A 240,650-nucleotide genomic window follows, 5' to 3' on the forward strand; every position below is an offset into this window, starting at 1 on the left:
CAAGGCATGTGAAGCGTCTGGGGTAAACCATGGAAAGCTGTGTAGGTATGTATATTTGCGTGTCTGGACGTGTGTATGTACATGTGTATGGGGGGGGGGGTTGGGCCATTTCTTTCGTCTGTTTCCTTGCGCTACCTCGCAAACGCGGGAGACAGCGACAAAGTATAAAAAAAAAAAAAAAAAAAAATATATTATGATGTACTTTTATACTGATACAGAAAATTAGTAAAAAGTTATTAAAACCCAGATTACAGTTGATCAGGACTGTAAAGGTTTCCACTGCCACTATGAAGACTTCCATTTTTGTAATTTTTTAGGTTATGTTTAAATATTTCAGTGCCCTATGTGAGTTTTAATGAATGATTGATAATATTTTGAACCTCTCAGGTTTCAAGGGTACATATGAAATATTTCAAAACATGTATATTTCCGTATCCATGAGGATAGGGGAGCAAGAATACTGCCCATGTATCTCTTGCATATCATAGGTGACTAAGAGTGTCAGGAGTGGGAAGCTGGAAATCCTCCCTCCTGCATTACTTTCCAAAAGAAGGAACTAAGGAAAGAGCCAAATGAGGATCTTTTATCCTCTGAGGCCCATTCAGATGTTCTGGACACTGCCTCACTTACACGGGAAATAGCGACGTATGAAAGTAAAAGTAAGGTATATATCTGTGACTCTCACTTCCATTTTGTACTTCATCCTCCATCCTTTTCCATTACTTCATCAGAAGAAAATTGTAAATAACAATTGAAGAATTACTCTTTACTATTAGAATGTATTCACTTAAGGTCAAAAACACTGTCAGAGCACTGTCCATGTTTTGATTTCAGCCTTCACAAAGTCCATGATTGTGGTGAACTTTCAGAATTAATGTGAAAGTAGTAATATTCCCTTAGTAGGATTAAGTGATGTCTAATGCTATTATAATGTTTATTTGGAAAAAACATAATGCACAGTCTTACAATCTCATTCATGTGATACATCACTAGTTATAGTGGCATTACTCACAAAAGAAAATCAGCAGGGTTTAGAAGGGAGAGCACATGATCAGATGGAAAAGAGAAAGCAGCAGGAGGTCAACAGGAACATGCAACAGTTGAAAAAGAGGTCAAATGAGAGTTGGTGAGAGAGTATCATTAAACTTCAGGGAGAATAAAAAGATATTTTGGAAGGAGCTAAATAACGGTGCGTAAGACAAGAGAACAAATGGGAACATCGTTGAAGGGGGCAAGGGGAAAAGTGATAACAGGTAGTGATGAAGTGAGGAGATGGAGTGAGTATTTTGAAGGTTTGTTGAATGTGTCTGATGGTAAAGTAACAGATGTAGAGTGTTTTGGTCAGGGTGGTGTGCGAAGTGAGAGTCGGGGAGAGTGGTTTGGTGAAGACAGAAGAGGTGGTGAAAGCCTTGCAGAAGATGAAACTTGGCAAGGCGGCAGGCTTGGATGGTATTGCAGTTGAATTTATTAAGAAAAGGGGTGACTGTATTGTTGATTGGTTGGTAGGGATATTCAGTGTATGTATGGATTATGGTGAAGTACCTGGGGATTGGCAGATTGCATGTATAGTGCCATTGTACAAAGGCAAAGGGGATAAAGGTGAGTGTTCAAACTACAGAGGCTTATGTTTGTTGAGTATTCCTGGAAAATTATATGGGAGGGTACTGATTAAGAGGGTGAAGGCAGTTACAGAGCATCAGATTGGGAGGGAGCAGTGTGGTTTCAGAAGTGGTAGAGGATGTGTGGTTCAGGAGTTTACATTGATGAATGTGTGTGAGAAATATTTAGAGAAACAGATGGATCTGTGTGAGGCATTTATGGATCTGGAAAAGGCATATGATAGGGCTGATAGAGATACTTTGTGGAAGGTCTTAAAGAGTATACAGTGTGGGAGGTAAGCTGCTAGAATTAGTGAAAAGTTATAACCAAGGATGAAAGGCATGTTTACAAGTAGGAGTGTTGGTCTGCGGCAAGGGTGTGTGATATTACAGTGCTTGTTTAATTTGTTTATAGATAGGTTGGTGAGGGAGGTAAATGCAAGAGTCTTGGAGAGTGGGGTGAGTATGCAGTCTGTTGGGGATGAGAGGGACTGCGAAGTGACTCAGTTGTTTTTCGCCAATGATACAGTACTGGTAGCTGATTCAAGTGAGAAACTGTAGAAGTTGGTGACTGAGTTTGGAAGAGTTTAATGTTTAAGGACAATATGTATTGTGAGGTGATTTGATTAAGTAAGTGATGAAAGGGTAAGAAAGATGTGTGAAAATAAAAGGAGTGTCGCTGAGAGAGCAGAAGAGGGTGTGTTTAAATGGTTTAGAAATATGGAGAGAATGAGTGAGGAAAGGTTGACAAATAAGATAGGTTTGTCAGAAGTGGAGGGAAACCAAGTTGGAGATGGAAGGATGGATTGAAAAAGATTTTGAGCGATTGGGGCCTGAACATGCAGGAGGTTGAAAGGAGTGCACAGAATATATTGAACGATGTGGTGTGTTGGGGTCAACTTGCTGTCAGTGAACTGAAGCAGGGCATGTGAAACATCAGGGGTAAACCATGGAAAAGTCTGTGGGGCCTGGATGTGGAAAGAGAGCAGTGGTTTTGGTGCATTACACATGACAGCTCGTGTATGGATGTGAGTGGATGTGGCCTTTCTTTGTCTGTTTCCTGGCACTACGTCAATGATACTGCATCGATTGAGACAAACTCCACCCTCACCAGTCTTGATGCTGTATATAGTTTGGTTGAATGTGAAATCCTACCTCTTTTTCAGCCTTCCCCCACAATTTCCATCTCAAGGAACTATCACCATCAAATCCACATTTGTTTTGGATAACAATATTATGCAGTTTTTAAATATTTTTGCTGATAATGAACAAATTCTTTAACAGCAAACAAGACTAAAAGATACAAAAGTGCAGTCAGTTTAACTATTTATTCAACCTGCCCTTTTGCTTTCATACCCTGTATTTAGGAACAAACACTGCCAGGTACATACCTTAACCAAATGACCTTATTCATCAGTTTTTCAAAAAATTTTTTGATAAAGAATCAGCTAATCATGTAGTAAATGAGACTAACAGATATGCAGAATATTTGCTGGCACAGACAAATGAAAATGAAAAAAAGGCATCCAACTAAAGGATAAAATTTGGAGTTTCCAGGCCCATATTTTTGTAACACATACATGTCTTGAGTTGAAAATTTCAGAGATATGTGAAATAGCATTTACTGTTTTTTTACAATCAAATATTAAGTAAAACTGTGTCATATTTTTTCAGTGTAATTTATATTCCCAAAGATACCTCAGAGTAATAATACTCTGTGATAGTATATTTCAGTGTATAATATTTTCTAAAGTAAAATAATACATTCATAATAAATATATTGTGTAAGTTTACCTATATGTACACATTTTAAGTGAAATATTTTTTAACATACTTCAAATAATCAATTAAGGAGAGATTTAGTGTATGTGGAGAAAAGAAAAAGGCAAGTGTGTGATTGTTTGCTTATTCACTGGTAAACAAAACTTCTTTCAGCTCTCTCCTTTTACTCCTTGACTGTGAAAAATTTTGAAGTTACAAAACTTTCAAAATTGTAACTTCAGCAATCTAATTCATATACACCTTAAGAATGTTATGTACGAGATGTTGGTAGTTGTTTTTCAGATCAGGTGAATACCTATGTATGTAGAAACAAGTACCATTGAAAATACAAACATAAGAAATCAGTTTACTGATATATGATACTGTTTGATAGATAAATTTCATGTAAGAATATATGGATCAGAGTAAATAATATGTATCAACTTGTGTCCCTTTCTGCTTCTTTGTATAGACATACGTTACAAGTACTCAGTCCCCAGTACCAAGGTTCAAGAGCTGGGCTCTTGTTTTTCAGTGTTTGGTTCTGTAAGAATAAGTGCAACATGGACAAATTGTACAGAAAAGACGAACCTGTAATAAAAAGGCACCTGAACAGGTAGTGTATTGAAGGATACTCGGTTTATGGTTTTTTGTGGTTTGAAGATGCAACATTACCAAGCCTTGCATGTCTCATATATAAGGAGAAACTATCAAATGGGGTGATAGTAATGAGCAACTTGAATGGTCATTTTTTCTGCTAAACAACTTTCTTGCTTCAAGTTGTTGCAGGAGCTAAACTCAAAACAAAGTTCCTTCTTGAAAATTTGTGTGAAAGTTTCTGACACCAAATATGAAATACCACCAGTGTGCAAAGTAACTGTACGGGCTGTGATTGAAGCCCAGGCAGTGAAGGAGATTGCTAGAGTTCAACTTTCAGACAACACAATCCGGAGATGCATTTATGATATGTCTGATGAAATAGAAACATTAGTATGGAAACTGAGTTGTTGGAAAAGTTTCACTTTAGGTCAGTGGGTCAAGAAACAGCAGACACAACTCATCATCACTGTACTTCTTGTTGATGAGAACTTCATTAATGATCTTTTCATTTTCTTTAAAGCATTTTCTAAGCATTAAACAGGATATGAGACATGAGCACCTGAAAAGCATTAAGATTCTGAGGAAAATTAAGCACAAATGTTTGATTCAGTGGAGCAGCTGCAATGATAGGAAACGTCAGGGGTTCACATTGCATACAAGGAATCAAAACCCAGGTGTTCACATACTACCTCCTCCAACATGAAGCACTCGTTACAAATATCCTGTCAGATAAACTGAGTCAGTTTTGGTTGAAGCCTTGAGAATTGTGTACTTCAAATCAAGGCCAATTAAGTCTTGCCATTTCTCTATGACAGGAGAGATGAGGTCATATCACCACCCCCTACTTTTTTACACAGAGGTTTGCAGGCTTTTATTAGGCAAATTCTTGTCAAGAACTTTTGAGCATAACAAAATACAGCTCTTTCTGGTGTTATACTCAGAATTATAATATGTTAGATTGTTACAAGACAATTACTAGCTGAAAAAACTAACACATATAAGACAGTAGGTATCTTTGAGCTTCTCAACAAATTGAATTGAAGAATGCAAGGACATAGTAAGAACATGTTTACATGTACTATCTATCTATCTATATATCTACCAATATCTCTGATACCTTTTCCCTTTGGAAACTCCCTCATGGGGTTGGCCACAGCAAAACTCTCAAGAACTGGTGAACTCCAGTACCACTTCTTAGCCTTTTGTGCCTCATCCTTTACAGGCACTGGCAGTGTGCAACTCTAGTGCAATGTTTTCAGAGAAGAATACTATGAATGTAAACAAACTAAGTTAGTTGAAATCAAACTTCATCTGGGTAGAAAGGACACAGAATGTGGCTTTCAAGACATGTTCACACAGAAGTACCACATCCAGGAAGAAAACCTACAGAGTGTATTAGGACATTTGTGAATCCTTAACCTAAATTTAAGTATTATTTAAAGTTGATGGGCACACAGAGGTTTGACTGGGTTTCTTTACTTCAACTAAAGAGGCATCAGCCAAGTTTTCTCTGAAGTGTGACAGAAATTTATAGACCATGAGTGAATGCATTCAGTGAGTAAGGTAAATGTGGATATATTTCAGCTACAGTTGAAATAAAAAGTGTCCAATATTCTCTGATTGTGCCATTGATTTTTTGTTACCATCTTCAATTTTACACATGTGCAGTGAGCTTCTCTGCATTGAAACTTATTGAGTAAAAGATACCTCATGAGAGTGTGGATAGAGAATTTTACATAGCTTTTTCTAGCACAGAACAGAACATTGTGCACCTCTTTATTATCATCAAATGAAAGTTTGGGCCATCAGTTTGTTACTTGATTCCTTGTTGGAGCAGTTGTGAATAAATAATTTTCCAGCCCTGCAATCCTCCGTGACATATAGGAGAAAAGTGTTTTGACAAAGTTTAAGTTTTCATAATTTTCCTTTACAACCTGAGTGTAAAGAGAATATTTCATGTTAAAACCTCAAATGATTTTTTGTTTGAATTAATCTTAAAATGACTGAAATATCTTAATGATTTTAAATGCAGTTAGCTGTGATTTGTTCATTTCTGGGGAAAAGTTAGTTTTTCACTCCCTTCCACTGACTTAAACATGATGAAAATATTTTGCACACTAACATCATAAAATCTGGTTGGGTGTGCCATGAAAATCAAACTAACTTAAAAATGTACTGTGAAATATAAAAAATTGAGAAGCATCGCACTCAAGGAATTGAGTTGGAGGCCATCTACCTAGAAGGAATCCTTGTGATCACTAATGAGACTGTTCTTTTGTGGAATGTCACATGACTGATTATTTTCAGTACTGTAATCACAAACTAAATACATTATTAGCTTTATAAAACTCAAGCAACCCTTTCATGGGGGGTTTCCTCTGCTCTGAGGCAGCACTATATTCAAGAACAGGAAAATGATGGGTTCCTTTGGAGCAAGCAGGTCATCACTGAGATCATACTCCTTTCTGTCCACTGGTGGTCATACAGCCTTACAGAAGACGTCTCTCTTTTGGTTTAACCAATTGCAGACAGAGTCTGGTAACACATCCATCTCTCTCTATAAGGCATATTTGTAAGGAGAAAGAGAGGAGGGTAAGTTGATGTGGGTGAAGTTTAGGATTGGGTGCTGAGTGAGGTAAAGAAGAGGGTCTTGGAGAGAGGAGCAGATCTTTATGTTGGTTGTGGTGGGGGCCTGGGGGGGTGAGTCAGTTGCTGTTTGCTGATAATGCAGTCCTGGTAGCAAATTTGAATATGAAGCTGGTTTCTGAGTGTGTGAAAAGTGAAAGTTGGGGAATAATGTAAATAAAACGATGGTTATTTGGTTTAGCTGTGGAGAGAGTCAGGTTGGTTGGAGTATGAGCCTGGATTATGACAAACAGAGGGTGAAATCATTTAGATATTTATTTATTTTGCTTTGTCGCTGTCTCCTGCATTTGCGAGGTATCATTTAGATACCTGAGTAAAAACAAAGTTATTAGGTTAAGCACTTGAAAGAAAGGTTAGTTGGGGTGTGAGTTTGAATGAAGATACTTGGAGGAAGTGCAATGCACAATAGCCACAGACCTCTAACACAACCAAGCCTCACATATCTTTCTATGATTTCCCCCTGGTCTTTCATATACCCTAGTTCAGTCCAGTGATAGCATGTCGATCCCTATAAGCAACATCGCTCCAATTCACTTTAGCCTATGCATGCCTTTCACCCTCCTGTATGTTTAGGAAATTCCATCTCCAATTAGGTCTTCCACATCCGGTACACATATCCTCTTCGTCTACCTCTCATTCATTTTCTTTGTATCAAAACCATATCTGAACACCCCTCTTCTGGTCTCTCAGTCATACTTGTCATATTTCTTGTTACCAAACCTTTCTCTTACCCTGTCATTACTTACTCTCATTAACCCTCTTCACACCACATAATGTCTTTAAACATTTCATATCCAACACAACCTCCCTATTCCATACATTCTCATCACTGACCCATGCTATGGCACGTAGGAACTGCAAACACCCAACAGTTACACATCCACACGAATGTCCTCCCAATATACTCTCACCTCAGTGTCAGTGTGTGTGGCACCCATTTCTTTGCAACAAACTAGATCCCTTTCCATCCAAACCATTCCCTAACTACAACCAAGTGGAATTAGAAGCTTTCACCTATACTCTTTACTTCAGCAACTTGTACTCCACTTATCTCTTAACAGTTCAAACAAACACAACACTTAAACACCCCGAAATGACCCAACAAGCATTTAACGACCCCATCCCCAATTCGCACACTCGTTCCACCACCAAACACGTTAGAACCCACATTCCCCAATTACACTTTCTCATTTACGTTCTTTGCAACATTACGATCATCCAATCAGCATATCTTAAGATCCTTCTTGCCCGCGATGTAACTAACACAAGGGGCACAGTGAAGACCCACATTTAGTTGCCCATTTCTCTTCCCAGACAGACATAACTACATTAGTGTTTTAGGTGGCAGCCATGAGTCGTCAGGGAGCCCCAGTGGAGACATTAGAAATTCCTTGGGTATGAAGGTAAGGGTAAGGGAGTAACTTCATTTCCCTAGCTTCTTTCTTTAGATTAAAAACCACATATGGTAAAGATGGCGTTATCGAATTCCATTTTCTATTCTTAAACGGAACTTTGATTTTTTTGTGTGTGAAATCAAGTTTATTTGGTTTGATTGTGTCAATTTAGGTTGGTTGATTTTAATAAGAAGGAATCAAGAACTTAAGTATACGTAATTAATTCAAGATTATTTTGCAGTTAAATGAAATTCTTTCTCCCAAACTTCCGAGAAAAAATAGAACGTTGCAACCATATTTTTCCTTTTGTAAGATTCGATTAATTCACAAATGCTGGCGTAAATAACATCTCCATATATATATATATATATGTATATATATATATATATATATATATATATATGAAAGCTGTTAAAGATAAGAAAATGAAGACGAAACGAAGAAAAGCGTAGTCAGAAAAGATATCATAACGAATTATTTTCATGTTTCATCATGTTATCAGTAACTACCAGGCTTTCGGCTACCGTCATCACCCAATAAATAATAATTAGATATAAATGAACTTTATTTTTCGAAAACGAATCTGGTTAATATTAGGTTTTTTCAATACCCCGCCAATTTGTAAAATTCTATTGAATGCATCCATTCCGACATATAAAAAAGGAATATACCATGGAATTATTAATGGGCACTTAAAGGGTGAGAGGATAATGAAGGAGTTGTGGTAGGTAGAAAGGATTTGATAGCCATTATTGTGCAGATGTTACTTTCTCGGGATGAGGTGAGGCCGTGAGGGTGGGCAGGAACAGCTGCTGCTCAACACGCACGCACGGCCATGGTCGTCGCTGCCTCCCCATGTGAAAGTAAAGCTGTCCGGGTTAGCATTCCTGTTTCATGATCCCATGGGTTAAAGTCAGAAGCATCATGACCTAAGTGGCGTCGGTCTCCATGGAGGATAGAGCAAGTAGTGAGGAATACAGCGGCACAGCTGGTGGGGTGTGAGTGAGGCAGCCCAGCCAGGTTAGCACAGACGGCCCTCAGACCCTTAGTACTCGCCACGACTTCCTCGTTCAGTGTGAGTGTTCGTGGCAGAAAACCACCATGGCAGACAAACTTGGCCTGGACGGGCAGGTGAAGGAGCTGAGGTTAGGGGAGACCTTCAACAAGAACTACAAGGAAGGAGCCTTCCACACTATACGATGTGAGTAGCCCTAGGGTTGGTGAGGGCCCTAGGCCAGCCAGCCAGCTGATACCCATCAGTCTGACATGTTCTTCTCTTATTAATCACACACTAGTGCCATGGTAGTGTGTCTTGTGGTATTAAGGTAGACTACGCGCGATTTCTGCAGGATAGTCCACTTTAGGGGTACATCAGAACAAGGTTAGGAATTTTCTTGAAATTTGTCTCGCAGTGATGATGTACAGTGTGTGTGAGACTCTAATAAGACCATTAGGGCATGATTTGAACCATAGTAAGACTCAATGAGCGTGAATTAGATGGTAGCTTATTATTCTGTGATTTTGAGTGTGGGGAGAGTTATGAAGATCAGGGAAAATGTGGGGGTTAGACAGTGGGAAAGTGTGTGTGAAAGACTTCAAAAAATCAGTAGGGTTAATGAAATCCTTACCTAACTTCCCACAGTAATTGAGATTTACAGTACTTTGTGTATATTTTGAAAAATATGAGTTGTCATGATTGATATTTTTGGGTTTCATGTGCTTTTGAGTACACAAAAGTATTCTAATACATCAACACGTTACCATCACCTGTACTTGACCGTATGATGTGATGCTGTATCTTTAGAAAACTTTCAGTATTTTTTTTTTCCTGAGGTTGAAAATAAGGTAAATCTCATTTCTTTTGCAAAGGTAGTTGAGATTTTTGTAGGTTTTGTTGATTTGTCGGTGTTTCACCTGGTAGTTAACTCCCCATTTTCCCAGATTTTTATGGCCTTTAGATTTAAGGGTTCATGGATTTGCATAGGTCAAGCTTATTATGTATCCACATGTAGGTGGTAATTGAGTATGGCTTTAAAGTTGTTTTATTTTTGGAGACTATATACCGGCTAAAGAAATTTTCTTTTAGTAGTCTAGACTTCTCGTCATTTAGTTTCATTGGATTTCTCTTCAAGGGCCATGATTATGCCAGGTTAAAGAAATTTCTCTCCCTGTCTTTTTTTTTAGGAATCTGTTAAGATTTTCTTTCATCAACTCTAGTGATTGTAACTTCGAGAATTAAGGTTAAGTCTTTCTTCCTAGCTTCTGTCCAAAGATCCTATAGCTATAGGATCTTTGTTTTCTGTGTTATAGTCAGACAACAAGTTTAGTGGGATTGTTTGATGCTTTTTATATAAGCAATAACTTTCTTGTAGTAGAGTGATGTAGCTTAAACAGAGTCGTAGAGTTTTGAATGTATGTGTTCTTGTACACATGAATGGATTCCATGCTTGACCATGTAGCAAGATGCCACATACACAGATGTATGTTTGTGTGTAGTTTGATTAGAGCATTGAAAATTGAGGTAAATTTTGGCTAATAGGTGAGGATTTTGTAGGTTCTGTTGATTTCTGAATGTGTTTTTCTGAGAAATCAATTATTATTGAGGAATAGTAGTTCCTACAATATTATATAGTTGCGAGGCATGGGCTATAGATAGGGTTGTACCGAGGAGGATGAATGCGTTGGAAATGAAATGTTTGAGGACAATATGTGGTTTGAGGTGATTTGATTGAGTAAGTAATGAAAGGGTAGAGAGATTCGTACATATTTGCCATTTTCTGCATTAGGGAGGTAGAGTCAAGAACAGAAGACTGAGCCTTAGAGGGAAATTCCTCACTTGGCCCCCTTCTTTGTTCCTTCTTTTGGTAAAGTGAAAATTGGAGGGGAGGATTTCCAGCCCCCTGCTGCCACCCCTTTTTGTCGCCTTCTACAACACACTGGTAATATGTGGGCAGTATTCTTTCTCCCCATCCTTGGGGATTGAGAGAGATGTATAGTAATAAAAAGAGTGTGGATGAGAGAGCAGAAGAGGATTTGTTGAAATTGTTTGGACCTATGGAGAGAATGAGTGAGGAAAGATTGACAAAGAGGATACATGTGTCAGAGTTGCAGGGAACAAAGAAAAGCTGGAGACCAAATTGGAAATGGAAGGATTGAGTGAAAAAGATTTTGAGCAATCATGGCCTGAACATAGAGGAGGGTGAAAGGCATGCAAGGAATAGAGTGAATTGGAACGATGTGGTATACTGGAGTCAACATGCTGTCAGTGGACTGAACCAGGGCATGTGAAATGTCTGGGGTAAACCATGGAAAGGTCTGTGGGTTTTGGATGTGGATAAGGAGCTGTGGTTTTGGTGCATTACACATGACAGCTAGAGACTGAGTATGAATAGATGTGGCCTTTTTTGTCTGTTTTCCTGGCACTACCTCACTGAAGCAGGGGATAGCAATGCTGTTTCCTGGGACAGGATAGCACCAGGAACGGATGAAGGCAAGCATGTATGAATATGTATATGTCTGCATATGTGTATGTATATGTGCATGTATGGGCATTTGTGAGCATATGAGTGGATGGGCCTTTCTTTCTTTGTCTGTTTCCTGGCACTACCTCGCTGACGCGGGAAATGGTTATCAAGTATCCACCAACCACTATGGGTAGATGAACAACTAGGTTGACTGGACCAACTACCACAACCAGGATTTGAACCTATGCGCTTGACCCTGGATGGCCCATGAATGTGTCATGGTCAAGAATGCTTACTGCTACACCATGGAGGACCATCCGTTAGCAAAAGTATTGATATGAATTTTATGGAGGAATGTTTTATCAAATAAACGACTGGTTTCATTCACAGATAATGAATTGAAAATGATCTTCCATGTGAGTACACTGGAAATTTGACACTCAGTAGAATTATTAATTGAACATGAAGGCAAGCATGTATGAATATGTATATGTCTGCGTATGTGTATGTATATATTCATGTATGGGCATTTATGTGTATATGAGTGGATGGGCCATTCTTTTTTCGTCTGTTTCCTGGCGCTACCTCGCTGACGCAGGAAATGGTGATCATGTATGATAAAAATAAGAAATAAATAGATATGAAATAATATATACCCTAGTCTGAACCAGCTACCCATTTTATCCACCAACCACTAAGGGTGGATAAACAACTAGGTTGACTGGACCAACTACCACAACCAGGATTCGAACCTATGCACTTGAACCTGGATGGCCCGTGAATGTGCTATGGTCAAGAATGCTTACTGCTTCACCATGGAGGACCATCCGTGAGCAAAAGTATTGATATGAATTTTATGGAGGAATGTTTTATCAAATAATCGATTGGTTTCATTCACAGATAATGAATTGAAATGATCTTCAGTGTGAGTACACTGGAAATTTAACACTTAGTAGTATTATTAATTGAACATAAAAAGTTTTATTTGTTTATGTGTATTTTCTTCCCCATGCTTAGAGTATCATGGGAAAAAATGTGAGAATGCCATACTTTATGACAGTTAACTTATATGAAAAGAAAAATGTGAATAGAACAAGCAGAAATCTGTAGAGGAAGGCTAGCTGGTTAAAACATTACCAGACGAACCCAGGGAATTATGCTTGAACTAAAGATTAAACAACCTGGAAGGATTCATGTCCAGCAATTATGTCCACAAGAATCCCATGAAATGTAACAAAAAAATACTGAACAAAGATACATGAGTGTTTTGCTGAAAAGATGGAGGGGGAACTTTTGAATGTCCAGGTAAGTGAAAAAGATAATGAGAAGTGCAGAAACCTCTAAAAGAAGCTTAGATAAAAGGTTAAGAATAATCCCAAATGATCCCAAGATTAACACCAATTAATTGTTTATGGTAGCTCCATTTGTTTCGACCTTGATACAATATGTGATTTGCAGTCGAAGTGAACTCTTAGTATGATGAAAGAGCTTCAGTACCTTCATCATGCAATGTCTAGCCTTAGATAACACCAGTGGTGAAACATTAATGTTTTGACTGTATCATGCAAAACACATTTTAGGAATATACTTCATTTCAGTCATTGTTACTGGACTCTCCCTGGTTGTGGCGATGTCCTGAGTGAAGTCAGCTTCACCAAGTTATATCGTTAGACTACAGTCTCATCGAAGAACTTTTCATTCCAAAGGCTTTGATGATTTACCTGCTACACCTGATTGTAGCATAACCTTTTTAAGTTGCAGGAACACTTGGATAAGGGTTCCTTAGGGTTTTATGATAATGCTAATTCCTTTTAAGCATACCTTATTGTTTCTGGTCTCATATGAGAAAAATTTTATTGCTAAGTAGATGTTATGCCTTATTTTTTTTTAAAGAAAAGTGCTTCTTTCGATGTACAGTGTTTCATAGGACTTTATGATATTGACTCATTGCAATTCATTAGAATGTTAATAGTTCTTTAGATGATTAGAAATTTTCACCTGCATTTCATATTCTCAGATGACTTCAAGCCTGCTAGTGTTGACAAAAACAAAATGGGCACAGTGGAAGTGGAAGGCAATCACCAAGTGTCAGTGACAGTGCCACATGTGGAGGGTTCAGGTACATCGCAAACTGTGTTCAAGGGTAACCATAAGCCAGTTGCCAAAGAGTGCATCCTTATCATTGACCATGCCACTGGAGAGATTGTGCTAGAACGGATATCTCAGACTATTAATGTAAAAACCACAAGGTAAGAGCTACTATTATAGATACTTTTTAACTATGATACACACGTTAAGGGTTTAGTTAATTTCATCTTGTTTACTTTCTCACAGTACTTGTGCAGTATGTTTACCTTTTGGACATTAAGCTCCCCTCCTTTTGCATACACACCTGTAGTTTGATTTTTTCCTCCAAAGAGGCTTCTTTTCCATACAAGGTAGAAACATTGAGAGCATCTTGTAAATAAGGATCACCTCAAGGCACACACAACAGTTTGAAATCATTTGGCCCACCATCTGTCACTCCCACTCTTTAACGGTTGTTTTGCTATAGACAAATAGGGAACTGGACGACCCTGTTGATACAGGACCAGCATGATATCCAACAATGAGCAAGGTTTTCTACAGAGAAAATATTTTTTAGAGGAGTTTTGTTTTTCTAGCTGTTGAATTTAGTGCACCAAAACCGCAGCTCCCTGTCCACAACCAGGCCCCACAGACTTTATTATGGTTTCCCCTGGCTGCTTCACATGCCCAGGACCAGTTCATTGACAGCATGCATTGCCCCTTGTATACCACATCATTCCAGTTTGCTGTCATGTGCATGCCTTTCACCCTCTTTCCTGTTCAGACCCTGATCACTCAAAATATTTTTCACTTGATCTTTCCATCTTCAGTATGGTACCCCCTTCTCCTTTTCCCTAGCACTTCTGACATGTACATCCTTTTTGCCAACCTCTTCTCAGTGATTCTCTCCATATGTCCAAACCATATCTGCACGCCCTCCTTGGCTCTCTCAACCACACTCTTACACTCTTTATTACCACTCCTCTCTCTTACATTTTTATTACTTGCTCAATAAAGCCACTGGCCACCAGATATTGTCCTCATACATTTAATTTCCTACACATACACCTTTCTCTGCACATTGTCATCTATAGCCCATTACACATCCATACAACACTGGGACTACTGTACCTTCAAAGGGACTTCTTTACCTTCAGAGATGCCCATTTTCCCCCTTCCAGGTATTGTTCTTTCTTTCTACACATTCCTCATTGCTCCTAGATCTCCCCTTCACTCACCCTGTGACTCACCTCCACTTCTGTTGTATCTAAACCCTTTTACTACATACTTTTGTTTTCCTACTTGATTGCTGTTTTCTACGAGAATGAGGTAATGCCAAGAAACAGAAGAAAGACATTTCCAGTGACATACCCAAATATATACATACACTCACAATTTTTTTTTTTTAGATATTATCATACTTAAATGCCATTTCCTGTGTCAGCAAGATAGGGCTGGAAACAGATGAAGAATGGCCCATCCACTTGTATACACATATATTTATTTTATTTATTATATTTAGTCGCTGTCTCTCGCGTTAGTGAGGTATCGCAAGGAAACAGATGAAAGAATGGCCCAACCCACCCACATACACATGTATATACATGAACGCCCACACTAGCACATATACATACCTATACATTTCAACATATACATACACAGACATATACATATATACACATGTACTTGTCCATACTTGCTGCCTTCATCCATTCCCATCGTCACCTTGCCATACATGAAATGGCACCCCCCTCCCCCCGCGTGCAAGTAATGTGGCGCTAGGAGAAGACATTAAAGGCCACATTCGTTCACAATCTCTAGCTGTCATGTATAATGCACCAAAACTTTCCAGGTTTACCCCTGACGCTTCACATGCCCTGGTTCAATCCATTGACAGCATGTCGACCCTGGTATACCACATTGCTCCTATTCTTTCTATTCCTGGCACACTTTCACCCTCCTGTATGTTCAGGCCCGATCACTCAAAATCTTTTTCACTCCATCCTTCCACCTGTCTCCCACTTCCTCTCGTTCCCTCCACCTCTGAGATATATATCCTCTTTGTCAATCTTTCCTCACTCATTCTCTCTATGTGACCAAACCATTTTAATACTTCCTCTTCTGCTCTCTCAACCACACTCTTTTTATTACCACACATCTCTTACCCTTTCATTACTTTATCAAACCACCTCACACCACATTGTGTCCTCAAACATTTTATTTCCAACACATCCATCCTCCTCCGCACAACCCTATCTATACCCAACGCCTTGCATCCGTATAACGTTGGAACCACTGTTCCTTTAAACATACCCATTTTTGCTCTCCGAGGTAACGTTCTCACCTTCCACACATTCTTCAATGCTCCCAGAACCTTTGCCCCCTCCCCCACCCTATGACTCACTCCACTTCCAAGGTTCCATCTGCTGCTAATTCCACTCCCAGATATCTAAAACACTTCACTTCCTCCAGTTTTTCTACATTCAAACTTACATCCCAATTGACTTGTCCCTCAACCCTACTGAACAGCTTTCTTCTTTCACACGCTTTACCATGTTTACCATGTTTCATGTGCGGCAGGGTGGCAACGGGAATGGATGGGGGCAGCAAGTATGGATGCATGCATGTGTGTCTGTGAATGTATATGTATGTACATGTTGAGGTGTATATGTATGTACATGTTGAGGTGTATATGTATGTACATGTGTGTGTGTGTAGGTGTTTGTGTATATACATGTGTATGGTGGGTTGGGCCATTCTTCATCTGTTTCCTTGCACCGCCTCACTAATGCAGGAGACAGCAGTTAAGTGTGATAAATGAACATAACTGAATGTATGTAAGATGATGTACCTTTTTTTTTTAATTGTTTCCTGGTGCTACCTCACAAATGCAGGAAGCAGTCATCAAGTATGGAAAAAGGCCTAGTTAGAATCATCCAGAATATGTGTGATCCATGGGGAGAATGTGCATATATGATGAGTAGAAGGGAATTAATGAAAAGTAGTGATTATATGTAAGGTAGAGGAGATAATGTTACAAATTTTGTAGTAATTGTGATATGTAAAGAAAAATATGGTGTAATCATATTTCCTTTTATGAGACAGATATAGTGTTGGATGTATATAAACAAAGAGATTTATGCTGATCTTTGTATACTTTCAACAGACCAGAAGGAAGCAGCCGAATCCCAACTCAGCGACCAACAACTCCCCTAGATCCATTATCACGAAAAAATTCCCCTCCACAAAAGTGTTCTCCTTCCCGTCCTCCTTCGCGTGGGCCATCCAGCTCTCTTTCAAGACCATCACCTTCTCATGTTAGATACTCTCCTCCATCAAAGTCGTCCCCTCATGCAAGGTCTCCCATTCCCAGCAAAAGTCCCAATAGTAACCACTGTACAGCTCCAGGATCAATGCCAATTTTGGGTTTAGAGGAAACTGTTGCTGTTGAAAAGGTAAGAACTTTTGATGTTTGTTCATTATTTATGTTTTTCTTAACCTACTCATTTTAGTCTTGGATGTCGTGAAATTTGTTTAAAAGTTTCTATGTTCTTCCAAGTATCTTTTTTCACTAATGAAACTATTATATATGATATCTGTTGAAGGAATAGTGGTTCCAACAATGTTATATGGTTGTGAGGCATGGGCTATGGATAGGGTTGTGTGGAGGAGGGTGGATGTGTTGGAAATTAAATGTTTTAGGGCAATATGTGTTGTGAGGTGGTTTGATCGAGTAAGTAATGAAAGGGTAAGAGATGTGTGGTCTGGGGTAAACTGTGGAAAGTTTTGTGAGGCCTAGATGTGGAAAGGGAGCCGTGGTTTCAGTCCATTACACATGACAGCTAGAGACTGAGTGTGAACGAATGTGGCCTTTTTGTCTTTTCCTAGAGCTACCTCACGGGTGTGTGTGTGTGTGTGTGTGTATGCTATTTCATGTGTGGTGGGGTAGCAACGGGAATGGACGAAGGCAGCAAGTATGAGTATGTACATATGTATATGTCTGTGTATGTATATGTTGAAATGTATAGGCATGTATATGTGCATGTGTGGGCGTTTATGTATATACATGTGTATGTGGGTGGGTTGGGCCATTCTTTCATCCATTTCCGTGCACTACCTCGCTAATGCAGGAGACGACGATTAAGTATAATTAATGTAAAAATAAATCTGCTGTTTTTTATAACTTTCATGATGATGTCATACATAGAGAGTACATGCCATATAGATTGTTGTGAGGTATTCTAAGTTGATTTAAATCCTGACTGAAACAAAATGTAAGTATTTTTTAAGTTACTTTGATACTAAAAGCGTTTTCCCTGCATTATTCCTAACACTCCTTATGTGCAGTGGAAATGTGTCAATATGTAACATTTATGTAACAGTTTTCGTTATGAAAATGTAGATGTAACATGACTTCTGTCAGCCGAACAAAAAGAGATACATAAAGTATGGTAATCACAACCATTGCATTTTTTGAAAAATGCAATGTAGTGTACTTGTCTCCTTTGTGTAAGAAAAAGAACTTGGTAAAGTTCATTATGTAGTATTTTGGTTCTTCCCACTAATAAAAACTTGGGAAGGTACAATATGGTGTGACCAAAGGCAGGAGGTAAGAAAATGTTTCAAGCATAGAATTGTGGGAAGGTACAATATGGTGTAACCAAAGGCAGGAAGTAAGAAAATATATCAAGCATAGCATTGAGGAGTGGTTTAGAGGACAAAAACAAAGCAAATACAGTGATAACATGGAAGGAATAGTTAGGATGTTACATGCAGTAGTGAAACATTCATTCCTCAGAGATGGTAAAGTGCTTATAATGGTTGTCATGTTGCACTCCTTTAATCCAGGTGGCAATCTTTTCTTTTTACCTCACCCACACATGGACTATTGCCATTATGTCAACAAACATACTACCTTTCCTTGTCAAATATAAATTTGAAAACACTCAACTCATAAAACTCATTCATTGCAGATGTAGATTTTCCTATGGTAAGTTCTTAGCATTAGCCTTACCTTTTGGCTGAATGGTAGGAGCAGTAGATAGAAGTTGTAGTAGATAGGAGCATTAGGTAGAAACAGTAGGTTGCAACATTAGGCAGGAATATTAGGTTGATGCAATGAGTAGAAGTAGTTGGTGATAACATTAGGCAGGAACATTAGGTTGATGCAATGAGTAGAAGTAGTTGGTGATAACATTAGGCAGGAACATTAGGTTGATGCAATGAGTAGAAGTAGTTGGTGATAACATTAGGTAGGAGCTTTTGAAAACACTGCTAGAGTTGCTGCCAGTGGCCTGTTAAGGGTGAGGCATTAAAGGCTAAAAAGTGGCATTGGAGTTCAACACTTATGGAGATTGTTTTGCCATGCCCACGCCTTTGAGGAGTTCCTAAAGGGAAAGGGCATCAAAGATATAGATAGTTAGTAGATATAGACAATGTAGCCTGTATGTCTTAAGTGCAGTGCATATAATACATATCCCTGTCCATTTATCAAAGTTTCACAAAGAAATGTTATTACAACTCAGGAGGTTATTAGTTTTATCAGTATTCAGTTTGGGTTTGTATTTTGAATACACACCTGTATGGACATTTCCACAGGCATTCCTGATTTGTGAAACTTTTCCTGGATTTCATTGCATTTTGAAAGATTCATAAGAGGTGAACTTTGTAATATCTGACAATCCGCATACCTCAAAGCAGCAAGGCAGTGGGTTTTTTTTTTTTCTTGAATACTGTTTCTATCATTAGCGAGGGGCTGCCAGGAAACAGACTAAAGACACATACACATATATGCCCCTACAGGTACAGGTACACATACATACATACATACATACATACATACATACATACATACATACATACATACATACATATACTCATACTGGTATATATGTACACATGTACATATTTATACTTGCCTCTCTTCATCCATTTCCAATGCCACCCTGCCCCATAGGATATAGCACAAATACATGAAGGAAAAGAAAAAAGATAACATATACATTTGCTTCCTCTGAGGATGCAGTAATGAGGTGGTGAGGTTGCCTAAGAGGTGAGTTGGTTGTTTGCTGATGACATGGCACAGATGGCAGATTTGAGTGGAAACCTGCTGAAGTTGGTAATTGAGTTAAGGAGTGTGTATGAAAGGAGGAAGTTGAGAGTAAATGTGAAATTAAGTAAGGTTATTGGCTTTCATAAGGGAGAGGGATGGGCTAATTGGTGTATGAGTTTGAATGGAGAAAGTTTGGAAGTGATGTCTTTTAGATAAATGGTAGTGGACTTCGCAGCAAATGAAGCCATGAGTCATGGGTGGGTGAGGTTGTTGAAATTTCTAAGAATATTGAGGAAAGTTTGGAAAGAGAGATCACTACCTGCCTTACGCCCATGATGAAAACTTCTCACTACTTCTAGCTGCTTTCCTTCCACACTGTATATTCTTAGACTCTCCACAAGGCATCTCTATGAACTCAGTCATATGCTTTCTCCAGATCCACAAATGCCTCATACAAATCCTTCTGTTTGTCAAAGTATTTCTCACACACATTCCTTAAAGCAGACACCTGATCCACGTATCCTCTAAACATAACAAATAACATACATACATATGTAGGAGTGTGATTGATTATATTAAAATGATTGTTGAAATAATCAGTGGAAAGTAGGATTTAGGATGGGAAGAGTGTGCGTGAACCAGATTTCTTATCTAATGTCTGAGACATGTAGTTTCAGAAAGAACACTTGCTCATGGGTGATCGAAATGTTGTTTTACCCATGAAGTATGGTGTATCCGCCAGGATAGCATGCTATTCAATCATTAAGCCCCAGCAGCAACCCACCAAGAATCATTATGATCGTTTTGGAACTAGGTGTTGCCATCTGGCAGCCTCTCATTTGTTCATGCTGTTGCTGTACAATATTATTGACTTCTGTTAGCAGTGTGCTGTTTCAGCCTCATGACCTCTGCTTTAGATATTTTGAAATAATGTATCTGCATTTTCTCATTTGAATGTGTTTGGTGATAAGTTGCAAGTCATGTGATCTATGTTTTTTTTTGGTCAAAGTCATCTAGGCTAGTTTGGCATTCGAGAGTTTATTGCACTTGTAAGGCAGACTATTACATGCTTATTTTACACTTTTTTTTTCGTTTTTCTTGTAAGCTTATGCTTATTTTTTGTGTCAAATGATTAAATATTGTGAGTTTTATCTTGAGAGGTTCCCAAGGATTTTCAGTATGGTGGCATCTTAATCTTTGTTGCTGCTAACCAATCATTTTACCCAGTAATTTATTTTATGTTTTATGTCATGCTGTGTCTTAGTGAAATTTTATACAGATGGGCTGGGAATGATGGTTATACATAAAGCCTGTTGTACATCTTGTACTTCATGAGGGTAGATCATGCGGGATGGCTTATTTAATCATTCCCTCCACAGTTCATAGAATTTGGAGAGAAAATTGAAATTTTCACTTAACATTACAAACTATTTGTGTAATAGGATTTCTTGTGTGAGTTTGTTTATGATATACCTTCAGGATAAGTGCATATGGCTTCATACTTTTATTTGTTACTGAAATCAGCTTTGGGTAGTATACATGATATATTTGAAGAAATACTGTATTATGGTCAACAGAATTGTACATGCATGCATTTAGAAGTACTGTCACAAATTAGTTCCTTGTGTTTTTGGTGCTCAAAAGCATATACAAAGCAGAAGTCTGCCCCATGATGACAAAAGTTCTCGTCAATTGTTGTACTTACATGTTACAAGAGGACATTGTTGAATGGTGTTCTTACATGTAGGGGGTATTACTTTGTCTGTGTTGAATATTTAGTTCTTGCTCAGATTATTTCTCAAATATCTCCATCCACTAATCTTTGTTTTTTTACTTGTTGTTTGTAGCTATGTATGTATTTGTGTAGTATTGGCATTTTATTTATTTTTTTATGATGCTTTACAGGAAATGAGTGATTCTTCAAGTGATTCAGACAGTAACAGCAGTTCATCTTCATGCAGTGAGTCTGATTCTGATTCTGAGCCAGATCAAGATACTGTAGTAAAAAAGACTAATGGCCATGGTGAGTACCATTCATGTCTTTTCTAGCACCTTTAGTTTACAGCAATGCAAGATGTTACGTTGCTTATCCATGTCTTTAATGCGTTAGGCACTGCTGGATTCCACTAGTATGTGAATACAAAGTAGAAGAGTCACCATAGTGAATTTGTATCATTGTTAATGGATGAAGAATACTGTTTCATTCCTAAAGTTTTAGCTCCAAAGGAGTGCGTCATTTCCTTGTTCCTTATTGGCATTCAACCTATTTGTGGGAGCCCCATAAAAGAGGTTAGTTTAGTTTAGTGATTTAGATTACTGAGGCACTTGAAAGTCCTAAAAGCACAATTAACTATGCTAGAAGAAATGATCCACAGGGAAATCAGAAGAGGTGCCTTCATGAATTACTGTACATACAATGAAAGCGTCTGGGGTAAACCATGGAAAGTTATGTGGGTGCCTGGATGTGGAAAGGGAACTGTGGTTTCGGTTCATTATTACATGACAGCTAGAGACTGAGTGTGAACGAATGTATGAATTATGTACATGTGTATATGTGTATATATGTATATGTCTGTGTGTGTATATATATGTATACGTTGAGATGTATAGGTATGTATATTTGCATGTGTGGATGTGTATGTATATACATGTGTATGTGGGTGGGTTGGGCCATTTCTTTCGTCTGTTTCCTTGCGCTACCTCACTAACGTGGGAGACAGCGACAAAGCAAAATAGATAAATAGATAGATATGTATACATTGAATATTTATATTTATTTTATGTATATTTTATGTATACATTGAAATGTATAGGTATTTATATGTGCATGTGTGGACGTGTATGTATATTCATGTGTATGTGGGTGGGTTGGGCCATTCTTTCGTCTGTTTCCTTGTGTTACTTCACTGACGCGGGATACAGCGACAGAGTATAATCAATAATACAATGAAAGTCGCTCTTGATCATGTGTAGTTTTTTAGCCCTTATATGAGATTAGTAAACAGCAGTGGAAAAGTGTGATTTAAGTATTAAGGCAATCCATAGTGACTGAGATCTGGGGATAGGGGAGAAAAAATACTTCCCACGCATTCCCGCATGTCGTAAAAGGCGACTGAAGGGGACGGGAGCGGGGGGGGCTAGAAATCCTCCCCTCCTTGTATTTTAACTTTCTAAAAGGGGAAATAGAAGGAGTCATGTGGGGATTGCTCATCCTCCTCAAAGGCTCAGATTGGGGTGTCTAAATGTGTGTGGATGTAACCAAGATGAGAAAAAAAAAAAAAAAGAGGGATAGGTAGTATGTTTGAGGAAAGGAACCTGGATGTTTTGGCTTTGAGTGAAATGAAGCTCAAAGGTAAAGGGGAATGTTAGTTTGGGAATATCATGGGAGTAAAGTTAGGAGTTGGTGAGAGGACAAGAGCAAAGGAAGGAGTAGCTCTACTACTGAAGTGGGAGTTGTGAGAATATGTGATAGAGTGTAAGAAAGTATACTCTAGATTGATATGGGTAAAACTGAAAGTGGATGGAGAGAGTGATGGGTGATTATTGGTGCCTATGCACCTGGTCATGAGAAGAAAGATCATGAAAGGCAAGTGTTTTGAGAGCACTGAGTGAGTGTGTTAGCAGTTTTGATGCACAAGACCGGGTTATAGTGATGGGTGATTTGAATGCCAAGTTGAGTAATATGGCAGTTGAGGGAATAATTGGTGTACATGGGGTGTTCAGTGTTGTAAATGGAAATGGTGAAGAGCTTGTAGATTTGTGTGCTGAAAAGGACTGGTGATTGGGAATAACTGGTTTGAAAAGAGAGATATACATAAGTATACATATGTAAGTAGGAGAGATGGCCAGAGAGCGTTATTTTGTATTGTATTAATTGATAGGCTCATGAAAGAGACTTTTGGATGTTAATGTGCTGAGAGGGGCAACTGGAGGGATGTCTGATCATTATCTTGTGGAGTAGGTGAAGATTTGTAGAGGTTTTCAGAAAAGAAGAGAGAATGCTGGGGTGAAGAGAGTGGAGAGAGTAAGTGAGCTTGGAAAGGAGACTTATGTGAGGAAGTACCAGGAGAGATTGAGTGCAGAATAGAAAAAGGTGAGAGCAAATGACATAAGGGGAGTGGGGGAGGAGTAGGATATATTTAGGGAAGCAGTGATGACTTGCACAAAAGATGCCTGTGGCATGAGAAAGGTGGGAGGTGGGCAGATTAGAAAGGGTAGTGAGTGGTGGGATGAAGAAGTAAGATGGTTGGTGAAAGAGAAGAAAGAGGCATTTGGACGATTTTTGCAGGGAACTAGTGCAAATAAGTGGGAGATTTATAAAAGAAAGAGGCAAGAGGTCAAAAGAAAGGTGCAAGAGGTGAAAAAGAGGACAAATGAGGGTTGAGGTGTGAGAGTATCATTAAAATTTAGGGAGAATAAAAAGATGTTTTGGAAGGAGGTAAGTAAAGTGCATAAAACAAGAAAACAAATGGGAACATCGGTGAAGGGGGCAAATGGGGAGGTAATAACAAGTAGTTGTTAAGTGAGGAGATGGAGTGAGTATTTTAAAGGTTTGTTGAATGTGTTTGATGATAGAATGGCAGATATAGGGTGTTTTGGTTGAGGTGGTGTGCGATGTGAGAGGGTCAGGGAGAAGGGCTTGGTAAATAGAGAAGAGGTAGTGAAAGCTGGCAAGGCAGCTGGTTTGGATAATATTGCAGCGGAATTTATTAAAAAGGTGGGGTGACCGTATTGTTGACTGATTGGTGAGGGTATTCAAAATATGTATGGTTCATGGTGAAGTGCCTGAGGATTCGTGGAATGCATGCATGGTGCTATTGTACAAAGGCAAAGGGGATAAAGGTGAGTGTTCAAATTACAGAGTTATAAGCTTGTTGAGTATTCCTGGGAAATTATATGGTAGGGTATTTATTGAGAATTATCCCTGGGGATAGGGGAGAAAGAATACTTCCCACGTATTCCCTGCGTGTCGTAGAAGGCGACTAAAAGGGGAGGGAGCGGGTGGCTGGCAATCCTCCCCTCTCGTTTTTTTTTTTAATTTTCCAAAAGAAGGAACAGAGAAGGGGGCCAGGTGAGGATATTCCCTCTAAGGCCCAGTCCTCTGTTCATGGCGCTACCTCGCTAATGCGGGAAATGGCGAATAGTACGAAAGAAAAAGAAAAAGATTTATTGAGAATAAAAGGCATGTACAGAGCATCATATTGGGGAAGAGTAGTGTGGTTTCAGAAGTGGTAGAGGATGCGTGGATCGGATGTTTACTTTGAAAAATGTATGAGAAATAATTAGAAAAACAGATGGATTTGTATGTAGCATTTATGAATCTGGAGAAGGCATATGATAGGGTTGATAGAGGTGCTTTATAGAAGGTTTTAAGAGTATATGGTGTGGGAGGTAAGTTGCTAGATGCAGTGAAAAGTTTTTACCAGGGATGTAAGGCATGTGTATGAGTAGGAAGAGAGGAAAGTGATTGGTTTCCAGTGAATGTTGGTTTGCGGCAGGGGTGCGTGATGTCTCCATGGTTAGGGCGAGAAACTGCAGAAGTTGGTGACTAAGTATGGAGAAAAACCGGAGGAAGTGAAGTGTTTTAGATAATTGTGAGTGGATTTAGTAGTGGATGGAACCATGGAAGTGGAGGTGAGCCACAGGGTAGGGGAGGGGGCTAAGGTTATGGGAGCATTGAAGAATATGTAGAAGGCGGGATCGTTAACTTGGAGAGCAAAAATGGGTATGTTAGAAGGAATAGCGGTTCCAACAATGTTATATGGTTGTGAGGCATGGGCTATAGATAGGGTTGTGCGGAGGAGGGTGGATGTGTTAGAAATGAGATGTTTGAGGACAATATGTGGTGTGAGGTGGTTTGATCAAGTAGTAATGAAAGGGTAAGAGAGATGTGTGGTAATTAAAAGAGTGTGGTTAAGAGAGCAGAAGAGGGTGTATTGAAATGGTTTGGTCACATGGAGAGAAAGATTGACAAAGAGGATAAATATGTGTCAGAGGTGGAGGAAACAAGAAGTGGGAGACCAAATTGGAGGTGGAAGGATGGAGTGAAAAAGATTTTGAGCATTTGGGGCCTGAACATGTAGGGGGTGAAAGGCATGCAAGGAGTAGAGTGAATAGGAACGATGTGGTATACTGGGGTGGCCATGCTGTCAATGGATTGAACCAAGATATGTGAAGTGTCTGGAGTAAACCATGGAAAGTTTTATGGGGCCTGGATGTGGATAGGGAGCTGTGGTTTTGGTGCATTATGCATGACAGCTAAAGACTGAGTGTGAACAAATGTGGCCATTGTTGTCTTTTCTGAGTGCTACCTCGCATGTGTGAGGGGGAAGGGGGTGCCATTTCATGTGTGGTGGGGTGGTGATGGGAATGAATGAAGGCAGCATGTATGAACATGTACATGTGTATATGTCTGTGTATATGTATGTATACATTGAAATGTATAGGTATGTTTATGTGCATGTGTGGGTGCTTATGTATATACATGTGTATGTGGGTGGGTTGTGCCATTCTTTTGTCTGTTTCCTTGAGCTACCTTGTTAACATGGGAGACGGCAATAAAATATAATAAGAGCTACCTTGCTAACATGGGAGACAGCGATAAAATATAATAAATAAAAGATAATGTAGAAACAGATATGTTCATGTAGGTGTCAGACAGGGCTGTATAATGATACCATGGCCTTTAACATAAATATTTAATAGATGGAGTGATAAGAGAGAGAAGAGCAATACCAGGGAAAGTGGGTGCTGAAATGGAGTATGGTAGAGGTATGATGGCTAGTAACAGGCCTGTTTTCAGGTGTTACTTGTCTTGTTTGCTAAGAGTAAAGAGGAGTTGCAGAAGGTTTTAAGTGTTTTATGACGTGTAAATGTAGGTGACTGAAGGTAAATGTGAGTAAGATTAAGGTAATGGTGTTTGAAAATAAACTGAGTGAAAGTATAGGTTTTGCAAGGCACCATAAAATGAGAGGAGAGTGTAATAAACTGTGTTATCAACATGGTGGGAAGAAAGACTCATTCTCTCCATATGTCCAAACCATTTCAACACACCTGTTCTGTCAACCACACACTTTTTATTTCCACACATCTCTCTTACCCTTTCATACTTACTCAGTCAGACCACCTCTCACCACATATAGTCCTCAAACATTTCATTTCTGACACATCCGCCCTCCTCTGCACAACCCTATGTGTAGCTCATGCCTCACAACCATATAACATTGTTGGAACCACTATTCCTTCAGACATACCTATTTTGCTCTCCGAGATAACGTTCTCTCGTTCCACATATTCTTCATTGCTCCCAGAACCTTCGCTCCCTCCCCCACCCTGTGACTCATTTCCACTTCCATGTTTCTATTCGCTGCTAAGTCCACTCCCAGATATCTAAAACACTACACTTCCTCAAATTTTTGTCTGTTCAAACTTACATCCTAATTAACTTATTCCTCAACCTTACTGAACCTAATAACCTTTCTCTTATTCACATTTACTCTCAACTTTCTCCTTTCACACACTTTTCCAAACTCGGTCAATAACCTCTACAGTTTCTCACTCAAATCAGCCACAAGTGCTGTATCATCAGCAGACAGCAACTGACTCACTTCTCAGGCCCTCTCATCCCCAACAGACTGCATACTTACCCCTCTCTTAAAATCTTATGCATTTACTTCCGTAATCACCCCATCCATAAACAAATTAGACAACCATGGGGATATCACACACCTCTGCCGCAGACCGATATTCATTGGGAACCAATCACTCTCCTCTCTTTTTACTCATACACATGCCTTGCACCCTTGATAAAAACTTCTCTGCTTCTAGCAGCTTACCTCCCACACTATGTATTCTTAAGACCTTCCACAAATCATCTCTATCAACCTTATCATTGGCCTTCTCCAGATCTGTGAATGGTACGTACATATCTATCTGGTTTCCTAAGTATTTCTCTCACATCCTTCAAAGCAAACACCTGACCCACACATTCTCTACCACTTCTGCAACCACATTGCTCTTCCCCAATCTGATGCTCTGTACATTCCTTCACCTTCTCGATCAAACTTTCCAGGAATATTCAACAAACTGATGCCTCTTTAGTTTAAACACTTACCTTTATCCTCTTTGCCTTTGTACATTGGCACTATACATGCATTCCACCAATCCTCAGGCACTTCACCATGATCCATACATACATTGAATAGCCTTACCACCAATCAACATCACAGTCACCCCCTTTCTTAATAAGTTCACCTACTTTATATGTGATTGTTAAATATGTGATGTTTATGAGAATATGGATGTTTTGTTTTCCCTGTTAATCTTTTTTTTTTTTTATTTTCAGGTGGTGGTGTGGCAAATGGAACCAATGATTTGATTAATGACCTCGAATTGTCCTCTGTTTCTGAGGATAGTGATTAATTGATCAGTTTGTGTTGCACCAGTTTAAGTCCACTGAAGTGTAATCACCAGCTCACACACAAAACACAAATTATTTTCTTTTGTATTTTTAAGGGGTCGATAGATAAATTAAATTTTTTTGTCATATTTAGCTAAAGGTTTGACCTCCAGGTTCAGATAATGTAGTTGGTCTGGCTGATGTAGTCAGTGATTTAGCATGTGTTTAGCTTCATTTGAAAGATGAACCTTGTTTTTACATATAATGAGGTACAGAAGTGGAAATAAGCTTTTCTTTTTCTTTTCAAATTTTGGTGTAACATGCATGGTTGATATGTAAGTACTGTATTATGGCCATGTGAGAAACAAATTGACTTGCACACACATAAATGCACTTGCACATAGTGAGGATCGGAGAGGTAAAGAAACCTTGTTAACAATAAGCCCCAGGAATTTAGTGGGTCGTGGAAGTTGATGATATTCATAACCCCTTGCCATAGGTCCATGTGAAGAGAATAGTAAATGAGACAAACTGCCATCTCTGCTGGCAGATATTAGAATTGCTTTCAGGAACGTGGACAGTTAGATACTCGGCAAACTGCTCACGACCTGTATTAGTCTAAAAGTAGAGTATGCTTCTAAAATTTGATCTTCATTCTTAAAGAAGCACAAAGGAGTATAGATATGGGCCACAGGAGAGCAGTAAAGATGTACTAGAATTAAGAGAGCCAAGTTACAGTGAGGGGTCAAGAGCCATAGATTTTTCTGCTGTGGATGAGAGAAAAGTAGTGACTGATTTGATAAGCTTTAAGTCTTTAAATATTTTGATAATATCAGTGATGAAAAGTTCTTAATATAACAGTCTGATGCTATAGAATGAAGTTAAGCTAGAAACTTGGTAGAAATGATATAGAGAAGTACTTTTACAGTATGTGGACGAATGAAATAACTGAGAAATGAAAATATGAATGCTGACAGCATCCAGAAGTTCAAAAATTTGTTTGATAGAAGAGTAGTTCAAGAAGTAGGGCCCCAGAAGTTTAGAATACCCTTCCCATATCATAAAAATAAGTAATTACACACATCTTTTTGTGTGTCTGGATGTGCATATTTCTTATTTCCAATCATAAAAATTTGGTCTTATATTGCATCTTTGTGTCAAACTTGATTTAGTTTTATGCCTAACTTTGTGTTAAAGTTATACTGGCCTTACATGATTTTTGGAAAATTTGTACATTGATTTACGACTCTTAAAGTAAATTGTTATTCAAATACTTATGATATTTTGGTAGTGGTTAAATTAGCCTACCTAGTGAATTTACATTTATTTTGAAGGCTGTGTTGTATATTCTGCCTTTCATGTACAGTAGTTTCACCTTCATAGTATCATACTATGAAATGATATCAGAAAGTTAGGTATGTGGATAAGAAGTAACTAATGGGAAGAGATACCAATGGTCATATTACTATTTTTGTTGAGATGCTATGAGCCATTATATGCGGCATAGTTTTGTTTGAGAATGTTCATAGAATATATGTTACTGACTTGAACAGTCCTTGTTCTTTCAAAGGTTTCTGATGAATTTTTTATCATGGATTAATACGAACATATTTTTCCATTTAATTCCTGGTAACAAGAAGCGATGTACACAGTAGCTTAGGATGTTGGTCACAAAACCAAATTGTCTAGAGTCAGATTGAAAGACTATGGAATATTAATCTTTGGTTGATTTCTGTTGAATGTTTTGTATCAACTTGAACAAGAGGTTTTTCGTAACTTTAGGTTCACATATGTTAGTTATTGCATATGGAGTTCTCATTTACCCATGTTTCACCTGTAACGGTTTCAGTTATAGATTGATTTTGATTTAAAGACATGGGTAAGAGTGCCATTTATATGATCATTATTTATTTTAAAATTTGTATACACAATTTTTTTCATACATGTTCATCAATTCCTGGGTTAGTGAGGTAGTGCTAGAGATGGCTTTATTCCCTTATATCCACTTAATTTGCCCTGGTTCATTGAGCTCATTGACAGCATGTTGTCCCCTTTGCTCCAATTTGCTCTGTCTGTTGCATACCTTGCACTCTCCTACATGTTCATACCCTGAGCATTTAAAGCATCTTTCACTACAGTCTTCTACCTCCTCCTTGGTGTCTCTATTTTCCTCATTCCCTCTTCTTTTGGCATGTGTACCCTCTTAGTCATCCTCTCTTGTCCAAACCAATTCAACGCATCCTCTTCATCTCCCTCACATGTACTCTTTTTACCACCACATCTCTCTCTCATCCTATTATTTCCTGCTCAATCTACTCTCCTTGCACCACATATTGTTTTCAGTCATTTCATTTCAACATTCATATTCACATATACAAATAGCATCACACATGCATTAGCATACACACATGGACAGAAACACAAACACACACACTCAAACAAATATGGGCTTCCCTGGTGTACTGGTTAGCATTGCTGAATGTGATTCACACGTGGGTCTGCCTAGGTTCGAATCCTAGGCACTGCACTTAGCCCACAGCCAACACAGCCGTTCATCCTCCCCTTGGAGCTGGTCAGTAAATGGGCATCTGGCTAAGACTAGGTGTGAGTGTATGCGTACACATGAGTTAAGACTTGGTTCACATGCAAGTTTAAGAAATGGGGCAACACAGGTGTAAACAATCCCCATAGCACACGAATAACAATCACATTTTGTGCATTTTTATACGAGCAAGTGTGTGTGTCTGTATATGCATGGGTGTGTGTTTGCAATCTCACTATCTGCATATTTGTTGCATTCTCTGTGTTTGTCTCTGTTTACCTGGTTTTAAATGCAGTACCAGTCCTAGTCAGTGATGTAAGGACCTAATTACCTATTTGTATGGTACAGTGACAAAGTTTTACATTTATAGGGCCTTACCATATCTCTATGTTTATGTCTCTGATGCCCATTCCCCTTGGGAATCCCCAAAGAGGTAACCATGGCAGAGTCTCCATAATTGGGGAACTCCTCTACTGTATGAATAGGTAATTAGGTAAGTGCATTAGGTTGGTAATTATAAATATGCAATTACACATGAACACAGATAATGCAAATGTGCAATTTTTTCTTATGTCATCTGAGATGGCATGGACGACTGAATGCCCTAATGTAGGCCATCTCATTGAAAATGTATATGTAATGAGATTCAAACTTAACCATGTACAAATATAAACAGACAAATGCTAAAGAAACACAAAGATCTTATACACTTGCAAACAAATACATACACATTTGTATACAGAAACATACATTTATATACATAAGTAACAGTTTACAAATAATTGAACTAACAGATACATATGCAAATGTATACACACATTCACCACAGATAGGTACTTACACACAATTTCCTCATGTACATTAATGAATAGTAGATTCCAGATTGTTAAGTTACGAGAGTTGCACATATGAAGTACCTTGTATTTTTGCTGGTTATTTCTTGCACTTAAAATATATATAGTACACAATGCTCAATACACTGTTTATTTTCATTACATACATAGCTTTACCTTAGTTGGAAAAAGTATACCAAATTTGCAACTATTGATGCATATATTATTCTCAAAATTCTAGGCAAGGGTGACTGTGTTCTTTTCCTTGGTATGCCTGGAGCTGTTGAATATATTATAAAAGTTCTGGATTTTGCAGATCTTATTTCATGTGTGAGGATGGTTGTATAAGAAATGGTAACTTTTACAATTTACAGTAATTTTAAGACTGTATAATGGGTGTTTGAAAAGCAGGTTGATGTTTGATAAGTTCCAAGAATGGTAGAGTAAAACTTTGTGATGGCAAAGCATATTGTGCAAGTTCAGTTTTTGCTTATTTTTTTTGAATTCCATTCAGAAAATTAAATTTTCCTATGAGCAGGCAAAATTACTTCTGTATGTTAGAAATTTTTTTCACGTTATCTTATAAGAGACTTTTCATGAGCATAAATATCTTAAAAGGTAGAGGGACATAGATGAAAGAATAGATAAGATTGGAAAGTGAAAAACATTAATTTTTGTAATATTTGTGGGCATACAGTTCTAGCAATGAAAATTATACTAACTTTACTATTATACCATACTTGAAATCACTTAGCAGTGTACAGAGACTGATATTCAATGGTGGAGGCTTGTTCTTCATTCATTCATGAATTACGCAGACTTGCCATCAGTGCTATACAATTATTACATGGTAGATATCCAGTAGATTGGTGCATAACAAGAGGTGCAGATTGAAGAATTATCAGAGGTAATGATGTCTGTTATTATGTTTGACATGTAGATTGAGTTTGATGATATAGCATCCTTTAATGAAGTGTTCTCACTACACATGCCCCTACTTATTTGAAATTTATTAGCATAATTTCAGTCACCTACAGTAAGTGATGGTGTCTAGCAGTTCATACTAATTTCCTCCCCACTGCCTTAGCAAGTTAGTGGGGAGGAAATTAGTAAAGAATGGCCTCATCTTCATACATCAGCTGTATTTGTCATGTATAATGTATTGAAACCAAAGCCTGCCACAATTAGCCATGTATCAGGATTGATTTTTTACCAAAAATATGTTCATGCTAATACTGTATAGCACATTTGCCATACCTGTCAATATTGTAATAATGAATGATTAAACAGTTAACTGTTACATACCTAAGGTAGACATACCCATGAATTTTGATCCCATGTGTGATGGAAAAGGTCAAAATAGTTGTCAGGTAGACGATGTAATTCTTTATATTTGAAACTAGGCATTTTATATATGATACCTCTGGGTTCTCTCTTGGATTTCATTTTTACACAATAAATAGATGGGACATTTTTCAAATTTAGGAGCACTGAATAACATCAGATATAGTGTGTAAAGAGCACATGATGTGGATATGGATCTTTGACTGAGAATTCAACTGTTTATACTTATTAACTACTTGCCTTTATTGATGTGTTTATAAGCACAGCTCATGGGATAATAATCTTTTATAAGGAGTAATTGACTTATTCAATTGTGATGACACTGGAAAGATTGAATTTAGAAGATATTTGGTCATCGTAAGTGTACAGGAGCACTCTCCTGTACACTTACAATGACCAGTTTAGTAACTATAACTGAAAGTTTAGCATTTATAGCAGATTTTCTTGTAACATATTTTCTTTTTCAATAATCATTAACAGATTTCCAATATGTTAGTATTGGGCTTAATTTGACTGATTTAAAGAGAGAACAGTAAAGTGATCTAATTTTGAATATTGTTCATTTGGCTGTAGGCTTCACAATTATAGATTAATCAGAATTAATGAAACATTAAGTTAAGCTCTTCATTTTACAACACATGAAAATGAGGCATAAGAGTCATGGTGGTAACTGTCAGAATGAAATGATTTTCTTCATGTGAGGGGAAAATGCAAGGCCAACTTCTTATTAAAGAAGTAAATGACAAAGTTAAGCACTGAGAAGTATGGTAACATAGATATTGGTAAGAACAGCTGATAGAAATCTCTATTGCAGTAAAGAAATGCCATGGATGACATTATACTTACGTGCATTTGTATTTAGATGCTGGAGTAAATGAGAGGTAAATGTTGTAATGAAGCACTGAAAATTGTGATTATTTGCATCATTTTATTTCAGATTTATGTTCTGACTGCTGGCTGTAGAATGTTGAATAATGGGGATGGGTGTGAGCAAGTCTTACTGTTCATTTCTTGATACAGTATTTTTTATGAATAAGAAAATTTGTCTCTTTTACAGTATGCATAAGGCCTTGCTCAAGCCTTTCTTGGCCAGGTCACTTGAACACATGCAGTCCTGGGACTTGGGCTGCTTAAGGAGTCATAACACAAAAGAATATATTTTGTATAGGATAGGAAGTCACGAGTTATAGATGATAATTTTGTACATACAGTTATTAAAATATAGCCACTGTGTGGCCTATTAAAGAGTAGTTAAAAATGTTCCTTGCTTGAAAGAGGCATAATTGGTATAGATGATGCTTTTTTCCAATTTCTTTTCATATCCTGAAAACCACTTGACATTTACTTATTCTTGACAAGTGTGGTACTGTTTAAAAACAACACTAGGTATATATGACTATTTACAAAAGCGTTCAGAGGTTTTGAGTTCCAAATTACGTAAGCCACATTTTTGCCTTATATAATGTCATATCCGATGATTGCTTAAAACAAAGTGATATTGATTTAATATGATTAATGGCATTGCTTTCACCAAGTATCTTTAAGTATTAAGCCACATGCATTTTGCAAAGATGTTAGAATTACTTTGTTCTTTTGAATATGATATCAACTGCATTAGATACTTTAACATCAGATCAAAGAAAAGTACGGTAACTGAATATATTAGTAATGAATATATTAGATGACCACCAATGTGACAACTGTTTACGATAGACAACACTTACCACAATACTTGAGTAGACAGTGCTCATATTTTTATTTACAAAATCTTTATCATCTGCTTCTGGGAGCAAAACAAGTCAATAGTTGTGCCACATCAGCATATGAGTGTACCTCAGTTGCTCTATTTTATTTTAGTTTTACTCTCAATAATGATATTTTGTTGCAGTAAACATAAAATGTCATTATGGTTAGAAAAAAATGTTGTGCAGATCACATAAATTTTGATTTATTGGAAAATATAACTAGCTTGTTGCTATTAGTCTTACAGGTGGGACAAAAAATTTTTACTATGAATTCAACGTTCATAACTGTGGTAGATTGAATATTCCTATATATTCAGAACTCATTTATTAATGGTACTCTTACTGCTAGACTTTGTTTCTGTAAAAACTATCCCTCATTCTTTAGATACTGTAAAACAGTTGCCAATTTAATTACACCAGCTTAATTGCACCAAAGATTGATCCATTACAAATAAAGTAGTGGCCATTGTTATGAAAGTAACTCGGGTATAAGAGATTGACAGCAGTTAATATCTAAATGGATTATCACACTGAAGAAATATGTACAAAATAGTATGGTGCATTTATTTGAAATTCATAGGGTAATGTTTGTAAGTAGGTAAATATTTTTTTTATTAGATTAATTTTTTGACCAAAGGTTAATGTATAATGTAAACTTTCATTAAGTTAGTTTAATGAAAGAACATTTTGATATAAGTGTCATGATTGTTATTATTATTAGATTTATGAAAGAGCATTATGATATATCCCCCAAAAGCAATATGATATATCATTCCCCAAAAAGAGCATTATGATGTAAACCCCAAAATGAATGTTATGATTAGTGATTTGAAATTTCATTTAACTTGTGTATCACTCAAAGGATTGGCTTTAGACTAAAGTTTTGTGGCTCTCTGTAAATGTTTGGACAGAATGTAACTAAGATGACTTAATTGATAGCACAATCTAGAGTACTTTTTTTTTTTTCCAGACTTCAGCTGTACTTATATGTGGTCATAAGTTTTAACAGTTGTTGTTCCTGTAGTATACTCTGAGGTGCATAATCAATAGTCTGCAAATTCATTTCCTTAAAGACCTATGAATGGAAAATGTATAGAACCTCTCATTGTACTTACACAGTTTACCAATGTTATATATATATTTTAGCAGCAGTTCATGTAACACTAAAAGCTCAGTATAAACATTTCTTGAAACCTATATATCAAATCTTTTACGAAGCATAGGATTATAGTACTATTATAAAGTATAGAATTTTAGTGCTATAACATATCATAAGGCTCAGGATGATTTTATCTTGTGAAAACTGAGCTTTTGAGTAGCATCATTGCTGTGGGTTCTTCAATAGTCTTGACTGTGCTGTAGTTTTATCTGCGGTGTTGCTGATGTTGTGGTTCTCCTTTAATATTACCAATGCTGTAGTTCTGTACGGTGTTGTCAATACAGGGGTTCCCTCCTTGGCATTAATTTTGTCTCCAGTTTTACAGTATTATCAATGCAATACTTACATCTATATTGTTGCCAGTGTTGAATGCTGTTCCTTCTGTAGCACTGCCAATGCTGTTGATTTCTCCATGGTATAGCCAGTGCTGTTGATCTTTTGGTAGCATTATTTTTATTGTATTTTCTATACAGTATAATCAGTGCTATTACCCATGACAGCTTTGTCATTGCTGTTTTATGTACAGTATTGGCAATTCTGTGTTTTCTTGCCTTAGATATCAATGCACATGGACAGTGACTATTTATTCTCTTCAATAAAACATGTTTTTACCTACTTATGTTACTTCATTCCTCCTTACCATAATAATATTGATAAGTTTATTGAGGATATGGGTTAGTATTGATAAGGTTATCTCCTTAAGGATGCTATAATGTGTCTATTACACTTTATGGTGAAAGCTCAAATTATTTATTTTATATATTTTGCTTTGTCGCTGTCTCCCGTGTTTGCGAGGTAGCGCAAGGAAAAAGACGAAAGAAATGGCCCAACCCACCCCTATACACAATGTATATACATACACGACCACACACGCAAATATACATACCTATACATCTCAATGTACACATATATATATACACACACAGACACATACATATATACCCATGCACACAATTCACACTGCCTTTATTCATTCCCATCGCCACCTTGCCACACATGGAATACCATCCCCCTCCCCCCTCATGTGTGCGAGGTAGCACTAGGAAAGGACAACAAAGGCCCCATTCGTTCACACTCCGTCTCTAGCTGTCATGCAATAATGCCCGAAACCACAGCTCCCTTTCCACATCCACGACCCACACAACTTTCCATGGTTTACCCGACGCTTCACATGCCCTGATTCAAATCCACTGACAGCACGTCAACCCCGGTATACCACATCGATCCAATTCACTCTATTCCTTGCCCTCCTTTCACCCTCCTGCATGTTCAGGCCCCGATCACACAAAATCTTTTTCACTCCATCTTTCCACCTCCAATTTGGTCTCCCACTTCTCCTCATTCCCTCCACCTCCGACACATATATCCTCTTGGTCAATCTTTCCTCACTCATTCTCTCCATGTGCCCAAACCATTTCAAAACACCCTCTTCTGCTCTCTCAACCACGTTCTTTTTATTTCCACACATCTCTCTTACCCTTACATTACTTACTCGATCAAACCACCTCACACCACACATTGTCCTCAAACATCTCATTTCCAGCACATCCACCCTCCTGCGCACAACTCTATCCATAGCCCACACCTCGCAACCATACAACATTGTTGGAACCACTATTCCTTCAAACATACCCATTTTTGCTTTCCGAGATAATGTTCTCGACTTCCACACATTCTTCAAGGCTCCCAGGATTTTCGCCCCCTCCCCCACCCTATGATTCACTTCCACTTCCATGGTTCCATCCGCTGCCAGATCCATTCCCAGATATCTAAAACACTTTACTTCCTCCAGTTTTTCTCCATTCAAACTTACCTCCCAATTGACTTGACCCTCAACTCTACTATACCTAATAACTCAAATATCTGTAAATATTTAGCGTGATTATCTATTTGTAATCTACAGGGAGGTAATTTTACACTTGTGGGGCCCCATTTCTTAAACATTTTCTTTTGTCATACAGTTTTATTAATTTATATCTGCTATCTGCTTTAACCATTTCCTCAGTCATCTTATTCCATTCATCAATTACTCTTTTACTATAAAAGTACTTTAAATATTTTTTGACATGCTTTTTGCATAATTTCATTTCATTATGTCCTGAGGTTGTTCTATCCCTGCATTTCTTGAAGAACTATTCATTGTCTGTTTCATCAATTTTTTTTTTTAATTTTTTTAATTTTTTTTTTTCCACTGTCTCCCGCGTTTGCGAGGTAGCGCAAGGAAACAGACGAAAGAAATGGCCCAACCCACCCCCATACACATGTATATACATACGTCCACACACGCAAATATACATACCTACACAGCTTTCATGGTTTACCCCAGATGCTTCACATGCCCTGATTCAATCCACTGACACCACGTCAACCCTGGTATACCAAATCGATCCAATTCACTCTATTCCTTGCCCTCCTTTCACCCTCCTGCATGTTCAGGCCCCGATCACACAAAATCTTTTACACTCCATCTTTCCACCTCCAATTTAGTCTCCCACTTCTCCTCGTTCCCTCCACCTCCGACACATATATCCTCTTGGTCAATCTTTCCTCACTCATTCTCTCCATGTGCCCAAACCATTTCAAAACACCCTCTTCTGCTCTCTCAACCACGCTCTTTTTATTTCCACACATCTCTCTTACCCTTACGTTACTTACTCGATCAAACCACCTCACACCACACATTGTCCTCAAACATCTCATTTCCAGCACATCCATCCTCCTGCGCACAACTCTATCCATAGCCCACGCCTCGCAACCATACAACATTGTTGGAACCACTATTCCTTCAAACATACCCATTTTTGCTTTCCGAGATAATGTTCTCGACTTCCACACATTCTTCAAGGCTCCCAGGATTTTCGCCCCCTCCCCCACCCTATGATCCACTTTCGCTTCCATCCGCTGCCAGATCCACTCCCAGATATCTAAAACACTTTACTTCCTCCAGTTTTGCTCCATTCAAACTTACCTCCCAATTTTTTTTAAATACTTAGAATTATTCTCTCTTCCAAGGTGAACAGCCAATGACCAGGGAGGTATATTACCAGTACTACACACCAGAGTATCAGGAGGGTTAGTGTCATCTGAGACCATTTTTGTCAGGTGACAGGTTAGGGACAATGTCGACTCCTAAACTCTTCTCACGCACACAACCCGGAAGCTTATTTCTCGATAAACAATGATTGTATTGAGGCCTTCTTTTACCCTGTCCCATCCTTATTACCTAGGTTGAATTTCTTCAAGCATATATCAGACTAATTAGTACTGGCTAGTACTGTCTGTTTTGTGGAACTGTTTCTGAAACAAGATTTTCCTCTTCTCCATAATTTTTTTTTATTTTTCTAGAAAGTTTATGACAAGATGGATGTGTTAAGTGCAATAAAATGCATGCTAGACTACACACTGTGATATGAATTGAACATATTACAGTCAAAAAACCCTGTCCCTATCATAAACCTTTTTCCAGTGGGTTTGAAAATGCTTCAGTAGCAACAAGTCCCATCACAAACCAGTCTTCAAGGCCAAGCATGAGTAAAAAAAAAAATACAAATTGAAATTTGTAGCTAGTAAAAAGAGCACTAAGGCAAGAGGTAAAAGTGAAGGTTAAGTCTGTGGTCTATGTAAACCATAGATACTAAAACTGTATTAATTAGGAAGGAAGGAGGTTGAATGGTTCCAGATGAAGGCAAATCTGTCAAAATTGTATAATCTGAATATCCATGGAAGTGGTTGCAAGGAGGTTAAATGTAGGGTGTTTGAGCAAGGAGAAGGGCTACATGATGCTGGGGCAACTGGTAGGCATGTCAATTGCTGTTCACATATGACAATGGTGGAAGAGAAACTGCAGAAGCTGGTATCCAAGAGATAATATGAACAAGAGTAATGTAATGAGGTGTAGCAGGCGAAACAGGGAGGTTTAGGTGTGAGTTTCACTGGGACAACTTGAAGGAAGTGGAGTGCTTTAGATAACTGGGAGGGGGGAATAAGGTCATGGATGCAATGAGTAGTGTGTGGAAGAAGTCAATGTCTTAAGGCAAAGGTGGGCATATTTGAAGTTACAGTGCTCCCAACAGCATTGTATGGATGCCAGTCTTGGGCCCAAAGTACAAAGGAATGCATTATGGTTATGTTGAAAAGGAACTTCTTGAGGACAATACTGGATGAGGATTATGTTAATCATGTAAGAAATGGATGTAAGAGCAGTTTGTGGTAGTATGTGCAGTTTGACTGGGAGAGGTGACCATATGGAGACAATGAGGTGAGAAAAACTGATTGTGGGGATCTATATTTCAAAAGTGGGCAGAGCAGATGGAAAGTTGGAGTGAAAGAGGCTGTGAGGTAAAATGGCATGAAGATTTATGAGTGTGAGAGGCACGCATGGGACAGAATGAATTGCGAGCGTTACTTGATGGAGACGAATTTCCTAGAGTGGAGGTGGTGTGTACTGACTATAGTACACTATGATAAGGTCACCCACTGAAACGTCAGTTTTGACTATGTTAAAGTCACCCATTGAGACGCCAGCTAACCAACTTGTATAACCTCCCCACCTTAACTGTGCTAAATTTATGACTACCCTTCTACTCTTTTTTTTGTAGATCCCGGCAACACCTCCCCATCTGCAGTACAACACTGCTAGCCTAGTCAAGAAGTCGACTTCGAATACACCTCTTCCTTCCCACAACCACACCTTGACCTAGAACAGGTTTTCCACCTGCACCAGCACCACGGGGCCCTGACAATGACCCCTCCCCCATCTGCAACAACACCTCAGGACCTCGGCAAAGGCCCCACTCTCGTGCACCAGCACCATGGACTCTTAGCATCGCCTCCTCCCTCCTGCAACAGTACCATGGGACCTTGACAGCACCACTTTCTTCATGCAGTAGCACGACATAACCTTAGCACGATAGGACCTTCAGAAAACCCCCACTCTAGAGCAACAAGACAAGATGTCAGAAACTCCTTCTTACAGCGACACCACTGGAACCTTTGGAATTTCGGCACCGAAATTTCGTGGTACACTTAGCTAAAGGGACAGGACCAGGGCAACGTCACCTCCAATTGAAAAGCACCACGAGACCAGGAAGACACTTCACCTAAAGCTGCCCCACGGGCAAGCTGTCTCACCTCTTCTGTTTTTGTACTTAGCAGAGGAAAATGACCAATTAGCATCATGCCCTAGTTAAATATTACGGTTGCATTGGTGTCTTGTCACTGGATCTCCCTCAGTCTTCATGTTTCTAAAGAGCGTTAAATAAACACACCTGTAACTAAAACCTTAAACAGAAGGCAGGAATTAGTGAAGACATGAGAAAGATAAGGTCCATAGTGTAACAATGGGTTGACTAACTAACTACCTCCCATGTTAACAGTAACTGTAGGACGTATTGACCCACATGGCTCATGGTGCGTGACCCAGACACATGCAAGTGGCCAATGATTGGTGCACCTAGAATTCATAATGGGTTGCTATGTAATTATTCTGGTCAGGAGAGACTCCCTACGTAGCTTATTAAGCTTTGATTTACCCATGGCTTCATGTGACACTGGGCAAACTGTTTATTTCCACAGGCCTAAGAGGCTAAGTTGGAAACTCTCCAGGGTAAAAGGAAACAGCATGATGCAGCTGATTTGACGCGGTAATCTGCAAACATGAGTTAAGAAAAGTCCTTTTCTTATTCGGCTATTTCGTGATGGATCATTGCTTACAATGTATCTCCATAGTCCAATTACTGTTTGAATTATGAACTGATAGTTATCACAATAGACGTAGCATTTCCACCTAATGGAAAAAGGTTGTTTCTGGTCAATCATAAGAAAGAAAGGTTTTGCCAGACTTTGACCTTTTCGGCGGAATTTAGACTACCTAATGGCCATTTGGGTGATAGACAACCACTACTGTAATTCAAATAGAATCCCAAATACGAGCTTGTATTGGCCACGTTTGGTTTGGTAGTTAATGAACATTGGGCAGAAAGTAGCATGGCTTATCTTTCCCATGTCATGGCGGAGGGGAAATTGTGTGCCCGTTTTAAGGGGAGTTGTTAATATATCATGCATATACCTTTCCAACTGTCGGGGAAAACATTATATTCATGAGGGATTGTTCTAATCTATATCTCGGTCCTTGATAAGGACTTTATATATGCGTCGTCTGCAAGGACTACCGGGTCTGGGGGCCATTGGGTTGGGGGGGCCATTGTGGCGCCATCTGTTGTGTGAGGTTGGAAGGTCTTGTGTCAATACTGGCCAGCCACCTCAACCTTCTTTGCCTATTGACGTGCACTTTTATCACTCTATTTATCAGGCCAGATGGATCTAAAGAAACTTGCAGGCCAAGCTGGCCAGTTTTTGACTCGTGCAGTCCAGGTAAATAAGTCTATCACTTAAATGGACGATAGTTAAATAATGTACATAAAATGAGGGTGTATGTGTGTGTGTGTGTGTGGACTGGGGTTGGTTAAGTACCGAATAGGAAGAACGTTTTAAATATGTATTTCATTTTATAGATAATGACAAGTATGGTAGGGATTTATTCTATGTACTGCTCTTATGGAGTGTCATGACGTATTAGTTTTTTGAGTTTCCACTTGCGAGGGAGAGAAGCCAAATCCTAAATTTTATTTCTGGCTTTGAGGTTAATTTAATAATGTCTCTTATAATCTTTCATTTACATGTACAGTTAGAATAATGAATCCTTTCTGTTATATGGCTTCCCATCGTAGGTGTATACTTCTAAGGCTCATAATTTATGTAGGTGAAACTTTATATGGCTCTTTATTTAGTTATGTAGTGGATGCTTTATAGCAAAGTAAAAAAAGTAAATTGCTTATCATTTATTTGCTGTAAGCCCAGCTTTGGTCTGCATCACTATTGGTTACGGGTATTGGGTGGTGTTGTCGTGCAGTGGTAGTGTAGTGTGCATTACGAAATGGTACAGCATGATTTGAAGCATTAGATTTTATTTTATATATTTTTATAAAGCCAGAGTGGTGAGAGTTATGGCTGTGGCTCATTATCGTAAAAGTAAGTGATATACTCGTAAAACTCATCAGAACATACAAAGACCTCACCTAACCTACCTTAGCAGCCAGGATTTAGTGTAGAGAAAACTAACAATGATTTGCTCCTCTGCGCAAGTCTACATGGAATGGCTGTTTGTGAGGAAGTTGAGTAGTGGCATGAGCAGACGCTGGATCTATTGGCTATATTTACGTTCACGGGCAGTTAGTACAGTGTTCAATCGTATGATAAAAGTCAGATATGTTTTTGCTAGAATGTTGGAAGTTCAGATGAATTTACAGTATCTGTGGGAGGTTAGGTGAGATTTTTATAGTCTCTTGATTTTTATAAAAGCATTTAATTAGTATGTTTAGCAATCCCAAAGTTTCCTCACCCTCTCATAACAACTATCACCACTCTTGCGTTATTGAATATTGTAGATAAGATATAATGGTTCAGATCACACTGTCACTTGTATTATATTTTACAAATCTAATAGTGTTGCAAAGCTGTGGTCACTTTCAAGAGTCTAAGTCAGTTTTGGATTAAGGAGCTAATGAACCTTAGGCTTAAGCTTTTGTGGAGCCGAAAGATGTCGTGAAGTAGTAGATTGTAAGACATTTCTTTCACGTGATATGTGAAATGAGAAAGTTGAGAGTGAATGTGACTAAAAGCAAGGTTTTTAGGCTTAGCAGGGTTGAGGGACAGGTTAGTTGGGATGTGCGTGTGAATGGAGAAAAAATGGAGGAAGTAAAGGGGTTTAGAGATCTGGGAGTGGACATGGCTGTGAATGGAACCATGAAAGTGGAAGTGAGTCTTAGGGGAGGGGGAAGGTTCTGGGAGCACTTAAGAATATATAGAAAGAGACATTATTTTAAAGGGCAAAAATGGGTATGTTTGAAGGAATAGTAGTCCCAGCAAATAATATGGATGTGAGATATGGTCTGTTCACAAGGTTGTACTGAGAGGGGTGGATGTGTTGGAAATGAAATGTTCGAGGACAGTTTGTGGTTTGAGGTGGTTTGATTGAGTAATTAATGAAAGGGTTAGAGAGATGTATGGTAAAACAAGGGTGTGGTTGAGAGAGCAGAAGATGGTGTGTTGAAATAGTTTGAACATTTGCAGGGAATATTGAGGAAAGGCTGACAAAGAGGATATATGTGTCAGTAGTGGAGGGAACAAGGAGAATGGGGAAACCAAATTGGAGATGAAAGGATGGAGTGAAAAAGATTTTGAGTAATCAAGGTCTGAAAATGTGGGAGGGTCAAAGGTGTGCATGGATAGAGTGAATTGGAACAATGTGGTTTACTGGGGTCGATGTGCTATTCATGGAGAGCATGTGTAGCATCTGGAATAAACCATAGAAAGTTCTGTGGGGCCTGGTTTTGGATAGGGAGCTGTGGTTTCTGTGCATTACGCATGATAGCTAAAGAATTGATGGGAGTGGATGTGGTCTTTCTTTGTCTGTTCCTTGTGTTACTTTGCTAACACAGAAAACAGTGATCAAGTGTGAAAATAAAAGGAAGATATGTGCCCATTGGATATGCATGTACACTGCAGTTAGAAACATAATTGGCGACATTTTCTCCCTACAAATTTGTCTATCAAATCTCAAGAAATACATCCAATGATTGTACATGTACAGTACAACTGAAAATATAATCTTTTGACATTTTGTTGCAATTTCGTCTTGCAGATAACTAATTCAAGCTTCTTAAAATGTGAGAAAGTAGTTCCTGAAATTGCTGACTCCCACCCTAGCTACTGTTTTAGAAAGTTTATTATTTGTTTTGTTAACCACTAACAACACTTGTGCCCTTAATTTTGACCCATTACTCTTTAAATAGATGTTTCTGCATGATACACAAATGGACATATAATGTCATGGACCTTGCTTACAATAATATTCCCTACACAGCACATATAAGCCCCTTCGCTGTCTGTAGGTCTTAGGCTTAAGACTTTGCAGCTTAGCGTGTAATCAGTCCTAAGACTACGCAGCTTAATGTGTAATTCGCCCCTTGAGCCTGACAGTCCCACTATAATACCTCACTTACTTTTAAGCTTCTTTGCCTAACATATTGTGTCACTCCTTTTCTGGTACTTCCTATAGCTACACTTTGCCAGCAGAGTGTGTGTAGCGAGTCCAGCTCATCCCTATGTAACTTAACATCACCCACCGTTCAGTGCAACTTATTGTAACTTGCACACACCATTTGTCCTTATGTGAAAAGACTTGAAGTTGTAAAAGCGGCAGTAGAGAGTCATTTTTTTTTTTTTGCATCATCAGGTAGATTTTATGAAATGTGTAAAAAAAAGTTGTTAGTGGGACTCTCATTAGGTTGATTTGGTTCTTAGGATTTCAGTTTTTTAACTTAATGCTTATTGAGATGTATGAGCAACTTTTTTTTTCAGTACACAGAAGAAAAAATTGGAAGTGCAGAGAAAACAGAATTGGATGGTCACTTTGAGTCTCTGTCTCTTCAAGCTGAATCAGCCAGACATTGGACTGAAAAACTGTTGACTGGTGCAGAAGCTGTACTTATTCCCAATCCAGGTAGATTGAAAAGCTCTTAGGTGTTCATAATGAATAGCTTGTATCTGGAAAATGATGAAAACTTATGCTGATTTTGTGTAATGAAAGAGTGATCTTAATGATCATCTGATTTATTTTGTTTTGGATTTTAACAGGGAACAGGGTAGAAGATATGATCTTTGAAAAGATTGAAAAACGCCGTCCAAATAGACTTAGTAACCTGGAATATTTAGGGTTGGATATGGTTCAAGCAGGAAATGAATTTGGCCCTGGGACAGCATATGGTATGTTTTATTATTTTTCTTTTGTTAGATTGTCTTATTAGAATCTACTCATTTTATCTTAAAGGGACCTCTTGTTTTATGCCATTTTTAGAATAGTTCACATGGTCCATTTACACCTTTTTTAATTTATGTGAGCTCAAGGCTGGAATAACATGATCATCATTAGGCTGGCAGTGTGATCATATGGCATTGTCAGTGCCATGCAAAAAGTGCATGTACGCATGGTGTCGGAATTGTCTGTAGTCGTGGAATGTTACAGTACCATGTGCTGCAGTATACTGTGTATTGCGCATATTATGCCCCTTGTATCGTGCCACCAAAGCTTCTGTTAAGTTTTTCTTGCATCAGTGGTGTTAAGATATAAAGGCTATTGCCATTTAGGTTAAGGTGGATGTGCTCAAATGTTATAAGAGAGGTGAACGAACAGCTAATATTCTGCATGCCTTAGACTTAGTGAATCTACTTTACAGACTATTTGTGATAGTGCAGAGAAGATCAGGGAGAGTGCCAAGAGTGTAACGTTAGTCATTGCAACTAAAACCTTGTATTCCTAAAGTTTTGCTATGGAGAAGCAAAGGCCTAGAGTATATATGATGATGTGGCAGCAGAAGAAGGAGCAGCAGAGACATTTCAACTAGGTCCTGGTTGGTTCACAAATTTTAGGAAATGCTACAATTACCACCGCATCAAGGTGATTGGTGAGGCTGCTGCTTCTGATGTTACTGCTTTCAAAAATTTCCCAGGTACCCTCATTGAGGAAGGCAGTTATTATCTGAAAAGGGTTTTTGATTTTGAGGAGACCAAATTATTTAGAAGAGGAAGCCTTTGAGAATAAACATTTCTAATGAAGAGAAGGCTACATGAGGATTCAGAGTTTGCTATTTTCTGTTTTTATTAATAGAATTCACTCGATATTATATTGTTTTATGTTTCCTGGTACATTTAAACAGTAGACCCCTGATTTAACAGATTTCAGTTTTAACAGACTGGGTAGTTAATAATTTATTTTGATTTGTCACTGTCTCCCGCGTTAGCAAGGTAGCACAAGGAAACAGACAAAAGAATGGCCCAACCAACCCACATACACATGTTTATACATAAACGCCCATGCATGCACATATACATATGTATACATTTCAATGTATACATACATATACATACACAGACATATACATATATACACATGTACATATTCATCCAAATTCATAAGAATTATGGATAAGGTTTTGTTTATGTTGGTTTGTCTACTAGATGTATACCTTGAGTATAAGTGTTGTGTATAGCTACACATTTTGTTACAGGGTGTAACTGCAGTACTGTTGTTTGTAAGTAAAACCACAAATACTGTTATCCAGTTGGTTTGCTTCAATTTGCAGCAGAAACAATTTCTAAGAGGTCATGGAATGGTTTCTGTGCCCTAACCACTTTAATGCAGATCCAGACTGGCTTAAGACATTTACAGACTTTTCCCTGGCTGTGCAGAACACTTCTCTTGCAGCTGATAAACTTGTTCTCCTGACTAACTACATCGATCCACAGGTGTAGTCAACTTGTTCTCCTGACTAACTACATTGATCCATAGGTGTATGACTACATAACAGAGTGTGATATGTATGAAAAAGCTGAGAAGGCCTTGACAGTGTTGTATGTGAAACCCAAAAATGAAATATTCACCAGACATGTTCTTGCCACTTGTAGACAAGAACCAGGTGAGTCTAGACCAGTTTCTCCAGGCATTGAAGCTGTGACTGCAGTGGAGGCATGCGACATTTATGTTATAGATGCCTTTACTAATGGGTTACCCTCAGGCCCAATACGCCAGCAACTGCTAGGAAACAATCCCCGAATTTAAAGACTGTGTAAGAGTGGGCCTGCACATTAGAGATGGCATAGAAATATTCTGCATCTTATTCTGTGGCTAAACCAATAAATGCTGCGGTGCCCCAACTGCTGAATCATGCAGATGATTTAGAAATCACGCAAAAGAAAGGTGATACAGTTTCTCTTGCTACAGCCAGCGCTTCTCTGTTTCTTCTGTGGTTACTACGCCTACCACTGCAGGCAGTGTTCTACTAGGGAGATATGTTTGAAATGTAAGAAAAAGGAGCATTATGCTAAGGTATGTCAATCAGTGAAACAGTCAAATAGTCTCCTCAACTCAAAACATTCTGCAGCAATGCTTGCTACAGTAGCTGAAGCCACATCTTCATGCCTTGATAAATCTGTACGCTGTTCAGTGGGATTCCTGGTAATGCTCTTAGTAATGCTGGTAGTTCTGAAAACTTTGTGCATGATAGCATAGTGAAAATGAACAAGCTAACCATCCATCCTGACAGGAGAAGTTTCCATGGTCGATGTATCTATTTCCTTGAAAACCTTGGGTCATTGTACTGTGGACCTAGAGCTTCAAGGAGAAACTTACCATGGTATTAAGCTAAAGGAGTTACCTAGCTTGTTTCGTGATGTGATTTGGGTCATGAATTCTTACAAAATCATTTTGTACTGGAAGTAGCATGCAGAGGTTGGAATCTGCCTTACTTTATCGAAGATGTAAAGAGAATCACTGCTTCTTGTCAAGTATGTTCTGAGCCCAAACCTCAGTTCTGCAAGTTGGATTCTGGCCAGTTGATTAAGACAACCTTACGAGAAGCTGAACTTGGATTTTAAAGGCTCACTTCCATCACAATCAAGAAACAAATATATGCTCAACTGTCATAGATGAAATGAATTCTCATGGCTTCCATTTGCCTTCCCTTGCCCTGACATGACTACCAGTACTGTTATCAGAAGTTTGATACAAATGTTTGCCATGTTTGGTATGCCAGCATATATCAACTCTGACAGAGGTGCACCTTTCATGTCAAGAGAGATAAAGGATCTTCTGTTGAAGAAAGGGTAGCTACCAGTTGTACTACTTCCTACAACCCTATGGGCAATGGACGGGTCGAAAGGTATAATGGAGTTACATGGAAGACTATAATGCTGGCTCTCAGAAGAGCACCTTGATGTATCTCAATGGGAGATGGTTCTCCCAGATGCCTTCCATTCCATCTGATCATTGTCGTGTACTTCAACTAACTGTACATCACCTGAGCGTTTCTTCCAGCATTCTAGGAGGTCCACATTAGGCCGAATGTTACCTACATGACTCATTCATAAATGTTTGGCCCTCTTAAGATAGCAAGTGTGGCATAGCAAGAATAATCCCCTGGTGGATGAGGTTGAAATAGTGGAAGCAAATCCTGAGTATGCCCATGTCAGGTTTCTGGATGGTAGAGTTCTGTTTCATTAAGGCATCTTGCACCCTTGACTGGTGGCGGAAGTGACAGGTGGATACTAATCCTTCTGTGTCTCAGCCACTGAACAGTCAAGAAATGTCAGATACTGGTGTGAACCTGGAGCTTTTATGTTGAAAATCATCTAATGAAATATTTCCTCAAGAAAGCACCTCTCAGGAACATCCTACAATGCCTGATCAAATGTCTTCACTAGTGCAAGTTCATAGATCTGAGTGAGCACGTTGTGCCCTCATATATCTCCAAAGATTATTCCATGTGAACTTTGTTAGGTGGGGAGAATGTGGTAATATGTGAGATTACAACTTTACATTTGAAATCCCTCTGTAATAGTTTACTTTAGGGGTCCCTGTCATGAACAAACTCAGACAGCTGAGTACCTTGTAAATGCAGGTTGGTTACTCTCCTTTTACTTATGTGCTTCCTTGTGTATGTTATGATTTGCTGAACTTACTGATGAGCAAGAATTGTGTATAAGGTTTTCATTATGTTGGTTTGTCTGCTAGAGGTATAACTTGATGACTGTAAGTCTTGTGTTGCGTATAGCCATGCATGTTTTGTTACAGGATGTAACTGCAGTACTGTTGTTTGTGCAATGAAACCACAAGTCTTGTCATCCACTTGGTTTGTTTCAGAACCTAACCACTTTTATATATGTGTTTATTATAGTTGATTGCTGTTTCCCGTGTCAGTGAGGTAGCGCCGGGAAATAGACAAAGAATGACCCATCCTCTCTTATACACATATATGTACATAAACACCCATACACACTTTTTTTTCATGCTATTCGCCATTTCTCACATTAGCAAAGTAGCATTAAGAACAGAGGACTGAGCCTTTAAGGGAATATCCTCATTTGGCCTCCGTCTATGTTCCTCTTTTGGAAAATTAAAAACGAGAGCAGAGGATTTCCAGCCCCTGATCCCTCCCCTTTTAGTCACCTTCTACGACACACAGGGAATATGTGGGAAGTATTCTTTCTCCCCTGTCTCCAGGGATACACACACATATGCATACATATACATATCACCATATACAAATATACATTTTTTTTTTATTAATATACTTTGTTGCTGTCTCCCGCGTTAGTGAGGTAGCACGAGGAAACAGATGAAAGAATGGCCCAACCCACCCACGTACACATGTATATCCATACATGTCCACACACGCACATATACATACATTATACATTTCAACGTATGCATATATATATACATACACAGACATATACACATAAGCACATGTACATATTCATACTTGCTGCCTTCATTCATTCCCATTGCCACCCTGCCACACATGAAATGGCACCCCCCCTCCCCCTGCGCACGTGCCAGGTAGTGCTAGGAAAAGACAACAAAGGCCATATTCGTTCACACTCAGTCTCTAGCCATCATGTGTAATGCACCAAAACCACAGCTCCCTTTCCACATCCAGGCCCCACAAACCTTTCCATGGTTTACCCCAGATGCTTCACATGCCTTGGTTCAGTGCATTGACAGTACGTTTCGACCCTGGTATACCACATTGTTCCAGTTTACTCTATTCCTTGCACGCCTTTCACCCTCCTGTATGTTCAGGCCCTAATTGCTCAAAATCTTTTTCACTCCAACTTTCCATCTCCAATTTGGTCTCCCACTTCTACTAGTTCCCTCCACCTCTGACACATATATCTTCTTTGTCAATCTTTCCTCACTCATTCTCCATATGACCAAGCCATTTCAATACGCCCTCTTCAGCTCTCTCAGTCACACTCTTTTTATTACCACACATCTCTCTTACCATTTCATTACTTACTCGATCAAACCACCTCACACCACATTGTCCTCAAACATCTCATTTCCAACTCATCCCCCTCCTCTGCGCAACCCTATCTATATCCCACGCCTTGCAACCATAGAATGTTGTTGGAACCGCTGTCCCTTCAAACATACTCATTTTTGCTATCTCAGATAACGTTCTCCCCTTCCACACATTCGTTAAAGCTCCCAGAACCTTTGCCTCCTCCCCCACCTTGTGACTCACTTCCACTTCCATAGTTCCATTCTCTGCTAAATCCACTCCCAGACATCTAAAACCCTTCACTTCCTCCAGTTTTTCTCCATTCAATTTTACCTCCCACTTGACTTGGCCCTTAACCCTACTGAACCTAATAGCCTTAATCTTATTCACATTTACTCTCTGCTTTCTTCTTTCACACACTTTACCAAACTCAGTTACCAGCTTCTGCAGTTTCTCACCCAAATCAGCCACCTGCACTATCATCAGCGAACAACAACTGACTCACTTCCCAAGCTCTCTCATCCATAACAGACTGTATACTTGCCCCTCTCTCCAAAACTCTTACATTCACCTCCCTAACAACCCCATCCATAAACAAATTAAACAACCATGGAGACATCACGCACCCCTGCCGCAAACCGACATTCACCGAGAACCAGTCACTTTCCTCTCTTTCTACTTGCACACATGCCTTACATCCTCGATAAAAACTTTTCACTGCTTCTAACAACTTGTCTCCCACACCATATACTCTTGATACCTTCCACAGAGCATCTCTATCATTGCTATCATATGCCTTCTCCAGATCCATAATTTTTTTTTTTTTTTTTATTATACTTTGTCGCTGTCTCCTGCATTTGCGAGGTAGCGCAAGGAAACAGACGAAAGAAAAGGCCCAACCCCCCCATACACATGTATATACATACGTCCACACACGCAAATATACATACCTACACAGCTTTCCATGGTTTACCCCAGACGCTTCACATGCCTTGATTCAATCCACTGACAGCACGTCAACCCCGGTATACCACATCGCTCCAATTCACTCTATTCCTTGCCCTCCTTTCACCCTCCTGCATGTTCAGGCCCCGATCACACAAAATCTTTTTCACTCCATCTTTCCACCTCCAATTTGGTCTCCCTCTTCTCCTCGTTCCCTCCACCTCCGACACATATATCCTCTTGGTCAATCTTTCCTCACTCATTCTCTCCATGTGCCCAAACCACTTCAAAACACCCTCTTCTGCACTCTCAACCACGCTCTTTTTATTTCCACACATCTCTCTTAGCCTTACGTTACTCACTCGATCAAACCACCTCACACCACACATTGTCCTCAAACATCTCATTTCCAGCACATCCATCCTCCTGCGCACAACTCTATCCATAGTCCACGCCTCGCAACCATACAACATTGTTGGAACCACTATTCCTTCAAACATACCCATTTTTGCTTTCCGAGATAATGTTCTCGACTTCCACACATTCTTCAAGGCTCCCAGGTTTTTCGCCCCCTCCCCCACCCTATGATCCACTTCTGTTTCCATGGTTCCATCCGCTGCCAGATCCACTCCCAGATATCTAAAACACTTCACTTCCTCCAGTTTTTCTCCATTCAAACTCACCTCCCAATTGACTTGACCCTCAACCCTACTGTACCTAATAACCTTGCTCTTATTCACATTTACTCTTAACTTTCTTCTTCCACACACTTTACCAAACTCAGTCACCAGCTTCTGCAGTTTCTCACATGAATCAGCCACCAGCGCTGTATCATCAGCGAACAACAACTGACTCACTTCCCAAGCTCTCTCATCCCCAACAGACTTCATACTTGCCCCTCTTTCCAAAACTCTTGCATTTACCTCCCTAACAACCCCATCCATAAACAAATTAAACAACCATGGAGACATCACACACCCCTGCCGCAAACCTACATTCACTGAGAACCAATCACTTTCCTCTCTTCCTACACGTACACATGCCTTACATCCTCGATAAAAACTTTTCACTGCTTCTAACAACTTTCCTCCCACACCATATATTCTTAATACCTTCCACAGAGCATCTCTATCAACTCTATCACATGCCTTCTCCAGATCCATAAATGCTACATACAAATCCATTTGCTTTTCTAAGTATTTCTCACATACATTCTTCAAAGCAAACACCTGATCCACACATCCTCTACCACTTCTGAAACCACACTGCTCTTCCCCAATCTGATGCTCTGTACATGCCTTCACCCTCTCAATCAATACCCTCCCATATAATTTACCAGGAATACTCAACAAACTTATACCTCTGTAATTTGAGCACTCACTCTTATCCCCTTTGCCTTTGTACAATGGCACTATGCACGCATTCCGCCAATCCTCAGGCACCTTACCATGAGTCATACATACATTAAATAACCTTACCAACCAGTCAACAATACAGTCACCCCCTTTTTTAATAAATTCCACTGCAGTACCATCCAAACCTGCTGCCTTGCCGGCTTTCATCTTCCGCAAAGCTTTCACTACCTCTTCTCTGTTTACCGAATCATTTTCCCTAACCCTCTCACTTTGCACACCACCTCGACCAAAACACCCTATATCTGCCACTCTATCATCAAACACATTCAACAAACCTTCAAAATACTCACTCCATCTCCTTCTCACATCACCACTACTTGTTATCACCTCCCCATTTGCGCCCTTCACTGAAGTTCCCATTTGCTCCCTTGCTCCATAAATGCTACATATAAATCCATCTGTTTTTCTGAGCATTTCTCACATACATTCTTCATGCATAGTGCCATTGTACAAAGGCAAAGGGTATAAAGGTGAGTGTGAGTGTTCAGATTACAGAGGTATAAGTTTGTTGAGTATTCCTGGGAAATTATATGGGAGGGTATTGATCGAGAGGGTGAAGGCATGTACAGAGCATCAGATTGGGGAAGAGTAGTGTGGTTTCAGAAGTGGTAGAGGATGTGTGGATCAGGTGTTTGCGTTGAAGAATGTATGAGAAATACTTAGAAAAACAAATGGATTTTTATGTAGCATTTGTGGATCTGGAGAAGGCACATGATAAGAGTTGATACAGATGCTCTGTGGAAGGTATTAAGAATATATGGTATGGGAGGTAAGTTGCTAGAAGCAGTGAAAAGTTTTTACCAAGGATTTAAGGCATATATATGAGTAGGAAGAGAGGAAAGTTATTGGTTCCCAGTGAATGTCGGTTTGCAGCAAGGGTGCGTGATGTCTCCATGGTTGTTTAATTTGTTTATGGATGAGGTTGTTAGGGAGGTGAATGCAAGAGTTTTGGAGAGAGGGGCAAGTATGCAGTCTGTTGTGGATGAGAGGGTTTGGGAAGTGAGTCACTTGTTGTTTGCTGATGATACAGCACTGGTGGCTGATTCGGGTGAGAAACTGCAGAAGTTTGTGACTGAGTTTGGTAAAGTATGTGAAAGAAGAAAGCTGAGAGCAAATGTGAATAAGAGCAAGGTTATTAGGTTCAGTAGGGTTGAGGGACAAGTAAATTGGGAGGTAAGTTTGAGTGGAAAATTATTGGAGGAGGTGAAGTGTTTTAGATATCTGGGAATGGATTTGGCAGCAGATGGAACCATGGAAGCGGAAGTGAGTCATAGGGTGGGGGAGGGGGCGAAGGTTCAGGGAGCATTGAAGAATGTTTGGAAGGCGAGAACGTTATCTCGGAGAGCAAAAATGGGTATGTTTGTAGGCATAGTGGTTCCAACAATGTTATATGGTTGCGAGGTGTGGGCTATAGATAGAGTTCTGCGGAGGGTGGATGTTTTGGAAATGAGATGTTTGAGGACAGTATGTGGTGTGAGGTGAGTAATGAAATGGTAATAGAGATGTGTGGTAATGGAAAGAGTGTGGTTGAGATAGGAGAAAAGGGTGTATTGAAATGGTTTGGTCACAAGGAGAGAGTGCATGAGGAAAGATTGATAAAGAGGATATATGTGTCAGAGGTGGAGGGAACGAGGAGAAGTGGGAGACCAAATTTGAGGTGGAAGGATGGAGTGAAAAAGATTTTGAGCGATTAGGGTCTGAACATACCGGAGGGTGAAAGGCTTGGAAGGATGTGGTATACCGGGGTCGACATGATGTCAGTGGATTGAAGCAGGGCATGGGAAGCGTCTGGGGTAAACCATGGAAAGTTTTATGGGGCCTGGATGTGGAAAGGGAGATGTGGTTTCAGTGCATTACACATGACAGCTAGAGACTGAGTGTGAACGAATGTGGCCTCTGTTGTCTTTTCCTAGCGCTACTCTCATGTGCATGGGCGGAGAGGGTGCCATTTCATGTGTGGTGGGATGGCGACGGGAATGGATGAAGGCAGCAAGTATGAATATGTACATGTGTATATATGTATATGTATGTGTGTGTGTGTACGTTGAAATGTATTGGTATGTTTATGTGCATGTGTTGGCGTTTATGTATATACATGTGTATGTGAGTTGGTTGGGCCATTCTTTCATCCGTTTCCTTTCGCCACCTCATGAACGCGGGAGACAGAGACAAAGTATGATATTCTCACAAACATTCTTCAAAGCAAATGCCTGATCCACTCATCCTATACCAATTCTGAAACCACACTGCTCTTCCCCAATCTGATGCTTTATACATGCCTTCACTCTCTCAATCAATACCATTCCCATATAATTTGCCAGGAATACTCAACAAACTTATGCCTCTGTAGTTTAAACACTCACCTTTATCCCCTTTGCCTTTTTGCAGTGGCACTATGCATGCTTTTTGCCAATTCTTATGCACTTCACCATGGTTCATACAAGCATTGAATATCCTTGCCAACCAATCATCAACACAGTCACCCCCTTTCTTAATAATTTCTACTGCAGTACCATCCAAGCCTACTGCCTTGTCAGATTTCATCATCCGCAAAGGTTTCACTACCTCTACTCTCTTAACCAAATCATTCTCCTTGACCCTCTCACTTTGCACACCACCCAGACCAAAGCACCCTATATATGCCACTCTTATCGTCAAACACATTCAGCCTTTTTTTTTTTTTTTTTTTGATTATGGTGATACAACCTACCTATTTTATCGTGTTCTTTAAGATTATGATGATAGATCTTATCCATTTTATCTTGTCTCAAACTGTTCTGGAGAAAGCTTGAATTAATGCCATTCATATGTATGTAGGAATGTGGTAAGTAAAATTGCAATCTGAATTCTTTACATAAAGTAATTTTTGGTTAAGTTTTTATTATGAAGTAGTGTGGCAGTTTGATTTGTTATTATTATATTTATTCATTTTAATTTTTCTTGTGGGATGTGGGTGCTAGACATCGATTGTACCTATGTGAAACATTCTGTCTGTATGAGCTTTGCGTGTAGTTAGATCCAGAGTTGTGTACCTTGTAGCACTTTTTTTTCCACTATAGAAATTAAAACAAGATATGAGAACTTGACCTGTCACAGCATATATAATGCAGAGCAATATGGAGACAAAAAAGGAGTGTGCATTCCCTGAACCAAGTCAGACTTGCTGTGTCTGCAGCTGTTTAATTTCTTTGAAAATCTGCCAGGTAACAGAATATTTGATATTTAACTTTTGTTTTTCCAAAAGACAAAAACCTCAGAATTGTATATGAGAGTAAACTAGTTCTTATAATTTCATGATAAAGTAATTCAGGAGTTATGTCTACTAAATCAGCCACCTTAAGTCAGAAAACCAAAAATTAATGAACACAGTCCACGGAAGGAGATCTATGTGTTATGTTAAAGCAAGGTTAACATCTTAATATTTTAAACTATCCCTAGATAATAAGATTATGATTAAACAGGTTCTGCGCTACAGAAAGTTGGTGGAGCTCAGCAACGTTTAGGACTAGTGGAAAGAGAATTTGTCAGTAATGCCGTCCAAGGATATGTTCAGCCAATGAGAAAGTTTCTTGAAACTGAAATGAAAACAATCACAAGAGAGAAACGACTTCTAGAAACTAAAAGGTAAATGGAATAGACTCGGAGTGTTTAATATGGTAAATAGATGAGAATACTGTAAGTTATTATGAAGTCTTCTAAGTGAATACATATGAATTATTTTTATTAACTCATTGCCCTCACCCACTTTTAGGAGGTTGGGTAAAAAGTTTTGTAAATAAGTAAATATAGATATTTTTTATATACCAGGTTTGTCCCCTCTCACTTCTGGGAGGTTGTTGGGAACAAACAAACAATGAGAAAGAGCCTGATGACAGAAGTATTCATGAAATACACACAGTTGCACATGTCACTAATACACAAGGAAGGAACTAGAATATTTTTTTTTTTTTTTTTGCTCAGGTTTGAATATTTGTGGTTGCAATGTAACTAGTTATTGTTCTGAATGCTTTAGAATGTGTGATTTGTAGTTATGTTATGTTTACTAATGAAGCAATGGATGATCATGCAGATGAGGCATACTTTAGCACAGTGGGGATGGATTAGGAGTATTGGTTACTGCGGGATTCTTTTTCTTATGCAAAGCCGGTTCAGGTTAGTGTTCTTTGGGCATTACTTTGATTATTGGTTTTGCGTTGATATTTGTTGCATGGGGAATGAATGTCATGTATGTCATATGTAATATTTAATGAGGATGAAGTTTTATTGAGTGCGAGTGGTATCATGTGGGGTTATTGGAGGATGGAGATTGGATTTATTTCTGTTAGGGATTAAGAGAATGAAGGTTGTTTTCTGTAGGGATGCAGACATTCTATTTTGAACAAGTAAATGTTTTCATTGTAGTTTTTTTTTTTTTTTTTTGCTTCGTCACTGTCTCCCGCGTTTGCGAGGTAGCGCAAGGAAACAGATGAAAGAAATGGCCCAACCCACCCCCATACACATGTATATACATACGTCCACACACGCAAATATACATACCTACACAGCTTTCCATGGTTTACCCCAGACGCTTCACATGCCTTGATTCAATCCACTGACAGCACGTCAACCCCGGTATACCACATCGCTCCAATTCACTCTATTCCTTGCCCTCCTTTCACCCTCCTGCATGTTCAGGCCCCGATCACACAAAATCTTTTTCACTCCATCTTTCCACCTCCAATTTGGTCTCCCTCTTCTCCTCGTTCCCTCCACCTCCGACACATATATCCTCTTGGTCAATCTTTCCTCACTCATTCTCTCCATGTGACCAAACCATTTCAAAACACCCTCTTCTGCTCTCTCAACCACGCTCTTTTTATTCCACACATCTCTCTTACCCTTACGTTACTTACTCGATCAAACCACCTCACACCACACATTGTCCTCAAACATCTCATTTCCAGCACATCCATCCTCCTGCGCACAACTCTATCCATAGTCCACGCCTCGCAACCATACAACATTGTTGGAACCACTATTCCTTCAAACATACCCATTTTTGCTTCCCGAGATAATGTTCTCGACTTCCACACATTCTTCAAGGCTCCCAGAATTTTCGCCCCCTCCCCCACCCTATGATCCACTTCCGCTTCCATGGTTCCATCCGCTGCCAGATCCACTCCCAGATATCTAAAACACTTCACTTCCTCCAGTTTTTCTCCATTCAAACTCACCTCCCAATTGACTTGACCCTCAACCCTACTGTACCTAATAACCTTGCTCTTATTCACATTTACTCTTAACTTTCTTCTTTCACACACTTTACCAAACTCAGTCACCAGCTTCTGCAGTTTCTCACATGAATCAGCCACCAGCGCTGTATCATCAGCGAACAACAACTGACTCACTTCCCAAGCTCTCTCATCCCCAACAGACTTCATACTTGCCCCTCTTTCCAAAACTCTTGCATTCACCTCCCTAACAACCCCATCCATAAACAAATTAAACAACCATTGTAGTTATGTATGTTTTTGTTGTTGCTTTTCAGTTGTTAGGGTGTTGTGAATGTGACTGTGGAGGATGAAGATTGGATTTATTTCTGTTAGGGATTAAGAGAAAGAAGGTTGTTTTCTGTGGGAATGCAAACATTCTATTTTGAACAAACAAATGTTCTGATTGTCGAGCTGTATTTTTTGTTGCTTTTTTGTTATTAGGGTGTTGTGAATGTAACTGTGAGATTATGTGCATATGAGAGGACTTTCACACTGTGATTTTCTTGGCATATAGGGAGGCTGTGTAGCAAGAAATTGAAGAGGATTTGATAAAGAGGTGTTTCCTTAGGGACTTCATCATAAAGTTTAAAGGACTTTAGAGTTGAAGCTTTATGGATGACTTTGGCTTGATGGTCAGCTGTGGAGTTGGATAGGAACTCAAGTAATTTTTTGGGGGATGGTGTTAAGCTACATATGTATTAGGATATGTTGGGCAAGTCATTTTTGGTGAGGGTGGAGTTAAGCAACATATGTAGCTATCCATTAGGAAATGTTGGGCAACACTGTGAAATAATTTGTTGATGTCTGTTACTAGTAGTACTGTGCAGGAGGGTGGTTGTGGCTGGTTAAAGCCATCTGAGATGTTTTATATAAGGTGTTTGTACACTGTCATAATAGACCGATTAGGCCAAAAGGCATGCTGTGTGTGTCAGAGTGGGATCTTTTGCTTGAATTTGTTTTGGATCAGTTTTTCAAGAAATTTAGATAATGATGATTAGCAGTGATATAGGGTATTAGGGAAAATGGAAGCTAGTTGGTTTGGACAGTTACAAGATGGATATTATGTTGACATGTTTCTAGTTACTGTATTAGGGATTTTGCTGTTTAACTAGGAGTGGTTGAAGCTGTGTCCAAGTGCTCAGATTTCTCTTGAACTGAAGTGTTTTACCAAATTGCCTTTTCCACATCATAGATACATCAGGAACAGATGAACAACAGTCTTATATGCACACATCCACTCTCTGGCTGTCATTTGTAATGTACTGAAAACAGAGCATACCATTGACAGCCAAGTCCCACAGACTACTCCATGATTTACCTTGACTGTTTCATATGTCCTTGCTCAGTGTATTGGCTGAATGTCCCTCCATTTATACCACATTGATCCAATTCTTTGTATATCATGCATGCTTCTTGGCCTCCCGGATGTTCAGCATATTATACCTCAAGGTCTCCCTCACAACATATTTCTCTCTTCATCTTGATCTCCCCTTTTCCCTTAGTTCCCCCCTCCTCTAACACCTGTATCCTCTTAAATCAGTTATTCTTTGTTCTTCATATGTTTGAACCATTTCAGCACCCCCTAGCTCTCCTTTGATCACTTTGTGCTTACTACCCCACCTCTTTTATGTATTCTTTTCTTGAGCAACCCACCTCAAACCACATCTCATCCCCATGCATTTCATTTTTAATTTGTCCACCTTCTCCCCTTTCGCATTTAGGTCTTAAGACTCTCTTCCATACAGAACTGTTAGGGCTACTATACCTTTAAACGTACTTGTCTTAGTGCCAACAGATGCTAATTTTTTCTTCCATATGCTCTTTATAACTTACTTCAGCCTCTATGGTTTCATCCACTACCACATGTACTCCCAGATATGTAAAGCACTTCACTTCCTTGTGGCTCTCCCCACTCAGGCTTAAGGCTTACACCCTCATCATCCTGTCTCGTTCCTCTACTGCACCTCATTACTGTACTTTAGTTTGCATTTGCTCTCAGCTATCTCTTTCCAAACACTCTTCCAACCTCCTTCACTAGCTTCTGGAGTCTGCTGTTACAGCTGTGTCATCTGTAAAGAGTGATTGATTTAACTTATATGCCCAGCACACTGTAGACCCATCCCATTCTCTAAGACCTCATGTACTTACCTCTCTCGCTACCCCAACATAGTCAGATTAAACATCTATGGGGATGTCCCATCCTTGATGTAGCCCCATTTTCGCCAGCAACCATTCTTTTTCCTCCCTTCATACTGGCACATATACTTTAAACTCCTAGGAGAAACTCATCACTTAGTGAACTTTCACTCACTTGTACTTTTAGCACCTTAAGCAAGTCCCCCCCTCAGTCATCTTTATCATACTTGTACTTCAGGTGAATAAATACAATAAGCAGTTCACTTTCTGCTGGTATTTTTCACTCTTATTCTTCAAAGCAAACATATATCTCTGTCCCAGTAAGGTACCATAAGGAACAGATGATGGAGCTTTAGGGGGAAATCCCTGGTACAGTAAGGATGTGTGGAAAGAGGGAACATTATCTGGGAGGACAAAAATGGGTATATTTGAAGGAATGATAGTCCCAACAATATAATATGGATGCGAGGCATAGGCTATAGATAAGAGTGTGTGGATGAGGGTCGATGAATTGGAAATTAAATGTTTGAGGACAATATTGGGTTTGAGGTGGTTCGATCAGGTAAGTTATGAAAGGTAAGAGAGATGTGTAGTAATAAAAAGAGTGTGGTTGAGAGAGCAAAAGTGGGTGTGCTGAAATGGTTTGTACAAATGGAGAGAATGAGTAAGGGAAGTTTGACAAAGTGTGTATATGCATCAGAAATGGAGGGAACAGGGAGACTAAATTGGAGAGGGAAGGATGGGGTGAAAAAGATTTTGAGTGATTGGAGCCTGAACATGCAGGAGGGCAAAAGGCATGCATGGGATACAATGAATTGGAATGATGTTGTATATTGGGGTTGATATAGTGTCAGTGGACTGAACCAGGGCATTTGAAGTGTCCAGGGTAAACCATGGAAAGGTTTGTGGAGCATGGTTGTATATAGAGAGCAGCGGTTTTGATAAAGTACACAATACAGCTAAAGAATGGATGTAAGTGGATGCGACCTTTCTATGTTTGTTTCTAGCACTACCTGGCTAACACAGGAAATGGTGATTGTGTATGAAAAAATGTATCCTGTTAAGGTGATGGTGATTGGTTCTCCCCACTTCCACAGAAAATCAGCCACTGGTCCCAGCACATACATTTAAAAGGAATGTGTAATTGGGAAGCTGAAAATAGGGAGCTTGGGAAGTAAGGGGACACAGTAAACAATGGAGGTTCAGAATGTTGCTAGTCCATCACATGGTCTATGGTGTGATTGTATTTTAAGAACGAAAGTGCCAGTGAGGAGAAATTTTGTTTCATAGAAGTTGATGAAGTAAATTTGTGGTTTTATAAATCAAGGGATATGATAGTGTGAGTGAAGAAACTTGAGAGTTGCTCACATGGGTTATTTTGTTTTCGATATTCAAGAATGTGTAACGAGTTTGAATGTAAACTTATATAATATACTTTTTTCAGATTGGATCTTGATGCATGCAAAAGTCGTTTAAGGAAAGCTCGTTCAGCGGATGGGCAGTCTTCAGTAAGTAATACATTGATCAGGACTTATATGATTCTCAGCAGACATATTTTCCCATGTTCTTTAACTATATATTTAATGGGTATTTAACTAGAATAGCTCATTGGAATATTTCCTCAAGGCATTAAACATGTTTTTGCAGCTCCTTGATGCAGAGTTGGGAGATAAATTTGATTCATAAGCTGATTAGGATATGTATGATTTTACATACACATTATGTTAAGGCTGATCACATGATACTTCCCTAAATGGTAACATTTCATATAGAGGGCTGCTGCCACACACTATTGGAAATACTGAGACAACAGGTATTAGTTAATAGTTGTTTGCTAAGTGGTGTGGTAAATGCTGTTAAGCAAGGTTTTTATGTATAGGGCCTTTGGGAAATGGAACTTGTGTTTTCATGAGAGTAAGGGTGCGTTGTTTATTGGATCTTTTGTAAAAAGCCTGAAAAAGAATGCTATTTGATCTGTCTTGCTAAAACAGTTTGACAGTAATTTTGAAATTCAAGCTACCTCAGCAATTGATAATTCTATTTTGACAGCAGATATATGAGGATCAGCAAGTTCTTGCCTTATTCCTCCAAAAGCTGGGAGGATGTATTTTTTTTTTTTTTTCAGTTGAGATGGCATAGGCAGCTGAGGCCCTAAACAAGGCCATTCTACGTAAGGGGAGTGGAGGAGGAAAGGGATGTGTTTAGGAAAGCAGTGATGGCTTGCACAAAGGTGCTTGTTGCATGAGAAAGGTGGGAGATGGGCAGATTAGAAAGGGTTGTGAATGGTTGGATGGAGAAGTAAGATCGATGGTGAAAGAGAAGAAAGAGGCATTAGGACACTTTTTGCAGGGAAATAGTGCAAATGACTGGGAGATTTATAAAAGAAAGAGGCAGGTCAAGAGAAAGGTGCAAGAGGTGAAAAAGAGGGTGAATGAGAGTTGGGGTGAGAGAGTATTGTTAAATTTTTGAGAGAATAAGATGTTTGGGAAGGAGGAAAATAAAGTGCGTAAGACAAGAGAACAATTGGGAACATCGGTTAAGGGGGCTAATGGGGAGGTAATAACAAGTAGTGGTGCAGTGAGGACGAGATGGAGTGAGTATTTTGAAGGTTTGTTGAATGTGTTAGATGATAGAGTGGCAGATATAGGGTGTTTTGGTTGAGGTGGTGTGCGAAGTGAGAGGGTCAGGGAGAACGGTTTGGTAAACAGAGAAGAGGTAGTGAAAGCTTTGCGGAAGATGGAAGCTGGCAAGGCGGCGGGTTTGGATGGTATTGCAGTCGAATTTATTAAAAACGGGGGTGACTGTGTTGTTGACTGTTTGGTGGGGATATTCATTGCATGTATGGCTCATGGTGAAGTGCCTGAGGATTGGTGGAATGCATGCATAGTGCAATTGTACAAAGGCAAATGGGATAAAAGTGAGTGTTCAAATTATGGAGATAAAAGTTTGTTGAGTATTCCTGGGAAATTATATGGGAGGGTATTGATCGAGAGGGTGAAGGCATGTACAGAGCATTAGATTTGGGAAGAGCAGTGTGGTTTCAGAAGTGGTAGAGGATGTGTGGATCAGGTGTTTGCTTTGAAGAATGTATGAGAAATACTTAGAAAAACAAATGGATTTGTATGTAGCATTTATAGATCTGGAGAAGGCATATGTTAGAGTTGATAGAGATGCTCTGTGGAAGGTATTAAGAGTATATGGTGTGGGAGGCAAAGTCTTTATTAAGGATGTAAGGCATGTGCACGAGTAGGAAGAGAGGAAAGTGATTGGTTCCCAGTGAATGTTGGTTTGCAGCAGGGGTGTGTGATGTCTCCATGGTTGTTAAATTATTTTGTTTATGGATGGGGTGGTTAGGGAGGTGAATGTAAGAGTTTTGGAAAGAGGGGCAAGTATGCAGTCTGTTGTGGATGAAAGGGCTTGGGAAGTGAGTCAGTTGTTGTTTGCTGATGATAAAGTGCTGGTGATTCAGGTGAGAAAATGCAGAGGCTGGTGACTGAGTTTAGTAAAGTGTGTGAAAGAAGAAAGCTGAGATTAGATATGAATAAGAGCAAGGTTATCAGGCTCAGTAGAGTTAAGGGACAAATTTATTGAGAGGTAAGTTTGAATGGAGAAAAACTGGAGGAAGTGAAGTGTTTTAGATAAGTGGGAGTGGATTTAGCAGAGGATGGAACCATGGAAGTGGAAGTGAGTCACAGGTTTAGGGAGGTGGGGCGAAGGTTCTGGGAGCGTCTAAGAATGTGTGGAAGACAAGAATGTTATCTTGGAGAGCAAAAATGGGTATGTTTTTAGGAATGGTGGCTCCAACAATGTTATATGGTTGTGAGGTGTGGGCTATAGATAGGGTTGTGCGGAGGAGGATGGATGTGTTGGAAATGAGATGCTTGAGGACAATATGTTGTGTGAGGTGTTTTGATCGAGTAAGTAATGAAAGGGTAAGAGAGATGTGTGGTAATGAAAAGAGTGTGATTGAGAGAGCAGAAGAGGGTGTATTGAAGTGGTTTTGTCACATGGGGAGAATGAGTGAGGAAAGATTGACAAAGAGGATATATGTGGCAGAGGTGGAGGGAACGAGAAGTGGGAGACCAAATTGGAGGTGGAAGTATGGAGTGAAAAAGTATGTATACTCTAACCTGAGCCAGGTATCCATTTTATTGAGTAACCCCTAGGGGTGGATGAACAGCTAGGTTGACTGGAATGACTACGGCAACCAGGATTTGAACCTATGTGCTCGACTCTGGGTGGCCTGTGAATGCGTTACAATCAGGAATGCTTACCACTACAACGACTGTGCAGGCTGCTTCTGTCATGGAAAAAAGATGGGACCTTTATTGTTGGAAGCTGTGATTCCTATTAAGTAAGGTTTTTTATTATAATAGTAAAATTTGATTTTTTTTTCAGTAGTTTCCTGGGTAAACAAAACGTGAAGGGTGGTCATGGTTTTCAGTATAGATATGGACCAGAAAACCTTGTAATACAGCAGTTATTCTTTTTTTTACTGTGGTTTCCGATTTGATTTTTTGGAAGCAATTATAGTATTGGAACTTTAGAACAGTCCTTGCTTCTCTGCCTTTTTCATTACTTTGTAAAGTTATGATTATGCCAAGTTGATGTGGAGGTTAGGTGTCAGATGTATTAATATTGTTTCTTTGATGTCTGTGCATAATGCTGATGCTTATTTTAAAGTTGCTTTTCATTTGGATTTCATACAATTTTTAGTCATTTTCACTTGCCGTTTTGGATAATATGAAGGGAAATTTTCATATTTTTGGATTCTTTGTTACTTATGAAGTGCTTTTGTTAGCTCCTGTTTGAAGCTCTAGGGAGTGTTCAGTTTGTTGTTTGGTTCTTGTAGTTTTTATGTTGCTTTTCACAAGAAAAGAGATATAATTTTACATATTGTTTACCTCTTTTTGATATATTGTATCCTATGACTAATTCATCCATTATTTTCTTTTTGGTAGAATGTATCTTATGAATTGAATTATTAATTGATCCAGTCCAGCATGATTTGAAGATGCTATTTTATGTTCATAGAGGAACTTTGCATTAATTTTGGTAAAATCAAAATATCTTTAGCTAAAGGTAAGAGGTTTTTCTTTTGGACTATACCATTGTGTTTTACATTTGGTTTGACACTCTTTTAGTTCTTATCTTTTATGTGGTTATCCTAGTTTAATGTGATGGAGAATCCTATCATCATATATTTCATTCATTAGATTCTGACCTATCTCTTTACCCTTTACATTTACATACCAGAGTTCATAGTCCTGATGTGACTTTTTGTCAGGCTATACCACCACAGAATAGAGAATGAAATGCTTTGTAATCCCACAAATTCTGGAATATTGGAGACAACAGGTTTACGTGTTTGTTACTGAGGCCATTTGTCTCAAAACTCAGTTCATCTCCATATCCAGAACTGGTAGCAATAGAAATGGAAGGACTTTTCTTTGAATTAATGTTGAATTGATATGTGTTCAGTAATCAGGAGAGAAACCTAATCACAAAAAAAAGATGGGTTTATATTTATGAATATGATGTTTAGATTACCATATTATGATTGATCAATCAGACGTTTCAGCTGCAAACTGGATTATTTTTTATGCTGTCTTTTGTAGAAAAAACCCACACACTAGCAAAGTGTTATCTGTTTTGGTTCTTCCTTAAAGCTGAATGTAACCCTTGCTTGCCTTGGGTTTCTCGTGGAATAATGATCTATTTTTGGTTTTGGATATTATTTTAAATTTAGATCTTTTTCCTTTTGGTTTATAGAAAACTTTTTCTTTCATCTCATAATTGCCTATTTCATTTTGAATCATTGACTCTTCCAAGTCCATTGTCCGTGTTTCAGGAACTTTGATAATTATTACTTTTGGCTTTAGGCCAAAGAGGAATAATTTCTTTACCCAATAGTCCAATTTTTTTTAAAGTTTGATATTTTATCAGTCAAACATTTGAAAATACCTCATATTCACCTATCCAGAAGGTGTATTGACCATTTCCTTCACAACCATTTGACAGTAATTATGCGTCACTTTTCATGTATGCAAGGGCATTGTTTAAAAGAGATGATTGGTACTGCAATGGCTTGCATTGATTTTAGTAATGCAGTATCATATGCTGCAGAGGCCTCAGTTCAACAAATATTCAAAAATTTATGATGTATTAGTTAAGAATTAGCTTCAACATTATAAGATGGATGTTGTTTCGGCAACATTTAGGGGCTTTTTTCTTTCTGTAATACTTGCTTTCTGTTTTCATTGCTATCAAGGTAGTGCCAGAGACTGACAAAGAATAGGTCTCATTTGCTCACATCCATGCTTTATCTGTCATGTGTAATGTACTGCAGCCACAGCCTCCTGTCCACAAAGATCAGCAGTAACTAGCAATAAACTGTAGTTATCTACATACATTATTTTCCTGACATGTTCATAGCAATTCATTTTAGAGGAGAGATGCAGAGGTGCACTTATCATTAGGACAGCTGTTATTTGCATCAGTACATATATAGTTGTCTTTTTTTTATTAAAATGTTTTCTTCATGCATTGTCGAGGGTGAAGTGACTGATTTTTGCACTCTGACTGGATGCTTAAGAACACATGCATCTGCTAACATCACTCTGTATTATAAGGTACTGATGACCTCTGCTTTTTGTAGTGAGTACTTTTCAGCATATGGGCAGCTCATTGTCCCTAGCTGGAAGATAGCAACATGACGTCTTTTACATTTGATGGGTATGATTGGGTAGTCCTTAGAAGGTGGTTGTTGGGAAGTACTAGTACTTTGTTAGGATAGATGGGCATCAAGAATTAGGATGCATCTGCTTTAATGGGACTGGACATGGTAGTATGTGTTCTTCAGATAGCTTTTGTTAGGATGCAAAGTCAATGTTTCTACTGTGAACTAATTTTCTTACATGTCTTTCAAATACCTTTGGATGCCTATCACTATTAATCATGCTGGAAAATAGCTTAGAAACCCTATATTTATGTCTTTAAAGTGTATATAGTAATTTAGTCCTCCAATTTGTATCAGAAGGGTTTCACTAAGGACTATATGGATGCTGATGCTGAATTGATGGTTGTGGTATATTTTCTTAGGTAGAGGACAAATGTTAAACATGTTATATGGAAAAGAGATGGACTTTGCATTGAACTGCATGCCATCATCTCTGATGTTCATTTTTCTTATATTTCACTAGAAAAGATGATTACAAAACATATCTAATTAGTTGCTGAGTAAGAGACAGCATTGATTGAGAGGCATAATGAACCATCTAGACATATTTATAGAGTTAGCACTATCTTAGAAGGTAGAAGTTGGTGAATGCTATTGTGTTCTTTTTCTGTTAGAAAGCATTTAAGGCTCTACTTTGCTGGAAATTGGTTAAAGATTGTATTTTCAGTTAGGCATTATGAACTCCTTTATTGAGTCAAAAGATTTCAGAAAATCGGATTTTTCCAAAGCAACTGGGAACATAGGACCCATTTTAGAGGTAACCCTTTAGAATGTTAGAGTAAGCAGTGTGTCTTACTGATTTTGGCTTTGGGGCTGCTTTTGTTACTGGTTTTTGTAATTGATTTGCCAGAAGGACTTAAATCATACCTAAATGTGCTTGCAAATGATGCTCAAATTATGAAAGAATTGGGAAGTGTTTAGGATTACAACAACATGCAAAGAAACCTAGACAAGCTCCAGCTTTTGTAGGGTATCGATTGATGAAGTTTAACCTGGCCAGAGGAAAAGTAGTGAAGATAGGACAAAGTGAAGAAACGATAGTTATTGCTGTTGTCTTGTAGGATAAAAATGAAAGGAATCAATGCTTAAAAGGAACATAGGAAGTGACATATTATCTGGCCTGTCACCCATTAAGTAGAATTTATAAGGAGATGAATTATTTGCTGGTCATTATCAGAATTGTTTTGCAAGACACACAGAGCTCTGAGAAGAAGTTTAAGTAAGGTTGATAAAGATTATACATGAAATAAGGGTGCTGGATGAACTACGGGGAGATAATAGTCTTAAAATTGTCTATGTTGGAAAAGAAAAATAATAAAGAAGAGATACTTACAAACTTCAAGATTCTGAATGTAATTGACCTTTGCATTCATGTAAGGGTTTTATAGTGAATAATTATGGAGCCACTTGAAGAGGAAGAATTTAAGAAATATGAAAGGAAGGAAAGAAGTACTTGTGTTTTGATAGTGTATTGAATAAATGGTATAGGCTAAATGAAGAAAGTGAATTCAGAGAATGTTAGAAATTTTAAAGTTGTGTTTGTAAGAAGGATTGAAGGAATGGACCCCTGTAAGTGTAAAAAGTACCTCCTCCTAATGCACAAAACAGTAATTAAGTACATAAGCCTACTTATTTTCTTTTACTGTTTTCTCTTCAATGCAGAGATTACTTCATGAAAAAGATTTCCAGTTGAGAATGCGTATTTATGCATATAATGAATGCAGTTTCTTTTTTTTTTTCAGAGTAAGGCATTACAAATAGATTTTTCTTATCAAATATCACCACAACTTTTTGTGATTTAAATCATGATAGTGAAATTAGGCATTTCAAAAAAAAAGAATTTTTTCTATTTGGTTTGCCAGTGAGGTAATTGTCTGATTTTTGCATTAGGAAATAGCGTTAGGTATAAAAGAAGAGATGAATGAGGGTTGTTAAGAGTTGTTTATGAAATAAGGAAGTGGAAAAAGAAATAGAAAATCACTGGTAAGAAACACTATTAGAAACAGAAGAATTGTTTTGTAGCATCTGTGGAAAAATAGTGTGGATTTTGATAATATCTAACAGACTGGTTTGAACAGTTTAGTGTGGATGTGGCCAAAGGAAAGACTTTTCAGTAAGTGAGATGTGTAAACTTGCACACTGTAAAACCATCATGTTTGAACAAAGCCAGTTGGTCTCCAACCTAAATAAGTGAATTTGTTGTCATTCAGAATTCTCCCCATTAGCGTTCAAATGGGTAGATCTTATTTTGTAGTAGGTAGAAAAATGCCATTTTTGACATTTAAATCATCATAAAATCTTTGCCTTGAATAGAATCCAGTTCAGTGGAAATGAAATGAAAATTATTACTGGAGGAAATCATACTTGAGGTGTCTTATTAGATATGTCATGTGAATACTTATCATTAAGGTTTATTGGTCTGTAGTCTCCTCACATAGATATGGTCCTGGTAGACTACCTATATTAGATTTGTTTTTTCTCTTTTATGAAAATTTACCAAAAATGTTCATTTCATTGCAAGCAAAAGGATGCAGTGGATCCCAAAGTCTTGGTGGCCCAGGTAAATATCTTAGGTAGTAAGATATATGTTCATGTTATCGTTTTATATTTCTTGACTTTCTTGCATTCGTTCCTTCAGAGTCTTTTCAGTAGGTGACTTTAACCCTTGTCATTTTGTATTTGATAAATCCCAGTCCTGTCCAACTGATTTGCATTATATGTGATTATAGCTATTTCTTGAGTATTCCTTTTATCCCTTAACTTGTTTCATAAATACAGTATTCTTGATGTATGTTGACCCAGTATTCACATTGGTCCTTCCTCTGTGATTCTTATAGATCCCAGATAACAGACTGCAAAATTATTAAGTTTGCATTTCATTTATTTCTTAATGTAACTTGTTTATCTGTTTGTATGTCATTAACTTAGTTTATCCTCCTTTTTAATGTCTATGAGCCTTTCGTCGAACAGTCAGCTCATGTAGAACTTTCGTTATTCAGGATGCACTTGGCACACCTCAGATTTTTCCAGGAAACTATTGTACTTTTAGATAAACTTTGCAGTATACTGATCTGAAACCATGCCTTTGACACTCACTTTATCTTTAGTTTTAAAAGAGTATTTTCTATCTGAGAGAGAGAGAGAGAGAGAGAGAGAGAGAGAGAGAGAGAGAGAGAGAGAGACTACCTGTGAGCCTACGATGGGATAGCTTATAAGAAATATCAAGAACCAAAAGGAGAAAAATATTAGGTATACTATCCTTATTTGTTTCTGTGCATACATTTAGACTTTGCATGTTGTGTATGCTTCATTTTTTGCTGGTTTGTTAATAGTTGTTGACTTCTATCTTCAACTCCTATCCACCAACACCAGTGGATAGCTGATACACAGGATCAGCCCATCTCAGTGCTAGCAGGTTAACATCTGTTGAAACATCTACACTATAATTAGTGCCCCAAACATTTAAAACTAATTTACCTAGAGTATACCAAGCATATATACCAGGACTATACCTTCTGCCATATTTTTATATGAGTAACTGACACCCAAGGAATCTCCCCTTGTGCTAATTGCAGTTCATTGAGACAAAGGATCTCTGCATACTGATTGAATGCACCTTATTTAAATGAGGGCAGGAAGAGGCAACTTTGTAAGTATGTAAGTATAGCTAGAATACAGACACCAATAGCTGTACAACCTCCATCGTATTTTATGTTTAATTGAGACTCTAGGATTTTTGTGGTGCTAATGATAGTTGCTTGTGACTTCAGGCATCTCTCCATACAAATAAAGCAGGTCTTGCTGTTTAAATAAAGGTGGGGAGAGGCAATCAATTCAAATACAGGGAGAGTTCTGATACTGTTAACCATTTATGTATGGCTAGTCCTGTGAGGGTTAAAGCTAGAATATATACTCTTTATGGTCTTTCTTTCTTTCAAACTATTCGCCATTTCCCGCATTAGCGAGGTAGCGTTAAGAACAGAGGACTGGGCCTTTGAGGGAATACCCTCACCTGGCCCAATTCTCTGTTCCTTCTTTTGGAAAAAAAAAAAAAAAAAAAACGAGAGGGGAGGATTTCCAGCCCCCAGCTCCCTCCCCTTTTAGTCGCCTTCTACGACACGCAGGGAATACGTGGGAAGTATTCTTTCTCCCCTATCCCCAGGGATACCCTATCCCCAGGGATAACCTTATTAGGTACACAAGCCTAATTCGTCTGTTCATATATATATATATATATATATATATATATATATATATATATATATATTTTTTTTTTTTTTTTTTTCAAACTATTCGCCATTTCCCGCGTTAGCGAGGTAGCGTTAAGAACAGAGAACTGGGCCACTGAGGGAATATCCTCACCTGGCCCCCTTCTCTGTTCCTTCTTTTGGAAAATTAAAAAAAATTGAGAGGGGAGGATTTCCAGCCCCCCCGCTCCCTCCCCTTTTAGTCGCCTTCTACGACACGCAGGGAATACGTGGGAAGTATTCTTTCTCCCCTATCCCCAGGGATAATATATATATATATATATATATATATATATATATATATATATATATATATTATTTATTTTATTTATATTCATTACACTTTGTTGCTCCCTCCTGCATTAGCGAGGTAATGCAAGGAAACAGACGAAAGAATGGCCCAACCCACCCACATACACACGAACACACACACACATCCACACACGCACAGATACATACATACCTATACATTTCAACGTATACACATATATACATACACAGACATATACATATATACACAGGCACATAATTCATACTTGCTGCCTTTATTCATTCCCGCTGCCTTCCCGCCACACATGAAATTACAACCCTCTCCTCCTGCATGTGCGCAAGGTAGTGCCAGAAACAGACAACAAAGGCCACATTCGTTCACACGCAGTCTCTAGCTGTCATGTATAATGCACCGAAACCACAGCTCCCCCTCCACATCCAGGCCCCACAAAACCCCCCATGATTCACCCCAGATGCTTCAATGCCCTGGGTCAATCCACTGACAGCACATCAACCCCGGCACACCACACCATTCCAATCCACTCCATTCCCCGCACGCCCCCCACCCTCCTACATGCCCAGGCCCTGATCACTCAAAATCTCCCTCACTCCATCCTTCCACCTCCAATCCGGTCTCCCACCTCTCGTTCCCTCCACCTCTGACACACACATCCTCCTTGGCAACCTCTCCCCACCCATTCTCTCCATGTGACCAAACCACTTCAAAACACCCTCTTCTGCTCTCTCAACCACTCTTTATGGTAATAGTGATATATATAAGAGATGACTTGAACATCACTGCTAGGAAAGGTCAGGATGCTCTTCGTTAGATTACTGCTATGGCTCTTTCCATTTTTTCTCACTTTGTGTGTTCATCTAGATAATCAATACTTTTTGCTTCATAAGAATTAAGTTAGGATAACTAGAGAGAAATTTTTAGCTTCGATTTCTTTTCTCATATTTGGAATTTTATCGTTGAAATTTTTTTGGTAAGGGAAACTTTCATGGCATATAAGTATGTGATATAACTTGATTTGAGAATTCTGATACTGATTGATGTTTTCCAAGTTGAAAGGTTGACATGAATATGATCTGCTCAAATTGGAAAGTAGGCCAGATTTGAAATGGCAGGATTTGAGAGTGGTTGTGATTTGTGTTCCCACTTCTGTGCGGATTGCCTGTTCACATAAGTTTTGAAGGACAGTGATCACTGTCATTGATTTAGAGTTAGTTGCAATTGTTTGTTGATGAGTATTATTATTTTTTTCTTTATTTTACTTGATCACCGTTTCCTGCATAAGTAAGATGGTGCCAGGAAACAGAAAACAATCCTTCCACTCTTTTTTTTTTTTTTTTTTTTTTTTTCCAAAAGAAGGAACAGAGAAGGGGGGCCAGGTGAGGATATTCCCTCAAAGGCCCAGTCCTCTGTTCTTAGCGCTACCTCGCTAATGCGGGAAATGGCGAATAGTATGAAAAAAAAAAAAAAATATATATATATATATATATATACATAAACACCCAAACACTTACATATACATACACATACATATCAACATATACACATATACATACATATACATAAGTGAGTCAGTTGTTGTTCGCTGATGATACAGCGCTGGTGGCTGATTCATGTGAGAAACTGCAGAAGCTGGTGACTGAGTTTGGTAAAGTGTGTGAAAGAAGAAAGTTAAGAGTAAATGTGAATAAGAGCAAGGTTATTAGGTACAGTAGGGTTGAGGGTCAAGTCAATTGGGAGGTGAGTTTGAATGGAGAAAAACTGGAGGAAGTGAAGTGTTTTAGATATCTGGGAGTGGATCTGGCAGCGGATGGAACCATGGAAGCGGGAGCGGATCATAGGGTGGGGGAGGGGGCGAAAATTCTGGGAGCCTTGAAGAATGTGTGGAAGTCGAGAACATTATCTCGGAAAGCAAAAATGGGTATGTTTGAAGGAATAGTGGTTCCAACAATGTTGTATGGTTGCGAGGTGTGGGCTATGGATAGAGTGGTGCGCAGGAGGATGGATGTGCTGGAAATGAGATGTTTTAGGACAATGTGTGGTGTGAGGTGGTTTGATCGAGTAAGTAATAATAGGGTAAGAGAGATGTGTGGAAATAAAAAGAGCGTGGTTGAGAGAGCAGAAGAGGGTGTTTTGAAATGGTTTGGGCACATGGAGAGAATGAGTGAGGAAAGATTGACCAAGAGGATATATGTGTCGGAGGTGGAGGGAACGAGAAGAAGAGGGAGACCAAATTGGAGGTGGAAAGATCGAGTGAAAAAGATTTTGTGTGATCAGGGCCTGAACATGCAGGAGGGTGAAAGGAGGGCAAGGAATAGAGTGAATTGGAGTGATGTGGTATACCGGGGTTGACGTGCTGTCAGTGGATTGAATCAGGGCATGTGAAGCGTCTGGGGTAAACCATGGAAAGCTGTGCAGGTATGTATATTTGCGTGTGTGGACGTATGTATATACATGTGTATGGGGGTGGGTTGGGCCATTTCTTTCATCTGTTTCCTTGCGCTACCTCGCAAACGCAGGAGACAGCGACAAAGCAAAAAAAAAAAAAAAAAAAATACATATACAGACATATACATGTATGCACGTGTACATATTCATACTTGCTTGCCTTCACTCTATACCTGGTGCCACCCCTCTACAGAAAAATGCATTCCTTCCCCACACTTCAGCGAGTCAGTGCCTTGAAAACAGACAGAAAAGGTCACATTCATTCGCATTCAGTCTCTAGTTGTCATGCGTAGTGCACCGAAACCACAGCTCCCTATCCACATCCAGGCCCCACAGCCCCAGACATTTCACTTTCCCTGGTTCAGTCCATTGACGGCACGTCAATTCCAGTTCACTCTTTTTCCTTGCACACCTCTCCCCCTTCTGTATGTTCAGGCCCCGATCACTCAAAATCTTCTTCACTCCATCCTTCCACCTCCAGTTTGGTCTCCCACTTCTCCTTGTTCCCTCCACCTCTTACACACATATCTTTTTTGTCAACCTTTCCTCACTCATTCTCTCCATATGTCCAAACCATTTCAACACATCCTCTCAATCATACTCTTTTTATTTCCACACATCTCTCTTATCCTTTCATTACTCAGTCAAACCACCTCACACCACATATTGTTCTTAAACATTTCATTTCCAACACATCCACCCTCCTCCAAATAACCTTCTGTAGCCCATGCTTCACAACCATATAATATTGTTGGAGTTATTATTCCATCAAACATAGCCATTTTTGCTCTGAGATTATGCTCTCTCCTTCCACATATTCGTCATTGCTCCCAGAACCTTCACCCCCTCCCCCACCCTGTGACTCACTTCTGCTTTCATGGTTCCCTTTGCTGCTAAGTCCACTCCCAGATATCTAAAACACTTCACTTTCTCCAGTTTTTCTCCATTCAAACTTACATTCCAGTTAACTTGTCCCTCAACCCTGCTGGACCTAATAACCTTGCTCTTATTCACATTTACTCTCAATTTTCTCCTTTCATACACTTTTCCAAACTCAGTCACCAACTTCTGCAGTTTCTCACTTGAATCAGCCACCAGTGCTGTATCATTGGCAAATAACAATTGACTTCACTTCCCAGTCCCTTTCATCCCCAACAGACTGCATACTTGCCCCTCGCTCCAAAAATTTTGCTTTTACCTTCCTAACCACCCCATCCATAGACAAATTAAACATCCCCTGCCACAGACCGACCTTCACTGGGAACCAGTCACTCTCCTCTCTCCTGTCTCGCACGCATGCCTTACATCCTTGATAGAAACTTTTCACTGCTTCTTGCAGCTTACCGCCCACACCATATCCTCTTAAGACCTTCCACAAAGCATCTGTATTAACCCTATCATATGCCTTCGCCAGGCTTATAAATGCCACGTACAAATCCATCTGTTTTTCTAAATATTTCTCACACATTCTTCACTTTTGAAACCACACTGTTCCACCCCAATCTGATGCTCTGTACATGCCTTCACCATATCAGTCAATACCATCCCGTACAGTTTTCTAGGAATACTCAACAATCTTATTCCTCTATAGTTTGAACATTCATCTTTATCCCCGTTGCCTTTGTACAGTGGTGCTATACATGCATTCTGCCAATCTTCATGCACTTCACCATGATTGATACATACATTGAATATCCTTGCCAACCAATCAACAACACAGCCACACCCTTTCTTAATAAATTCAACGGCAATACCATCCAAACCTGCCCCCTTGCTGGATTTCATCTTCTGCAAGGCTTTCATCACCTCTTCTCTCTTAACCAAACCATTCTCCCTGATCCTCTCACTTTGCACACCACCCAGACCAAAACGCTTTACATTCCATGCTATCATCAAAAACTTCAACAAACCTTATTGATGATATTTTGGTAAATATCACATAGGTTTTGAGGTTTGAATGAATTTACGAATCAGTAGTTTTGATATCCTGGCTTTAGTATTTTGTTTTGCAGTACAGAAGGAGATTTTGGAAGTCAATCTCCAGATGGGGATTATTTTCAGTACCCTTTAAAGATAAAAGCATTTTGTAATGTTATGATATAGTAAAACTAATGAAGTTAGTGTAGATGCAAGGATATGATACTTCTCAAGTTGAGTCGGAACCTGACAGTGTGATGGATCTAGAAAAGGTGTTTGACAGTTACTAGTGATTTTTGAGGATTATGCAAAAAACAGATGGTATGGAAAGAAAACTAGTAAGGTTTTAAAGGGCTTTTCTTAAGAGAATAGATAATTTGTTTGAAGTGATTGTGGAATGAGTGACTGTTATGAGGTTTGTTTGTTTAATACAGTTGACTCATGATATTCCACATTCCAGTTATCTGCAGTTGCCTTTCATTTAAAGTGATTGTATATAGGCATTTTCTGTAGAGTTCACACAGTATACTTCTTACAAGTGATACCCTACAGATCTCAGGGAAATCATGTACAGTGCAGATATAGACTGACATTTAAGATTGATAAACTTAAAATTTCTAGGGTTTCAAAATCTGTCTTGTTTTGTACGTACACATACACAAATAAAGGCAACTCTAATTCATAGTCAAATACCCCCACAGAAAATGAAAATGCAAATAAAGGTGGCCAATTGTACCATTCTTATCCAATTATGTTTTGTCTTTCTCATCCAGAACACTTCAACTGAAGCACAAAATTAAAAGTGTTAGTACATATCAATGTGATATCCAGTGAAAGAATACTGCATTATTTTGCTAACTATCCCTAATTGTAATTAAGAGTTTGATATTTTTTTTACAATAGATGTTGGTCTGATGGTAAATCATTTTGGAAGAAAATAATGCTTTTACCGATTTATGGTAGAGGATTTTAGTGGTAAATCAAGTTAGGCTGGACTGGCCAAAGCAGATGCAGTGACAGATATATCTTCATTTTTCAGTGTTTGCTTTAATTGTTGCCCTTTAAGTGTGTCATTGCAGGCTAGGCTGGACCTCAAAGCAGGAAGTGCTTGTAAAACTGTATAGCTATTCCTCTTTATGAGTAATTTGTAGAATTGTTTAGCTATTTGTTAATGAGTAACTTGCCAAACTTTAGTTATTCATGTAAAAATGCTCATGTTTATGATTTACTTGTAAAATTGTGTAGATGTTCCTGTTGATGATTACCTTGCAAAACTAGTTTTCCTGTTCATGAGTAACTGGATAATTTTACAGCTATTCCTGTTAATTAGTATCTTGTAAACCTGTATAGTTATTCTTGTTAATGAATATCTGCCTTAGCAAAAACAATGAGTAAGTGACTTGGCTTTTTGTAGGCATGCTAGAAGAAGTCACCTTTAGGTCAGTGTGAAAACTTTGTATCAACTCAGTGCTGTCCGCAGTATTAGAAACATCTCTCTTTCTTAGAGACATTCTCAAAAAGGTATAAGAATTTTTTGAAATAATCCTGAGAACCCAGACATAATGTGTATTTTATATAGAATATTACCAGCCTGTTTTTAATGTTTGAATTGGAAAACAAGAACTATTCAGTTTTAACATTCCAGACTTTAGTTTTAGATTGATATGAATGTTTTTCTTAGTTCATTTAGACTGAGTGTGTGATGCTCACCCAGATAGATATTTTATAATGTACTTTTGATTGTCAAAATTTTGTCAACATCTTTTGTTCATGTAGAACCACATCTATGGTCATGGAACATATGGCTTTCATTGGCATTTGGGATTAAATCTTAGATACTTAGCAGAAGGCTTCTGCTGATTAGAGTCATATTGACAGTCTCCATTACTGGATGGAGTGACTTGAATTGCCCCTTGCAGATGTCATAAATCACACAGCAAAACTTTATAAGTCTGGAAAGATTTTCTTGTCTCATGAGTCCAGAGGTATTTCTAAAGGTGATCTGGTGTATTATAGTCTGTAATTTTTTTCTTTTCAGGCCCTTCCAAGGAAGATGAGTTGTAGAGCTGTAGCAAAGTATACAGTGGCTTCAGCTTTAAGATTACTGTAGCTTTTGGAGTGGATGTTCACTGACATAGATTTGATGTCAGTCTTGAACTTAAGTCCAACATGAGAGATGTATCTCTTTCTTTATAGTTGATGAATTAGCTTTCACAGTTCTTGTGGCTTTGTCTCTAAAACCACTGCAGTAAGTCAGGTCGATGCATGTTATCCTGAAAGTTGTCTGTATCCACTTTCCAGATGTTAGGAAAATTAGTGGTGTGTATGCTATGGCTAGAAGCAATTTCTGTTTTGAGAAATATGCTTCGCATAATACAGAATTAGATATTTTTCATCAAAAAGTATTGCAGTACCATATTCCCCAGGTCCCCATAAAACTATCAGATTGTAATTGGATGTAAAGATGTTACTCTCTTATCTAAAAACTTTCTAGAAATAGTTTTATACCTTCCTGCCCCAGGAACCCCTTTTGTAGGGTTCCTGCAGAGCTAAGGAAGTTGGCCATGTCTACCTGGTGGGATAACAGGTCAAAATGTGTGGTGATATTTTGTTTGTATTTGTAGGCTAAGCACAGGGTAATTGTGGGATAAGTGTTCAGTGTGGAAGTTGCATCTTTGGCATGAGGGGTTTTGAGTTATGTTGAAAATGTGTTTGTAATGTTAGAGAAATAGGTATGTTCACAGTGCACATGAAAATGGGTAACTCTTGTATATCTGGAAATTGTAGTTTCTTTGTGTCTTGTAGGATGGTGTTTGAGACTGTTGGGGTAGGGGAGCATTTGTTTAGAACATGTTGGGTTATTTCAGTGTACGTTTATGTGTAATTTGTCATTGTTATGTTTTTTTGCAGACAGGAGGATCTGTAAATGTAGGTTGATGAAGTGTGAGGAATGGATAAGCTCTTTATTTTTTTTACTTGGAGGTTGAATGTTTTGTTATGGCGTGGTTTGGCTGAGAAGGGTCTATTTCTGATGCAAAGAACTGATCACTAAGTGTACTGAGGTAAGGCTTTATGGGAACATTTTTGTTTCTTTGTAAGGAGTTGAATGCTTGTGGTTGCTAGGCAGCAGGTGGCTTTTGTAAGTGTTCTATTTTGTGTTGTTTGCAGCTTTATTATATCTGCCTTTGGCAGGGTGAATGGCCTGGCAGATGAAGCTCAGTTTTAGATGATAGATTGTTTCTTTAGATACTAAGGGATTCTTTTTCTTGTCTGAATCTGGTGATAATAAATGTTCTGATTGCACTTAATTTGTCTATGGCCTGTGTGTTGATGTTTGTGATGTGAGGAGTGAATGTCATTTGTTTGTTAAGTGTGATGCCCAGTATGGTTAGAGTTTTGTTGAGTGGGAAGTGATTGACTGTTCAGGATGACAGGAGATTGCGGGTTAGGTTTATGTCTGTTAGGGGCTAAATTGATGACAGAAGGCTGCTAGTGTGATACAGACATTTTGTTCTGAGTGATCCATCATTTTTATTGCATTATATAATATTGCATATTTGTTGCTGCTTGCATAGTGTCATGCTGCTATGATTTGATTGTGAGTTCATCTACATTTGAGATGATTTTCACACTGTGGTTTGCAGGTGATGAAAAGTCATGTAAAAGAGAATGAAGAGGGTTGGAGAAAGAATGACTTCTTGGGGGATTTCATTGTAGAGCTTAAGGATTTTAGAGGTGAAGCTCTTGTAAGTGACTTTGGCTTGGTAGCCAGTGATGAAGGTGGCTAACCATTTTTTTTTTTTTTTTTTTTTTGTGGAGGGTGATGTCAACTATCTTTTGTGTGAGGACCTCTATGGGGATGGTGTCGAATGTTTTGTTGATATCTGTTGCAGCTAGTGCTATGTGAAAGGTTAGGGGGATGGGGTTGTGATTAGTTGAAGCCATCCAGGATGTGTTATGCAAGATTTGTGATCAGTGTGGTAGTGGAGTATTTAATTTTAAAGCTGTTCTCTGTTGGTGAGTTTGGGATATTTTGGTTGATTCTGTTGTAGATCAGTTTTCCAAGGAGTTTGGAAACTGAAGACAACAGTAGTTTAGTGAAGATGGAGGAGGGAGAGTTAGGTGGTTTGGTGGGTTTTAGAATCAGTATTATGATATAGAGTTTCCAGATCTTTGGGACTCTTTTGTGTAGCCAGGAGTGGTTGAAGTGTCCTCTGTGGGATCAGATTGCAATTGGGTTGAAGTGTTTGATGCAAAAGTTTGGCATGTTGTCAGGGCCTGTTGCAGGAGAGTTTTGTAAATTTTTTTATTATGTTGTGTGTCACAAGGAATGAAGGGTTGATAGGTGGATAGATTTTGTATTGTTTTTTCATTACTCTCCTGCTTTGTAAATTGGTTGGTTTTTGGCTGATACAGTTTTCAAATATTGTTTGATGATTATGTTTGTGTGTTCTTTGGGAGAACAAATATTTTTTGTATGGGTTAGAAGTGGTGCATTTGTTGGGGATAGGGTGGTGTGGGAGATGTGCATTTTCTTTAATGTTCATTTGGGTTTATTGCTGCTGGTTTTGTAGTCCTTTAGTGTTCATGAAGGAGTGTCATTTTAATGTTTGCCTTTCAGTTATTAGGTTAATGCTGGTGTTGTTTAGGGTTTATATATGTTGTATGATTTTTCTCGATGGCTCCCTAAAATTTAATGATACTCTCACCCCAACTCTCATTTGCCCTCTTTTTCACCTCTTGCACCTTTCTCTTGACCTCCTGCCTCTTTCTTTTATACATCTCCCACTCATTTGCATTATTTCCCTGCAAAAATCGTCCAAAAGCCTCTCTCTTCTCTTTCACTAACAATCTTACTTCTTCATCCCACCACTCACTACCCTTTCTAATCTGCCCATCTCCCACGCTTCTCATGCCACAAGCATTTTTTGCGTAAGCCATCACGGCTTCCCTAAATACATCCCATTCCTCCCCCACTCCCCTTACCTCCTTTGTTCTCACCTTTTTCCATTCTGTACTCATTCTCTCCTGGTACGTCCTCACACAAGTCTCCTTCCCAAATTTTAAGGAGAATAAAAAGAGGTTTTGGAAGGAGGTAAATAAAGTTCGTAAGACAAGGAAACAAATGGGAACTTCAGTGAAGGGGGCTAATGGGGAGGTGATAACAAGTAGTGGTGATGTGAGAAGGAGATGGAGTGAGTATTTTGAAGGTTTGTTGAATGTGTTTGATGATAGAGTGGCAGATATAGGGTGTTTTGGTCAAGGTGGTGTGCAAAGTGAGAGGGTTAGGGAAAATAATTTGATAAACAGTGAAGAGGTAGTAAAAGCTTTGGGGAAGATGAAAGCTGGCAAGGCAGCGGGTTAGGATGGTATTGCAGTGGAATTTGTTAAAAAAGGGGCTGACTGTATTGTTGACTGGTTGGTAAGGTTATTTAATGTATGTATGACTTATGGTGAGGTGCCTGAGGATTGGCTTGCATAGTGCCATTGTACAAAGGCAAAGGGGATAAAAGTGAGTGCTCAAATTACAGAGGTATAAGTTTGTTGAGCATTCCTGGGAAATTATATGGGAGGGTATTGATTGAGAGGGTGAAGGCATGTACAGAGCATCAGATTGGGGAAGAGCAGTGTGATTTCAGAAGTGGTAGAGGATGTGTGGATCAGGTGTTTGCTTTGAAGAATGCATGGGAGAAATATTTAGAAAAGCAAATGGATTTGTATGTAGCATTTATGGATCTGGAGAAGGCATATGATAGAGTTGATAGAAATGCTCTGTGGAAGGTACTAAGAATATATGGTGTGGGAGGCAAGTTGTTAGAAGCAGTGAAATGTTTTTATCGAGGATGTAAGGCGTGTGAACGTGTAGGAAGAGAGGAAAGTGATTGGTTTTCATTGAATGTAGGTTTGCGGCAGGGGTGTGTGATGTCTCCATGGTTGTTTAATTTGTTTATGGATGGGGTTGTTAGGGAGGTGAATGCAAGAGTTTTGGAAAGAGGGGCAAGTATGCAGTCTGTTGTGGATGAGAGAGCTTGGGAAGTGAGTCAGTTGTTGTTTGCTGATGATACAGCACTGGTGGCTGATTCGTGTGCGAAACTGCAGAAGCTGGTGACTGAGTTTGGTAAAGTGTGTGAAAGAAGAAAGCTGAGAGTAAATGTGAATAAGAGCAAGGATATCAGGTACAGTAGGGTTGAGGGAGAAGTCAATTGGGATTTAAGTTTAAATGGAGAAAAAGTGGAGGAAGTGAAGTGTTTTAGATATCTGGGAGTGGATTTGGCAGCGGATGGAACCATGGGAGTGGAAGTGAATCATAGGGTGGGGGAGGGGGCGAAAGTTCTGGGAGCATTGAAAAATGTGTGGAAGTCGAGAACATTATCTTGGAATCTCAGAAAGCAAAAATGGGTATGTTTGAAGGAATAGTGGTTCCAACAATGTCATATGGTTGCGAGGCGTGGGCCATGGATAGAGGTGTGCAGGGGAGGGTGGATGTGCTGGAAATGAGATGTTTGAGGACAATATTTGGTGTGAGGTGGTTTGATCGAGTAAGTAATAATAGGGTAATAGAGATGTGTGGTAATAAAAAGAGTGTGGTTGAGAGAGCAGAAGAGGGTGTGTTGAAATGGTTTGGTCACATGGAGAGAATAAGTGAGGAAAGATTGACCAAGAGGATATATGTGTCAGAGGTGGAGGTAACGAGGAGAAGTGGGAGACCAAATTGGAGGTGGAAAGATGGAGTGAAAAAGATTTTGAGTGATCGGGGCCTGAACATGCAGGAGGGTGAAAGGCGTGCAAGGAATAGAGTGAATTGGAACGATGTGGTGCACTGGGGTCAACGTGCTGTCAATGGATTGAACCAGGGCATGTGAAGCGTCTGGGGTAAACCATGGAAAGTTGTGTGGGGCCTGGATGTGGAAAGGGAGCTTTGTTTTTGGTGCATTATTACATGACAGCTAGAGACTGAATGTGAAAGAAAGTGGCTTTTGTTGTCTTTTCCTAGCGCTACCTTGCGCTTATGCGGGGGGAGGGGGTTGTTATTTTCATGTGTGGCAGGGTGGCGATGGGAATGAATAAAGGCAGACTATGAATTATGTGCATGTGTATATATGTATATGTCTGTGTGTGTATATATATTTATACGTTGAGATATCCCTGGGGATAGGGGATTAAGAATACTTCCCACGTATTCCCTGCGTGTCGTAGAAGGCGACTAAAAGGGAATATATATATATATATATATATATATTTTTTTTTTCTTATACTTTGTCGCTGTCTCCCGCGTTTGCGAGGTAGCGCAAGGAAACAGACGAAAGAAATGGCCCAACCCCCCCCCCCATACACATGTATATACACACGTCCACACACGCAAATATACATACCTACACAGCTTTCCATGGTTTACCCCAGACGCTTCACATGCCTTGATTCAATCCACTGACAGCACGTCAACCCCGGTATACCACATTGCTCCAATTCACTCTATTCCTTTCCCTCCTTTCACCCTCCTGCATGTTCAGGCCCCGATCACACAAAATCTTTTTCACTCCATCTTTCCACCTCCAATTTGGTCTCCCTCTTCTTCTTGCTCCCTCCACCTCCGACACATATATCCTCTTGGTCAATCTTTCCTCACTCATCCTCTCCATGTGCCCAAACCACTTCAAAACACCCTCTTCTGCTCTCTCAACCACGCTCTTTTTATTTCCACACATCTCTCTTACCCTTACGTTACTCACTCGATCAAACCACCTCACACCACACATTGTCCTCAAACATCTCATTTCCAGCACATCCATCCTCCTGCGCACAACTCTATCCATAGCCCACGCCTTGCAACCATACAACATTGTTGGAACCACTATTCCTTCAATCATACCCGTTTTTGCTTTCCGAGATAATGTTCTCGACTTCCACACATTCTTCAAGGCCCCTAGAATTTTCGCCCCCTCCCCCACCCTATGATCCACTTCCGCTTCCATGGTTCCATCCGCTGCCAGATCCACTCCCAGATATCTAAAACACTTCACTTCCTCCAGTTTTTCTCCATTCAAACTCACCTCCCAATTGACTTGACCCTCAACCCTACTGTACCTAATAACCTTGCTCTTTTTCACATTTACTCTTAACTTTCTTCTTCCACACACTTTACCAAACTCAGTCACCAGCTTCTGCAGTTTCTCACATGAATCAGCCACCAGCGTTGTATCATCAGCGAACAACAACTGACTCACTTCCCAAGCTCTCTCATACCCAACAGACTTCATACTTGCCCCTCTTTCCAAAACTCTTGCATTTACCTCCCTAACAACCCCATCCATAAACAAATTAAACAACCATGGAGACATCACACACCCCTGCCGCAAACCTACATTCACTGAGAACCAATCACTTTCCTCTCTTCCTACACGTACACATGCCGTACATCCTCGATAAAAACTTTTCACTGCTTCTAACAACTTTCCTCCCACACCATATATTCTTAATACCTTCCACAGAGCATCTCTATCAACTCTATCATATGCCTTCTCCAGATCCATAAATGCTACATACAAATCCATTTGCTTTTCTAAGTATTTCTCACATACATTCTTCAAAGCAAACACCTGATCCACACATCCTCTACCACTTCTGAAACCACACTGCTCTTCCCCAATCTGATGCTCTGTACATGCCTTCACCCTCTCAATCAATACCCTCCCATATAATTTACCAGGAATACTCAACAAATATATATATATATATATATATATATATATATATATATTTTTTTTTTTTTTTTTTTCATACTATTCGCTATTTCCCGCGATAGCGAGGTAGCGTTAAGAACAGAGGACTGGGCCTTTGAGGGAATATCCTCACCTGGCCCTCTTCTCTGTTCCTTCTTTTGGAAAAAAAAAAATAAAAAAAAAAAAAAAAACGAGAGGGGAGGATTTCCAGCCCCCCCGCTCCCTTCCCTTTTAGTCGCCTTCTACGACACGCAGGGAATACGTGGGAAGTATTCTTTCTCCCCTATCCCCAGGGATATATATATATATATATATATATATATATATATATATATATATATATATTCCTGTGAGTCCGCGGGGAAAGTGAAACACGATAAGTTCCCAAGTGCACTTTCGTGTTTGATTTTCCCAGTGGACTCATGGGAATATAGTTTTTAATATATATATATATATATATATATATATATATATATATATATATTTTTTTTTTTTTTTTTTTTTTTTTTTTTTTTTTGTCGCTGTCTCCCGCGTTTGCGAGGTAGCGCAAGGAAACAGACGAAAGAAAATGGCCCAACCCCCCCCCCCATACACATGTACATACACACGTCCACACACGCAAATATACATACCTACACAGCTTTCCATGGTTTACCCCAGACGCTTCACATGCCCTGATTCAATCCACTGACAGCACGTCAACCCCTGTATACCACATGACTCCAATTCACTCTATTCCTTGCCCTCCTTTCACCCTCCTGCATGTTCAGGCCCCGATCACACAAAATCTTTTTCACTCCATCTTTCCACCTCCAATTTGGTCTCCCTCTTCTCCTCGTTCCCTCCACCTCCGACACATATATCCTCTTGGTCAATCTCTCCTCACTCATTCTCTCCATGTGCCCAAACCATTTCAAAACACCCTCTTCTGCTCTCTCAACCACGCTCTTTTTATTTCCACACATCTCTCTTACCCTTACGTTACTTACTCGATCAAACCACCTCACACCACACATTGTCCTCAAACATCTCATTTCCAGCACATCCATCCTCCTGCGCACATCTCTATCCATAGCCCACGCCTCGCAACCATACAACATTGTTGGAACCACTATTCCCTCAAACATACCCATTTTCGCTTTCCGAGATAATGTTCTCGACTTCCACACATTTTTCAAGGCTCCCAAAATTTTCGGCCCCTCCCCCACCCTATGATCCACTTCCGCTTCCATGGTTCCATCCGCTGACAGATCCACTCCCAGATATCTAAAACACTTCACTTCCTCCAGTTTTTCTCCATTCAAACTCACCTCCCAATTGACTTGACCCTCACCCCTACTGTACCTAATAACCTTGCTCTTATTCACATTTACTCTCAACTTTCTTCTTCCACACACTTTACCAAACTCAGTCACCAGCTTCTGCAGTTTCTCACATGAATCAGCCACCAGCGCTGTATCATCAGCGAACAACAACTGACTCACTTCCCAAGCTCTCTCATCCCCAACAGACTTCATACTTGCCCCTCTTTCCAAAACTCTTGCATTTACCTCCCTTACAACCCCATCCATAAACAAATTAAACAACCATGGAGACATCACACACCCCTGCCGCAAACCTACATTCACTGAGAACCAATCACTTTCCTCTCTTCCTACACGTACACATATATATATATATATATATATATATTTTTTTTTTTTTTTATACTTTGTCGCTGTCTCCCGCGTTTGCGAGGTAGCGCAAGGAAACAGACGAAAGAAATGGCCCAACCCCCCCCATACACATGTATATACATACGTCCACACACGCACATATACATACCTACACAGCTTTCCATGGTTTACCCCAGACGCTTCACATGTCTTGATTCAATCCACTGACAGCACGTCAACCCCGGTATACCACATTGCTCCAATTCACTCTATTCCTTGCCCTCCTTTCACCCTCCTGCAAGTTCAGGCCCCGATCACACAAAATCTTTTTCACTCCATCTTTCCACCTCCAATTTGGTCTCCCTCTTCTCCTCGTTCCCTCCACCTCCGACACATATATCTTCTTGGTCAACCTTTCCTCACTCATTCTCTCCATGTGCCCAAACCATTTCAAAACACCCTCTTCTGCTCTCTCAACCACGCTCTTTTTATTTCCACACATCTCTCTCACCCTTACGTTACTTACTCGATCAAACCACCTCACACCACACATTGTCCTCAGACATCTCATTTCCAGCACATCCATCCTCCTGCGCACAACTCTATCCATAGCCCACGCCTCGCAACCATACAACATTGTTGGAACCACTATTCCTTCAAACATACCCATTTTTGCTTTCCGAGATAATGTTCTCGACTTCCACACATTCTTCAAGGCTCCCAGAATTTTCGCCCCCTCCCCCACCCTATGGTCCAATTCTGCTTCCATGGTTCCATCCGCTGCCAGATCCACTCCCAGATATCTAAAACACTTCACTTCCTCCAGTTTTTCTCCATTCAAACTCACCTCCCAATTTACTTGACCCTCAACCCTACTGTACCTAATGACCTTGCTCTTTTTCACATTTACTCTTAACTTTCTTCTTCCACACACTTTACCAAACTCCGTCACCAGCTTCTGCAGTTTCTCACATGAATCAGCCACCAGCGCTGTATCATCAGCGAACAACAACTGACTCACTTCCCAAGCTCTCTCATCCCCAACAGACTTCATACTTGCCCCTCTTTCCAAAACTCTTGCCTTTACCTCCCTAACAACCCCATCCATAAACAAATTAAACAACCATATATATATTATTCCCTGGGGATAGGGGAGAAAGAATACTTCCCACGTATTCCCTGTGTGTCGTAGAAGGCGACTAAAAGGGGAGGGAGCGGGGGGCTGGAAATCCTCCCCTCTCAATTTTTTTTAATTTTCCAAAAGAAGGAACAGAGAAGGGGGCCGGGTGAGGATATTCCCTCAATGGCCCAGTCCTCAGTTCTTAACGCTACCTCGCTAACGCGGGAAATGGCGAATAGTTTGAAAAAAAAAAAAGAAAAAAAAAAACGTTGAGATGTATAGGTATGTATATTTGCGTGTGTGGATGTGTATGTATATACATGTGTATGTGGGTGGGTTGGGCCATTCTTTTGTCTGTTTCCTTGCGCTACCTTGCTAACGCAGGAGACAGCGACAAAGCAAAATAAATAATGAAATAAATAAATATATATATACACACAAATGCCCATGCATACACACATACAAACATATACATATCAACATATGCATACATATACATACACATGTACAGACATAAACATATATACACATGTACATATAGATAGATTTATAATTATACATACCTTTCACTCATACTTGATCGCTGTTTCCATTGTTAGTGAGCGCGTGCCCTGAACAGACGAAGAAAGGCCATATCTGATCACATTTTACTTCCAAACTGAAGACACTGAACATTGGGTCTCAGTTGTCCTGTGCTTACCCCGTGATAACACACACAACATAACCACATTTTGCCCAGATAAAGTGGCTGGCTTCTAGAGCACTGCAGGAGTCCCATAGAAGGGATCTTGGGGAAGGATGGTAGGGTAAGGTGTGTTTGTAGGTACATGTTGAAATACATGTTGCTTTGTGTCTGTATTGTAACAGACTATAAATGGATCAAAATTTCTTCAGAAAGAGGTATCTAATTTTGTTGTAAATAACTGCCAGTTTGGATCAGTTGTGCTTACAATCAGTGAAATGTATCATTGTAGAAAGTTAGCAGATTCCTTCTCATTTCATTCCAAGCACTGTGTGATCCAAGTTCTCATTGATGTGAAGGTTTTGCCCCACTTCATTTTTATAATAGCTGTGATTTTTTTGCACCTCACCTTTTAATGTTGTTCATCCTCCTTGAAGGATATTTTCTTATTCAGTCATTTGAATTTAATGCCATTGATAAACTTTTTTAAACAATTGTGTGCCTGCCAGTATATCATTTGCAGTGTTCAGCTTTTTAAGTCACGTGAAGCATGTTTCATTCAATTCCTGTTTAAAGGAAACCAAGAATGTGTGGAGATGTTTCTCTGTCCATGTCTCCTGACTGACGGTTGCAAGTTTTTTTAGTTCGTGGCAGGGAAAAACCCTTGCTGACAAGGGAAAGGGTTTCATCTCTGGATGTATAGACAGTCGTGTCCCAGAATGCCTACCTCTTTCCCACTGCTCCTACTAATTGCTCTTCTTTAAAGAATAATTTTATTGGGGGTGTTTGGGATATGTGAACAGGATGGTGTCTTGCATTTGACACCATCCGTTTTCTGGCTGAAAATTTCAATTCAAGTTACTGTGGTCCTCACCTCAACATTTGTCAGTTGTCAATTCCTGAGTTGTTTGGAAGGTATGCATTTGCATAGCCAAGAAAGAAAAAATAAACACTTTTGATTGGATTTTTCCTCTATAGTTTATTGATGTATGCATGATTTTCTTTTACCTCAGGGCAGAAGTTGATATAGTGAACCGAGTTACAAAAAACTTCTGCATCCCTGGGGAGAGTATTCACTTTTACATCATGCTCGCTCTGCTTTTTTGGAACTTTCTATCCCAACACCAGGTTTATTGTTGTCTTGAACTGACAATGGATTCAATCCACTCTAGCATGCCTGCACAAAGCTAGTTGATTTTACTGCTTGTTTTTGCTGGGATGTTTCCTCAGTAATTAACATAATTACCTAGATTCTTTTCATCCTTAAGTCTAGAACAGGTCACATGGAGACATTTAATGGCAACAATAAAAGAAAGCATCATCAGTTAAGGTCAAAGTAGCATTTCATTGTAACAGTTTTCATTTCACTTTTTAATCTCAATATCTAGACTTTTATGCATCATATCTTTTGATCAATAAAGTCTGATGAATCTCTTAATTTTTAGATTGTGTGAATATCAGTTTCTGCATCTGCTAACATGAATATATTTGCTGAAGTAACTGATTGTAATATTGATGCACAGTGTATTAAACAGAGCAAATTAATATGTGCTTTGAAAGTACAGCTGATATGCCTTATACTTGTGTCTATATTCAAGTATGAATAGTAGTACTAGTTTTGTCCTGCAATATAGCATTGTGCAGTATATTAGAAATACTTGATACTTAGTATAGCAGTAAAATGCATTTGTCGACTAAATCACACTGCATTCCATCTTGTCCCAAGCTACAGGCAGAGCAGGAACTGATAGAAGTAAGCAAATGAACACTTTCTGGTTTTAGGCAGTTTTAGATGATATTAGATTATTTTTTTTCAGTAGCACAGATTATGAAAATTTCACAGTGTATGGAACTTAGAGATTGATTTTGTTTATGATTGTAAACAATGATTCATATTCAGCCTGATGCATGCACACACATTCAGACACTTACAAGAGGATGATAAACACCTTGTATTTACCTATTTAATCTAACCAGATAAATCACTCTTATACAGTGCTACTAGTTTGCACCAAGTGCCAGTATAAGTTTACTCTAGATGAATATGCTATGGTAACTAGATTTTTTTTATTTTTCCTCCAATGCCTTAAAAAGAATGTTTTGGTTTTTGATGTTATGTAGTGAAATATGCTTTAACTGTTATGCATAACTTACACCAGTCCAGTAATGGGTAAAGCATATGGGTAAGTTTAATGCTTAAATCATTTAGTGAGCTCCTTAGTGTTTCATTGTGAAAGAATGTCAGTTCTTATCAGTGATAAGAACAAATACACTAAAACTGCAGTTTCATATGGTGGAAAAAGTGGTATGCTAATTGAAGTGAATGAGTACATAAAAAGTTGAACGAGAAATATAAAAAGGTTAATAGTTTGATAGTTTGGCTGTGAGTTGATAAATGAAGTATGGGTTATGCAGAGAAAGGTACTACTACTTGTACTTTGAAAAAGGAAAAGTAGGAAAGTGGTGGTATTGTGTGGAGAAATACATAATTGGTTTATTCAGGATATGTAGAGTATAGTGAGGTTCTATATGTCTATGTCTCTTGATTCCCTTTCCCTCCAGGAACTCCCTTGAAGAGGGTGGCGACAGCAAAAATCCTTCCACTTATCCCAGTCTGTACATGCCTCACTCGATTACACCATTCTTTGCCTACTTTTCCCATTTTTCTGCCTCCGGTACTCCTCCACTCTATTTTCCTATATCACAGGTGGTTTTCCTCTCACACCAACTCCTTTAATCTTACTATCTTACACTCTCCTTGTATACTCCCCATCTTGAATACTTTCCACATGTCCAAACCACCTCAAAGTATTGTTTAACTGACTCTTCAATTAATTCTTTTTGCAACCCTTGCCTCAGTGAATTTCTCTTACACCTCCCTCATTACCTTCTTCATTCCATCTAGTTATATGACATACTCCTCTCATATAACTCATTTCCTTAGCCAAGAGTCTTGACCTCTGTGCGTCACTCATTCCATGGTCTTGTTTTGGCTGCATAGGTCAGAGTTGAGAGGGCTATGCTGTCCTTTGATACTTTCTTCAATTCCATACTTACACCTCTACCCTTTGATATTCCGTTAAAGGACCCAGTCAGTCCTCTACCCTATACTACTCTCTCCCTTATCTCCTTCCATATCACCAAATTTAACCAAGATAGCTCCCAGATACTTAAATTCTGTTGCCTCTTCCAGTCTTTCTTCCTCCATATCTATGACACAGTGTAGTACACTCTTTTCTCACTCTATAAGGACTTGCAAAATCTATACTTTCACTTTGTTTCCTTTCAGACACCATTACATAACTTTTACTTGCATTTACCCTCAGTCACTTATTCTTATACATGTTTTAAAACACACTTACAACCTTCTGTAACTCCTCTTCACTCTTTGCAAACACCACAGTATCATCTACAAACAGGCTTGTCACTAGCCACCATAGCCACCACGACATCTCTATACCCTTTTACTGTGGTTTTGTTTTCATCTCTTATCACTCCATCCATAAATGTATGTTAATATGCCATGTTGACATCACATGGTCCTGCCTCACACTCCCATGTACTTAGAAACTTTCTCTCAGCTCTCCATCCACCTCTACACATGCATTTGCTTCTCTATAGAAGGCTGTCACACCATCCAGCAGTTGTCCTCCACCCCATATATCCTTAACACATCCCCATAAAGCATTCCACTTGACTCAGTCATGTGCTTTCTTCAGATCCATGAAAGCTACAGACAGTTTCTTACCATTTGCTTGATGCATTTCCACAGTCAATCTCACTGCAAAAATCTGATCCACACATCCCCTGTCATTTCTAAAACCCTCTCTCTCTTGCATACTTAAACATTTCAGCCATAATCCCATCCACTTCAGGTGCATTTCTTCACCCTCATTATTTTCCTTTTTATCTCCGTTCTTGCTATAGGCCCGTGCACCTACATCCTTTTCCTTCCATCCTCCATAGATATGCCTGTAAGAACTGCTGCCTCACCTTGTCTCTGGTCTCTTATTCATTACCTCTTCAAAATATTCTTTCCATCTTCCTTTCACTTTGTCCTTTTGATTCAGCAACTCCTCTTCCTTTCTTTTCACATTTGTGTTTCCATCCTTACATCCACCTCTCTCTTTTTTCACCTTGCAGTACAATTTCATATTTGCCTTTAAACTTTTCACTCGACTTTCACCCTAAATCTTCACCTACTCTTTCATTGCTTTCTGCAATTAGCTTCTTAACTTTCCGCTGATGCATTGAACATTCTTTCCTCCTCCTCTGCACTAAAGGCAAGGAAGCAGCATGAGTTCACCTTTTGTAGAGACTTGCTGTGGCCACCCCCATGAGGGAGTTCCCAAAGGTGATGGGTGTGAGAGATATAACAGTCGTTCTGATTCATTTTCTCCCTTGCCAACTCTTTTACTTCACGATATTTCATTATGCAATACCTCCACTTCTTTCTGATCCTCATCTTCACAAGAACTGCATAATGGTCAGAATCTCCAGTGAATCCTCTCAATTCTAGCATTCACCACAACTTTTCTTAACCTTTCATCTAGTGCCACATAATCACTCCAACCCATTTTTGTTCTTCTCTTCCATGATTTCTCATCTATGTACATCTGTGAATCATCTTGTGCTGAAAAAAGTTTTTTCACAAGAAATTGACCCCTCTCAATGCAGACATCTGCAAGATAACATCCAATCTCATTCACTCCAGGCCCTCCCAATTTGCCAGTTGTCTTAGCAGTTTCATCACATCCCACCTTCACGTTCATATCACCTATTACAATCACCATCTCTTTCTCAGACCCATTTGAACTGTCATTCAAATTTCTCCAGAAATACTTCATTTCATCCTCACCTCACACTGTCTTTATATTCACAGGTGCATATACACATACTCATGCATACTTCACAATTTGTCTTTCCTTTCACACACTGTTCTATCCACAAAATTGATAGTAGTTGGTAGACAGCCAACGACCAGGATTGTATACTACCAGTACTACCTGCCTGGGTATTTGGAGGGTTAGTGACAGCTGCATGGTGTGCCAAGACTTCAGTGGCTGTCAAGTTGAACTCCCCTTACCCAGGTAGCTGCCTTTTCTTTCTGCTTCACCCACACATGGTCTACTGGCATTCTGTCCACAGACATAGAATCTCTCCTTGTCACACACAACACTTGACAAAACTAAACTCATACAGCTCATTCTTTGTAACTCTAGATATTCCTTCCTGTGGTGAGTGCTATGTGCTAGCCCTGCCTTTTGGCAAGAGTGTAGGAGCAGTAGATAGAAGTAATAGGTAGGAATGTTTAGGTAGGAGCATTAGGTAGAAGTAGTGTGTAGGAATGTTAGGTAGAAAACTCTGCAAACACTGCACTAGACTAGGCCTCTGCAAGTGGCCTTTTAAGGGTGAGGCACTAAAGGCTAATAGGTGGCACTGGAGTTCACTCGTTATGGAAACTCTATTGCTATGGCAGCCTCCTTGAGGGAGTTCCAGAAAGGAGTAAGCTTCAGAGATATAGATAGATAGATATCTCGGTAACAGTCCGCTGCCCTCTTCGTGATAGCACAATTGCGCATCCCTCTTTCCCTCTTCCCTGATAATTTTTATTCGTTCTCATTCATACAGCTCCTTCCGTACACTCCCATAACTTGCTTTCATCATTTTCATATTCACTTTATACACCCTGCCCAAGAATGTAGGTTTCCCCAGTCCTCAGCACATCAAAATTATAACTTTAGAATTTCCCCTCAAGCTCCCTCATTTTACTCTTACTAGTCATCCTTTTAACATTCAGAGCCATCACCCTCAATTGCTCATCCCTTTTATGCCTCAGCATAACTGGTTGATATGTACATGTAAACTAAAATTTGGAAGAATGGATGAGATATGATTAGTGAATTAGTTATGAGACCTCCATCATTCAATGCAGAAGTATAAAAAAATTTTAGTTATAAATGGTGTGAGTAAGATGGAAAGTGGAAATAGACACACTTCGATATCGTGGGAAGATGGAGTGTTAGTTGAGCAGAGGAAAGGTGCAGGCATGATGGATCTGTGTACTGTATCAGTGAGGAAAATAGATATAGTTTGAACCTGTTGGATTTATGTACTGAATGTTATGGAGATGTAGATTGATTTATTATCACATATGTAGGGCATTCACATTTCATTTAGACTTTGCATTTGTGGATAATGCATTGCAGAAAGGTACTGTACACCAGAGATTCAAACAATCTTGGTGTGGAAGTCAGATTGATATGTGCAGCACTGTAGAGTAAAATTGCATATATACTACCATGCTCTTCCCTGCAAAATCCCAAACTCAATTTCTGAATAGTAGTCCACAATTGAACAAGTAGAATGAGAGCCTTGCCAAATGGTGGCGTATGGGAAACTTGAACTTATTGTTGAGATGAACTAGGGAGGAATGGTTTGGGAAGAGCTGTCTGACAATCCTTCATGTGCCACACAGGGTGTTTTACAGAACCAGACAATGGAAATGGGTTTAAGTGCTGACTAGAGTTCCACAGCCATCTGTGACTAGTATCTTCCATGATATTTTTCTCAGGAAGGCATCCTGCTGACAGAGCTTCATAACCCTCCAATGAAAGGTCCCTGAGAAAGGTTTCTGGGACAGTTTAGGACTTCAGGATGATTTGTTTGATGTGTATGACAGTGTTCCTTGCCTACAAAGGAAGTTTGGAGGTATGAGGTAACACAATGTTTTGATCTTTAAGATAGTTGATTGTAGAATTAGACTGTGAGAGAACCCACTAGACAAAGACTGTGATGAATTTTCTCCTTGCTTCTAGGCAGAAATAAGAATGTTCTTGTTGGTAAATTTGACTTTCATTCTTTGTGAGAAATTTGGGGTTAGGTTGAATTTTCAACCAATCCAGGTCTTGATGAGAGTTGAGGAATTTCCAGTGATGAAACTGTTAATCTCACTCTCTACATTTTGAGGCTGGAATGATAGAAAAAAAACAGCAATTTTGGTAAAAGCCTTCAGCAAGATGATGAGACTGTATCAGGTTGTATTCAGTGACCAAGTAGATTTCAAAGCTGTAGCACTAGCTCATTCAAGAAGGAAGGACTATGTTAGATTGTTAATTGTGGAACTATAAGATTATTTTCACACCAAAGTGAAGGGGGTTCTTGAAGTACAGATTAAAAATTTTAGGAGGCTTATGTATTAATAGAGGCACGAAAGGAAGGTTCATGTTGTCTGAGGTGATGGCTTCAGGGTTTTTGCAAGTTGTAGAGGATCTGATAGATCAAGAGGAATCATTGGCAGTGAGTTTTCTGTACTAGGGCTGGTATACTAAGAAGAGAAATTATGGAATGCTTAGACAAAAAAGTGTGAAGGTTAGTAGAATTGAATTAGGGCTGGATTTAGTTGATGGTAAAAAAGGAAGGGGAACCAAGGCTATGCCCACTGAAGTGGTTCTGTAAGGGTTGCTCACTTACCAGAAAAAGTTCAAGCTTCTAACAAATAACAAGTGTTTCCCTTGTTGAAAACAGATGTGGTTTTTCTTCTACTCCTCAGATATCAGAACATTCAGAATCAGCCCCTAATGGTGTCAGGGTAGACCCTGGGCTGTCATCATCTTTTATTTTGTAGTTGTCTTTCTGTCTAAAAGAAAGGGAGGTCCACTCAAGTCATCTGCCAAAGCAAAGAAAATCCCTTTAAGTCAAATTAATTTTCAAATGTTGCTTATATATTGGGGGACCCATACCTGTGAGTTTTGGCTTTTGTTCAAGTCTTCAGTTTTCCCTACAATGAAGATGAAGTTTTCACTCCAGGACCAAGAGCTTCTTCTTCAGCCCTGAATTCAAAGGATTATAGACTGGTTTTTGGTCCAAAGAAATCTGATTCTTACGCTTCAGATCAGGTATTTACATCTGCACAACCTATTTTTGATATATCCCTGCTTAAAATTGAGTTAAACCTTGATTGTTATGAAAGCTTTTCCAGTCAACCCTGATGACTCTCACAAGTTAAACATCAACTCTCAGGGAGCTTAGTAACAGTTGATCTATGATGTTTCACTTCTACAGCCTCCTTTTTGGAAGAAAATATCAGTTATTGCTAAAAACAAGCACTTACTTAGATCCAGTGTCTCATCCCGGTTGTCTTAGATGGCATGTCATAGAAATCCAAGCTAAGTTAATGAAAGATAAAGTCTGTGTTTCAGGCTTTCAGAATGCCTTTTTCCTGTATATACCATTTTTGAGCATTCTGATGTCTTGCAGAAGTTTAAAGTGCTAGATTCCATCTTCAACCAGAAGCCCAGACCTCTCCTTCACAATTTTTCGGGATGCATTCTAAATGAGAATGCTCACTATACTTTGGAATTTCTTCAGATTGGTGAGCTAGACAAAGAAAGAATGAATTTTCCCATGGCTTAGTTACATTGGGTTGAGCTGGCCAAGATGGATGGGATTTGGAGATACTTTTGGTTTACTCCTTAAAGTCTTTTCTTCTTTGCTTATGATACAGGAAAGCTGACTTGTGGTCTCTGTTTATGTGTCTAATAATGACTCTAATCATTGCAGATTCTTCCCTTTTATTACAGAGCATGTAGTTATGTTAGATTTTATTGGGAGAACCATGGATTTTGTACTTGAATTCTTATCTTTCTCATGCAGACAAAACCCAATCTCCATTTTCGAAACAGCAACACCAAATCTGAAACAGGAGGATTCTGTGCACTCCACCGTACGGGTTATCGAGGCATCACGAGTTCCACTAAGCGTACCTTGGAAGTTTGTTTGGCCCTCTTACATTCGGGCCATTATAATCCCAAACTTCAGACAAACCAGAAGGAGGTTGACGTGTTGACAATGTAGATGATAGGCTGTGTTGTCTATCAGTAGGTTAAGTGCAGTTAGAGGTGCTTGTCCTCATTCTTCTCCATGTTTTTTTGTTTTTTCCATTATGGTTATTCAGAAGGCATTTGGCCGAGTTCTGGTAAAACATTTGCTGTAAGCAAAACAGTGTTTCTTAACCCAAGTACATAACTATTAAGTAATAGTAAAAGGAGTCATGAAGTTAGGAACTGTGCCATTTCTTCTATTCCATTGAAAGAAGGCAAAGATGGCTCTTTGAGGCAGTCTATTTGGTTCTGGAGAACAAGATCATCAAGTACAGGTACACCACTGAATTTCTGGCAACTGATGGTTCGGCACCTCCTTTAGTCTGGACAGAATTATGTGAGGGAACTTGAAATTACCATGGCCACCAGATTAGTTGACTGGACAGCCATGGATGGCATTGGGTGTAGTATGTGCTTATTTACATTCTTTACACTGCATTAGTTGGTAGTGATATTACAATTCTGTGAGATTCTTAGCTTATTTTGCTTACATTTATCCCTAGCTATGGCTTCTAAGACATATGAGAGTGTCAGTCGTGGCATCAAATGTAAACTTCAGTCCATATTGATCCAAGATAAAGTAGAACTGTTGAAAAAAATGGACTGTGTTGTTTCGGTGCATAAGCTTTATGGCATCTATGGTATTGGTTCATCAACTGTTTATGATATAAAGAAGCAAGAGAAAATATAAAAATTCTATGCAGACAGCAATTCCAAGAAGCAAATGACAATTAGAAAAACTATGAAAGATAGTAAGAGAACTGAGCACGATCGAGTGATAATGGAATCCTTCCTGCTGACTTCACATGCCTTGATTCAATCCACTGACAGCACGTCAACCCCTGTATACCACATCGCTCCAATTCACTCTATTCCTTGCCCTCCTTTCACCCTCCTGCATGTTCAGGCCCCGATCACACAAAATCTTTTTCACTCCATCTTTCCACCTCCAATTTGGTCTCCCTCTTCTCCTCGTTCCCTCCACCTCCGACACATATATCCTCTTGGTCAATCTTTCCTCACTCATTCTCTCCATGTGCCCAAACCATTTTAAAACACCCTCTTCTGCTCTCTCAACCACGCTCTTTTTATTTCCACACATCTCTCTTACCCTTACGTTACTTACTCGATCAAACCACCTCACACCACACATTGTCCTCAAACATCTCATTTCCAGCACATCCATCCTCCTGCGCACAACTCTATCCATAGCCCACGCCTCGCAACCATACAACATTGTTGGAACTACTATTCCTTCAAACATACCCATTTTTGCTTTCCGGGATAATGTTCTCGACTTCCACACATTTTTCAAGGCTAATATTACATTATTTATTTTTTTTTATCTATGCAGCCTCGACTACTTTTTTAATCCTCATATCCAAGCCTTTGTGGATTATCCTGGCTTCTTACAATCTTAGTATGTGTCCCCATTAATTTTTGTGTGGGACGAGTGAGTTGGTGGTTTGATGTAGAGGTACACCTGATTTATGAAGATAAGCTTTTTGAACATAGAGTGGATTTATGTGTGCATCAAGCCTCAAATGTACTTGTCCTCTTTGTATGAACATAGACTGTATGAACATAGAGCAAATGTACATCTGCATTGAACTTCCAACACACTTATCTCATGCACTGCTGAATGTGAACCTTTGCTGAAGCTAGGATGATCCACAAAGGCTTGGATAAGGGGATGGGAAAAATTTTTGAGGCTGCATATATAACAACAAATACCATAATGAAACATCAGGAAAGATACCTCTGCTTGTCAAAAGTGGCTAGGAAACTAGTAGTGACATCGTTGAAGGAGGTCGAGCCAGCAGTTGACGCTAGTCAATCAGAAAGGGACACTTATAGACACCCGGCAAGATGGAATTTTTGTCTCCATTTAAATGATGTATTCTTCTATCATGTTGTTAGGTTGTGTAAATAAGGCTTTATGCGAAAATGTACCAGTGTAAAACTCCAGTTCCATCCTGTGTTTTTTACCACCCTAATCCATTCATTTGTTAATATGGATTTACATATTTGTGGTATCTTGAATGGGTGTATTCTTTAGTCAGATTCACAGTAGAGTCTCTTTTATGATCTACAACAGATTTGGGCTTCGCACTATACTTTACAGAGTACTGTATTATCTCCCATCTCCCTGTAATTCTCTTAATGCATGAAAGGAATGAGAGTTGGTGATGCATGTGTACACAAAGGGAAAGGAAGAAATAGGAAAGCAGCAGATTAAGGTAGAGGAAGAGGAATCAGTATAGATCAGAGAATAGGACATTACAGTTTTTGAATTGCGATGTGGAGTTTGTGAATGTGTGTTGTAAGCAGTTGAATGAGAGTAGAGTTTGAGTTTAAGGAGAAAAGAGAGCTACTTTTGAGAGAGGACAACACATGTACTTTTGTAGCATTGGACTTAATGATGACTCATCTGTATGATATCTGTAAAGATGGAGCAAAAGGCATTGAAGCTCAGTATGATGATATGATAGGTCATCTTCCATGGTAAGCCAAAATGGTGTATGTTTGTTACAGGGGTATTATAAAGTTCAGAGTCAAGAAATCATTTGAGTTCCATTCCTAGAGTATGGGGCAAAGATTACAGTCATTAAAGATTCCTTTAGCAAACTTAACAATGTTTCCATCTGTCATATCTAGACATACCTTTACCAAACATAACACAATTTAAGAGGTCTCACTCATGGGGATATTTTCTGAAATCCTTGAGATTTTTTATGAAGTAGATATCTGAATGCTGTATCATATGTGCAGTGTGATTTCAGTGCTCCTTTATCATGGATGTTTAAAAGTATATAGATATTTTGTATGTGTCAGATTTGTAAAGATTATATCCATCACTTATTTCTCAATAGCTGAAATTTTTTCTTTGTATATCAATCTACCTTTATTTACTCATTTCGTGGAGCTTTATATGTATGTGAAGAGTATGGTCTTATTCACTGAGAAGATATGATTATGATTTTATTTTTTATGTGATAAATTTATGGAAATTGCTCATCTTATAACGTGTTTCTTACTGATATAACCATGAAGTTATGTAGAGCCTCTTATCTATCTATCCGAGCATTGATATTGAAGATAATGACCCACAATTAGATAGAGGTTTATTCATTATATATGTATATATATATATATATATATATGTATCGTCAGTTTACTTTTTTTATTTTGGAAATGTTTAATTTTCAGGCTGAAGCAGATTTAAGGAAGGCTCAGGCAGACTTTGATAGACAGGCAGAAATTACAAAGCTTCTGCTAGAAGGTGTACGGTAGGTGAAATAGCTAACAGTAAAGCTTTATATACTTCTTCTTGCTCCTCCTCCTCCTTTCCCTTTTTTATTTCATTTTTTACAAAACTTCATTTTTTCTTTACAAGACTCACACCATTTATCTTTGTACCTTATCAAAGTTTTATCTTCCCATATTGTCATATTGTGATTACGTAAATATTTTCTTGATTTACACTTCATTTTGCATTTCATGATGCTCCTTGCATCATCTTCACTTCGGGAAAATGGAGTATGGTGAAGCTGGGAGGTAATGATATCCCCTGCTGGTGGAAATAGGCTTTGGGGACTTTGTGCTTATATGGATAAATCTTTAACTTATGAAATTGATATGAGTTTCCCCAGTAGCTTTTGTTACGGGGTATCAACCAAATCACATGGTTGGACAATCAAAGGGTATTATTTGCAATTTTTTGCTTCATCAGAAACTACCCTCTGCTGAGGAAGTAAGTTTGATCATTAAAGCTTCCTTTTGCATTTTGTCTTCTTCTATCTGTAACTACCACATGCATTCATAAGTACCTGTATTTATGCACCACTGTTTTGTATTGACCTGTAACAATCCCCATTTAATTTTTTTTTCTCATTCTTATCCCACACACATTACCCATTGCTACCTTCCAATCCCTTAAATGCTTCCACATTTCTTTTATTCCATCTTATTCTTTTAAGAAGACAGTGAGTCTTGTGTTCTCCATTTCTTGCTATTTCTTTTCTGATACTTTATCCTCTTGCTTTTTATTTTAGATTATTTTTGAAAAAGTTGTATCCAGTTTAACCTGTTTTGTTAAGTACATTATCTCTTTTCCTTTAGTTACAAGCCTTTTCATTTTCTTTGTAACTTCTGTTCATGATAATGAAAAAGTGTTCTACAATTTTACCTGTCTTGTTAAGTGTAGTATCTTTTCTCCTTTAATTACCAGCCTTTTCATTTTCTTTTTTTAATACCTGTAAATAATCCAAAAGAGTTTTAAATCTGCTATATTCACAGTATTAAGTGGATTTATGAAAGAATTTTCTTATGAAACATATTACTCGAAAACCTTGTTTATCTAGACATCAGTTACCCAAAATGTATCGGTAATTTTTGTAGCATTGAGATTATCATGTACTTCATATGGATCCTCCAATATCTAAACTAAATATGGATATTGACAATAACTAAATAGTACCAACATCAACAAAATCTTTGTAATGTGGTTTCTTTGCATCATACTGTTTGCTTAACAGTGCATCACTCATATCAACTTGAATCAGTCATTAGACAGCCGATAAGGCACCAACATGCTGTTTTATTAGTTTTTTCAGTTGGATTAATTCTAATGATAAAGGAGCATCTCTCATATGTTGTAGTGAACAATTCTTTTATGTTTTAGATTTACTGTATATACTTATTTATGGCACTGCCATGTTGCTGAGATATACCAAAAATAGATATTTGTAAGAATCAGAAAAGAATGTGGGATTGGTGATGTCACTGAGAATACAAACTTGGTTGAGAAAGAATTATGATATTGAAAATACTTTGCAAAATATCAGGATCTTTATTGTAAAGAGCATGCCATCATTAAGAAGGGCAAAATGTTTTGGAACTGACGCGAATGAATTTAACCAGACATGACAAATTGACAAAGCTATACTTGAGAGATATAAACAACACAGAGCCACAGATGAAACTGTCTTGGGGAACAAGCCTAGGACAAGGCCAGTTGTTTTCCCCTTTTGTCATAGAAGGCAACTAAAGGGGAAACAGGAGTCAAGAGGGGAGTGCTCATCCTTATTGAAGGCTCAAATTGGGATGTCAATGTGTATAGTTCTAACCAAGACAAGAAGAGAGGAGAGATAGGTAGTATGTTTGAGGAAAGAAACCTAAATGTTCTGGATCTGGGTGAAACAAAGCTCAAGGGGAAGGGGAAGAATGGCTTAGAAACATCTTGAGAGTAAAGTCAAGGGTTGGTGAGAGGATAAGAGCAAAGGAAGGAGTAGCACTATTACTGAAGCAGTAGTTGTGGGAGTGTGTGATAGAGTGTAAGAAAATAAATTCTAGATTGATGTGGGTAAAACTGGAACTGCATGGCAAGAAATGAATGATTTTTGGTGCTTATGCTCCTGACCATGAGAAGAAAGATCATGAGAGGCAGGTGTTTTGGGAACAGTTGAGTGACTGTCAGCAGTTTTGGTGCATGGGACTGGATATTAGTGATGGTTGATTTAAATGTGAAAGTAAGTAATGCGGCTGTTTAAGGTGTAGTTGGTGCACTTGGGATATTCACTTTTGTGAATGGAAATGATGAAGAGCTTGTGGAATTGTCTGTTGAATAGAGTGGTAATTGGGACTTTTTTATTGTTATTATACTTGATTGTTGTCTCCTGCATCAGTAAGGAAGCACCAGGGAATGGATGAAGAAGGACCCATTCACTCATATACACACATATTTATATATATGCACATACACATGCATATACATGTGCAAATCAACATATACACATATACATACACAGACATATACATATATACACTTGTGCATATTCATACTTGCATGCCTTCATCCGTTCCTGGAGCTACACTGGCCACAGGAAATGGCATCGCCAACCCCTGTGCCAGCAAGGTTGTGCCAAGAAAACAGACATAAATGGCAACTTTCGTTCACAGTCTCTAGCTGTCATGTATAATACACTGAAACCACAGTTCCCTATTCACATCCAGGCCCCACAGACCTTTTCATGTTTTACCCTGGTTCAGTCCATTGACAGCATGTCAACCCTAGTATACCACATCATTCCAGTTCACTCTATTCCTTACAACCCTTTCACCCTCCTGATGTTCAGGCCCTGATCACTCAAAATCTTTTTCTCTCCATCCTTCCACCTCCAATTTAGTCTCTTGCTTCTCCATGTTCCCTCCACCTCTGACACATATATCTTCTTTGTCAACCTTTCCTCACTCATTCTCTCCATGTGTCCGGACCATTTCAACACACCCTCTTCTGCTCTCATGACCACTCCTTTTTATTACTGCACATCTCTCTTACCCTTTCATGACTTACTTGATCAAACCACCTCACACTGCCAGTTGTCCTCAAACATTTCATTTCCAACACATCCACCCTCCTCTGCAAAACTCTATCTATACCCCATGCCTTGCAACCATATAGTATTGTTAGAACTACTATTCCCTCAGACATACCCATTTTTGCTCTCAGAGATAACATTCTCTCTTTCCACACATTCTTTATCACTCCCAGAACCTTCACCTCCTCCTCCACCCTAAGACTCACTACCACTTACATGGTTCCATTTTCTGCCAGGTTCACATCGCAACTAATTTGTTCATCAACCCTGCTGAACCTAATAACCTTGCTCTTATTCACATTTACTCTCAACTTTCTCCTTTCACACACTTTTCCAAACTCAGTCACCAACTTCTGCAGTTTCTCACTCGAATCAGCCACCAGTGCTGTATCATCGGTGAACAACAACTGACTCATTTCCCAGGCCTTCTCATCCCCAGCAGACTGCATACCTGCATCTCCCTATACATAAACAAATTAAACAACCATGGGACATCACACACCCCTGCTGCAGACTGACCTTCAGTGGGATCAGTTCATTCTCCTCTCTTCCTACTTGTACACACACCTTACACCCTTGATAAAAACTTCTCAGTACTTCTAGAATCTCATCCCTCACTCTGTATGCTCTTAAGACCTTCCACAAAGCATCTATCCACCCTGTCATATACCTTCTCAGATCCATATATTTATTTATTTATTATATTTATGTACATGTGTATATATGTATATGTCTGTGTGTGTATGTATATATGTGTACATTGAGATGTATAGGTATGTATATTTGCGTGTGTGGATGTGTATGTATATACATGTGTATGTCGATGGGTTGGGCCGTTCTTTCGTCTGTTTCCTTGTGCTACCTCGCTAACGCGGGAGACAGCGACAAAGCAAAATATAAAAAAATAATTTATTTTGCTTTGTCGCTGTCTCCCGTGTTAGCGAGGTAGTGCAAGGAAATAGACGAAAGAATGGCCCAACCCACCCACATACACATGTATGTATATACATACACGTCCACACACGCAAATATACATACCTATACATCTCAATGTATACATATATATACACACACACAGACATATACATATATACACATGTACATAATTCAAACTGTCTGCCTCTATTTATTCCCATCGCCACCTCGCTACACATGGAATAACAACCCCCTCCCCCCTCATGTGTGCAAGGTAGCGCTAGGAAAAGACAACAAAGGCCCAATTCGTTCACATTCAGTCCCTAGCTGTCATGTAATAATGCACCGAAACCACAGCTCCCTTTCCACATCCAGGCCCCACAGAACTTTCCATGGTTTACCCCAGATGCTTCACATGCCCTGGTTCAATCCATTGACAGCACGTCGACCCCGTTATACCACATCATTCCAATTCACTCTATTCCTTGCACGCCTTTCACCCTATTGCATGTTTAGGCCACGATCACTCAAAATCTTTTTCACTCCGTCTTTCCACCTCCAATTTGGTGTCCCACTTCTCCTTGTTCCCTCCACCTCCGACACATATATCCTCTTGGTCAATCTTTCCTCACTCATTCTCTCCATGTGACCAAATCATTTCAAAACACCCTCTTCTGCTCTCTCAACCACACTCTTTTTATTACCACACATCTCTCTTACCCTATTATTACTTACTCGATCAAACCACCTCACACCACTTATTGTCCTCAAACATCTCATTTCCAGCACATTCACCCTCCTCCGCACAACTCTATCTATAGCCCCCGCCTCGCAGCCATACAACATTGTTGGAACCACTATTCCTTCAAACATACCCATTTTTGCTTTGCGAGATAATGTTCTCGACTTCCAAACATTCTTCAAGGCTCCCAGAATTTTTGCCCCCTCCCCCACCCTATGATTCACTTCCGCTTCCATGGTTCCATCCACTGCCAGATCCACTCCCAGATATCTAAAACACTTCACTTCCTCCAGTTTTTCTCCATTCAAACTGACCTTCCAATTGACTTGACCCTCAACCCTGCTGTACCTAATAACCTTGCTCTTATTCACATTTACTCTTAACTTTCTTCTTTCACACACTTTACCAGACTCAGTCACCAGCTTCTGCAGTTTCTCACATGAATCAGCCAACAGCACTGTATCATCAGCGAACAACAACTGACTCACTTCCCAAGCTCTCTCATCCACAACAGACTTCATTTTTGCCCCTCTTTCCAAAACTCTTGCATTCACCTCCCTAACAACCCCATCCATAAACAAATTAAACAACCATGGAGACATCACACACCCCAGCCGCAAACCTACATTCACTGAGAACCAATCACTTTCCTCTCTTCCTACACGTACACATGCCTTACATCCTTGATAAAAACTTTTCTCTGCTTCTAACAACTTGCCTCCCACACCATAAATTCTTAATACCTCCCACAGAGCATCTCTATCAACTCTATCATAAGCCTTCTCCAGATCCATAAATGCTACATACAAATCCATTTGCTTTTCTAAGTATTTCTCATACATTCTTCAAAGCAAACACCTGATCCACACATCCTCTACCACTTCTGAAACCACACTGCTCTTCCCCAATCTGATGCTCTGTATATGCCTTCACCCTCTCAATCAATACCCTCTTATATAATTTCCCAGGAATACTCAACAAACTTATACCTCTGTAATTTGAGCACTCACCTTTGTCCCCTTTGCCTTTGTACAATGGCACTATGTAAGCATTCCGCCAATCCTCAGGCACCTCACCATGAATCATACATACATTGAATAACCTTACCAACCAGTCAACAATACAGTCACCCCCTTTTTTAATAAATTCCACTGCAATACCATCCAAACCTACTGCCTTGCCAGCTTTCATCTTCCGCAAAGCTTTCACTACCTCTTCTCTGTTTACCAAATCATCCTCCCTAATATATATATTAGAAAAGGTCACAGTGGTGCATGTGATCTAGTATTTACATTATATTCTATAATTTACATTTTTTAGAGCAGTAACCTCTGTTTTTATTCATATATCATATATTTTTCTTTTTTACAGATCTTCTCAAGCTGCCCATTTACGTCACTTGAATGAACTTATTGAAGCTCAGGCTAAATACTATGAACACTCTCATAAAGTTATGATGGAACTTCAAACAGAAATGGCAAGGTAAGTAGCTAAACCCAGTGGGACAAAACTTTTATCTTTTGTTGTAACATTAGTCTTTTAGATACTTTCTTGATTATCATACATTTTGGTGACCTTGCTTGTATTTACCAGTAATTTGTAAACCTTTATTTGCTCCTCTGTACCCATATACGAGCATTAAATACCCTCATTGCTTAAACCTTACATAAAGCTTTGATGCATTGCAGAGATGAGTGTACTTCCTTTTCATGAGTGAGCATGAGAGATATGTTCCTTTTAAGTATATCAAAACTGATATGTTTAAACTGTACTAAAAGGCAAGACCCTAAAAGATGTACTTCTAAAGTCATACCTGTCTTCGATGGTTCAGAGTCATTGGAGAGGGGCAGACACTTAGATAGTAAGGGCATTTCTAAATGAGGCAAAATGTATATAACATTTATCAGAGTCCAAGCTCTGGGCTTTGAAATAGAAGTCATGATTTATTTTTACCATAACCAGTACTTAAGTTTACAGTATGTGTATGTTATTAGAGATGTGTAACTGTTCCTTCGGCACATGTATACTTTCTTTTTGTTATTGTCCTTCTCTCGCTCCATAAACATGTTTGTGAGAGGGAGAGAGGAAAAAATTGAGCTTGAGCATGAATCCAAAAAGTAAACTTTAGATGATAAGCCTGTTTGGTGTGGCAAAGCTGCCTCACCCATAAGTGCTCAGAGTAGTCCACTAGCAGATCACTTATATGCATCAAGCAGTTTATAGCTCCACAAAAAATGTATTTTAGTTTCGTCTTATTTGGGAGAGTAGATAGATATTTTGTACATGCTTTAGCTTGTCAGACCCTTCAGGCCCTAACAAACTGTATATATTATGAGGAACCAAAATATACCCAGTTAAAGGAAACTACAGTAAACACAGTGAGCCCATGTCCTGCGCTGCATAGATGGTGCCCACTGCTTAATTACTTCCTACCAATCCAACTTGCTTTGCTTGCCAGGTTTTATTCATTTACTTTCCTCCCTGATTTGGTTTAATATTTTTACTTCCTTATTAATGGGAAGGAGGTAAACCATGCCTCATAGCTTTCAGATTTGGCTCTAGTGTGTGTCTCAGTCCACTGTGGAACAATCATGTGACCTAACTGCATATGTAGATGAGCTGCATTTCAAAAATTGATTCATAGCAAGATGACTTCCATTTCTGTGATGGATTGTTTTTTAGAATTGGTAGTTTTCATTTATAATACGATGGATGCTTAGTTAGAGAAGTGAGTGTACTAAATTGTGTTATAGATATGGGATGAGAAAGACGGGAAGAGGTGAAAGAATTTTAAGTATTTGGGTAAGTTTAATTAATGGAAGCAGAGATAAGGGAGAGAGCAGTACAGGGAAGGAGAGTCATAGGGTCTCTTTAACATAATTATAAAGGGTATATCTGTAAGAATGGAAGTGAAGAAAAGCCTAAGGGACAGCATGATCCTCTCAACCTTGACCAATACAGCTGAAATATGGATGTGGAGTGAGTCACAGAGTTCAAGAATCCAGGCTTTGGAAATAAGCTTTTCGTGAGGAACATGTGGTATGACTAGATGGAATGAAGAAAGAAATGAGGCAGTGTATGAGAGGTTTGATATGGCAGAGAATGCAAAGGGAATGAATTTTGGAGTGGTAGAGTCCAAATTGACTTCGTGCCTAATTAGAAGTGATGAGGATGTTTGTTTTGTCAAAACATAATACACTGTCTGTCTTTCTTCTTCTGCTTCCTGGTGCTGTCTCGCTGTTGTGGGAAGTGGCGTTCAAGTATGAGAAACTATAGGAAATGGTGATTGAGTTTGGAAAAGTGTGTGAAGGGAGAAAGTTATATGTGAATAAGAGCAAGGTTATTAGATTCAGCAGGTTTAAGGGACAAGTTAATTGGGATGTAAGTTTGAATGGAGAAAAATTAGCGAAAGTGAAGCATCTTGGATATCTGGGGGTGACTTAGCAGTGACTAGAACCATGGAAGTGGAAGTGTGTCGCAGGGTGGAGGAGGGAGTGATGGTTCTAGAAGTGTTGAAGGATGTGTGGAAAGAGAGCACATTATCGTGGAGAGCAAAAATGGGTATGTTTGAAGGAATTGTAGTTTCATCGCTATTATATGGTTGCGAGGCATGGGCTATAGATAGGGTTTTACGGAGGAGGGTGGATGTGTTTGAAATGAAATGGTGTGAGGTGGTTTGATCAAGTAAGTAATGAAAGGGTATGAGAGATGTGTGGAAATAAAAAGAGCATGGTTGAGAGAATAGAAGAGGGTGTTAAACTGGTTTGGAAACATGGAGAGAATGAATGAGGAAAGGAATAGAGTGAATTGGAACGATGTGGCACACTGGGGGGTTGACATGCTGTCAGTTGACTTAATCAGGGCATGTGAAACATCTGGTGTAAACCATAGAAAGGTCTGTAGAGCCTGGATGTGGATACTCGCCAATTCCTGCATTAGCAAGGTAGTGTTAAGTACAGAGGACTGAGCCTTTGAGGGAGTATCCTCACTTGGCCCCTTCTCTGTTCCTTCTTTTGGATAATTGAAAATGAGAGGGGAGGATTTCCAGCCCCCCCGCTCCCTCTCTTTTTAGTCGCCTTCTATGACATACAGGGAATACATGGGAAGTATTCTTTCTCTCTTATCCCCTGTGATGATATATTTTTTTTTTTTTTTTTTTTTTGCTTTGTCACTGTCTCCCGCGTTTGCGAGGTAGCGCAAGGAAACAGACGAAAGAAATGGCCCAACCCACCCCCATACACATGCCTTGATTCAATCCACTGACAGCACGTCAACCCCGGTATACCACATCGCTCCAATTCACTCTATTCTTTGCCCTCCTTTCACCCTCCTGCATGTTCAGGCCCCGATCACACAAAATCTTTTTCACTCCATCTTTCCACCTCCAATTTGGTCTCCCTCTTCTCCTTGCTCCCTCCACCTCCGACACATATATCCTCTTGGTCAATCTTTCCTCACTCATTCTCTCCATGTGACCAAACCATTTCAAAACACCCTCTTCTGCTCTCTCAACCACGCTCTTTTTATTTCCACACATCTCTCTTACCCTTACGTTACTTACTCGATCAAGCCACCTCACACCACACATTGTCCTCAAACATCTCATTTCCAGCACATCCATCCTCCTGCGCACAACTCTATCCATAGTCCACGCCTCGCAACCATACAACATTGTTGGAACCACCATTCCTTCAAACATACCCATTTTTGCTTTCCGAGATAATGTTCTCGACTTCCACACATTCTTCAAGGCTCCCAGAATTTTCGCCCCCTCCCCCACCCTATGATCCACTTCCGCTTCCATGGTTCCATCCGCTGCCAGATCCACTCCCAGATATCTAAAACACTTCACTTCCTCCAGTTTTTCTCCATTCAAACTCACCTCCCAATTGAATTGATCCTCAACCCTACTGTACCTAATAACCTTGCTCTTATTCACATTTACTCTTAACTTTCTTCTTTCACACACTTTACCAAACTCAGTCACCAGCTTCTGCAGTTTCTCACATGAATCAGCCACCAGCGCTGTATCATCAGCGAACAACAACTGACTCACTTCCCAAGCTCTCTCATCCCCAACTGACTTCATACTTGCCCCTCTTTCCAAAACTCTTGCATTCACCTCCCTAACAACCCCATCCATAAACAAATTAAACAACCATGGAGACATCACACACCCCTGCCGCAAACCTACATTCACTGAGAACCAATCACTTTCCTCTCTTCCTACACGTACACATGCCTTACACCCAATTGAATTGATCCTCAACCCTACTGTACCTAATAACCTTGCTCTTATTCACATTTACTCTTAACTTTCTTCTTTCACACACTTTACCAAACTCAGTCACCAGCTTCTGCAGTTTCTCACATGAATCAGCCACCAGCGCTGTATCATCAGCGAACAACAACTGACTCACTTCCCAAGCTCTCTCATCCCCAACAGACTTCATACTTGCCCCTCTTTCCAAAACTCTTGCATTCACCTCCCTAACAACCCCATCCATAAACAAATTAAACAACCATGGAGACATCACACACCCCTGCCGCAAACCTACATTCACTGAGAACCAATCACTTTCCTCTCTTCCTACAGGTACACATGCCTTACATCCTCGATAAAAACTTTTCACTGCTTCTAACAACTTGCCTCCCACACCATATATGTATAAATATTTATTTGTTTAGGAGCAGGGGGGCTGGAAATCCTCCCCTCTCGTTTTTAGTTTTCCTAATGAAGGAACAGAGGAGGGGCCCAAGTGAGGATATTCCTTCAGAGGGTCAGTCCTCTGTTCTTAACGCTACCTCGCTGATGTGGGAAATGGCAAATAGTATGAAAAAAAATTATATAGATTTATTTATTTATTATACTTTATCGCTGTCTCCCGCGTTAGGGAGGTAGTGCAAGGAAACAGACGAAAGAATGGCCCAACCCACCCACATACACATGTATATACATACACGTCTACACGTGCACATATACATACCAATACATCTCAACGTATACATATATATATACATACACACACAGACATATACATATATACACATGTACCTAATTCATACTGTCTGCCCTTATACATTCCCGTCGCCACCCTGCCACACCTGAAGTAACAACCCCCTCCCCCAGTATGTGCGTGAGGTAGCGCTAGGAAAAGACAACAAAGGCCTTATTCGTTCACACTCAATCTCTAGCTGTCATGTGTAATGCACCGAAACCACAGCTCCCTTTCCACATCCGGGCCTCACAGAACTTTCCATGGTTTACCCCAGATGCTTCACATGCCCTGGTTCAATCCATTGACAGCATGTCAACCCCGGTATACCACATCATTCCAATTCACTCAATTCCTTGCATGCCTTTCACCCTCCTGCATGCTCAGGCCCCAATCACTCAAAATCTTTTTCACTGCATCTTTCCACATCCAATTTGGTACCAAGTCCCACTTCTCTTCGTTCCCTCCACCTCCGACACGTATATCCTCTTTGTCAATCTTTCCTCACTCATTCTCTCCATGTGATTAAACCATTTCAAAACACCCTCTTCTGCTCTCTCAACCACACTCTTATTATTACCACACATCACTCTTACCCTATTATCACTTACTCGATCAAACCACCTCACACCACATACTGTCCTCAGACATCTCATTTCCAGCACATCCACTCTCCTCCGCACAACTCCATCTATAGCCCACGCCTCGCAACCATATAACATTTTTGGAACCACTATTCCTTCAAACATACCCATTTTTGCTTTGCGAGATAATGTTCTCGACTTCCACACATTTTTCAACGCTCCCAGAACTTTCGCCCCCTCTCCCACCCTATGATTCATTTCTGCTTCATGGTTCCATTCGTTGCCAAATCCACTCCCAGATGTCTAAAACACTTCACTTCCTCCAGTTTCTCTCCATTTAAACTTGCCTCCCAATTGACTTGTCCCTCAACCCAACTGTACCTAATAACCTTGCTCTTATTTACATTTACTCTCAGCTTTCTTCTTTCACACACTTTACCAAACTCAGTCACCAGCTTCTGCTGTTTCTCACCCGAATCAGCCACCAGCGCTGTATCATCAGCGAACAACAACTGACTCACTTCCCAAGCTCTCTCATCCACAACAGACTGGATGCTTGCCCCTCTTTCCATTCACCTTCCTAACAACCCCATCCATAAACAAATTAAACAACCATGGAGACATCACACACTCCTGACGCAAACCAACATTCACTGAGAACCAATCACTTTCCTCTCTTCCTACATGTACACATGCCTTACATCCTCGATAAAACCATTTCACTGCTTCTAACAACTTGCCTCCCACACCATATATTCTTAATACCTTCCACAGAGTATCTCTATCAACTCTATCATATGCCATCTCCAGATCCATAAATGCTACATACAAATCCATTTGCTTTTCTAAGTATTTCTCACATACATTCTTCAAAGCAAACACCTGATCCACACATCCTCAACCACTTCTGAAACCACACTGCTCTTCCCCAATCTGATGCTCTATACATGCCTTCACCCTCTCAATCAATACCCTCCCATATAATTTCCCAGGAATACTCATCAAACTTATACCTCTGTAATTTGAGCACTCACTTTTATCCCCTTTGCCTTTGTACAATGGCACTATGCAAGCATTCTGCCAATCCTCAGGCACCTCACCATGAGTCATACATACATTAGATAACCTTACCAACCAGTCAACAATACAGTCACCCCCTTTTTTAATAAATTCCACTGCAATACCAGCTTTCATCTTCCTCAAACCTTTTACTGCCTCTTCTCTGTTTACCAAATCATTTTCCCTAACCCTCTCACTTTGCAAACCACCTCGCCCAAAATACCCAATATCTGCCACTCTGTCATCAAACACATTCAACAAACCTTCAAAATACTCCCTCCATCTCCTTCTCACATCACCACTGCTTGTTATCACCTCCCCATTAGCTCCCTTCACTGAAGTTCCCATTTGTTCCCTTGTCTTATGCATTTTATTTACCTTTTTCCCAAACATCTTTTTATTCTCCCTAAAATTTAATGATACTCTCACCCCAACTCTCATTTGCCCTCTTTTTCACCTCTTGCACCTTTCTCTTGACCTCTTGCTTCTTTCTTTTATACATCTTCCACTCATTTGCATTATTTCCCTGCAAAAACTGTCCAAATGCCTCTCTCTTCTCTTTCACTAATAATCTTACTTCTTCATCCCACCACTCACTACCCTTATTAATCAACCCACCTCCCATGCTTCTCATGCCACAAGCATCTTTTGTGCAAGCCATCACTGCTTCCCTAAATACATCCCATTCCTCCCCCACTCCCCTTATGTCCTTTGTTCTCACCTTTTTCCATTCTGTACTCAGTCCCTCCTGGTACTTCCTCACACAAGTCTCCTTCCCAAGCTCACTTACTCTCACCACTCTCTTCACCCCAACATTCTCTCTTCTTCTCTGAAAACCTCTACAAGTCTTCACCTTCGCCTCCACAAGATAATGATCAGACATCCCTCCAGTTGCACCTCTCAGCTCATTAATATCCGAAAGTCTCTCTTTCGCCTGCCTATCAATTAACACATAATCCAATAACACCCTCTGGCCATCTCTCCTATTTACATACGTATACTTATGTATATCTCTTTTTAAACCAGGTATTCCCTATCACCAGTCCTTTTTCAGCACATAAATCTAAAAGCTCTTCACCATTTCCATTTACAACACTGAACACTCCATGTACACCAATTATTCCCTCAACTGCCACATTACTCACCTTTGTATTCAAAGCACTCATCACTATAACCTGGTCTCGTGCATCAAAACTACTAACACACTCACTCAGCTGCTCTCAAAACACTTGCCTCATGATCTTTCTTCTCATGCCCAGGTGCATATGCACCAGTAATCAACCATCTCTCTCCATCCACTTTCAGTTTTACCCATATCAATCTAGAGTTTACTTTCTTACACTCTATCACATACTCCCACCACTCCTGTTTCAGGAGTAGTGCTACTCCTTCCGTTGCTCTTGTCCTCTCACTAACCCCTGACTTTACTCCCAAGACATTCCCAAACCACTCCTACCCTTTACCCTTGAGCTTCATTTCACTCAGAGCCAAAACATCCAGGTTCTTTTCCTCAAACATACTACCTATCTCTCCTTTTTTCTCATCTTGGTAATGTCCACACACATTTAGACACCCCAATCTGAGCCTTCGAGGAGGATGAGCACTCCCCGCGTGACTCCTTCTTCTGTTTCCCCTTTTAGAAAGCTAAAATACAAGGAGGGGAGGGTTTCCAGCCCCCTGTTCCCGTCACCTTTAGTCACCTTCTACAACACATGAGGAATGCGTGGAAAGTATTCTTTCTCTTCTATCCCCAGGGATATATATATATATATATATATATATATATATATATATATATATATACATAGTGCCATTGTACAAAGGCAAAGGGGATAAGAGTGAGTGCTCAAATTACAGAGGTATAAGTTTGTTGAGTATTCCTGGTAAATTATATGGGAGGGTATTGATTGAAAGGGTGAAGGCATGTACAGAGCATCAGATTGGGGAAGAGCAGTGTGGTTTCAGAAGTGGTAGAGGATGTGTGGATCAGGTGTTTGCTTTGAAGAATGTATGCAAGAAATACTTAGAAAAACAAATGGATTTGTATGTAGCATTTATGGATCTGGAGAAGGCATATGATAGAGTTGATAGAGATGCTCTGTGGAAGGTTTTAAGAATATATGGTGTGGGAGGAAAGTTGTTAGAAGCAGTGAAAAGTTTTTATCGAGGATGTAAGGCATGTGTACGTGTGGGAAGAGAGGAAAGTGATTGGTTCTCAGTGGATGTAGGTTTGCGGCAGGGGTGTGTGATGTCTCCATGGTTGTTTAATTTGTTTATGGATGGGGTTGTTAGGGAGGTAAATGCAAGAGTTTTGGAAAGAGGGGCAAGTATGAAGTCTGTTGGGGATGAGAGAGCTTGGGAAGTGAGTCAGTTGTTGTTCGCTGATGACACAGCGCTGGTGGCTGATTCATGTGAGAAACTGCAGAAGCTGGTGACTGAGTTTGGTAAAGTGTGTGAAAGAAGAAAGTTAAGAGTAAATGTGAATAAGAGCAAGGTTATTAGGTACAGTAGGGTTGAGGGTCAAGTCAATTGGAAGGTAAGTTTGAATGGAGAAAAGCTGGAGGAGGTGAAGTGTTTTAGATATCTGGGAGTGGATCTGGCAGCGGATGGAACCATGGAAGCAGAAGTGAATCATAGGGTGGGAGAGGGGGCGAAAATTCTGGGAGCCTTGAAGAATGTGTGGAAGTCGAGAACATTATCTCGGAAAGCAAAAATGGGTATGTTTGAAGGAATAGTGGTTCCAACAATGTTGTATGGTTGCGAGGCGTCGGCTATGGATAGAGTTGTGCGCAGGAGGGTGGATGTGCTGGAAATGAGATGTTTGAGGACAGTATGTGGTGTGAGGTGGTTTGATCGAGTAAGTAATGTAAGGGTGAGAGAGATGTGTGGAAATATAAAGTGTGGTTGAGAGAGCAGAAGAGGGTGTTTTGAAATGGTTTGGTCACATGGAGAGAATGAGTGGGGAAAGATTGACCAAGAGGATATATGTGTCAGAGGTGGAGGGAACGAGGAGAAGTGGGAGACCAAATTGGAGGTGGAAAGATGGAGTGAAAAAGATTTTGAGTGATCAGGGCCTGAACATGCAGGAGGGTGAAAGGCGTGCAAGGAATAGAGTGAATTGGAACAATGTGGTATACCGGGGTCGACGTGCTGTTAGTGGATTGAACCAGGGCATGTGAAGCGTCTGGGGTAAACCATGCAAAGTGTGTGGGGCCTGGATGTGGAAAGGGAGCTGTGGTTTCGGTGCATTATTACGTGACAGCTAGAGACTGAGTGTGAACGAATGGGGCCTTTGGTGTTTTTCCTAGCACTACCTCGCACACATTTGGGGGGAGGGGGTTGTTATTCCATGTGTGGCGAGGTGGCGATGGGAACAAATAAAGGCAGACAGTATGAATTATGTACATGTGTATATATGTATATGTCTGTGTGTGTGTATATATGTGTACATTGAGATGTATTGGTATGTATATTGTGCGTGTGTGGACATGTATGTATATGCATGTGTACGTGGGCGGGTTGGGCCATTCTTTCGTCTGTTTCCTTGCGCTATCTCGCTAATGCGGGAGACAGCGACAAAGCAAAATAATAAATAGTAATGATAAATATATATATATATATATATATATATATATATATATATATATATATATATATATATATATATATATATATATATATATATATTTTTATTTTTTTTATTATTCCTTTTCGCTGTCTCCCACATTAGCGAGGTAGTGCAAGGAAACAGACGAAAGAATGGCCCAACCCACCCACATACACATGTATATACATACACATCCACACACGCACATATACATACCTAGACATCTCAACGTATACATATATATACACACACAAAGACATATACATATATACACATGTACATAATTCATACTGTCTGCCCCTATTCATTCCCGTCGCCACCCCAACACACATGATATAACAACCCCCTCCCCCGAATATGCGAGAGGTAGCACTAGGAAAAGACAACAAAGGCCACATTCATTCACACTCTGTCTCTAGCTGTCATGTATAATGCACAGAAACCACAGCTCCCTTTCCACATCCAGGCCCCACAGAACTTTCTGTGGTTTACCCCAGACGCTTCACACGCCCTGGCTCAATCCACTGACAGCATGTCGACCCCGGTATACCACATTGTTCCAATTCACTCTATTCCTTGCACGCCTTTCACCCTCCTGCATGCTCAGGCCCCGATCGCTCAGAATCTTTTTCACTATCTTTCCACCTCCAATTAGGTCTCCCACTTCTCATTCCCTCCACCTCTGACACATATATCCTCTTTGTCAATCTTACCTCATTCATTCTCTCCAAAACAGACTGGATGCTTGCCCCTCTTTCCTTTCACCTTCTAACAACCCACATCCATAAACAAATTAAACAACCATGGAGACATCACAACATCCTGAACAAACCCCCATTCACTGAAAAAATCCAATCACTTTCCTCTCTTCCTACATGTACACATGCCTTACATCCTCGATAAAAACCATTTCACATGCTTCAAACAACTTGCCTCCCACAAAAACATATATTTAATACCTTCCACAGAGAAACTCTTTTCAACTCTATCATAGCCACCCTCCAGATCCATAAATGCTACATACAAATCCATTTGCTTTTCTAAGTATTTCTCACAACATTTCTTAAAAAGCAAACACCTGATCCACACATCTCAACCACTTCTGAAACCACACTGCTTTTCCCCAATCTGATGCTCTAAAACATGCCTTCACCCTCTCAATCAATACCCTCCCATATAATTTCCGGGAATACCATCAAACTTATACCCTTAATTTGAGCACTCACTTTTATCCCCTTTGGGCCTTTGTAAAATGGCACTATGCAAGCATTCTCCCAAATTTCCTCAGGACCTCACCATGATCATACTACATTAGATAACCTTACCAACCAGCCCAACAATACAGTCACCCCCTTTTTTAATAAATTCCACTGCAAAACCGCTTTCATCTTCCTCAAAACTTTTAACTCCTCTTCTCTTTTTTTACCAAATCATTTTCCCTAACCCTCTCACTTTGCAAACCACCCGCCCAAAAAAAACCCATATCTGCCACTCTGTCATCAAACAAAATTCAAACAAACCTTCAAAATACTCCCTCCATCTCCTTCTCACATCACCACTGCTTGTTACCCACCCCCCCTTACTCCCTTCACTAAAGTTCTCCATGTTCCCTTGTCTTATCCCTTTTTAAATTTACCTTTTCCAAACACCCTTTTTATTCTCCCCAAAATTTTAAAATGATACCTCACCCAACTCTCTTTGGGCCCTCCTTTTTCACCTCTTGCACCTTTCTCTTGACCTTTTTCTTCTTTCTTTTATACATCTTCCACTCTTTTGGGGCTTTATTTCCCTGAAAAAAACTGTCCAAATGCCTCTCCTTCTCTTTCACTAATAATTTTAACTTCTTCATCCCACCACTCCACTACCCCTTATTAATAAACCCACCCCCCATCCCTTCCCATGCCACAAGCATTTTGGGGGGGGGGGGGGGGCAAGCCTCACTGCTTTCCCTAAATACATCCCTTTCCTCCCCCACTTCCCCTTATGTCCTTTGTTCTCACCTTTTTCCATTCTGTACTCGTCCCTCCTGGTACTTCCTCACACAAGTCTCCTTCCCAAGCTCACTTACTCTACCACTCTCTTCACCCCAACATTCTCTCTTCTTCTCTGAAAACCTCAACAAGTCTTCACCTTCGCCTCCACAAGATAATGATCAGACATCCTCCAGTTGCACCTCTCAGCTCATTAATATCCGAAAGTCTCTCTTCGCCGCCTATCAATTAACACATAAATCCAATAACACCCTCTGGCCATCTCTCCTATTTAAAATACGTATACTTATGTATATCTCTTTTAAACCCAGGTATTCCCTATCACCAGTCCTTTTTCAGCACATAAATCTAAAAGCTCTTCACCATTTCCATTTACAACACTGAACACTCCATGTACACCAATTATTCCCTCAACTGCCACATTACTCACCTTTGTATTCAAAGCACTCATCACTATAACCTGGTCTCGTGCATCAAAACTACTAACACACTCACTCAGCTGCTCTCAAAACACTTGCCTCATGATCTTTCTTCTCATGCCCAGGTGCATATGCACCAGTAATCAACCATCTCTCTCCATCCACTTTCAGTTTTACCCATATCAATCTAGAGTTTACTTTCTTACACTCTATCACATACTCCCACCACTCCTGTTTCAGGAGTAGTGCTACTCCTTCCGTTGCTCTTGTCCTCTCACTAACCCCTGACTTTACTCCCAAGACATTCCCAAACCACTCCTACCCTTTACCCTTGAGCTTCATTTCACTCAGAGCCAAAACATCCAGGTTCTTTTCCTCAAACATACTACCTATCTCTCCTTTTTTCTCATCTTGGTAATGTCCACACACATTTAGACACCCCAATCTGAGCCTTCGAGGAGGATGAGCACTCCCCGCGTGACTCCTTCTTCTGTTTCCCCTTTTAGAAAGCTAAAATACAAGGAGGGGAGGGTTTCCAGCCCCCTGTTCCCGTCACCTTTAGTCACCTTCTACAACACATGAGGAATGCGTGGAAAGTATTCTTTCTCTTCTATCCCCAGGGATATATATATATATATATATATATATATATATATATATATATATATACATAGTGCCATTGTACAAAGGCAAAGGGGATAAGAGTGAGTGCTCAAATTACAGAGGTATAAGTTTGTTGAGTATTCCTGGTAAATTATATGGGAGGGTATTGATTGAAAGGGTGAAGGCATGTACAGAGCATCAGATTGGGGAAGAGCAGTGTGGTTTCAGAAGTGGTAGAGGATGTGTGGATCAGGTGTTTGCTTTGAAGAATGTATGCAAGAAATACTTAGAAAAACAAATGGATTTGTATGTAGCATTTATGGATCTGGAGAAGGCATATGATAGAGTTGATAGAGATGCTCTGTGGAAGGTTTTAAGAATATATGGTGTGGGAGGAAAGTTGTTAGAAGCAGTGAAAAGTTTTTATCGAGGATGTAAGGCATGTGTACGTGTGGGAAGAGAGGAAAGTGATTGGTTCTCAGTGGATGTAGGTTTGCGGCAGGGGTGTGTGATGTCTCCATGGTTGTTTAATTTGTTTATGGATGGGGTTGTTAGGGAGGTAAATGCAAGAGTTTTGGAAAGAGGGGCAAGTATGAAGTCTGTTGGGGATGAGAGAGCTTGGGAAGTGAGTCAGTTGTTGTTCGCTGATGACACAGCGCTGGTGGCTGATTCATGTGAGAAACTGCAGAAGCTGGTGACTGAGTTTGGTAAAGTGTGTGAAAGAAGAAAGTTAAGAGTAAATGTGAATAAGAGCAAGGTTATTAGGTACAGTAGGGTTGAGGGTCAAGTCAATTGGAAGGTAAGTTTGAATGGAGAAAAGCTGGAGGAGGTGAAGTGTTTTAGATATCTGGGAGTGGATCTGGCAGCGGATGGAACCATGGAAGCAGAAGTGAATCATAGGGTGGGAGAGGGGGCGAAAATTCTGGGAGCCTTGAAGAATGTGTGGAAGTCGAGAACATTATCTCGGAAAGCAAAAATGGGTATGTTTGAAGGAATAGTGGTTCCAACAATGTTGTATGGTTGCGAGGCGTCGGCTATGGATAGAGTTGTGCGCAGGAGGGTGGATGTGCTGGAAATGAGATGTTTGAGGACAGTATGTGGTGTGAGGTGGTTTGATCGAGTAAGTAATGTAAGGGTGAGAGAGATGTGTGGAAATATAAAGTGTGGTTGAGAGAGCAGAAGAGGGTGTTTTGAAATGGTTTGGTCACATGGAGAGAATGAGTGGGGAAAGATTGACCAAGAGGATATATGTGTCAGAGGTGGAGGGAACGAGGAGAAGTGGGAGACCAAATTGGAGGTGGAAAGATGGAGTGAAAAAGATTTTGAGTGATCAGGGCCTGAACATGCAGGAGGGTGAAAGGCGTGCAAGGAATAGAGTGAATTGGAACAATGTGGTATACCGGGGTCGACGTGCTGTTAGTGGATTGAACCAGGGCATGTGAAGCGTCTGGGGTAAACCATGCAAAGTGTGTGGGGCCTGGATGTGGAAAGGGAGCTGTGGTTTCGGTGCATTATTACGTGACAGCTAGAGACTGAGTGTGAACGAATGGGGCCTTTGGTGTTTTTCCTAGCACTACCTCGCACACATTTGGGGGAGGGGGTTGTTATTCCATGTGTGGCGAGGTGGCGATGGGAACAAATAAAGGCAGACAGTATGAATTATGTACATGTGTATATATGTATATGTCTGTGTGTGTGTATATATGTGTACATTGAGATGTATTGGTATGTATATTGTGCGTGTGTGGACATGTATGTATATGCATGTGTACGTGGGCGGGTTGGGCCATTCTTTCGTCTGTTTCCTTGCGCTATCTCGCTAATGCGGGAGACAGCGACAAAGCAAAATAATAAATAGTAATGATAAATATATATATATATATATATATATATATATATATATATATATATATATATATATATATATATATATATATATATATATATTTTTATTTTTTTTATTATTCCTTTTCGCTGTCTCCCACATTAGCGAGGTAGTGCAAGGAAACAGACGAAAGAATGGCCCAACCCACCCACATACACATGTATATACATACACATCCACACACGCACATATACATACCTAGACATCTCAACGTATACATATATATACACACACAAAGACATATACATATATACACATGTACATAATTCATACTGTCTGCCCCTATTCATTCCCGTCGCCACCCCAACACACATGATATAACAACCCCCTCCCCCGCATATGCGAGAGGTAGCACTAGGAAAAGACAACAAAGGCCACATTCATTCACACTCTGTCTCTAGCTGTCATGTATAATGCACAGAAACCACAGCTCCCTTTCCACATCCAGGCCCCACAGAACTTTCTGTGGTTTACCCCAGACGCTTCACACGCCCTGGCTCAATCCACTGACAGCATGTCGACCCCGGTATACCACATTGTTCCAATTCACTCTATTCCTTGCAAGCCTTTCACCCTCCTGCATGCTCAGGCCCCGATCGCTCAGAATCTTTTTCACTATCTTTCCACCTCCAATTAGGTCTCCCACTTCTCATTCCCTCCACCTCTGACACATATATCCTCTTTGTCAATCTTACCTCATTCATTCTCTCCATATGGTTTCTGTGCATTATATATGACAGCTAGAGACTGAGTGTGAACAAATGTGTCCTTCGTTGTCTTTTCCTAGCGCTACCTTGCACGCATGTGGGGGATGGGGTTGTCACTTGATGTGTGGCAGGGTTGCAACGGGAATGAATAAAGGCAGCAAGTATGAATTATGTACATGTGTATTTATGTATGTGTCTGTGTATGTATATATATATATACGTTGAAATGTATAGGTATGTATATGTGCGTGTGTGGATGTGTATGTATATACATGTGTATGTGGGTGGGTTGGGCCATCCTTTCTTTTGCTTCCTTGTGCTACCTCCCTAATGCGGGAGACAGCAACAAAGTATAATAAATAAAAGATAATATATATCTATACATACATGTACATAAACATACATACACACGTATATGTTCATACTTGTTCACTGGTATCAATTCCTGATGCCACCATGCCCCATAGGATACTGCACAAATGCATGAAAGATTAGAAAAATGTGTCATATACATTCTTTTCTACTCCCACTACACCTGATTGCCACTGATGAGTTCAGTACATTAATTAGGTGGTTCTTTTTCACTTGTCTTTTCATTTATCCTTTGTATCACTTGTTTGATAACACTAAGTTGAATATTACTTAATACTTAAAAAAGTGGGAAGGGAGCGAAAGTTCTGTGAGCATTGAAGAATGTGTGGAAGGCAAAAACTTTATCTTGGAGAGGAAAAATGGGTATGTTTGAAGGGATAGTGGTTCCAACAATGTTATGGTTGTGAGGCTTGGGCTATAGATAGGGTTGTGTGGAGGAGGGTGGATGTGTTAGAAATGAAATGTTTGAGGACAGTATGTGGTGTGAGGTTGTTTGATTGAGTAAGTAATGAAAGGGTAAGAGTGATATGTGGTAATAAAAAGAGTGTGGTTGAGAGAGCAGAAGAGAGTGTATTGAAATTGTTTGGACACATGGAGAGAATGAGTGAGGAAAGATTGACACAGAGGATATATGTGTCAGAGGTAGAGAGAACGAGGAGAAGCAGGAGACCAAATTGTAGGTGGAAAGATGGAGTAAAAAAGATTTTGAGGGATCAGGGTCTGAACATACAGCAGGGTGAAAGGTGTGCAAGGAATAGAGTGAATTGGAATGATGTGGTATACTGGGGTCGACGTGCTGTCTCTGGATTGTACCTGGGCATGTGAAGCATCTTGGGTAAACCATGGAAAGTTTTGTGGGGCCTTGATGTGGATAGGGAGCTGTGCTTTTGATGCATTACACATGACCGCAAGAGACTGAGTGTGAACGAATGTGGCCTTCTTTGTCTGTACCTTGAGTTGCCTCGCTTGAGGGAGGGTGGATGCTGTTTCGTGTGTGGCGGTGTGGCAGCGGGAATGGATAAAGGCAGTAAGTATAGATATGTACGTGTGTATATATGTGTATTTATGTGTATGTATACATTGAAATGTATATGTATGTATATGTGCATGTGTGGGCATTTATGTATATATACTTGTGTATGTGGGTGGGTTGGGCCATTCCTTGTCTGTTTCCTTGCGCTACCTTGCTAACGCAGGAGATGGCTGTTAAGTATAATGAAAAACAATAAATGAATGATACTTAAGAAAGATTTTGTTTGCATATAGAACAGAAATGAAACATGAAACTCTACACACTATATTAACATGAATTGATATTTAGACACAGAAATCAAGAGGGCAGGTTAGCAAGAGAACACTAAACCCGCTTTGTGTGTTTCCTGTTTTCTGACAAACATTCCCTCTCTTTATTTCAGTGTCCCCTTCAACCCCTCGGCAGTTGGAGCCTTTGACGACAGTGTCCCCATTTTCCAAATCAATGACGAAGAAATTTATTTGAATTCCCCAACTTCATCTTAACCTTACATGCCCCACCATTTATAAAATCAGATCCTGTAACTTTTATCTCCAGTGTTTGCGCTAGCCAAAATAGTGATATCTTTATCTGTGTATATCTGTATACCCTTACATTTATGGCAGGTTGGTGCATGCAGAATCCTCCTGATACTTTTTTTGTTGGTAACCGAGGCCATAATCTAATGCTGGGGACCCAGCAGCATTGTTTAAAATGTATGGATAAGAATTTTGCAGTTTAGTATGGCTGTCACTTAGGTGAAGCAGTTGCTTGAAATATCTGCATAAGGACTCTGCATTGTTTATTTGGTTCTCACATAGGTGAAGCATTTGCCATATGCTGTCTCAGATATCAAAGAAATAAGTGAGAAAGTTGTAGGTTGCCAAAGTATGCATTTAGAAAAAAGGGGAAAATAGAAACATAAGATTTATGAAAGGAATGGTAAAGGTAGAAAAGGAACAGCAAAATAGTAAACTTTGGTGATCAGTGTATAGTTTGAAAATATGTGGCAAACAGCCATTGGTATTGCAGCATGAGCATAACCTAATGAAAATCCACAAATGGAAGTAAAGTTAATTTGTTAACTTTCCCTATGATGGTATTTATAGAGGCAACCAAGGCCATATGGTCTACTACTTATACTAACTGATTCATAGTAATACATACTGTAATTAATGGCTGCTGCTATTGTTTTGTTCTTTCTTGCACTTCATGTTTACTCTCTTAGAAAGGTATCTTTTAAACTTTTAATATTCCAAATGTTTTATAGACAGTATACTCTTCTTATAATGAATATATTGATAGCTTGATTTCATAAGACTTTACTGTTATGGAAAAATTAGATGAATATATCAAATATTTTCACAGAATAACTGTGTTATCTTAGATTGATTATACATTTATTATCTTGACAATCAGTCAAAACCATTAGTATTGTATAGACCTTTTCATGTAAGATAGTACAATGGCCTTTGCGGAAGCTGTAAAACACATCGATCTTGACATTTCCTCTGCTTTTTTCCAGTATTTCTCCTCTTTTTGTTACATGCTCTTTTCTTATTTACTCCAGCTTACCACAGATATACTTTTTAAGGTTATTCTCTCTGTAGACATCCTATCCAGATGTTTATATCAGACTATAAGTCTATTATTATATCAACAGCACACTCAAAATACCTTACCCCCCTTATTCTGTATTTTGAAGTTTCCATTAATTTGACTTCCACTTCTTAAAGAAATAAACTTGCTCTTTAATGACCACTTTACATTTATGTGCTGTTTTTCACTCTAGTTTTCACAGAAATCTTTGATACATTAAATAATTTTTTCTCATTATTCTCGTACCCTATAAACCTCTTCATGATATCTAAGCTTCCATGTCTTCATCGTATCTGAAGGTTTTATCCAAATATTGAATTTTTGTACTCTGCATCTTTTCTTTGTTAAACCATGTTTCATCTTCCAGTTTCTGTTTCTCAGCTACAGTCACCTTGCTTTTATTTTTATTTACCATCAGTTTTCGTATTCTCATTCCTTGAATCATTCTCACACATCTTTCATCTGGGAGGGGAAGAATGAGTATGTTTGAAGGTTTTGCTTGGAATCAATATTGTTTGGATGTGAGGCATGGGGTTTAGAAGAGAATATGTAGAAGAGGGTGGATGTGTTGAAAATGAAATGTTTGAGGAGAATATGTTGCGCGAGGTGGTTTGATCGAATAAATAATAAAAGGGTAAGAGAGAATGAAATGTATGGTTGAGATAACTTATGAGGACTTCCTGAGAAGGATAGGACATATGGATAGAATGTGTGAGGACATGTTGACAGAGAGGATATGTTTAATAGTGGAGGGGACAAGGAGAAGGTGGGGACCGAATTAGATATGGGAGGATGGAATGAAAAAGGTTGTGAGTACTTGGGGTTGAACATGCAGGATTGTGGCAAGGTTTCTGGAGTGCTTGGTATTGCAGGGGTGGCTGTGATATGTATTGGTTAGTTAGGATTTTCAGTGAATGTTTGGATCATGGTAAGGTGCCTGAGTATTGGCAAAATGCATATATGTCTATCTATTTGTGTATATCACTGATGCCCATTCCTTTCACGAGCTCCCTCAAGGGGGTATAGTGCCATTGTATACAGGCGAGGAGGACAAACATTAGTGGTTGTATTGCATAGGTATAAGTTTGGTAAGCATGTCTGGTAATTTGTATGGGAGAGTGGTGATTGAGCGGATGTTGACATGCACAAAACATCAGATTTGGGAGGATACTTGTGGTTGTGAGTGATAATTAATATGTGAATCAGATGTTTGCTTTGAAGAATGCCTTTATGAGAAATACTTTGAGAAACACAAGGATTTGTAGGTGGCATATATGGATCTGGAGAAAAATATGATAGAGTTGACAGAGATGCTTTGTGGAAGGGGATGTGAATATATAGTGTGAGAGGAAAGCTATTAGAAATAGTGAGGCATTTTTATCATGGCAATAAGGCATGTGTGTAAGTAGGCATAGAGGAAGATGAATGGTTCTCGGTAAAGGTGGGTCTGTTGCAGGGGTGTGTGATGTCACCATAGCTGTTTGATTTGTGTATGGATGGGGTGGTAAAGGAGGTAAATGCAAGGGTTTTGGAGAACGGGGCTGGTATCTAGTCTATAAAGGATAGGGGAGCCTGGAAGGTTGCTCTTGTGGTTGCTCTTTTCTGATGACATTGTGGTGGTGGTAGATTTGAGTGAGAAACTATAGAAGTTGGTGTTTTAGTTTGGGAGAGTGTGTGAAAGGAGAAAGTTGAGAGTAAGTGTGAATAAATGTAAGGTAATTGGGGTTAGCAGTTCAAAGAAACAGGTTATTTAAGGAGGTATTTTGAATGGAGAAAACTTGGAGGAAGTGAGGTGTTTTTGATACCTTTGAAGTCTTCATTTCTTCATTCAGCATTATATCTTATTCCATGTTCCATTTCTTTGCTAAATCCACCATGTTTTTTGCCTTTACAAGTAGAAGGGTTAAGGCACGTCTCACATGTAAGGCACATCCAGCATTGCTAAGAATATCTGTGGAAGCCTTCCTGAAATGAGAGGAGCACCACGCACATTCAGGGAACTTGTTTCTTTCTTAGGCTTTGGCCCATGTTTGCACTTAAGAATTCTTGACAAATTTGCATCACCCAGGAGGAATAAGATAAAGGAAGGCACTCTCTTGTTTCTGTTTTCATTGGTATGTCTCAGCTTACAAGGGATGGCCTATTTTCTAGTTTGTCGTACTCACTGTGCATATCTTTTTTGATTTGTAAGAAACATCTCTTCAGGGCAGCTTTCTGGATAAAAGGACCCCAAGATCAATTAGATGTTTTTTCCCAAGTAAATTAGGTAAGGACAGAATGTGACTGGATTGAGATTCTAATATGTGTCTGGGTATTTGGCTGGCAGTCCAGAGGTTGATTTAGTTGCAACAGCAGCCAATCACAAATTTCCTGTATCTGGGTCTCCTGTTCCAGATATGTTTGCAAGCGTGATGAGATGCACTTATTTATAGTTGTTATTGGATGAGGTGTCTCTTCTTGTTATATCTACTGTATTTCCTTTTTGTGTTTTCAGTTATACTGAACCATTACTCAGGTCAGGTTTTGTTGATAATTCTTTTTGTGGTTGAATTATTTGTGGTTCCCGAACTGGTAAGAGAAGGGCAAAGAATCCTTGGGAATGTCCTTCTCAAAGCAGTTCCAGTAATTTTGAAGGTTGGTGCACATAAGTCAGTAAGATCTTGATGACTCACAGCTGGTGTTAGATTGTTCTTGGGGTTTGTATGGGCATAGGTTGCATCAAGAAAAGTTATATTTAACTGCCTTTGCATAATTTGGTGTGTAAAGTGCAGTTTTGGGTAAAGACTGACTTACATAGAAAGTGTTTTGAGTCGGTTTATGCCATTTGTCAACATATTCCCAGTCTATTTTTTAGGCTTGCTATTTAAACTGATTCATTTAACATAAAACAATTTTAGGGAAATAGTTGTGTGACAAGTTTGAAGATATGCTGAAGACCAGCTAAGCAGGGTTTATTCTAGGTCTACTAAACAGACAAAAAAAAAAAAAAAAAAAATCCACAATGAAAGTTGATTTTTCTGTTTCTCATGTATATCTCGCAAAACCATCAGACACTCCCTTTTCATAAAAAAGGTGCTGCAGAGAAGGGTGACTTGCTCTTTGCTAATTCGTAGACAAGAGAACGGTCTCTTAAATGGCCTTCTTTAGGAGATGAGTAGCATGAGATATTTATTGTACTGCCAATTCCCTGAAGAGTTTTCTCCTGCTGAGCAGAGCCTACCCTTTAGTTAACAGTGGTATGACCATATGAATGATGGGCAAGTAAAGGATTTGCTTAAAGGTTACTTTTGGGCCTGTGAGTAGCATGCTTTAGCATATAATCCTTACTTGCCCTTTCCAATTTGCATACTCAGTCCACTATCCCCCAAAGAGCTTGACTTACCTTACAATAACCTTTGAGGGCTCAAGGTAGGTAGCATGAACAGGTGAGTAGGGGTAACCTGGCAATATTATGTTATGGATAACACTCAGGTATGCAGCTTTAGCATGTAATTATCCCAGGGTGTTTTTAAGTTGTGTTATTACATCACCCTTCAGGAAACACTGCAGGTATTATTTTTCTCATGCATTAAGTGTTGTTGTGACCCTTTGTATTCATGTTTATATCTACCTAACCTTAGGGCTTTGATTGATGGGTGAAGGGCAAGTGAAGATTTGAGCTCAAAAACTTGCTTTGCTCTAGCTTAGAGCTGACCTTTTGCCTCTATGATAGTCATAACATTTACTGAATCTTGAAAATGTTTCCTTCATCTTCCTGTTATTTTGTTAGTTTATGAATTGTTTCTGACTTTACCATCTTTCATGTTTCCTCAAATACTATTTTCTGTCAGTTGTTTTGTCTTCTCAGTTTTCAGGGAATTGTTTGCTAATGTGACTGCTTATTTGTTATATGCTATTTTTTACTGTTTTTATCACTTTTTATTCCTCTTATCTCTTGATTAACTCTCATGTGTTATATTTACAGTTTCTATGATTTGTTTACCTTGTAATGGTGTAGATTTCATCCAATGTTACTTGTGATCTGCTCAGATCCCAGCACATAACAGAAATATTTTTTTGGAATTCATTAGACTCTGATTTAAGCATTTTTTGGAGATAATGTTGTTGTTTAGGAAATTCTCTTACCTTTTAACCTCCATTGTGAGCATATGATCAAGGCCAACCTATACATGTTTTTGGTAAGAAAATCGCATTTTATGTAGTTAGAGCAGGTAATACCTCAGAAGCTATTTTGTTCCTAAATTCACTGACACAAGTCAAGATGACCCTTTGTGTTGTGGTCAAGGTTAGAAATACCTTCATTAGTGTGCACAGCTAACACAGGGAATGTGTTACTTATATATAATTTGCTCATCTTCATGCCAAAATCACACTGTGACTGTTGAAGGATTTGACATTTTGAGTAGCTTTTGGCTTTCTATATACTGTCTTTCTTTGGAGATTTGATCTTCATCATAAGTAACTCTAATCGTCATTTCTTCCAGATGAGGATCTGTACTTAATTCTCTCTCTCTCTCTCTCTCTCTCTCTCTCTCTCTCTCTCTCTCTCTCTCTCTCTCTCTCTCTCTCTCTCTCTCTCTCTCTCTCTCTCCCCCCCCCCCCTCTCTCTCTCTCTCTCTCTCTCTCTCTCTCTCTCTCTCTCTCTCTCTCTCTCTCTCTCTCTCTCTCTCTCTCTCTCTCTCTCTCTCTCTCTCCCCCCAGCAAAAAGATGTGACCTTTCCACAGTTTCCTGTTTTATGCCATATATATGAGAATGTCTCTTGTATTCAGTTGTATGACTTAATGGGAATTTACCATCTTCATTTTAATCATTCAGTGTTTTAGATTTAGTGATGGTTTTCTCTATATTGATGTAGATCCAGCTACATATGAAGACTAAATACAGACTTGCTTTTAGGCCTGTTTATTAACTAATGACTTGATGATGCTTGCTTCATGGCTTTAATGAAGTAGATTGGGGTACATTTTCTTTGCATAGTTAATGGTGCATCAAACTGACTTTCCTTGGAATTTTTTGTATTATTGTCTTTCAGGAATTTTTAACCTATTAATAGTAATCATTCCACCTATCCTGCCAAGTTTACTGGAAGCTTTAGGCTCCTGACTTGTTCATTACTATTCAACATTATTTAAGAAGATATTCATAGTTTGTATTCTAAAAAAAATCATGTATAGTATACATACATGGTGAAATATTTTTTTTTTTCCCATACTATTCGCCATTTCCCGCGATAGCGAGGTAGCGTTAAGAACAGAGGACTGGGCCTTTTTTGGAATATCCTCACCTGGCCCCCTCTGTTCCTTCTTTTGGAAAATTAAAAAAAAAAAAAAAAAAAAGAGAGGGGAGGATTTCCAGCCCCCCCGCTCCCTCCCCTTTTAGTCGCCTTCTACGACACGCAGGGAATACGTGGGAAGTATTCTTAATCCCCTATCCCCAGGGATAATGGTGAAATATGTATTCCTTTAATTTTTTGTCATCATGTAAGGCACTTTTTTCATCTTTTTGTGAATAGGTAGCTTTATTGGTCTCTCTTGCATAGTTCTAGATCTCCATGCGGTGTTAGTAATTCTGTTCATCTATTCTGAAAGGTCAGAGATACTGTACAGTATTTGTATATATTGTCAAAACTTTTTGAAAGCAAGGTTTATTATAAAAATGCAGACATATTGGATATTTTTCAGTGTAACCTCTTGTGACCTTAGTGCACTTGTTTCATTTGTCCTTCAAGTGTTTGATATCAGTCTTGCAAAAGCCTTCTGTTTGTAGGTCATGCTATGTCTCAATTGCTTCTGTTAGTTCCCCATCATCCTCAGAATGACTACATGGCTTGGAGTTTATTTCATAATAGATGACAGTAACTTGAGGATAGGTCTGGACTGTAAGGAGGGTGGTGAAACTGCTTAAAAGCACAGGCATAAGTAGCAGCTTATGGACCTGTATATTGTCTTGGTGTTATCCAGAACCATTTTAAAGGCTCCTAATGCTGAAGGCTGCACTGCTGGCAATAAAGACTCCCTAGGAGTGTAAAGTTTTTTAACAAGACCATACTTCCAGTGATACAGCCTTGCCAAAGATGACTTTTCACTCTGGAGTAACCTCAAGCAGATGGATTCTAAGAACACCTTTTATGGAGTAGAAGCATATCTTGGAACAACATTCTTCACTATTTCTCCTTAATCATACTGTGTAATGTTGAAATCAGATTAGCATAATCACTGTTTTACTGGGCTTATGGTTAGCCAGCAAAATTCTTGTTACATCCCCGAAAATTTGTCATGATCTTAGGGGCTGAAGGTTTGAAGAGGTGTATCTACTGCATGAATTTCAACTTAGGCTTGTAGTCCCAGTGATGGATCCAGATATCTTTCCCTGTAGCAAGACAGGAACAATGTTGGCTAGGTTCGCTTCATGCACTTCAGCAATTTGCAACTTGAAGTACCCTTCCAGAGCTATGAGGTTCCTGAAGACTTACTTTGCCAAAACCATAAACATTCCCAAATGCTCATGGATGAGAGTCATCATTTCATGAGAACAGTTATTCAAGTACTGATTTTTTAATTTTTAGTGTGTTGAGCCATCATAATATCTCAACTTGGGCATCAGTTCCCACAGCAGTTGTACCAGAAAGTCGTCAAGACTAGGAGTAATTCTTTTGATTTTCACAGCTGTGGTTGAACTTTTTGTCCTATCTTGTTTGTATGTATGACATGTGGAGAGGCACTCCCACCATGTGCACTCGGCATACATTGATGGATATCCATCTAATGGATTACCTGTAGATGATCTTATAGATTACACGTAGATGAAAACTAAGAATTCCATACTCAGATTTTGAATTTCCATAAATTTCTTGGATGCCATGCTTACAGCTCTCACCCTGAAACAGCAGATGTTGATGAAAACCCTAACTGTCACTGGAGGTACATCTTCATGATTCACAAGATTAGAGCTCTATTCTACTGTCTTAGTTTATATTGAATTGGTTAAACTCTTTGATTGCTTTTCTTATTGCATCCTGGTGATATGTTTGATGTTCATGTGTTTCATTGCCCCTTGTTCTCCCATGGTATATGTAGGTTCAGTTTCCTTGTACTGTCATGCCATTCGTTTATATCTTCCATCATATATAAAAGTTCAGAAAAACACTCTTTCCATTCAGACAGAAAATTAATTTGTATTTCTTTGGATACTTTTCAGTTTTGTCCATCTCTTTGGACTTTTACCCACCTTCTTAAATCTGATAGCTTTTCTTCACCAGTAACCCAATTGTTTATAAAAATCTTCAAACTTCAAACTGCATTACCCAGTCTTCTTTGATTAGGTTCTTAAAGCATGTTGGCATTGATATCTTTAATTTTCTTTGAAGTATCTTGATTACTTGTCTTGATATGTTTATTCCTTTCCAAAAACACCCTTTTAATTTCTCTTAAGTACCAGAATTGTATATAATAGATTAGATAAAGATTAAAACTAGATAAATCATCTTAGATGATCATGCAAGCTTGTAAGAGTTCGTGAAAAAGTTGGGGTGACACAGAAGTTTAGAAATGAAATAGTTTATATGTACAGTATAGATGTCCACTGGTTTATGGTATATAAGTCTGAGTATTTCGCACATATAGTGTTCATGAAAAAGAAATAATATAATGTAAACAATAGAAATAAAGAGGTTCAAAAACCATGTGTAGAGTAGCGAGTGGCAGCATACATTAAGGTAGGCAGTCTGATTCACATGGCTATACAGGAGTATGTAACCTGTATTCTTACAGTGAAATATTGCACCATAATCTCCTCACTTCCCCTGCAACTATGAATGGAAGATGCCCAGATGAGTCTTGGGCTTTTGGCTGGAAGATGAGCAAGAAAAGCATTAGCTTGCAGGTAGAGGGTGATATTTTGAGTTGCTTTAATGCTGGTCAACATAGTGTGGAATAAAGATCAGAATCAGCATAACATGTTAATTATGATGGTTAAATATCAGAAAGTTGAAAGAATACAACTTTCTTCGGAAAAAATCTTCAAATGCCCTTCATTAGATGAAGAGTTAGGTAGGCCTGCACCTTACATCATTATAGCTCTACCATGCTCATCATACCCCTGACAGTTGCATTTTTTGAAAATGATATGTATAGTATACTCAAAATAATAGTTCCTACTCAATATTTTATCTAAATGCTTAGACTGATAACGTACCTGATCTGTGTATTTGTTTTGATGTTTTATTTTTGTGTGAAAATTAGGATAAGAACCTTGCCCAGAAATGTAATCTCCCTTTATCCAGTATATCTTATGGTAAAATTGGTTCTACTTTCGGCTTCTTTACTTTTATTTTCTGGGAACTCATCCCCAACATGAATTGGGAATTATTTGGGGGGGAGAGAGAGAGAGAGAGAGAGAGAGAGAGAGAGAGAGAGAGAGAGAGAGAGAGAGAGAGAGAGAGAGAGAGAGGAGGAGGGGGGAAACAGGAATGGATGAAGGCAGCAAGTATGAATATGTACATGTGTATATATGTATATGTCTTTGTATTTTAACTTTCTAAAAGGGGAAACAGAAGAAGGAGTCACGTGGGGAGTGCTCATCTTCCTCGAAGGCTCAGATTGGGGTGTCTAAATGTGTGTGGATGTAACCAAGATGAGAAAAAAGGAGGGATAGGTAGTATGTTTGAGGAAAGGAACCTGGATGTTTTGGCTCTGAGTGAAATGAAGCTCAAGGGTAAAGGGGAAGAGTGGTTTGGAAGTGTCTTGGGAGTAAAGTCAGGGGTTAGTGAGAGGAAAAGAGCAAGGGAAGGAGTAGCACTACTCCTGAAACAGGAGTGGTGGAGTATGTGATAGAGTGTAAGAAAGTAAACTCTAGATTGATATGGGTAAAACTGAAAGTGGATGGAAAGAGATGGTTGATTATTGGTGCATATGCATTTGGGCATGAGAAGAAAAATCATGAGAGGCAAGTGTTTTGGGAGCAGCTGAGTGAGTGTGTTAGTAGTTTTGATGCACGAGGCCAGGCTATAGTGATGGGTGATTTGAATGCAAAGGTGAGTAATGTGGCGGTTGAGGAAATAATTGGTGTACATGGAGTGTTAAGTGTTGTAAATGGAAATGGTGAAGAGCTTGTAGATTTATGTGCTGAAAAAGGACTGGTGATTGGGAATACCTGGTTTAAAAAGAGATATACATAAGTATACATATGTAAGTAGGAGAGATGGCCAGAGAGTGTAATTGGATTACGTTTTAATTGATAGGCGCGCGAAAGAGAGACTTTTGGATGTTAATGTGCTGAGAGATGCAACTGGAGGGATGTCTGATCATTATCTTGTGGAGGCAAAGGTGAAGATTTGTAGAGGTTTTCAGAAAAGAAGAGAGAATGTTGGGGTGAAAAGAGTGGTGAGAGTAAGTGAACTTGGGAAGAAGTCTTGTGTGAGGAAGTACCAGGAGAGACTGAGTACAGAATGGAAAAAGGTGAGAACAAAGGAGGTAAGAGGAGTGGGGGAGGAATGGGATGTATTTAGGGAAGTAGTGATGGCTTGCGCAAAAGATGCTTGCGGCATGAGAAGCATGGGAGGTAGGCAGATTAGAAAGGGTAGTGAGTAGTGGGATGAAGAAGTAAGATTATTAGTGAAAGAGAAGAGAGAGGCATGTGGACGATTTTTGCAGGGAAATAATGCAAATGAGTGGGAGATGTATAAAAGAAAGAGGCAGGAGGTCAAGAGAAAGGTGCAAGGAGTGAAGAAGAGGGCAAATGAGAGTTGGAGTGAGAGAGTATCATCAAATTTTAGGGAGAATAAAAAATGTTTTGGAAGGAGGTAAAGAAAGTGCATAAGACAAGGGAACAAATGGGAACTTCAGTGAAGGGGCAAGTGGGGACGTGATAACAAGTAGTGGTGATGTGAGAACGAGATGGAGTGAGTATTTTGAAGGTTTGTTGAATGTGTTTGATGATAGAGTGGCAGATATAGGGTGTTTTAGTCGAGGTGGTTTGCAAAGTGAGAGGGTTAGGGAAAATGATTTGGTAAACAGAGAAGAGATAGTAAAAGCTTTCCGGAAGATAAAAGCCGGCAAGGCAGCGGGTTTGGATGGTATTGCAGTGGAATGTGTTAAAAAAGGGGGTGACTGTATTGTTGACTGGTTGGTAAGGTTACCTAATGTATGTATGACATGGTGAGGTGCCTGAGGATTGGCGGAATGCTTGCATAGTGCCATTGTACAAAGGCAAAGGGGATAAAAGTGAGTGCTCAAAATACAGAGGTATAAGTTTGTTGAGTATTCCTGGTAAATTATATGGGAGGGTATTGATTGAGAGGGTGAAGGCATGTACAGAGCATCAGATTGGGGAAGAGCAGTGTGGTTTCAGAAGTGGTAGAGGATGTGTGGATCAGGTGTTTGCTTTGAAGGATGTATGTGAGAAATACTTAGAAAAGCAAGTGGATTTGTATGTAGCATTTATGGATCTGGAGAAGGCATATGATAGGGTTTATAGAGATGCTCTGTGGAAGGTATTAAGAATATATGGTGTGGGAGGCAAGTTGTTAGAAGCAGTGAAAAGTTTTTATTGAGGATGTAAGGCATGTGTATGTGTAGGAAGAGAGGAAAGTGATTGGTTCTCAGTGAATGTAGGTTTGCGGCAGGGGTGTGTGATGTCTCCATGGTTGTTTAATTTGTTTATGGATGGGGTTGTTAGTGAGGTGAATGCAAGAGTTTTGGAAAGAGGGGCAAGTATGAAGTCTGTTGTGGACGAGAGAGCTTGGGAAGTGAGTCAGTTGTTGTTCGCTGATGATACAGCGCTGGTGGCTGATTCATGTGAGAAACAGCAGAAGCTGGTGACTGAGTTTGGTAAAGTGTGTGAAAGAAGAAAGCTGAGAGTAAATGTGAATAAGAGCAAGGTTATTAGGTACAGTAGGGTTGAGGGACAAGGCAATTGGGAGGTAAGTTTGAATGGAGAAAAACTGGAGGAAGTGAATTGTTTTAGATATCTGGGAGTGGATTTGGCAGCGGATGGAACCATGGAAGTGGAAGTGAATCATAGGGTGGGAGAGGAGGCGAAAGTTCTAGGAGCGTTGAAGAATGTGTGGAAGTCGAGAACATTATCTCAGAAAGCAAAAATGGGTATGTTTGAAGGAATAGTGGTTCCAACAATGTTATATGGTTGCGAGGCGTGGGTTATGGATAGAGTTATGCGGAGGAGGGTGGATGTGCTGGAAATGAGATGTTTGAGGACACTATGTGGTGTGAGGTGGTTTGATCGAGTAAGTAATAATAGGGTAAGAGAGATGTGTGGTAATAAAATGAGTGTGGTTGAGAGAGCAGAAGAGGGTGTGTTGAAATGGTTTGGTCACATGGAGAGAATGAGTGAGGTAAGATTGACCAAGAGGATATATGTGTAAGGGGTGGAGGGAACGAGGAGAAGTGGGAGACCAAATTGGAGGTAGAAAGATGGAGTGAAAAAGATTTTGTGTGATCGGGGCCTGAACGTGCAGGAGGGTGAAAGGCATGCAAGGAATAGAGTGAATTGGAACGATGTGGTATACCGGGGTCGACGTGCTGTCAATGGCTTTAACCAGGGCATGTGTAGCATCTGGGGTAAACCATGGAAAGTTGTGTGGGGCCTGGATGTGGAAAGGGAGCTGTGGTTTCGGTGCATTATTACATGACTGCTAGAGACTGAATGTGAACGAATGTGGCCTTTGTTGTCTTTTCCTAGCGCTACCTTGCGCACATTTGAGGGGAGGGGGTGGTTATTTTCATGTGTGGTGGGGTGGCGATGGGACAATATTTGATGTAAGTTGGTTTTATCAAGTAAGTACTGAATAGGGCAAGAGAGATGTGTGGTAATAAAAAGAGTGTGGTTGAGAGAGCAGAAGAGGGTATGTTGAAATGGTTTGGTCACATGGAGAGATTGAGTGAGGGAAGATTGACAAACAGGATTTATGTGTCAGAGGTGGAAGGAAGAAGGAGAAGTGGGAGACCAAATTTGAGGTGGAAGGATGGAGTGAAAAAGATTTTAAGGGTGAAAGGCATGCAAGAAATAGAGTAAGTTGGAACGATGTGGTATTCTGGGGTCAATGTGCTGTCAGTGGATTGAAGCAGGGCATGTGAAGCGTCTGGGGGGTAAACCATGGAAAGTTTTGTGGGGCTTGGATATGGAAAGGGAGCTGTGGTTTCGGTGCATTACACATGACAAGTAGAGACTGAGTGTGAGTGAATGTGGCTTACCTTGCTGGTGGGGGAGGGGGGATGCTGTTTCATGTGTGGCGGGGTGTTGACAGGAATGGATGAAGGCAGCAAGTATGAATATGTACATGTGTACATGCAGGAGGGTGAAAGGCGTGCAAGGAAAAGAGTGAATTGGAATGATGTAGTATACTGGGGTCGACGTGCTGCCAGTGGATTGAACCAGGGCATGTGAAGCTTCTTGGGTAAACCAGGGAAAGTTCTGTAGGGCCTGGATGTAGAAAGGAAGCTGTGGTTTCTATGCATTATACATGACAGCTAGAGACTGAGTGTGAACGAATGTGGCCTTTGTTGTCTTTTCCTAGCGCTACCTAGCGCACATGCTGGGAGAGGGGGTTGTTATTTCATGTGTGGCGGGGTGGCGACAGGAATGAATAAGGGCAGACAGTATGAATTATGTACATGTGTATATATGTATATGTCTCTGTGTGTATATATATGTATACGTTGAGATGTATAGATATGTATATGTGCACGTGTGGACGTGTATGTATATACATGTGTATGTGGGTGGGTTGGGCCATTCTTTCGTCTGTTTCCTTGCGCTACCTCGCTAATGCGGAAGACAGCGACAAATTATAGTAATAATGATAATAGTATATATGTATATGTATGTATATGTATGGATTTGTATGTAGCATTTATGGATCTGGAGAAGAGATAGAGATGCTCTGTGGAAGGTATTAAGAATATATGGTGTGGGAGGCAAGTTGTTAGAAGCAGTGAAAAGTTTTTATCGAGGATGTAAGGCATGTGTACGTGTAGGAAGAGAGGAAAGTGATTGGTTCTCAGTGAATGTAGGTTTGCGGCAGGGGTGTGTGATGTCTCCATGGTTGTTTAATTTGTTTATGGATGGGGTTGTTAGGGAGGTGAATGCAAGAGTTTTGGAAAGAGGGGCAAGTATGAGGTCTGTTGGGGATGAGAGAGCTTGGGAAGTGAGTCAGTTGCTGTTCGCTGATGATACAGCGCTGGTGGCTGATTCATGTGAGAAACTGCAGAAGCTGGTGACTGAGTTTGGTAAAGTGTGTGAAAGAAGAAAGTTAAGAGTAAATGTGAATAAGAGCAAGGTTATTAGGTACAGTAGGGTTGAGGGTCAATTCAATTGGGAGGTGAGTTTGAATGGAGAAAAACTGGAGGAAGTGAAGTGTTTTAGATATCTGGGAGTGGATCTGGCAGCGGATGGAACCATGGAAGCGGAAGTGGATCATAGGGTGGGGGAGGGGGCGAAAATTCTGGGAGCCTTGAAGAATGTGTGGAAGTCGAGAACATTATCTCGGAAAGCAAAAATGGGTATGTTTGAAGGAATAGTGGTTCCAACAATGTTGTATGGTTGCGAGGCGTGGGCTATGGATAGAGTTGTGCGCAGAAGGATGGATGTGCTGGAAATGAGATGTTTGAGGACAATGTGTGGTGTGAGGTGGTTTGATCGAGTAAGTAACATAAGGGTAAGAGAGATGTGTGGAAATAAAAAGAGCGTGGTTGAGAGAGCAGAAGAGGGTGTTTTGAAATGGTTTGGTCGCATGGAGAGAATGAGTGAGGAAAGATTGACCAAGAGGATATATGTGTCGGAGGTGGAGGGAACGAGGAGAAGAGGGAGACCAAATTGGAGGTGGAAAGATGGAGTGAAAAAGATTTTGTGTGATCGGGGCCTGAACATGCAGGAGGGTGAAAGGAGGGCAAGGAATAGAGTGAATTGGAGCAATGTTGTATACCGGGGTTGACATGCTGTCAGTGGATTGAATCAAGGCATGTGAAGCGTCTGGGGTAAACCATGGAAAGTTGTGTAGGTATGTATATTTGCGTGTGTGGACGTATGTATCTACATGTGTATGGGGGTGGGTTGGGCCATTTCTTTCGTCTGTTTCCTTGCGCTACCTCGCAAACGCGGGAGACAGCGGCAAAAAAAAAAATATATATATATATATATATATATATATATATATATATATATATATATATATATATATATATATATATATATATATATTTATATATATATATATATGTTATAATTATACTTAACTGCCGTCTCCTGCGTTAACGAGGTAGCGCAAGGAAACAGGTGAGAAATGGTTCAACCCACCCACATACGCTGTATATACATAAATGCCCACACATGCACATGTACATACATATACATTTCACTGTGTACATACATATACATACTCATACACAGACATATACATATATACACTTGTACATGTTCATACTTGCTTGCCTTCATACATTCCTGGTCATCATTCCTGTCAAAAGCAAAAATAACAAAGTGAAAACTGCCCTCCACAGAGCACTCAAAGTAATCACCAGCAGTATAGGAACAATGAACATTTAGCACCCCCCCCCCCTCTCTCTCTCTCTCTCTCTCTCTCTCTCTCTTTCTCTCTTCTCTCTCTCTCTCTCTCTCTCTCTCTCTCTCTCTCTCTCTCTCTCTCTCTCAATACTTAACACACAGTAATTACTTGACGGGCATAAAAGAACTGGCCTACTAACTCAGTCTTAAACTCCACTCCACCTGACATACATCCACCAAAAACTACAATATGCAGACATGTATAAGTTATGGTTTGTTTTCTTTATTCTGCATGCTTTCCATCTGTTAAGCATTATAAACACTAATTCTCCATGTCAGATAACCCCTCATGTCCAAGTTTGCAACTACCATATGGAATTGTCTTCCAGTCACCCCACAAAGACATACACATCACCTTACTTGACCTTTGGTCCTGCCTAGTGGTTGTAACAGGCTTCCTAAGTACTGCAGGAGCCCCTTTGAGGGGGATGTTAGGATGGGATATTAAGTTAAGGTATACATGAATTGAAAATGTAAGTGTACCCAAATGTGAAAGAGAATCAATTCTCCATATAGGGAGTAAAATGCAGTCAGATGTGATACTGACTATCACCCACTCATGCTAGAGTTATGAGTCGTATGCTTCTCAATTCTTAACATGCTGGGAAACAGCTGCTTAGAATATAATGAGTATTTGTTATAGACTTGCAGTTATGACCAAGGCTAGTCAGTAGATAGATAGATTATGTTGACATTATAGACTTCCAGTTATGACCAAGGCTAGTCAGTAGATGGATGAATTATGTTGAAGAAGACTGAATGTGCAGTCCACAAGTGTCTGCTGTGCTACACAAAAAATACATAAGCCATTTGTATTAAGTTCCATGATCAAAGTTGAGACAGGTTAAGTTGCAGGTTAAACCTTGTTTTAGTAGTCATAACTTAGTCAAAATCTGCATTGAAATAATGGTTCTTATGCCATTATGCATTTTAGATGTGGGGTAACAGTTGTATAAAGTTTCATGAGTATGTGATGCACAGGATGCAGGTTAAACCCTATTATAAGAATTATAACTCAAACAAAACCTATGGGTCTAATTCCATTAATTTCTTTATCAGTATACAGTATTTTGAAACAACTGTAAAAAGTTTCAAGAGTACCTAGTATCTGATTGATACTTTTCAAGGTATGACAAAGGTTGAATTATAAATCAAATCTTATCATGATGGGCGCAAGTCAGGCAAATTCAAATTAACAATATGGGTCATAAGTCATTTAACTTTTTAGATACCAGGAAACAACAGTATAAAGTTTTATGAGTATCTCATGTACATTTTTTAAGTTATGATAAAGGTTAAGTTGCAAGTTAAACCTTTTTATAAATGGCATAAGCCAGGGACAGTTCTCCTCTTTAGATGTTTAGAAAATATTAAGTTCCATGTTTATCTGATACAAACTTCTCAAGTTGTGACCATTGTTGATTTGTAGGTTAAATCATGACTCCTGATGATGGACGGTCAGTGGATGGATAGATGGTTGGATGGATGTCAGGCAGACAGATGGACGGATGGATGGGCGATGACAGCGATGATGAACAGAGTGATTCCTCAGTGTCTGCCATGCAATGCAGGCGATAGAGTAAATAGAGTCTTAGAAGTATAGTTCACTATTTCTGGCACTTGTCATCTGTAAAGCAATGGAAAAGGATAATTAAAAAGCAAATGGATGATTCATGCGAATGAAAACTATTGTAAGTGAGAGACGATAAGGATTTAGAAGTAAGAGGTGATGAAGTACAAATCATCCAGACCTTCATGATACGATGAGCTCTGTTATGGACTTAAGAATAGATGGATGGACTGTGTGCTCTTGGACAACCAGAAAGCATTTTGCAGTGCATTGGCGATTGGTAAAGAAGTTGGATTTTCAAGAATGCATCGTGGGGGGGAGGTACTTCTTTAGTGAATTTGAAATTATTGTGGTAGAAGGACACAGTAAGCCTTTCCTATATGGGTTGGAGTTACCAGTGGCAAATCTTTGGTGAATGACTTGTCAGAAGGATAGGATTTACATCTGTATGAATATCTCATCTGTATGATGATGATGCTAAGGTCACCAGAGAAGTAAACAAAGATGAGGGTTGTATTACCTTGTAAAGAGATTTAGAAAAGCTCCAGAGTTGGTCCAGTACATGATTGATGAAGTTCAGCCAAGAAAATGGAAAGTAAGATAGATTGCACACAGTGAAACAAGGCCATGATATGCATATAACTTCATAAGAAAACAAGCTACATGAATATGTGTGAACAGAACTTGAGTCAGTATTATACTCAGTCTGTTGCCAAAGCTCCACATTAGGGGAATTTTTAAGAAGGCAGACTGTCTTCGGGTCGAGAGTAGAATTGCATTTAAGTAAAAGGATAAGGAAATATTCAGTAAACTACATACATTGATATTACACTTGAATTAGAATATACATCTCAGGTTTGGTCACTGCACTTACTGAAATGTAGATTTCTAATAGGAAGGTCTAGAGAGGCTGGAACTTGAAAGATGGCTGAAGTTTGGGGAGAGGGTAGATACTATAAATTTGATCACTTTGTTAGAGAAAAGGGTGAGGGGAGACATAATCACAACCTTCAAGTTTCTAAGTCAACTTTACAGTTTCATTTATGAATAGCTTTTAAAAAGATGCATAGAAAGAGCATCCAAAGGTCACAGCAAGAAACTTATTAGAAGAAATGTAAAGAAGTACTTTTGTGCTATCAGAATTATGGATAAATGAAATAAACTAATTGATGGATCTGAAAATGCAGACAGCACTGGGAGCTCCTATATAGCAACAGCTTTAGCAACATTTCACACTTGCAGCAATTGGGAATTAAGGCACAGACTTAGATATTGAGGTATAACCTCTAGTTACAACAGGTTTGAAAGAATAATGAAACTGATGGCAGAAAATTTTCACACTACTGTACAACCAATGGGTTAGGGGAAACATTTGACCATGTACACAAGTCTGTGGGCATCGCTAATGGTATTGATCCAGACTGTAAGCATGTCTTGGGCTTACAGATATATCATGGGGCTACTGGGAGTTTCATAGAAAGAGATAGTGGCATGCCATGTAGCTGACACTGGATAACTTTTTCAAAATTCCTCAGAAAATTTCACCTCCAGTTGAAACAGTTGCTGAGCTTGGTAAATCATGGGGTGACTTTGACAACCCTAGTGCTCCTCCCCCTCCATCCCAGTGGCCTTCATTTCAATACATTCCACCTTAAACCCTCATCACCACATTTTCTTTTAAGCTTTCATTAGATATTGCGCTTCAGCTAAGTTGTTTCGTGAACATTCCATACTTAAGAGTTAGGTATTGAAATTGTTGCTCAGGAATTGCTCATTTAGTGACACTACATTGCAACAGGTTTTTCAGGAACATAACCATGTTACTAAGTAGGGGCACCTGTTTTTCAGACTTATACAGGTATATGAAAGAAAATTTAAGTGTCTGGGTCCCATAAATGCACATCTCTTGTACATTTTGGCAGTTCCTGAAAGGTACATTAATTACTTTTTAAGGTGATAGAGATTACTGTAATATAAGGTTATGATTTGTAGGGATGGAGTAAGGCACATGTAGAGCACTATTTGTGATGTATGTGTTTTGCTGAGTTTGACACCAGTGGTGTTGCTAGAGAGAAATGCCTTATTTTTCTATTACTAGTAATTCTTTGGTTATTATAAACAAAGAAATAAAGAACATAGCTAGGATATAAGAATATATGGATGGGATAAAGAAGGTATTAAAGGAATTTTCGTGCCAATGGTGATTGTTCATCATTACTGACAGGCAACTTTGACAGGCAACTTAGCCACTGGTCAACAGACTGTTGGCCTAACAATTTACAATTTATAAGATTCTGTTTTTGCCAGTACTTGAGCTTATGATGCCTTTTTGAAAGTATTGTATCAGAAGAGTGTTGATAGGTCTGTTAGGTGGGTTAGTATCATTTGTTTATTGAAGTATAGATTATAGGAAATCATCACTGTTATTCGACGTAGGCAACAGTAAAGAATCAGTGTTGGCTAAAGAGAATGATCTGAAGGAATTATCACCAGATCAGTGGAATGAGGGGGAATGAATAGGATTTTGAAGAATTAGAAACTGAATAAGAAATAGAGAAGAAGAATGTAACAACAAGGATCTTAGGGGAAGAGAATCTGTTGACAGTAATATAAAAGATAGAAAATTACAGTTGATGAGTGAAGAAATTAAAAAGCTGATGTATAAGATAAAACAGATTAAGATGCTTGAAGGAACTGAGAGAGCCAAAGAAATACATATCACAAGTAGTACAGCAACCCCCCTTTTTTCCTTTCCCCTCACGTATGGCCACGAATTTTACGTATGTAGCTGGGAAAATGATGTACAAAATATATGATTTGTAGCCAGCAAGTTGTGAAAATGACCAACTTTGATTAGATTAGCTGTATTTTAGGTTAAGGAAAAACAGAGACAGGTAAAAGAGGGAAAGACTTGGGAGAAGGAAATATGATTTTGAAAGAATCATATTATGTCATTATGCTAAATGTATCCTGTTCTTTGTTGGCTCTTATTTAGTTTGACTTGTAAGCTTATTTTTTCAATAGCCTCAAATTGTGATAGTTCAATTTTTGTTGTTTATGGTTGAATATACAACATAGTTCTGCTTATCTTATTGCTCATTTCATGATTTAATCCTTTGAAGTATGTTTTGACATACATTGCAAGATAAGTGCATGTGGCTGTTGCAGGCAATCAGTGATTACATGCTAGGAAGGATACAGACCCCTGATCTAGAGGGACCATTTAAAGTGCTTGAAATAGATCAGTCAAGGGAAGTACCTAGAGCAGAAAAATAAAGAACAAAACTGTTGAAAGGAATAAAGGAAATAATTCAGGGGGTGAAAAAGAAAGACAAAAGGGATAAACTTTCATAAAGGAAGTGAGATTTAGAGACTTTAATGAAACAGAGGGACTAAGAAATATAGAAAGTAATACAACAGAGAACATTGTTCTCAGTTCAAAACAGAATTATTAGGGAAATATTTAGAGTGTTTGATGACAGTTGAAGGTGCAGTGTGTTCATACAGATATGCCTTTTCCTCAGAGATGCAGAAATCTACATTTTTTTCATGGTTCTAAAGGACCTTGAGATTCTTGCAAATCTAACAGAGGAGGAGTTAGAGATTGACTTGATCTAAGGCTGTTGGTCAGATAATGTATGAACATTGTGTCTCGATGACATTTTATAACAGGACTACACCATGATTTCTCATAGATGTTTATCTGTTTCCAAAATGCCTCTCTGGAATACATAACCAATGAGTATTCCTTTAAAAGTTTATGAAGTGATTGCCTGACCATCTCTTGTATTTGTCACTTTCCTCCCCATCTCCCTTACATGGATATGGAAGTACAGGTACACCACCAAATTTCTGGCTACTGATGGTTTGGCACCTCCTTTAGTCTGGACAAAATTATGTAAGGGAACTTGAAAGTACCACAACCACCAGACTAGTTTACTGAGCGGTCGCAGATGGCGTTGTGTGTAAGGTGCACTTATTTACATTCTTTACTCTGCACTTGTTGGTGGGGATACTGCAGTTCTGTGAGATTCTTAGCTTAATTTGCTTAAATTTAACCCTAGCTGTGTCTTGTGAGACATATGAGTCAGTCGTGGTGTCAAATGTAAACACCAGTCCATGTCGATCCAAAATAAAGTATTCCATGGTATACTTTATAATCATGGGAGATGTATCATTAGTGGGTTAGAGGTGTGTTGATGAATTATTATTATGCGACCACGGTTGATCCGGCAAAATGGTTAATCCGGCAAGGCTTTGGAACCAAGAGTGCCAGAAAATCAGTGGTGTACCTGCATTAGGTATACTATATACATTAGGTCTTCTTGTGGCCATATTTTTAATGACAAAGGTGGGACCTTTTCTCAACCCCCACTCTAAATAGTTATTTAAGAAAAAGTTCTTGAAATAGGGTTTACTGAAATAATTTTGGAATGCGGGAACAGATGAAGCACCCCACCACAAACCTCACATTATGTATTCAAACTTTCTTGAAAACAAGAAAAATATGGAAAAGAGGAAATGATTTAGAATTCAGTGTAAGATTATAACAAACAGCTTCAGTAATGATACCAATTCCTGTTAAAGAAGGCTTTATTTTAAAAGATTTTTATTTTTAGGCATAGAAAAATGCCTGTTGATCATGTAATCATTGACAGACCTAGGAAAGGTAAACTGGTCTAATCTTAATTCATATATTATGTAATGAGTTAATATCTATATGAACAGTGTGCTAATTTTTTGTTTCGTAGTGGTAAAGATGTCCTCAAAATGTAAATAACATATGGATGTGGTATAGCCAAATATTTGTGAACTTGGTGTTTGCAGCAGATTTTACAAGTAAAAAAAAAAAAAAAGCACCAGAAAAATCACATTATTATATCAGAGGTGAACCACGGTGTTAAGATGAATAACACCATACAAAATAATATAAACATTTTAAAACAAATCTTTCAGGATGTCAGCTTACTACTGTAATTAGAAAAGGATGTAGTAATTCACTGATTTTTACTTTGAGAAGATTTTGATGTTGAATTGATTATTAAATGTCGGGTTATCTATTTCTTATGATGTAATGTATTTATTTGTATGTTCCCTTTTTTCTGCTGATAAGGGTAACCAACATAAGATTTGCAAGTTTTGATATTTTGTTTTTTTATTTATTTATTTGGAAATAGGTATCCTTTTTCTCTCTACCTCACCCACTTGTGAACAACTATTGGAAACATGACACCTATCATAAAGTGAAATATATCTCTTCACAAGCTTAAGTGTTATGAAGCAAAGAATGACATAAGACAGAATTATAGTGATTTCATAGGTAGATATTAACGTAAATGGCTCACACCAACAGCTTCAACCTGAGATTACTTGTTGCATGCTAAATGCAAATGTTCCAGTAACAGGTTTCGATTAGCAGTGGGCAAATCACTGCATTTTTTTGTAACCATTGTTATTATTATTATTATACTTGATTGCTGTTTCCCTTGTAAGTGAGGTAGCACCAGGAAACAGATGAAGAATAGCCCTTCCACTCATATACACATAAACACCCATACACACATATATACATACATATACATATCAACATATACTCATGTACATACATATACATGCACATACATATATAAACATGTACATATTCATACTTGCTGCCTTCATCTATTCCTGGCGCTGCCCTGCCCCATGGGAAACTGTGTTGGGACAAGATGGTACTGGCATATGAACTGTGAGGAGTTGTCATAATGGCAACTCTTTCAAATCTAGTGGCTGATTTTTTCTAAGAAATATGAACAGATCAGTTTCAAGGCTACCAACAGTAAGAGTTTTAAGGACTTGTGTGCAAATAGTTATACTAACATGTCCCTGCAGTAATCCATAAAGATGGGCAGGCACTGAATGCTCTCAAAACACCAGATACTATTTTGGAAATATCTGCACCCTTCCATGGAGATTGAAATGTGGGCCCCAGTTTTAGTTTTAGAATATGGCCATTAGACTTAAATTGGAATGTGAATTACCGTTATGGTTAATACGCAGAGAAGCAAAGAGATCTGATAAATTCCAGGTGAGGGCGGTGGTGAATAGTATCTTGAAAGTTGTAGTGGAAGAACAACAAGAGGTCATAAGAGCAAGCAAGGAACCTATTAGAAAGGATGTGAAGCAGTACCATTTTAGTATTAGAGTTGTAGATGAATGGAATAGATATGTGATGAAAAGGTGAATGTAGACAGTATACAGAGGTTTAAAAAGTAGTATGTGAGAAGATAATGAAAAATTTTGAGTCTTCACAGTGGAGGACACATTAGTCACAATTCTAGAGAGTTGTAAGAGGGAGTGTGTTTAGTAGATGCCATGGCTAAACATAATTGGGATACTAGAGGATCTTGACACATTTCTGTTCATCAAAATTGTGGTACTGACTTTGACTTGAAATATTTTTTAATTATGTTAGTATCTTTATAACTTTCCTGAAAGGATTTTGTTCTGTACTTATAATATCAAATTGGTACTTATGTAAATGTCATATTTGCTGATTTTTTTTAATTAGAAGAAAATTATGTCGATCCAATTTGCAATCCTTAATGAAAAAATGCTGAGTTTTTACCAAATGTTGATTTAGTTCAAAACTCCATTCATGAAAATTCTTTTCTTGTGTGTTGATCAGTTTGATATTACATTTTCTGTTACTGACTGGGAGACTTTTTTGGTATCCTGTGTGTAGAAAACATGAGTTGCCTGGGCCCCCAGACCCCAGTCATCTCACAGTCTGATGCACCCTGTGACCAACATTCTACAGCATGACCTCAGCCATGACCTCAGGTCATATGCTTACTTGGTCTTTTGCTTCTGTGGTTGTTTGTTGTATGTAGAATTGGCAGGTCATCCAACATGAGCAATGAAATACATTATAGAACAAAAACAGTATGACATAGTATGTACTCCAAGATCATCTTTACAAATTTATGTTAGTAGTTCACAATCAAAGGCATAATATTAAGCTAATATAATGATTAAAGCCTTTTTATAATGATAATGGTATTTAACAACAGAATAACTGAATCAGTTCTATAGAGCACCTTTTTCCTTATGTATTTCTTTTGTGTATTTCAAATCAATGAATAAGCTGTCTGAATTGTAACATCATAAGATTGATTGTGTGAATACAGGGAATGATGAATTTGATATATGAAACTTGAGTGTTCATAAATGATCCATGAATTGCCAAATATCCTTGGTTTGAATTATTGAGATTTTTATTTTGCTTGAATATGCCTTTGTCATACTGTATTGACTATTTCCATGGTCAAAACTACATTACTTGGAGGAAAATACTTCTTGAGCTCAGGTGTTTTGAGAGTATTGTTGTTGACCTGAGCATTATAGAGGAAATTAAACAAAACTCAAATGGCATTCAAAGTGGAAACAAAGTTAATTGACTGTAGTATTTTGAAAGGAAGAAAATACTGGGTATTGACAGTAGAGAGGGGGTTGGATTAAAGGGAGGGAATGATTTAAGGAGTCTAAAATCAAATACAGTTTTAGGCCCAAGATATCTCTCCTTGGCCTTGATTTAGAACCGGGTAACTTATGGGTAGCAGCACACAATTGAAACCCTTTCTACATTTTGAGAAACTGGCATGAAAAATACAACATGCATGAATGAATCTGTGCTTAATGTGTCTGTACATAGTGGGGGCAAGTTGTTGTAGAAAAGAAAGTTGAAGAGATAGGGCCCAGTGAATGTAGAACCCTCCCTTTACTGTACAAATAGATAATTACAAATAGGATAGTTAAACCCACACACATACAAATATATCTATACACGTAAATGCATATCGCTGCATACATGTGCAGTCATGTGATATTATAAGTATTATGATAAGCTGAAATATTTTTTTTGGACAATTAATTTCGAACCTGGATTCACTATATGACAGTTGCAGATTGTTATCATGTCATTGTTATCATTCCTCCAGTATGTTTAGAAATATTGTGGTGGAATTAACACTCTTGACTGCTGGTCTCAGAAGGAATAATGTATAGATGATTTTAATTTCAGTAGGTATCATCTTTTGATTTGATGTACATTTTTACTATGCACTGTTGTATTTCAGAGGAAGTCAACTTTTAACATTGATAGAAAATGTGATAATGCCAGTTTTTATTTTTAAGTATTTGTTGAAGATTTATTTCTGCACATGATATTGTCATACTGTATTTATTTGATGTTGAATATTTGAAATCCACTTGCTGTCCATATGCTGTAAATCAAAATGTAAGTCATCATCAGGTCGATTTTTGCTTAAGGCTTTGTGATCATGTATAAAGTCTCTTGTAGATAACTCACATTTATTCTTAAATCTAAGTAGAGATATAGTATTAACTTGTTTTGACTGAATATTCAAATACACATTCATAGATTTAACAGCTTTATTCAATTGATATACCTTTTTCCTCCTGAAACCTATATGGCAATAGTACTTGGAATCTGATCAGGAGTTTTATATTGATAATGTTGTTAGCAGCACATTCTGAAAAAAAAGATAATTAAGTAATTACAATAACTACACTCCTTTTTGGTTCTAGCTTAATATGGAAGGGGAAAATATGCATATATTTGCATATTTAAAGAACTGATGATATTTTTAGTTTGCTTGGCTGTGGTGACTTTTAAAACTAATTGTGTGAGAAAAAGATTTTTTTTATATCGGTGATAATTTACTTTTCAACCATGTTCACACTTCACCAACTCTCGCATCACACTTTACCAATCTGTGCATTGAATTTTTCCCTTTTTTTTATCATACAAGAGAACAAATGGGAACATTGGTGATGGGGCAAGAGGGGAAGTGATATCAGTTAGTGATGGAGTGAAGAGATAAGAGTATTTTGAAGGATTGTTGAATATGCTTGATGATAAAGTGGTAGACGTAGGGTGTTTAGGTCGGGATGGTATGCGAAGTTAGAGAGTCATGCACAGTGGTTTGATGGAGAGAAATTAAGAGGTGATGAAAGCCTTGTGGAAGATGAAATCTGGCAAGGTGGTGGGAGTAGATGGTATTGCAGTTTAATTTATCAAGAAATGGGGTGACTGATTTTTTGGCAAGGATATTCAATTTATGTATGGATCATGGTAAAGTGCCTGAGGATTGGCAGAATGCTTGTATAGTGCTATTGCACAAAGGCAAAGGGGATAAAGGTGAGTGTTCCAATTACAGAGGCAAGTTTGTTGAGTATTCTTGGAAAATCGTATTGGAGGATATTGATTGAGAAGGTAAAGCATATACAGAGCATCAGATTGAGGAAGAGCAGTGTGGTTTCAGAAGTGGTAGAGGATGTATGGATCAGGTGTTTGCTTTGAAGAATATTTATTATATTTTATATTTGTTACACTTTGCCGCTGTCTCCCACGTTAGCGAGGTAGCACAAGGAAACAGACGAAAGAATGGCCCAACCCACCCACATACACATGTATATACATACACGTCCACACATGCAAATATACATACCTATACATCTCAATGTATACATATATATACACACACAGACATATACATATATACACATGTACATAATTCATACTGTCTGCCCTTATTCATTCACCCCGGACACTTCACATGCCCTGGTTCAATCCATTGACAGCACGTTGACCCCAGTATACCACATCGTTCCAATTCACTCTATTCCTTGCATGCCTTTCACCCTCCTGCATGTTCAGGCCCCAATCACTCAAAATCTTTTTCGCTCCATCTTTCCACCTCCAATTTGGTCTCCCACTTCTCCTCGTTCCCTCCATCTCTGACACATATATCCTCTTTGTCAATCTTTCCTCACTCATTCTCTTCATGTGACCAAAACATTTCAATACACCCTCTTCTGCTCTCTCAACCACACTCTTTTTATTACCGCTCATCTCTCTTACCCTTTCATTACTTACTCGATCAAACCACCTCACACCGCATATTGTCCTCAAACATCTCATTTCCAGCACATCCACTCTTCTCTGCACTACTCTATCTATAGCCCACGTCTTGCAGCCTTATAACATTGTTGGAACCACTATTTCTTCAAACATACCCATTTTTGCTTCCCAAGATAACTTTCTCAACTTCCACACATTTTTTAACGCTCCCAGAACTTTCACCCCCTCCCCCACCTTATGATTCACTTCTGCTTCCATGGTTCCATCCGCTGCCAAATCCACTCCCAGATATCTAAAACACTTCACTTCCTCCAGTTTTTCTCCATTCAAATTTACCTCCCAATTGACTTGTCCCTCAACCCTACTGTACCTAATACCTTGCTCTTATTCACATTTACTCTCAGCTTTCTTCTTTCACACACTTTACCAAACTCAGTCACCAGCTTCTGCAGTTTCTCACCCGAATCAGCCACCAGTGCTGTATCATCAGCTAACAACAACTGACTCACCTCCCAAGCTCTCTCATTCACAACAGACTGCATACTAGCCCCTCTTTCCAAAACTCTTGCATTTACCTCCCTAACAATTCTTGGTGCTACCTCATCAATGTGGGAAAGTCTCCCCTCTCCCTTATCTTTCCTCCCATTTCATCAAACTTACCTGAGATAGCTCTCAAATACTTAAATTCTGTCTCCTCCTCCAGTTCTTCTCCCCCATCTATATATATACAACACATTTTATCACACTTGCCTCTCTCACTCAGTTTAGCATTGTAAGACCTCTACTTTCACTCTTTTACCTTTCATACAAGATTACTTTACTTTTACTCTCACTCACCTTCAATCACCTACACTTGTTCACCTAAAACACACAACCTTTTGCAACTCATCTTCACTTTTAGCAAATAACACAGTATCATCCGCATATGGGCATGTCATTATCCACTATACTTCAACACCACATTCCGTCTCTTTACCCCCTTTCTTGTCTTTCAGCCTTTCTTGTCTTTCCATCCATATATATGTTAAAAGCCACAGTAACATCACAGTCACATGGTATACATGTGGCCTCACAACCATATGTATATTGGAACTTTTGCGTAACTTTCTATTAATGATCTTAAGGGGAAGAAAAGAGTGAATAACCACCCATTTGAAAAAGTACTCATTTTTTTCATACATATTTGCCATTTCCCATATTAGTGAAGTAGCTTTAAGAACAGAGGACTGAGCCTTAGAGTAAATATCCTCACTTGGCCTCTCTCTGTTCCTTCTTTTGGAAAATTAAAAATGAGAGGGGAGGATTTCCAGGCCCCTGCTCCCCCCCCTTTTAGTTGCCTTTTACGACATGCAGGGAATGTATGGGAAGTATTCTTTCTCCCCTATCACCAAGGATAAAAATTTTATATATATATATCATATCAACTAAAGCTAAGATTTAGATGTATTACACTGAAGTGCTAAGGACAACTTCCTCTAGAATATATATGTCGTAAACTCTTAAGGGATGTGCTATCAACAAAATTCCATGCATGAAAAATTTTGAAATAACATAATAACCTAATCTAGAGAGAGTGATTTTAAAAAGTGGAAATTGTGGAAGAAAAACCAAATAAAACATAGAACAAATTAGAAATTTATCAGAAGATGAATTGCACAAATAAAGTATGAATATAATAATGATGTCTGGTTATCAAAAAGGACATCATAAACTCTGGAATTGTATTGATACCAAGTTGAGAAAGAAGAGAAATTATTGTTTTGAGATAGAGATTTTTCTTGAAGCTTCCACTCATTTTTATTGTAAATAATATCACACACCATAGAAACACGAAAGGTGATTTTCCTTTAGAAGTTCATACAGCATGAAATTGAAAAGGATATGTGCAAAATGACTAAGTAAAATATTGAAAAGTAAATGACTAAGTAAAATAATGAACTTTTCAAGAGGAACACAGTCAAATGAATGAAGATTGTAATATCATCTTGTAATAAGAGACTAAAAAAAGATAAAGAATGGACCATACTCATGCAAAGTTCGAATAGGAGAGAGTTGTAAATATAAAGAGCTGTGTTTTTAAACATACAATCTCAATTAATCAGTTAATAATGGTGTATGGCATAGATGAACTGAAGATGACTTCCCTTAGATATATATATATATATAATGTAAACCTCAAAGAGACATTTAGTAGATGCTTTTGGTAAGTTTTTGATGTATCCAGAAAAAATGAAATTTCTTGGAAAATGAAATAAAATAGAAGTGAAAGAATTAAATGTTTATCACTAACATAGAATTGGAGAATGATAAGAATTATAATAGTATCAGTCTATTAAGAACTGGATAACCTGCAGTGGTCAATTTTTTTTTTTGTGCCTGCGCTCTCATTTATGTGGTAAGTAACATCATGCATATGATTTACCTTAGAGCAATTGTAATATGGATGAGCAAGTATCAGGTCCTGTCTAGTTTGAGATATTAAGTTGCTTTTGGAAGTTCAATTTCTGGCATGTGCCTTTGAGAGAACAGCTTTAGCATGCTCTCTTCTAATTTTTTGCTTTTTTTTGGTTGGCATGCTAAAGAGATATATACAAGAAAGTAGCCAGCATAATAATGAAGCAAGTTGTTATCAGTACACACTCATCCTTCCTCTCACAAGTCTTACTGCTTACTGAGGACCGTTAGCATTGATCCTCTCCACTCATTGATATGAATAAACATTTGTATTTAAATTTCTAAAAGGGGAAACAGAAGGAGTCATGCGGGGAATGCTCATGCTCCTTTAAGGCTCAGATTGGGGTGTCTAAGTGTGTGTGGATGTAACCAAGATAAGAAGAAAGGAGAGATAGTTAGTTTGTTTGAGGAAAGAAACCTGCATGTTTTGGCTCTGAGTGAAATGAAGCTCAAGAGTAAAGGGGAAGAGTGGTCTTAGGAGTAAAGTCAGGGGTTCATGAGAGGATAAGAACAAAGGAAAGTGTAGCACTACTCCTGAAGCAGGAGTTGTAGGAGTATGTGATAGAGTGTAAGAAAGTAAACTCTAGATTGATAAGGGTAAAACTGAAAGTGGATGGAGAGAGTTGGGTGATTATTGGTGCTTATGCACCTGGTCATGAGAAGAAAGATCTTGAGAGGCAAGTGTTTTGGGAGCAGCTGAGTGAGTGTGTAAGCAGCTTTGATGCACGAGACTAGGTTATAGTGATGGATGATTTGAATGCAAAGGTGAGTAATGTGGAAGTTGAGGGCATAATTGGTGTACATGGGGTGTTCAGTGTTGTAAATGTAGAATGGTGAAGAGCTTGTGGACTTGTGTGCTGAAAGTGGACTGGTGATTGGGATTACCTGGGTTAAAAGAGAGATATACATAAGTATACGTATGTGAGCAGGAGAGATGGCCAGAGGGTATTACTGGATTATGTGTTAATTGAAAGGCATGTAAGAGAGAGACTTTTGGATGTTAATGTGCTGAGAGGGGCGGCTGGAGGGATGTCTGATCACTATCCTGTGGAGGCGAAGGTGAAGATTTGTAAAGGTTTTCAGAAAAGAAGAGAGGATGTTGAGGAGAAGAGAGTGGTAAGTTAGCTTGGAAAGGAGACTTGTATGAGGAAGTACCAGGAGAGATTAAGTGCAGAATGGCAAAAGTTGAGAGCAAATAACGTAAGGGGGGTGGAGGAGGAATAGGATGTATTGAGGGAAGCATTGATGGCTTGCACAAAAGATGCTTGTGGCATTAGTAAGGTGGGAGGTGGGCATATTAGAAAGGGTAGTGAGTGGTGGGATGAAGAAGTAAGATTATTAGTGAAAGAGAAGAGAGAAGCATTTGGATGATTTTTGCAGGGAAGTAGTGCTAATGACTGGGAGATGTATAAAAGAAAGCAGCAGGAAGTCAAGAGAAAGGTGCAAAAGGTGAGAAAAGGGCGAATGAAAGTTGGGGTGAGAGGGTATCATTAAATTTTAGGGAGAATAAAAAGATGTTTTGGAAGGAGGTAGATAAAGTGTGTAAGACAAGAGAACAAATGGGAACATCAGTGAGGGGGGCGAATGGGGAAGTAATAACAAGTAGTGATGAAGTGAGGGGATGGAGTGAGTATTTTTAAGGTTTCTTGAATGTGTTTGGTGATGAAGAGTGGCAGATATAGAGTGTTTTGGTCGAGATGGTGTGCAAAGTGAGAGGGTCAGGGAGAATGGTTTGGTATTCAGACAAGAGGTAATGAAAGCTTTGTGGGAGATGAAAGGCAGCAAGGTGGCGGGTTTGGATGGTATTGCTGTGGAATTTATTAGAGAAGTGGGTGACTGTGTTGTTGGTTAGTTAGTAAGGATGTTCATTGTATGTATGATTCTTGGTGAAGTGCCTGAGGATTAGTGGAATGCATGCATAATGCCATTGTACAAAGGCAAAGGGGATAAAGGTGAGTGTTCAAATTACAGAGGCATAAGTTTGTTGAGTATTCCTGGTAAATTATATGGGAGGTTATTGACTGAGAGGGTAAAGACATGTACAGAGCATCAGATTGGTGAAGAGCAGTGTGGTTTCAGAAGTAGTAGAGGATGTGTGGATCAGGTGTTTGCTTTGAAGAATGTATGTGAGAAATACTTAGAAAAACAGATGGATCTGTATGTAGCATTTATGGATCTTTGTGTAAGGTTTTAAGAGTATATGGTGTGGGAGTTAAGTTGCTAGAACCAGTGAAAAGTTGTTACCAAGGATGTAAGGCATATGTACGAGTAGGAAGAGAGGAAAGTGATTGGTTCCCAGTGAATATCAGTTTGCAGCAGGGTGCATGATGTCTCCATGGCTGTTGATTTGTATATGGATGGGGTGTTTAGGGAGGTGAATGGAAGAATTTTGGAGAGAGGGGCAAGTATGCAGTCTGTTGTGGATGAGAGGGCTTGGGAAGTGAGTCAGTTGTTGTTCGCTGATGATGGTGGCTGATTCGGGTGAGAAACTGCAGAAGTTGGTGACTTGAGTTTGGTAAAGTGTGTGAAAGGAGAAAGCTGATGGTAAATGTGAATGAGAGCAATGCTATTAGGTTCAGTAGGGTTGAGGGACAAGTTAATTGGGAAGTAAGTTTGAATGGAGAAAAACTGGAGGAAGTGAAGTGTTTTAGATATCTGGGAGTGGATTTAACAGCAGATGGAACCATGGAAGTGGAAGTGAGTCACAGGGTGGGGGAAGGGGCGAAGGTTCTGAGAGCATTGAAGAATGTATGGAAGGCAAGAACATTATCTGGAGAGCAAAAATGGGTATGTTTGAAAGAATAGTGGTTCCAACAATGTTATATGGTTGTGAGGCATGGGCTATAGATACTGTTATGCAGAGGAGGGTGGGTGTGTTGAAAATGAAATGTTTAAGGACAGTATGTGATGTGAGGTGGTTTGATTGAGTATGTAATGAAAGGGTAAGAAAGATGTGTGGTAATAAAAAGTGTGGTTGAGAGAGCAGAAGAGGATGTGATGAAATGTTTTGGACATATGAAGAGAATGAGTAAAGACAGATTGATGAAGAGGACATATGTCAAGAGGATGAGAGGCGTGCAAGGAATAGAGTGAATTGGGATGATGTATACCGGGGTCGACGTGCTGTCAGTGGACTGAACCAGGGCATGTGAAGCATCTGGAGTAAACCATGGAAAGGTTGATGGGGCTTTGGATGTGGATAGGGTGCTGTACAGGTTTCAGTGAATTACACATGACAGCCAGACTGAGTGTGAACAAATGTGGCCTTTTTTTGTCTATTTTCCTGGCACTAACTCGCTGAAGCAGGGGGGTTGCAATGCGTTTTCCTGTGGGCTGGAGTAGTGACAGGGATGGATGAAGGCAAGCAAGTATGAATATGTACATGTGTATGTATGTGTATGTCTGTGTATGTATGTATGTATATGTTGATATGTATATGTATATATATGGCCATTTATGTATATATTTGTGTATATGAGTGGATTGGGCCATTCTTTGTCTGTTTCCTGGCACTATCTCTGACTTGGGAAACCAATTATGTATGATGAATAGATAATAGATAAATATATATATTTACACTCACACACACACACACACACACACACACACACACACTTGTTCACTATTTCCCACATTAATGGGTCTTTCTATGTTTATTTTTGGTGCTACCTCGCTAACGTGGAAAATGACGATGAAGTATAATGATGATGATGATAATGATGATAACAATACTGATAAAAATGTTTGGTGAGCTATTGCAATGTATATTAGACCAAAACTGGACTATGCTTCACAAGTTTCGTCACTGTACCTAAAGACACGTAAAGATTTGATTTAGATAATATAGAGAAAAGCATCTAAGCTAGGGTCTGAATTTAAAGGACTGAGTTATAATGAAAGGCTTAGGGCTACAAAACTGCCTACCAGGGAGGCAAAGAGAGAGATGGGGACATGATAACAGCATTCAAGTTTCTAGATCAGCTGGACAGTACAAACTGTAGATAATTCTTCAAAAGATGTAGCACCAGAGTAACCAGAGATCTTTACAAAATGCTGGGCAAAATGATTGAAAAGATGTTGAGAAGTACTTTCCTTGTGTAAGAGTGGTGGATGTTTGGAATTATCTGACTAAGGAAACTTAATGTTAGCAGTCTGTAAAGGTTTAGCATGCTGCTTGATGACAGAAAGCTCAGGATATGGGGCCACATGAGCATAGAACTCTATCCCCCTCCCCACCTTGTACAAGTGGGTAATTTGGTAAATGCACATATATATTAGATGCATTCGGAGTATTCATCATCATTCACCTCAGCTTTAAATGTGATGTAAAATTTGCACAGAATATCTTATTTCCATAATGACTGTGATGTTCCACTTACTTAATACATGAACCCTTTTTAGTTAAATGAGCTATGAATAGTCAATTTTATTAGAGATGACAGGAGTCCAAATTTCTGAATAGAATGAAATAATCAGAAATAGACTTGTTTATATGTATAGCATGAAATACAATACAGTGTCCATTGGTGATCAGGATTTGTGTAAAAGTATGATCCCAGCATTGACACTGAAGTTAGGGGATAGTAGCACATTACCTAGTGGTGGGTTAACTTTTTTGCAAGTTAGATTTAATATTGATAACCATGTGAGTGGGTTGCAGTACTCTGGATGGTGGCCTTGCATCTTACTGTCTGGTGATGGGTATCAATTTCACAAAGTATTATTACAATTCCTCAGCTAGATCAAGAATTGTAAAGTAGACATGAAAAATACCATGGTCGGGTTCCCTTAGGGGTCAATGCCTGTTTTCTGGCATCGTCTGTGGTCCGTCAATGGCCAGGTCCTAAGGTTGCCAGATTTAAGAGGTTCAACCTGTACTTAACTTTGGTCATAACTTGAAAAGTTTAAATCATATTCACAGTGAACTCTACAATTTTTTTCCCAGCATCTAAAAGATAGATGCTGCATACCTTTATCCAAAATAATCAGTATATGCGATCGATCTGTTATTAATATTTGTTAGTAAAACATACTTGTTACTTGTTAATAATACTTTAAGACCTTTAACACTGCCTGGACTAGGAATGGATCGCATGGACTTGGCTACAAAAATGTACCAAAACCAGTCAGTCAAAACCACATCAGCAAAGAGAAGGCCAGAGATGACAGTGAAGAAGAGACTCGGGATTAAAACACCAGAGAACAGATGTTTGGGATGTCAGGGGAACTTGTTAAGGAGCAAGATCAGAAGGTGACACAATAAAAGTATTTCAATGATCATGAAGAGAGTCATGAGACTAGAGAGAAACAGAAGCACAGTTTATTAGAGGGGATTCTGGAGATACAAAACCAGAGGAAAGAGCATGAAGTTATTAAAAAGCAGACAGTCTGATGAGTCTTCTATGTTCAGTCAGAGGAAAGGACTAAAATACATATATGTTGACATTATTGGGCAAGGAATTGGAGGAACATTACAGGCAGCCTTTCAGACAGAGGAGAGAACAAAAGCAAGTACAGAATCTGTTGAATCAATATCAAAAGCTGTTCAGGTAGAGAAAAAGACTAACACACACTCAGAGGAGTGACGGAGAACATAGACGTAGGGTAAAACAAGCAGAGGTACACAGGAATTGGAGTGAGTTGGTTTAATGGATTAAATGGCAAAAGACCCATGATTCTAGATTGGATTTTGTTTGAAATATACACTTATAAAAGGTTTTTTTTGTGGAACTTAACCTTTAACTTATCCTTGGTCATAACTTGAAAAGTGTAAATCAGATACTCTTGAAACATCTTACAAGTGTTGTCCAGAATCTAAAGGACTGTACTAAGTAAAGTAATAGGCTAACTTTTATATCAAATACATTCAATTGCCAAAAGCTCTACATAGCACATCACAATGATTTTGATCTGATGCTCACCAAGAAGGTGCTTTATATTATTCACTATTTTGACCTGATGTTCACCATATTATGTTATTCATAGTGCTTTTCAACTATATCAGTTTACATGTTTGTTTTATTGGCAAGACATTTTTCTTGTAATATTCACATACCCTCATCCAAGATGTTCAATATTTACCATTGATATGGTAATGATACTTGTTAATCATACTTCTTTTTTTATCTGTTAACAGTACCGTCAGACTTCTAGCACAACCTAAGTCGGGAATAACTAGTATGGACTCAGTTACAGGACTGTACCAAAACCAGTCATTGAAAACTAGACTTCTAGCACAACCTAAGTCGGGAATAACTAGTATGGACTCAGTTACAGTACTGTACCAAAACCAGTCATTGAAAACTAGACCTGCAAAGGAAGGCCAAAATTAAAGTGAAGAATAGACTTGAGATGAAAATACTAGATATGGGCAGTTATTAAGTGTTTCAACTGTAGGGAGTCAGTGTTGTTGTACAGATGTGGGTGCTAAGCATATTGAGGTTAGATTGCACTGGAAGCATCTTTGCTTCATTTTGTAGGTGTTTGTATGTGGTTGCCAAGTACCCATTGAGTGATCATAAAACTCTGTTGTAAGCTGGTTGCAGCTTTGTTATGTTGGCAAGCAGCCAGTGATTGATTGTAAAATTCTGTTTTACGTGGGTTGCAGCTTTGTTATGTTTTTGTTTCACTTGCATAGAGATCACTCGTTTCATCATCATCCTTGTATTGTTTGTCTGTCTGTCTGTCTGCCAGTTGGAGTCACACTTTAACCTACAACTTGTTATTGGTTGTTAATTGAAAAGTTTGAATTATATTAAACTTTGTACTGTTGTTTCCCTTTATCTAAAGAATAGAATGGCATAAGATCCACAACCCAAGATTGAATTTTATAAAAGGAGTTTTATGTGGAACTTTATCTTCTGTATTCTTGGTCACAACTTAAAAAGTCTGTATCAAGTACTTGTGAAACATTATACAGTTATTTCCCAGCATATAAAGAAATGTAATAAGTAAATTATGAGGCTCACTTTTTGATCAAATACATTCACTTGCCAAAAGCACAGCATAGCAGTCACAATGGTGTTGACATGATGTTCACCAAGACGTTGATTTATTTATTCACATGATGCATTAAAGACCTTTTCACTGATATCTCTTAATGTGTTTTATTAACAAGAAAATGTTTAGAATTCCATTGTTTTTGCAATTCCTGTTATCTACATATGCTTGATCCAAAATGTTGTCTTTACCATTGATCAGGTACAAATACTTGTTGATTATTTTGAATGAAAATAAGGATATTGCTTCTTCTCAGATTTGATTTGAGCAACCTCTTTTTAGTTAATCAACAAAGTGATTTAGTTGTACTCTCTTTCTGGTTAATCAGCGGGGTGAACCACCTTTCTGTCCATCTCCTTCAATTCAACTTATCCAGAAAAGATCATGTTCAAATAGTAAATGTGATAACTTTTACTCTGTTTCACTATGGTTTAGCTCTGCAGTGCAGTCACCCCACTTCACTCCTATCTTACATGATATCTAAACCATAGAATTAAGAACACCAACGATGAAAGTACATAGCTTGAATGCACTTCAGCATTTCAACACCACTCAATCTTACCACTATTCATTCTCACAAAAGCATTAGTTCCATTATCGGTGCACTTAAATCTTCTCAGTCTGTTTCTCTTAACCATCTTGAACCTATTCAGAGTCCATGAAATGTGCAGGAATTTTTCTTCTTTTCATCCAAAATCTTGAACTCCCTTTTTTTCGTATTTACCTTTATCTTCGCTTACAAGGGATTGAGGAATCCTGTTATCATGATCAGCCACAGGGTTATGTAATATCCTGCCAGTTACATTTAGAGTTCATTTCCTTTGCAATTCTGAATATTGTATTTACAGTATTCATTTCACCTTTATATAGTTGGCCAGTTATTCAATGCCTTCATGCAAGTCATTAGGCACATGATTGCTTTTCTACTCTGGAACATACATTTCCCATATCCATTCATCGGTAGCATTGCTAATATTCACCATCATGTCCCTAACTTTACGATTTTTTGTCTGTAAAACACTGTTCTTATCACTCATATAGTAATGTTGTCATATTGAACTTCCAGCTGACAGTAACGATGCCTTATCTTATTATTCCATACAGCCTCACCACAAACCCTGATGAGGCTACTAGAATGAAAGACACTTCATCTGTGCCAGCAAGAGATACTGCCAAAGAAACCAACACCTCTGCTGCCAAAGAAAATGGACCTAAAGAAACAGAAGAAGACAAATCTTGGAGACAAGCAAAAGTTGTTTGTGATTATGATGCAACAAACAGAGAAGAAATGAGTCTTATGATGAATGAGGTAAGAAGTGTTATTTTTTCATCTAGTTATAAGTCGAGAATACATGAGCAGTTGGGATTCTTTTTCCAGGTTTGATTTGGACAGTTTTTAAGGAAAGCAGCAAAACCAGTGTAATTGGCTACACTATCACCAAGTAACCAAATGTCAAAAGTTACTCCTGTTTGTTGGTGTTCTATCTGTTCTCAGGTTCATTTTCATGGATTGAACCTTATCCATGGAACTTAAGAGAGTGGAATAATGAAGTGGTTACTCAGCATCACCATCACCTACAAAATCCAAGAACTCTTACCATTACCTCTTGAGGAGGTAGTAGTTGGTAGCAGCCACTGACCAGGGACGTATATTGCCAGCACTACCCAGATGGGTATAGGGAGGGTTGATTATAGAAGTGTAGTGAGCCAGCACTTCAGTGGTTGTCGAGTTGCACTACTTTGACCCAGGTAGCTCCCTTTTCTTTCTATCCTATCCACATGGAGGCATTCTGACATCCTGTTTATAAACATACAATCTCCCCTTGTCACACATAACAGTGTCACACATAATACTGTCACACATAACACTTGGTACTGCTTAACTCACACAACTCATTCTTCCTAAAAAAAAATTTGCATTGTGCTGTTTGCTAGCCCTCCCTTATGGCAAAATATAAAGAGCAATAGATTGAGGTTGTAGGTGCAAATATTAGTCAGGAGTAATAGATCGAAATCATTAGGTAGAAGTAGTTGTTGGGAACATTAGCTGGGAGCATTAGGTAAAAGTAGTAGGAAGGAACATTAGTTAAATAATTAGGTAACAGCACTCAATAGGAACATTAGGTAGGAACCTCTGAAATAATAGCTTTCACCCACTCTCAAGTACAACCTTCTATTTCCATGCTAGATTATATATCAGATGCTTCCACTATCACACTTTTGCTCCGTACTTCAGCATTTCAGCCATAATCCCATCCAGTCCAGGTGTCTTTCTTACCTTCAGCCTGATTACTGCCCTTCTTACCTACCTTTTTGCTGTAGGCCCCTGCACTTGTATCCTCTTCCTTCCCTCCTCCATACCCATGCATGTAACAACTGCTGCCTCCCCTTCTCTAACATTGCCCTTCTTACCTACCATTTTGCTGTAGGCCCTTGCACTTGTATCCTCTTCCTTCCCTCCTCCATACCCATGCATGTACGACTGCTGCCTCCCCTTCTCTAACATTCATCAGTTCTTCAAAATAATCTTTCCATCTTGATTTCACTTCCTCTTTTTGATTCAGCAATTCCTCTTCCTTACTTCTCACATTAACATTTCCACTCTTGCATCCACCCCTTTCCTTTTTCTCCTTCTTCTGGTATAGTTTCTTATTATTCTAAAACTTTTCATGCAACTTTCTTGCAAAATTGTCATTTACGCTATCTTTGCTTTCCTCTATCAACTCCATAACATTCTGCTTACATATTTTATATTCTTCCCTTCTCCTTTGCCGAACTTCCACTGGTAAATTTCCATTGAGTAGTCTGCCATACGCCTTTTTCTTCACTTCCACAGCATTTTTGATCTCTTCTGTCCACTATGCATTGCTCTTTTTATTGCTATATCTCACGACCTTGTATCCAACAACTAATTCTACACACTTTGGTACTATTTCTCTAAACATTTTAAACAAGTCATACACATATAACTACATCCGTACATTCACTGCACTTCCATCTAAGCTTTCAGTTACCTTTATTTCATACTCCTCCCTGCATTTTGTCTGATTCATCTTCTTGCACACCAACACTTTTACCTCTCAGTTCTTCTTTACACCACACCTCCACTTCACCTTGATCCTCATCCCCGCAAGGACTGCAAAATGGCCAGCATCTCCAAAGAATCCTCTCACAACTCTAGCATCTAGCATGGCATTTCTCAATCTTTCATCCATTGCCACATAGTCAATCAAAGCCTTTTGCTCTTCTCGTCATTCACTCCTCATCCATGTAGATCTGTGGATCATCTTGTGCTGAAGAAGGGTGTTTGCAAGGAATAAACCTTTCTCAGCACAAATATCCACAAGATGACTTCCATTCTCATTTACTCCAGCACTTCCCATTTACCAACTATCTCACCAATTTCATCAAATCCCACTTTTGCATTCATATCACCCAATATCATTCTCAAAACTGTTTACACAGTCATTCAAAATTCTCCACAAAAGCTTCATTTCATCCTTACCTCATACAGTCTTCATATTCACAGGCACATATACACATACCCATGCATACTTCACAATCCCAATCTTTCCTTTCAACCAGACTGTTCTTGATCCAATCCATCGGCTCTGTAATACCCTTACACACTCTTGGTGATAACAGAATTGCACATCCTTCTTTCCCTCGTCCCTTATAATTTTCACTCATTCCTGTTCATACCACACCTCCTTCCATACCCTCCCATATCTTGCATTCATCATTTCCATTTTCATTCCACACATCTTGCCCAGGGATATGGGTTTCCCCTTTTCCCAGCACATCCAAGTTACAACTGTTAAACCTCCTCACAAATTCCCTCCTTTTATTATCACCAGTCATCCCATTCACAGTCAGCAGCATTACCTTCAATTGCTCGCCTCTTTCAATCCTTGGCAGAACTTCTAGACTCCATTGCTGCTTCTTAGCCTCTTGTGCTTCAACCTTGATGGTTCACTGGCAGAGGGCAACTCCAGCGTAGTATTTCTCAAGGCAGTATGGCTCCAAAATTGTCCAAGAACTAGACATACAGCACTGCATTTTTCTTAAACTCTTAATAATAGTTTTTACTCTTTTATGCTCCTATTTACAAATTTAAAAGGTAGCTGGCTGCACCTTTAGGAAGGGGCATGAGAATTGATTGTACACCAAAAGCATTTAAAAAAGGCTCAAACAGAAGAGAATTATTCTTGACCTTAACTTGATAAATTCCATTTTAGGCACAAATTCAGGGTGACTGCTGTACAGAGAGACCATCAGCTCTTACAGCTAAACAGTTGGACCATCAGTTGAAGCCAAAGAATGTTTTGCCTCATCCCAATTCACTTCATTTCTTGGGCTTTTAAGATAGGGAGCCAAACATAGCAGTTAAAAGTGATACCCATGTAGTTCCACATTGCTCCACTAGCTAATAGTCTCTTTGATTTCAAGACTTCTCATCAGAGGCCCCATTTCTGGACTACATCAAGATTTTCTTTAGTTGCAAATACAAGAAGAATGTGAGAAGACAAGGCTTTTAAGTCAGTACTATCATTCTAGGAGTGGATTTTATCAGCAGCCTAGAAAAGTTTTGCTTGATTCTCAAGCAGAATTTTATTAGGCTTGGATAATATTTGGTGCATCTATCAATCCATTTATCTTTCTATCTATATCCCCGATGCCTGTTCCCTTCAGGAACTCCCTCAATGGGATGGCCATGACAATAATCTCCATAATTAGTGAACTCCACTGCCACTTAGCCTTTAGTACCTTACCATAAAAAGGCCATTGACAGAGGGCCAGTCTGGTGCAGTGTTTGCAAAGGCTCCTACTTAATATTCCAATTGAATACTTCTACTTGATGTTCCTACCTTTCTACCTAGTGTTTCTACCTAAATGTTCCTACCTACTACTTTCATTTATTGCTCCAACCATTTTTTTGTGGGAAAGCTTTGGACTACACAAAGTTATCTCAACAGTTCATGCCCAAGGTATAGTGTCCTGATGTCAACTAGAGTATCTGTTAAGAAATGGCAGTTTTGCAACTCATTGCAGTCTCATGGTGAGGTTGCAGACCATGAGATGTCCTTCTGGTTATACTAAACCATTCCATCAGTAATCAGAGTTGTACAGATAGCTTTGCTTTCAGAACTCCTCATCTTCCCAGTTTGATGGTCAGATATAAGAAACCTGCAAAAGCCTATTCCTGTACCTCAGAGTGCTCCTCTAACTTATTTGCTGTTGTAGATGGATGTCTTAAGTCATGGGTAGGGCTTTCATTCCTTAGAAGGTCATGTAAGTGTGGGTTTTTGGGAAGAGAAGCAAAATCCTTATGCATCAATATAAGGAGCTGTTGGTCCCAGACTTTTTCATTTCAGAATGTCCAAATCAAGGGTGCTGGACAATATGATATTTTGTTGCTTCATGAACAGAAGCATGTGCAGATTTCATTCCTCAGTAGAACTAAAGGGAAAATTTTCTCCCTAGCAATATATAAGTATATACCTTAAAGCCTCTCATCATCCAGATCTCTTAGTACAGTATTTGGGCTGATATTCTGTCAATGTAAGTTTTCATTGTACTGAATTGTGTGTAGGGACAGATTCATTTATTTGGATACTTTGGTAAGGGGTTGGCTCCTCCAGTGGATCTTTTTTGCCTCCAAAGTGAGTACCCTGTTACCTTCTTATTTCTCAGAAGTGGTGGAAGCAATAGATGTCTTGATCATTGATTGGAACTTTTTCATTTGTGCATTCTCCCTGAATGATACCTCAGTTTCCTAGACCACCTCAGCCTCGGACTGGAGCCATTGTTGAAGAGCTGAGTTTTGTAACTTACCTGTATGTATTTTCTTTAACACCTGTACATTCTTAAATTTGTGAAGCATGTAGTAAATGACCTTCATAATGTTCACATTTTAACCTGAGACACCTATCTGTGTGGAAATTTTTAACTGCTCTTTGAAGATTTAGGTTCTTCTGAACTCTGAGACTCTTTGTTTAGAATTCTTTTATACACTTTTTCACTATGAAACAGAGCTAGTAATACTGTTACCTAAACCCCCCCCCCCTCTCTCTCTCTCTCTCTCTCTCTCTCTCTCTGTCTCTCTCTGTCTCTCTCTGTCTCTCTCTCTCTCTCTCTCTCTCTCTCTCTCTCTCTCTCTCTCTCTCTCTCTCTCTGTTGCAGCATTTGTGATTCCTTTACTGTCTCACTACTTGCAAAATTAGCCAATATGTTCTTATAGAACATAGAAAATTAGTTTTGGTAATACATCCATTCATGTTTTTGATCACCTTTAAGTGACAGCATATGCTGAGACATTTCCCTTTTTCTAACGCACCCTTTAATTTTCTCTTACAGAATAGTTTTTAAGGTATCCTGATTTCCTGAAACATGATTTGCTCTTTCCATAGAATATCTTATCTTTAACGGCTTTCCTCCCACATCAGCAGTATAAAAATATTCCAGTCATGTGGAGACTGTTTCACCACAAAACTAACTCAAAAAATACAAATATTCAAGGAACCAAACCTGCTACCTAACTGACTGTTTTTCATTTCATCGAACAGGTTGTGTCATATCGTGAAAAAGATGGGCAGTCCTCTGACTTCGTCATTGCTAAACGTGGAAATCAGACTGGTCGCGTTCCAAGTGCATATCTTGAACCTTTAGATGATTAAGATCTCACCATGGTTCAACTCTGTAAATTACATGAGGATTGCACATACCCTTTAATATACTGTGCATTGCACACACACACACACACACACACACACACACACACACACACACACACACACACACACACACACACAAGAGAGACTAGATTCATACTTATGTGTTTGTGAATAATGCTGTAATCATGAAAGAAGTTACAGAATGATGAGGATTGCCAATTGGGGCTGGGACAAACTCCAGAGTCTGTCTGGTACATGGTCAACTTGAGGAAATGCAAAAAATGAAGATGGAACTCAGTTTAAGAAGGTCTGGATATGATTATATCCTGGCTGGCAACAAACTGTGTGCATCTGTGTGTGAAAGGGACTTGGGTTATAACATAGTGCCTAATCTGTTTGCTTAAATACCAAATTAGGAATGTTGTTAATGAGTTTGGTCGATATGAAAATAACAAGGTTCAAAAGGAGGAGCCATGCAAGGAACTGTACTCAAATGTTCAGCCATCTATTCATGGTAGTGCTTCCCTAAACTGGGAAAGGTTAGCAGGTATATATAAAAATGATTCAAGTGCATGGATAACGATGTATTCAGTGAACTATATATAGCTTATACAGTATTAGCTTATTTTAAGGATCTCAAACTGGCCACTGTTCTTAAAAACATAAAGATTTAATATACAAGGTCTGGAAGTGAGCAATGAACTACCTATCTGGAATAAGAGAAGCAAGTTAAAGGGATAGGTTAGAGGCTATAAAGCTGCCCACTGTAAGATAGAGAAAAATGAGGGGAGACTTGATTACACTGTTCAGATTTCTTAATCAAAATGCCTCAGTAGCAAACATTTCTTTTAAAGATGCCAAGAAAGAACACCCAAAAATCATAGTAAGAACCTTGTTGGAAATGATGTAAGGAAATGCTTGTTTGGCTTAAGGATAAATGGAATAAGATGAATTGTGAAACTGTGAAAGAAACATTAGGAATTAGGGACTCACAGGTGAAGAATTTGATCCCTGTACCATATAAATTTGTAGTTTCAGATAGGTAATTACATACATACACATTATGGCCCATCCATATATATATATATATATATATATATATATATATATATATATATTTTTTATTTTTTTCAGTGTTGTAAATGGAAATGGTGAAGAGCTTGTAGATTTATGTGCTGAAAAAGGACTGGTGATTGGGAATACCTGGTTCAAAAAGCGAGATATACATAAGTATACGTATGTAAGTAGGAGAGATGGCCAGAGAGCGTTATTGGATTACGTGTTAATTGATAGACGCACAAAAGAGAGACTTTTGGATGTTAATGTGCTGAGAGGTGCAACTGGAGGGATGTCTGATCATTATCTTGTGGAAGCAAAGGTGAAGATTTATGGGGGTTTTCAGAAAAGAAGAGAGAATGTTGGGGTGAAGAGAGTGGTGAGAGTAAGTGAGCTTGGGAAGGAGACTTGTATGAGGAAGTACCAGGAGAGACTGAGTACAGAATGGAAAAAGGTGAGAACAAAGGAGGTAAGAGGAGTGGGGGAGGAATGGGATGTATTTAGGGAAGCAGTGATGGCTTGCGCAAAAGATGCTTGTGGCATGAGAAGCGTGGGAGGTGGGTTGATTAGAAAAGGTAGTGAGTGGTGGGATGAAGAAGTAAGATTATTAGTGAAAGAGAAGAGAGAGAGGCATTTGAACGATTTTTGCAGGGAAAAAATGCAAATGAGTGGGAGATGTATAAAAGAAAGAGGCAGGAGGTCAAGAGAAAGGTGCAAGAGGTGAAAAAGAGGGCAAATGAGAGTTGGGGTGAGAGAGTATCATTGAATTTCGGGGAGAATAAAAAGATGTTTTGGAAGGAGGTAAATAAAGTACGTAAGACAAGGGAGCAAATGGGAAGTTCAGTGAAGGGGGCAAATGGGGAGGTGATAACAAGTAGTGGTGATGTGAGAAGGAGATGGAGTGAGTATTTTGAAGGTTTGTTGAATGTGTTTGATGATAGAGTGGCAGATGTGGGGTGTCTTGGTTGAGGTGGTGTGCAAAGTGAGAGGGTTAGGGAAAATGATTTGGTAAATAGAGAAGAGGTAGTAAAAGCTTTACGGAAGATGAAAGCCGGAAAAGCAGCAGGTTTGGATGGCATTGCAGTGGAATTTATTAAAAAAGGGGGTGACTGTATTGTTGACTGGTTGGTAAGGTTATTTAATGTATGTATGACTCATGGTGAGGTGCCTGAGGATTGGCGGAATGCTTGCATAGTGCCACTGTACAAAGGCAAAGGGGATAAGAGTGAGTGCTCAAATTACAGAGGTATAAGGTTGTTGAGTATTCCTGGTAAATTATATGGGAGGGTATTGATTGAGAGGGTGAAGGCATGTACAGAGCGTCAGATTGGGGAAGAGCAGTGTGGTTTCAGAAGTGGTAGAGGATGTGTGGATCAGGTGTTTGCTTTGAAGAATGTATGCGAGAAATACTTAGAAAAACAAATGGATTTGTATGTAGCATTTATGGATCTGGAGAAGGCATATGATAGAGTTGATAGAGATGCTCTGTGGAAGGTTTTAAGAATATATGGTGTGGGAGGCAAATTGTTAGAAGCAGTGAAAAGTTTTTATCGAGGATGTAAGGCATGTGTTCGTGTAGGAAGAGAGGAAAGTGATTGGTTCTCAGTGAATGTAGGTGAATGTAGGAGGGAACGAGGAGAAGTGGGAGACCAAATTGGAGGTGGAAAGATGGAGTGAAAAAGATTTTGAGTGACTGGGGCCTGAACATGCAGGAGGGTGAAAGGAGGGCAAGGAATAGAGTGAATTGGATCGATGTGGTATACCGGGGTTGACATGCTGTCAGTGGATTGAATCAGGGTATGTGAAGTGTCTGGGGTAAACCATGGAAGGCTGTGTAGGTATGTATATTTGCGTGTGTGGACGTGTATGTATATACATGTGTATGGGGGTGGGTTGGGCCATTTCTTTCGTCTGTTTCCTTGCGCTACCTCGCAAACGCGGGAGACAGCGACAAAGCAAAAAAAAGAAAATATATATATATATATATATATATATATATATATATATATATATATATATATATATATATATATATATATATGTATATATATATATATATATATATATATATATATGTATATATATATATATATATATATATATATATATATATATATATATATATATATATATTTTTTTTTTTTTTTTTTTATACTTTTTATACTTTATATATATATATATTCCCTGGGGATAGGGGAGAAAGAATACTTCCCACATATTCCCTGCGTGTCATAGAAGGCGACTAAAAGGGAAGGGAGCGGGGGGCTGGAAATCCTCCCCCTCTCTCTCTCTCTCTCTCTCTCTCTCTCTCTCTCTCTCTCTCTCTCTCTCTCTCTCTCTCTCTCTCTCTCTCTCTCTCTCTCTCTCTCTCTCTCTCTCTCTCTCTCTCTCTCTCTCTCTCTCTCTCTCTCTCTCTCTCTCTCTCTCTCTCTCTCTCTCTCTCTCTCTCTCTCTCTCTCTCTCTCTCTCTCTCTCTCTCTCTCTCTCTCTCTCTCTCTCTCTCTCTCTCTCTCTCTCTCTCTCTCTCTCTCTCTCTCTCTCTCTCTCTCTCTCTCTCTCTCTCTCTCTCTCTCTCTCTCTCTCTCTCTCTCTCTCTCTCTCTCTCTCTCTCTCTCTCTCTCTCTCTCTCTCTCTCTCTCTCTCTCTCTCTCTCTCTCTCTCTCTCTCTCTCTCTCTCTCTCTCTTTTTTTTCCAAAGGAAGGAACAGAGAAGGGGGCTGGATGAAGATATTTCCTCAGAGGCCCAGTCCTCTGTTCTTAACGCTACCTCGCTGACGCGGGAAATGGCGAATAGTATGAAAGAAAGATATATAATATATATATATATATATATATATATATATATATACACACACACCTTGAGGTAGGGGAGAAAGAATTCTACCTCTGTATTCCCTGTGTGTTGTAAAAGGCAACTAAAGGGGGCAGGAGCGGGGGGCTGGAAACCCTCCCCATCTTGTTTGAATTTATAGAAGAGGAAACAGAAGAAGGAGCCAGGCGAGAAGTGCTCATCCTTCTTGAAGGCTCAGATTGGGATGTCTGAATGTGTGTGGATGTAACCAGGTTGAGAAAAGAGGACAGATAGGTAGTATGTATGAGGAGAGACACCTGGATGTTATGGCTCTGAGTGAAACAAAGCTCCCAAAGGATAGAGGGGAAGAATGGTTTGAAAATGTCATAGGAGTAAAATCAGGAGTTGGTGAGAAGACAGGAGCAAAGGAAGGAGTTGTGGGAGTGTGTGATAGAGTGTAAGGAAGTAAATTCAAGAATGATATGGATAAAACTGAAAGTGGATGGCAAAAGATGGGTGATTACACTGGTGAACGACTAATTTTCATCACATGGCTTGTGGTGTACCTGATGTAGTTTTGGATGCTGATTTTGAAAATGCAGTCCATTTTCTTGTATCACATATACTTTTCATGAGAAATTTGGTACTGCCGAAAGATAAAGCTGAACTTTTAGCATCTCTTCTAAAACAAGAATGCCTGCTCAGAAAGGACACTTGCATGACTTATTTCAGGAAAAAGGAATCAGACTCTTACTTCTCATTTTTCCATGGATTGATGCATTATTCCACTGCTTATCCCAAGAGCATTATTCCTCTCAATGGCGCTTGTTTATCAGCTCATCTAAGAGAAGTCTGAAAGCGGCGCTGCCCCACAATAGGAACAAGAGACTCTTCATTTCTGGAGGGCATTCATTGCACATGAAAGAGTGTTTTGAGAACATGCAGGTACTCCTAGATGCCATTGAATGCAAAAATTGCAACTGGAGAGTATATGGGGACTTAAAAGTGATTGGCATCCTGTTGGGAATGGTCAGGATTCATGAAATACTGCATTTTTATGCCTCTGGGATAGTTGAGCAACTTCCAGGCATTATATGGAGTTGGACTGGCCTCAACAAGGATCATATGAGCCAGGTATTTCGAGTGTTCAGGATGAGCCTTTGGTTGGTCCACAAAATGTTCTTCCCCCTCACTATGTAAAACTTGGTCTCATATAGTAATTTGTGAAAACACTAGCCAAGAGAAATTTGAAAGGATTTGATTATAAGTGGAAAAGTTTCTGAAGATCACTGAGGCCAAGTTGAAAAAAAGGCATCTTTGTCGGTCCGCAGATAAAGGAACTCCTGAAAGACCACAGTTTCAGTACACACCATGATGACTTGGAGCTGGAGGTCTAGAACTCTTTCAGTTGGCTATGTGAAAATTTCTTGGGAAAGGTAAGATCCGGATTTTGAAGGCAGCATGAAAAGACTTTTGAAATCCTATGCTGCTATGGGATGTAGGATGTTCCTCTAGGTGCATTTCCTCCATTCACATCAGGACATTTTTGCAGAGAACTTTGGAGCAGTGTCTGATGAACAAGGAGAATGCTTATATCAGGACATCAGCATGGTGGAGCATCGATACCAGGGTTTCTGGAATGAAGGAATGCTTGCAGATTACTGCTGGATGTTATACAGGGACGAACCTGAGTCAGAGCACCGTAGGAGGTCTAAAATTCAGCACTTTTAGCTTGTGAAGAGCACCATAGAAGGTTGAAAGCTGAATCTTTTAAGCTTGTCCTTCTGGATAGTATCTTCTTTGTATACTTTCTACCCAGGAGTACTATATTTCTACATTAAAAAGTTTGAACTGGTACAAATCTTATCATTTTACTTTCACCCATGCATCATGTAGCTGTATTTGAACTGAAAAAATATGTATTCTTACAAAGAAAATGAGATGTGTTGTACTGAAATGGGCCAAAAATTCATAACCTGCTTTGGAAATAGGTCTAGAAAAGTTACACTGCATCCTTGATGAGAGGAAAAAGTTGTTTTGTTGACTAGTGAATTGTTGGTGCTTATGCACCTGACCACAAGAAGAACCTTGAGAGGCAAGTGTTTTGGAGGCAGGTGAGGGGGGGTGTAAGCAGTTTTGGTGCATGAGACCAGGTATTAGTGATGGATGATTTAGATGTGATGGTATGTAATCTGGTAGTTGAGGGTATAATTTGTGTGCATGGGGTATTCAGTGTTTTAAATGGAAATGATGAAGATCTTGTGGAGTTGTGTGCTGAAAGAAGACTGGTGATTCGGAATACCTGGTTTAAAAAGAGAGATATACGCAAATATACATATGTAAGTAGGAGAGATGGTCAACTGGCATTGTTAGATTACATATTAATTGACAGGCATGCAAAAGAGAGACTTCTAGATGTAAATGTGCTGAGAGGGGCAGCTGATGGGCTGTCTAATCACTATCTTGTGGGTTTGAGTGGTGCTGGGAATGGATTGAAGGGAAACCAGTATGAATATGTACATGTGTATATATGTTTGTCTGTGTATGTATATGTATGTATATGGGTATACACTAATGTGTATATTAGTGGATTGGTTGTTCTTCTTCTGTTTTCTGGTGCCACCTCGCTGATGTAGGAAACAGCAGTCAAGTATAATAAAATGATAAGTGATATATATACATATATATATATATATATATATTCTTTCTTTTCTATTTCTTTCATACTATTCGCCATTTCCCACGTTAGCGAGGTAGCGTTAAGAACAGAGGACTGGGCCTTTGAGGAAATATCCTCACCTGGTCCCCTTCTCTGTTCCTTCTTTTGGAAAATTAAAAAAAAACAAGATAGGAGGATATATATATATATATATATATATATATATATATATATATATATATATATATATATATATATATATATATATATATGTGTGTGTTATGGGTATATTCCTGTGCAGGTGCTGTTAAATTCTGCCTGTTTGTAGCTACACAGTTTGTGAAAAGTTACCTTTGACGAAGTTGTATCATCAGTCACTTGATCAAAGGAATACAGTCTCACTGAGAAACCTAAAGCTCCAAAGGAGTCCATCATTTCCCTGCCTAAAAAGGTTCTTAGGATTATATGTCATGATAATGATATGCATGTGCTGATAGAAATATTTGATATTGGTTGTGACTGTAGATGTCTGTTATGGGTTTGAAAATGTGTATTGGATGGTCTTGTCAGAGCTTGGAAGGAAATTAGTTTCTTTGATATACATGTTGATATGTTCCTGAAAAAGATTTCTGTTTGTCATTGTATCAATCTTTATGAATCCCTTGCATCTTCTAACTTGTAATCAAGTAATACGGTTGAGATTTGTACATAATTTAGAGATGGTTACTGTAACTACTTGGTGCTGTGAATCTTACAACAACAAAAAATGTATGACAAATGTGATATGGGACAACCCATAACCTAGTTGTATGATAGATGTGATTTAGGATTACCCATAGCCTTGTACCTTATATATTGTTTTGTCAGTATTCATAGGAAATGAATACTGAATTGACAAAGTTTTTGAATTTTATATTTGATGTTTTTAACACTCTAGGAACTTGCTTTATCACAGTTTAGCAACTTAAAACTGGAGATTATCTCCTTATGTTAGATATATTACTATTGATTAAAAACATGAATAAAGAAGAAGATTTTTTGATATCTTTACTATGTATAATGTATGTTTAGTGCCTGCGTCTACTTCATCCAATGCAGAATGAAAATTAGCAAGTAAATTTTCATTGCCTCATCAAGAGGATGGTCTTGGAGAACACCCCTGGACTATTCCTCTTTGTTGAGTTAAGCCTGGGATGTACATGTTTGGAGATTTGGCTGTCATTGAGTGACTATTTGTAGATGGAAATCTTAGCTTTGAAATACATGTTGCTGAAAGAAAAGGGACATGGTGGTATGACATTACTATTACATTCTTTGGGGAGACCGACCCCAGGACATTAGTTACACAGCTAATGATAGCTTTCATAGCTGTGGTTAATGTAGAAATAGAATATTAAACTTTGCCCATCAGACTCAAGTATTTCAGCAGAATGGGTATTGGATTACTTATTGATATCTTAATTGTTAGTATAGTCTCCTGAGTATGTAATTTTTCTATCAAGCTTTCATTTTCAAAGGAAACTTTAAAGAAGTTGATAACTTCAATATATGTTGTTTTTGTCTGTCAATATTAATTCATGACATAGGAATTTTATATTTAGCAAAAGTGAAATTTTTATGTAAACACCAACATGGACAAAGTGCATATTTGTCATATTCCGGTTGAATATATTGAAGCTTCTTTGGGTATAGTCGTTAACCACTCAAACTATTCTACATGAAAGCTTGTGTCAGTAATTTCTTATTGTTTTAAAAGTAATAGCAAAGATAAACAAGTATGCTTTAACCAGTTCACTGTGGATGGCTCCAAAATCTCCCAACTTTCTTTGGTATTTTTCCTCTGTTCACTCTGCAGCTGGGGCATATGTAATATGAATTCTTGAATCAGCCACCTCTGTCTCAAGGTGAAATAAACAGCCTTTCATGCTTGTAGTGGCTTCCTATACATAATTACAAGATCCTGCATTTTCCTTTTTTTGCATATACTGTTTAGTTAAGGTTGAGATGTTAAGGTGGCCTGGATGAGATCTTCACCATTTAATTATGCAATAGTTTGTGAAATTGTAAAACTCTAACATATAATAGATAACAGTGACAAAAACCCATGGTAATTATATTTGTTTGGGACAAATATGTTTTGCAGAAATAGCTCACATATTACCATGTATGCCTGACTACTCCTCCAGTATGGTAGTATTCGTTTTCAAGTTTTCTTAGGTAAATTAGCTGTTAAATATGTTTGAATTTATCCTCATATATGCTGCTAACTTTATCTCATAAGTTCTTGATTCTTATTATTCAATTCTTTATTGATGATTATTCTCATGAATATTTGAACAAAATTAGGCTTATCTTTAAATGTATAATTAATATTTCTTTTGTACTTCATTTCTTTCTTCCTTCTGATTATTATATAGTTTTTGCTCCACTTATACCTCTTAAATGGTGCCTAGTTTTTGTCTACTGATTCTCTTTTAACTAATATCTTTGTTATCATCTCATGTTTACATTTCATATGAAATGATATATTAATGTCAATTATTTTTTGTCCCCTCTCATTTTATCTGTTGGTACCTAATTCACCACTTCATTATAGATTATATATAGTGTATGTTTTATGATACTTTTAACTCCAGGTACTAAAACTCATTCCCCAGCCCATCTCCATAAAGTAAGTGTTTAGTTCATCATAGTATTCTTTCAGTTGGTTTGGATCCTGAGCCCCATCTATTAGGCTGGCATAAGGGCAGGGATACCTAATTCCTTGAGAATTGGCTCCTACCCTATTGAATTTTTTCTGTTTGCTGTTTTGCAAGTATGTCTTAGCTTTCCCACTCTGTTTTTCTCCATTTTGAATATAATCTTTCGAGAGGTTCCCTGTCCCCCTGATGATATATGACTCACTGTGACCATTATATTTTCATCTCCATGACAAGTACCTTTAGAATATCTATGATCCTCTTGTAACCTTTCCTTTTTAGATTCCTGATATATATATATATATATATATATATATATATATATATTTTTTTTTTTCAAACTATTCGCCATTTCCCACATTAGCGAGGTAGCGTTAAGAACAGAGGACTGGGCCTTTGAGGGAATACCCTCACCTGGCCCAATTCTCTGTTCCTTCTTTTGGAAAATTAAAAAAAAAGCGAGAGGGGAGGATTTCCAGCCCCCCGCTCCCTCCCCTTTTAGTCGCCTTCTACGACACGCAGGGAATACGTGGGAAGTATTCTTAATCCCCTATCCCCAGGGATAATATATATATATATATATATATATATATATATTATCCCTGGGGATAGGGGAGAAAGAATACTTCCCACGTATTCCCTGCGTGTCGTAGAAGGCGACTAAAAGGGGAGGGAGCGGGGGGCTGGAAATCCTCCCCTCTCGTTTTTTTTTTTCCAAAAGAAGGAACAGAGAATTCGGCCAGGTGAGGGTATTCCCTCAAAGGCCCAGTCCTCTGTTCTTAACGCTACCTCGCTAATGCGGGAAATGGCGAATAGTTTGAAAGAAAGAAAAATATATATATATATATATATATATATATATATATATATATATATATATATATATATATATATATATATATATATATATATATATATATTCCCTGGGGATAGGGGATTAAAAATACTTCCCACGTATTCCCCGCATGTCGTAGAAGGCGACTAAAAGGGGAGGGAGCGGGGGGCTGGAAATCCTCCCCTCTCATTTTTTTTTTTAATTTTCCAAAAGAAGGAACAGAGGGGGCCAGGTGAGGATATTCCAAAAAAGGCCCAGTCCTCTGTTCTTAACGCTACCTCGCTAATGCGGGAAATGGCGAATAGTTTGAAAAAAAAAAAAAAAAAAAAAATATATATATATATATATATATATATATATATATATATATATATATATATATATATATATATATATATTAGGGAGAATAAAAAGATGTTTTGGAAGGAGGGAAATAAAATGCGTAAGACAAGAGAACAAATGGGAACATCTGTGAAGGGGGCTAATGGGGAGGTAATAACAAGTAGTGGTGATGTGAGAAGGAGATAGAGTGAGTATTTTGAAGATTTGTTGAGTGTGTTTGATGATAGAGTAGCAGGTATAGGGTGTTTTGGTTGAGATGGTGTGCGAAGTGAAAGGGTCAGGGAGAATGGTTTGGTGAACAGAGAAGTGGTAGTGAAAGCTTTGCAGCAGATGAAAGCCGGCAAGGTGGTGGGTTTGAATGGTATTGCGGTGGAATTGATAATAAAAGGGGGTGACTGTGTTGTTGATTGGATGGTAAGGATATTCAATGAATGTATGGTTCATGGTGAAGTGCCTGAGGATTGGCAGAATGCATGCATAGTGCCATTGTACAACGGCAAAGGGGATAAAGTTGAATGTTCAAATTACAGAGGTATAAGTTTGTTGAGTATTCCTGGGAAATTATATGGGAGAGTATTGATTGTGAGGGTAAAGGCATGTACAGAGCATCAGACTGGGGAAGAGCAGTGTGGTTTCAGGAGTTGTAGAGGATGTGTGGATCAGGTGTTTGCTCTGAAGAATGTATGTGAGAAATAATTAGAAAAACAAATGGATTTGTATGTGGCATTTATGGATCTGGAGAAGGCATATGATAAGGTTGATATCAAGAGATGCTTTGTGGAAGGTATTAAGTGTATATGGTGTGGGAGATAAGTTGCTAGAAGCAGTGAAAAGTTTATACCAAAGGATGTAAAGCATTTGTATGAGTAGGAAGAGAGGAAAGTGATTCGTTCCCAGTGAATGTCGGTTTGAGGCGTGGGTGCGTGATGTCTCCATGGTTGTTTGTTTATGAATGGGGTGGCTAGGGAGGTGAATGGAAGGGTTTTGGAGAGAGGGGTAATTATGCAGTCTGTTGCAGATGAGAGGGCTTGGGAAGTGAGTCAGTTGTTGTTCGCTGATGATACAGCGCTGGTGGCTGATTCAGGTGAGAAACTGCAGAAGTTGGTGACTAAGTTTAGTAAAGTGTGTGAAAGAAGAAAGCTGAGAGTAAATGTGAATAAGAGCAAGGTTATTAGGATCAATAGGGTTGAGGGACAAGTCAATTGGGAAGTAAGTTTGAATGGGGAAAAACTGGAGGAAGTGAAGTGTTTTAGATATCTGGGAGTGGATTTACTGAACCTAATAAGTTTGCTCTTATTCACATTTACTCTCAGCTTCCTTCTTTTGCACACTTTACCAAACTCAATCACCAACTTCAACTTTTGCAGTTTCTCACCCGAATCAGCCACCAGTACTGTATCATCAGTGAACAACAACTGTGTGTGTATGTGTGTTCTTGTGTGAGTGTACATGCGTGTTTTTGTATCTGTCCCTTTGCTATCTGTAATTGTCTGTTTGTAGAGTATAGATGAGAGTTCCACACACATTTGGCTCCGTCTCTTGATTTCTTTATACAGCTTACTTAATTTCTTACAGTGACCTTGGGTTGCTCTTTCTCTGCATCTCTCAAAGAATTTTCACCAACAACATTGTGAAAATGGTTTAGAAACTTGATGGTTATGATCGAGTCTCCCCTTCTTTGTTTCATGGTGGGTAACTTTATAGTACCCAGCCTTTCCCTATTACTCATCCCTTTCATTTCAGGCACCATTTTTGTAACCCTCAAATGAACCTTTTCTGTTAGCTCTAAATGTTTCTGTAAGTGAGGTTACCAAACATAAGAAAGTCTAAATTAAGGTAAATTTGAGATCTTAATAGTTTAATAAACATCTACTGCATATGATTCAGTCTCAACACTAATATTAACTAGCAGACAGTTTGCTTCCTGAAGAACACGATGTTCTGTCAGTAGGCTGGGTACGGTGTCAATTTTCATATCCCTTTCAAAATGCAGACTCACCTTACATTGTACCTGCTAGATATAAGTTATATCAAGGCCTCATATCATGGGTTATCATTTTCATTATTTTACATTTTCTTGAGTTGAAGTTCAACAACCATCAACTCTGAAGTTTGTTGAGTCTTTTCATAAGATGTCCCAATCCTAGTCATTTCTTACTTTCTTAAGACCATAGCATCATCTTCATACATGTGCATACATGAATCCTGTGCTGGCAGTTCATTTACATAGACAGAGAACAGCAATGGAAAAACAAGTAAGCCCTGTGTCACACCACTGGTAACTTCAGCCCATTCAGAAAAGGCTCTTCTAACATGTATCCTAGTTTCTTTCCTGGTAAGATAACATTTGATTAACTGAACATGTCTTCTCTATTTGAAATTCAGAAAATCATACCCCTTTTTGAACTTTCTATGTAAAACTGTGTCAAATTTCTAATAGCAATGTATGTTTGTATTTGTGGTTATGTGTGTGCACAATTTCATATTCTTGCATGCTTTCATTTATTAGATGCATGCATGCATATTTGTCCGGTACATGTCAGGGCTGTGTTCAGGAAAAGGTTTTAGAATCTTAACTGTTTAAAATCAGATTGGTGTAGCAGAAAACTGGTTGTATACACCAAAGTAATTTCCTTTGGTGATTAAGTTATAAAGTGTATACTTGCATGATACAAGTCATTTTACCTTGCCATACAGTTTTTAAGTACTTATGCATGCAGTCATTATACTATACATATATTGTAAGTCATTTTAAGGAATCACTATATCATCATATTAATCTGATTTTGATTAAAAATTTTGTTCTAGATATTGAAAATTATAATCAGAAGGCAATTTATATTTATTGCTTCTCTTTTACTGTGGAAAAATACCACTTGATAAAGGTAGTTATGCATATGGTTTTCTTTCATCAGTCATTCTGCTAATGTTAGGATAGTGTTGAATTAAATGCTGTTTCATTGACAGTTCGGTTTAGTAATCTACACAGTAAATGTCTGGCTATCTTAACTTCATTGTTTTCACTGGTGATATTTTCAGGAGCCTTTTCTATAAAGACTTTAGGAACACTGCTGAGGAGGTCTGAAAGTTCTGAATTAGATGATGACAAATTTCAGGATGTGGTTTTAGTTGTTTAAAAAATCCTTCCAAAGATTTTTTTTTTTACCTCCTGGTAGCCTCATTGCAGATAATGACAAAATTAGAGGCTTTTTACCCCAAGTGCTTGTACACATATACACTCCAGTGGGCCAACTTGTGCCATTGGGTTCCTTTTCAGACAAGTTCTGGCACTGGAAAGCATTTCCACATGAACTGAATCTGAGTGATACTTATATACATGAATACCTCAAACTAATTGCATCATATAGTCATATATCATGTAATTACATTATTATCATGTTTTCCTGCTTGCCAGGATTTTACTTTAGATATATTTTGTATTTTTCCTTGCACTGTATTATTGAATTTTTATTTTTTGAAACTTAGGGTGGATGTCCTAATACAATGGGATGTAGAAATTTTACATTGTCAAGGATTTTGTCAAGGTTCAGATACTATGGCACATATAAAAGAAATAGGAGAATGTGTTTGCTTTATCCTTAGATTTTGGCATATATATACGTTAAGTTGAAATCACTTATATTTTTTTATTGTACAACCATGTTTACTGTGAGAAATTCACTCATGACACTGAAGGTGAATTGAAATATTGGGTAAAGAACATTTTTAGATAAAGCATGTTTATTGGATGAAGTAGGTTAAAGATTTAGATATCTAAATAGAATCTTCAGCTTCACTTTCATTTATGTGGGGTACAATCAAGGGCATTCAGCCTCTATTTGAGGCCACATACACCTACTGTTGGAGTTATTTTTTTGTGACAGAGGTGCCTATCCTTAAATAGTAATTGCTCTTTAAGACCTCAAACCCAGAAGATTTTATGACTTCAGAGGTGTGCGAACATTACTTGTTTCTCATTACGTATGTTTTGTATTACCTGCATACAAGTGCATTTCACTCTTTTTAATTCACTTTCATGAGTATGCGTTTTTCTTATCACGCACTAGTATTACCTTGTTTCTTATGGAATGATACTTTCCTTGTAATTATCTTCATGCTGTAAATATTGTAAGGGACTTTTGTGCTTCGGCATCAATTACAAGCTCAGTGTTGCAGGACTGAAAGCTTAGTTTTGAATGTCATGCAAGTTTATCATATTCACTGTGGTATGATTAAGGTAATCTTTTATCCAGAATCCCAAAATTGTTAGGTTTTCCCATTTTTAAGGTTATCTGTATTTACAAAAGAAAGGTAATTTGATGTTTGCTGCTTCAGTGATGTAACTGGATTTTTACTATTTCCATATATTCTTAAGACCTGTAATCAATTCTGTTGAATAAGAAAACTGATGTAAATAAATGATTGGGATTTGATGCATGCTGAGGATCAGGTCTGCGTTATGATTATAGAATAGTAATCTAGTGATATAATGATATAAAGATGAATTTTTTTATTGGCAAATTGCACAGTTATTCACTGTACTTCTTATTATTGAAAAGTGGTCTGTGTAAAATATAATGTCCAGTGAAGATTAGATGGGTTGGAACATGCTCTCTAACAGTATCAAAGAAAAGAGCAGGACAATCCAATGCATGGGAAAGTTATTCACGCAAAGGCTGGTAGAATCCTTGAAGATAATAAAGTCTGTATAGGAATGTTGACACCTATGGTGGGTGGTCTCCACCGGAGTCATTGCTGCAAAGCATATTTTTGCAACAGTGAAAGTTACTAATGCTTCTCATTTCCTCCCTTTTGTGTGTATGCCTTCTGGAGTGCATGTATGCATATGAAATCCACACTGTGCTGGTTGATAACAAATAGAAATGGACTCTTTGTATGGTACATCATGTTAGTCATTGCAGGACCAGGGGTGTAGACTCAAGGGAATGGGCATGTAAGGAATTTCTTGTACTGTTACTCTTGTTGCCAACTTTTTCTTTTATCTTCTTATTCTTTTATTAGAAAAAATTCATGCTTAGGTGTCCTGATCTGGGTGTACCATGAGTGAAGTTACATATGGTCCATTGGTAAAAAAGATGATGATATTCACTTGTGTGTATGCAAAATTTTCCCACAAAGAGATCCAAGATGCCTACATAGTCTTCATAGCTTTTTTTCTTGTGAATTTTTAAGACTCCTACCTAAGTAATCATTATCTTGGTGGTGATTTGTCATAGAAATACAATGTGGCCCTTCACCAGACAAAGGAATTATAATATTCAGGTTTACATATGCAATATTTTCTTACTGATAATAGAAGTGATTTTTAGATATGTCTTAGTACTAGCATATATTCCAAAGAACACATCACTGATGGTGCTCCTTTTGTCATCATTATATAATTTTTTGCCTACAAGTGTTGGATTTCTTAATATTAGCTTTACTATACATTGTATATTATGAATGTGTGATATTTCCATATGTTTATACTGTTTAACATTTTCACAGAGTAGAAACTATATCTTTTTTCTATACAGAGGAACAGCATGATATGCTGATGTATTTAAGGAGACCTAGTTTGCTAAGCTGAAATTTGTGTATGTTTTGTGCTTAATTTTTGTAAGGGACATTAATAGAGAACATAATACCTTATATACAAGGAAATGCTATGATAATTTATGTGTATTTCTAATATTAGTTATATATGCTGTACTTTTGTGTTAACCGCTTGTTGATTGAATTGACATGCAAAGAAGTACGTACTGAAAAAGGCAGGAAGAAATTTTTCCCTGCCTATATATTTCCTGTTACAAATCACCTCATTATTTGCCATCTATATAACTTGTAAACATATTTAAATATAAATTGGTTAACTGCAAAGTCTTGAGTATTTTTTAAACCTTGCAGTAGTGTGCAGATGTTTCTTGGTACTTTGCATATTGTAAAAATTTTTATACACATCCATTGTCAGAAGAGGTAGAGGATGTGTGGATCAGGTGTTTGCTTTGAAGAAATTGTGTGAGAAATACTTAGAAAAACAGATGGATTTGTATGTAGCATTTATGGATTTCGAAAAGGCATAAGTTAGGGTTGATAGAGATGCTTTGTGGAAGGTGTTAAGAGTATAAAGTGAGGGAGGTAAGTTGCTAGAAGCAATGAAAAGTTTACACCAAGGATGTAAGGCATTTGCACAAGTAGGAAGAGAGGAAAGAGGTTGGTTCCCAGTGAACGTCGGTCTGCGGCAGGGGTGTGTGATGTCCCCATGGTTGTTTAATTTGTTTATGGATGGGGTGGTTAGGGAGCTAAATGCAAGAGTTTTGGAGAGAGAGGTAAGTATGCAGTCCTCTGGGAATGAGAGGGCCTGGGAAGTGAGTCAGTTGTTGTTCACCAATGATATATCTCTGGTGGCTGATTTGAGTGTGAAAACTGCAGAAGTTGGTCACTGAGTTTGGAAAAGTATGTGAAGGGAGAAAGTTGAGTGTAAATGTGAATAAGAGCAAGGTTATTAGGTTCAGTAGATTTGAGAGACAAGTTAATTGAGAGGTAAGTTTGAATGGAGAAAAATTGTAGAAAGTGAAATGTTTTCCATATCCGGGAGTGGACTTAGCAGCGAATGGAACCATGGAAGGGAATCACGGGGGGGGGCAAAGCTTCTGGGAGCATTGAAGAATGTGTGGAAGGCAAGAACTTTATCTCGGAGAGCAAAAATGGGTATGTTTGAAGGAATAGTGGTTCCAATAATGTTATATGGTTGTGATGCATGGGCTATAGATAGGGTTGTGTGGAGGAGGGTGGATTTGTTGGAACTGAGATGTTTGAGGACAATATGTGGTGCGAATTGGTTGATCGAGGGTGAAAGGCGTGCAAGGAATAGAGTGAATTGGAACGATGTGGTATACCGGGGTTGACGTGCTGTCAATGGATTGAAACAGGGCATGTGAAGTGTCTGGGATAAACCATGGAAAGTTTTGTGGGGCCTAGATGTGGAAAGGGAGCTGTGGTTTTGGTTCATTATATATGAGAGCTAAAGACTGAGTGTGAACTAATGTGACCTTTGTCTTTTCCTAGTGCTACCTCGCATGCATGCGGGGTGGCGACGAAATGAATGAAGGCAGCAAGTATGAATATGTACATGTGTATATATGTATATGTCTGTGTATGTGTAAATATGTTGAAATGTATATGTATGTATATGTGCGTGTGTGGGTGTTTATGTATATGCATGTGTATGTGGGTGGGTTGGGCCTTTCTTTCGTCTGTTTCCTTGCGCTACCTAGCTAACGCGGGAGACAGCGACAAAGTATGAAATAAATATATATATTTACTTTATTTTTTTTCCAAGAGAAGGAACAGAGAAGGGGGCCAGGTGAGGATATTCCCTCAAAGGCCCAGTCCTCTGTTCTTAACGCTACCTCGCTAACGCGGGAAATGGCGGAATGCGTGCATAGTGCCATTGTACAAAGGGAAAGGGGATAAGAGTGAGTGCTCAAATTACAGAGTTATAAGTTTGTTGAGTATTCCTGGTAAATTATATGGGAGGGTATTGATTGACAGGGTGAAGGCATGTACAGAGCATCAGATTGGGGAAGAGCAGTGTGGTTTCAGAAGTGGTAGAGGATGTGTGGATCAGGTGTTTGCTTTGAAGAATGTATGTGAGAATTACTTAGAAAAGCAAATGGATTTGTATGTAGCATTTATGGATCTGGAGAAGGCATATGATAGAGTTGATAGAGATGCTCTGTGGAAGGTATTAAGAATATATGGTGTGGGAGGCAAGTTGTTAGAAGCAGTGAAAAGTTTTTATCGAGGATGTAAGGCATGTGTAAGTGTAGGAAGAGAGGAAAGTGATTGGTTCTCAGTGTATTGGTTCTCAGGGTATTGATTGACAGGGTGAAGGCATGTACAGAGCATCAGATTGGGGAAGAGCAGTGTGGTTTCAGAAGTGGTAGAGGATGTGTGGATCAGGTGTTTGCTTTGAAGAATGTATGTGAGAATTACTTAGAAAAGCAAATGGATTTGTATGTAGCATTTATGGATCTGGAGAAGGCATATGATAGAGTTGATAGAGATGCTCTGTGGAAGGTATTAAGAATATATGGTGTGGGAGGCAAGTTGTTAGAAGCAGTGAAAAGTTTTTATCGAGGATGTAAGGCATGTGTAAGTGTAGGAAGAGAGGAAAGTGATTGGTTCTCAGTGAATGTAGGTTTGCGGCAGGGGTGTGTGATGTCTCCATGGTTGTTTAATTTGTTTATGGATGGGGTTGTTAGGGAGGTGAATGCGAGAGTTTTGGAAAGAGGGGCAAGTATGAAGTCTGTTGGGGATGAGAGAGCTTGGGAAGTGAGTCAGTTGTTGTTCGCTGATGATACAGCGCTGGTGGCTGATTCATGCGAGAAACTGCAGAAGCTGGTGACTGAGTTTGGTAAAGTGTGTGAAAGAGGAAAGTTAAGAGTAAATGTGAATAAGAGCAAGGTTATTAGGTACAGTAGGGTTGAGGGTCAAGTCACTTGGGAGGTGAGTTTGAATGGAGAAAAACTGGAGGAAGTGAAGTGTTTTAGATATCTGGGAGTGGATCTGGCAGCGGATGGAACCATGGAAGCGGAAGTGGATCATAGGGTGGGGGAGGGGGCGAAAATTCTGGGAGCCTTGAAGAATGTGTGGAAGTCGAGAACATTATCTCGGAAAGCAAAAATGGGTATGTTTGAAGGATTGTTCCAACAATGTTGTATGGTTGCGAGGTGTGGGCTATGGATAGAGTTGTGCGCAGGAGGATGGATGTGCTGGAAATGAGATGTTTGAGGACAATGTGTGGTGTGAGGTTGTTTGATCGAGTAAGTAACGTAAGGGTAAGAGAGATGTGTGGAAATAAAAAGAGCATGGTTGAGAGAGCAGAAGAGGGTGTTTTGAAATGGTTTGGGCACATGGAGAGAATGAGTGAGGAAAGATTGACCAAGAGGATATATGTATCGGAGGTGGAGGGAACGAGGAGAAGAGGGAGACCAAATTGGAGGTGGAAAGATGGAGTGAAAAAGATTTTGTGTGATCGGGGCCTGAACATGCAGGAGGGTGAAAGGAGGGCAAGGAATAGAGTGAATTGGAGCGATATGGTATACCGGGGTTGACGTGCTGTCAGTGGATTGAATCAAGGCATGTGAAGCGTCTGGGGTAAACCATGGAAAGCTGTATAGGTATGTATATTTGCGTGTGTGGACGTATGTATATACATGTGTATGGGGGGGGGGGTTGGGCCATTTCTTTCGTCTGTTTCCTTGCGGTACCTCGCAAACGCGGGAGACAGCGACAAATCAAAAAAAAAAAAAAAAAAAAAAAAAAAAAATATATATATATATATATATATATATATATATATATATATATATATATATATATATATATATATATATATATATGTGTGTGTGTGTGTGTGTGTGTGTGTGTAAGAGTGGATGAGGTGTTCTTCGTCTGTTTCCTGGCGCTACCTCGTTGACGCGGGAAACAACGATTGTGTAAAGGTATAATAATACTTTCCAGATCCTGGCTCCCCATCACAGGGTTTCCATATTGCTTTTCCAGCACATACAGTACATGGGTGACTGGGGTTATGGCTCAGCATAATTTGATGCCTTAGAGTGGTCTTAGGAAGAGGAAAATTGTGCCATGAGAAAATGGTGGGAGGGAGTTTGGAAAAGACGCCTGTATGAGGAGATACAGAGGGAAATGGAGTGAAACCTGGTTCTCCAAGTATACATGATCAGAGCTTAAGTTCATAGTCTACCATTTAATCCAAGGAGAGCATTTGTAGTCATCGAAAATGGCTTAATATCATTGGATCAATGGCCTGTGTCTTATCCTGAACCAATCAGTGTGACCAGCGAGTTAACATACTTTGAACAATGGTTGATATGTGACATTTGCCAACGTTCTTATCAGGTTAATTTAAGCTGCTTGCTTTGCGCTCAGCATCTCGTAATGATTAACTAGGTGGCTAAAAGCTTAATATTGTTTCATTCATCGGTAACATATCGGTAATATATTTATCGGTAATTTATTCATATATTATTCATATATTTAATGTATGTATGACTCATGGTGAGGTGCCTGAGGATTGGCGGAATGCGTGCATAGTGCCATTGTACAAAGGCAAAGGGGATAAGAGTGAGTGCTCAAATTACAGAGGTATAAGTTTGTTGAGTATTTCTGGTAAATTATATGGGAGGGTATTGATTGAGAGGGTGAAGGCATGTACAGAGCATCAGATTGGGGAAGAGCAGTGTGGTTTCAGAAGTGGTAGAGGATGTGTGGATCAGGTGTTTGCTTTGAAGAATGTATGTGAGAAATACTTAGAAAAGCAAATGGATTTGTATGTAGCATTTATGGATCTGGAGAAGGCATATGATAGAGTTGATAGAGATGCTCTGTGGAAGGTATTAAGAATATATGGTGTGGGAGGCAAGTTGTTAGAAGCAGTGAAAAGTTTTTATCGAGGATGTAAGGCATGTGTACGTGTAGGAAGAGAGGAAAGTGATTGGTTCTCAGTGAATGTAGGTTTGCGGCAGGGGTGTGTGATGTCTCCATGGTTGTTTAACTTGTTTATGGATGGGGTTGTTAGGGAGGTAAATGCAAGAGTTTTGGAAAGAGGGGCAAGTATGAAGTCTGTTGGGGATGAGAGAGCTTGGGAAGTGAGTCAGTTGTTGTTCGCTGATGATACAGCGCTGGTGGCGGATTCATGTGAGAAACTGCAGAAGCTGGTGACGGAGTTTGGTAAAGTGTGTGGAAGAAGAAAGTTAAGAGTAAATGTGAATAAGAGCAAGGTTATTAGGTACAGTAGGGTTGAGGGTCAAGTCAATTGGGAGGTGAGTTTGAATGGTGAAAAACTGGAGGAAGTGAAGTGTTTTAGATATCTGGGAGTGGATCTGTCAGCGGATGGAACCATGGAAGCGGAAGTGGATCATAGGGTGGGGGAGGGGGCGAAAATTTTGGGAGCCTTGAAAAATGTGTGGAAGTCGAGAACATTATCTCGGAAAGCAAAAATGGGTATGTTTGAAGGAATAGTAGTTCCAACAATGTTGTATGGTTGCGAGGCGTGGGCTATGGATAGAGTGGTGCGCAGGAGGATGGATGTGCTGGAAATGAGATGTTTGAGGACAATGTGTGGTGTGAGGTGGTTTGATCGAGTAAGTAACGTAAGGGTAAGAGAGATGTGTGGAAATAAAAAGAGCGTGGTTGAGAGAGCAGAAGAGGGTGTTTTGAAATGGTTTGGGCACATGGAGAGAATGAGTGAGGAAAGATTGACCAAGAGGATATATGTGTCGGAGGTGGAGGGAACGAGGAGAAGAGGGAGACCAAATTGGAGGTGGAAAGATGGAGTGAAAAGGATTTTGTGTGATCGGGGCCTGAACATGCAGGAGGGTGAAAGGAGGGCAAGGAATAGAGTGAATTGGAGCGATGTGGTATACAGGGGTTGACGTGCTGTCAGTGGATTGAATCAAGGCATGTGAAGCGTCCGGGGTAAACCATGGAAAGCTGTGTAGGTATGTATATTTGCGTGTGTGGACGTGTGTATGTACATGTGTATGGGGGGGAGGGGTTGGGCCATTTCTTTCGTCTGTTTCCTTGCGCTACCTCGCAAACGCGGGAGACAGCGACAAAGTATAAAAAAAAAAAAAAAAATTAATCGGTAATTTATCGGTAATATATTTAAGGACTTGATATCTATTGACGTCCAGAGCACTAAAGGCTTTGATATCTATTGACATATTACTGTAGTTAAGACGTCTTCCCTAGGTGGAGTCTGTGATGGAATTTGGTATTTTATTCAAGATGGGAAATTGAAAATTAAAGCGGTGGAAATCGGGGGCATTTGTAAGGGAAATACCGCCTATGGCAAGCAATGAAATTGCTCCCCTGGCTTGATTAGAAATGGCTATACAGTGGATGTGTATAGAAATATATACAGTGTAATTATAAACTGTTGAAGAATTAGGCCAAACTTATATAAATTCTGAAAGACTTATTTGATCAAGACTGTAACGTAGAAGCAATAATGCAACTGATAGTAGCAAAATATTACTATAATTGAAAAGTAGGTGTTTTTTTTATCTCATAAAACCAAACCGTAAAAATGTTACTTGGGAAGCATAGGTCAAAAAATAAACCTGTTAAATGGCGCTTCCCTTCATGTGGTGCCATACCCTTGATACACCATTGGTGAACATAATTACAGTCAGTAACTATTTTCAAAGAAAATGACCAAGCATTTCATGAGAAGTTGTTCAGACAAGACATAATTGTATCATGTAAGATAAACTATGACATTAATATAATCAAAAGTTAATACTAAAACTTATGCGTCGTTTATACTAACAATCTCTGAAATATTTGCTTTCATTTTTCTGGTAAACCTCATCTGCTTTTTTTCATTTGCTCCACTCTAACGTTTTAGTATTTATGTATATTCATTGAGAGGGTTTTGGACACATTAGATACACAGACAGAATTGGGCGAACATAGACATTCTCCGAAATGGGGGAGCATCATGGCGGACTACATTCACTCGAGCTGGAAATTTTCCTGAACAAACCAAATAAATTCAACACAAATGTAAACGGACGCATTTCAGAACTGAATATATCTAATAATCTAAAAAAAATCAAAAGTATCTTTTATTGTTTGATCTTTATCAACTTGGAGACTATTTTTGTGAGTTTACTCATTAATAAATGCGACTTCGCGATTTCGCGAGTTGGCGTTGCTTTTGGTATATGGAATGTCTTCATTGCTAGTAAGTCCAAGGTGTTTTATAATATGTATTTGTAAATTACGGGGAGGGATTTATTTTCCACTCTTAGGACCTAAACTCTCGAACTTTCTTCATTGTCATGACTTTTTAAACCACTGTAATTCAAGGCGTTCGCGTTCGTAGGGCCGTCATTAAAGTTTTGATAAATGGCTAATTATGCTCGGATTACCTTGTATAATTCTATAACTACAAAAATACATGTGAATAACTGATTTATCTAACCATCTCGTGTTAAACTTTATCATATGAGTCGATGGTAGAAAATCAGAGAACGTGGTAATAATTTTTGTAAAACCAGGTAATGCACTTGTTGAAAAAAATTAATAACCTATTAAAAAACCCTTTATCATCATAAATGTCGAATATTTATTATGATATTTGTTATTTAAAAATAAATATGTCAGACACGTGACAGTCAGGTCACCTCCAAGATGGCGGCTCAGGTAAACAAGACAGGGAACCAAGATCATTTTCCATTATTTCTGAAATAATTTCGACTTCCAGGTGAGTTTTATTCTAATTTTTCACATTACTATATATATTAAATAATACCCGTTATTTTTTTATATATCTTTTAACTATCTTAATCGAAATTACCCCCACATGAACCCGATAAACTTAATTATCTCCCGATATACATAATTACGATTATTTTTATCTAATAAAGAACCATCACTGTCATTGCTGGACACAGTCATGACTTAGAGATAATAACACTTTCCAGAGATCTTTCAGCCAGTAGGTCATATGGAAACCTGGCTTAGCCCCCATACCAGATGAGGGTCATCATGGTAGACAATGTCTAATAAATATTAGATAATGTCTAAGTCAAAAGTAGACCATTCACGTCCATGGTTGAGGGTTATGTCAATAAATGTCTATCAACTGATAATTAAGTTATTAATGCCACTAATTGATAATGGAGTTCTCTGGCTTGCTGTATTTCTTTGGCTTGCTGTATTTCTCTGACTTCCTGTATTTCTTTGGCATATTGTATTTCTCTGGCTTTCTGTATTTCTCTGGCTTGCTGTATTTTGCTGGCTTGCTGTATTTTGCTGGCTTGCTGTATTTCTCTGGCTTTCTGTATTTCTCTGGCTTGCTGTATTTTGCTGGCTTGCTGTATTTCTCTGGCTTTCTGTATTTCTCTGGCTTGCTGTATTTTGCTGGCTTGCTGTATTTTGCTGGCTTGCTGTATTTCTCTGGCATAATGTATTTCTCTGGCTTGCTCTATTTCTCTGGCTTGCTGTATTTCTCTGGCATAATGTATTTCTCTGGCTTGCTCTATTTCTCTGGCTTGCTGTATTTCTCTGCCTTGCTGTATTTCTCTGGCTTGCTGTATTTCTCTGCCTTGCTGTATTTCTCTGGCTTGCTGTATTTCTCTGGTTTGCTGCATTTCTCTGGCTTGCTGTATTTCTTTGGCTTGCTGTATTTCTTTGGCATGCTGTATTTCTCTGGCTTGCTGTATTTCTCTGGCTTGCTGTATTCCTCTGGCATGCTGTATTTCTCTGGCTTGCTGTATTTCTCTGGCATAATGTATTTCTCTGGCTTGCTGTATTTCTCTGGCTTGCTGTATTTCTCTGGCTTGCTGTATTTCTCTGGCTTGCTGTATTTCTTTGGCATGCTGTATTTCTCTGGCTTGCTGTATTTCTCTGGCTTGCTGTATTTCTCTGGCTCTGTATTTCTCTGGCTTGCTGTATTTCTCTGGCATGCTGTATTTCTCTGGCTTGCTGTATTTCTCTGGCATAATGTATTTCTCTGGCTTGCTGTATTTCTCTGGCTGGCTGTATTTCTCTGGCTTGCTGTATTTCTCTGGCTTTCTGTATTTCTTTGGCTTGCTGTATTTCTCTGACTTCCTGTATTTCTTTGGCATATTGTATTTCTCTGGCTTTCTGTATTTCTCTGGCTTGCTGTATTTCTCTGGCTTGCTGTATTTCTCTGGCTTGTAATCCTCTGGCATGCGGTATTTCTCTGGCTACAAGGCAATATATAGTTTTGGGCTACAAGGCAAGGTAAGTTGAAGTTTACGTAGATTCTATTGTATTTACGGTTTACCTGTTTTTATATTAGTGAATCCCAGATATTCTGTTATGTACGTGACTCCAATGGTAGAATGAAATGTAGTGATCCAAATCACACCCCACTATTGTTAATGTTCTCTGAGCACTACGCTGCAGAAAACATCACTCGGGTTACACCTGCTTTCGGTGCATGGCTAAACTGGTAATTTATCTTGCAGTTGTTAACCATTAAACACGTAATTATACCTAGCTGTGGGAATTGAGGATTGAATGAATGGGTAATAGTATGTAGCAAGTCTCGGCCTACTTATTATCATTGATAAGATATAAGTGATTGAATGGGTAATTATGCAGCAAGTCGCGGCCTACTTATTTTCATTAATAAGATATAAATGAAAGGCTGATGTGGGAAATAAGTTTAAATTTCCAGTAGTTGGCTGTGTTCCTTTTCCTTAACTAGTGCACTGCTGAGTTAAGTTCAAGATTTTCCCCAAATATGACCAGTTATGAGGTGAAAATTGATTGCCCTAGCTTTTCTAGCATCACTAGACCATTAGGTTTACATTTACATTAAATACCATTTTAATCCCTTGAAAACATGAGTATTAAAATTTTTTAATGAAAATACAGATTTCTCAAATTACTTTTCTTAAGTTAGAAAGAATTATGAAATATCCCTTAGGTATTTATGGAGCAAATTTAGAAATTACGTATATATACAAAATTTTTGCGAAAAATCTAGTGTCTTGTATACTGATGGAAGAATTGCATGCGGATAATTTTTGTAGGCACTTCCATGGTATTGACCTCGTTTGAGGGAAGTATTATGGGGTGATATTACCCATGATCAAGGCAATATGGTGTCCAGTTGTAAGCTGAATGTTGCACGTGCTGCAGGCTTGTTTGGCATGCCATAGATGGCAAACCAAACTATGATAAGTTAGGGAATGCCTTGAGGCCTGAGTCAGTAACCCACTAGCGACTGTGTTAAATGGTTGTGTTCTGTTTCAAGGGATTTTCTGTAGCCCACACTTAGGCTTGACCAATCCAGTAAGCATGGTAATATGTTTTTCATAAATTGTGAATGTCCTTATTTCCGAAGAAGAAAGTAATGGTTTTGATAGTTGTTTTTGCACCACTGTTATGCACATATGATTTGCATATTTAGTTTAATGTTCACCTAACCATACATTGATTCTTTTTATTTTGCAACCTTGATAGCCAGTCTGGTAGATGCTTTTTTCTAAACTTGAAACAGGTTTTATTGATAATTTGTGAAATATATTTTTGTGTACTATTTCACAAAAGAATGCACTTTTTGTTGGAGGCTAAAGAATTTGCTCGGCCATCAAAAGGATTAAAGATATGGGTAAAGTGGTAAAGTGTGTGAAAGAAGAAAGTTAAGAGTAAATGTGAATAAGAGCAAGGTTATTAGGTACAGTAGTGTTGAGGGTCAAGTCATTTGGGAGGTAAGTTTGAATGGAGAAAAACTGGAGGAAGTAAAGTGTTTTAGATATCTGGGAGTGGATCTGGCAGCGGATGGAACCATGGAAGCGGAAGTGGATCATAGGGTGGGGGAGGGGGCGAAAATTCTGGGAGCCTTGAAGAATGTGTGGAAGTCGAGAGCATTATCTCGGAAAGCAAAAATGGGTATGTTTGAAGGAATAGTGGTTCGAACAATGTTGTATGGTTGCGAGGCGTGGGCTATGGATAGAGTTGTGCGCAGGAGGATGGATGTGCTGGAAATGAGATGTTTGAGGACAATGTGTGGTGTGAGGTGGTTTGATCGAGTAAGTAATGTAAGGGTAAGAGAGATGTGTGGAAATAAAAAGAGCGTGGTTGAGAGAGCAGAAGACGGTGTTTTGAAATGGTTTGGGCACATGGAGAGAATGAGTGAGGAAAGATTGACCAAGAGGATATATGTGTCGGAGGTGGAGGGAACGAGGAGAAGTGGGAGACCAAATTGGAGGTGGAAAGATGGAGTAAAAAAGATTTTGAGTGATTGGGGCCTGAACATGCAGGAGGGTGAAAGGAGGGCAAGGAATAGAGTGAATTGGATCGATGTGGTATACCGGGGTTGACGTGCTGTCAGTGGGTTGAATCAAGGCATGTGAAGCGTCTGGGGTAAACCATGGAAAGCTGTGTAGGTATGTATATTTGCGTGTGTGGACGTATGTATATACATGTGTATGGGGGTGGGTTGGGCCATTTCTTTCGTCTGTTTCCTTGCGCTACCTCGCAAACGTGGGAGACCGAAAAAAAAAAGTATATATATATGCTCTGTGGAAGGTATTAAAAATATATGGTGTGGTAGGCAAGTTGTTAGAAGCAGTGAAAAGTTTTTATCGAGGATGCAAGGCATGTGTACATGTAGGAAGAGAGGAAAGTGATTGGTTCTCAGTGAATGTAGGTTTGCGGCAGGGGTGTGTGATGTCTCCATGGTTGTTTAATTTGTTTATGGATGGGGTTGTTAGGGAGGTGAATGCAAGAGTTTTGGAAAGAGGGGCAAGTATGAAGTCTGTTGTGGATGAGAGAGCTTGGGAAGTGAGTCAGTTGTTGTTCGCTGATGATACAGCGCTGGTGGCTGATTCATGTGAGAAACTGCAGAAGCTGGTGACTGAGTTTGGTAAAGTGTGTAAAAGAAGAAAGTTAAGAGTAAATGTGAATAAGAGCAAGGTTATTAGGTACAGTAGGGTTGAGGGTCAAGTCAATTGGGAGGTGAGTTTGAATGGAGAAAAACTGGAGGAAGTAAAGTGTTTTAGATATCTGGGAGTGGATCTGGCAGTGGATGGAACCATGGAAGCGGAAGTGGATCATAGGGTGGGGGAGGGGGCGAAAATCCTGGGAGCCTTGAAGAATGTGTGGAAGTCGAGAACATTATCTCGGAAAGCAAAAATGGGTATGTTTGAAGGAATAGTGGTTCCAACAATGTAGTATGGTTGCGAGGCGTGGGCTATGGATAGAGTTGTGCGCAGGAGGGTGGATGTGCTGGAAATGAGATGTTTGAGGACAATGTGTGGTGTGAGGTGGTTTGATCGAGTAAGTAACGTAAGGGTAAGAGAGATGTGTGGAAATAAAAAGAGCGTGGTTGAGAGAGCAGAAGAGGGTGTTTTGAAATGGTTTGGGCGCATGGAGAGAATGAGTGAGGAAAGATTGACCAAGAGGATATATGTGTCGGAGGTGGAGGGAACGAGGAGAGGAGAAGTGGGAGACCAAATTGGAGGTGGAAAGATGGAGTGAAAAAGATTTTGTGTGATCGGGGCCTGAACATGCGGGAGGGTGAAAGGAGGGCAAGGAATAGAGTGAATTGGATCGATGTGGTATACCGGGGTTGATGTGCTGTCAGTGGATTGAATCAGGGCATGTGAAGCGTCTGGGGTAAACCATGGAAAGCTGTGTAGGTATGTATATTTGCGTGTGTGGACGTGTATGTATATACATGTGTATGGGGGTGGGTTGGGCCATTTCTTTCGTCTGTTTCCTTACACTGCCTCGCAAACGCGTGAGACCGACAAAACAAAAAAAAATATATATATATATATATATATATTTTTTTTTTTAAACTATTTGCCATTTCCCGCATTAGCGAGGTAGCGCTAAGAACTGAGGACTGGGCCTTTTTTGGAATATCCTCACCTGGCCCCCCTTTGTTCCTTCTTTTGGAAAAATTTAAAAAAAAAACGAGAGGGGAGGAATTCCAGCCCCCCACTCCCTACCCTTTTAGTCGCCTTCTACGACACGCAGGGAATACGTGGGAAGTATTCTTAAACCCCTATCCCCAGGGATATATATATATATATATATATATATATATATATATATATATATATATATATATATATATATATATATATATATATATATATATATATATATTTTCTTTCTTTTAAACTATTCGCCATTTCCCGCATTAGCGAGGTAGCGTTAAGAACAGAGGACTGAGCCTTTGAGGGACTACCCTCACCTGGCCCAATTCTCTGTTCCTTCTTTTGAAAAATAAAAAAAAAAAAAACTTCGCCATTTCCCGCGTTAGCGAGGTAGCGTTAAGAACAGAGGACTGGGCCTTTTTTGGAATATCCTCACGTGGCCCCCTCTGTTCCTTCTTTTGGAAAATTAAAAAAAAAAACGAGAGGGGAGGATTTCCAGCCCCCCGCTCCCTCCCCTTTTAGTCGCCTTCTACGACACGCAGGGAATACGTGGGAAGTATTCTTAATCCCCTATATATTTATTTTGCTTTGTCGCTGTCTCCCACGTTTGCGAGATAGCGCAAGGAAACAGACGAAAGAAATGGCCCAACCCACCCCCTTACGCATGTATATAGATACACGTCCACACAGGCAAATATACATACCTATACATCTCGATGTACACATATATATACACACACAGACACATACATATATACCCATGCATACAATTCACACTGTCTGCCTTTATTCATTCCCATCGCCACCTCGCCACACATGGAATACCATCCCCCTCCCCTCTCATGTGTGCGAGGTAGCGCTAGAAAAAGACAACAAAGGCCCCATTCGTTCACACTCAGTCTCTAGCTGTCATGCAATAATGCCTGAAACCACAGCTCCCTTTCCACATCCAGGCTCCACACAACTTTCCATGGTTTACCCCAGACGCTTCACATGCCCTGATTCAATCCACTGACAGCACGTCAACCCCGGTATACCACGTCGATCCAATTCACTCTATTCCTTGCCCGCCTTTCACCCTCCTGCATGTTCAGGCCCCGATCACTCAAAATCTTTTTCACTCCATCTTTCCACCTCCAATTTGGTCTCCCACTTCTCCTCGTTCCCTCCACCTCCGCCACATATATCCTCTTGGTCAATCTTTTCTCACTCATTCTCTCCATGTGCCCAAACCATTTCAAACCACCCTCTTCTACTCTCTCAACCACGCTCTTTTTATTTCCACACATCTCTCTTACCCTTACATTACTTACTCGATCAAACCACCTCACACCACATATTGTCCTCAAACATCTCATTTCCAGCACATCCACCCTCCTGCGCACAACTCTATCCATAGCCCACGCCTTGCAACCTCTTGGTCAATCTTTTCTCACTCATTCTCTCCATGTCCCCAAACCATTTCAAAACACCCTCTTCTACTCTCTCAACCACGCTCTTTTTATTTCCACACATCTCTCTTACCCTTACATTACTTACTCGATCAAACCACCTCACACCACATATTGTCCTCAAACATCTCATTTCCAGCACATCCACCCTCCTGCGCACAACGCTATCCATAGCCCACGCCTCGCAACCATACAACATTGTTGGAACCACTATTCCTTCAAACATACCCATTTTTGCTTTCCGAGATAATGTTCTCGACTTCCAAACATTCTTCAAGGGTCCCAGGATTTTCGCCCCCTCCCCCACCCTATGATTCACTTCCGCTTCCATGGTTCCATCCGCTGCCAGATCCACTCCCAGATATCTAAAACACTTTACTTCCTCCAGTTTTTCTCCATTCAAACTTACCTCCCAATTGACTTGACCCTCAACCCTACTGAAGTGTTTTAGATATCTGGGAGTGGATCTGGCAGCGGATGGAAGCGGAAGTGGATCATAGGGTGGGGGAGGGGGCGAAAATTCTGGGAGCCTTGAAGAATGTGTGGAAGTCGAGAACATTATCTCGGAAAGCAAAAATGGGTATGTTTGAAGGAATAGTGGTTCCAACAATGTTGTATGGTTGCAAGGCGTGGGCTATGGATAGAGTTGTGTGCAGGAGGATGGATGTGCTGGAAATGAGATGTTTGAGGACAGTGTGTGGTGTGAGGTGGTTTGATCGAGTAAGTAACGTAAGGGTAAGAGAGATGTGTGGAAATAAAAAGAGCGTGGTTGAGAGAGCAGAAGAGGGTGTTTTGAAATGGTTCGGGCACTTGGAGAGAATGAGTGAGGAAAGATTGACCAAGAGAATATGTGTGTCGGAGGTGGAGGGAACGAGGAGAAGAGGGAGACCAAATTGGAGGTGGAAAGATGGAGTGAAAAAGATTTTGTGTGATCGGGGCCTGAACATGCAGGAGGGTGAAAGGAGGGCAAGGAATAGAGTGAATTGGAGCGATGTGGTATACCGGGGTTGACGTGCTGTCAGTGGATTGAATCAAGGCATGTGAAGCGACTGGGGTAAACCATGGAAAGCTGTGTAGGTATGTATATTTGCGTGTGTGGACGTATGTATATACATGTGTATGGGGGTGGGTTGGGCCATTTCTTTCGTCTGTTTCCTTGCGCTACCTCGCAAATGCGGGAGACAGCGACAAAGCAAAAAAAAAAAAATATATATATATATATATATATATATATATATATATATATATATATATATATAACAGGAGTTGTGGGAGTATGTGATAGAATGTAAGAAAGTAAATTCTCGATTAATATGGGTAAAACTGAAAGTTGATGGAGAGAGATGGGTGATTATTAGTGCATACGCAGCTGGGCATGAGAAGAAAGATCATGAGAGGCAAGTGTTTTGGGAGCAGCTGAATGAGTGTGTTAGTGGTTTTGATGCACGAGACCGGGTTATAGTGATGGGTGATTTGAATGCAAAGGTGATTAATGTGGCAGTTGAGGGAATAATTGGTATACATGGGGTGTTCAGTGTTGTAAATGGAAATGGTGAAAAGCTGGTAGATTTAAGTGCTGAAAAAGGACTGGTGATTGGGAATACCTGGTTTAAAAAGCGAGATATACATAAGTATACGTATGTAAGTAGGAGAGATGGCCAGAGAGCGTTATTGGATTACGTGTTAATTGACAGGCGCGCGAAAGAGAGACTTTTGGATGTTAATGTGCTGAGAGGTGCAACTGGAGGGATGTCTGATCATTATCTTGTGGAGGCTAAGGTGAAGATTTGTATGGAATTTCAGAAGAGAAGAGTGAATGTTGGGGTGAGGAGGGTGGTGAGAGTAATTGAGCTTGTGAAGGAGACTTGTGTGAGGAAGAACCAGGAGAGAATGAGTACAGAATGGAAAAAGGTGAGAACAATGGAAGTAAGGGGAGTGGGGGAGGAATGGGATGTATTTAGGGAATCAGTGATGGATTGCGCAAAAGATGCTTGTGGCATAAGAAGAGTGGGAGGTGGGTTGATTAGAAAGGGTAGTGAGTGGTGGGATGAAGAAGTAAGATTAGTGAAAGAGAAGAGAGAGGCTTGGGCGATTTTTGCAGGGAAAAATGCAATTGAGTGGGAGATGTATAAAAGAAAGAGACAGGAAGTCAAGAGAAAGGTGCAAGAGGTGAAAAAGAGGGCAAATGAGAGTTGGGGTGAGAGAGTATCATTAAATTTTAGGGAGAATAAAAAGATTTTCTGGAAGGAGGTAAATAAAGTGCGTAAGACAAGGGAGCAAATGGGAACTTCAGTGAAGAGCGCAAATGGGGAGGTGATAACAAGTAGTGGTGATGTGAGAAGAAGATGAAGTGAGTATTTTGAAGTTTTGTTGAATGTGTTTGATGATAGAGTGGCAGATATAGGGTGTTTTGGTCGAGGTGGTGTACAAAGTGAGAGGGTTAGGGAAAATGATTTGGTAAACAGAGAACAGGTAGTAAAAGCTTTGCGGAAGATGAAAGCCGGCAAGGCAGCAGGTTTGGATGGTATTGCAGTGGAATTTATTAAAAAAGGGGGTGACTGTATTATTGACTGGTTGGTAAGGTTATTTAATGTATGTATGACTCATGGTGAGGTGCCTGAGGATTGGCGGAATGTGTGCATAGTGCCGTTGTACAAAGGCAAAGGGGATAAGAGTGAGTGCTCAAATTACAGAGGTATAAGTTTGTTGAGTATTCCTGGTAAATTATATGGGAGGGCATTGATTGAGAGGGTGAAGGCATGTACAGAGCATCAGATTGGGGAAGAGCAGTGTGGTTTCAGAAGTGGTAGAGGATGTGTGGATCAGGTGTTTGCTTTGAAGAATATATGTGAGAAATACTTAGAAAAGCAAATGGATTTGTATGTAGCATTTATGGATCTGGAGAAGGCATATGATAGAGATGCTCTGTGGAAGGTATTAAGAATATATGGTGTGGGAGGCAAGTTGTTAGAAGCAGTGAAAAGTTTTTATCGAGGATGTAAGGCATGTGTATGTGTAGGAAGAGAGGAAAGTGATTGGTTCTCAGTGAATGTAGGTTTGCGGCAGGGGTATGTGATGTCTCCATGGTTGTTTAATTTTTTTATGGATGGGGTTGTTAGGGAGGTAAATGCAAGAGTTTTGGAAAGAGGGGCAAGTATGAAGTCTGTTGGGGATGAGAGAGCTTGGGAAGTGAGTCAGTTGTTGTTCGCTGATGATACAGCGCTGGTGGCTGATTCATGTGAGAAACTGCAGAAACTGGTGACTGAGTTTGGTAAAGTGTGTGAAAGAAGAAAGTTAAGAGTAAATGTGAATAAGAGCAAGGTTATTAGGTACAGTAGGGTTGAGGGTCAAGTCAATTAGGAGGTAAGTTTGAATGGAGAAAAACTGGAGGAAGTGAAGTGTTTTAGATATCTGGGAGTGGATTTGGCAGCGGATGGAACCATGGAAGCGAAAGTGGATCATAGGGTGGGGGAGGGGGCGAAAATCCTGGGAGTCTTGAAGAATGTGTGGAAGTCGAGAACATTATCTCGGAAAGCAAAAATGGGTATGTTTGAAGGAATAGTTGTTCGAACAATGTTGTATGGTTGCGAGGCGTGGGCTATGGATAGAGTTGTGCGCAGGGGGATGGATGTGCTGGAAATGAGATGTTTGAGGACAATGTGTGGTGTGAGGTTGTTTGATCGAGTAAGTAATGTAAGGGTAAGAGAGATGTGTGGAAATAAAAAGAGCGTGGTTGAGAGAGCAGAAGAGGGTGTTTTGAAATGGTTTGGGCACATGGAGAGAATGAGTGAGGAAAGATTGACCAAGAGGATATATGTGTCGGAGGTGGAGGGAATGAGGAGAAGAGGGAGACCAAATTGGAGGTGGAAAGATGGAGTGAAAAAGATTTTGTGTGATCGGGGCCTGAACATGCAGGAGGGTGAAAGGAGGGCAAGGAATAGAGTGAATTGGAGCGATGTGGTATACCGGGGTTGACGTGATGTCAGTGGATTGAATCGGGGCATGTGAAGCGTCTGGGGTAAACCATGGAAAGCTGTGTAGGTATGTATATTTGTGTGTGTGGACGTATGTATATACATGTGTATGGGGGTGGGTTGGGCCATTTCTTTCGTCTGTTTCCTTGCGCTACCTCGCAAACGCGGGAGACAGCGACAAAGAAAAAAAAAATATATATATATATATATATATTATTTATTTATTTATTATACTTTGTCGCTGTCTCCCGCGTTTGCGAGGTAGCGCAAGGAAACAGACGAAAGAAATGGCCCAACCCCCCCCACACACATGTATATACATACGTCCACATACGCAAATATACATACCTACACAGCTTTCCATGGTTTACCCCAGACGCTTCACATGCCTTGATTCAATCCACTGACATCACGTCAACCCCGGTATACCACATCGCTCCAATTCACTCTATTCCTTGCCCTCCTTTCACCCTCCTGCATGTTCAGGCCCCGATCACACAAAATCTTTTTCACTCCATCTTTCCACCTCCAATTTGGTCTCCCTCTTCTCCTCGTTCCCTCCACCTCCGACACATATATCCTCTTGGTCAATCTTTCCTCACTCATTCTCTCCATGTGCCCAAACCACTTCAAAACACCCTCTTCTGCTCTCTCAACCACGCTCTTTTTATTTCCACACATCTCTCTTACCCTTATGTTACTCACTCGATCAAACCACCTCACACCACACATTGTCCTCAAACATCTCATTTCCAGCACATCCATCCTCCTGCGCACAACTCTATCCATAGCCCACGCCTCACAACCATACAACATTGTTGGAACCACTATTCCTTCAAACATACCCATTTTTGCTTTCCGAGATAATGTTCTCGACTTCCACACATTCTTCAAGGCTCCCAGAATTTTCGCCCCCTCCCCCACCCTATGATCCACTTCCGCTTCCATGGTTCCATCCGCTGCCAGATCCACTCCCAGATATCTGAAACACTTCACTTCCTCCAGTTTTTCTCCATTCAAACTCACCTCCCAATTGACTTGACCCTCAACCCTACTGTACCTAATAACCTTGCTCTTATTCACATTTACTCTTAACTTTCTTCTTCCACACACTTTACCAAACTCAGTCACCAGCTTCTGCAGTTTCACACATGAATCAGCCACCAGCGCTGTATCATCAGCGAACAACAACTGACTCACTTCCCAAGCTCTCTCATCCCCAACAGACTTCATACTTGCCCCTCTTTCCAAAACTCTTGCATTTACCTCCCTAACAACCCCATCCATAAACAAATTAAACAACCATGGAGACATCACACACCCCTGCCGCAAACCTACATTCACTGAGAACCAATCACATTGAGATGTATAGGTATGTATATTTGCGTGTGTGGACGTGTATGTATATACATGTGTATGTGGGTGGGTTGGGCCAATCTTTCGTCTGTTTCCTTGCGCTACCTCGCTAACTTGGGAGACAGCGACAAAGCAAAATAATATGATAATAAATAATATATATATGTATGAATGTTGCAGAAAAAAGGATAAGTTTGAGAGACTGTCAATATGACATTGAACGTAAAATTTTGTTAGATGCTGTTGGTAACAGAGAAAGGTAATTTTCAACATATCTGACATGGTAGGTAGGATTGGTAGGCAGCCAACTACCAGGCAGGTATATTACCAGTATTACCTGCTTGGATATCAGGAGGGTTGCGACATCTGCTTAGTGCCAGCACTTTAGTGGTTGTCAAGTTGCACTCCTCTGACCCAGGTAGCTGTCTTTTCTTTCTGCCTCACTAACATGTGGACTACTGGCATTCTGTTCACAAACACAACCGCTCCTTGTCAATACGTAACACTTGACAACACTTAACTCACTCATCTCATTCTTTGTAACTCTAGATTTTTCTATGGCGATCACTATGTAGTAGCTGTGCCTTTTAGCAGAATGGTAGGAACAGTAGAAAGAAATTATGGACATTTAGGCAGGATTATTAGGTAAAAGCATCAAATAGAAGCAGTCATTAGGAACATTGGATAGGAGCCTCTGCATACACTGCACTAGACTTGACCTCTGCCAGTGGCCTATTAAGGGTGAGGCACTTCAGGATATGAAGCAGCACTGGAGTTCTTTAGTCGTAGAGATTGTTGCGAAGCCCACCCCTTCGAGGGAGTTCCAATTAGAACAGGTGTCAGAGATGTAGATGGATGGATAGATAGTGAATGGCTGTTTGATTTGTTTATGGATGGAGTGGTGGGGAAGGTTAATGCAAGGGTCTAGGAGAGAGGGGCAGGTGTTCTGTCTGTTTTGGGTGAGGGGGTCTCTTTCACCACCACCTTCCCACCCATGACATTTCCTCATTTCAGAAAGCCAACATAAGAATTCACTCACCTCCACCACGGAATGATCAGAAAGCCCACCAGCTGCCCTCTTCAGCATAATCATATCCAGTAGTCTCTCCATTGCATCCCAGTAAATTAGTACATAACTCAGTAGTATCAGTTAATCCCCAACCCTTCTCACCTATGCTTATTTATTTATGTATGCATTTCTTAAACCAGGTATTTCCAATCACCACACAGCACACACCTTGACAAACTGTTCACTGTATTAATTTACGCTTGGTACTCCATGTCCCCCATTACAGATACCCTCAGCTGCCAAATTAACAGCTGTTGCATTCAGATCACCCTCCGCTTAAGACTGTTCCTTACATCAGAATTGCGGAAGCACCCTCTTGTCTCTTCCTTAAACACTCCTTTACCAACAATGACTGTCATCCATCTTTAATAATCACCTTCCTAGTATCTTTTTCATCTCCATCAGTCTTGAATACTTCTTTACATTCTTAAACACATTAACACTTCGACAGAATTGCCACCCTCTCCTTTGCTTTCACCCTTATACTAACCTCAGAGCTACCCCATGGGTACTACCAAACCATTCCTCCCCTTTCTCATGAGTATAGTTTTGAGTCAGAACATCCAGGTTTCTTTCTCTGAACATATCTTCTCTCTCTGTTTGTCTCATCTTGGATACATCCATGCATCCTGGCCCAAGTCTGCAAAGATTATGGTTGGTCCTCACTTGGCTTGTTTCTTCATGCAGGGGAGGCTTTCCAGCTCGCCACTATCACCTCTTTTCATTCCCTCTAATGGCATGTAGGAGATTTGCGGGTAGTTTTCTTGCTTCCCTAACTCAAGGCATAAAAGAAAATTGATTTAGGAGAAAGAATTGTGCATTACATGTTGTCATGTATGAAGCAAATGGTAGGTTTGAGTTCATGGAACAAGCTTCAGCATCCCAGATGTATGATGGTAAGAAAGAAAAGCAGCAACAATGGGCCAGGGCAAAGCTGTTGTTACTGCTATTAATACCAAAGGTGGTAGTACCTCCCAAGTTGGTGTCTGCCCATACTCAGTTTTTTATTGAGGTGAGGATGCACATGACACGATGATTGGCTGAAGGTAATATATCCGAATGATGTTGTATTGCATATGATTACCAGGTAATGCGATTGAAACAAATTTCTTCCTCAGATATATGTTATGTTAATAATGCTAACGAGTAAAGTGATCATGAAGTAATGTGTTGTTAAGTCTAGATTAAATAACAACAGTTGCCTGCCTAAGTCAATGATCTAAGCTTGTTTATGGATACATGCTGTTTCATTTGTAAGTTTTCACATATTTTAATGCAAATTGGGACAAACTGCACTAAACATTAGAAGAAACATGTAATTATTAACTTGTTTGAAGACCAGAATCTACTCAAAACATGGAATTAATGAAACTTGCTATTTGTGAAATGTTATGGGGAGGGGAAAAATGAACAACCACTGATGCCTGGCGGAACACACTTCCAGCTGATTCTCATCACTGCATTTTTTCTGGTTTAATCCGCGTAATCCTTTTAGTTGATGATGGCCATTCTTTTCATATCTCTTTGTAATATTTTGCTTGATGTGTTTTCACTGTTTCCGTTCCTTACATAATATCTATCGTTTTTCCCATATCCCTTTCTTGTTTTCTGGGAGATACCAATGTCTGCACGACTGCCCCCTTTCATCCTGTTTGGGAAGACAGTATGCATGATGATCAAATATTCATTAGTCTCATAAATACAGATGGGGAAAGAACACAATTCATAATGTATTATTTTATTTGATATATTGTGGTCTACAGAAGAGGCTTACAGAAAAGGCTGCTTGCCTACATACAATCTAAATTCACACCATTTCATCATCTAAGCCTATTGTAATGATAAATTGATCAAGCAACACCCACCCCCACCCCAGATCTACATGGTGGTGGAGTTTGTGTGGAGCAATGATGGCTTGAGCTATGGCAGCAGGGATTTTCTTTTCCCTGGTAGGTTTAACCATGCTGCAAAGGTCAAACTTGAATTCTCAGATTAACACATGTAGGCTATTTTTTCTCCTATACTTTTCGCTTTTCTTTTCTCGATCTATTAAAACGAATTAGTCATTTGTTTTGAGTTAAAATAAATTTCTAAGAATATTTTAATCTGTATTAAGAGCACTGAATAGCCTTAGATGCTCCAGTGCTTGGCTTATGAGCTTAAATCTTATAATCCAAGCCAATACAATCCGGTGTTATGGGGTAATATAATGAATTGCTTCTTGTGTTATTTTTTCAATGTTTTTTAAAAAACTGATTGCCATTAGAATTCCTCTTTTTAATTTCTGTCTTTACTTGGGCCCAAATGAGTTTTATTGGATTAGATATGCAATGATAGGGTGGTAGTTGCAGCACTTTGTGGCCATGATTGACAACTATTTGATCTATTTCATGTATTTGATTTTGTTTATGACGCTTGCAGATCTCGAGCTGTTTAGGTTTTGTAACAGAAGTATCATGATCAGTTTTATTTGACTCTAACCACTGCATTATATTGTACTTTATGTTGCTGATTGTTGTAACTTTGTTTAATATTTTGGAATGATATGGAGCATTGTCCAGTATATGTGACGAAGTGTGTTCCTCCCAGGCGACAGTGGCTGTTCTTTTTACCTCCCCATAATGTTTCTTAAACAGCGAGTTTCATTAATTCATGTTTTCAGTAGATTCTGGTCTTAAAAAAAGTTAATAATTACATGTTTCTTCTTATGTTTAGTGCAATCTGTCCCATTTGTGTTAAAGTAAGTGAAAAGTTACAAATGAAGTAGTGTGCATCTGGAAACAAGCTTAGTGTGTTGACATGGGCGACTGTTATTGAATTTAGACTCACCAACACATTTCTTCATAATCTCTTTACTAGTTAGCATTGTTAATTGACATAACATATATCTGAAGGAGAAATTTGAGTTAGTAAATAAGTTTCAAATTCATATTACATGGTAATTACTTGCAATGCAACCATGTTATTCGGACATATTGCATTCAGCCAATCATCACCAACCTGTCAAGTACATTGTTAATCTACCCCATCCTCCATTTTCACTCGGCTTATTCCTTCAATTTCTGTACTTGTGTCTCTGGTATTTCCTGGTAAAATAACAAGAAAAAATCTTAAGGTTGGATTGGGTGAGAGGGTAAATTTTCATAGTATGCAAATGGCCAGCTATTTGACGGTTTTTGGATTTACCATTTAACTTATTATCTGGTATGATGCCTGGGTAAATTAACATAGCCATAGTAGCCATAATGTCAGCATTATCAGTAGATCCTTTGTATTCTGAGAGTAATATCTTCGTAGGAAGTTGAGGCAACCTGCTGTTTACATATACAGTTTCGTATATTTAAAGAATTTTCAGAAGCAATTATTTTCATAACTATTACCGATAGTTTTACTGGAAAGTGTTAGGAAAAATAAGACAAAAGATTCACAACATAAAAATATATTTATAATGTAAGAGTTACACAGAGTCTTTGCGACTTTGTCTTTGTTTGTATGCTAACATACAACCCAATTTCACCAACTGGTTATCATAAAAAAAGCAGATGAGAAAACGTTAAATATTATCATTAAGCACTTCTACTAAGCAATAATTTTGTGTAAATGCATAAAAAAGTACGTACTTAATCAAATGGACTGTTTTATAACAAACTGAAAATGAAGACACTGATTAAAGAGATCAGCATCTGAAATGTTGTGAACCACTTTTAACCAGCAACTCACGGATATAAAGCAAAAATAGTCATTCAAAAATTTTGTATAGGGCATACAACAGTTGGTTTTGCTCGGCATGCATCTATGCATTAACTAACCTGCTATACATAAAACTTCTTAAGTTGCTAAAACTGAATGGTGTAGATAATAAATGTTCATGTCCAAGTTAATGAGCTTCCTATAAAAAATAAATACAGGAATAACACGCATACATTGTGTGTTGTGACTTAGTATCATCTTTATGCCCAACATTCTCGAGTGATGACAACCTTTTGCTATTCTTTATATCACCATTGTTAAGACCTAATACTAAAGAAATGTGACTGTATTACCAGACAGCCATAACTTTCAAAAAACCAAACTAAAATGTGAATAAAATATGTGTTTCATATAAGAGAAAGATCTAAAAATTCTAGTGCAAAGCTTAATTGAGACCAACTTGTTTTTGTCATTCTTGCATGTTCTTCATATATTTTTTGCATCATGTTCAAAACTGCTTTTCTGTGTAGTAGCAATGATGAAGATGGATACATTTGAATGGTAGTTAAGAGCTCATATTTTGACATTCTGAGCAAGGAAAAGTTAGTACATTTGCATCATAAATGAAGATATTTTACATATCTCGTTCAAGAAAAGCACTGCTCGTCAGTTGATTTTATGACACGAGAAGCTCAATGCATGGTATATTCGACAAAAAAATTTCATAAATGTCCACATACATCTTTATACAAAATTTGTAGGTTCTTTGGCCATCATGAATTTTTATATATAGGAATAGAAGGTTTGGGTATGATCCAAACTCCACTATATGGCATTTGCATACATTGTATGTAATACAAAAGATTTCTTCTCTCTTGGTACAATACTAAGAGAAAGTATACAATTTACTAACAAAGGAACCTTCATAATGAACTGGTAGTTTCTGGTTTGACCTTTGAGATATACCTTTTCACAAGTCGGAGATGATTATGGCCTAGTGGGCATCAGTATCATAAAATGCTTTCCAAAAAAAAAGGCCACGATTAGCAAAATTTTAGGTATTTGTAACATTTCCTTATCATCTGCCAAACTGAATGACAGAAAGCATCCAACTAGTCTGGAAGCCCAGGAAAAACAAATAGCTGAATACTCTGCTAACAGATTCTTGTCTTTTCTCAGGTACCTCCTTGGAACTCTTGATAGCCCTCTGCTCCGGTGAAGATGATGTCTATCCATATACGCATGGCCTCTGGAGAAGGAGCCATTAAGTGGAAAGTTCGCTCATATGTTTTCACACAAAAGGTTAGTTTGGGATTTGGAGATTTGACAGAGTGCAGATGATCCACATATACTTCCTCAATAGCCTGTGTAGAAAAAAGAAAAAGAAAAAAAAGGATTAATACAGAACAAGATTTTAAAATTTAATTATTTATTGAACTAAATGATACACAGTTAAACATGTTAAGAATGTTAGGGAATTGAAGCCTAATGTTTTGTAAGGTATTTTGGAAGTCCTTGATGAACATGATTAGAGGAAAATAATCAGAACTGCATTTGCAGTACTGTTTTCTGTAGGGTATGGTGGTGCCAGGAATGGATAAGGCAAGCAGGCATGAATATGTACATGTGTATATATATGTATATGTCTGTGTATGTTCACATGTTGATAATTATATGTATGTGTGTACATGAGTGGATGGGTCTTTCTTCGTCTGTTTCGTGGCAGGAACTTGCTGATGCAGGAAACGACGATCAAGTATAATAATAATTTACATACATATTGCATATCTTTCCAGGTTCTGCTGCAGTGGCATATACAAATACACATGGGATTGAAACTACGAAGGCTTGTCTTCCCCGACTTTTTGAAAGATTTGCACTTCTTCATCACTTGGTTTCCTATATCTCCATGCCTTCTACCATCATACGAAGCTGTTGCAGCAAATCAAGTTCATTATTTTTTCCTGCAGTTGTAATATCATGTGTGTAATTATTAGCTGTTATTAATAAATAATATCCCTGGGGATAGGGGAGAAAGAATACTTCCCACGTATTCCCTGCGTGTCGTAGAAGGCGACTAAAAGGGGAGGGGCTGGAAATCCTCCCCTCTCGTTTTTTTTTAATTTTCCAAAAGAAGGAACAGAGAAGGGGGCCAGGTGAGGATGTTCCCTCAGAGGCCCAGTCCTCTGTTCTTAACGCTACCTTGCTAACGCAGGGAAATGGCGAATAGTTTGAAAGAGAAAAAGAATGAGTAAGAGTCAAACAGTAATGAAAGGGAAGCTGCACATACAAGTACAGGTGAAGGGTTGTGGCATGCATGTGTAATGTGGACATATGAGAAAGTAGCTAGTGGTGGGATGGGAAAATTATAAATTGCTAGTGAAAGAGTTTAGGTGATGTCTGCAAGGATGGAGGAAAAGTGATTGTAAAGAGCACAAAAGAAATGAACTGGATATTAAGAGAAAGTTACGTGAGAAAGAGGGAAGATGAGAAACAGCGCCAGGAACAGACAAAAAAGGCCACATTCATTCACACTCAGTCTTTAGCAATCATGTGTAATGCACAGAAATTGCAGCTTCCTATCCACATCCAGGCCCCACAGACCTTTCCATGGTTTATCCTTGACATTTCACATGCCCTGGCTCAGTCCACTGACAGTACGTAGACCCCGGTATACCACATCATTTCAATTCACTCTATTCCTAGCAGGCCTCTCACCCTCCTGTATGTTCAGGCCCCTATCACTCAAAATCATTTTCACTCCATCCTTCCACCTCCAATTTGGTCTCCCACTTCTTCCCTCCACCTCTGACGCATATATCCTCTTTGTCAATCTTTCCTCACTCGTACCCTCCATATGTCCAAACCATTTTAACACACCCTCTTCTGCTTTCTCAACCACACTCTATATTACCACACATCTCTCTTACCCTTACGTTGCTTACTCGATCAAACCACCTCACACCACATATTGTCCTCAAACATTTCATTTCCAACACATCCACACTCCTACGCACAACCCTATCTACAGCCCATGCCTCGCAATCCTATGACATTGGTGGAACCCCCCATTAATTATACAACAGCAGGAGAATGGAAGTGTGAATGAAGCTATTATACTCCTGTTCCTAGTGCTATAATGGGGGAAACAGTGAACATGTATGGAATAATGAGGAGCTATGTATGTGAACCAAGTCCTGTTCACTTTAAGAGCAGCTGGATTCTTAGCCGAGTTGCAATATCAGCACTGTTTATTCATTTGCCCTTTTATAACCACAAGATTATGGAATGTAAGTGTGAATACAATTATATTGAAGGTAGTACAAAGGCAAAGGGGATAAGAGTGAGTGCTCAAATTACAGAGGTATAAGTTTGTTGAGTATTCCTGGTAAATTATATGGGAGGGTATTGACTGAGAGGGTGAAGGCACGTACAGAGCATCAGATTGGGGAAGAGCAGTGTGGTTTCAGAAGTGGTAGAGGATGGGTGGATCAGGTGTTTGCTTTGAAGAATGTATGTGAGAAATACTTAGAAAAGCAAATGGATTTGTATGTAGCATTTATGGATCTGGAGAAGGCATATGATAGAGTTGATAGAGATGCTCTGTGGAAGGTATTAAGAGTATATGGTGTGGGAGGCAAGTTGTTAGAATCGGTGAAAAGTTTTTATCGAGGATGTAAGGCATGTGTACGTGTGGGAAGAGAGGAAAGTGATTGGTTCTCAGTGAATGTAGGTTTGTGGCATGGGTGTGTGATGTCTCCATGGTTGTTTAATTTGTTTATGGATGGGGTTGTTAGGGAGGTAAATGCAAGTTTTGGGAAGAGGGGCGGCAAGTATGCAGTCTGTTGTGGATGAGAGAGCTTGGAAAGTGAGTCAGTTGTTGTTCGCTGATGATACAGCGCTGGTGGCTGATTCATGTGAGAAACTGCAGAAGCTGGTGACTGAGTTTGGTAAAGTGTGTGAAAGAAGAAAGTTAAGAGTAAATGTGAATAAGAGTAAGGTTATTAGGTACAGTAGGGTTGAGGGTCAAGTCAATTGGGAGGTAAGTTTGAATGGAGAAAAACTGGAGGAAGGAAAGTGTTTTAGATATCTGGGAGTGGATCTGGCAGCGGATGGAACCATGGAAGCGGAAGTGAATCATAGGGTGGGGGAGGGGGCGAAAATTCTGGGAGCCTTGAAGAATGTGTGGAAGTCGAGAACATTATCTCGGAAAGCAAAAATGGGTATGTTTGAAGGAATAGGGGTTCCAACAATGTTGTATGGTTGCGAGGTGTGGGCTATAGATAGGGTTGTGCGGAGGAGGGTGGATGTGTTGGAAATGAGATGTTTGAGGACAATGTGTGGTGTGAGGTGGTTTGATCGAGTAAGTAACGTAAGGGTAAGAGAGATGTGTGGTAATAAAAAAGAGTGTGGTTGAGAGAGCAGAAGGTGTATTGAAATGGTTTGGTCACATGGAGAGAATGAGTGAGGAAAGATTGACCAAGAGGATATATGTCAGAGGTAGAGGGAACGAGAAGAAGTGATAGACCAAATTGGAGGTGGAAGGATGGAGTGAAAAAGATTTTGAGTGTTTGGGGCCTAAACATGCAGGAGGGTGAAAGGCGTGCAAGGAATAGAATGAATTTAAACGATGTGGTATACCATGGTCAACGTGCTGTCAATGGATTGAAGCAGGGCATGTGAAGTGTCTGGGGTAAACCATGAAAAGTTTTGTAGAGCCTGGATGTGGAAAGGGAGCTGTGGTTTCGGTGCCTTTGTCATCTTTCCCTAGCTATACCTCGCGTACGTGTGGGGGGAAGGGGTTGTCATTTCATGTGTGGTGGGTTGGCAATGGGAATGAATAAAGGCAGCAAGTATGAATTGTGTACATGTGTATGTAGGTATATATATATATATATATGTATATATATATATTATCCCTGGGGATAGGGGATTAAGAATACTTCCCACGTATTCCCTGCGTGTCGTAGAAGGCGACTAAAAGGGGAGGGAGCGGGGGGGCTGGAAATCCTCCCCTCTCATTTTTTTTTTTTAATTTTCGAAAAGAAGGAACAGAGAATTGGGCCAGGTGAGGGTATTCCCTCAAAGGCCCAGTCCTCTGTTCTTAATGCTACCTCGCTAACGCGGGAAATGGCGAATAGTTTAAAAGAAAGAAAAGAAAGTATATATATATATATATATATATATATATATGTATACATTTATATGTATACATATATATATATATATATATATATATGTATACATTTATATGTATACATTGAAATGTATAGGTATGTATATGTGCGAGGTTGGGCCATTCTTTCATGTTTCCTTGTGCTACCTCACTAAAGTGGGAGACAGCAACAAAGTATAAGAAATAAATGAATAAATAAATATAAGCTTCCTACGTTGCAAAGCTTGATGTGATCTTGGAAGCCTTGATTTAGAACAATTAAGGAAAGCAGTCAATACAGATAGTTAAAATTATCCTTGAAATAATAAAGATATAAAGACTAATACTAGGGAAATAATTGTGGTAAAATTGTAATTGTACATCCAGCTATGCTAGGAACAGTAGAAGTACTTTGCCTTAGACATTTCCTTGTAAACTCACTTTTTTTTTTTTTTTTTCATACTTTCCACATGCCCAAAACACTTCAAAGTATTATGTTTCACCCAATCTAGCACTCAACTTTTTCCTTGCCTTACTAAAATTCTCATACACCTCCTCATTTATTTCTTCCATCTAGTTGTGCCTCATTTCCACAGCATGGATTCTTGACCTCTGACTTATTCCATATCCATGTTTATCTTCTGTACTTACACCTCTACATTTCATTATTCTGTTAAGGGACCCAATGAAACTTATACCCTGTACTGCTCTTCCTTCCATATTACCATAATTAACATGCTAAAATTCTGTCACCCCTACCAGTCTTTCTCCCACAATATCTATAATACATTTTAATACACTTTGTTCTTTGACCCTATAGGGCTTTGCAAAATTTATACTTTCACTGCTTCCTTTCAGACACCAAACACAATTACTTAAACTTGCATATACCATCAATTGTCTACACTTGCATTATAAACACAGTACATTCTGCAATTCATTTTCACTCGGCATACATCATCATCTACAACATGCTTATTACCTACCACCGTACCTCAACAATAGAGAGCATACTTAATAATAAATAGTCCCCCAAAATTGTGTGCGTGTGATTACTACTTATGTTTTATGGGAAGAGAGACTTCGACTCGTTGCCCCATCTTTGTATGTACGTACCATGTCTTCACTCCTATGTACACACACACATGCCTATGCCAGGTGTGTGTATGTATGGAGTAGGTCTAAAGGGTAAGTGCCTCTATCTAAAAGCTGAATTTTGTATTTTTTTTAGACACCCTTTAAAGCCACATCCTGCAATCTACCACCCTTAATAACATCAAATGAGCTACCTAACATTACAGTCCTCTACAAAACATTTGTGAATTTTTTGATGAAAAACCATAGTTTGGATATTTATAAGGGTGGTGCAAGAAAAGGGGCAAGGTCTCGCATACATTCCTTGGGAAGATCCCTAAAACACTTAAAACTGGGTTTTCATGATTCTCAAACCTAATTTTGAGGCCCATATGCACTGAAGGGTCAACTTTTAAGGTAATGCCTAAAAACAATTGTTACATTAAAAAACTAAGACAATGAATGACAGGACCAAATTCTATTTCCAAAATGGCTATAAAGCTTATGGTACATCACTAAACACTATTTTTTTGTGGTCCATGTTCTGTGTTCTATCATTCATGAAGGCTCTGCAGGGAAGTCATCAGAGCCGTTAGTCTAAGATACTAATTGTCCATTATATGACACGGAGCAACAAAAACACACGCTTCATTTCATTGGCCCATAAAAAAAGAAATATGTAATGAAAGTAGGCAATTATCACCAAGTTCTTCTATTACCAGCATTTCAGCTTTGCAAGGTTTTTGATGACCTGTTTCTCACTCGGCTGTTGCCAGAAGGAATAGCGGATGGGGAGAGAGCCTTTGCTTTGCTATCCTTTTTTTCTACAGCTTTTAAGGGGACTGCATCTTTTTCAGTGGTGTTATGGCGAGACCATCTTGCTTAGATCTTGGTCTGTGTATCTCTCAACTTCACCTTTTGCTATGAATTAATGCAGTTTGATGAAATGCATCCTTGCACCATATAAAGAAAATAAATATGAGATATTTCAAGGTCTAAGTCACACATACCATATACTCTTAGTGTTTGTTACTTACTTGAAAGTATACACCTCCCCGTGGCTTGTTTTCACTCTTGTCACTGTAATACATCAATGTCCTTTTTGACCGATCAAACACAAACCATCTCTTCTGCCATGTGCGGAACTTTGAGCCTAATTTGTGAAGGTAACCTCGACATGCCGTAGAGGTAACAATAATGTAAGGGCAAAGTTCAATCTGGTGACCTGCAGATTCGATGTGTTGTTTGAGGTCAAAATGCTGTTCACTTCGCACGGGCAGGTATCTTGTTAGTGGTCGTTGCTGTGGAAAGAAATATTTAGTTGTGACATTCTGCAGTTCAGTGAAAATGAGGTTTTATGAAATGGACTTACGAAAAGACATACAAAAGAGTGGAGAGAAAAGCAATTTTTGTATGGAAACATCTCAGTCAACCAGCATTCCAATCCAAAAGATTTGGAACCAAATATTTTCATCAACCTAGGAACATGCATAAAAGTGTATTTTGAAATCATAATAATGATAAGTTTCCATAATGCAACTCAACAGATTTAATAATATAACCTTGAGGGACAGGAAAAAAATGTACAAAGTTATAAGATACTGACATATAATGTGCCTGGTATCGAAATGAATTATATGGATGATAAAGATCCAGATGATCAAGTATTAACATAAACTTCTGAAGTATATCACTTATAATGGTTATAAGACTTTACTCTTACCATTTTTGTGTATTTGTACTTACCATCTCAAGCACTTGCACTTATAATGAAGTAATTGTATCAATACTTTTCCTGTTTTGATATAAAACTATATATATCCTCGTATTCTGAATTATGTCTTCATATGGGATGAAATAATTTTCATCCTTTTCCTACAAACCCTTGCATTCATAGCCCTCATCACACTACCAAGCCTCAGAACATGATGTCATGTGCAATCATTCAGATACAGATATTAACTCTTAAAGGGTACTAAATACCTTTGGAATCATCTTTGTTCATGAATTAGAAAACTCAAGAAACAACAAATTTTGATTTAAATGTTGCAACAAATATACAAGTAATTATGACAAGTTGAAAAGCAACAACTTTTATTTTCAAGGAGCTCTGTGCATTCTGAAAAGTGAGCTACGTAAGATTATGGCCAAAGTCACAATGTGCGAATCTATCTCTCCACAAATATACAGTCAGTTTTTGAACATTTCCTATAACATAACTAAGGGGCTTGTCATATAATGTGCAGAGCACTGTAGAAACATGGTTAATCGCCCCGATGTTGAAAGTTTTCTGCGCAAAATATGTAAAAACTTGGGTTTTTTCATAATTCATATTACTTTTTTATGAGTAGTATATTGTACCTTAATATATATATTAAGACAATAAAATTTAACCCAGTCATGTATTTTAATACCTGCAACTAAAAGGTTATCTGTATATGAGCAAATAATCCTACTCATGCACAAGAACTGTACTCATAATTGTACTCATAAATAGTAGTCGGTGGTAAAATGGAAAATCCAAAATACCAACCGTCTCAAATAATCAGTAAGAGAATGTTCACCAAGCCAAATACAACAAGCCTAGCAAGCCGGTTATTGTATTTCGCAAGAGTAAGAACCCCACAGAAAACATGGAAACTGATACACTGCACTGACCATGAATGAAGGGTGGAATTTTAAATGTCAAGAACACGGACAGACAGAGAAAAAGAAACGTTACAAGTTACGAAGGAAAGACACTCGGATATTCTTGTACTATCTGAAACTAGTTTTAAAATCTCTGAAACCATGTTTAAAAATGGAGAACTTGTAAAAACTTGGGAAGTGATTGTTTTGTGATATATGGCGGGGTCAAACAAAGAAATGCTAAGTATAGTGAGACGATCTTAGCTGGATCAAAACTATCAGGTAGCACTAAAGCTATTAACATGATAAAGGAGAGAATTATCATAAACACCATCTAACTACTGAGAGGAAGAATGAGTATATTTTACGTTAACGCAACTCACAGGGACTGCCAAGACATGGGAAAAAAGTTCCAAGAAAAATTAGACCGTGAAGTTGAAATGCTTGTAAATAAAAGAAAGATTATCATGGGAAGTTTATGTAGTAGATTTGATATAAATCTTATATTTATTATATTTATTTTGCTTTGTCGCTGTCTCCCGTGTTAGTGAGGTAGCGTAAGGAAACAGACGAAAGAATGGCCCAACCCACCCACATACACATGTATATACATACACATCCACACATGCAAATATACATACCTATACATCTCAATGTACACATATATATATACACACAGACATATACATATATACACATGTACATAATACATACTGTCTGCCTTTATTTATTCCCATCGCCACCCCGCTACACATGGAATAACAACCCCCTCCCCCCTCATGTGTGCGAGATAGCGCTAGGAAAAGACAACAAAGGCCCCATTCGTTCACACTCAGTCTCTAGCTGTCATGTAATAATGCACCGAAACCACAGCTATCTTCCTATATCTCTGATGCCCATTCCCTTGGGAACTCCTATTGAGGAGATGGCCACGACAAAAGTCTCCACCTATCCTTGTCTTTACATACCTCTTTCGAGTACGTGGTTCTACATATTCCCCATTCCTCTTCCTTTGGTACTCGTCTACTCTATTTCCAACATGTCACAAGAGGTCTTCTCGCTCCAACATCTTTAATTGTGTTAGCATCACTCTCCATGTAAACTCCCCATCTTGCATTCTCTCCAACAAGCCCAAACCTCTATACTACAATTTTTTCCTTTTTCATTCCCAGCCTTATCTAGTCATACCACATGCTCATCTTGAATAACTCATTTCCACAGCCTGGATTCTTGACCTCTGTGCACATTTCATCCAATGTATATGTTTCAGCTGCACAGGTCAAGGTCAGGAAGAATATACTGTCCCTTAATCCTTTCTCCACTTCCATACTTACACCTCTACCCTTCATTATCATATTAAGGAACCCGATGACCCTTCAACCCTATACTGCTTCTCCCTTATCACCGAACTTACCCAAGATAGCCCCTAAATACTTGAAATTTGTCTCCTCTTCCAGTCCTCTCTCTCTCTCTCTCTCTCTCTCTCTCTCTCTCTCTCTATATATATATATATATATCTATCTATATATCTATAACACAATTTTGTACAATTTCTTCTCTCTCTACAGGGCTTTGTGAAATCTATATTTTTGCTCTATTTCCTTTGGCACACCATTACTTCACTTTTACTTGCATTACCTTCAATCACCTATGCTTACACCCATCATACAACACATCTATAATCACCTGCAACTCTTCCAAATACCACAATATCATCTGCAAATAGGTGTCTCTAGCCACCACAGGTATTTGGTAGTAAGAGAAGAAACATTAAAAAACAAAGATACTTTGTTCCTCTGCAAGAAACAATAAAAAAGGACTAACTGACAGGTGTACGAGACAACAATTCCATTAAAACTGCTTTTTATCATGCCATTATGACATGCTAAAGATTTACAAGGGTCAGGTGAAACAGGAACACAAGACAATGTGATCGTAAATGTCGCAGGCTACTTCCTCCCTTTAAATGAAAACAAATACTGTAAAGGTCTTACTGAAGTTTCTACTGTCTTGGATCAAAGACTGCAACATTCACCCAAGAACGCACTAAACCAAAAAGCAACACTAATGAAAAAATTAAAGCTAAAAATCGTAGTAATTCATCTTCTAATGAAGGACTTCAAGAAAACCCTTCTCCTGAAATCAATGAAGCTGAAAACCTAAAAGAAATGTGGAAAATGGTGAAAACGAGGACATGAATTTGAAGAGGAAACCTTGGATATAAAAGCTGTAGCCGACCAAGGAGATGAAAGTGGCACTTATAAACTGAAAACTAAAAATGTTAGATATCGTCTAAGAAACAAAACACCAGAGACATGACCGGGATATGTCTTGGAGAGAAGGAAAGCAAAGCTTAAGAAAAAGAAAAATTTCAGGAAAAATCATTAACAAAACATGTAAACTTCAAGAAGATTACTTTCACAATGAAAATATCTTAAATGAACTAACCAATAATTTTAGTAAATGGACAACACAATATAGGAGATGAATATGGACAGTAATCTGATCCACAGGATATCACTACTAAATGCATGGATTATTATCATTCTTATTATTATTATACAAGATAAATACGAGACTTGAAGGAAGCTAATATAAAGGTGCTCCCATAAAAGCCTATGAATATATCAAAAGTGGAGCAATGCATGAACACCTTAATGGAAAATTAAGTGGCACAGCTGATCTATCCATGAATTGTTTAAAGCAGCAAGCATTAATGTCACACACCAAAATCTAAATACAATAAACCAAGCAAGTATCATCTGACACAGAAAAGCAAACATGTGCCCCACGAATGGTGTTCCAGGAAAATGTAAAAATCATAGAAAAATTTTCATGATAAATCACACTGCCCGAGTATGTTCAAAGATGTTAAGAGAAAAGAACAAAAGGTACAGTAAAACCACATGTGAATGAACAGAGAAACAACTGACCTTATTATACCCGCAATTCAAAAAATGGAGAAGGATTGGGAGTTTGATGTTAATCTACAAAGAGCACAATTTTTAATAAACTTGTACAAAGCCTTTGACCTGGCACCAATGAGAAAATTGTTGAGATGCCTCATAGAATATGGCATGAACTGTCATTTGTTAAAAACAAGTCAAAAACTTGGACAATTCCAGAGCAAATAAGGTAAATGTACTTTTTGCAAATGAAAAATGGTTTGCAGTAACTGATGGGGTGAAATGGGGCAGAGAAATATCGCTTCTCTGTATATCTTTTGTGGATAAAATCATCAAAAGTGTAAACCATCAACTAGATTAACCAATGATGACTGTAGCTTATGATGCAACATTTTTCACAGGGAAACAAGTCGGCAGTCCTTTAATGGAGCAGCTGAAGCACGAGTGAGCATAAAATTAGGGTAGATGTCATGGTATATGGAAGGGTACAGGAAGTTTTAAATACAAGTTGCTTGAACAAGTATTGCTACCAGTAAGTTTAAATAACTAAGTTAAAACCAGGCAGTATTCACGAAGAAATAACTGATAGAATTAACAAGTATGTACATGTACCCATTATCATACGATAAAATATCTGTAGATTTTAACTGAAATTCATATAGTGTTGTGTTAACATAAACATTGATATATTGAGCTGAAGCACTGATAGTAATCACCAGTGACATAAGTAGGCCAGAGGAAGTGGAAGCAAAACCAGTAACAGTGATCTTAAGAATGACAAAAATGGAAAAATGGACAAAGAACAATGTAGGAACTTGAATGTAGCACCACTCATGAGAAAAATTCAGCAAGCACAGTTAAGATGGCTAGGGCATACCAAAAGACTGCATGATTAATGAATACCCAAACTGACATTTCGATGGGCACCCAATGGACAAACTGCAGGCAGACAGAGAAAGAGGTCCAAGAATGACAAGAAATCTTGACTGAACACAGGATGGAAAGATTGGACAGACTTTGTGATGATTGGAATGGCAGCAGTAATACTTCTTCATAACAGGTTGAAAAGCCTACCTGGAGGCATAGGTAAACATCTCCATTTTCCTTGCTTTACGTGGGTTTATTATAAATATATTACCACACAAACAATGCATTTTTCACTGCCAAAAATTCAAATAGTACGAAATGTGATTTGCACCTGAACAGTGAGGCACAGACAGTGCTATCAAACATTGTAAGCACAGCCTATCACCTGCCAGGTTCCATATAGCACTTACTGTGTGAATCCATTCTCTACTCTGTGTTCAATCAAGAGGAATGCTGACAAAATTAAAATCTCTGTGACTCAGTCAAGTGTGCTGTCAGCCAAGACTACATCGAGGATGAGGAAGACCTAATTCAAATTTGGTGGCACTGAACTCTTGCATATGGTGCCACAGTATGATGTATATATGTAATCACCTATTCTTACTGGGTCATTTGTACTGCCTATGTCATGTGATGAATTGAATATATGGAAGCACAAAGCCAAAGAGCTTTTTAATCTGTAAATATTTGTGTACCATGATATCTGGATATGAACCTCCTATCATTCTACTCTCCTGAATTACTGGACAGTAGCATATTATATTTCCTAAAACCTAATCCTTTTGTAATCTCGAAAGTGGTTACATACGGTGCAGGAAATTAAGCTTCTATCACGTTCTTCAGGTATCTTGCTGGCAAGAGTATGCCTCTCTGATAACAGAGATTTCTTAAACCTAGGAAGCACAGAATTGAGTGACTGCTATTCCAATTAAAGTATCTGTCCTGTTCCCCCTTCACTTGTCTGTCAGTTTTAGGAAAACTTTAGGACATGGAGCATGCTGTAGGTCAATGGTTCTAACCTTTTTTGGTTGGTTTACCCTTTGTCTCAGTGTAAAGCATTATGTGCCCTCTCAAAGGTGACTAATTTTTTTAATCATTATTTTTTATTCTTACGGACAAATCTTGCTAAAATGCTAAAGCGCTAAACCAGTTTTCTGCTTACATAAAACAGGTCAATGACAACATACCTTTTCCTCCTTGAAACGCATCTCATGAACCCAGTTTTCAGCCAGTGGTACAAATATAAACCCTGTTTATTTTGGGAACTGGAATACAGCATAACTAATTTCTACATTCACAATTTTTTAATTATAAGAACTGACCTGAGTTCTTGCCTTCTCACGGAACTTAACAGCTGGATCAGAGGGATCACAACATGAGGAAGCATCGCTCAGTGGCCGAGTGTCCTCACCACCTGTTGCTACCTCACTCTCTCTTTGTCGCATCTGTGAGGAATTTTGACACTTAGCAGATATGTCTAACATATACTCAAGCATCTTACTTCCAATGCAAATCAACTGAAAAATTTTGTACAAATGTACAAAATAAACATGAACATCAAAAGGAAGATATGGAAACACTTTTACCCATGAAGTGTGTTGGGTGAAAATACAGAAATGTTTACATGCAAAAATCTCATCAGTAAAATCACTAAATCCCCTTATTCACCTTAAGTTACATCTGTGAGGAAATCTGACAATGGGATGAGGTGAACAATGCATACCCATGTATTCTAAGTCAGACGTAATGTCAATAAAAAGTTTAATACTGATGTACAAAACAAACACTGTATGGAAACAACAAAAATGTGTACCGTATACTGAAAATTTAAAAACCACTGTTAATATGTACTGAGGCATTGCAACTTTAGCAGCAACATTTATTGATTTTTTCATGCATCTGCAGCAAGGTAGTACCAGGAACACTGGCAGAATGGCCTTCCTCTCTCACATCCATTACCTAGCTGTCATGAATAATGCACTGAAACTAGAGCCCACAGACCTTTCTGTGGTTTCCGCTGATCATTTCATATACTATGGTTCAGCTCGCTGACATCATGTCACACTCCATGTACATCACTCCAATTCATCCCATCATATGCATGTCTTACGTCCTCCTCCATGTTTAGGCCCCAAAACTCCTATAGTATCTTTCACTCCATCCTTCCATCTCCAATTTGGTCTCCTCATCACGATCTTCTCCTCTTCTGACACGTACACTCTCTGAGTCAAACTCACCTCATTAATCCTTTCTGTATGTCCAAACAACTTCAGCACACCCTACTTCAGTTTTCTTAACCTCAAGAATTTCCCTTCCAACTCACCTTGCATCCATGCAACACCACTGGGACTACAATGTCATTCAACATACCTGTTTCTGTCCTTATGGACAATGACCTGTCTTCACACTCCTCAATGCACCCAGGACGTTAGTCCCCTCATCCACCCAATGACTAACTATAGATTCCGTTGTTTCATCTGTTGTCATGTCTACTCCCAGGTATTCCACCAGGAGCTATCCCTTCAAACTTGCACTTCAGTCAGACACCAGCTTTTGTAGTCTCACACTTGAGTCTGCCGACAGAGCCATATCATCGGCAAACAGCAACTGACTCACCTCCCTGGCTTCCACTTCCCCAACACACTGCTAACCCGCCCCTCTCTTCAAGATCCTTGCATTTACTTCCTTCATCACCCCATCCATGAACAGAGTAAAGTCTTGGTTACAACACACAACCTTGCCACAGACCCACTTTCACCTGGATCCAACCACCTTTTTCTTGTCTTACACATACACCTTACTCTCTCATTAGAAACTCCTCACTGCTGCTAGTAGCTTTCCTCCTACTCAATGTAAATATGATTTCAAAAGAAGACCATGCTAATGAGTTTGTGTAACAAATAATTCCATCTTTGTGAAAATCACAGATGATTGAGTATTCATCGTAAGCAAGCTAAGACTGAGTTAAAATCTACACACTCACAAAACTATATTTTTTGACATCTAATCACCTGAAGAGCCACAAAACTAATTGCGCATGTCAAAACATATTTCAAGTTGCATCTGGCTGTATTTATTAATACTGCATACTGCTGTATTGTCCTATTTACAGACTACATAAAACTGTGCTGGTGTTTAAGTTACATTCAAAGGCAGTCTTGGCAATGAACCGACCTTGGCATTTGTTTATAACTTTCAGTTTATCATTCAATCTTAGCGCAAATGCAAATGAAGCTGTCTAATGGCATGGAAGAATGTTTGCTTTATTACACTGTACACATGGAAAGAACATACTGTGAAGGAATAGTCTTAAGAGTTTATTTCATTTAAAATGAAAGTAACTAAAGTTAGTTGGAATGTAACCATATGTAATAGGTACACTAATGCATGTTTATACCACTTGATGTGAGCATTTTGAAGGTATAAATGAGGATGGAATGAGTATAGAAAGATAAGAAGGAAGAACAAAGAAACTTTGAAAAGAATACCGAGGACAAGGCAGCTGAAAATTCAAAGCTTTTCCACAAATTCATCAAGAGTCAGTTGTCAGTTAAGAAGCAGCTAATCAGGATGCAGAATTTGGGAGGTAAAATTGTGGCTGATGATGTAAGGATATGTAAGGAACTAAATAAGTTTAAAGGAGTTTTCACAATGGAAGGGCATTATAGCCCTAACACTACTGAGATGGAATGAGAGGAAGGTTTGTGAATCTTTGACATATATGTATGAAAAAAAAAAAAAAATGGGTTTGTGAATCTTTGAGATATATATATATATATATATATATATATATATATATATATATATATATATATATATATATATATATATATATATATATATAAATATCTTGAGAATACTAAATGGACTTGATCCATACAAGGTTCATAGTCCTGATAAAATTTCACCATATGTGCTAAAGATGTAAGCAGACACGCTAGATAAACAACTTTACTTATTGTTCAAGATATCACAAGAGAAAGGCAAAAAGCCATGGGAATGAATGGAACGAGCAATATTCATACCTGTGTATAAGAAAGGAGACCAGAAAGAGGCAGTGAACTACAAACTGGTTTTACTAATGAGTGGGGTGTGTAAGGTTCTGGAAAGATTATTAGAAAACAAGTGGATGAGTTTCTACAGAGAAATTTCCTAAGTGAGAGACAGCAAGGTTTTATGGAAAGGTAGTCATTCGTAACTAACCTTTTTGTGTTATAAGAATGAGCTCAGTCCTGGACAAAAGGAAACGTTGTGTGGACTGTCTGTACATGGACTGCCAGAGAACATTCCACACTGTACCACATGGAAAGCTGATGAAGAAGCTAGATCACCAGGCAGGAATAAAGACGGGAACTCCTTCAATGGATAGATGATTATCTCAGCAGGAGGGAACACCCGATGCCTGTTAGAGAAGCCTTTTCCAAATGAGTTAAGGTAAGCAATGGAGTGCCATGGAGTTTGGTTCTGGGACCACTGCTCTTTGTGATCAATGTAAATAACTTGCCTACAAGTATAGAATCCTATGCGAACATGTTTGCAGATGATGCAACCGTCTGAGAGAGGTGGTAAGCAAGGAAGACTGCATCAGCTCACAAGGGAATCAAAATAGACTTCAAAGTTGGTCAGATACATAGCTGATGAAATTTAACACAAGCAAATGCAACAAGGATGGGACCAGAAAAGACAGCCTCAATATGATTATTATCTAGCAGGAAATAAGCTTCAAGACTGCATGTGCGAGAAGGGTTTGGGAGTCAACTTCATCCCTAACCAGTAGCCAAAGTCCCATATCAGGAGAATAGTTAGACAAACCATCTGTTTGCAAATATCAAAACAGCTTCCATGTATATGGATAAAGTAATATTTAACAAGCTAGTCATATCCTATATAGGACCAAAACAGGAATATGCTTCTCATGCGAACAAAAGTGGAATATGCTACTCATGCTAGGTCGCTGTACCTAAAAAAGATGGCAACCAGCATTAAGAAAGCTAAGTTAAAGGGAAAGGCTAGAAGCTTCAAATTTACCCACCTTGGACAAAAGAGTAAGAGATGACCTGATCACAACCTTAAAGTTTTAAAAGAGAATGATGACATGGACAGGGAACAGTTCTTTGAGAGATGAAGAGATAGAACCACAAGAGGACATAACATGAAATTGTACGAAATTTGCTTAAAAGGACATAAAGAAATAATTGTACAGCATAAGAGTGGTTTAATAAATGGAACAAAGTGATTGAGGACATTGTTAATGCAGACTGCATCCATAAATTTAAGAGGTTCTATGATAGTAGAATCTTCAAGTGACAGGGCCCTACAAGCATGAAACCTGCTCCCTGCACAGTACACATAGGTAATTACAAAACTACCATGAAAACAACTCATACAGAACTACATATACAAAATGTGCAACCACCACTCAAGAAAAATCAAACTACTGGTAAAGCAACTGCTTAGAGTGGAGATGCGTTGCTCCTAACAGCCACTAACAGCCATCAATCCATCAATATCTTTTTGTCATGGCTGATGCTCTATTCCATTTGCAGTGCATGTCAACTGGTACTACTCGTGAACATGCTTTTGTTTTAAACATTATAGTACTGATCCTCAATTTAGTAAAGCAATCAGTGAAAATCAAAAGATATATATTTCACCAAAATTTCTTAAACTGTACACTATAAAGTATTCAGTTAGAAACATTTGACCTGACCCTTACACATTAGGTCAAATCTTTAAATCAACAGCCAACGTAAGGCTCCAGGTTCAATCTTTTCATATAAAGAGGCATGGTAATAACTCAAAACAAAATCCAAACTAGAATACTGGTTCTTCTGAAGCTCAATTCTTCTGATGCTAAAAAATTGAGGTACAACAGTTCGATGCATCTAATATCACCATTAAGCTATGGTGACTCCCCGCAATGGGAAATGAAAGCCAATGTAATCCCGTATGAGAGTCTGTCATGCTACTTAGGAAACACAAATATCAAACATGTTAAGTGGACACACACTTTGGTACTTGTCACACACCCTGGCATTATTTCAAATGGCCTAGTCACACACCCTGGTACTGAATGGAACTGTCACCTGTACTAGTCACCGTGGTGCTGTGTTCACTCTCCTGATCACACATCCAAGCATCAACTGTCCTGGTTAAATGCCCTGGTATTGTGTCAACTATCCTAGTGAAACACCTTGGTACTGTCTACTGTTCTAGTCATAATTTCGCACTAAAAACATGTCCTGGTATGGCCTGACACTATCAATTGACCTTGTTACATATCTTGATAATGTCTGATACAGTGTCATCTGTCCTACCGTATCAACTGTCCTAGTGTACCATATAAACTGTCCTAGTAACACATCCTGGTACTGCATTAACTCTCCTAGTTGCACACCCTGGTACTGTATCAACAGTCCTAGTACCACATCCCGATACTGCGTCAACTGTCCTAGTTGCATAACCTGGTACTGTACCAGTTGGTAAAACATCCTAGTGCTGTATCAACTGTCCTAGTAACACAACCTGGTGCTGTATTAACTATCCTAGTAACAAATCCTAGTACTGTAATAATCGTCCTAGTCACACAACCTGGTATTGTGTCTACATATCCTTATGAGACACCCAGGTACTGTCAACTGTCCTGGTCACATACCAGGTACTCTGTCAACAGGACTTGTCACACATCCTCGAACATTACACTTTGATCTCAACCAAATGGCCAAGAAGCAATAAAGTAAACCCCTGGTACTCCATCAACTGACCTTGTATCACATCTCAGTACTGTACAGCCTCTCCTAGTCACACACCCAGGTGCTCTGTCGACTGATCAAGTCACAAACCCAAGTACTGCATAAACTGTCCTAGTCGCACACCCTAGAGCTGTGTCGACTGGCTCAGTACCACACTGTGGTATTGCCTGGTAGTGTAAACCATCCTGGTACTTTCAACTGTACTATATTTGCCTGTTACTTTCAACGATCTCATTCGCAAACACTGGTACTGCTTACAATCCTTGTGATGTACCCTGGTACTGTCATCTGTCCTAGTCACACCCTGGTACTGCCTGGCTATATTAAATGTCCTTGTAACACATCCTGGTACTGTCAACTGTCCTAGTAACACACCCTGGTTCTACCTGGCACAGTGAACTGCCCTAGTCATAGCCTGGTACTGTGACCCATCCTAGCCACATACCCTGGTTCTGTTAACTGCCCTTAGTCACATACCCTAGTACTGTCTGGCACTGTCCTATTCACATATCTTGGTACTGTCGACTATCTTATTAACATACACTGGTACTGTCACTTGTCCTATTCGCAAACCCAGGTTAGTGTCAACTGTCCTAGCCAAACCCTGGTACTGTCACTGTCCAAGTTACACATCCTGGTACCTTCTGGCATGGTCAAATGTCCTAGTCACATAACCTGGTACTGTCCAGTGTCTCAGCCACATAACCTGGTACTGTCAACTGTCTCAGCCACATACCCTGGTACCGTCAACTGTACTAGGCATACCCTAGCATTGTTAACTTCCCTAGTCACATGCCCTGGTATTATTAACTGTCTTAGTCACACACACCCTGGTAGTGGCCTGTCCTAGTCACACACCCTGGTACTGTCACTGTCACAACCCGCTGGCACCCAGCCAGCCAGCCCTGTGACAGCCGGGGGGGGGGGGGGGGGGGCTTGTTACAAGAGATACAACACCTGTACTTCAATTACCCTAACCCCCCCCCCCCCCAACTAACAGGTTCCGCGAGAGAGAGAGAGAGAGAGAGAGAGAGAGAGAGAGAGAGAGAGAGAGAGAGAGAGAGAGAGAGAGAGAGAGATAGATAGACAGAGAGAGAGAGAGAGAGAGAGAGAGAGAGAGAGAGAGAGAGAGAGAGAGAGAGAGAGAGAGAGAGAGAGAGAGAGAGAGAGAGAGAGAGAGAGAGAGAGAGAGAGAGAGAGAGAGAGAGAGAGAGAGAGAGAGAGAGAGAGAGAGAGAGAGACACCAGCTGACGAGGCTCTGGCAAAAACCTCCTCGCCCTCCCCTCCACCTTCGCTGTGGTGGTACAAGTGACGTACAGCTTCCGGTGCCTCCACCACAACCACCTCCTCCTCCTCCACAACCAGCACCTCCTCCACCACAACCACCTCCTCCTCCACCACTGTGGCAGACGCCCGTGAGCAGGTGTGTGTGTGTGGGGGGGCAGCTCCTCCTCCTGTTCCTCCTTCAAAAGCACTTTTTTTCTGCAGTGACACAACCCTTTCATCTCCCAACACCACCACGTTCACTTAATATATATATATATATATATATATATATATATATATATATATATATATATATATATTCGCCATTTCCTGCGTTAGCGTCAAGAATAGAGGGACTGAGCCTTAGAGGGGGAAAAAATCCTCACTTGGCTCCCTTCTCTGTTCCTTCTTTTGGAAAAGTAGTCACTGGAAAGGGAGGATTTCCAACCCCCCCTTTGCTCCCTCCCCTTTTCAGTCGCCTTCTACGACACGCAGGGAATATGTGGGAAGTATTCTTTCTCCCCTATATATATATATATATATATATATATATATATATATATATATATATATATATATATACACATATATATCCTACTTCATCATGGTAACGTCTGGAATAAACGAAGTAAAGCCCCATTTGTACACATCTGTATTTCATGAAGGGAAACCAGAGCCCAATGCTGTGTACATATACCAATATGTGAAACTACACATTCCAGTTATATAAAGACAGTTATATATATATACACACACGTCCATGTTAATAAGGACTGGTTAATTTGCCGGCCACTTGTGTCATATGGATTGGTTAATTTGCCGGCCACTTTCTGTGTGTCATAATTAAGTGTACAATGACCAACATTTAAGTGTACAGTGACCAACATTTAAGTGTACAGTGACCAACATTTAAGTGTACATGGGTGTAGCCAGACAGACACCTTGTGTGTCCTTGTGTGGTAATGGCTGAAGGTTTCTGAAGTGAGGCCATAGAACATTTTCAAAGTGTTCTTTGCCTCGCTGGTTCTTCTTTCTATGGCCGTGTGAGTGGGTAAGAATTGGGTAAATCATTTATCTGGACCATGTGTCTACAGCAAGTAGTTTTACCTTACCCTTTACCTTATGAGGTAATATTTGAACAGACTGGCGCATGTATGACTTCATATCTTATTTCACATGGACACAAAAAACTCGTTTAACACCAGATTTATATATTAAATTGACTGGTTTGGCAGGACGCATGTCTTCCATTATCAACTTTGGGGCAGAGAAGAATAGAAGAAGGAGGCATAGGGCAAGAAGCAAACCCAACACTTCCCTGGTTCATGGTGTGACACACACACACACACACAGACACATACAAATAACCTTCACATATATGGCCTTATACCAGCACAGAAGCCATAGGTAAAACTAGATATAAATAATCTAAAAAAAGAGAAGAGGCAGCAGCGGATAGATGAGGGCAAGGGGGATAAAATAGCAAGGGTTAGACATCTTGTATGTCTTTCAAAGTACACTACTGCAATGACCAATTGTGTAAAGGTGTTATTAGTGTATTATACAATAGGGAGAGAGTTCTAAACTCGTAATGCCTCGTCTCCCACCCTCGTACACACATATTAACACATCCATGTGGCAAAGACTTCGCCATGTGGATCCAATTCACAGAAATGGACTAAAAAGGGCAATGGACATCTGGGCTGGGGGGGGGGGGGGGGGGGGGGGTGCTCCACGCCCTTGTCCCGGGACTCGAACTCGACCCGTGAGGGTTTGTGGGTCGCCACGCTAACCACAGCACCGCTGGTCAAATTAATTCATATCTCAACACTTGACAAGGCAAATTGAAAAAAAATTCTTAACCTAAAACAGCTGTTTTCCCTTCCAAGATAATGGAGACTTTCCAAAATGAAGGAAGGAACATAAGAGACAAAATTAGCCAATTGCCTTTCAAAAACCCATGTGAATAGGCCAAACTGCAAGAGCACGTGTGTGTGTGGCTCAAATTCACCTCAAACTCTTGAAGATGTTCAAAAAAAAAATTCTTTTCTTTCAACTGGTGTTTGTAATTTCACCTTAACGACCCTGGTAGTTCATTGACCAAAAGGCCACGTAACCGATCAATTTTTTACTATACGACTCGCCATAGCCAACATGTCATTGTTTAAAACACATTATTTGACAATGTTCCAAATATACACCGAACCACCTTGTTATAAATGAACTCCCCTAAAATAAATTTCAAAGAGATGAAACTGTAATTACAGTCAAAGGTAAAGCTTTGTAACACAGGGAACCTTAAACCATTATTTAAATCACACTGGAATTGCCAGTAATTTATAATTAAATGGGTTCACAAGAACACCATGATGGGTCTAAGAATGCAGCCTAGCCCATCTATTTCAATCCATACAAACTAGATGGGAAAGGTATATATGACTGGTGCCATTCGGTCATTATCCTTAATTTTAAGTCTATCAGTATATCTACTGTTCACTTAAGTTTAAAGGTGAATAAGTATACTTTATTCAACTTAAAACTTTAGGTTCAACTTGACCCAAATGACAAACTTGGCCATAGAAAAATACACAATCAAAATGGAAATGATTTGATTGGTGGCCAAACTGCACAGATAAATATCTATATATCTGCAAGAATAATTGATAATCTACAGAGTAACATCAAAATACAGGAGTTTGGAGGAACACAAGTATAATTACTGGAGAGATAGACTACTTAGTTCAAAAACAGGGAACAATATACAAGATGTCTGCCATTCTTCACACACCATCCAGCAATACTGTGCAAGGTAGAGTCATTGATAACGCAATATGGCAGCTATTAATATACCATCTGCCATCTCTCATGTCTCCTTTTAACCTGGCAAACAACAATTTCTTTACCAACACATAAAACAACGCTAGGGGAGTGTGTATGTTTCCAGGGAGGCCATAGCAACTGGAGAGACCTGGTGGTTTGGTATGGGACACGCCAGTGTGGCGTTAACTTTATGTCTGCAAAATTGTTAATATTTACTCCTAATTGAGCCAAGTTGGGATATGAAATGGTAAAAGGCTTTATTCTACTCCATTAATACACAAACCAAGAACCAGGTCCCACACTCAAGAGGTGGTGTGCAAGAAAAGCGCCATGTTATACACTGCTCTTCCCCAAGAGCATAATAACAGAAAAAGGAAATTGAAGAGATGAGGCCCGGTGAGTGTGCTCTCTCTCTCTCTCTCTCTCTCTCTCTCTCTCTCTCTCTCTCTCTCTCTCTCCATTCTGAAACATCGAGGTAAAATTACAGTGAGTGGCTGTCTGCCTGGCTCGCTCTCTCTGCTGCCCTGGGTTATATACAAGCCAGACAGCTGCTTGGACTAATGAGGTGTTGAGCAGACACACACACACACAGTTCAATGTTCAACCACTTGCAGAACACCATTCTCAACCACGTCGACTGAACAGCCCCCAAGAACAGACCAATGAACAAAGCTAATGAGATGGTGGGAGTGGTAAACTCATGTATCTCGCTGCTAACCCAACCTAACCTAACCTAACCTAACCTACCCTACCCTAATCTTACCTTACCGTAACCTAACGTAATGTAACCTACCCTACCCTACCCTAACCTTACCTTACCTTACCTACCCTTACCTTACCTAACCTAACGTAACCTGACCTACACTACCCTACCCTAACCTAACCTTACCTTACCTAACCTTACCTCAACTACCCTAACCTAACCTAACCTACCCTAACCTACCCATGTTGAGTGTGAAGGCGATTTTTAAGAGGACATGGGTGATGTGTTGGCCACACACACACACACACACACACACACACACAACCATTAACACAAAGGAGAATGTTATGCACATCATGAAGAACAATGAAGAACACAATACCTATGTTGAGGGAGGGTTTGAGGGGAAATAAACCATAAAATAATGACACACACACACACACACACAGTGAGAGGGGAAAACAACTTTTCCTGTGTTTACAAGATCTCACATAAAAGCATAGCCAGATTCGAAGCTGCAAACATCTACCCGGAAGACATGATGTGTGTGTGGAGTAGGCTGGGCCAGGAAACCTGGACGTGTTCTTCCAATATGAGAACAAGGCAGCACCACCTCCCCCTCACACACTGGGGTCAACTCAAGGTGTAAAGTCCAATGTGCCTCACTGATCCAAGACACAAACTCAGTTTTCTAGACATCAGAGGTTGATCTAGGGTCCCTGGATGGAGTGGTGACAAGGTTACCTTTTAATGACACTGGACATTCTTAAATCTAAACAGAGAAAACGATTTTTCAGCCACACACTCTGGGTTTAGACTCGCACACTCCACAACTCTGGCTATAGTGTGGGTGCGGTACACAGCCTGAGGACCCAACCAGAAAGTGCAGACAGAAACACTGATAAGGTAAGAGTACTGACCGAGGCCCAGCTACCATTGAACTTGAACGCGTTTTCCTTCGGGTTCTACAGCACAGGGAGGAATTTTTCGAGTTCTTGTGCGAGACTCGATAGACGAAATCTTTTGACATGAAAAGGAAGGTATTGACGAAAAGGACCACTACAGTATATATATATATATATATATATATATATATATATATATATATATATATATATATATATATATTGGGCGATTCCAAGCCACGTTGCTATGGGGGAAGCATATACATACCAAATGCTTAACGTAGTGCACTGGAGAGAGAGAGAGAGAGAGAGAGAGAGAGAGAGAGAGAGAGAGAGAGAGAGAGAGAGAGAGAGAGAGAGAGAGAGGTGGCTGAAAATATGCATTTGCCAGTGGATGTAAGCACTGCTGCCTCTCTGACCTAATCATTCCTTCATATGGCTAGGTCTCTTTTGGTGGAGTGGAGTCTGGGGGTTGGGTAAACATTTCCATTATATCCTAACTCTCAGGAACTGATCAAAGCACACGGGTGTCGACAGCAAGCAAAAGAGAATAAAAAAAAGCCCCTACGACGTTTCAAGCAATCCCAGATGACAAGTGCCGTACTTCGTGGCTCAGAGTAAATTAAATAACTGTTAAGAGAAACTTTTGGAGTGTTTCTCTAAGGGACGTTCACAGACGCATTCCTCACGCAAACTTGACCACTAAATGTTCCTCTCTCTCTCTCTCTCTCTCTCTCTCTCTCTCTCTCTGCTCCAGCATACAACCTGAAGAAGTTACTATGGCCTCATTCGTCTTTGATATCAATACCTTATCAGCCAAGCCCTTTTGGCATTGGACTGAGTTTTTCAATGCCATCTTCAGCCATGCTTTTTCAAGAGCCTGTGGTCACCTGGACGTTAAAAAAAATCGACTTCATTATTGGTCAAATCCGTACATACTGAAGAGCAAAGAGGTCCTTTAAGTCTAGATACAAAGCTACTGTCTTTGTACGTATTACGTAAGTCTGGGAATTGCTTTGAACTAACAAATACGACCATTTATGTTGAACGTTTTACATAATACAATATTTATCTACAATGTAAAAGTACCAATGAAGGGCAAGATGGTTAGGTTCCGACTTTCTGACACACTGAAGTGCTTTGACCGCTTCTCTGCAGCAATGAATTGCCCCATCTATAAAGCATTGCAATTATTCTACGACATTTCATAAGGCAGCATTGGAAATGCCCCAACTGCACAGCATTTTTAAAAATGACTATTTTCCCTACATTTTAGTCTTTTTTTTTAAATGTTTCAGCTTGTATGGTGCTCATAATGTTAGGGTTTCTCTAAATTAATGATGAATAACTATCTAAATTAATTGCCATTTCCTACAAATTATAATAATTTGTTTTGCATCATTTTCCATGAAATATACAATGTATCAGATCACGTATGAGATAAATTATTCGTTTTTCCCTTATCTGAAGCTGTGATCAGATGATAACATAGAAAATAAAGAATTATGCATTAAATATCAAAATTTGATCTGTTTCTGTAATTTTAGGATTTTTAGTAAATTTTTTGTTTTGTTTTTGTTATGTGTTCAGACAACCAATGTCTAGGAAACAATGTTTCAGAATAGTGACCCAGGGAAACTAGATACTAATGATGAATTAGCTGGGAAATATAGATGGGTAATTTCCCTCCAGGGGTGTTCACTGAACACACCAATTTTCATATCAAATCTAGAACTTAATGGTGTTCTTACTGTGAACAGGAACCCAGAACCCAAAGCGGGAAATAACAACGTAGTAGAGATGTATTAAGTAACTCTAGATCATAAGTATTCCGTTTCCTTCTACTGGTTTGATTACCCAAATGGCGTCATAATGGTTGAAGTCATCCCTCAAGTGTGTTCTTGCTGGGCCATCTGGTTAGGGGGGGACACACAGAGCCTTGTACTTAAAAGTGTTCAACTTACGACAGTTCCTTGTTCAGCTGGTGATGAACACCACTTTAAAAACTGGGTCATAGACTCCCATCTGTACTTAAAACTACCTGGGAACCCGTCGTTGCTGGCAAGAGATGAAGAAAATGGCGTCTATGTTGACGGGGGAACTGTTGAGAACCCAGCTCAACCAGAGACTGCTCACAGGTCATTGTACTGGGCCTGGCTGGTGTGTTCTGATCTCATGATCACGTACACATAAAAAGGTCTTTGATGACAAGCTAATGAACCTCACCTACAGACGTACGTGGCTGTGAATTAACGCTGTAAAACTGTATGTAAATGAATGCTAATGACGTCCACCATTCCCCTGTCTTGTTTTATCTAATTTCTTTTGTCCTCTTGCTGCCTATTTATCTTTAATTATAGATAACGAGGATGAAATTAATGTTAACTAAACCTCAGTTGTCTACGTGAAGGATTGGTTTATGTGTTTGGTTTAGGGAAAATTTTCTCTTATGTCCCTTACGGGGTAAAAAAGTTACATTAATATAATGAGGTTTTGTTAGATTTTTATTTCCTATTAACGAAGTAATTTATAAAAATATAAGAGAATGAGTCGTGGAAGATCCTAGTTCATAAATGATAACTGAATGATACACCTCACTCATACAATTCCCACACCTCATATATGTGTTGTATGTTAACTTCTTTTTTATCGACACATATAGTAACGATGCTTCCTATATGGGGTATAATGGCCCACGAATATATACTCTCTCTCTCTCTCTCTCTCTCTCTCTCTCTCTCTCTCTCTCTCTCTCTCTCTCTCAGTTGTGGCCTATCCCCTTCACATGACCACCTCCAACCCAGGCATGCAAAGCTACCCTTTTTCTCACAACTCACACTGATATATCTACATGGTGTATCTACATTGTTTATATATATATATATGGGCCGAGTTGGTGCCATACCCCTTCACTAGCCACCCCCTACACAACGTAAACACCCATGTTTGATATAGTTTTACCTTAATTCCTCTAATTTTGCATTAGTTCTTCATCTTACTATCCGACGAGGCACTGCTGTCCCTCACGTCTACAAGATCCTCTTCAAGGTGAACAGACACCAGTTTAATGCTACTCAAGTGTGATGTTTGGGGAGTCTAAACCCTTCTCTCTTCCCCTCCATTAATGGTGTATAACAACCCACTAAACATCCAACACGAATTTCTGATTTCTTAAAAGCTACGTCTCTAACCCATCCAACTTGCTTTTTCAATAACTTGTAAAGTCTCCCACAACATATACACTATCTCTTAACCCGTAAAGTCTCCCACTACGTATACACTATCTCTAAACCCGTAAAGTCTCCCACTACGTATACACTGTCTCTAAACCCGTAAAGTCTCCCACTACATATATGCTATCTATTAACCCGTAAAGTCTCCCACTACGTATACATTATCTCTTAACCTGTAAAGTCTCCCACTATGTATACACTATCTCTAAACCCGTAAAGTCTCCCACTACTTATACACTATCTCTTAACCCGTAAAGTCTCCCACTACTTATACACTATCTCTTAACCCGTAAAGTCTCCCACTACGTATACGCTATCTCTAAACCCGTAAAGTCTCCCACTACATGTACACTATCTCTTAACCCGTAAAGTCTCCCACTACGTATACACTATCTCTTAACCCGTAAAGTCTCCCACGACATATACACTATCTCTTAACCCGTAAAGTCTCCCACTACTTATACACTATCTATTAACCCGTAAAGTCTCCCACTACATATATACTATCTATTAACCCGTAAAGTCTCCCACTATGTATACACTATCTCTTAACCCCCTTTGGCTCTTCTGATGACCATTATACAATAATTCTAAGCATGTAAATCCCTTATCTCCTCCATCGACACGCATTCTCTGCCACTTTGTGGAAACCAACTGTCTTCTGTGTACAGTTTTTTTTTTTATATACTGTCTTTCCCCGTCGCCAGTGCTGCTGGGCCGGTCTGGAATGCCTCCAGCTGTGCTGAACGTATAGCAAAGATCATTAGGTGGGGAGTAAGGTATTTGTCCTTGTAATTCATCTTTGTCCTCTCCGGTCCTAGTGTGAGGGGGTCCCTGCTCCCATGGGGGTATGAAGGACCCAGGTGTTTTCTGGCCACGAAAGTGGTCCATGTTTCTCAATATCCTACATCTCCATCCCTCGTCAGAGACATTGCCAATCTCTTCCATGCATTGTGACAATATTTTCATGAGGAGAAAGTCTCGAAAATAAACCCCTTTTACATTCAACATTTTGTTTTGCATCTTTTTTCCCCCACTTGATATAAGTCTCCAGCTGTGGAAGCCTGTCTTTCGGGAAGTTAAACTTCCTCTAACTCTGAGATGGTTGTAAATGAAGTTTCCTCACTCCCTCCTTCTGCTCCTACTACACCCCCTCCGCTCCTATACACTTATCTAGCACCAGGGCCCTTCCTAAATCAAGGGCTCGCCCTTTCTACCAGCAGTTATGGCCCTTGGGAAAACCAAAACACCAGAGATGGGGTTAGAAGTGGAGTTGAGGGAGAGGGTGTGGCTTATCTGGTTTAGGAGCGACATACACTTCCCAGCGAAGAGAAGCAGCCCTCCCTCCCTCCCTCACACGCTATCTTTAACTCCTATGTTGCCACCTTCCCCCCACACACACACACACACACCCCCACAGCTGAGCCCCACACACCCCAAACGCCCACTGACACACCCTGCCGACATGCCCCACATCCACCCACACCCAAAAGGGGGGGAAAACCGATCTTGTTGCTACAATCTACAGCAGACATGTAGCTCTGGGGTCTCTGGTGAGGGCCCCCAAAGCAGATATCCCGGGCCCAAGACATGTAAGACTGATCATAGACCTGATAATCTTGCGGGATACGAACGCGGGTACTATTGCTGCTGGCAGAGGCGGATGGAGGGGGACGACACAGGTGTGTTCACTATGTTCTCTGATGAACAGCACAGAGAGAGAGAGAGAGAGAGAGAGAGAGAGAGAGAGAGAGAGAGAGAGAGAGAGAGAGAGAGAGAGAGAGAGAGAGAGAGAGACACACACACACACTGACCATCATAAACACACAAGGAGTGGCCAAAATGGTCAGCAATTTCGACGACATCTTCTCTAAGAAACAAAGACTCGTTCTTCTTCTTTTCATGTAAACAAACTAACTCCAAGACTTCACAACACTGTAAAGTCTTTATTTATGGCTCCGTCATACACCAAGGCAACACAAGTGATGTCGGAAATGTCACCTGGAAATTGAGCTACGTCCATCAGAAGGCCTGGACGACGAAACTGGACCCAGAAATAAGGACAGTTCCCCGCTGTACCTGCTAACTGGGAGGCAGGTTAGCGTCGCTCGCTACTGGACAGCGGGACACTGGAACTGTGCAGGGAGGAGAAGGAGAAGGAGGGAACGAGCGGAACGGAGATGAACTCTGGAGGAGGAGGAGGAGGAGGTGGAGGAGGGAACGAGCGGAACGGAGATGAACTCTGGAGGAGGAGGAGGAGGAGGGAACGAGCGGAACGGAGATGAACTCTGGAGGAGGAGGAGGAGGAGGGAACGAGCGGAACGGAGATGAACTCTGGAGGAGGAGGAGGATGGAACGAGCGGAACGGAGATGAACTCTGGAGGGAGGAGGAGGGAACGAGCGGAACGGGGATGAACTCTGGAGGAGGAGGAGGAGGAGGAGGGAACGAGCGGAACGGGGATGAACGAGCGGAACACGATGGAACAGCTAATGCTGCTCATGTTAGCTGCCTGATCCAGCTATTACCTCGACAGCAAACGTAGTAGCAGAAGACCCCTCACCAGCTACACAGACCACCGCTGAAGACCCTCACCAACGACACAGGCCACCACAGACCCTCACCAACTACACAGACCACCATAGACAGCCGCTGAAGACCCCCACCAGCTACATAGACCACCGCTGAAGGCCCTCACCAACTACACAGACCACCATAGACCACCGCTGAAGACCCTCACCAACGACACAAACCAACACAGACCCTCACCAACTACACAGACCACCGCTGAAGACCCTCACCGACCAGCTACAAAGACCACCTGTGAAGGCCCTAACCAGCTACAGAGGCCACCGCTGAAGACCCTCACCAGCTACATAGACCAACGCTGAAGGCCCTCACCAACTACACAGACCACCGCTGAAGACCCTCACCAACTACCCAGACCACCGCTGAAGACCCTCACCAACGACACAGACCACTACTGAAGACCCTCACCGACCAGCTACACAGACCACCTGTGAAGGCCCTCACCAACGACACAGACCACAACAGAAGACCCTCACCAACTACCCAGACCACCAAAGACAGCCGCTAAAGACCCTCACCAGCTACACAGACCACCGCTGAAGATCCTCACCAACTACACAGACCACCACAGAAGACCCTTGCAAGCTACCCAGACTACCACAGACCACCACCGGAGACCCTCACCAGCTACACAAACCACCACCGGAGACCCTAACCAGCTACACAGACCACCGCTGAAGATCCTCACCAACTACACAGACCACCACAGAAGACCCTTGCAAGCTACCCAGACTACCACAGACCACCACCGGAGACCCTCACCAGCTACACAAACCACCACCGGAGACCCTCACCAGCTACACAGACCACCGCTGAAGATCCTCACCAACTACACAGACCACCACAGAAGACCCTTGCAAGCTACCCAGACTACCACAGACCACCACCGGAGACCCTCACCAGCTACACAAACCACCACCGGAGACCCTAACCAGCTACACAGACCACCGCTGAAGACCTCGAAGACCAGAAGGTATCAGTAGAGACGCCATAAGATCCTGCCCCCTCACTTTGATCACTGCCCCGCCCCGCCCCACGGGGTCCCCGACCACCAGCCCCGCCCCACGGGGTCCCCGACCACCAACCCCGCCCCACGGGGTCCCCGACCACCAGCCCCGCCCCACGGGGTCCCCGACCACCAGCCCCGCCCCACGGGGCCCCCGACCACCAACCCCGCCCCACGGGGTCCCCGACCACCAGCCCCGCGGGGTCCCCGACCACCAGCCCCGCCCCACGGGGTCCCCGACCACCAGCCCCGCCCCACGGGGTCCCCGACCACCAGCCCCGCCCCACGGGGCCCCCCGACCACCAACCCCGCCCCACGGGGTCCCCGACCACCAGCCCCGCCCCACGGGGTCCCTGACCACCAGCCCCGCCCCACGGAGTCCCCGACCACCAGCCCCGCCCCACGGGGTCCCCGACCACCAGCCCCGCCCCACTGGGTCCCCGACCACCAGCCCCGCCCCACGGGGCCCCCGACCACCAACCCCGCCCCACGGGGTCCCCGACCACCAGCCCCGCCCCACGGGGTCCCCGACCACCAGCCCCGCCCCACGGGGTCCCCGACCACCAGCCCCGCCCCACGGGGTCCCCGACCACCAGCCCCGCCCCACGGGGTCCCCGACCACCAGCCCCGCCCCACGGGGCCCCCGACCACCACCCCCGCCCCACGGGGTCCCCGACCACCAGCCCCGCCCCACGGGGTCCCTGACCACCAGCCCCGCCCCACGGGGTCCCCGACCACCAGCCCCGCCCCACGGGGTCCCCGACTACCAGCCCCGCCCCACGGGGTTCCCGACCACCAGCCCCGCCCCACGGGGTCCCCGACCACCAGCCCCGCCCCACGGGGTCCCCGACCACCAACCCCGCCCCACGGGGTCCCCGACCACCAGCCCCGCCCCACGGGGTCCCTGACCACCAGCCCCGCCCCACGGGGTCCCCGACCACCAGCCCCGCCCCACGGGGTCCCCGACCACCAGCCCCGCCCCACTGGGTCCCCGACCACCAGCCCCGCCCCACGGGGCCCCCGACCACCAACCCCGCCCCACGGGGTCCCCGACCACCAGCCCCGCCCCACGGGGTCCCCGACCACCAGCCCCGCCCCACGGGGTCCCCGACCACCAGCCCCGCCCCACGGGGTCCCCGACCACCAGCCCCGCCCCACGGGGTCCCCGACCACCAGCCCCGCCCCACGGGGCCCCCGACCACCAACCCCGCCCCACGGGGTCCCCGACCACCAGCCCCGCCCCACGGGGTCCCTGACCACCAGCCCCGCCCCACGGGGTCCCCGACCGCCAGCCCCGCCCCACGGGGTCCCCGACTACCAGCCCCGCCCCACGGGGTTCCCGACCACCAGC

At 39.5% G+C, this 240,650-nt stretch overlaps 3 protein-coding genes across 6 annotated transcripts in view; 2 read left to right on the plus strand and 1 right to left on the minus strand.

Annotated features, from left to right (window-relative positions):
• The first annotated feature begins 8,780 nt into the window (after positions 1 to 8,780).
• Eaf (ELL-associated factor) lies at positions 8,781 to 36,218 on the plus strand. The gene is made up of 5 exons (XM_071689915.1): positions 8,781 to 9,200; positions 13,481 to 13,712; positions 16,697 to 16,985; positions 21,488 to 21,605; positions 27,927 to 36,218. Exons 1-5 carry the CDS (start codon positions 9,101 to 9,103, stop codon positions 28,001 to 28,003), a joined length of 816 nt encoding a protein of 271 aa, XP_071546016.1. The 5' UTR covers positions 8,781 to 9,100; the 3' UTR covers positions 28,004 to 36,218.
• Positions 36,219 to 41,804: 5,586 nt separating this feature from the next.
• EndoB (SH3 domain containing GRB2 like, endophilin-B) lies at positions 41,805 to 168,856 on the plus strand. Of its 4 annotated transcripts, XM_071689918.1 has the most exons (10): positions 41,811 to 41,975; positions 45,024 to 45,165; positions 45,300 to 45,428; positions 56,325 to 56,487; positions 61,696 to 61,759; positions 69,512 to 69,550; positions 100,158 to 100,237; positions 106,356 to 106,466; positions 161,446 to 161,650; positions 166,908 to 168,856. In XM_071689918.1, the coding sequence occupies exons 1-10, from the start codon at positions 41,919 to 41,921 to the stop codon at positions 167,016 to 167,018; spliced, it is 1,101 nt and encodes a 366-aa protein (XP_071546019.1). In that variant the 5' UTR covers positions 41,811 to 41,918; the 3' UTR covers positions 167,019 to 168,856. The 4 variants fall into 4 exon arrangements, with proteins under 4 accessions (XP_071546020.1, XP_071546019.1, XP_071546022.1 ...); XM_071689919.1 differs by lacking the exon at positions 69,512 to 69,550 and having other exon boundaries at positions 41,805 to 41,975; XM_071689921.1 differs by lacking the exons at positions 161,446 to 161,650; positions 166,908 to 168,856 and adding an exon at positions 140,823 to 149,390.
• Positions 168,857 to 207,130: 38,274 nt separating this feature from the next.
• The window catches only part of LOC139763714 (uncharacterized), a 43,875-nt gene continuing 10,355 nt past the window's right edge, over positions 207,131 to 240,650 (minus strand). Inside the window, exons 4-6 of the mRNA XM_071690037.1 lie at positions 221,350 to 221,472; positions 214,664 to 214,927; positions 207,131 to 208,761 (exon numbers count right to left, since the gene is read on the minus strand). Of these exons, the coding sequence (XP_071546138.1) occupies positions 208,573 to 208,761; positions 214,664 to 214,927; positions 221,350 to 221,472 (576 nt within the window). The 3' untranslated portion in view covers positions 207,131 to 208,572. The remainder of the gene's footprint in view (positions 208,762 to 214,663; positions 214,928 to 221,349; positions 221,473 to 240,650) is intronic.

Source organism: Panulirus ornatus, chromosome 47 (genome assembly GCF_036320965.1).
Source record: "Panulirus ornatus isolate Po-2019 chromosome 47, ASM3632096v1, whole genome shotgun sequence".
Taxonomy (NCBI): domain Eukaryota; kingdom Metazoa; phylum Arthropoda; class Malacostraca; order Decapoda; family Palinuridae; genus Panulirus; species Panulirus ornatus.

Coding starts and splice junctions, on each gene's coding strand:
- Eaf (XM_071689915.1), top strand. CDS start 9,101: ATGGCAGACAAACTTGGCCTGGACGGGCAGGTGAAGGAGCTGAGGTTA. Junction 9,201..13,480: donor AGCCTTCCACACTATACGAT/GTGAGTAGCCCT, acceptor TCATATTCTCAG/ATGACTTCAAGCCTGCTAGT. Junction 13,713..16,696: donor ATTAATGTAAAAACCACAAG/GTAAGAGCTACT, acceptor TACTTTCAACAG/ACCAGAAGGAAGCAGCCGAA.
- EndoB (XM_071689918.1), top strand. CDS start 41,919: ATGGATCTAAAGAAACTTGCAGGCCAAGCTGGCCAGTTTTTGACTCGT. Junction 69,551..100,157: donor CCAAAGTCTTGGTGGCCCAG/GTAAATATCTTA, acceptor TTTAATTTTCAG/GCTGAAGCAGATTTAAGGAA. Junction 161,651..166,907: donor TGAGTCTTATGATGAATGAG/GTAAGAAGTGTT, acceptor TTCATCGAACAG/GTTGTGTCATATCGTGAAAA.